Consider the following 273246-nt stretch of genomic DNA (forward strand, 5'->3'; position numbering starts at 1 on the left):
CTGAGACACAGCCTGAAGGCCTGCTCATCCTAGAACCTGGGGGTTTCTGGTCACTGCTGTCTGCCCCCAAATCCCAGCTGTCTTTTACTCTTTCTCCTCCCCTGACCCACCATCCTGGGTACCCAGGAGCCAAGCACAGGAACCTTGTGTCTTCCGTATATTAGCTGTGTTGTCTAGGGCAGACCACCATTCATCTATGGGCATTAACCCACTCATTTAAAAGAATGAGCCACCCTAGAACAGGGTGCTCATCCTGGCCACACCGGAGAATCACCTGGTGGCACTAACAGATGTACCCAACCTATGGTTTGTGGGACGTATCTATCCCTGAGTGAATAAATGAAGCTAAGCCCATTTGTAGATGACAATATCATGTCACAGTGTAAAAAGTTGGACATCCCTGCTTTATAAGGCTCCGATACCTGGATGCCACTCCTGATGGTCTTTCGAGGCTGAGACAGGTCTGGACTCTAAAGTCTTGCTTCTCAAAATGCGGACAGGACTATTAACATGGGGACATCACCAGAGTTGTCAACAGAAGCCAAGGCCACACCTTACATTCTCACTTTACAGACAGGAAATGGTTCACCTGCTTTAGTACAGGAGCACTGGCCACAGTGCCTGGCCATGTGTCTCCAGCCCTCAGTCCTACTGTATTCTCAGAGGCACCATAGGCCTCGCCTTTTCCTGGACTGCTGTCTCTAGTGACTTCACCATTTAGTTCCTTTCTGAGGGTGCTGGGGATTGAACCCAGGGCCTTGCACAAGCTAGGCAAGAACTCTGTCACTGAGCCATATCCCAGCATCACTGGTCCTTCCTTTTAAGGGTTTATTCTAACCACCTGAGAATACCCAGGTTCTTGCTTCTCAGCCATCTTGCTTGCTGAGATGCCAAGGGTAGGGTAGGATAAGGCCCAGCTCAGCTTAGTGGCTGTTTCCTAGCAGTGGAGATTTTTACCCTACTTCCTAAACTGCTTTCCAGGGAGATTGCAGCCTGGTTATGAGGGCAGGAAGCTCAAGGTGGGGTTACCCCCAGATCACAATACCTGAGGAATGGTAGGTCTTCTGGAAGCTTTGTCATGGCAGGGGAAGGGAAGTCACACAGATGTCTGGACAGACACTTGTACTTAAAACCAAAAGGAAAGCTGTGGGCTCCCGACATCATTTTCCCTCAGTCTCCAGGACAGATGGGGAAGGTGGAGGGAAGAAGACACCTGGGAAGCTCACTGCCTCTTGCACTCCTGGCTGTATAGACAAGACATTCCCATCCCAGGTGTCGGGGTGCCATTCCCAAGTGGCCCCCTGTAGACAGAGGAAGTACGAAGGTTGCAGAAGACCTTCCTTTCTGTCTGCAGCCCCTGACACTGACCTTAGGACCACCCATGGCAGCTGGGTTTCAGAGACCTCAAGTAACACCCCACAACTGGCACACAGCACAGCTCTTTCCCCAAGGCCTTTAGCAATGAGTGGGTCAACTGGAATCTGGGCCCTGCCCAGGCCGCTGCCTCCTGCATTATTGATGTGCAGCCTGGCCACAAGGATGAATAATTCACTAAGACAAGGAAACAGAAGGTTCACGGACTGGAGGCATCCCAACTCCTCTCTGTCCTCTCCTGGCTTTCTGTTTACTTTTCTTGTCTTAATGGGTCTTTCTGAACCTCGGGCTTTTCCTCCAACCTGTGGGGGAAGCATGGGAATGACCTCTTATGCTTAAATCGACACCAATCTAGTCCAACCCAAGATGGAGTTGCTCACAACCTGGAGACAGGGAGCCTCACCTCTTGGAGCCCCTTTGACTCAGGGGCAGATTGGAGACTATGCTGGTATGTAGATGAGTGGGGCATCCTCTGCCCTGTAGCCAGTGACAGCTATGAAATGTGCTGACCACATCGTTTATAATTAATGCTGCCTCCTGTCAGTGTCACCAAGAGCTTGGGAAGGGGAACACGGCTAGACCGCTCATAGCTCCAGGAGAGTGGGTGGCTCTGAGAGTGGGACTTGAGCCAGGGAGTCTTTGAGTGGGTGGGGCCGGGAGGATCAAAGGGTAGAGATTGGAAAGCGTATAGAATCCTCCAAAATCCTGCAGTGATTTTTCCTCTCTGATTGGAGTTTCTGAAGTCTAGTCTCAAGGGCTTCTACACCGGCTGGAAAGACTGTGGGACATGGAGCTGCTGCAGGAGGGTAACAGTGGAACTGGGCAGCGCAGTCCCGATATATCGAAGATCCTGGGCTGAAGACAACTGACTCTCCGGTCAAACTTGCCTGTGCAAGAAACGGGGGGGCTTTTTCTTTGGTCTAATGTAATGTCTCCTTTGTCTCCATTCTGCCAACTAGGTGTTTTGACTGACACAGATCTCTGTCCCATACCCTTGAAGGTCACAGCAGGCTAAGGTGGCAATGATTTGGCCCTCACTGCTGTCACCAAGATGTCTCTATCTCATTGTCCCTAATGGATGGTGCTGAGTTGATCTTCAGTCCCCAAACTGCTGTCCTGCCTTTCTTGTGCAGGGACAATTTGGTTGAATCCATTAGGAAACATGTTTGACTGAGCACAGCACAGCCCTCCAAATCCTGGTGCATACAGGAAGGATTGTTTTGGGCTTGTTGAACAAGAGGGCCATGGTGGGGGGCGGGGTAAGGTAGGGAACTTTACACCGAGCCTTGGATTTGATCCCTGGCACTGCAAAGGAAAAGAAAAAAAGTCCAGACACAGGCAGTTCAGGCAGATTCGATGCCATCATTCATGTCCTGTGTATGCTCACGGCATCTGTCTATCTACAGTGTACCTCATCGCCACAGGATGGCTGCTACAGTTCCATGCATCAAGACAGTAGACTGGGGGAGGGCATAAGGGCGTGTGAGAGTTGAGTAGGTGTCCTTTGAAGAGCCTTCCTGGAGGCTCCAACTAGTGACTCATGCTTCATGCTCTTTGACCATGATACACTACGAATTTATGGGTTTACGGGGTCCCACATCTGCTCCGCCACAGAGTTCAGCTGCTTGGAGAGGCAGGGTTCGGGAACTTGATCATGCTTATCCTACACTGCCAGGCCAGAGGGCAGCCGCAGGACACTGCTCCAGGGGGTGGGGAAGTGCAGCCTGAAGCACAGGACAGCCGAAGCTGTGTCAGGGGTCCCGGGCTGTCTGGTTCTCAGGCACTGCTGGATGCCATGGAAGAGCTGAGAATGGAGTTGGGGCCCATAGGACTGGATCTAGCCCAGGGCCGAGGGGGAAAAGAGGGGAAACTCTGGCTGGTCCCATGGGGGAAGAGTCTTTGGCTGGATGGTGGTAGGCTGCAGGCTTGGTGGCAGCTGCCGCTGGGAGCTCAGGGAGGCCTTCTACAGATTAGATGGCAGCTCTGTAAGTGAAGAGCTTCTCTACAGCTCCCCACAACGGATCCCGATGACAAGAGTCAGTCCTTGGTTTTAAGACATGGCGAGAAATGGATGAGTAAAACCATATCCCCTTTCTCAGAGTGGGCCTGAGATTAAATATCTTTTGCAGGGAGGAGTGTCTGGGAAGGAAGGTTCATTGGCTAAACCTCCAGGCCTTTAGTTACCTCATTATAATAGAGATCTGCCTTGAGCCTACATGACCTGTGGTCATATCCTCTACCTGTGGAGGGGCTTGGGGCATTGCCCTTATGTGACTGATGGCCACTAGTATATGGAGGGCTGTGGCTAGTGATGGGCCTGGATTTCTGGCAGTCAGGTGAAATGCCTACCGTCCTTTTCAGGGTCACCAGGGTTTCAAGCCTTTGCTCTACCAGGAACCAGGGTGCTTTTCATGGTCCTACACACCCCAGACTGTGGGTCAGTCACTGAGGGAAAAGCTACTGAATGTCTCCTGTGCTGAGCTGCAAAATTTATATTCCAGTGTCGGGAAAGACAGACAGATGGACATACAAAGTTTTGTGGTGTGTGTGTGTGTGTGTGTGTGTGTGTGAGTGTGTGTGTGTGTGTGTGTGTGTGTGTGTGTGTTAGGAAGCATCTATGAACATGTGTGCTGGGGACCACCTGCTAACCAGAGACCTTTGGAAGATGCTCACACCATCTTGGTGTGTGGAAGGTCCAGTGTCTAGTTAGAGCCAGGTCAAAAAGATTCAGTTGGGCCAGTGTGTGTGTGTGTGTGTGTGTGTGTGTGTGTGTGTGTGTGTGTGTTCCTTCTACAGTCATGTAGGGTACTGATCCATACCTGTGTGATGTAGCCCTTAGTGTAGGTGGATTGAAGACAGGATTGGTATGAGTAACTGCTGACGTGCTGTGATAAACATCACTGTCAGATGAATGGACTGTGAGGCGGCCAGCAGCCCTGCCATATATAAAGGGGCTGTGTCATCCAATAGAACACTCTGGATTAAATCAAATTGAATAAGTGGCTGCAATGAAAGACATCTCTGAACCTTTAATAGGTTGATGGGCAAGAAGAATTTCCAGGGGTTGGAGATTTAGCTCAGTGGTAGAGCACTTGCCTAGCAAGCACAAGGCCCTGGGTTCGGTCCCCAGCTCCGAAAAATAAAGAAAAAAAAAAAAAAAAGAAGAAGAATTTCCAAGATAGAGAGAATATTCGGTATTCCTCATGTTCACGAGCTCTATCTTTGAGAGGCAGTTTTTTTAAAATCCTATTTTAGATTTGCTGTTCCAAGTATTTCTCAAAGTTATTTAAAAACTCTTTGTAAACATCTTTTATTTATATCCTCGAGACTCCCTTATGTAGGACAGGATGGCTTTGAACTTACGTCCTCCAGTTTCAACTGAGTGCTGGGATCACAACCTTTTTTTTTTTTTTACAATGGCTGAATACACACTATAAATCGTACCTGCTTACTGGCTGGTCTTTCCTCACACTGCCTGGCACCCCTGCCTCTAGCTTAACTGTCTCCACTTGTTTTTCTGTTTATAGACAAGCACCAAAGGAGGGAACTCTGAAGGAGCTTGGGGCATCTCCCACTGTTCATACCTAAGGTCTATGCTCTTCTGGGTCAGTAATAAGTACCAGAGCCCAGCTGATCTTGTCCCTGTGGCAATCTAGGAATCAGGAAAGGGACGATGCTCTTGAACGAGGCTGGAAGCCCAGGCTAGGCAGCCAGGAACCTGGTGCTGAAGCTGACTAGACCAGACTGTTGGGGGTCCTCTGGGAATGATAACTGTCATTTTTCTTATGACTCTGGAGAGTGCCAGGGACCAGAGCCTCTGTTAGAAGCCTCATTCTTCCCTGAATATGCCTGCTGGGGCAAAGGTCAGGCTGGGAGGTTGGGTGGTTGGGGCTAAGCAGCCTTCACACCTGCACAGGACATAGATGCCCTGTCCCCTCAAGGTGCCCCTCCCCTTGCATTTTTCATTATATGGAGATTTTCTTTTAGAAATTGTTCAATCTGATTTAAATTCTAGGTTTCTCAAGGATATTTTAACAGGAATCTCCTTTTGCATAGTTGACTGTCAAAAGCTTTTGGGTGAGAGGGAAACTATGTTCTTGGGACACTTCTGGGATTATAGCCAGTGTGAGACCAGTGTCCCAGATGTCCCTGCCTGATGGTGCAACCCTCAGCCTAACTCTCAGACAGCTGTCCAAGTCTGTACAAAAGTGAGGCTCAGATGCTTGCCTCGCTCGTATGTGAGTTTCAGGGTCCACCCCAGTACCCCACAATGAAAACAAAAACTAACACAAGGTCTATGTACGGACCAAGCTGCTGGCTGTGGTCACCTGGTGTGGGCTTGGCACTGGAGAGATGGCGAAGTCAGCCTTTGGGGTTTGAGGGTTTGAGGGGGGAGCCCTGGTTATCCTGGAACTTGTTTTGTAGACCAGGTTGACTTGGAGCTCTCAGAGATCCACCTGCCTCTGCCTCTCAAGTGCTGGGAATAAAAGTGTGCACCACCATGCCCCTCTCCCTCTCCATATATATGTATATAATTTTTTTAAAGCATTTGGGTTTTTACTCCAAATACACCATATCATCAGAAACTTAGAGTAAAACCTTTATTCCTGCATTTCTTTTATAATTCATAATTTAATTTAAGAAATAAGAATGTATGAGGGAGGAAGAATTATTCCCCGTGATCCATTAGCTGAGGCAATCAATGTGAATATCTGAGCATTGTCTCCAGGCTTTTAAAGGGGGGTTGGTTTTGAATATATAGTGAGAATCACTTTGCAACGGGGCTTGGCTAAGTGCTCCCTGGCTGCTGGACTCCTCGGAGCTTTTAAGCCAGAGGCCTCTCCTGTCCCTGCAGCCGGCTCCTTCAGAGGTCAGCCTCGCAGACGAAGTGCAGGAAGAGTCCTGGGAAATGAAACAGTCTGGGAGAGGTCGGAAGGGCAGCGAGTGTACCCTGAGCTTTGTGCTACCTACTTGGCAGAACCCGCAGGAAATCGCCTTGCCATCTCACCACCAGTGACACCACGGAAGTCCATCCTCCTGTCCCGGGCTTTGGATTTCATGGTTCTGGGACTGTTAGCACTCGAGAACTGGAAGCTTCTACTAGGCTCCTGTCTGGTTTGCCCCGAGCCTCATTCTGTCTGTCTTTCTTAGTCTTAATACTGCCCTCCTGCAATCCCAGATGCAGAGGCCCAAGTCTGAGCCCCTCCGCCTTGCTGAGAGTAGAAGGGTTGGACAGTGACACCTGAGTCAGATCCCACAGGCCTGTCAATCAATGTTCACATTCATCTTCCTTGTCAATAGTGGATTAAAATCCACCAGGGAAACTCACCTCTGGGCCCCATCTGTGTGTGTGTTTCCAGGGAAGGTTAACTGAGGAGGAAAGACCCAACTGGAATGTGGGCAGCGCCATTCCCTGGCCTGGGGTCCCTGACTCTGTGAAGGGAAAAAGCCAGCAGGGCACCAGCATTCCTCTCTCTCTGCTTCCCCACTCCAGGGACCTCAGCCTCCAGCCCATGCTGCAATCTTTCTCTACCAAGATGAACCATGCTGTTAGACGGTGGGCCAAAACACACCCGAAGCTCCTGACTTTGCTTTTGTTGTATTTTGTTACAGCAAAGAGAAAAGAAAGTAACTAATGAGTCCACCCATCTGTTGGGGGTTGGGTAGACTGGGAGGCCATATTTCTGACTGGTAGGTGGAGATGTTCCCTGGAGAGGGGAACACACAGTTCCAGGCAGGCCAGGCTGTTCTCTGGGGAAATCACGCTAGATGAACTCATGTTTTGATGGCGGCCTGTGGGAACTGCTCTTTGGATGGTTAAACAGGCAGGAGGTAAACACAAGCCGGGGTGGGGTGACAGAGACGACTCCCGACTCCCGGTGCTGAGGGTTTAAGTGTGGACCTAACACAATGACAGCAGGACAGACTGGGGGACATAGATAAGCATACTCTCTTTGTCCCCTCCCTCTCTGCGGGGGGGGGGTGTGTTTTGTCTCTTCCCTGGTTTCATTTTCCTTGTATCATTAATACAGCCTCACTGCAGCAAACTGGGAGAAAGGGAAAAGCGGAATGGCTCTTCCCCGGCTTATGGGGCCAGGCCCCGCCTCACACTCAGAGCCCACAGCCCCTCTCACCCGCTTGGTTCATCTTCCAGACTTGTTTACTGCTAGCTTCTTCCTGGTGCAAGCCTAAATCCCAGGAGAGGGCAAAGGCCTTGTCTGCTGTTTGCCAGGGACAGAGCGCATAGTAGGTGCTTTACTACATGGAGGCCGGATGAGCGAGCTTTGTGCTCAGGTGTGATCACTTACTTTCTGCCATTTGACATATTGATGCCCCCTCCCCCTCTTCCACCTCTTCCTTCCTTCCCATGCTGGCTAGTTTACTGGCAACTTAACACAAGTTAGAATCATTTTGGAAGAGGGAAGCTTGAGACAATGTCTCCATTCAATCAGGTTGTAGGCAAGCCTGCATGTCTTTTTCTTTTTTTTTTTTTTTTTTTTTGGTTCTTTTTTTCGGAGCTGGGGACCGAACCCAGGGCCTTGCGCTTCCTAGGTAAGCGCTCTACCACTGAGCTAAATCCCCAGCCCCTGCATGTCTTTTTCTTAATTAGTGATTGATATGGAAGGGTCATCCCTAGGTTGATAGTCCTAGGCTCTATAAAACACCAGGCTTTGCAAGCCAGGGGAAGCAGGACAGTAAGCAGCACCCTCCATGACCTCTGCATCAGCTCCTGCCTCCAGGTTCTTGCCTCACTGCTTTTGATGATGAACTATTGTATGAAACAGGGAGTGTAATAAGCCCTTCCTCCTGTCTTATTACTGTTCTATTGTTGTGAAGAGATAACGTTACCAAGGCAACTCGAATGAAAGCATTTAGTTGGGGGCTTGCTTACAGTTTCAGGGTTAGCCCATTATTGTCATGGGTGGGGCATGGCTGTAGCTAGCAGCTCTCATGGTGCTAGAGCAGCAGCCAAGAGCTACAGCCTGTCTGTAGGTAGAGAGGGAGAGAGACAAACCTCAAAGCCCACCTCCAGTGACAGACTTCCTCCAACAAAGCTACACCTCCTCCAACAAGGCCACGCCTCCTAATCCTTCTAATCCTTTAAAACAGTTCCACTCTCTGGTGACTAAGTAAGTATTCAAATATTTGAGCCTATGAGGCCATTCTTATTCAAACCACTACACTTCCCCAAGTTGCTTTTGGTCATGCTTTCATCACAGCAAGAGGAACCCTAACTAAGACCTAAGACACTTCCTTTCTACACTGTCTCACTAGGTGGCCAAGCTGGCCTCAAGCTTGCAATCCTCTTATCTGAGCCTCCCATTTTCCGGGGGTCGCAGGTCACATCCAGATCCCTACACTGACTTCTTTGTTTTTTTTGTAATTTGTTATATTTTGGTGCTCTTTTAATTTAAATATTATTATCTCTGTGTGTGTGTGTGTGTGTGTGTGTGTGTGTGTGTGTGTGTGTCTGCATGTGCGCACATGCGAGTGCACGTGTGCCATGGTGCACATGTGGAAGTCAGAGGACAACTTTGTGTAGTCACTACTCAGTTCTCTTTCTACCTTTTCATAAGTCTCAGTTTGACAGGCAAGTGTGGGAAGTGCCGAGCCATTTCATCAACCCCTATACCAGTTTCTATAACTGAAATGTCCCTGGGTTCTTCACCTCAGGTGGGATGGATTGAGGTCAGACCAGGATGCCGGCTTAGGATCAGGATAGACAGGGCACAGAGAACTATCAGATGTTACTAAAGCCCCACTGAGAGGAGCCCCTGCCTTGTGGGGCCTTCATCCCCTGGGACCCCTGGCAGTTCACCTGCCCCATGAGACCTTTGTCTCCAGGAACTTGGTAGCTCTGTGCATATACCACAGAGGACCTCTGAACTTGCTAGAGATCTCACAGCTGGTCAGCTGTGGAGTTCAATGGGATCTGCAGATGCCATGAGAAAAGCTACCACTCAGGGAAAACATCGGACCAGAAATCTAGGCTGTGTTTTAATGAGGCTTTCAATTACAAAGGAACTGCGAAGCCGTCTGAAAGAGCTAAGTGCCCTTTACACTTAGACTCTGCTCTGTAGAAAGCCTTAGTCTGCACTGGTGAGGAAATGGATTTCATCACACTGACTTCAGCGGCCAGAGATGGGCATCTGATTTATTAACTGAGGCAAAGTTCCCAGGAACATTAAGATGGGGTGACTCTTGTACTCGTATAACCCATGAAGACGAGGACTCACGCTGTCTGGTATGGTGTGTCTGTCTGTTTTGCCCAACCAAACTGCAAAGCTCTCTAAAATACAAACAATTGTGAAAACACACAGTCAAGGCAGGGAGGATCAAACTCCCCCAATTACAGACTTTCAGCGCTTCATTCAAATATTAAGTATGCTCGATAATTCAAAAGGAACTTGCCATAGCTCTTGGTATTTCAAGACTACAAATTTCTCAGTGGCTTCAGAGATGGCCGCTGAATTGGGCAAGCCCTACCAAAAAGTGGCTGTGCTCCAACAGAGAATCCCTGACAGGTTCTAATTTAAAACCCGCAGGTCTGGGGCTGGAGGTGGCTTAGCAATGTCACTGGCCTTGCAGAAGACCCAGGCTTAAGTCCCTGTGTATGTGTGTGAGTTTTTGGCCTGAATGTACGCATGTGCACCGAATGCACACCTGTGCCCGTAGAGGTTAAGAGGGCATCGGCTCTCCAGGAACAGGAGCTATGGATGCTTGAAACAGGACCCGGGTCCTCTGTAAGAGCTTCGAGTGCTTTTGATATAGATGACAGATAGATAGATAGGTAGGTAGATAGATAGATAGATAGATAGATAGATAGATAGATAGATAGATAGATAGATAGATGATAGTTAGATAGAGATGATAGATAGATAGATAGATAGATAGATAGATAGATAGATAGATAGATAGATAGATGTGAGAGAGAGAAAGAAGGAGAGGGAGAGGGGGAGAGGGAAAAGGAGAGGAAGAGGAGGAGAGGGAGAGGGAGAGGGAGAGGGGGAGGGGGAGATGGAGAGGGAGATCTTAAAAAGAAATGCACAGGTAGGCCTTTCAAGTCCCCACTGTCAGGCTTCTTCCCTGTCAACCCCAATGCTGCCTCCTGTCTCCTTTCTGGTCACCTGCAGCTATTCGTTACCGAACCAAAGCTGGATTGAGCAGGATTTGATCCCACACACCACACCAGCACTTTGTTTTACTGTTTGGTCTGGCTGCTGAGCCCAGGGCTTTATACATGCCAGGCACAGTCTCCTGCACTGAGTTATACAGCCCAATTCTATTCTGTTTTGTTTTGTTTAAATTTATTTATTTATTTATTATAAGTACACTGTAGCTGTCTTCAGACACACCAGAAGAGGACATTGGATCCCATTACAGAGGGTTGTAAGTCACCATGTGGTTGCTGGGAATTGAACTCAGGATCTCTGAAAGAGCAGTTGGTAATTTTAACCACTCAACCATCTCTCTAGCCCTTAAATGTTTTTTTTGTTTTTTTGTTTTTTTTTTCCTTAAGATAAGGTCTTCTACTCTCCTGCCTCAGCCTCCTGAGAGCTGGGATTCCAGGCTTCTACCAGCAAAACCTTGTTCCCAACTTTAGTGAGAAGCCTTAGTGCTCTCATCCCTGGGTTCCTGCTTGTATCCGGAGCAGCGTGGACCTCCAGGCCCAATGGGTGGCCCCCAATGGTCCATTCGCATCAGGGGCAGAGTCATGGCTGCCCAAGGCAGTCCCTGAGGAACTTGTGACGCAGTGAGTGGCACTCCAGGGTCCTCTGCTCTGCCTCTCTTGCCCAGAGGCTTCTCCCCAGGCAGATGATGGGGAAGCCGGCCCTGGAGGCTCATCCTCTAATTGACATGTGGTCCTTCAGGGGAAGGAAGGAGTCTCCTTGGAGTCTTCTCCCTGATGGGAGGAAGGATTCAGTGTCACAGACATCAAGGATCTCCCAGGCTAGAGGCATGGCAAGCATGTGGTTGGACGGCGATGAACTGATCCTCCCTCATACACAGGGAGGAGGAGTGGGTGGGCACAGGGAGTCACGCCCACAGCGAGCCGGGGTTCATTTCCCCAATAATCCTTCAGTCAGTCAGAGTATTCCATCCAGGAGCTCTGATTTTCTTTCTTTCTTTCTTTCTTTCTTTCTTTCTTTCTTTCTTTCTTTCTTCATTTATGTTATTGTTGCTGCTGTTGCTGTTTTTGTGTGCATTTGGGTGAGTGTGGCATGTTGTATATGTGGAGGCCAGAGGACAACTTGTAAGGCTCAGTTTTCTCCTTCCACTATGTGGGTCTTAAGGAGTTAAACTGTCCTAAGTCTTGGCAGCAAGCCCCATCACTCCCTGAGCTCTCTTACAGGCTCTCTGATTTTCTTTGAGAGTCACATATAGCAGGTGTGGTGACATAAACCTTTAATCCCAGAACTCAGGAGGCAGAGTGGATCTCTGAGTTCAAGGCCAGTCTGAAACTTTTTGTTTGGTTTGTTTTTGAAAATAGGGTTTCTCCCTATTTAGTCCTGGCTATCCTGGAAACTAGCTCTGTAGACCAGGATGGCCTTGAAGCCAGAGATCCACCTGCCTCTGTCTCCAGAGCGCTGGGATTAAAGGCTTGCACCATCATTGCCCAGCTAAGACAAACAACTTTTAATGAGAATGTACTGCATATGTTTATATACCTTTCATTTGAGCCTGTCTTAGTTTAGTTAGGGTTTTATTGCTATGAAGAGACACAATGACCAAGGCATCTTTAATAAAGAACAACATTTAATAGGGGGTGGCTTAAAGTTTCAGAGGTTCAGTCCGTTATCATCAAGACAAGAAGAATGTCAGTGTCCAGGCAGGCATGGTGCTGGAGAAGGAGATGAGAGTTCTACATCTTGATCTGAACGCAGGCAGCTGTTATCTACTGAACACCTCTAATTAGTTTAATTAAGTTATGTAGTCTTATCATTTTTGGCAGCATTCAGATCGAATCCAGGACCATGACAGTGTACGTGGGGCAAGCGTTCTACCATCGTGCTGAATCCCCCCACCCCCGCCAACAATCTCTTCTGTTTGACTTTATCTGTCTTGAGAAAGCATTTCACTCTGTGGCCCAGACTATCCTAGAACTATGTAGACCAGGCTGGCCTTGAATTCACAGAAATCTGCCGGCCTCTGCCTTCCAAGTGCTGGAATCTAAGGCATGTGCTAGCATGCCTGGCCCTGGCATTCAAGGGCTTCCAATTTGTCCCCATTGTCACCTGGGCACTCAGTGCTTATCTCTTTTGTGAGCAGCCATCCGGAGTGTGAGCTGTAAGCTCATGGTTTTATGTCCCGCCCATTGTCCCCAGTGACAGGCAGGATATTAAGAGACTGGGCGTGAACACTGTCAGACAGACAACAAGCTCAGCCAATGAAAGGCAATGAAGTATTAACAAGCTCTAAGGAAATGAGGAATGCCATGTGTGTGGAGTGTAAGTGGGCAAATCGCAGAAGGTGTGTGTGCTCTCACTGACACAAACAAGGATACAGGAAGGTCTTCTAGGGACCTGAGATGCTCTGAGATGTATATAAGACTGCAAAGAACCAAGAAATAGCCCAGACAACCCCAAGGAAGATGAAGATGGCTGTAGGATTTATATCTGCACATGTTAAGATGCATCATAAAATTTTAGTAATTATGATAGTATGATACTGACTCAAAAATAGAAAAATAGGCCAGTGGCAAAGACGGAACCATCTAGAAGGAGACCGGTATACAGACGGTTACTGGAGTCACAGCACAGTGGGTGGGCCAGTGCAAGTGAGCAGAGGAGGGTTCTCAGCTAGGAAAGCCAATCTTGCCTCCTGCCTCACACCATACACAGAAATCAACTGCAGGAAAATTACACACCTAACCATGGAAAACAAAACAGTACAGCTTCTGGGAAAAACCACTGGGGCAAGCTGGAGCTGGAATGTTCACTCATTGATGGTCAAATGGAGATTGGAACAGCCACTTAAAAATTATGTTTAGGGGTTGGGGATTTAGCTCAGTGGTAGAGCGCTTGCCTAGGAAGTGCAAGGCCCTGGGTTCGGTCCCCAGCTCCAACAAAAAGAACCAAAAAAAAAATTATGTTTAATAGCCGGGCAGTGGTGATGAACACTTTTGATCCCAGCACTAGGGAGGCAGAGGCAGAGGCAGAGGCAGGGGCAGGGGCAGGGGCAGGGGCAGGGGCAGAGAGGCAGAGAGAGAGGCAGAGAGAGAGGCAGAGAGGCAGAGAGGCAGAGAGGCAGAGAGGCAGAGAGGCAGAGAGGCAGAGAGGCAGAGAGGCAGAGAGGCAGAGAGGCAGAGAGGCAGAGAGGCAGAGAGGGAGAGGCAGAGGCAGAGGCATCTTTGTGAGTTTGTGTTCAGTCTGGTCTACAGAGCAAGTTGTAGAACAGCCAGAGCTACATAGTGAGACCCTGTCTCTAAACAAAGAAAGAGAGAAAGAAAGAAAGAAAGAAAGAAAGAAAGAAAGATATTAAGAAAGAGAAAACCAAAAGCCTGTGTAATACCATATCCTGAGGCTGGATATTTACATAATGCTTCTCTAGACAGTTTGGAGCATCAGGGCTTCTAAGAGTTCTGATCTGAGAGTAAAAGGCAGCCTAAGCTTGGCAGGGTGGCTCAGACCTTAAATTCAGCACTTGGGAGGCAGAGGCAGGAGTATTGCTACAAACTTGAGCCTAGCCTTCCCTCTCTTCTCTGTCTCTCTCTCTTTCTGTCTCTGTCTCTGTCCCTGTCTCTCTCTGTGTCTCTCCCTGTTTCCTCCCCTCCCCTCCCTCTCTCTTATATAAACACATACAGCAAGCAACCAAAAAACCAACCAACCAATCAATAAAGTTCCCAGACTCCCGATCCCCCGCCTCCATTTCCCAGGTGCTAAGATTCCAGGCACATGTGGTGCTGGCTAGGACTCAGAGCTTCGCGTGCATCAGGCATGCTGTCAAGAGTTACCTGTTGTCTTTTATTTTTATTTATCTATTTTTGTGACAGGCCTCACTATGTAGCCCAGGTTGGGCTTAAACTGACAGCAGTGCTGGTGGTTTTGAGTTGAAAAGGAGTCTATCCCTTTAAAGTGCTACTGTAACAAAGATCCCTTGTCTGACTGATTAATTAACCAGTTGATTAATCGACACGCTCTTGCGCAGTGGAGATTCAATTCGAATTCACTGTGTGCCCTAGGCTGTCCTTGAACTCAAGACAAGCTTGCCGACTCCGCCTCCCAGGTGCTGGGATTACAAAATGAGGCATCACATCTGGCTTTCTGGTCTACTTTAAAGGGGGCGGGGCTTGCTCGTCTTTCCGTTTGGGGGTCCTTCTCCTTGGCCTTTGTCAGTATATCCTCAAGTTCAAAAATAATAGCTTAACATTCATCAGTGGACTGGGGAGTGCCCCTCAGTCCGATTCATCAGACAGACAGACAAGTAGGAGGGAGGACTGTGCAGAGTGATCTGCTTTTGGGACTTTTAAAAGGAAAAGCCAATGTGGCTTACTTATTTATAATGGGCGAAAACTTGGCAAGTGTAGTTTAAGAGTCAGGGGTAATAGATTTGAAAAATTAATCGGGTTCAGCCATCTGCAGAAGGAAACTCAGTGCAGCTTTTGCAAAAACATGACGCAGATGAAGAATTAATGACTCAGAAAGTTGTGGGCACCAAGTTAGAGGAAGAAACTGGCCACAGGGCAGTGTGCAGCCAGGGATTCTCAGTGGCCGAGAGCTCACCTAGCGTGTTGAGTTACTCCCTGAGTTTGATACTCAGCACTGGAGCGGGGAGAGGGGAGGAGAAGGAGGGGGAAGGGTACTGTTTTTATGATGACACAATCCAGTTCTGTAAAAGAAGGGGACGGTTGGAGAGATGACTCAATGGTAAGGAATGCTGGATGCTGCCAGGCAGTGGTGACATCCGTCTTTAATCTCAGCGCTTGGGGGTCAGAGGCAGGGAGAGCACTGTGAGTTTGAGGCCAATCTGGTCTACAGGGCTAGTTTTGGGACAGCCAGAGCTACACAGAAAAATCCTCTCTCAAAACTCAGCAGAGCTGGCCCAGCCCCTCACCTGCCGCAGCACTCAGGAGAGTGGGCCCGGCACCTCCCCTGGGCCGCAGGGTAGCGCTGGCCCTGCTTGCAGGGAGGGGAGATGGTTTTGGGTGAGTCTACTAGGGATGGGAGTGTAGGAGAGGTGACCCAGCCTCTCACCTGCTGAAGCACTCCACTTTGCTTGGTGCACAGTAGAGCTAGCCCCAAGGGCCTGAGAACCAGAGAGCTGGTTCTGCCCCTTGCTGGCTGTGGCATTGGGTGGGCCGGCTGAAGCAGGACTGGTGACCATGCTGGTGGTGTGGAGGCAGGAGGGCTGGCCGGCTGACCAGCTCAGATGCCTCTTAGGCCCACATCCAGGGCTTTGAATTGGTCCACCCCAACACTACCCCATGGATGAAGGCTGGGACTCGGGAAGTGGGACAACAGACTATCCAAGAGGACTGCAGTGAGAATCTAATATTGATAGTGTAGCGGAAGCCCGAAGCCTCGTGCCAGACCAACTCATCGCAATGAACTTTTGCAAACCATGAAGTGTAGACAAAAGAGTAGACTGTGGGACACACTGTGTCAGTACAGCTTCCACAATGAGATTATTTTTTTTTCTCTGTCAGGGGAGGTTACAAGAGTGGGGATTGGTACGAGGGGAGGGGGAGATACGTGGGATTGGGGTGCATGATGTGAAATTCACGAAGAACCACTAAAAAGTTAAAAAAAAAAAAAAACAAGCAAAACAAACAAAGCAAACAGCACTGGCTGCTCTCCCAGAGGAATCAGTCGATTCCCAGCACTCGAATGGCAACTCATACCCTTCTGTGACCCCAGTTCCCGGAGACCCAGTGCCTTCTGGCTTCTGAGGGGACCAGGCATGCACTGTACACAGACATACATGCAGGCCAAATGCCCGTCTACATAAAGTAAATTGAAACTTAAAAGGTGATGACAGCCATTACGAAGTGTTTGGAAATATGTCTTTGCTATGGTTTTTAAATTTTTTCTGTTCATCACGTGTACTCTGCCATGAATAAACATTATTTTTTGGTGAGGAAAAATGTAAGTTTAAAATAGGAGTTGGAGGGGTTGGGGATTTAGCTCAGTGGTAGAGCACTTGCCTAGCAAGCGCAAGGCCCTGGGTTCGGTCCCCAGCTCCGGAAAAAAGAACCAAAAAAAAAAAAAAAAAAAAGGAGTTGGAGAGTGGTGTGGGCTTTAAGAGCTTGTCATTCTCAATAGATTACAGGAAGCTTTTGGCTGACGCTAAATTTCATCCTTGACTCAATGTTGGCCACAGAGCCACACGGCTCTGTTTCCGAAAGAGCTTCTTTCAGAACAGCACTTCCTCAGAGCTGTACATGAATTTGACAGAATTCCTTCTAGGGAACTGGAGACGTACAGTTGGGAGAGGGTCTGCCTGGGCTTCAGGAGGCCCTGGGTTCGATCCCTGGCACCACATAAATAGGACTTGGTGGGGCACACCTGCAACCCCAGGATCAGAGTCAAGGCTTTAGAGTGAGCTCCAAGTCAGCCTGTCTCAAGGGAAAAAGGACTCAGTCTAGAAGATGAATTTTAATTTATGTGAAACTTTTATGAACTAATTAATGGATTGGATCAAAGAGCAGGGGCAGAATAGAGTCACAAGGAGGTCAAAGATGAGAAAACATTCCTTGTCAATTCTTGCTTGCTTTCTCCTCCTCCTCCTTCTCCTCCTCCCCTCCCTCCCTCCCTCCTCCTCCTCCTCCTCCTTCTACCTCTCTCTCTCTCTCTCTCTCTCTCTCTCTCTCTCTCTCTCTCTCTCTCTCTCTCTCTCTCTCTCTCTCTGGTTTTTTGAGACAGGGTTTCTCTGTGTAGCCCTGGCTGTACTGGACTCACTTTGTAGACCAGGCTGGCCTGGAACTCACAGAGATCTGCTCTGCCTCTGCCTCCTGAGCGCTGCTCCTTTGCTTTCTTAAAAGACTATGCTGACTTTGGATTAGGTGCTTGCCTATTCTGGGGTGTCTCACACTCAGTTCTGTCACCTGTGAGATTCTGCATCATGCCCCAGGCAGGAAGCAGAAGGAAAACAACCCAACCTTTCATTTTATTATTTTAAAGTCAAAGCAAACCGGATCTCTGCATTTTCAGAGATCGCCCTCAGCGGGAACAGCATTCCCTTCAGTATAAATACCGCGTCCTGCTTAGAGGAATCCTAGCCCAGACGTCTGCCAACTGTGCACTACCATAAATGATTGAAAACAATCGGATGTAAGATGCTCACGGTTCCATTAACGGCTCCGTGCTCCAATTTTCTACCAGCGACGATTCTGAAGCGCTCTTGGCTAAGCAGGCAGCCTCTATACATCCATTAAGAGACACGCCTTCAATACTAATGTTTTGAAAGCAGTCTATTTCTTTTTACAAAATATAATTTAGAAGGCAAGAGAGAGAGAGAGAGAGAGAGAGAGAGAGAGAGAGAGAGAGAGAGAGAGAGAGAGAGAGAGAGAGAGAGAGCTCAGCGGTAAAGAACAGTTGCTCTTGCACTGGACCTGAATTCAGTTCCCAGTACCCATGTGATGGCCCACAACCCTCTGTAACTCCAATTCCAGGGATGTGACGCCCTCTTCTGGCATCTGCAGGCACTGCAGGAGCATGATACACAGAAACAAGTGCAGGCAAGACACCTATACACAAAATAAAAAAATTTAAAGTTACAAAATATATAATTTAGGTTATTAAAAAACACTGTCAGTCGGGTGGTGGTGGTGCACGTCTTCAATTCCTACACTCTGGAGTCAGAAGCAGGCAGATCTCTGAGTTTGAGGCCAGCCTGGTCTATAGATCAAGTTCCAGGACAGCCAGGGCTACACAGAGAAGCCTGTCCTATAAAAACAAACCAAACAAGCCAAAACAAGCTCTCTGTGTTGTATGTGGAATCAAGTCCTCCTGTCTTTCTGTGATCTCCAGTTTGTCATTCTTTTCTCCCAGGCCACTTTGCAAACCATTTTCTTGAATATCTTTCTTAATATTCTACACACAAAAAAATTTATGAAAATAAGTAAAATACAACAGTCAAGCGGGCAGTGGTGATGCATGCCTTTAATCTCAGCACTTAGGAGGCAGGGGCTGGCAGATCTTTGTGACTTCAAGGCCAGCCTGGTCTACATCCTTAAATAGTTAACTTTTTACCAAAAAAAAAAAAAAAAAAAAAAAAAAAAGGTATGAACTGGTGAAGACTCTCAACAGCCACACAACCAGGCAAATGCAAACAAAGGCATAGTGGGCTATCCTGATACATCTCACCCAACACAGTTGGCCATCCTGATGCATCTCACCCAGCATAGTAGGCTATCCTGATGCATCTTACCCAACACAGTGGGCCTTCTGATACATCTCACCCAACACAGTGGGCTATCCTGATGCACTTCACCCAACACAGTGGGCTATCCTGATGCATCTCACCCAATGTCTCAAATTTAACATTAGACCAAACACTGATGAGGATGAGGGTGAACTGGAGCTCCCTGTGTGCAGTCTGGAGAGCAGCTGGGGGGGATTTTCTTGGTTGCATGTTTGCCACCATCACCCAGATGTCCCATTCGGTCATGTATTACAGCAGAGGAAGTCAGTGTCCCTGAGCCCCACTGTCATGGTGGCAGCTTCCCATGTAATGGCCCTAGCCTGGGAACAAGCTGGCAGAATGGCAAGTAAGATTCTGAGATGTCTGTGATGTGTCTTCTCACATCTACAAGACCAATTCTTAAGAGTGGGAACACTTGAACAATGGCTGTATTCATTTGTGACCTTGAAAGATGACCTGTGATGACTCCTTTACCCTCACACACCCAAGCCTGACCTGTGTGAAGGGGATGCTCTCTCATGGAGAGTCCTGCTGGCGGTCACTCTGCTTCCAGAGTATCATTGGCAATGGGACGTCTTGAGCCAGCTGTGGATGGTCAGGACGCCATGTTTATCTGACTGCTAGACAAGAGCACTGAAGGGCAGGTCTGAGAGGAGGCCGTCGCTAATGGAGAGGAAGTGGGGTGTCAGTCTCCAAGGTGTGTTGTACTTTGGGGTACGGCTGGATCCTTCTGTTTCTTTCTCCCTTTCTCATATTTATTGAGCACAGACTAATGTTCACCATCCTGAGGAATAGAAAGATGGCTTAGGACATCTCTTTCTCTTGAGGTGATCACTGTCCCAAGCGGGAGACAGCGCAGCACCCAGAGAATAGCACAGGATGGGACTGAGTGCTATGTTGGGGGATGGGTTCAGGGAACAGAAAGGAAATCAAAAAGTTGGGGGAGGGGCAGGCCAGGGAGACTTCTGTGAATGGCTATCGAGGTGTGTCAATATTGGTGTCTCCTACCCATTGCTCATATACTGAGATTAGACCCATCAACATGATGGTTTTAAGAGGCGAGAGCTTTTGGGCAGTTAGTCAGGAGGACGGGGACCCCACAAGCAGTATCCTTGTGAGAAGAGACAGGAAGCTTGCTCTCCCTGCCATGTGAGGGTACAGTGGTCTTCAGCAGGCTGGAAGGTGGCTCCTCACTCTTGAAATTCCCATCCTTTAGAAATGTGAGAAATTGTTTAATCCAGTTCATGGTAATTTGTTATAACAGCTGAAAATGAGACACAAAGACTTTGAAATTGAGCAGAAATTCACATATCAAAAAACAAATCACTTCTAAATGACTGCATAATTTTCTCCCATTTAGAGCATCCCTATTCTCCCTAAGTGAAACCCAGTGCCCATTAAGCACTTGTGTCTTATGAGTGGTTCTTCAAACAAGATGCATTTCACTGGCAGGCTTGGGAAAAACATGCTGGAACCAAGGATACTGAGATGTCTGTCTTACTGTGAAGGAAAGAGAGAACAGGGTGGGACAGAGAGCAGGACAAGAGCAGTGGAGATGACACATGACACCTGTCATGAAGAGCGAGGCAGACCTGAGCCACATGAGGAATCTCATCCCTGGGAGACTGTGAGCTTCCACATGAACATACCTAGTATGGACCTGACGTCTGCCCCAAATCGTCAGGGCCGCTCTGCACAGCCGGAGAAGCAAAGGCAAGCAGGTTCAAAGAATGGGACAGAGTAACTTTGAGTTGAGGCCCTGGCATAGAGACCAAGCACCAGAGACTAGGCAGCTTCTGCTTAGAAATTCAGTCAGGCCAATGGCAGCTACTGCTCTGTAGGTGCTGGGGGAGAGCTGTGAAGTGGAACACAACCTTTAATCTTTTTTTTTTTTAAAGATTTATTCATTTATTATATATAAGTACACTGTAGCTGTCTTCAGACACACCAGAAGCGGGCATCGGATCTCTTTACAGATGGTTGTGAGCCACCATGTGGTTGCTGGGAATTGAACTCAGGACCTCTGGAAGAGTAGTCGGGCGCTCTTAACCGCTGAGCCATCCCTCCAGCCCACAACCTTTAATCTTACATTGTCCCCTCTTCTGCAGGAGAAAGCAACCCCACAAACAAAAACAAACAAACAAAAAACAAAGCACTTCAGGGTTAGCTCTGGTCAAACTAGCTGCCCTTCCAGCCCCATTACAGCCATCTTCAGGAGTTCAGCGCTCACAGACGATCCTCAGAGCTGGGCTTCTTGACAGCTGTTGCTTCCTCATAGAGGGAGAGGGGTGGGGAGGGTTGTGGGACCCTCACCAGGGTATCCAGCCTCCCCTCCCAACCAGTATGTATGCAATTCTTGGAGTGTGGCTAGAGTGGATAGGCCGAGAGGAGTCGCTATCCACACTGTGTGTGGATCTTCCAGCATGGCTGCCTCAGGGCCACCCCCACTCCTGCTCATAAACGCTTGCTCATTGCTCTGCAAATGAGTCCGATAAAGTTCTCAGTTCTCCAGAGTGAACTTCTGTGGAATCCTACCCGCGTTTGACTTTGGCATCCAGAAGGAGGGGTACACATTGTCTTCGGTCTCTCCCAGGGAAGGGCTTTTATCGACATTTGGCATGTAGCTGTCGGGAACCCACAAAACTGAGGGTGAGTTTGGGAAGGGGAAGAGTGGTACCCTTGATAGAGGGAATGATACAGCAATGGAAGTGATGTTTGCAGAGGACAATTTGGCATGGTCCATCCCTGTAGGGCTTGTAGTGGGGGTAGTGGCAGGCCACTTGGGTGGGGGATGTAGATGTGGGGAGTCCCTGGGTGGCAGCCTTCTTCCCAATGGTGTGGAGCGGCACAGATATTTGATGGGTGGGGTCCACCCCAAGAATATGGAGATATTTCAAGAACAGTCAAAGATCTAGAGCAGACAGGACAAGCCCTGGCAGTGGCATGGTGCATTGAGGAGAGACACCGGCATGTGCTGCAGAGGTAGCCTGGCTGCTGCTGTGGGTAGTAAAGGTCTATCCGAGGCAGAGGTGGCTAAGCCATACACAGACATCAGATACCTATAGGATAGATATTAGATAGTGTCTGATCTGGCAGGAAGATTGGGTAAAAGAGGATGAAATGAAGGTTTGGCTTACTGTGTCTCAGGACTCAGAGCAAAGGGTAAAAAGAGACCTTCAGATCTGTATTATCTGGATTAATGAACCCTCCCAAGGCCCCTCAAACCTGGAACCCATGGGAAGAGGGGAGTAGCAGAGGTGAATGGCCCTCAGGTCTAGCCTTTGGTACAGAGAAAGGGAAAACCTAGAGCTGGCCAGGAAGAACCAGGGCTACAAGAGGGTTCGAGAGAGCACAGGAAAGCTGCAGTGACCTAAGCTTTTCCTCTGCTGTCACTGCAGTCCACCAGATTTCACAAGCAAAAGCAACTCACAGATGGGACCTTTTCGTCAAGTACTTGGTTAATGGCATGCCTCTGAAATAAAAAGGCTATAAAATCCTAAATGATTACTTTGAAGCAAAACCGGTGATTTTTATTTTCATTTCTTAATCTGGCAGCTAGAGTTACAAGATTTTGTAAAACTAGTGGTTAAGATTTGACTTCACTGAGCCCTCAAGAGCAGGGGACACAGCTCAGTGGTAGAATAGTTGTCTAACATGCACAGAATCCTGGGTTCTATCCCAGCCAGGGAAAACAAGCTCACGAGACTCAAATCCTTTTACAGCTCACTCAATGGCTGAGCAAAGTTCCAGTTTTGTTTCCAATCTGTGAAATGGAAAGGCTATGCACGGGAAGCTCTGCATGGGAACATGCACATACTTGTGGGCAGGCACACAGTGGGTTATAAGGTCAGGATCCCCAGGAAGAGGCAACTGTTGGTCCAGGGGGAATGGTTACGAATTGTGGTTTGCCCTGAAGTTATCTGTATTTTGATGCTAATTCCACTACCCCAAGGACATCTGCCTAATCACTACTCAGGAATCAAGTGACTTCACCAGAACCTCCCCATTGAATCTGTAAAGTACAGGTGAGGGGCAGGTACAGGATAGAAGGAGGCCTGTCATTGGAGGAGAAGGAAGGATGGGCAGGAGAGAAGTTTGAAGGGAGAGGAGGAGACGAGGAGAGAGGGGCAGAGAAGCTGTGGCAGGACAAGATGGCAGGTGATGTTAAGATTCTGCTCTGTGTATTTACAGGTTGTTATTAATGTTCTCAAGGGATGGATGGTACCGGGCTTTGTATGTTTAAGTGGGCGATTATATCTTACCAATTGGATCTAAGATTATTGTGTTGTGTGTTCTTTTATGTGAGGGTTTGAATGTAGGAAAGTGTGCGGCTGGGATGTGTTTCTGCCCAGATATCTAGCAGATATATTGGGACACTGCGGTGCAGACCTAGCAAGGTAAAAGACAACTATACTCTTTTATTTTTATATTTTTACAACAACAGTTACGTGCTGAGGAAGTGAGGATAATCCGATCAGACAGTGGAGTGTGGGCTTCTGCAGGGAACAGGGTTTCTCTCCATTAGTCTTGCAGGTACGTAACTAGGGCATTAAAACATTAGTGCAGTTTACAAGGCCGAGCTTTACCTGTCTACATAGATGGCACATATTATACTGTTAGATTTTGTGGTGCCTTGTGCACGCTTAGTAAGTGCTCTACTACTGAGCTACGGGCAGCCCGGACGGTGTTATCTTAAGAGACAGAAGACATAAGAATGTCTGGTTCAGGGCCTAGAAATGAGGTATTTTCATGTTCTGGAGAATCAAGTTCAAAAAGCCACTTAAGGAGAATGAGGACATAGTTTCTGGCTAAAATACACATTTTCATTATGACCTCTGACATTTTGTGCTAAGGATATCCTTCTTTAAAAACAAATGTGTGTGGGTGCTTTACCAGTGTGTATGTCTGTATCATGTATATTCCTGGCACCCAGAAGCCAGAAGAGGGCATGACACAGTTGTGAGCTACAATGTAGGTGCTGGGAATTGAACCCAGGCCCTCTGGAGGAGCAGCTAGTCAGTCCTCTTAACCACCGGGCCATTTCTTCAACTCCCCTCCCTCATTTTTTGAGTCCAAACACCACCCAACTGTGGAGAAATCCTTGCAGAAATGATGTCACAATCCCAGAGGGGCTCAAGTTATCTTGCTGGAACAGATAACCATAGACATGGCTATTTAGATATTTAATTTATTAAATTATATAACAAAGTTTCTTCTATACAGTCAGAAAATGCACATTTAGATGAGAACAAAAATTAAGTAAAAATACAATATTGGTTCCAAGATGCTATTTTAAAAGCAAAAAATTAGAAAGTGCATTTGGAAAAGAATAGATTTAAAAAAATCTGTATTGGCATTTTTCACGAGGAATCACCTTCCATCGGAATAAAGTATGATCAGAACTGATTTCCCCCCATCACTAAGAGCTACTAGGGTGTATAAATATTTTGGTACTACAATTTTTGATCAGATTGAAAAAAAAATTCTTTAAGCCATGGCTCAGCTTTCCCAGGTTCTCACCAGACCATCATGCTTAGACCTTGTTTCATGTCCCTGGTCCCCTGAGAAAGGGGCATGTGGACACACAAGGGAATGAGCGAGTTTGGGACCGCAGTGGGAAATGTTACATCTTTTTGGAGTTCAGGCCAAATAATGCCCTCTACCGTGACATGAGAACAATCCGTCATTCGAGTAGGTTTGTTTGCCACAAATGACGTGGGTGTGGTCATGTATCCCACCCCCTGAATATTACAAGTTCAAAAGCTCAATGAAGTTCCAAAACTCTTATCTAGTTAATGACAGATCTGTATTAGAAGTTGGAAGGCTGGACCCATTCTTAAAAGCAACCCCCTCAGGATGAGAGCGTCAGCAATAAGACAGGACAGTGATGTGGTGAAGGCCAAGGTGTGGTGCCTCATCTCCACAGGGCAGCCTTCCACTCACACATCCACGCCCAGTAGAGAAGCACCCCGCTATCTGGTTCCAGGTACAAAAGTGTCATCAAGAGCAGCTCTTCCTCACCTGTCCCCACTTCTGATCTGAATACCAGGAAGAAGCAAAAAGACATTCTCAATAAAAGTAAATGTTGGTATCAAGGAGAAGGGAAAAACAAAAGATTATCAGGGTAGGAGGCAGAGGCTCCTTCTGCAATGGCTTGTGGATCTCAGTAACAAAGTGCCTCACTCAGTCACTGAGACACAGAGGTGAAACTGTAGAAATTTACCGTGTAAAGCCAGGGTTGGCAGTATACATCAGGTAGCAGTTCAAGGGGCTCAGGAAGCTGAGGCAGGAGTTCAAGGCCAGCCAGGGCTAAACAGTGAGATGCTCTCAAGTCAGGGCAGACAAACACATTTGGAACTTTTCTGCTGTTTCTTTCCATTTATCGTACCTTTTAGCGAAGTGGGAAGTTTTGAACAGTTACTAAAAAAATTTAAAAAAAAATTCTGTAAAAACTATGGCTACAGGAGCAACAGTTCCTTGGGATCACAAATAAAAAAATCCTCTTACCTCAGGCTCTGATAAGAACTTCTTCACTGCCAACACCCAAGCCTGATAACTGGGTAAGCCCAAGATGGGAGAAATGAACTTGAAAAAAAATATTGACTATCATAAAACTGAAGTTCAAATTGGCAACCACAGGTCCTGTAGAGGGCGGAACCGGAAAGGGTGGAATGGGAGGGGGAGGAGCAGTCTTCCCTCTAGGGTACCACAATGGGAGGTCAGACTCCTGTCTCCAGCGTCTACAGCTAGCGTTCCCTGAAAGAACTGATTTACTCTCAAAAAGAAAACAAGCAACATAATCCTACTGTTCATCTGAGTGCAGCCTCCTGGGCGGCCGTCTGCTGCCAGCAGCTGTGCTGTGGCAGTGGGGCAGGGCCATGTCCTAGCTCCCGTTCACTCATCAGCTAGAGTGAACGAAGCACATAATCAAACCAGGAGAAAAGACTGGCTGTATATTTAAATAAATAACTTTATTTATGATACTTCAGATTTTATATATGCCCACTATATAACAACCAAAGTCCCATAAAGTCCTGCTGAGGCACAACTGCCAATCAAGGCCCTTTGAAAAAAATCAAAGATAATGAAATGTCAGGGAAGAGAAGTTCTGTTCTCTCTAAAAGAGAATTTAACAAACGAACTTCCCTGATTCTTTAAGGTCCATAGAGGGAAATTTAATTTCCTTTAAAGGGCATGCCCAGTCAACAAGCCGATTAACCCATATTTAGAAAAATAAACCCCATAATTAAGAAAAATATATCAAATGCCTTTCATACCCAGAATGTACTAACACTTCAATAGCAGAATATCAAACCTGTCAGTCAGTCTCAGACTGGGTGTCAGTCTATCCAGGAGCAAGCAGTAAGTGTATCAAGTTGGCCCAGAGGCACCATCCTGCACCACAGAATGGTGAAGTGCTACGCTCTAATATCCTCTCACTGCCCGTGGACAATGTGCTAGAGGACATTCCAGGGGGACCGGAAGCCTTCTCTCTTGGTGAGCACACATGTTGGAGTCTTTAACATATCTGCTAGTTGAGTAAGACAAGTTACCGATTTACAGATGCTGAGAAATGGCTAACCTTGAAAAGCATTCACAATTCTGTCACTGTCCAAAGTAAGATAGCCACAGGTAGGAGTCACCGGCCCCTTCAGTAGTCATCCTGTGGCCTGGGAGTAGGAAGAAGCCTAACAGAGGAGGAGGGGATAGATCTGCACAGGGCATGAGTACTGTGACATCAGGTGGCGGTGCTAACCCTTGCTCTAGGCTGCACAACACTGACAGATGGGAAGCCCTGGAGAGCCGCCCCTCACTGTCTTCTCACAGTGGCTCACGAGCAGGCCTCACAGAGAACCAAGTCCCTCCTTCAGTTCCTAGTATTAAGCTTCACATGATATGGGACTTCGAGGGCCGATGACAGTCACTGACGGGCTATCACTGGAAATGCATTTTTATCAATACAAGCAAATATCAGCCCAAGGGAAGAAATAATAAAGCAATGACCAGCTCCTCTGTAAGGCCCGCCATTCTGATGTGCTGGTGGCAGTAGTTGACCCAGGGCTCACAACTGAAACAGAAAAGAGACACCCTTTCTATAGCACTTTCCATTTCAGACCGCCTCAAACATGAAGCTGGCCTACCAACATCTTACAGAATCCGTGGGAAATGGAATTTTTCTTGACTGCCAAGAGTTAGGGACACAGAATAGAGTATGGATCACGGAGTATCAGCAAAGGACAGCTGACTTCTCATCACAAGTGTTAAATAAAAGGACAAGAATTATTTTTATTCACATCCAATCTCGTGGCTGAAAGTGAGGCCATCTTTGGATGTAGAGCCTGGTGCTGTGAGGAGTCCAGCTATGAGGCCCGCTGGTCATCTGGCTTCACCAGTCACTAAAGCCCAGGTTCTCAGCTTCTGCTTGCTTACCTCCTAGGGAGATGCAGCAACTGAAACCTTTTGTTGTTTTTAAAATTAAAAACAGAGTAATATGTATTAGAAAAGATAGCACAGAAAAACTGTGGCTTCAGCTCAGGCCGACCAGGTCAGAGCCACGGTGCAGTTTAGAATTCATCTGCTGGCAGGCTCATGGCCGGACGGTCTCTCTCCTTTGCAGGTTCCCCATTCCAAAGCAGGCCGCAGAGGCGGTGGGCAGAGTCCTGGGGCCGACCTCTCAGTGGAATGCATACAGCAGCAACAGGATGGTGCAGATGCCAATGACGCCTCCAAGGATGAGCGAGTCGCGCCGCTTCCTAAGGTTGATCCTTTGTATCAGGCTGTTGACGGCGGGAAAGCGGTCTTTGGAAAGCTTGGTTAAGGGCACACTTGAGAAAGGGAGGCCTCTTTAATGAGAAGTTACAGGAGTCACACACAGCCATTAGTGCAGTCCTCAAACAGCCAAGGAGGAGAGATCATGGAGGAGGGAGGAGCAACCTGCACCCCGACCTGGGCTGGACTCAGTCCATGCCGTCTGTGAGTCAGTGGAGAAAATAAGAACAGCTGTCAGGATCCACTGGAGCTTCTGGGCTTGGGCATGCGTGGGCTGTGCAGGGCGGGGCCCAGGCCCCACCCACTTCCTCCTTTCCCTTTTCTGTCCCACGCTCCTCTCCTCAGAGACAGAAGCACCCCAGGAAGGATCCTCCTTGTGTTTAGGCAATTGGGTACAAATGAATTATTTTAAGAAACTTAGATGTACTTTGCAGTGGTCAGCACACTGTAGCAGGGAAATGGGCTAAATGCTACAGCTGCTCTATTTGGGGCACATTAAAAAGAGAGAAATTGGGCTGGAGAGATGGCTCAGCGGTTTGAGAGCACCCGACTGCTCTTCCAGAGGTCATGAGTTCAATTCCCAGCAACCACATGGTGGCTCACAACCATCTGTAAAGAGATCCGATGCCCTCTTCTGGTGTGTCTGAAGACAGCTACAGTGTACTTATATATAATAAATAAATAAATCTTTAAAAAAAAAAAAAAAAAAGAGAGAGAAATTGCTGTGGCTTACACCTTTAATTCCAGCATTTGGGAGGCAGAGGCAGGTAGATCTCTGTGAATTTGAGGCCAGCCTAGATACAGGGCTAGTTCCAGGACAGTCAGGAGTACACAGAGAAACCCTGTCTTGAAAAAACAAAACCAAAGATTTACACATGCATGCATGCGCGCGCGCACGCACACACACACACACACACACTGACACACACACGCGCGCACACACACGCGCGCACGCACACACACACGCGCACACACACGCGCGCACACACGCACACACACACACGCGTGCGCACACACACACGCACACGCGCGCACACACACACGCGCGCACACGCGCGCGCGCACACACGCGCACACACACGCGCGCACACACACACGCGCACACACACACGCACACGCACACACACCACGCGCGCGCACACACGCACACACACATGCACACACACACTCACACACACACGCGCGCGCGCACACACACATGCGCACACACACACCGCTTGTGATTAGGAAGATTTCCGTTTTAGACTAGTAACATTCCATCCACATTTTAGTTAGTATGTCAAGCCATTACCACACTCCCTACACGTAGACAAAGCTGCAGCACTGGTAGACACTTCTGTGAAGATACCCTTCTTTGTTGACAGAGACATCACATCAAGTTCAGAAAGACCAATGACCAAGTCCCTCCCTGAGAAATACCAGGCTCTTACAGGGACACATCTGCTTGTGCACTCACCGACTGTACATATTCTATGTACCGTCTGATCCTGACTCTAAAATGTCTTCAGAGTCTAGAACACGCTACTGGCATTAGTGTATTACTGATTAAAAATAAAAAGGGACAACTGACGGAGAAACAGTTTTTAAAATCAGGATCAGGACACAAGTGTCGAAGAGACAAATCTTGTACAAATAAAATTTTTCTACAGAAAAAAAAATCTTGTCCAAATCAGGGATAAACAGATCCTTTGGTGATATAAGATTGTATCATCTGGGGGCCTGAGAGATGATGGCTTGAAGAGACTCGGCCAGCTCCAGCCTGGTAAACAAGGCTCGGCAGGCTTGCCCTTTTCCCCCGTGCCCTCTGCTTTGCTAAAACCCACTAGGCTACATTCCTGAAGCGAGCCCCTGAGGTCTATTTATTCCCTTATTTGGCCACTTGCTCCTCCTGAGGCTGACTACCAACGTCCAGCTATCAAAGTATTAAAATCCAACAATCAAAAGCCACTTTTGGCTCATCTTATTAACACGCCCAATTAAATTAAACACCGCATTCTAACATGGGGTTTCTCATGTTTTACCTTTATAAACCCCCATTTGCCTATCTGTCTCCTCTCTCACCAGAGACATTCCTTTGTTCCACTCCAGGACAAATGCCCCTCCCCCGTCTCCTTGTCCCTCATCCTCTAGCAGAAGAGTATGATTTGATTTCATGGAAAACACACTGGGGGCTGGGAAGATGACTCAGTGGACAGGAGTGCTTGCTATAGAACCACAAGGAACTGAGTCTGCAGAGCTCACATAAAATGTCAGCCCACAGGGGTTGGGGATTTAGCTCAGTGGCAGAGCGCTTGCCTAGCAAACACGAGGTCCTGAGTTTGGTTCCCAGCTCCGGAAAAAAAAGAAAAAAAAAAAAAGTCAGCCCACAGTGCAAGCACCTGTCCTCCTCATGCTCCTATGGGGAGATGGCGGGAGAATCCCTAGAAGCTTAAGGGCCAGCTAGTCTGGGGTAAGCAAAGGAACCACAGACTCCGTCTCACTGTAGGTGGAAGACGAGGACTGGCGTCTGAGCTTGTCCTCTGACTCCCGCATGTGGGCCACAGAAGCATGCAATACGCACAAAGATCAGGGGAACTTAAAATGTGAATCTCCAATTTGTCAAATTGTCCTGGCCTGGTGGAGATGAGCCTGGCCACTTTTTTGAGCCTACTTCTTTATCTGCAAAAGAATCAAGAAGTTCTCACTCTCTCCCTTTTACGGGATGAGAGAATGTGGTATGGGCAGGGCAGCGCTGTGTAGACTGCTCAGCATGTGTGAGCTATCCGTGGTTTGGGGTGTGTGGTTTTATAGTAGACTAACAACACTGACAAAGGACTGAAAAGTGCCAAGCAAAGCCAAGGATCTCCTTCTTCTTAGGCAAACAGATATCAGGATAAAAGTGCCCTTAACTTGCTATGGACCAGATGATAGTCACTTTTGAAAACCACACGTTCTTGCTCAGTCATTTCGGAAGATCCCCCCACCCCTGAGCTTCTTCAACACAATCCTATTTTAAATTAAGAAGCTAACATTTTAAAGCAGAGGTCACAACTGACAAGCGGAGCCACATGTAGTCACACCCTACCAACAGGCATAGCACACCTGCAGTGTCCCTGCCCTCCTGCAACTGACATCCTCCGAAGTGGAAATTAAACCACAGTGTGAGAGGTGTTCAGAACACACGCAGGGAGGACTAGTGTGGAGCCAGAGCTTTTACATTAAAAATAATTTTGTGAATACTTTTATAAATGAAAATCTCTCTAAAGAAACCTTTGGTGAGCTGTTCTCTAGAAATGGTGTTAATATAAGTTTATCACAAAGTAAGGAAGTCCCCACATGATGCAATTGCTAAGGGGCTCTACAACTACCAATTCTGTGACGTGCACCTCTATCCCAATCAAATGGAGAACAAACACAAGCCCTGCATCCCACCAACGCTTCATAAAGGATACTGGCCAGAGTGTTCATCTTGCTGTGAATGGACTTGAGCATTCCTCTCTGCGAAGTCATATTCTCTTTTGTTGCCATAGCAATGCTTCAAGAGGGGAGAAAAGAGAAAATTTGAGTGGGCATCAGGGCACTAACTTGTTCAGTTCTTCACATCTCTAAAAGCAAACAGAAAGCTCCAATGAGCAACAGATCCTGGGGTCAGCAGGAAATGGATTTGAATACCTGCCTAGGCACTGTCTTTTTCTGCCTTAACCTACTGTTACACAGGGAGCCTTGGTATGAGTCATCTCGTGCTTTCTTCAAAGTAACAAATAAAATGAGACACTAAGGACAAATCATTCATTACGAAGCTTCTTCAATGGCTTCAAAAACAACCACTAAAATAATTCTAATCAGCAAAAACTGTTAAGAGGAAAAGCAAAGTATTACAACTATTAAAAAAAAGTAACAGCCGTAAGAGAGGGGCCCAATTTACACCCATTCAGCCAGCTTTCAACAGATGAACGTGTGGGGACTGACAGTTCTAGAAGACTTAGCAGGCAGATCTCGGAGTCCCTAACACGGCTGAGGGGAAGAACTGCTCTTACAGAGCAGGTGGTGCTGACGGCCTGTTGAGAATCTCAGTTGACCTCTGCCGTCCCTCCACCGCTGGGTGTTTTCATGATCTGCCCCAGACAGTGCTTTATACAGTAACATACAAAACGCAAAGGGGGTGGGTGGTAGATATGGTCAAGAATCATTATATTCGTTTGAAGTAGTCAAAAAATAAAAGACTCTAAAATATATTTTAAAAAGAATCCTAGAAATTGGGGGAAATGGTAGGTAGATACAATTTCCTGGTGTACCTGAGACACATTTTCCTCCATGGAGTGGCTAGAACAAAAGTACTCACTCTGGGAAAGGACTGTCTTAATCCTTGAAATCCTTGAAAGCTCTAGGGAGGACAGCTGGCCAGAGGGGCTACATAAACCTTCTCAAGCAAGAGACCCACAAGAAAGCCCTGGAGCCTGACAGCGGGGGGCTGTGGAGCTGGGAGTCGGGAGCTGAGGAAAGGGGCTCTTGTGCTTGCAGAGGGACTTAGAGGCCAAGGGGCTTCCAGGCTGGCTACTGGAGAGATGCTCGGCCTCTGGAGGAGACAATCCCCTAGGCCATCCATTGATGGTAAGGTGCTGGGCGTTGGGGGAAATCAACACACACTGTATGGGCTGAGCCTCACAGAACAAGCTGCCAGCTGTTTTTATTGATGAGAGATGCTAGAGGAATGATAATTATTCGAGACTTTAATTTCACTATTGAGAAGACAAGGATGTGTAAGGAGACGCATAGAAGGATATTTACTTAAGTAATTAAAAAAAAAAATCCAGCAACAAAAATATCAGAAAGCACCCATGAATGAAGCCAGTGATCTCAAAAGAATGAACACAGAAAGGCTTAAGCTTGGCAAAGGCTGTTTGGAAAAGCCAAGGAGTAGCTGTTTGTCTAAGTGGTCAGTAAATGGAGAGTCCCGACAGACAGACAGGCAACATAAAGGAAGCAGGAGAATGAGACCACCGTCCATGATGCTGCCAAGAGGACCCGGAGAGCTAACTGTGGGCTCTGGCCAAGGCAGGCAAGCCGGCTGTGTTGCTAGAGCACATGCACACTGGTGGTATTGTAAATGGTCAGTTCCTTAAGGAGGGGCAGTGGTGAAGGCCAGGCGAGAGCAATAGAGCCTGGAATTCAGGCCACTACTAGGAACTGAGGCCTCAGCTTCCCAATGCTGGGAGCATAGGCATTTGCCATGATATCTGGCTCAGCGGATCCGTTGAAAGCACAAGGAAGACACAAAGGCAGCAGAAGAAATGGAAATTGACCAAATTCTGTGTGAAATTACAACAAGGGCCTTGAACAAGCACTCCTACTTTAAAACAGGTTTACGGTCTTACAGAAAGTTAAGAGAATTCCAGCCTGTAGTGAGGACGATCTCTGAACCATTCAGGCCTCTGGTTCGAAGGGGAACCATTATTATCTCAGTGCACTTGACTCACAGTAGATAGGCATTAAAAAATAATTCCCACAAAGCACTTTGTATTCCTTGGAGACTGAATATTACATTAAGTTATTACCTTGTTGAATATGCATGATTTCCAGTACCACATAGTCTATCTAGACATACTTTCCTATCTATCCTATCATCTGGAGTTGAGCTGAGTGAAATGTAGGCTGTTATTTCAAGTTTCAAATACTTAAGAGATAAAATGTAAGCTTCATATATATAATGCTTCAAGAGTGATAAATCATTGATAAGCTTACTGGAACTTCAGATTTCTTACTAGTATTATGAACTAAACATAATTACCTATTTTAAAAATTAATTTGCCTTGTATGTCTGAGTGCATAGGCGCATGCGTGGGGGGGGCGTGTGCCCACTCGTGCCACAATGCACACGCAGAGGTCAGAGGATGGCTGTTGGGAGTTGATTCTCTCTCTCCACCACGTAGGTCTCGAGGATCTGGTGGTCAGATTTGGTGGAAGGAAGGTTTGTCCAGCCATCTCACTGTCTCAGAGCAGTGGCTCAGTAGAAATGTTCTGGCCCCAGAGCTCTTAGAGACTCTAATTAGGGGACTGGAGTGCTCAATAGCAGTTGAGGCAAACCCTGTAATTTCTTTTCTGTGGAGAAGGAATTTACTAATCAGTTCTATCTCATGAACCTGTTACAAGACTAAGTGCCCTTAGAGAGGAAGGCCACAGCGGAAATGCATTACTCTCTAGTAAAGCTGCCATCGCTTAGGGGGTGTGACCTGACCTTCACTCTAGTGGACAGGCCTGGCTTGATCTCATCATTATGTGTGCAAACACAACAGAGAAGAACCACAAAACTACTCTTACCTTATTGTCTCTTCTATCAGACGATCAGAGCTGAAAAAGAAAGTTAAAATTTTGAATTAGTAAACATATATTTAATAGCATTTCTTATTTTTCTTTTCTGGTCGAGGAGCAGAGTACACAGACATTCCAACTCCTATCACAGGTACCCAAACTCTGAAGAGGCACACTGTGCTCACGTGCGCAGATGAAGAGGCACACTGTGCTCACGTGCGCAGATGAAGAGGCACACTGTGCTCACGTGCGCAGATGAAGAGGCACACTGTGCTCACGTGCGCAGATGAAGAGGCACTCTGTCCTCACGTGCGCAGATGAAGAGGCACACTGCGCTCACGTGCGCAGATGAAGAGGCACACTGCGCTCACGTGCGCAGATGAAGAGGCACACTGCGCTCACGTGCGCAGATGAAGAGGCACACTGCGCTCACGTGCGCAGATGAAGAGGCACACTGTGCTCACGTGCGCAGATGAAGAGCTGCTCGTTGTTTCTCTTTGAACTTATTCCCGTGATGCTCCAGCCTCAAACTCGGCAAGTTTTCTTACGACCTCTCCTAACCACCGAACGCTCACAATGCTCAGTTCCACCATCACAGTTCGATGCCACACACAGAACATATTCTAAATCTCCATCTTTCACAGCACATTATCACACCTGTTAGGAAAATGGACTGCCATGACCACAGACATCACAGTTCTGACAGGGTGAGGACCAAAGACCGGCTTTCTTACAAAATGGCTCTACTAGAAACATAGGACCAGATATAACTGAAAATATCCCAGACATGAATGCAAGATGGAGACCTCAAATTGCCATTTAGTAAGCTTTGTACTGTAGGATATAAAACTAGCCCCCTCTACGGAATGTTATGGTCACCCTGAGACAGTCACAACCTCTCCTGATTCAGTACCCTGCTATTTTCTGGTTGTACCAAAACATAAACCATTTACACTTAAAAGATGGGATGAGGTGGGATTCCCTCACCTTTTAAAAATGTTTCTAGAGCTATTAAAACTCGCATTTACAAGATAGTTGATAAAGACATTCCTCTGGACTGTACGATGACAGGCGCGATGGCTGCCAGTCCGACCTGGCTTCTTTCTCTCCCTCAGAGGCTGGACTCTGCTGCTCCCTCTCCATTTTCTGCAGGCAGATCTGTAGTTTGCTGGTCAGCCACTTCAGCCTGTCTGCCCTTCATTCCCCTCTTCCCTTTTATCTACACCTTTTTGTCTGATGCTTTATCCTTTCCGCGTCCACCTTGGCAGGGGCGGGCTCAGCCGACAGGCGCTTGGGCTCCACCTTTGCACTCCATCTGAGCTAACCTTCCTCTTGGGCGTCATGGCAGCACGGGCATCCGCATCACCGGATCTGTCACAGAGCCACACTGCCCAGCCGCTAACACACAAGTGCTGCGACCACGTCTCAAGGGCCATTTCATATTGTTCTATGTATATGAATTCTACTGCCATTTCTGTATATAGAATAACTAAGATTTTTATTTTTGGAGCATCTAGAGAAAAAATCCTGAACTCAGAAATTAATTTAGCCACATATGAAGTAATTTACATTTTGCTTTTATTTCTCAGCTTAAATATTCTGGGTTTTGTGGGGGGGGTGATGTGGGTGTGTATGTGCATGCGCGTGTGTGCACATGCAGTACATGTGTGCACACACAGCGCATGTGTGTGACATTCCTTATTATTAAAGTCTGGCTAGTTTTAATGACAGTATCAAGGAGCAATAGTTAAATCTGGATAACTCAAGGTTGTCACCACTATCCATTCAAAAGGTAAGAATTATAACCAACTTGTTAGACAGGTGACAGATACAGTTCTGATGGCTCTAATTAGTATCACTCAAACATTAGAGTTCCTTCCTTTTTGGGGTTTTGTCTTTTTTTTTTTTTTTTTAAACTAAACTAGATCTCAGCTCCTGAAACTTTAGAATCTAAGAGCGTGAACACAGACAACGAATACGACCTCTGATCTGCAGAGTGCCTATGCCCAACATCTCACACCATGTAAGAAACAGCTAACTCCACGGAGAAATGTACCAAGAGCTGAGCTTGGTAAGGGGCAACTAAGTATCAGCGAGCACAGAAACAAATTTCCAGATACTGCCATTTTACTTGGCTGTTGCTAGGCATGGAGTAGTGCAGAGATAAATATTTGCATTTTCCCAGCCAATTCCTTCCAAAAGAGTTACTGTTAGTTTACAAAGCAGAACACTGAGGTTTCGATTTAGTGGAGATATAAAGTCAAGATGAGTTCCTAAGAGTGTCAAAATTACCTTGCATACGTTCTATAATTAAGAATTTAAAAAGTACCAAGATAGTGATTAAAAGCCAGTTGTCTAGGAACTCACTGTGCAGGCATGCACCATCATGCCTGGCTTATTTAAAAGCATTTTAATCAAACATTTTGGTGGGTAAAATAAAGAATTTAGAGTCAGTGGATGTGTTTGACTGTAACAGAAGTGGGGTGCTTCAGAGTTTGCACTCATTTTCTGACATATGAATACTTAAAAGGACAAGGGCCAGGATGTAGCTCAGCTGTGTGTAGACACTGAGTGTAGTGGCACCTGCCTATAATCCCAACACTTGGGAATAGAGGCAGGAGGATCAGAAGTTTAGGGCTATCCTAAGCTCCAGAAGGAGTTCAAGGCCAACTTGGCATACTTGAGACCTTGTCTCCAACAAATGAAGTCAACAAGTGAGCAAACAGGACTGAAAACCTTTAAAACTCGATGAATTCTAGCATTATATAAACAAGGAAGCACCTTCTGATTGGCTCCAGATCCTCTTACACACTGCATCAGAGCTAACCAGAAATATAAACACACACACACACGCACACACACACACACACGCACGCACACACACACGCACACACGCACGCACACTGTTTTCTTTCCATCCAACCTATAGCATGGTCAAGGTTCAAAGGTTCAAGTGTGAGGTTGTCGGAGCCCATCTCACGGACTTTTCATGTCATAAAGCTCACATGAGATGATCCAAGCAAAAGGGCTTGCAGATGCACAGGCCTATAGGAATGTTTGCTTCAGATCAAGGCTCTCTGATGTTTTTTACTGCTCTTTCCTGGAGGCTCTTTTATTCTAAAATCTTTAAAATGTATGTTTATGTGTGTGCTGAGCATGTACAGGTACCTGTGGAGGCCACCAGAGGGCATCAGACCTCGAGCTGGGAACTGAAAGCAGTCCTCTGAAGAGCAGCTCTGTCTCCAACCCCTCTTAACCCTTAACATACACCATTGACACATCCCAGAGTCTAGCCCAAAAGCTGTATCCTCATGAAGCTTCTCCAGATGCACCTGTGAATACAGGCAAAACTAATTCTTTACATTATGCCCTCACATCAATTCATTTGGTAATGTAGTATCTGGGGGATACCCTAAGATGAGGAACTGTTAAGGGGTCACAGCACTAAGTACTCAGACAATATGCTTCAGCAGGGGTTCTCAAACCCGTGGGTGGGTCATGAACCCTTTGGTGGTCAAACAACCCTTTGACGGGGTCACCTGAGACCATCTGCATATCAAATATCCACATTATGATTTTAATAGTAGCAAAATTATATTTTGAAGTGACAATGAAAATAATTTTATGGTTGGGAGTTATCCCAACATGAGGAACTGTTAAGGGGTCACAGCCTTAAGGAGGCTGAGAACCACTGCACTACAGAGACAGAAAAGGTTTTCACCTAAATTCTCAGTTAAGACTTGAAAACACGCTCTCTCAGAGGGAGGGATTCTTGTTTACTGCTCCTCTAGGCAGCATGGGTCCCAGGGGTAGAATGACTTTCATGCATCTTTGATTCCCCAGGGTCTAGTACCTAGCACACAGGAGATACTCATTAAATGCTTAATAAATAAACAAATAAAGGAGTAACAGATATTTCTAGCACTAATAAAGTAACAATCAGGATTAGCATTGAATTATTCCTTACAAACTTTACAAGTTTTCCACAGAAGTATACATACACACATTTTTATAATCATAATTTTATAATCCTACATTATGGCGCTACCTCCATTTGGAGTCTTTTCTTTAAGAAAGTCATGTGCCAGTGGATGGTGGTGGTACATGTCCTTAATCCCAGACAGATTTCTGAGTTTGAGGCTAGCCTGGTCTACAGAGCAAATTCCAGGACAGCCAGAGGTACACAGAAAAACCCTGTCTTAAAAAAAAAAAAAAAAAGAGTGGCATGTCACTGAAGACAGATTTGATTTCACTGCTCAAAATAAAGAAAAATGGAGGCTGGAGAGATGGCTTAGTGGATTGACTGCTCTTCTAGAGGTCCTGAGTTCAATTCCCAGCAACCACATGGTGGCTCACAACTATCTGTAATGGGATCTGATGCCCTCTTCTGGTGTGTCTGAAGACAGCTACAGTGTACTCATATACATAAAATAAATAAATAAATCTTTAAAAAAAAAAGAAAAATGAGCTGTATATGATAGCTCCTAACTGTAAGCCAGTTGTAAGAAAAACCTATAAACTTAGTTCTTGGAAAGTGGAGGCAGGAGGATCAGAAGTTCAAGGGCCATCCTTGGCTAACCAGGTCATTGTGCTTTAGTGTTTATTTTACCACCATAAATAACCAGACCATTTGAGACGAATGATCTCTAACAGGGAACCTTGAAATACCACATGACAGCCACCAGTTGCCAACTGATACACAGTTTGGAGCCTGTGGTTTCTGATTGTCCCTAGGATTTCTTCATACACAGGTCCCAGGTTTTCACTTCAGAACAGTGCTGTCTGAGGGCAACTTAATCATGGCCTTCTTGTCACAATGAACTGGCATCTCTAAAACACGAGCCAAACTAAGTCTTTTGGTCTCTTTAACTGGCTGGTGTGTGGTCCTAGCAATGATGAACGCTTGTTATCAAATGTGTGTTTTGTAAACATTTTCTCTCTGTCTATGGTGTTTTTCCTTGGGGTAATTAGTTCATACATGCACACACAAAAACAAAGACTACGTATGCGTGTGCATAGGTTGTGGCACTGCAATGCCTACGTGAATAACGAGAAGCAGCAGTAAGAACATAGAGCCAAGGCTGAGGCAAGCTTGCTGTCCAGAAGGGTGAATGTGCTACCAGGCAGCAGACGTCCCTGACAGCAGCCCCACAGCATACAACATTCACGTCTATTTCAACAAAACCACATGAGTTAACTGAGCTCAGAAATACTAGAGAAAGGGAAGGTCATGTCCTTAAATGCCAGGATTTTAAATCATTTCACTGAGATGTTATCCCCGACCATTATATAACATGAATTCTGTGATACTTATTAAACAACCTACGGTGTAACCATATAGAAAACTTTTTAGAGACTTATTTTACATTTCTACTATGTTTATTACGTGTGCATTCACACGTGCCTGAATACAGGGGCCTGGAGAGGCCAGAAGCACTGGTTCTCCTCTAGTTGGCGCTACCAGCCAGCAGCTGTGAACTCTAACGTGGGTGATGGAAACTGAAACTCCAGTCCTCTGCCAGAGCAGTATGCACTCTTAACTGGTGAGCCACCTCTCCTGTCCCACAAAGAACTGTTAAGAGAAAGCCATTGCTTATTGTAAAGGTCAACATTATTATTTTTTATTTTATTTTATTTTTTGGTTCTTTTTTTTCGGAGCTGGGGACCGAACCCAGGGCCTTGCGCTTCCTAGGTAAGTGCTCTACCACTGAGCTAAATCCCCAGCCCAAAGGTCAACATTATTATGATAATTTTTTTCTTTTCTTTTTTTTCCGGAGCTGGGGACCGAACCCAGGGCCTTGCACTTGCTAGGTATTATGATAATTTTTATAAAAGTGGTCACAGTCCATTAATAGAGTTGAAATTTCATTTCACTAAGACACTCCCAACATTAAAAACACTTCAATTTCTATTACATAAAATTGGGGGTGGGAGTTGTTCAGTTGGCAGTGCCTGCTGCGCAAGCACGGGAACCTGAGCTCCATCCCTAGGACCCTCAGAGGGATGCGGCTGTGGTGACTCGCAATCCTTGCACTGACGCAGCGCCCGCACACGCACATCCCTGCTCCCTTTCTCTTTTTGTACTGACTTTTCTTGCCTTTGAGTTGTGAACCTAGCCTTCAATGGCTGAGCTGTCGGTACAGACTTACTATCTACTTTTGCTAGTCTTACACATGTGCTATACTCTCACGGGCAGAAAGGGCTGACAAAGCCTTGGACCTGCATTATCAGAGCAACGCTGTGCAGTCTATGCCATCAGATTCGTTTCTGGAAGCAAGAGAGAACAAAGCAAAGGCATAAGCTCAAGTCTCCGTGGGCTCCAGCCTGCACTACGTACACAGTGAGACCCAGGCTCGCAAAGGACAGAGAAAGTCTACTGGTGACATAGCTAGGTTGGTGCAGTGCCCGCCAGGCAAGCATGAAGCTCTAGGTTCAATCTCCAGTACCACATAAACTGGGCGTGAAAGCATACACTATAATTTAGAGACTAGAGGTTGGAGGATCAGAAGTTCTAGGTCTTTGACCTCACAGTAGGTTCAAGGTTAGCCTGGGACACGCAAGACCCAACAAACAAACAAAATAAGCCTACCTAAAATATTTGTGCAAAAAAACCTTTAGAGTATATAAATGACAGGGCTGGTAAAATGCTCAAACTCTAAGCATAAGCCTATAATGTCTATGAAGAATAATCGAGTTAGAAGGCAGTAAAATAATTCTTCATTCATAGACAGGTTAGACCTAGAGTAACACAAACAGTCAGTGTGGCCATTCTCCATCTTCCCGCCAGGCGGTCAACAGAATGGGAACAAAAGTTATCAACTAAATAGTGTAAGCCATTTTACTTAACACGGTACAATGGTTTGTACAATGGTTCTGGATCTGAGAAGAAATGGATTCTCTGTAATTTTAAAACGTTTTCAACTTTATAAAATGACTTAACTTCAACGGCACTCACCCTTACGTGACACAGCTCGCATACGAGAGGCCACGTGATGCACTTTCCAGAGCAACTGATCTTTCAGTTCTCTCTAAAATCAGGCCATGATGGTTTCTTGTTAAAATGAATATAAAAATTTAAAGAAACAACTCACAGGGAAGGCAGTGAGGTATGGGCAAACTCCAAAACGTTAGGAACTTCTTGTTTAGTAAAAGCTGTACTGTTAAATGTGTGTTTAGTGAAAGCCGTTCTATTAAACAGTTATGAGCCTGCGACCTACATACGCTCAGATTCCTGTTTCGCCAGTACATAGATGCTTGAGACTTACTAAAGAACTTAAACCTCTCCCTTCCCCCAACCCGTGTGAGTGTGTGTGTGTGTGTGTGTGTGTGTGTGTGTGTGTGTGTGTGTGTGTACAGCATATGCACTTATGTGTGCAGGTACACGTGCACACGTGAAGCCTGAGGAGGCTGTCAGGTGACCTCCTCTCCCACTCTCTGCTCTATTCCTTTGAGGCAGGGTTTCTCCCTGAACAGAGCTCATGTCTCCAGCTATGTGGTGGCCAGCGAGCTGCAGTCGTCCTTCTAGCTCCATGCTCCAGGGCTGGGTCATAGGCACGTGAGAGACCACACTGACTTATAGGTGCTAGGACCTGGATCCAGGTCTTCACGGTTGTGCAGCAAGGACTCTTAGCCAGAAGCGAACTCTCCTAGACTTTAAAATTTCAAAAGGATTTCACAAGGAATTAATTTTATAAAGCAAAATATAATTGGTTACAGGAATAATTATTTCCTACAGTCCTTACAGTTAATTTTGTGTTTGTGAGTATATATTAAGTATTCAGTAGAGAATAATTGAATGAAACAAATAAGTTTTCTATACTAGGGTATAATGTATATTCCTATGTTTATGAAAACAAAATTAACAGCCTTGCTTATAACCAGTGATTCATGAAAAAAGTAGGTATTAAGCGTTAATGGTATAACAAGGGCTGGAGATCCAAATATGCTATGGTAGACGAAGTTCTCCCTCATGAAACTTATAGTCTAGGAAAACAGCAGAGAAAACAGACCAAACACTAGACACTGTCATAGTGCTTCCAGGGAAACACTAGACACTGTCATAGTGCTTCCAGGGAAACACTAGACACTGTCATAGTGCTTCCAGGGAAACACTAGACACTGTCATAGTGCTTCCAGGGAAACACTAGACACTGTCATAGTGCTTCCAGGGAAACACTAGACACTGTCATAGTGCTTCCAGGGAAACACTAGACACTGTCATAGTGCTTCCAGGGAAACAAAAGGCAGCGTTGTTACGTCACAGCAAGGGGAGGGTGAGTTAAGAGTTAGAAAGGCCTGCTTGAGGAGGGACAGGTGAGACAGAACCTAAACAAGCTATCTGCAAGAATGAGGAAAAAATATTAAACCAGTTGGACAAATAAAGCAAAAGCACAAAGAGGATGGCGGGACCTAACTTGGTACATCTGCGTTGAGGTTTGGTCTGTTGCTATGCATCGAATACTTAATACTGGCCCCCAAGATCTGGTGGCCTTGGAGACGAGGAAATCCCCAAGTACACCAAGGCATGCTATGTAACCTTGCCCCCAAGTTATCTCTGATGGGTCAATAAAGATGCCTACAGCTTGTAGATGGGCAGAAGAGAGGAAGGTGGGGCTTTTGTTCCAGGGCTTGGGATCTGAGGCAGAGCTGAGGAGGAGGAGGAGGAACAAGAAGAGGAAGAAGAGGAGGAGGAAGAAGAGGAGTGGGGGAAAAAGAAGAAAGGGAGGAAGAGGAAGAACGAAGAGAGTGAGGAAAGGAAGATGCCATAGGGCCATGAGGACTGGCCAGTTGGAGTAAAAGCAGTCCAGGTAGAACATGGCAATTTATATCTCAGAGTTACTGGCAGGGAAGTAGACAAAATAGCTTAGTGGTTAATATCTGTCCAGCTCTAGTGATGTCTAAAGCTTATTATAAATGTCAAAGTTTTGTGTCTTTTATCTGGGAACTAAATGATCTAAGGTGGGGTAGAAACCCCCAATTGATATTAATTTTAACTATAACATATATGAGAAAGGAAACAGGCCCTGGTGGCAGCAGCTGCCAAGGGACAAAGTGACATGGATGAAGCAATGGTAGGATGACTGACCCAACATGGAGGGTGCTACAGGCCCAGGAAAAGCTAATTCATTCAAGGGAACGGGGGGGGGGGGGGGGAGGATTAAAGTAAAACCTCTCCCAGTAAGTGGTTGGGTGAGGTTCTGCTTAAGCACACTCCGCCTCTGCTTACGGTTTGTTCCAGCAGAAAACACAAAGCCAAAGCTGATGCTACCAGCTGGCCGAACAGCACCGGAGCCTGCACATATCACACCCTCGCTGGCGGCACTCCAGCTCCTCTGGTAAGGATGATTCGTCTCATTCTGAGCTGATTCTAGTGAGCCACCTACTGGCTCAGGGACATTCGACTTCTTACCCTACAGATATCTGCACAACTTATAACTGGAAAAGGAAACCTGGATGGAAATTCCTGCTGGATGGATTCACTGGTCAACTCTACATAGGTAAGAAGGAAACAACACCAAGGTCAGAAAACAGAGAAGGGACACGACCCAAGTCACTTAAAATGGACAGTATTACTTGAATTAAAACACAAAAACATTTCCAGAATAGAAAACTACATTATATTTCATAAAATGCAGAATCCCTTAACATAAACCCAGCAGTTACAGAAAAGAAATACCTCATGATCAAGTGGGATTCCAGTATTCATACTGGTTTAATGTTTGAAAATAATGTAATTTATCACATTACAGTAAATAAAAATACAATTGTTCCCCTCAATAGCTACAATTAATTATTAATTAAAAATTAAAACCCATTCATGATAAAATCTATCAGCAAGAAGGTGCCTGGAAACAATCACCTCAGAGTAATAAAACTAAACCAAACCAACAAAAACCCCTCCCAAGATCTTAAGTTCCCTAATAACACATGCCAATAAAAAGGGCCTGAGGCTGCTTAGTCAAGTGGCTGAGCTGAGGGAAGGAAAATGTAACATGAGCCACGAATGTTTCATGCTACCAGGAACTACAGGAAGTACCCAGAGTAATAAGGCTAGCCAAGTGATAGAGGCTAGCCCAAACGAGGCCCAATGGTGTGAGCAACAAAGTTAACTGGAGTCCTAGACAAAGCTCACTGCATCTGAGTCCTGCTGAGGAACAGACCGAAATGTGGAGATATATCCTTCCTTTATACATGTAAATAAACATACAAAGGACTGACACCCTTCCTTTACACATGTAAATAAATATACAAAGGACTTCCTTCCTTTTACACATGTAAATAAACAAAGAAAGGACTGACAAGACAAATGGCAGTGGGAGTGAGAGCTAGAAAGACACTAGACTTAGTGAGTTCGTTCTGAGTGGAGACAGTACTGGTAGAGTCCCCAAGTGTCTCCTTTTACATCTACTTGCTCTTATTTTTTATTTTTTTAAATCAGGGGCTGGAGTGGCTCAGCAGTTAGGAGCACTTGATGCTTTTGCAGAAGACTTGAGTTCAGTTCCTGGCACCTACGCTGTGGCTCACAACCATCTTTGTGTAGCACCCTCTCCTGGCCTCTTCAGGCACAAGGCAGTACATGTATATGTAGGCAAAACACTCATACACATAAAATTACATTTTAATGTACTTTGTATGCGTGATGACTGTGTGTACGCTGCATGTGTCACAGCATACATGCAGAGGTTAGAGGATTTATAGAAATCGGTTCTTCTCTTCTACCATGTGTGTCTTTGGATTGACTTCAGGTCATCAAGCTTGGTGGTACCTTTATCTACTGAGCCATTTCTCTGACCCTGTTTCTTTTTTGGGAGATAGTATTACTCTGTTCAGTCTTGCCTCACATATAGATCTCCTTATATTTATTATAGCTTTATTTATAGTTAGTGTACACACACACACACACACACACACACACACACACACACACACACACACACCTCTGTTGCACCAGTGAGCGTGTCTTGCTGCACCAGTCATTATTGGAGCTTGCAGGGTTCACAGCTGGATGAATGCTTACTTGCTGTTCCAGTAGAGATGCAACAAGGGTGCTTCTGTGTGCTGGGCAAGCATGTTAACGTGTGTGTGTGTGTGTGTGTGTGTGTGCGCGCGCGCGCGCGCCACACCCCCTCTTCCAAAGGCCCCTGTTCATTGTGAAAGACAGAGCAGAGACAGTGTAAGAGCAAGAGTTGCTTGATATCTATAGAACTGTCTTCTGGATGCACCAGGGTAGACACACACTGAACTCAGACCAGCTGCGACATATGCACAAGAACTGTGTAAGGCCAAGCTAGACCACATTCCAGCACAGAAGCTCCAACCCTAACAAGGAGCTACTGACAACTGTTATCTGCTGGGAAAGAGTGTGTGTAGCCCATGACAGGCAGACTATACGGAAGGACACATATCCACGAATGTCTGGGCTACACAAACTGATCTTGATGGGGGAGAAAAATGACACACAGTTGGGTGGGAAAGGAAGTGAGGTGGACTGGGAGTTAAGGGGGTGGGATGAGTAAGAGCAAACAGACAGACAGCGTTCCAACCTATGAGTGAGAGCGATGATTGTGCCCTTGTTCTAGATGTTGACAGTCGCCTAACTCACATCAAGATCCTGTTACACTCAACTTCCCTTTGCCCCAGTTTCTTTTCTCACAAGAAATATAAAGTATTTTGAAACAAACACAAGATACATCCTAATTTCTATTTTCTCATTTCTTTATACAACTTCAAACTTTTGGAATTACTCTGTACTCCAGAAATATATTGATAGTTTTGGATGTAATGCAAAGTTTTTTCATGGTTGTCTTTACCCAACACTGAAAGAATTCCCAAGCTTATACGGGTCTGTAAGTAAACATACTCTAGAAGAACCTGTCCTTGTGTCAATCAACAATATGCAACAAATGAAAGACCAACCAGGGATGAACAACCAGGAGACAGCCCGGCATGCTGCCAAGGCTAAGGATCTGAGCCGGATCCCTACAGCCCACACCACCCTGGGGCCAGAGAACAGAGTCTCAAAACCTGTCCATGCATATGCTATGACATGTACCCTGCCAACACAAAGTAAATAAAGTGTAATTGAAAGAAAGGGAGCTGGAGAGATGGTGCAGTGGTTAGGGTAACCGCCACGTAAGCATGACGACCAGATAGATCCAGATCACCAGACCCTGTGGGAAACACCACAGAGGTGCAGTGGGCCACCTGTAATTCAAGCATCAAGGAGACAAAGAATCCTTAGGGCACGGTGGCCAGAAAGACAAGCCATGGACTTGAGAGACCCTGCTTTAATGAGTCAGGTGGAAGAGAGACTATTTCCTATCTTTTTTTTTTTTTTTTTCCAGAGCTGAGGACCGAACCCTTGCTAGGCAAGTGATCTACCACTGAGCTAAATCCCCAACCCGAGAGATTATTTCCAACCTCAGGCCTCTACATTCATATATACACACATGCATGCACACACATGCACATATACAAACACACAAAGATCGATAATAAAAACAAAAAACAGAAACCAGAAATAACTAGTTCTGATACTAGAAGAACCACAGCTGCTAAAAAGACCTGAATTGGCCAAGTGGTTAGTTGAGAGGTTGAGTCCTGGCTTCATTCCTCAACACCACATATACAATTTTGTTATGTGTATGTGTGTCTATAAATGTACATGTGTTTGTACATGTATACTGAGATACACTCTGTTGCCCACAGTGGTCTTGAACTGGTGAGCCAAGGCGACAGTTCTGACTCACCTTCCTGTGTAGCTGGGGATACAGACATGTACCACTATACCCTGATCTGCGCTGTTATTTTACTTTACTTTATGTGTATGGATGCTTTGCCTACACATGTGCCTGGTGCCTGTGTAAGTCAGAAGAGGGCATCAGATTCCCTGGGACTGGAGTGACAGACAGTTGGGAGCTGCCATTTAGATTCTGGGAAATGAACTCAGGTCCTTTGCAAGAGTGGCTAGTATTCTTAACCACTGAGCTTCCCTTCCAGTTTTTTGTGTCTTGATTTTAACAGTTTATAATTAAAGTATTGGCCTTTAAAGGCAAATAAATTCAATAGTACCTTAAGCTTATCACACGTAACTAATTAATGACATTCAGCAGCAACCTAACTCCTAACGTTGACTATTTAACATTGACTAACAAGCTGAGCTCAGAGACAACTGTTCTGATCTTAAGCTTTACCACAAAATACAAATAAGAAAAAAAAATCATAGAGAAAAACAGCTGACACGGGAGTAGAGTGTGGGGCCTTGTTTTAAAGCACACTTACACTTTACCCAGTCATTTTCTGCTGAAATCGTGCTTTTGTTGTTTTTGTTTGTTTCTTTAGCACTTGATAATTGGCCTTTTTACTCTTTATAAAGTTTCTTCAATGAGGTACGTGGTAAGAGACCATTCACATCATGGTATTACTACTGTGGATACCATTAATAACTTGCAGTATGCTGGTTAAAAGAGAAGACAGGCAAAGAGAGGAGGAAAATCCTCAAAGGGCAACATTTAATTATGGCTGATGAGCTGCCATCCATTTCAACTGAATCCACTCAGAGCAGGATGAATTCCAATCAGCAAAGCCCTTACTGTAATAAAATGTCTTTACAGGTAAACGAATCAGCAAACACAGGAAAGCAGGTAGTACTTACTTTCGAAGGTGGTCATGTTCTTTCAGAAACAGTTCAGTTCTCCTGTTGTTTACTCCAGACCCACTTTTATATGACCTAAAGCAATGTCAAGAAAAGGCGAGAGCAGTTTTAGTAGATGCTGCAACATCAGGTTAAGGCACGAAACCCTAATGACAACAGAGGAGAGTCCACAGTTCCAAGTAGGCAATCAGAATATGGTGCTCTCCACTTCCCTCAAGGATGAACGACTACCACAGATGTAAAGGGTGAGTTTGTTTCTCCAGCTTAGGTTTAGGGGTTCTCTGTTTTTCACCAAACTAACCCAGGCTTCTGAACAGGGGACCTTACTTTTCCTTTGTGTATTAACTTGGCGTCTTATTTTCTCCAGCAAAGGTAGAACTTCAGACTAGTTAGCACATGGCGCACAGGGCAAGAAGCTACTGAACCAATGTTATCCGTCACAGCAGCATGAGCCGCTCATGAGCGGGAAGCCTAAGGAACTCTGCAACTCAAATGTTCAGCCTGGCACACTTCAGGATCTCCATGTTCACTGTCAGCATATTACAATTACCAAAGGGGACCTGTACTTCTATCAACGATCTCATTCCCTGCTTTTCACTAGAAGTAAGTATTAAGAAGACTTTGTTTCCTTCTCTTTTTTTGGGAGACAGGGTTTCTCCATGTAACCCTGGCTGTCCTAGAATTCTCTATGTATACCGGGAATTTCAAATGTACCTGGAATCTCTATGTACCAAATTCACAGGAATCTGCCTGCTTCTGACTCCTGAGTGCTGAGGTTAAAGGCATGCGCCACCACAACTGGTCTTGAAGAACAATTTTTTTTTTAATTCCCAAACTGTACCAATGTCTATGAAAAGAGGGTCATGTTCTAAAACCCGAAGGCCTGGCTGAGGGACAGTGACAGCCTACAAGACCCAGGACAGACTAGCAAAGCAGCTGACATGACTCTCAAGTCTATGCACCGCCATTATGTAGCTGGATGATCTTAGAAAATCTCTCAGTAACTCCTTTTGTAAAATAAGACCTAATGAGAGCTGCCTCTTTCAAAAGAGTATCGTGGAACCAGAAAGGTAACCCACAGAAAAGGACTGTGTAAAATGCAAAAACAGTACAAAATATTCCAGCAAAGCCACCAGACAACCCTTGTTATGCAGGTATTAAGAGGCCTCGCTCACTAACAAGCTCCCCTCTGCAAACCCTTGTTACTCAGGTATACTAGGCCTCGCTCACTAACAAGCTCCTCTCTAGCACTTTGATGATGAACTCCTTCAAGGCTAAGCTGCCATTTTCACATAGACCTTTCACACAGAATGTCTTGTTCATAGTTGGTACTCAGACAATGGTTTAATGAATGAATGAATATATTTTTATCAACGATTCTTCAGAAACTAAAGGGTTATATCTAGTGGCTCCCACAAACTGTGGAAGAACTAAATGTATAGTTATTGAAGGCCGCCCCCTGTTGGTTCTGACCACAGTCTTCAAACTGTGTAAGGCAACTGTACAGACATTAAAGAAGGCGTATACATTCCTAACAACAAAACCATCACACTGTAGGTCAGGTGTGCTAGTGCACACTTTTCCTCCCAGCTCTTAGGAATCAGAGTTTGAGGCCAGTCTGCTCTACACAGCAGGTTTCAGGCCTGCTAATGCTATGTAGAGAGGCTCTCTGGGAACGTTTCTCAGAGCACATGTAACACATACCAGCTTGTGATGAATGTGTGTCCTAGTTGATATAACATAGGTATCATAAACTATCACAAACGAGACCATCAGTCATTAGATGGTCCAAAATGGGAAAACTGTCTAGGTATGGTGGAAGCCACCTACCATCTCTGCCTTTGGGAGCAGAGTCAGAAGGGCCATACCCTAAGCCAGCCTGACCTCAAGAAAACAAACAACAAACAAACAAAAGACAGTCTTCAGCATCAGTCAGATACTCTATAGGACTTCTACAGGGCAGTACAGGGCAGTGAAGCAACAGATGGAAAGACAGTCCAAATCTTAGGGAGTGAGACCACTATAAAATGCTGAAGGCCTTAGTCTCACAAGGCTTTGATTCTACATTAAACCTAGAAACTCCTGCTCCCATACAAACATAGTTCAGAATTTCAGGGAAGCTAATAGCTATCTGAACACGAGAGAGAGAGAGAGAGAGAGAGAGAGAGAGAGAGAGGGGGGGGGGGAGAGAAAGAAAGAGAGGGGGTGGGTAGGGAGAAGAGAGAAGAAAGAGAGAGAAATAGAACCCTATTATTGGCATTCATGCCATTCTTAGCATGGACGGAAGGGAATCACTCAAGCTGGACTTAGGAAAGTCAGGGTTGGCAGGGGCTCACAGGAAGCCTGGGAGATGGCAAAGTAGAGTCAGCCCAGACTTTAGCTTCAAAGGAAAATGAGATGGAAAATCAGAAACCCCAAAGTTTAAATCCTGGTTTTGCTACTCAATTTGCAATTAGCCACAGATACAGCCTAAATCCACATAAACATTGTATACAGTAACACAAAAGGTAACTTACTCAATATCTTTTCGTACTGATCCCATGAGATTCTCCCTTTCCCGTATTGCCATAAAGTTTGCTTTGGTTTTATGGAATTCATGTGTATAATCCTGAAATAAATCAACATCCAGTCTCAACACAAACTATTTATGTACTTTTATCCTTTTATCTGTTTATCAGGTTACACATTTCCAACACTAAGTGTCCTACCACCTAGTACCTTACCACACAGGACAGAGTTATAAGGAAAAAAACCTAAGGCAAAATGACTTCAAACAGCCTAGGGTAAAAGAAGGGAGAGATTTTCTACCCAATGGTGTACCTAATAAGGCTTAGAGCTTACTTTTTAAACCCTGTCTCCGACCCCATCTTTCCCTCACTGCTGAGGATCCAACCCATGGCCTTACAAATGCAAACCAAGTGCTCTACCACGGAGCTACACCCCCAGTTCATTTTTAAGAAAATTCTATTGTCTTCCATATTTGTATTACTTTTGTATATTAAGCAGTTGAGTCCTTTGTTGTAGTTTCTCGCATTAGATCTTCCTTAGCTCTTCAACGCTCAGAAATTTCTAAATTTCACTCATGATCAATTTGAAATGTTGACAGATTTTCTTTCCTCCCCTCTTTTCCTATGCTTTTTCTACACTAAGTCTTTGGGAATGGTGGAGGAGGAGAAACAGGGAGGGAAGGAGAAAGAAAAGGGAGGGATAAAGGAGGCAGGGAGAGAGCGAGCGGGGGTGGGGTGGGGTGTAATCTGCCATAGCTGGGCTGTACACAGCTGGGCGTGACAGTGTACCCGTCATCTCAGCAGTGAGGAGGCAGAGACAGGAGGAGCCCTATGGCTCACTGTCCAGCCATCCCAGTCAAATTGGCAAGTCCCAGTTCCTAGGGAGACCCTGCCTCAAAAATCTAAGAACAACTGACTACACACACACCCATCTTTAGAGAACTTTTATAGTTTACACGTTTGTGTGCGTGTGAGTGGGGAGGGTTACATGTGTGGAGGTCAGAGGACACGTTGCAGGAGTTAGTTCTCTCCTTCCACCATGTGGTCCCAAGGAATGAACTCAGGGTAGCAAGGCTTGATAGCAAGTGCTTTGTACCCAGAAGCTACTTGGCTGGCCCCTAGAAACAAACTATCAATTATCCCAGCCTTTTTTGTTTGTTTGTTTTAAGATTTATTTTATGTACATAAGTACACTATAGCTGTCTTCAGACACACCAGAAGAAGGCATTGGATCCCATCATAGATGGCTGTGAGCCACCATGTGGTTGCTGGGAATTGAACTCAGGACCTCTGGAAGAGCAGACAATGCTCTTAACCACTGAGCCAACCTCTCCAACCCCAATATTAGTTTTTAAATAGGTTTTAATGTTGGATAGAATTACTCTTCTTCTCGCTTTCAGAACTATATTAAACTTTATTTTTGGTTGTTTTATATGCTTTTTAAATGAACTTTGGTATCATCTTTCATTATCTAAAATAAGTAAAGAAAGTCAGATTTGGTGGTGCAGTTGTAATTCCAGTACTTGGAATAAGGGGATCAGGAATTCAAGGCCAGTTTGTGGTAAAGGCAACTGTCTCAAAAATAAAATTAATTAATTAATTAAAAAAAAACCCACAAAGATCTGAGTACAAGCACACGCTTAAAACTTCAGTATTTAGAGGTTGAGGCAGGGGGATTGAAAGTCAGGGACAAGTATTTACTACAAAGCCAGAGCATAAAGGCTACTCCAAAGAGAAATAATTTCCTATTTTTTTCCTTTATACATGTATATGTAAAGTTTCATTTATTCCCAAAGCTGGCTTTGAACTCCTGATCTTCTGGTCTCTACCTCCCAAGTACAGGGATTACAGGTGGACATCACACCTGTGAGTTTCACTTTTGGTGCCAATGACTGAACGAGGGCCTCATTCACACTCATTCTCTGCTCTAATGGGTCACTGTGCATACAGAGGACAATGGCTTGCTGAGTTTGTCTCTAACTTTTATCATTTAATTTTCTTGGTGTATCAGATATATATGATCTTATCATGTTATGAATTTGCCTCTCCCTTTCAAATATTTATCTCAGGTTTTGTTGTTGATTTTTACTAACTGTACTAATGACAAGCCCCCAAGCGCTGTCAGACGTGTATGGTGATTGTAAGTACTCTTTTCTTCTTTTGTTCTCTTCTTTCCTGAGTCAGGGTCTAACAGCCTGGTCTAGCCTTGACTTTCTGATTCTCCTGTGTCTTCTTTTTAAATGCTGGGATTCTAGGCCTAAGCCAGGAGAATTGGGAACTGAACTCAGGGCTTTGTGTATATTCTGCCACCAGAGCTGTCTGCCCCACTCACTCCCCTTCTCTTTAGTGAGAGCACGTCTAGTGTTTTACCACTGACAACAACCCCAACTCTCAATTGTTGGTCCTTCTCTCTGGGTGAATGAGTGATGGGCGTGTACCTGCCTTCTGGAGGTGGGATGTGGGGCCTTATGCACACTAATCACAAATTCTACCTCTGAGTTATACTTCTGCTCCTTGCTGTTGTGCCCCTGCCCCCACCCATTCCCCTTTAAGATGAGGTTTACTATGTATCCTTGGCTGGCTTGGAATTCACTATGCACACCAAGTTGACTTCCAACTTGTGGCACTCCACCTCCCTGTATCTTGCAAGTGCTGGGGTTACAGCTGTGTGCTACCGTACTCAGATTCCTATGTATGAACCAGAAAGATGGATCTACAGATAAAGGCATTTGCTGCCAAGCCTGACAACCTGAGTTCAATTCCAAGAACTTACACAGTGGAAACTAGAACTGAGTTCTGTAAGGTGTCCTCTGACCTCCACACATGTACACAGACACACATAAACAAAGAAATGCATATATGTATGTCTGTAAAAAAGAAAAGTATGAAAAACATTCCTCTTTGTTTAGGTGTGTGCATGTGTGTTTCCTATGCACATGTGTGTAGAGGCCAGAAATGAACATGGATATCTTCTTCTATTGTTCTCCACCTTGTTTTTAAGTCTCTCAATGAATCTAAAGCTTGCTCATTTGGCTAGGATAGCTGGTCGGCAAGTCCTTACGATCATCTATCTTCATTTCCTAAAAGGTTGAGGTTGCAGATACACATGGCCATGCCTGGCTTTTATATGGGTTCTAGGGATTTGAACTCAGGTCCTCTTGCATTCATAGCAAGCACTCTGACCCATGGAGCCATCTCTCCTATTCCCACCACCACCACCACCACCACAAGACAGTGTCTCACGGTGTGGCCCTGGCTGATCTGGAACTCACTATGTAGACTAAATTGGCCTTGCACTCACTGAAACTGGCCTGCCTAACTCCTGAGTGCTAGGATTTGAAGTTGGGTACCACTTTTTAAAGAGTTCTTAAATCACATGGTTAACTTTCTCAGTGATAAAAACATTTGCCTTCCAATCTGTGCATCTGTACTTTACCCACTAATAAACCTTTACACACTGATGATGCTTTGTTATACTTTTGATATCTGCTAGAAAAACACTGTAACCACAGTCAGTTACTCCTCTCCAGCCACCTCAGGCCCACGAAGACACGATGCCCCATACGCCACCTGCAGAATGTCTCTGTGTCGCTGTAGCGTGTGCATCAGGGCTGCGTTCAGGGAGGGCACCCCTGCACTGTGAGTATACTCTGCCATTTTGTCGTTTACTCCTGTAAGCTAGAAAGAAAAGGAAAATAGTTTTAAAAGCACTAAACACAGCTCAAGTAAATTTTCTGCCTGTATGTCCTCTTGGATGACAGTAAACAAGACAAGACCCAGTCAACCAGCAGTTCCCACAAATGACATGTTACAATCTGGATGGCCGCCATTAGAATGCGAGTGGTCAGAGGAGGAGCACGCAAGCATGAACAGGTTTTTCAGTGAGCAGTACAGTGCAGAACACATCTAATAAACAGCCAACTAGCTGTTTGCCCAAAAGCACTTACCCTCGCCAAAAGCTGTTCAATTTCAATGGCCATTGTCTCGAACATCCTGTCTTGGCTTGATCCATTTAATAGGGGTGTTGTGTCAGAACTGAAGAGAAGTTCAATTAAATATCCATTACTTAGCCCTTTAAAACATCCTTAAAATAATCAGGTAATTTTTCTTAAAGAGATCAAATAAACTCCAAAACATTACTTCTCTTTCTTTAAAGATTATGATTTTATGGTCAGCAAAAGGGCTCAGGGGACAAAGGTGCCTGCTGCCACGCCTGGTGCCCTGAGCTCAGTTACTGGGACCCACATGGTAGGGAGAGAAGCGACTCCTATACACTGTCCTGAACTAGAAAATATCATCCTGAGTGAGGTGACCCAGACCCAGAAGGACATGCGTGGTGTGTATCACTGATAAGTGGACATTAGCCACCAAGTACAGGATACCCATGCTACCTACAGTCCACAGACCCAAAGACACTAAATAAAGAGGGCCCAAGGGAGGATGTGTGAGTCTCAGTCACAAGGGGAAACAAAATAGTCATCTGAGGTGGATGGAGGGAGGGAACAGGGTAGGAGAGGGGGTGAGGAAGAGAACAGGGATCAGGTGTTGGGGGGGCAGGAGAGGACTGGCAGTAAGAATAGAAACTGATGGGGGAACATCTCTGAACCCAGCTAGAGCCTTGGGATGGGGAAGCTCCTGGGGTCTATGGGGGTGACCCTAGAGACTCCTACAAGTGAGAGTTATGAAGACTGAAGTGGTCACCTCCTATAGACAGGCAGGACTTCCAGTGGAGGGAGGGGGACAACAACCCACCCACAAAACCTTCAACCTAAAATCTATGCTGTCTTCAAGATACACAGGATAAAAGATAGAACCGAGATTGAGGTAACGGCCAACCATTGACTGCCCCAACTTAAGACCTAGCCCACGGGAGAGTCAACCCCTGACATTATCAATGCTACTCTGCAATGCTTGCTGACTGGAGCCTAGCATAACTGTCTCCCGAGAGGCTTCATATGGCGGCGGATGGAGAGATGCAGAGACCCATAGCCAAACATCAGATGGAGCTTGTGGAAGAGTTGGAGATAGAACTGAGCGAGCTGGAGGGTTCAAGGATACCACAAGAAGACCTACAGAGTCAACTAACCTGGGTCACAGAGGCCCTGACTAACATGGGGCTCACAGAGACTGAACCACCAACCAAAGAGCATGCTCAGGATGGCCCTAGGCCCCTACACATTTGTAGCAAATGTGCAGCTTGGCCTTCACGTGGGTCCCCTAATCACTGGAGTGGAGGCTGTCTCTGGCTCTGTTGCTGCCACTGAATTCCTCTCCTCTAAATGAATTGTCTGGTTGGGCCTCAGTCACAGAGGATGAGATTAGTCCTGACTGGGTTTCCCAGTCACTGAGAAGGGGAGAGATAATGAGGGGAAAGATTTGTAAGAGTGGGACTGGGGGTGGGGAGGCCACCATCAGGATATAAAGTGAAAAAGTAATCAATGAAAAAAGAACTCCAGGGGCTGGGGATTTAGCTCAGCGGTAGAGCGCTTGCCTAGCAAGCACAAGGCCCCCGGGGGGCGGGGGGGGGGGGGAGTCCACACATCCTATAAAACGGTACGAAGTGTAAATGACATAAAGACATTCCAAATGCTGTTTACCACTCTCCAAATGTTAAAGAATATTGTAAGCAACTAAAATTCTGAATTTGAAAGAATGGAAAAGCAGCAAAAAACTTCTTATAATAGTAAAGGAAAAATTGGTTACAGATTACGCTATGGGGCCTAAGAGGAAATAATCTTTAGCTTTTCTCCAAAAAGGCATACAGTTTCTTATGCCTTTAAATTCTCTCTTCCTTTATTGACTCTTATCAAAAAGAAAAGAGATTTAAATGACCTGATAAGCAGTTACTCAGGAATCAGCAGATAGCATTCAGGCTAACAAAGCTGAGGTCAGCATGCTGTCAGACCAACCTCCCCACACTTCCACTCACAATACACATCTGCCTCAGAGTTCACAGGAATGTGTTTGTCTCTTTATATCAGAACAGCCAGACAGAAATATGACTTTTCACAGATGAAAGATGTCTGACAGATGCAAATTCTAAAAGTTTCATTTGTCTCTTCTCAAAAACCAATGCCTTTTGTCAGAACATACAGTACCCATGATCACACAAGCAGTTTAATGCAGATCAGTTATTCCCAACATACCAAATGGACCACACTCTCCGACCTGAGTGGAGACCTAGTCCTGCTCCCAACAGCATTTGGATGTGGTAACTCAAAGACTAAGTCAACCACTCAACATCAAAAGAACCCAGGGACCACTGTTCCTTCAAATATTTACTGTCACAATGAAACCAATCAGTGAAGCTGCTAAACGTGGCTAGTAAGAACTTTTAAAAACAGTATTTATGGGGTTGAGGATTTAGCTCAGTGGTAGAGTGCTTGCCTAGCAAGCGCAAGGCCCTGGGTTCAGTCCTCAGCTCCGGAAAAAAACAAAAAAAACAAAAAAACCCAAAACAAACAAACAGAAAAAAACACCCAGTATTTATTTTACTTTATTTATGAGTATGCTTGTTTGCCTGAATGAGTTTATGTGTGTCATGTGTAGTCAGAGGGCACCAGAGTCCCTTGACTTGGATTATAAGCATTTGTGAGTGTGGCCATGTAGTTGCTGGGAATCAAACCTATAGCTGCAAAAGCAGCCATACCTCTGGCCCCAGATTATTTTTCCCTTAGAGACGGAGGCTTGGTTTGTACGCATAGGTCATAGGTCAAGCTAGCTTGTGGTCTTCCTGTTCCATTCTCTTCAGTGTGGGACCATAGGCATGTGTCGTGCCTGGCTTTAATAAGGATTCTTATTTTAGATGCTTAACTGGGTCTTAAAGCTTTATTTCTTCTTCAGACATTCCCATCTCTATGCCTTGTAGTACAACATAAAAATATCTAGTTCTTAGGCAGGCATGATGGTACACACATATAATTCCAGTACTTGGAAGGCTGAGGTAGGAGGGTAACAGGGTTGAGTCCGACTTGGGCTGCACAGTGATCAAAGTGGAAACTGGTCAGTTTTTTATTATGTGTCATAAATCCAGGTTGTAAGGGTATCTCCTATGAGGTGCAACCACAGAACAGCTCTCTATGCTGCTTTCTGAACCCCCCCCCCTCCCAACAAGGGGCGCTGAAGAGAGAACAATGAGCCACTAGAGACCAAGAAGGAAACTTCGTGTCCTGTCATACACGTATACCTGGCACCTGGCACACTGTATCTGCTGCTCTTTAAATATTTGCTGAATGAATGAGTAACAGGGTAATCTCTACTACTCAATACTCCATATTCACTATTCTTAGGACAGTAGAGAAGTCTAGGGAACTGGTTTTAAAAAAACTCATTGTCAGGGTTGGTTATGAGCACTGACTGCTCTTCCAGAGGTCCTGAATTCAATCCCAGCAACCACGTGGTGGCCCACAACCATCTGTAATGGAAATTCTTCGAGTGTATCTGAAAACAATGACAATGTATGTATATAAAACAAATAAATTAATTTTAAAAAAAAACCCACCCAAACCCCTCATTCTCTACATTAGGATTCAGCTGAATTTACTTGACTTAGTAGGTATGAGAGTCCTTGGCTCTCAAAGTCCCGAGTTGCCTAGAAGAAAAGTCCTGTTCACTGATGACCTTATTCACTGATATGCTTCCGATCCAGCAATCAAAATGAACACTGAGCATAGACTGTCCGTCTTCACTTTCCAGAGCTGGAGACTACAGGTCCCGGACACAGAGCATTGGGCAGCTCCTCAGTTCCACTCAGAAATTAGAAAAAAAAGCCATCAGCCAGAGGGTGGTGGTGCAGCAGCCCTGGAGGCAGAAGCAGGGGATCTCTGAGTTCAAGGCCAGCCTGGTCTACAGGGAGAGTTCCAGGACAGCCAGGGCTACAGGGACAAACTCTATCTTGAAATACAAAAACAAAACAAGAGAAAACAAAAACCATGTGGGCAAACCAGACATTTCTGAGGACCGAGAATGAAATTTCTTTGGCTTTGCCATGGAGCCCAGAATGAATTTACATCATGTGTCCCCTGTCTTATCCTCCTAGTGCTGGCAAAGGTGTACAGGCCTGGCTTCCAAACTATTGATACACTCTAGATGTTTCTCCTGAGCTATCACCGTTTGTCTAAGATCTCAGATAAATGCTGGCCTCATGAATTAGGAAGAATTTCAGTAAGACACACACATACAGACAGAGACACAAAGATAATGACAAGGAAATCGAAACGTCCACAGTTCAGCAGCAGACCCAGTCACAGAGGTCTACATGTCAGTTTCCTTATAAAAGCATCACCGAGTTTAAGGCATACGAATCTGGCAGTACCTATACCTATCGCGGCCTCCATCCCGGGCGCTGCTGTGACTGTAACTCGTACACAGTTTACTGAAGGAAACTAGTTTCAGGTCAAGTTCATTTTCCAGCTGTCGAGCTTGTTTCCTAAGATCTTTAAGAAAATGACAAAAGTAAATCAGTAGTCCATCAGTAGACATTAAATTCATGACTATTTTAAGAAAGCCAACTATGAAAATGATCACATAATGATCTCTGATCTAGTTACTCAGAAACCAAAGGCGTATCTAAGAAAGTAAACTGGCTAAGTAACCTTCAGAGGGAGCAATGAGGGAAGCCATTGTGGGAGACACACAACCTGTCACTTTTCTTTCAAAGACAGCTTGACAGCCAGTGCCACAACATCCCTGAGAATTACGGTAATAACCATCTGTTATAACTTGAAGGGCAACAAGGAGCGAATATAAATCACGAGGAAATGAAGATAGTTTATTATCCTCACATCGGTTTACCTGCTAACTGTAAGAAGCCAGCATTCTTTTTGACACATTTTTCTTTTTATGTTTCAAAAGTGTTAGGAATTTGGAACTTTTTTTTTCCATACAGGCAAGACATCTTAGCAATTAAACACAAGGAAAAACCAAATTAACAAATAAATAAAAATCGCTTTTTCAAAAACATTGAGGGGTCCAGTAAAAACAAACAATACACTATGAACAAGACAGAATACAACTGTGACAGTTTTTGGTTTTTTTTTTTTTTAAAAAACGTATGTTTTAAAAGTAGAAGCGATCAGATAAACTGGTGTAGCAGCCTGGTTTCTAAAGGGCTAAATGAAAGAAGCCATACTTGGAAACCCGTGTGTGTGTGTGTGTGTGTGTGTGTGTGTGTGTGTGTGTGTGTGTGTGTGTGTTCATGGTGGAGTTCAAATGAAAGGAGTAAAATACAGGTAGGAATAATGTAAGAATGTCTCAGGACTAAAGAATATCAAGACACTGTTTCATTACATTTTGCAATCAAAGGCAGGAAGCAGAATTATATGGTGGAATACACCTACCCAGAGACCAAATCCCACTGTCAATGACAGCTCAGCCACCTACTGTCTTTGAGATTTATAGACAATTCAGTTAACTTAAAAACCTCAGGGCTTCAGTTTTTCTATGCATGCTTAAAGCATCTGGTACAAGGTATATTGTCAGTCTGCTCTAATTAGTAACGGCATAATGTTTCAAAAACCCATAGCCTAATGACCATCAGAGGTGCCAGCAGCCACTTCTACATCGTTTAAAAAGAAATTTTAGCTACAACCATATTTCCAATGGGCATTTTAAATACATGTTTCTCTGTAATTCTATTTATTTATTCAGTCTAATGGAAAACAAACACAAAGCATTTTGAAAATATGACATAACATAAAATTCAGTCCCTTAGACCTACTGGCTGATGGTGACAATACCATATTTTCCAGGGGCTTCATGGGACAAAAAGAGGAAAAGGTTTAAAAACTAACTAACTAACTAACTAACTAACTAAATAAATAAATAAATAAGGAAGCAAACAGTTAAATGAAAAAAGGGTGCCATTTTTGATCTTCTTGGATCACTGTGGTCTAGGAAAGTTTTGTGTGGCCTCACTTGAGTGGGCCAGATTTTCAGGAATTAAAGAACACAACTGAATGTTTTCTTGGCGGGAGAAGAATGGCAAATGTATTCATTAGAACCCTTTTACTATCACTTTTAACAAAACCGATCTTGGAGTCCAGGGCAGAAGGTATTTATTTTCAGTATTCTGTCATCCAGTCGTTAATAAAGTCTCAATCTCAAATTGCCAGTTGGGGTCCAGGAGGCGACAGTCCACTCAAACTCCCCGCAAGGCCGGCACAGACAAGTTCCACCTCACTCTTAGTTTTCTGACAGTGACCTCAACTGCAAGGTTCTGACTACTCATCTTCCGGGCTCTGGATCTTGTCGCTCAACATTCTCCCAAGAGCTCGTCCCCGCAGCCCCATCCTGAGAACCTCACCACCCTTCAGACACTTCCATCTGGAGCCTCAGGAGCCTCTTCCTCTCCATCCTGGCTCCCTCCACTCTGAGACCCAACCCCTTCCCAGGTCCGGTTCACTCCGCCCCAGCTCCTTCCCCAAGTTCCCAGGCCCAGGGTTCCTCTCGGACAAACTCATCCAGAAGTATGGCCGTTCCTGAGGCCTGGCTTTTCCCTCTGCTGCTCCCCTCAAGATCCAGCCTCACTAAGTCCCCTCTGCACCCGGCGGGACCCACTCAGAGGCCTCGCCCTCACCTTCCCAGTAATTGCTGGTTCCCGCCGCCATCTTTGTTGCCCAACGTCAGTCGGGACAGGCAAGTAGAGGCCCTGAGTGCCAGAGAGTCACCTCCACGCCTTCTTCCACCCCGAGCGCCAAGGCTGATGGGATACAGGAGCCTCCGTAGACACTGCCACCTGGTGGACCATTCGTTATTTTACAGCTTTAAGTAGCACGTTTGAAATTTTGGTTTAGCTGTTCTGGGTGTTCATACCACATCTTTCTGAACCTTCAATCGTTCATCTCGGATTGTTCTTCTTTTCAGCAGATGACCTAGAGGAGAGATACAGTTTTCTTTATCTCCCCTTAAATAAGATGTCTTGGGAATAGGGGCGGGGGTGCGTGTAGCTCAATGAGCAAGGTGCCTTGTAAGAGGGTGTGGATTCGGGCTGGGGATTTAGCTCAGTGGTAGAGCGCTTACCTAGGAAGCGCAAGGCCCTGGGTTCGGTCCCCAGCTCCAAAAAAAAAAGAGGGTGTGGATTCGATCCCCCGCACTTCATAAACAGAACATGGTGGCAAATGCCTTTAATCCTAGTACTCAGAAGATGAGCATAGAAAGACCAGAAATTCAAGGTCATCTTCAGCTACATAGGGAGTTCAAGGCCAGCTAGGATAAATGTCTCGGAGGAGGAAGAGGAGAAAAGAAGGAAAGAAGACGGAAAGGAAGGAAGGAAGGAAGGAAAGAAGAAGAAAAGAGAAAAGTATCTTCAATCAGCATTTTCCTTTCTCAGAGCCTTTTCTGATCTTACTTTCCAGCTCTGCCCGTCTTCCACCCTCCAGCATGTGAAGCTTTCTTCCCTGGATGGTTTTCCTATGTCTACAGCAGAGCCTCAGTCCTCTGTCCTTTGCTAACAGGCAGTTTCCATGTGCCCACAACCTGAAGCTCACTGATTTAGACTAGCTGGCTAGCAAGCCTCAGTTTTGCCTCCCCAGTGCTGGGATTACAGTCATATGCTGCTACGCCTGGCTTTTTCATATATGTCCTAGGTAGTTATCTTAACTCACTTCCTAATGCTCGTATGCCAAGCAATTTATTGTTTGGGTATAAAATGCATGATGTTAATAAGTGATGTGGTGTTTAAGTTCATTAAGAAGCTGACTGTGAACATAGGGTTGCCACCCCGTCCATGTCCCTGCCATAAACACACTTACTACCCAAACAAGTCACTCTTAAAGTGTCCGAAAGACCCCCTGACTGGGGATGGACTGGCTGGCTGGCCCTAGGAGAAAGCAGAAGCAGGATAGTGAAATGGCCTAAAGAGTAAAAACACCGGCTCCACAAGGACAGAAGGAGAGTAAGTATTTGAGTCAAAATACTATGTCCTTGATCACAGTGGGAGGGCCACTTATTCCCTCTGACCTTCCTGACATAAAGATGTCGTAGGTGGCAGGAATGGCTCATTGCATATCTCACCTAAAAGAAGCCGTTCTTCCTGCAACCCTTTTTGTGGGTCAGGGAGAGGCTCCAACTAGCTGGTTTTTGCTCTCCAGGTTGTTGCTTCCTGCTGGATGACGTAAGTGTCTGATCTCACAAACTACTATCTCCTGTTTGCTGTCTCTTTCTTTCATTTCTGTTTGCTGTATACCTAAAAACCGTGCTTGTCTGAAAATAGCACAGCTAATGCAGATCATTCTTCGTTCAGGACACTGAGCCATCTCCCCAGGTCCCTGACAACGGATTTCGTAAACTATTTCCCATTGTTCTGTTTGGAGAATACCTATTATTCTGCCTTCGGGTTGATTGGCAGACAAGCAGGTGTTTCCCCTGCCCATGCCATGTTGCTGCTGAACCCATTTGGTGAGTTAATTTCCATTATTGAAAATTTCAGGTCTTTCGCACTCACTTCCTTTCTTTGTGGAGATTGTTCCTCGCTGAGACTCTTTATAAAATCATCGGTTACACGATTGTTTATGGCTGGGTATAGTGGTGCGCTCCTTTAATTCCAGCCCTTGGGAGGCAAAGGCAGGTGGGTTTCTGTGAGTTTGAGGATGGCCTGGTTTACACAGTGAGTTCCAGGACAGCCAGGGCTCTCAATGTGTGGGTTGCAACTCTTTTGAGGGTCAAAGGACCCTTTCACAGGGGTCACCTAAGATCACAAAACACAGAGCTTTTCACTAGCAGCAGCAAAATTACAGTTATGAAGTAGCAGTGAAAATAATTTTATGGTTGGGGGGTCACCACAGCATGAGGAACTGTATTAAGGGTCACAGCATTGGGAAGGTTGAGAGCCACTGGCTTATGGTGTTTCTAGTCTGTACCTTTTGCCACTTCTGGTGAGATGTAGGTATATAAGACCCAAAATAACACAGGGAACTCACTGGCATGTTGTTCTACATAAGACACACAAGTGTTCTTGGTAGGAAGAATACAAACATGCTATCTTGTCCAGAAATGGAGATCTCCATTTAAATCTTCTGTAACAATTCATCTTAGCTCTTTATCTTCTGTTCTTGAATTTATTCATTGCCATCGTTTTAATAATGTTCGAGTGACAACTGAAAATAATTGTGCTTCCCATAGGACTATTGCCATTTTCCTAGGAAAATAATGAAATGAATTTGCCTTCCACGGTGATAAGCCAAAACACAATGATCTCACTTTGTGGAAAGTCTTATTAGAAGTACATGAAGGGAGGCTGGAGAGATGGCTCAGTGGTTAAGAGCGATGACTGCTCTTCTAGAGGTCCTGAGTTCAAATCCCAGCAGCCACGCGGTGGCTCACAACCATCTGTAATGGGATCTCATGTCCTCTTCTGGTGTGTCTGAAGACAGCTACAGTGCACTCACATACATAAAATAAATATACCTTTAAAAAAATAAGTACAGGGGTTGGGGATTTAGCTCAGTGGTAGAGCGCTTGCCTAAGAGGCGCAAGGCCCTGGGTTCGGTCCCCAGTTCCAAAAAAAAAGAACCAAAAAAAAAAAAAAAGTACATGGGGGTTGGGGATTTAGCTCAGTGGTAGAGCGCTTGCCTAGCAAGCACAAGGCCCTGGGTTCGGTCCCCAGCTCCGAAAAATAGAAAAGAAAAAAAAAATAATAAGTACATGAAGTGTATGTTCTTTAGTTGGTGGTTCAGTCTTTAAGACCCTCAAGGGTCCGGGGGTCCAGGTTAGTTGACTCTGTTGGTCTTTCTGTGGAGTTCCTATCCCCGTCAGGGCCCACCGTCCTTCCTCCTGTTCTTCCATAAGAATCCCCAAGCTCCATCCACTGTTTGGCTGTGGGTGTTTGCGTCTGTCTGAGTCAGCTTCTGGGTGGAGAACACACACAGGCTGAACCCAGGCGTCCCCACACATATGTAGCAGATGTGCAGCTTGGTCTTCATGTGAGTCCTGAACAACTGAAGCAGCGGCTCTCCCAAAAGCTGTTGCCTGTCTGTGGGATGTGTTCTTCTAGCTGGGCTGCCTTGTCTGGCCTCAGTGGGAGAGGAAGTGCCGAGTCTCACAGAGACCTGAAGTGCCAGGGTCGGGGGATACCCAAGGGTGCTCCACCTGCTCCGAGGAGAAGGGAAGAGCAGACGGGGGACAGATTGTAAGAGAGGGTGATCAGGAGGGGGGCAGTGATCAGGATGTAAAGTAAATAAGTAAAAAATTAAGTGAAAAAAGTACATAAGTGTGCTTATGACAAGAAAATAAACCTTTGGTTCCACTGGTCCGGTGGGTGTGGCTGGGTGGGCGTGTGCTTCTTGGGTCCCTCAAATGATCAGGGAAGTCTGAGGGAACTTATTATAGGTAAGAAATGGACCTTAACATTCGAATGTTTTCCAAGTAATAACATATTAGAAGAAAAGCAGCTTTCTCTAAATGAGTTCCCTGTTCACTGGTTGCTAAGCCTCTGGGCTTGCTCTCCCACGGTATGTGGGAAGAGGCCTACAGTAGTTGCGCAAAAGCCTAATGCCCACTATCACTTTAGATTTCAGCCAAAGACCAGCAAAAGACTTCCATATCTAGACTAGAGACACATGACACAAAAGAGTGAACAAAGAGCTAGGGGAGATGGCTCAGTAGATAAAGTGTTTGTTGTGCAAACGTAAGAATGCGAGTTTGAATCCGAGGCACCCACATAAATACCAGGCTGCTTGCCTGTAATCCCAGCACTCCGGAGGCAGAGACAGGAGATGCCTGAAGCGAGCTGGCTAGCTAGGCGATCCAATCACTGAGCTGTATTCAACTGAGAGACCCTGAGGAGTAGTGAGGAAGACACTCAACAGTAAGCTCTAGTGTACACACGTACACACATGTATGTATGCTCACACACATGCAAACACACATCTGAACATGCACAGATACCGCACAAACATAGGCATGCAATAACAAATGAATTAAACCCATGGTATTGGTGGTGAGTCAGAGGATCTGCTCTTACAGACTAGGCTAACATCTGAGTCTCCTGTGTACGGCTGTCTGTGGAAATGCTAACAGAAGATTTCTTTAGGTGCTCCTGAAGGCAGCTCCCAGTAGATAGCTTTTCTTAACTGCTCAGAAATAAGCCATGACTTCCCAAAAGTGTCTTCTTTGGAGAGTCAACAGGATATTGGCACTGGGTTTCCTATGGCTTCTGTTTGCACTGAAAGGCAGGATTGAAAAAAAAAAAACAGATTTAGGCATAGAAGCCAGGTTGTATGGACACCACGTCTGGTAACAAAGCAACACTCAGTTCCATCTACTGTAGCAAGCAGAGGACGGCAAAGCGTCTGAGTCTCCACTCTTTAATTGTTTGAGGATTCCTTTTCATGCTTCAGGATGGAAGCAGGCTTCCAGTAGAGAGGTTCCTTGGGACCCAGCCGTCTGAAACACTTCATTAATTTAAGAATGAGAAGCAAAAAGCTATTCCCCCCCCCAGCACCCCTTTTATCAGACTCTCCTCACTACTTACATATCAACACATGCTTCTCCAATGTAAAGGCATTTGTATTAAATATGTGTGGCACAGTTATGTGGCAGGCACTTAAGACACAGCCAGTTATTCTAAGGCCCTGTGAGAGGCTTAGAAAAATATCTCTAATCAAAAGCCCCAGCACTGGACATTGCAAAATTCAAGAATGTTTGCCCCAGAGAACTCTTGACACATTTCACTGGATGCACCTAAGACCTACCACCAGGCGGCTCTGCGGGCACAGAGGTGCAGGAGCCCCAACAGGAGGCTGTCAGCACACACACTCACAGCTCAGGGGCCATCAGGACCCAGGAAAGGCCTTACCTAGCTCAGAGGACCTGAGGAAAAAACACTGGCAGGAAATGACTGTCAGGTAAAGGTGGGAAGCTGGATTCTCTGTCAGACTAGGAGGCTAGACCATATGACAAGGTTAATAGTGGGGAATATCCTACAGGCAAGAGCCTAAAGTAAAAGGGGGTTCTAGCCTGAGGACCCATTTCTCCTATAGAAATGACCCTCTCCCATGCCATGGCTGGTTTCCTAATCCATTGTGTAGGTAAAGCCCTGTCATATGAGACAAACAGCAAAGACTCTGCTTCCTGACCGATGATGACATACTCTAAGGCCTGACTCAGCAGGTCTTCAATATTGCGATCCACAAAGGAGTGGAGGAAGCTGGCATTAGTGCTGGGTGTGTTCTATGAAGCTGTCACAGGGACTGTTGAGTTCTCAGCCCACCATTGAGGTCCATGTGGGACAAACCCACAGAGGCAGAAGCTGTGCTGTGGGACAATCGGCAGTGTTCCATGAGTCCTTCCTGATCAAAGTTTTCAGGAGCATAGGGCAAGGTATGATAGTGTGGGACATTCCTTGGCTTGGCAGAAAAGTAACGTCTTTTGCACCTTCCATGATGTAAATGTAATTCTGGTGTTTGGAACAGGTAGCCACATGGGTTCAGATCTCAGAATGGTGGTTTTTTCCCCTATAATTCTGGGCATTGAATCTAGGGTTTCCACATCTAGGCAAATGCTCTACCACTAAGCGGCAGTCCCAGCCCTTCTTTGTATGCCTGTGTGTGTGTGTGTGTGTGTGTGTGTGTGTGTGTGTGTGTGTGTGTGTAGGCCAGAGGTTGAAGTTGGTGTCTTCCTCAATAGTCCTCTGCCTTAATTTTGGAGACAGGAGCTCTCCCTGAACTGATTTGTCTAGATTGGTTAAGCAGCCAAGGAATCTTCTTGTCTCTGCCCTCCAGCACTGAGGGGTACATGCATCATCAACCAGCATTTAAAAAAAAAAAGGGGGGGTTGGGTATTTAGCTCAGTGGTAGAGCGCTTGCCTAGGAAGCGCAAGGCCCTGGGTTCGGTCCCCAGCTCCGAAAAAAAGAACCAAAAAAAAAAAAAAAAAGATTTATTTATCACATATAAGTAAGTACACTGTCGCTGTCTTCAGACACACCAGAAGAGGGCATCAGATCCCATTACAGATGGTTGTGAGTCACCATGTGGTTGCTGGGAATTGAACTCAGGATCTCTGGAAGAGCACTCAGTGCTTTTAACGGCTGAGCCATCTCTCCAGCCCCATCATCCAGCATTTTTATGTGGGTTCTGGGGAACCAAACTCGAGTCCTCGTGCTTGCTCTTTACTGAAAGCGAATTAGGAAACTGGCCATGGCATCGGATAGGATCACTTTCCCATCCCCCACCAGCCCTTTTTTAATCTTTAATTTTGAGATAAGAGTCTCACTAAATTGCTTGGTCTGGTCTTGAACTTACTCTGTATCCCACACATTTTGAACTTTTAGTCTCCCCAAGTAGCTGGTTATTGGCCTGCAGTCTGGCTAGGTCTGGAGGAGTGCTCAGAGTACCTGCGGAAGATGCCTCTACTGTTTCCTGCTTCACTGACACAGCTTTGATGTCTGCTCTGCTCACATAGGTTTCTCTGGCTTCACGAATTCAGGTAACCATGGCAACCCCCCCCCCTCTCTCACTCTCTCACTCTCTGGCATTCCTTACTCCCATCCTCCCGTTTTGTTTTGTTTTGTTTAAATTTTGAGATGCATGTTCTAATCTGTAGTTAGGGGGCCTTGAGGCACACAGCCTGGGCTGGCCTCAAATTCTCAGTGATCCTCCTGCCTCAGTTTTCTAACTTGTGAGAATTACAGGTCTTAACCTGATACAGCCATCCTTTGATGTTTCTTTGGATAGGTAACTTGGTAGAATGCTGTCTTGTAAATACGGTTTTTAAGAAAGTGAAGCTCTGGATAGCTGGATGATTCTTATCATCCACTGAATAGAATTATTTTGAAAATTTGTGTTTATTATTATCACCATGGGTTTGGGGGGACACGAGTGCCACAGTATGCACAGTGTAGAGGTCAGAAGGACAACATGGGCTCTGGAGACGGAGCTCAGGATTCAGGCCTAGTGGCCCATGCTTTACCTATGGAGCCATTTCTCTGACCTAGGACATCTTGCAGTCAGGGTAGGGGCAGATCAACTCAATCCACTGTGGGTGGAACTGATGCCCGGCTGGGTTCTCTGTTGAAGTTGATCTGGCTTGGGTTAGCCCTCACTTTTAGTGGGCAGCCATTCATTTTCCAACAAGAAGTACGCATACCTGTGTATACTGTGTGGTATGTTGGACTGTGGCCACTCAACCAGTGACTAGGTCTAAACCTGCCTGGTATCCTCCTGCACTTTTCTCTCCTACCTCCAGTGAGGAAACATCAAAAGCTTAGGATACTAAGCTCTTCTTAGTAGTTCCCCAATGCGTTAGTGGGTTTTATTTTCCCTGTCCCAGCCCTGGCTGTCTTAAAATTCTGCACATAGATCAAGCTGGTCTTGAACTCAGAGGTCGCTCTGTCTGTTTCCCAAGTACTGGGATTAAAGGTGTCTGCCACCAATTCCAGCTCAGCTGTTCTAATTGCTCATAATAAAAATCTGTTTCACCTCAATCTGCCCAGAGTTACAGGTAGAACTAAATTATATTTGTAATTTGTAAATTATTTTGTACTTTTCCATATAATCATATTGTCTGCCATTATTTTAAAAATCTGTATTTTTAAAAATGTTTAGTTTTATGTGTAAGAGTGTGTTGCCCGAATGTGTGTGCACTGTGTGTATACTTGGTGCCCAAAGGTAGGAGGAAGGTGTCAGATCCCCAGGAGCTGGAGTTTGGGATGGTCAACCGCCATGTGGGTACTGGGAACTGAATCTGGGTCATCTCCAAGAGGAACAGGTACTCGAAACCACAGAGCCAAACCTCCACCCCTGGTATTCATATCTTATTTTCCCGGCTGGGATTTCTTGTCAACAGAAAGACGTTCAGTTACTTCAGTGGATGTTTTTGGTGACAGGGATCAAAGTGCCCAACTCTGCAGTTCTCATCAGACAGGATTCAAAACCAAACCATGGCTTTTGCTTTTCTTCCATTCCTAGTTGGTGAAGGGATACCTCTCCTCTGTGTTCTGTGTTTCATTAGAAGCTGTGCTGCGAAGATGGCCTCTTCAGGTCATACCTACACAACTCAGACCACACGTACTTGACGCCCCATCCTCCGGTTTGTGGTGATTCTACATGGGATCCAGTAGCCAACATGAGCTTCATAAACTTGGCAGTGGAAAAATGTTTTTGGACATTTTATGTTACGCCATCACTAGGAATTAATTCAAAATCAAATGTGCAGCTTCCAAGGTTATCTGGGCTGCACCCGCCCGCGTTTTCTCAGAAAACTTCACTCCAGTTTGGTTCTGAGCATACGACCCACACTGTGCATGACAACTCATGACATAAGGGCAACAAAAAATGTGGCCAGCAACACCCAGCTCAGGTTTGAGACTGTTCATATTAGGAGGTGTGGTGTTTTACTGTACAAAGTTTCCTGCCCTTCTTAAAAATGGCTTAATTATGGAAAAGAAAGACTTAATTTTTTTCCTATTGTCATTCCTTGGCATGTAAGTATCCTTACTTGGGGCGTGGTGTGTTAGAATGTTTGATTTTAAAAGCTGCTGTTTGAGTAGCTGATGGGTTTCATAAAAATTTGCTCAATGACTCTTGGCTTCGTCTCAGCTTCTGAAATGGCTCAAAGCGGTAGTCTCAGTGCCGATGACCATAAAACCAGGCAGTTCTGACGGACGATGGAAGTGTGTCTGAGTAGCACATATTCAGCCATGATTCTGGTAAAATTATCAAGCATATTTAGCTCAATTAGCATATAAATGTTTGCATCTTTCACGGTGAAATTATATGTACCAAAAAACCTGTTTTAAAATAAATTCTTGGGTTGGAGAGATGGCTCAGCTGTTAAAGGCTAGGCTCACAACCAAAAATATAAGTTCTTTATGATAGACTAGCACTGGATGTTTGATTTGTGTACCTACTCAATTTTTTTTAAAGATTTATTTATTTAGTGTATTTATTTTGCAGACATGTCCTCATCTGGGATTCTCTCAGATGAGTACACTGTCTTTAGACACACCAGAAGAGGGCATCAGATCTCATTACAGATGGCTGTGAGCCACCATGTGGTTGCTGGGAATTGAACTCAGGACCTCTTGAAGAGTAGTCAGTGTGCTCTTAACCGCTGAGCCATCTCTCCAGCCCCCTACTCATTATTTATATACACCCAGGATTGTGTAAAGTTCCATGAGCAAAGGGGCTGCAAGTAGACATTGCCAACGCCCCATTAGAGCCTTCAGGTGGCAGCAGACTTGTCTCTCTGGCGGGAGTTCTAGATAAGCACTGGAGTGTCCCTTCCGTTTGCTGACACTGCCCATCGTCCCTGCAGTCTGCTTTTGAGTCTGGTGGTGGGACTGGGGTGGGAGGTAGGGGTGTTAGGAAGTAGAGTACGTGCTGTGATGCTGATTTTCTCTATTAAATTTGATTCTAACATTCTCTACTCTCAAATAATATCAAAAGGGTATGTTTTCTACATATGCTTTTCTTTTTCTTTGAGACAGGTTCTTGCTCTGTAGTCCAGGCTGGCCTCAAACTTAGCGGTCCTCCCGCATCTGTGCCTTAGATGGCTGAGTGCACATCTAAGGTGTGTGCCATTGCACCTACCCTTTTCCGTTTTGCGTTATTCTGTAATGAAATGCTGGGAGAGCAGCTAGGTTGCTAATGGTGTTTCCAGCTATCTGCAAGTTCCTCTTCATCCTACAAGAACGTGTTACATGCTCTATGTTGGAATCACTTCCAGCATATATAATGAGTCAAATTAGACTTCTAAGAATGTCTACATGTCTGTCTTCTGGCCAAAACAACTCTAATTTTACTGTTGTATCTTCCGTCTCCACAGACTGTTTTTTGCTTTTTGATTTACAGCATTTGATAATGCCAACACCTGAAATTAACAGACACTTTTCTATTGTCTTTATGGTGGTGAAAAAGTTGTGAGGCTCCCTCTGCCTCTATGGACACCTTCCACAGAAACTGGGCTCCACAGAGCTGGCCAGGTTCTAGGCATCCTATGTCCTGTGTCCGGTTCTTTCTCAAACTCACCCCATCCAAGTGCTGTCAAATAGAAAACTGTACACAGCCCTTTCTTGTATTCCAACAGCCACATCTTCCACATTAAACTCAGCAGCCAATTCTGCATTCTCTTTGTAACTTCATATATCTGAAACTCTCCCAAAGTTATTTTCCAAATATCCAGCAGTCCTCGAATTCAGCCATCTTCACAACCTGCCCACACACTCATTCTACACACTCTCTTTAAGATCAACTTTAGGTCCTTTATGTCTTTTCAGATCCTAAATCAAAAGCCCAGTTGGTGCTGGGCTCTTTCAGAAACGACATGACCATCACAGATGACAGTGTGCACAGATGCTGTAGACAGATGTGTACAGGGAAGTACTTGGAATTCTAACAGGTGGTGCTCAGGTCTGAACCATGACCCTGGGGCTCCAGGGATGGTAGGCCAGTGATTACCACATAATTCCCCTGGCATTAGATCAAGCAGCCTAAACTTTCCTTATAGCTCTTTCACTTTGGCTCAACCACAATGGCAACCTCAGACTACAATCCACATTATCAACAAGGCATTTATTCTGTAGTTTATTCTAAACATTCCACCTTAAAACTGCCTGCCATTCTAAACGTTCCACCTTAAAACTGCCTGCCATTCTAGCTCACATTTCCACCCAGCCCTGACTTCACGTTGATCTCTTCACACTCTTCTGTTTGAGTACATAGCTTTTGTAAAGTCGAGGTTTCCATACTAACCCTGTCCCCACCTTTGGAGATAAGGGATCTTACTATGTAAACCAGGTTGGTCTCGAACTCACAGAGCTCTGCCTGCCTTTGCCTCCTGAGTGCTGGGGTTAAAGGCGTGAGCCATGCCCAGCTATGCCATCATTTGTAATTACAGTGCTGCCTTCCATCTAATCATCAAACTCCCGTTTGTCTTCAGTCTTCCAGCATGGACTTGAAAATGCACTGCACTCTTAACCTCTCTTAATTCCACCCTACTGGCTGAGACCATTCACTGTGCTCATTTCACCCACTTTTGTTACACTGTAACAGGGAAACATCCCATTTGACTCTAGACAAAAGTGCTTACCAGGTGGCTTGCTTTAACCCATTACTGGTTAATACTTTATCAGATTCCATTGTAAGTTTTTAAGTTCTGGGCCACTGTGCAAAGTTATTTCACATTTATAGTAAGTAACAGAGAATCAGTACTAGAGCTGGCGTTTGCATGCCAGTGACAGTAAGGCATGCAATCTGCATGCTGGCATTTATTCCTAACTGAGATGCATGTGAGCAGTGGCCACGGTATTTACATTGCTGGTAACAATTCCTAAAAATCTGGAAAACTGAGCACAGTCAGCAGATTATGTTTATAAAAACAACATAAAGACATCTGGATTCAGGCATGAAAAAAGTGGTCAAACTCAGGATGGGATTTTCAATGGTTAAACAAAGCTTCTACAAAAGTAACACAGACACAGTCTAATCACACCTAAAGACAAGTAGAAAGCGTCTGGAAAATTAAAACTTCTGTCATACTTCAGACAACCTACTGAACCACAAGTGGAAGAAAGTTCCAGGAAGTTTTCTTATCTAAATATCTTCTAAACTGAAAAGATGACCTCTAAGAGATCTGTGTTCAGACGGCTGACAATGTACCATCAAACAGACCAGGAAATGACACTGGCTACTCCAGGTACTCAGCTTGGAGCCAAATACCGTGCGGACTCCATCTCATTCAACCCACCTATCATTCTATTCAAGTCGGTTCTTTAACAGACAGGAAACTGAGTTGCTGAACCTGTTCCGAGATTCTAGCAATTCAAGGTCAGATTGCAAATGACATCTATCACAAGCCGGGCCAGACTCAAACCTCTCAGAACTTCCTCAGGAGACTTCTGAGACTTCTAAACGCCCCTGAAGCAGAGTCTATTGGTATTTCTACTCCTCTAGTCCGCACTCTGAGCCCGTCAGCACAGCCCATGTTTCTTATATAGCTCTACATTCCCAACCCATCAGAGCAGCAATACTGAGGACGCTTGCTAAATAACAAGGGGACACTGAATCCATCACTGCCATGCCTGAGATGCCAGCTCAGGTATTCGAACTGTGCTTCGCCTGGAACAAGGACCATAATTTTAATGGACAAATGTAACATGGGTCTGTAAGCCTCTCAGGCTTTCCTGATCCAAAAGGTAGCACATAGGATACCCGGGAAGGAGGTGGTGCAATGGTAAAGCCCTGTGTTGCTACTGTGTGTGGTGCTTCTGACCCCCACCGTTCTGGAGGCGCTACCTAGCTGCTGCGGCTGCTATGCAAACAGTCGCTTCTGAAACGAAACCTTCTGCTCCTCAATTCATGAAGGCGGGAACACTTTACAGATGGCTCCCTGTATCCTGCCTCTGGTACTGTTTTCAAGTTAGGTAGAAAAACTAAGCTTAAAACTTTCAGGATTAGAGCAGTAACCTCCTTTGGTCTACTGTTTTTGAATAAAGCTTATGAGACAACACACAAAGAAAGACAAACATCATAAAATAACTTTTATACAGGATTAGTAGATCTGTTTACATATAAAAAACAAAGGACCTCATTACAGTTAGAGTTCACATAAATTACACAGATTAACTTTTTTAAAACTACTATTCAATTCTTTTAAAGTCCCTTTTAAATTTTCATCTTGAAGGCACAGTGCATGAAATAAAACAAAAGACTGAAGCACTTAAGACGAATGAATGGGTGTTGTGTCACATAAATAACTGTGAAGAGTTTTGGATCTGGGGAAGTATTCCGAAATCAAGAGAGGTAAAAGGAACATAAAAAAATACCATGTCATACCTCCAAAAAAATCTGCAGTGCAGAATGTAGCTGGTACATTCATGCTATGCCGGCTATAAACATTGTAATTGTCTGTATTTACATAATTTTTATCCAATTGCCTCAAAATGGTAACCTACTTTCATATTTCAAAATCAACCAGGACAATACTCTGAGAGTTAAGTGGAGCTATCAGTGAAGTTTTTCCAAATATAAAGGAAAAGTGTATTTGGGAGGGTTTTCTTCAAAAAACTAGAAACCCAAATTCAATTGACATTAATCAAAGACCCTATTCACCCCCCCAAACTGCTATAATAAAAACAAATCAGAAACCTAAAGTTATCAACAAGTTGCTAGACTGAAAGATCATTGAATATTTAACCATTAGTGGAATTTTAATAATAACAATAAAGGAAAAATTTGGGGAAAATACTTGGGTGCCACCATAAAACAATCCACCAGAGACCCATACTGCAGGACACCATGACATGTTCATAGTCAATGAGAGAGCAGAGACACAACCTGACGCAGTGTGAGTCTGGCAAGACGAGAAACCTCTTCAATGCTAGGAACAGGCGGAGATAAACTGTGGTTCCAGTAAGCTGGTGCTAACTCAAAAAAGCATCAAGTTCAGACATAAGCACTACCCTTTTATTTTTCACTCATAATTAGTTTTAAATTCAATATTCACCAATTCAGCAAATCTCATTCAGATGAAATTATCAAAGATTAACCAGCCAAGCACACTGAGCCAAGCATGCAATGTTCCCTTCCTCGAAGCTAACTGAGTCCCAAAGCCAATTCTTCTCAGCAAGAATGGCACGGAAACACCCAGCAGATGCCAGCACCCCCAGAGTTCATTGCTACACCAAAGCTGGCATAGTTACTTGAGATCATCTCACCAGACTCTACCAGCACAAGTGCATCCACATGGGCAGACACTGTGAGCATCAGCTATCCATCACGTTGCTTTTGTTAAGGAGCAGGGAGGGAAGAAGGCTTATAAACTCATCACCAGGACAAAGCAATGCCTTGTGAGCAAAGGAAAGGCACGTCTCAGAGCGGGGCAGACTTCCTAACACTATGAACACTCGAGTCCAGGGCTCTGAAGAAATGCAAGGTCTTCAGAGAAACACTGGAGGCGTGCACTGCCCTCCCTGTATGGCTTCAGTGCACTTGGCTGCTGAAGTAGTGTGAGATTAGATTGGTTTCACAACCAAAAGAAGGCTGGGCTAAGAACAGAGTAGTCATGGGTCTGGTACATTCATGTTCATAGGTGACAGAGGCTGGGGAGGCCTGATTTTCCACCTCAGTACATCAGAAGTTCATTAAAACTTAGAGCAGAAATTTGTGTTTCATTTCAGGAAAAGATGACGAAGAGAACTATTCTATATATTCATCTCTAACAAAGTTTCATACATACTTAAGAAGGCGTGGCCTGTGACCAAGGCGTGGCCTGTGACCGCTGAGATGTTCTGTTAAAGACACACTGAATTCCAGAGAACAGTGGAAAGTGTCATTAGTGAACTCTAGTAAAGTGAAGAACGTCACATGAACTTGGTTTCTAGTTGTCCCAAGCAGGGCCCAGCCACAGGCCACTTGTTGGTTTTCTGACTTGGCACTTTTAAAAATAAAGCTGGAAAAGAACAAACACATCTTTTAGGAAAGCGGAAGTGTTACTGGAAGAAATGGAGTCCCGTGCTCTTCATTAGCATCACCTGCCTCCAACTGTTCTGCTCCTGCGGCGAGACAGGGACTCACACACGCTGACGCCAGGACCTAAGCCACCTAAGTGACTGTGGCTAACAGATACCACGATCTCATTAGTCCCTCATTAGTCGTTAACCAAGATGCCAACTTTTTACAGCCACTTGGGTGCATTCCTCACCAAGTGTAGCTGAGTGACCTGGTGAGCTGAGCCTTTGGGGTAACTGACACATCAATGGTATGAATACAGTTTGGAAAGGGAGGAGCTAGTTTTGTGATCCCCTGATTTAGTACAAGTTCAGCAGCAACTTGGCCATTAAAAACATTCAAAGATATTAAACTGTTACGTCATTGGTAAGACTCGCACTTACAGACAGCATCATTCCACTGAAGAGCATTCAGACAGACACAGTAAGATGCCAGTCCTGTAGGTCTCTGCCTGACTGGCACTGAAGAGGACACCTTCCCACCAATGTCCTATCACATGGCAGTCTTTCAGCTGGTCCTTTCACTTGGAAAGAGCCATATTTCAAAGCTTAGAACTGAAAAATTTTAACATAATTGCTTGATCAAAAGAAGACTGTCAAAGGAATCATTAGGACAAAGAACCGAATTGCTTGCAGAGGCCTATGTGCAGAGGCCATACTATTTCCATGACAATATGCCATCTCGGGGCGAAGGCTTGGGCTGGAGCATCAAGTGTAGACATTTGGATCCAAGTGTAATAAGAATGTGCAAGTAGGTTTCGTCCACTTTTAGATAGTTTCAGCAGTAGAATTCAGAACCTTTAGGTGTGGGACCATATGGAAACCACAGGTGTACACACAAAAGAGGCTGAGATGTAGGAAACACTAAGGAACAGGCATTCCTGGGGAACAAGTGCTTCACAGTTAAAGCAGCAGCACCTATGGGTTTTACCAAGATAAGACAGACAATGTCCTTGCTTCTGCTCCAACCCCCTTTCCCCTCTACTCACAGGGCATCTGGTGCCTCCACAGCAAAGCCAGTGAGTTCTCTTTTAAGATGAGGATATTTAGAACTTTGCTAAACCTTACAAGAGAGGTAGTAAAATCCTGCTAAAAGCACAGCCCACCGGTTCTGACCCAGTTTGGAAACAGGTAGAAAGACAAAGACGGAAGCCCGTTTATTCCATTTCCTGATGTCATGTTTAAAAATCATCCAGCCTCCATTAAACCTGAATAAGAGAAAGCCCAGCCATTTGCTAACTGGAGAAGAAAACTCCTCAGTAGATGGAGAAAAATCTCGAGTTTTTAAAGCTTTATGTCAGAGTCTGACTGGTGTCCCTGCCTTAATGTTTCTGGATTCTTTTGGCCTTTAAATTAAAGAGAACAAAACTAAAGCCACTAGTAAATGCCTGATGTGCAAAACACATCTACTAGATGGTTGTATGCTGTTTCTGTAGGATCTTTGAACAGCTCATCTTAAATTAAAAAGGGAAACAAAGTGGCTGTCCCATCTTCTGCTGCATAAATAGAAATCAGATTTTTTTTTTTTTAAGAAAAGGTTAAGAGTACTTTTAAGGAAGGGAAGTTCAAAACTGCCTGTGACATTCAGAGAGTATGAATTTAGCAGGCTAACTTCCCAAAGCTCTTTGAAGGAGGAAGGAATCTCTCTTCTTACTGCAGTGTCTCCCAAGAGGAGCTGTCATTTGCCTGGTACTTAAGCAGGGAGATATGCAAACCGTGCTTCTCAATGTTTGCTAGAATATAATGTCTCTTCCTCTGTGTCCGTTTCATCCTGGAACTCATGGCTTAAAAGGGACTTCTTAGAGCCAGTTGACATCATGCGAATTTCATCTTCATATTCATCATGATGCTGCCGCAGCCGGTGGAAGCCATCTTTGTGTCTGTTAGACTTGATAGAGCAGATGCACCAAATGATGCAAGCCGTGAGGATCAGCGCTGACATGGTGGCACCTGTCCGACAAAACCACATGTGAGTGTCAACAAGCAACTACCTCTGATGGCACTTTTAATAATATATCATTTGCTTTAATTTCATGCAATTAAGAACAATTTGATTGTCTGGAGATGATCCTCTGTGGTAGACCTGGCAGGCAAGAAGCCGGGGGCCCAATCTCTAGCATCTCAACAAACCCACTCTGTCATTCTAGAAGCATCGCCCTTACTGTAGCATGATGGGAGAGATCAATAAGCAAACCAGCAAAACTCAGGACCCAGTAATTTTTAATTGCTTTAGGGTTATTTTCCAAGATCGATCGATCTATCGATCTATCTATCTTTATTTCTCTTTCCTTCCTTCCTTCCCTTGTCTTTTTCCTGTGCTAGGAATTGATCCTAGGGCAAGCTCTCTATCACTGGACAGCACTTCCAGCAGACTGTTATTTCTTTCTTCTTTCTTTTTTTAATTTTTACTTAAAGATGTTTAAGTTACATTAAGTTAAGTTACAGAGGACCATTTGTATACATTGGTTTTCTTTCTATTGTGGGCTTCAGGGTTGAACTCAGGTCATCAGGCTTGTGCAGCAAGATGCTGCTACCTGCTAAGCCATCTTGTCAGCATCCACCCACCCGTCCTATCCATCGATCCACCCTGGGTCTCACTGTATCTCAGGCTAGCTGAGACTAGTATAGTCCTGACTGGCCTCTAACTTGCAGTGGTTTTTTATTTTAAATTTGTATACAAGATTAGCAAAACAATAGCCTTAGCAAAAAAAAAAAAGTAATAGGCATGAAATAAAATCTGAGTGCACTCCAGCAAATAGCTGGCAAAGCTAGACTTAAACTACGGCTGAATCCTGACTCCTGTGCCTTCAACCACTGAGTTCTTTGTATTTGCCAGGCTCAAGGAGAATGGTAAGCATCCCACAAGCAGCTCTGTGCTCACACCATGCTTCCAAGGTACCATTCTCACCCAAGACCCCCACGCTGCAATGGAGCTTGGGTTTTTGCTTTCAGTCCAGTTACACTGAGAAATGAATGGGAGGTTATTGTGTCAGACAGATGAAGTACACGGGAACATTGTTCTTTCTACACATTTCCCCCTAACCTTTAAGTAATTGAAACAATGGCACAAATTAACCCTGGCAGGGAAACATTTCCTCTTTTCTGGACCTTGAAAAACCAAAGAGTAAATTCTAGCAACCAGTATGATCTTGATGCAAAGTGACACTTGCCTGTTCCACACTACTCAACAAGACCCCATTGGGGCCAACTATGGCTCTAGGATCTGGGGATGCAGATAACTCTCTGTTGCCTGAACTTTGTTTTGGTGGTGGACATTAAATGTAGACAGTGCACTGGGCAGGTACATATGAGACCCACGGTGACTAAGGTGATGCAAAAATTTAGGGTTGAGATAGTAGCAGTCTCTCAGTAGAGATTAATTTGAGGATGGACCTGAAAAACTTAGGGGCAAGACAGAGGAACATATAGGACAACAGCCGCTTGGGAAATCAGGTTTGGATGGATAGACTCTGGGAAAAGCAGTTAGAGGTGTTTGTGGGGACTAGCCACTCTCAAAGTGTAACAGCAGAACTGGTTTTAACATCAAGTTCTAAAAACTGAAAATCTTTACCTGACACAGTTACCACAAGTTCCCTTGGCAAACCAAATATCCGGTTATCTGTATCAAAGACTATCACCACAGAACTGGCTGCATCATGATGCACAAAGACCTAAAACAATAAAATTTAAGAATTGTGAAAAGTCACTTATGGGAATGGTGAGATGCTCTGCAGTCAAGAGCACTGGCTGCTCTTCCTGAGGACCACACACAGTGGCTCACAACAATCCAGAACTCTAGCTCCAGAGAATCTAGGAATCTACACCCTCTGCTGGCCTCTGCTGGCATTGCAAGTGAATGGTGCACAGCCCACACAGGCAGACATCCATACACATCCATGTTAAATTTGCAAAGCCACTTTTAGGATACTGCAGTCCTGTTTCACTAAATGCTTTGGGCCTATAAAGCAAACCAAGAAGGTAGCCAAGAACCATCTGCACTATATAAATGCTATGCAAGTTATTCTTTTGTTGCCGAGGAATAGAACAATACCTTTTGGCAACAAAAGGATAATAGATTCTGTAATTGAGAGGTGGGCATATTTTTACTTCTTGTTTCCTAATAAGAGTTTTAAAATAAGGTGCAAGTGTTAAAAACAATAAGCACTTATCAAATCCAAGTTGAGTTTCTTACCTGTGAATGCTGTTGCTGATATCCATCAGCGATGGCATTGATGTTATGGACCCCAGGAGCTAAAAGCACATGGAAATAACCCCCCTCTTTTGTGTGTACTCTTATTCCTTCATTGAGTACAATTACTGCTTTAGAGATTGGTTTACCAGTCTTGTCTTTTACTAACCCATGGACTCCTTTGTGGACCTGAAAAAACAAACAAACAAACAAACATAATTTTCAAGATGTCAGCAGATATTTTATAGGCAATAGTTTGAGGCTTGATCAAAATCAATCAAACATGTGTGTGCACACATACACAATTGAGGCTACCATCATCAAATTAACAAACCCTGTCTCAAAAAAAAAAAAAGGGGTTTGATGAGTATATTATAGCTCAGGGTTGGGTCCAAATCGACCTGACCCTGTCAGCCTAGCTAACCTTTGTCCCAAGTGACTCTGACTATCTGCTAATCAGTCAGTGCTCCCGAGTCAGAGCCAGCGATAAGAACTCTGAAACAATGAAAGCCTAAAGTCTTCAAATGCCTTGAATGATTTCCTTCCATGGCAATGCTGAGTGTGACTGTGTGATCCTGAGCTTGAAGAACAAGAAGCCCCCAATTACAGCAGATTCAAGGTCTGTGACTGCATGGCATCTATGGCATCCATTTTGGCAAGCAAAAGCTGAATAAACCTCAGGCTCAGGAGATGGCTCGGAGGAGAGATTGCTTTCCACCCCGGCGTGAGGACTGGAGCTTAGATCCCGATAACCCATGTAAAAGGCTAGGTGAGCATGTCAGCCCACCTGCGATCCAGTGCTCAGGAGGCAGAGATAGGGAACCCTGTTGGTTAGCCAGACCAGTGAGGTCTGGGTACATTGAGACATGTGTTTTAGTATGTATAGTGGAAAGTGATCTTAACCTTTGACATGTATACACGTGATGGCTCATGTGTGAATAGCATCTCTCTCTGCCCTCCCCTCCCCCTTCATACACAAAAGAACAAAATTCTTCTTTCTATATACATTTAAAAAACAATGTTTTACTAAAGGTTCCCATTGGATACACCCCTATGATGACGCCTAGCCTGGGGCTCTGGGTTTGATCTCAGTGTCAGAGGGAAACAACTGGAAAGAAGCTCACCTCCACCAGCATGCTGAGGAGAGACTTCTTGTTCTCTGCCCATAGGGCAGGGAGTTGAGCTGCACTTGGGAAGTAGCAGCAGCTTGTGTATACTGTGATTTCTGGGCAATGGCCATAGGTGACACTATAATCCTGAAATATAAAGTCCAGAATCAAATTAGTACACGTGAAAATTAACTTTGTAAAACAAATGAACTAAAAAAAAAGTGTGTGATGTGAGCAGCATTTGTGATACGTCTTACAACAACTGTAAATAAGTCAGCATGTATAAAAAGGGTCACAAGCAGGACAGCTCCTCAGGAACATCCCGTGAGGACAGTGACTACGTCCCGTCCATTCTGATGTGGGAGTGCTTCCCACCATGCCTGCAGGGATGGAGAGTTTACTGGGGTTTGCAGGGAGGGCCAGCTTGCCCTTCAGCTCTCGAACCCCCTGCTGCTCCCCTGGCACTGGAGGCAGAGGATGAGCACCTCCTGATCCTCTCAGTCTGGGCCTGCTGTGGCAATGGTCACTGCCATAGGGGAGCACTTGGTCAAGTGCAGACAGATTCCAAACTACCTGCCACCTTCCCTCAACTCTCTCATTTACCTAATGATATTAACATTCTCACGGTGTCAAGAAACTTCATCTTTTTTTTTTTGTTATACCCTTTTTCTTTTCTTTTTTTTTTAAAAAGAATTATTTATTTATTTTATTATGTGAATACACTGTGGCTCTTTAGACACACCAGAAAAGGGCATCAGATCTCATTACAGATGGTTGTGAACCACCATGTGGTTGCTGGGAATTGAACTCAGGACCTCTGGAAGAACAGTGCTCTTAACCACTGAGCTATCTCTCCAGCCCCACCTTTTTTTCTTATTTTTGAGATTATAACGTAATTACACAATCTCTTCCTTCTCTTTTATCCCTCCAAACCCTCCCACACACCCTTCCTTGCTCTCTTTCAAATCCATGGACTCTTTTTTCATTGATTGTTGTTACCTATATTATGTACACACATATGTATATGCATATAGATTGCTCAGTCTATATCACATAACTAATATGTATGTTTCAAGGGACAGCTATAACCAGTTGGTATGCTGTTCCTTGGGGAATACTATTTCTCTGACTCTCGGCATTTTTAAGTCGCCTGCAGTTCCTTACATAGGGGTGAGGCCCTGTGTTTCCCCCCTACCCACTTTGTCCACTGTGGTTGTCCTTGCTCAGCTCAGTTTTAGGTGGTTTTGTTGGTGAGATTTTTATGGTTTAGCTTCTGCATTACTAGAAGGCACAATCTCACATCAAACTCTTTGATCCTCTCTGACTCTTACAATCTTGCCCTCTCTTCTGCAAAGTTCTCAGAACCTGTAAGTGCTAGAGTTGTTTTCTAGATTTATCTCTTGGGACTGGGCTCTGCAACTCTGCATTCTGATTGGTGTCTCTCTGTTGATGAAGGGTGAGGACTACATTTATCTGTGTTATAAGAATAAATACTTAGAATGTAGTTAGTGTTCATTTTGATTTAGTAAAGTTGGTGGTAGTAGATTCTTCTCCAAGATCTGTGACTTCACCAGCCCAAATAGTTAATTACGCTTTTAATTAACTGTTGGAGCTGGGAACTGACCCTGAAACCTCTGGAAGAGCAGCCAGTGTTCTTAACTGCTGAACTAGGTCTGTAGGCCCCCACATAGTAAACTCTTAAAAAAAACAAACAAATGGAAATTCAGTCAATTTCCTGATACTCACAAGAACAAATGGTCAGTTAGCCACTCACTGTGTAACTGTGACTGCACTTACTAACGGGGTCAGAAAGAAGAGCTATAGATTCTACACAGCCCCTAAGTAAATCCAAACGGCCTTTTATGCAGAGTATGAAAAACCAACTTTAAGTCCAGCTGGGATTGCCAGGACTTTTAAATAACCCAAACAATCCTTAAGAAGAACACTGTCAAGACTTACAAACCACGGTTATACCAAAAACAGTGCGACAGCAAAAGAACGGCTGCAGATCCGCGAGATACAAGTCTGAACATAAAGCCATACCTCTGTGTTTAGAGGCTTTCTGAAAGGACGCTGAGACCATCCAATGAGGAGAGACTCACATTTTTGACAAATACAATACAATACAATACAATACAATACAATACAATACAATACAATACAATAAAATAAAATAAAATCTAGATCCCTGCCCTCTCATGAAACTAAGCTCCTGTTTCACACCGTATACAAAACGAACTTAAACCATATTGAGGGCTAAAGTCATAAAACTCTTACAAGAAAAACAGAATCTTAGTACGCCAACAAATCACGAGGAAGCAACCTGAATTCCATCCCAGGTCCTACGTGGTGGAAGGAGAGAACTGACCCACAGGCTGCTTTCTTGCTCCCACAAGTGGCACATGCTCACTTCTACCCCCAAATAAATGTAATTATTTAACGCTAAAACAGCAGCCTATAGGATGGTAAACTATTTGGAAGTCATGTACATGAGAAGGATTCAATATGTGGACTATGTAGAAAACTAACAATCCAATTACTTAACATTTATTCTTACTTTATGAGTATGGATGCTGTTTTGCCTGCATGTTTATGTATGTGCAGTAAATGATGAGGCCAGAAGAGGGCACTGGACCTCTTAGGATTGGAGTTACAGACAGTTGGTTATTAGCAATCATGTGAGTACCAGGAATTGAACCTGGGTCCTTTGGAAGAGCGACCAGTGCTCTTAAACATCTCTCTAGCACCCCAATTAAAAAATTAAAATTACTATTGTGTGTGCATTCATGTCATAGTACACATGTGAGGGTAAAAGACAATTTGTAGGAGTTGGTTCTTTCTTTCCACTATGTGTGTCATGGGGACTAAACTCAGGTCATAGGCTTGGCAGAAAGCGCCTGTACCCTCTGAGGCAGCCTGCTGGCCCAAACCTGATTGTGAAGTGCACAGAAGATCTGGATAGATAACTTCTCCGAAGAAGCACATAAAAAGTAACTCCAATATCATCAGCCATCAGAGAAATGGAAATGAAAACCACGGTGAGATGATGTTATGTCTATTAGAACACGTAAATGTAAACCACAGGCATTTCTGAGGATACAGGAAAGATGGACTCCTTGGATGCAGCCGATGGGTGTGAGGTGGTAGAGATGCTACGGAAAAGCTTGGTTCCAGGGTTGGGGATTTAGCTCAGTGGTAGAGCGCTTGCCTAGGAAGCGCAAGGCCCTGGGTTCGGTCCCCAACTCCGAAAAAAAAGAACCAAAAAAGAACCAAAAAAAAAAAAAAAAAAAGCTTGGTTCCTCAGATCGATCGTTAAACACGGAACTGAGACAATGTCTAGTGATGCCATTCCTAGGTCTCTCCCTAAACAAAGTGAAAACTCAGGCTTAAAGATACCACATGCCCATGTCTATCAACATATAAGCTGATAAACAAAAGGTGCTGTGTATAGTGGAATAATATTTTGTTCTAAAGGTATGTGATATGTGCTATAAAATGGAGAGACTTCAAAAATTTATGCTAATATAAGAAGTTAGATACAAAAGGATTAACATGTAAGCTAACTTAGGAGATATTTAGAATGGGAAAATCCCTAAAGACAGAGTAGCAATTACCAGGAGCTGTGGGAAGAGAGAACAGGGAGCCCCTCACTGCTTAACTGGTATAGGTGCAGTCTGAAGTAATGAAACGAACAGAAGTAGACTTGGTTGTAAATACAGTTAGTGTTACTAAACTATACAATTAAGAATGTTTAAAATAGAACATTACTGTCAGGCTAATTAAGGCCTAAGCATGTTGAGGAAGTCACAGGCACAGATACCAGATGCCAGTCACTTTTCTATCTGAGAGAAGGCAGCTGCTTTTTGCTCAATGACCAGCATTCTTAGCCCATCTAACCGCGTTCTCCAAAGCATACGTACCTTCATGCTGCCCAGGTGACTGTGCCACTCTGCTCCCCGCATCACTCCTCCTGGTATGTTCTCATCTATAAAAGTCATTGTGAGATACAGGATCAACAAGACCAAACTCTCCTCTCCCCAAAACAATCAACCAACACAAGTAACTCAGAGTAGGGGAGTGCCTACCTGAATTATTTGGGCAACTGGGCTGACCCATGTGCATTGATGGGTGGTTATTTGCATAAAGAGACGCCAGATGCTTTAACGTTTCTTTGTTTTCCACTACCAAGAAGAAAAATGTGAAAGTCAGTCACGCTTGTATTCTCAAACTCTACAACAGTAACTCCTCAAAACCTGGCAGCAGAGCTTACTGGACAGATATTACTAGATGCCAGTAGAGTCTGGCTTCCATCGGGCCTTCCCTCTCCAACCTGACTGAATTCTTTAAGAACAGTATGGGTAACTTTCCAAGGCTGATTATTTTAGCATAAAGCAAAGCAAATGCTCATTACTGAAAGACTTCTAGAAGGAGCATTACTTAGTGACGTGGAATGTCCACCAGGATAAGATACTGCATGTGAGAACTGATACTCAGCTTACCTGTCTGGACTGGCTTGTCGTACGGATATGTGACCAGCACAGAACCACCATCTAAAGCAATGGAAAGGCTGAAATCCTGTTTTTGAATCAAGTTTTCAATGATGGCTTTGGTCTCAGGTTGGGAAGCATTACCTAAAAACAGAAAAGTTAAAGATAGAATATCGAGTTTTAAATTTTTGTTAAAGTATAAAGAAATACTCTATTTGAATTCCATCACAATGCTGGCTTACAAAACTTGTAGGGAGCTAGGCAGTGGTGGTGTGTGCTTAGTCCCAGCCCTCGGGAGGCAGAGGCAAGATCTCTTGAGTTCCAGACTAGCCTGGTCTACAGGGTGAGTCCCAGGGCAGCCAGGGCCACACAGAGAAACCCTATCTGGAACAACAACTATAAATTTGAGGGCAACTGTCTCACCACATGCTGCCTCAAGCAAGAAAGACATATTCATATCCTCAGAGGGAGGTTACACCAAGCTGTGCATAGTTTGAGGTAACATGTGCACATTAGTACATTACATATAACGGCATGCACATGTGCTGTGTGTGTACACATATGCAGAAGGGTAGAGAAAAAGAGGGCCTTTGCTACTATAGGCATTGGGACACCCCAACAATCTCAACTAAGTTTCTTTAAAAAAAAAAAAAACATACACAAACACAAAACTTCAACCACTTTTGCAAAGTGAAAGAAAAAATGTTTAAAATGTTTTCTGAATGTCTATATTGATTTATACTTCACACTCACAGCCTAGACAAGTACCACTCATTCCTCATCCATGAAGTGGGGCTGACCAATCTCCTACACAGAAAGACTTATTTCAAAAGCATGAAATGGTCTAAAGCTTAGACCTACTTGTGAAGTCTGTGTCCAGGTCCCTGCCACGGGCATTTGTGTGCCCAGTCTTCGAGGTACAGTCTTTCTCCTGTGCTCGCTCTCTCCCATCTGGATTCAGAGAGGGGACAATCACAATTCTAGTCCTGTCAACCAACTAAAACAAAAAAGAAATCAAGACTTCATTAACTCTATGTGGAACTGACAGTTACCTCCTCCAAACACAAAGTCTTTATTGTTCATTTTAAATAGGTTTTTTTTTATTTTTTCTTCCATTTTTATTAAATTGGGTATTTCTTATTCACATTTCAAATGTTATTCCCTTTCCCAGTTTCCTGTCCATCAGTTCCCTAACCCCTCCCTCTCCCATTCTATGTGGGTGTTCCCCTCCCCATCCACCCTCCTTAAATAGTTATTTTAAAAGGCAAAACACTAAAAGAAACTGAAGTGCAAAATACAACTTTTATTTGCTTCAAACAAAATTTAAAATAAAGGAGACAACTCTGTATAACTAATAGTCCTCATGGCCTCTTGGTGACAAAGAATGGTGGTCACAGACGCATTCCTGACATATAAAACCCAGCTTGCTGGCTGACTTTCTGTGTAAATCAAGCCCATTCCTATGTTCGATTACTTTTGTGAATTATGGTGGTGAGATTGAGCAGCCACACAATGTCTGTTGCTGCAAAGCCTAACTATATACTGTCTGGTCCTTACAGAATGTGTCTGTCATCACTGCCGTAGTAATAATGGTGGGACCATTTTCTGGATTACAGGAGGGAAGATAAAATCTGGACAGAGCAATGCCTTTTCAGACAAGGAGAGCTGACAACTGTGTCCACAGTCATTGATGCCTACACATGGGACATGGAATAATTCCTGAAGTGCTTCCTACTTCTTATAGTGGAACACTTAATTTTCACTGTCATTTTGAACGGACTTAGACTCACCTCAGAAATACCTCTGGACATGCCTGTGGGGGTGTTTTTAGAGACGTTTAACTGTGGACCCACACTCAGTGTCAGTGGCACCATCCCATGGACAGGGGTCTCAGACAGTGTAAAAGGGGGAAAGGGAGGAAGCAAGCAGTAGACGGCTCCATCTCTGTGCTTCCTGACTTTGGACTAAATGTGACTGGCACTTCCTACTCTGGACCACTATAGGCCTTCACCATCACGATGGGCTCTCATCCCTCAAAGCAAGAGGCACAATGAACCCTTTCTTTCTGAAAACACATGAGACCTTTAACTCATTGGCTCTTAAATTTCCACTTCGACACAGACCTACAACAGGATCTCTGCATCCCTTCGCCCCCTTTCTCTTTTATCGGGTTCCACCATGTCCCAGGCTGGCTTCAAAAGCTCTGAGATTTCTGCCAAAGTATTTTAGCTACGATATGGTCTCTTACTACCAAGAGAGCAGAAGGTACAAGTCTGGCTATTTATGAGAACAGCCTGGGCTGGGGTTTACCTCAGTGGTAGAGCATGCATCTAACATATACAATCCCGGAGTGTGGTCTGTAGTGTGTGATGTACACGCCTATAACCCCATAGTTTCAGAGGTGGAGGTGGGAGTGTTGGGAGTTTGAAGCCAACTTGGGCCATAAAGCAAGTTCAAGGCCAACCTCGGCTACCTAGTGAGACTTTGTCTCAAACAAACAAACAAACAAACAAACAAACAAAGCTGAAGCTGTAGCAGTTTATTCCTTGAGGGGAGGAAAGCCTAAGGAGTTAAAAAAGAAACATTGATGCCCCCTAGGGATGAAGCCCAGGCACTGGTGTTTTTAAAGGTTCTAAGATTTTTCTAATATACTGCTGGGAAATTTCACTATCATAGACTGTTGTAGTTTGCCCTGGAGTTATCTGTATTTTGATGCTAATTCCACTGCCCCGAGGACAGCTGCCTAGTCACAAGCTCAGAACTCAGGTGACTACACCAGAACCTTCTCCCCATTTAAATTGTAAAATACAGGTGAGGACAGGAACAGGATAGAAGGAGGCCTGTCATTGGATGAGAAAGAAGGATGGGCAGGAGAAGAGTTTGAAGGAAGAGGGGACAGAAATGGAAAGGAGGAAAGGAGGGAGAGGGTGAGAAGCCATGGCAGGTGATGTTAAGATTCTGCTCTGTGAATGAACCCACACACCTATGGTCACTTGATTTTTGACAAAGGAGCCAAAACCATCCAATGGAAAAAAGATAGCATTTTCAGCAAATGGTGCTGGTTCAACTGGAGGGCAACATGTAGAAGAATGCAGATCGATCCATGCTTATCACCCTGTACAAAGCTTAAGTCGAAGTGGATCAAGGACCTCCACATCAAACCAGACACACTCAAACTAATAGAAGAAAAACTAGGGAAGCATCTGGAACACATGGGCACTGGAAAAAATTTCCTGAACAAAACACCAATGGCTTATGCTCTAAGATCAAGAATCGACAAATGGGATCTCATAAAACTGCAAAGCTTCTGTAAGGCAAAGGACACTGTGGTTAGGACAAAACGGCAACCAACAGATTGGGAAAAGATCTTTACCAACCCTACAACAGATAGAGGCCTTATATCCAAAATATACAAAGAACTCAAGAAGTTAGACCGCAGGGAAACAAATAACCCTATTAAAAAATGGGGTTCAGAGCTAAACAAAAAATTCACAGCTGAGGAATGCCGAATGGCTGAGAAACACCAAAAGAAATGTTCAACATCTTTAGTCATAAGGGAAATGCAAATCAAAACAACCCTGAGATTTCACCTCACACCAGTGCGATTGGCTAAGATCAAAAACTCAGGTGACAGCAGATGCTGGCGAGGTTGTGGAGAAAGAGGAACACTCCTCCATTGTTGGTGGGATTGCAGACTGGTAAAACCATTCTGGAAATCAGTCTGGAGGTTCCTCAGAAAATTGGACATTGAACTGCCTGAGGATCCAGCTATACCTCTCTTGGGCATATACCCAAAAGATGCCTCAACATATAAAAGAGACACGTGCTCCACTATGTTCATCGCAGCCTTATTTATAATAGCCAGAAAATGGAAAGAACCCAGATGCCCTTCAACAGAGGAATGGATACAGAAAATGTGGTACATCTACACAATGGAATACTACTCAGCTATCAAAAACAACGAGTTTATGAAATTCGTAGGCAAATGGTTGGAACTGGAAAATATCATCCTGAGTGAACTAACCCAATCACAGAAAGACATACATGGTATGCACTCATTGATAAGTGGCTATTAGCCCAAATGCTTGAATTACCCTAGATCCCTAGAACAAACGAAACTCAAGACGGATTATCAAAATGTGAATGCTTCACTCCTTCTTTAAATGAGGAAAAAGAATACCCTTGGCAGGGAAGGGAGAGGCAAAGATTAAAACAGAGACTGAAGGAACACCCATTCAGAGCCTGTCCCACATTTGGCCCATACATATACAGCCACCCAATTGGACTAGATGGATGAAGCAAAGAAGTGCAGACCGACAGGAGCCGGATGTAGATCGCTCCTGAGAGACACAGCCAGAATACAGCAAATACAGAGGCGAATGCCAGCAGCAAACCACTGAGCTGAGAATAGGTCCCCCGTTGAAGGAATCAGAGAAAGAACTGGAAGAGCTTGAAGGGGCTCGAGACCCCAAAAGTACAACAATGCCAAGCAACCAGAGCTTCCAGGGACTAAGCCACTACCTAAAGACTATACATGGACTGACCCTGGACTCTGACCCCATAGGTAGCAATGAATATCCTAGTAAGAGCACCAGTGGAAGGGGAAGCCCTGGGTCCTGCTAAGACTGAACCCCCAGTGAACTAGTCTATGGGGGGAGGGCGGCAATGGTGGGAGGGTTGGGAGGGGAACACCCATAAGGAAGGGGAGGGGGGAGGGGGATGTTTGCCCGGAAACCGGGAAAGGGAATAACACTCGAAATGTATATAAGAAATACTCAAGTTAATAAAAAAAAAAAAAATCAAAAAAAAAAAAAAAAAAAAAAAGAAAAAAAAAAAAGATTCTGCTCTGTGCATTTACAGGTTTATTAATGTTCTTAAGGGATGGATGGTGTACTGGGCTTTGTATGTTTAGGTGGGCAATTATATCTTACCAATTGGGCCAAAGATTATTGTGTTGTGTGTTCTTTTATGTATAGATTTAAGTGTAATGGAGTGTGGGGCAGCTGATTTGGGCCACCACAGAGTTGGGATGTGTGTTTCTGGCATGGAAACCTGCCTTGGGAACTAGATAGGTAGAGAAATTGCTGCCAGGCTCAGAGAGAGGCCTTTGGCAATGTGATATGGGATGGAGCAGAGCGGGTGAGACGCTTTGCTGACTAAGAATTAAGATATCCAGCAGATACCTTGGGGCACTGAGGTGCTGGACCTAGCGGGGTAAAAGACAACCCTACTTTTTTTAAATTTTTTTTTTTAATTTTACTACAACATTAGACGTGTCTCATTTTAAGAGAAAACAAACAAAAAGTGTCTGGGAGACACTTTTGCAACCTGTAAGACACTGTCAATGGAATCGACTTTGCAGGAGATAACAAAATAATCTGTGATCAAGTCCAATTTCACCTAGGTACATAGGTGATCCTCGTCAAGATGCCAGTTCTCTCCCAGTCCCTTTAGGGGAAGGTGGTGCACTACAGCAATACTTCGTGGGCTTCAGCACAGGATGCACTGCTATTTGTTTTTAATTACGAGGAAAAGAAAACAAAAAGTAGACTGTATGTTGGTTTAGATTTGCTTTACTAATTGCTGGCTTTCAGATGTTTAGTGAATTAACCAACGCCTCTACCCAGCTTCTACTTGTGTTACAGCGCTTAGGGCTGAGCAACAATGTGCAGACAGTACTGAGCGGTAGTGCTTGGCACAGTCGTGTATCCCACAAGTGCTCGCCCTTCCCACCTCTCCTGAGTTCAGTGTAAGCACAGTTAATGGATGCATTTTCTTATCCTCCTTGCCCTACATCAGCAAAGATCAAGGCTTCTTAATCATATACAACTAAGCCTCTAGGACAGACCTCTTTTCTACGGCCACAGACGGCTGAATTAGATAACGCTATATCAGTCTGTATGCAATTGCTTGCAGCCAAGATCCCCAATGGTTTTATCTAGTACCCAAAAAGGAAAAAAGAATTATGTCTTTCACTGTATTTTTCAATAGTAAAGTGACTTGTCTATAAGTAATTGAGAATGGCAGATCCTGAAGTTAGAAAGCACAGAATTGTGGGTAAGGATAAAAGGAGCCTCAGCTTACAGGAGTACTGGACTGAACGTAAACTTTCAGTAATTTTTGTTCTTTGCTTTTCAACATAAACAAAGAAATATACTAGAAAGACACTATGAACTGTGAGTATATATAAAGATGGTTCTTTTTCTTTCTTATAGAACCACAATGTACTAAAATACTTCTGTGTAAATTCTACTAAGAAATTAAAAAGTTTTAAATGGCGCTCTGACATCAATGATCCCAGAGCCTTCGTCTTTGAAGTATGGCAAAACAAACTATTCTCTTACTTGGGTAACAACTGGATTCTTTTTGTAATTCAGGCAAAGAAATTCTGCCAGAGCCAAAAGCAGTTCAGTGCCAACTGGAGCGTTTCCATGGATACCAGCAACAAAACGAATCTTCGGTTCTTCAGGTTCTGATATGTTGGGCTTATTGGAGATTTCAAGGGACCAAATGTGACGATATTCAACACTCTGTCCCAAACTTTCAGAAACCAGAAAAAAAAGTCAGCAAGTAATCCAGTGTTACGTTAAACTCAACTTACAGGCTTTAAACAGAGATGGAGCACAACGGCCTTACAGTCTTTAAAGCCTGAGACACTGTATCAGAGAACCTTCGAGGAATGCTTTTCCTTGAGAACTGCCAGACTCAGAGGCAGGATTGTTCCACAGCCTGCAGACTCAGTCCTCACACATCGCAACACTGAGTCGCTCCAATCCTTATCATGTAAATATTTAAATATACTAAATGTGGGAGTCTCTCTTTTTAAAATCTAAATTAATCTGTATGAATAACGGTTTATACCTTACAATAAGTGCAACATCAGCTTGACAGTAAAAGTTAAGTCAATAAAAACAAAATCAATTATTAAATTTACTTTCATAAGAGTTTCCAGCTCACGGCTGGCTTCCTTTACCATGACAGAAGATTTACCAGACCTAGATAGGAGTAAAGAATTGGCATTAAATTGAAAAACATTAATAGGACAAAAGTGATTGCTTTGTCACAACGCCAGTCAATGGAACTTGGTGCCTGTTGATATACCACTTAAAAAGCCCGTGACTACCAAAGGCAGATATGTTGTATTTTAAGGAATTATTTAATTTTCAAAAGCACATCTTGAATTGGAATGGCTAAAATACTTAATGAGCTTTTTAAAAAACTTAGCTAGCAGGATACTGCCTGATTTGGGCTTTATTTAAGTAGGGGCCATAAGCAGTGGGCAGTGGTATGGCTATGGCAGATGACTTTAAAGCCCAAACAAGGCAGAAATACTAAAGTCTATGGAAGAAAGGAAGTTAGCTGGCTCTTCCAAATTAAATATTGTTCTGCATCTGTAAACACTGTAAATCAGAATTTAAAAAGCTAAAGTTTCTGGCAAAATTTTAGAATCAATGAAACGAACTGAGTAAAAGAATAAAAGGCTAAATGATACTCAGTAGGTGAGCAGAAGACAGCTTATGCACTCGTGGCATACGCTCAGTAGGTGTGCAGAAGACAGCTTATGCACTCGTGGCATACACTCAGTAGGTGTGCAGAAGACAGCTTATGCACTCGTGGCATACGCTCAGTAGGTGTGCAGAAGACAGCTTATGCACTTGTGGCATACGCTCAGTAGGTGTGCAGAAGACAGCTTATGCACTCGTGGCATATGCTCAGTAGGTGTGCAGAAGACAGCTTATGCACTTGTGGCATACACTCAGTAGGTGTGCAGCTTACACGTGCCTGGCATAAACATCCCTGATCTGAGCTCAGCCTTCCAAAGTGTGTCCACTGCCCTCAGCAAAATGAAATAAGCTAGACAGCATTTAGCGAGGAGACAAATCTGCAGCGGGAACTCGCAGACACGTGACAGTCAAAGGAGAAAGTGACAGGAAGAGAAACTCTGACTCTCCGAAGGCTCCATCCACACCATTAATCTAACAAGAAGTTTCCACCGATGCACAAGACTCACTGCCAGAAAAACATCCTTGTGAGACAAGACTCCAACTCTCGTCCATCAGCTCCCCCAGGTAACCCTCTGAGCAAGCATAATGCCTGTTCTGATGGGGCAAAGCATGAACAGACCCGCTTAAACGAAGGAAGAAAAGCAGGGAGATCTTACGTGGTAAGGTTTGTAATGTGTGGGTAGTTCATTACGAGTCCTCTCAGGAACTCGGATAAGTCTTTGTAGGAATGGTATCGATACAGAGCCAGGTCTGAGGACGAGCTTAACATGAAGCCTTCCAAGCCATTCTCAGCCGAAAGGTGTTTGATCAGTGCTTCAAACTCCTTAGAAGTTGGGTCGCTGGTGTCATCAGTGCTGGTGCTATGCCCCTTTCCTTTCTTTGACTCATTGTTTGCATCTGTTGAAGATCGAACAAGTGTGAAGTTGACCTGAATAGCACCTTCACTCCTGACGGTCACGTTCTTGGTGACGGGGTTATACCTGTAACAGAGCAGACAGGACAGATGCACACTTTCGCAGTATTCAAGCACCAGGAAATAGAGGTGTGAAGAGAATGAATGAATTCCAGAAATAAACATGTCATTTCCAAAAGGAGCAAGTTTCAACCCAGAGTCAATTTATTATTTAAAAAAATAACAAAAACAAACATAGGTAATGTATAATATGAATAAGTTTCTAAGATTCAAATTAGGATTTCATGCTGGGCATGGTGGTACACAGCACAGCTTTAATCCCAGCAGAAGCAGGCAGTTCTCTGTGCTTGAGACCAGTCTGGTTGCCATAGTGAGTTCCAGGACAGCTGGGACTATGTAGAGAGACCCAGTCTCAAAACAAACAGAATTTCAGGGGCTGGAGAGTTCAGTAGTTAAGAGCACTCACTGCCTGCTCTTCCAGAGGATCTGGGTTCAAATCTCAAGACCCACACAGTGGCTCACAACTATTAGTAACTCCAGATCTAGGGATCCAATATCCTCTTCTGGGTGCTGTGGGTAACAGGCATGCATGGACATAGATGTAGGCAAAATATTCATACACTTAAAATAATAAAAATAAAATATAATTTCAAATGCAAATTTGAACTTATTGCAGCTACCAGTGGTTCCTGGAGTCTGAATCCATTTGTCAGCATTTATGGTATGTGGGTGGGAGAGCCTGTGGTAGCAACTTAGGACATTCTCTACCAAAGACAGGATTTTTGCCTGCTTCTCAGACACCTTGGGGCTCTAGCTTCTCTAATTAGTCTGCCAAAGTAGAAGAAAACAACGACCTGCAGGGCAGGAGCGTGGGCTTCTGAGCCACCGGCTCTTTAAAGGCTCTCTGTTCTTGGTGCAAAGAAAGGCACTAACAGCTCTGCCTGTCTCCAAAGGGGAGGAGAGAAGTCTGTGGTAGTGCCTACTCTTGCTAAATCATGCACCAAGAAAACCAGCTGAGTGTGGTGATGTGTCTGTAACCTTAGCACTCCAGAGGGAGAGGCAGGAGGATCAGAAACTCAAGTCAACCTCAGCTACACACTAAGTCAAGCCACCTGGACCTCACCAGCTCCTGCCTCACAACAGCAACGAAACAAACAAAACCAACAACAAAAGAGAAGTTTCAGGTTAAATAGGTGTTTCCAATTCATTACCAGTTGTAAAGGACTGTAAAGACAACCAGGTTGTTTTAGTTTTCTAAAAACAAAAGAAAAAGAAAAGCCACAGGTTCACTTTCTTCTTTTTAATAAATAAATCTAATTCAGCATGCACTTGAGAGGACCAAGAGTTTTGGGGTCAGCCTGGGCTACATGAGAGACCCTGTCTCTCAAACAGACAGACAGATATAAAGAGGAAGATGGCCTTACTGCAGTCAGCAGAAATTTTCATGAAAGCAATGATGTGAATGTATCAGAAAATGAGTGCACACGAGAGCTTGGCGAAGCTATAAAATATAGAACGGTGTTCTTGAGGGAGGGACCGAACTGCATGACCTTACTCAGCGGAACATAAGTATTTATCTTTTCCCCCCTTACTTCTTCCAGAAAGCATGTCCCAGAATTACTACTAACAGTGAGGGAAGTCACAAGAAGAGGGCAGATGATCAGAGTGGAGGAAGGCAAAGAAATATGACTTCAGAGGCCTATTCGATGGTGTAGGGCCACAGGCAGCAGGTGCTCACTGGGGAACGAGCTCCAACCCTCCCTGCACTGTTTAGCCGGCTCTGAGGGACTTTCTGGAAATAACTTTGCAGAGGGAAGCCCATGTTTGTCTTATTCCCAAGCTTTCAATTTGAAAGGATTCATCACTTACCCTCGAGCAGATGCTGTGATTTTATATGTCCCTGGGACCAAGAGACGCCAGTAATCTCCAGCTTTGTAAGTCGTCACTGGGTGATTAATTTCAGCAACACTGAGGGTGGCATTTAATATGCCCCTACCATCTGTGGCATCAAGAACAAATCCTTTGACACCCTGATGAACCTGTATAAAGAACAAGAATACCAGATTTTAAGGGAAAAAACCCATCTAATTACTTTGGGAACTCATATCCAAACTAAAAGATTACTAATAATGTAAACAAAGGAGCTACCAGAACTTCAATGTTCCCAGTAGAGCTGAATTTAAATGCTCATTAAAACATGTATTTGCTTCTGAATGCCTGTGAAAGCAGAGGCCATGGAGGAACATAAGACAACTTCAGATTTTAGGACACTGGGACTACTTCCAGTATAGGATGCTATAAAAGAAAACATGCTAGAACTGTTTTGAATGGATTATTTTTAAAAGGAAAATATTCTATATTAAAAAGGGCAAGGAGATATAAAAATCAAATATACTATATCCTGCTTGTGCATATATATATATATGTATATATATATATATTTGTAGGGCACATAGAAATTTGAATATAGACTTACAAATTATGTAATATTAGAGAACTGGTATAATTTTCTGGGTATCTAGAGATGAGATATAGAAGAATATTTTTATTTTTAGAAAATAGATGCTCAGAAGCTAGAGAGATGTCTCAGCATTTAAAAACACTAATTATTCTTCCAGAGGACCTGGGTTCATGTCCCAGTACCACATGGCAGCTAACAACTGTCTGTAATTCTAGTTCCAGAGGACTTGATAGCCTCTTCTGGCTTCCACAACCACCAGACATATATAAGCAAAACAGCATACACATAAAATTAAAATAAATAAATACAAGTAAATAGATGTCCAGGCATTTAAAGGCAAAATTCCCCAATAGCTCCAATTTCTACCGAAATGGTTCAGCCAAAAACAAGCATATGAACCAAAACAAACAAACAAACAAACAAACAAACAAACAAAAAACATGCATCTGTGAATTTTTCATATAAGTAAACCAAAGCCAGCAAAATGTTAGACTTGTTAAACCTAGGTGTGGTATAGGAGTGTTTACTGTATCAGTCTTATGCCTTCTCTATGAATACCACAAATACATACCACAAAGTATTTTTAATATTAGCATCAAACTTTAGAAAATGATAAAACTGTGATAGCTAACCACTCTGAAGCATCTTTACCTGTTAGCCACTGTGCACATCCAAATAAAAGGAAACCATTTTACACCCTCATGTGCACACAACGACAACAAAAGAACATCCTTCATACCCATCACCTGGCAAATGCTTCTAATGAGCTAATCTATGTCAGCTTTTATAAAGCCAGGACAGACTGACCACTGGCCATCACAGCAGATGCTACTTTCTTCACTCACTGTTTTCTTCATTTAGACAAATAAACTCATCTATACCCATGAATTTTCTATGTAAATAAAAGAAACTGGAATACAGAAATAGAGCAAATAACTAAAACAAATTAGAATTCGGAAGGTATTTTCTGGGGGTGGAGAGATGGCTCAGTGGCTAAAGGGCACTTGCCTCTTGCAGAGGACCCTGGTTTGCGGCCCAGGACCCACAGGGCCTCTGTGGACTCTGCACACATGGACACACATACACATATGCAGGAAAACACTCATACACAGGAGAGTATTTTAAAGACACTCTCCCTTCGCTATATAATAACTACCCGCTCACAAAGCTCGCCTGGACTTGGAAGGACTCACACTTGTTTCTGAGTAGTTACCTGTTTCATAAACTGGATTAGAGATCTCCGGTTTTGCTCCCAGTACTTTGGCAGTTCCTTCTCGAATGGATATTTCACACAACCTAGTTCGATGGTTACTTCAAAGCAATTCGTCTGTAAATAGTTCCAGTCCTGCATACCACCTAAAGGCAAAAGCTTAAAACCGTCACTTTGAATACATTTTAATAGTTTAGACTCTACAAGGTGAGGATTATTCCTAGTTAACACCACCACCACCACCACCACCACCAACTTCTCTTGGCTCTGCAGTTATTGACCAACAGTAATAACTCCTGAGAGGGCCCTTTGATCTGCACTCCATAAGCGCTCACAGTCTTCCCAGTAGCACATGAAAGACTTATAATGATTGGGAGGTAAAAGGCCATACACCAGTCAGTCAGACTGTAGTGCAATGTCTATGCAGAATTCAAACAGCACCAAATGCAAAACAGGTAGAAGGTTACTGTAATACCTTAAATCATTGAGCATTAGGAAAAAAAAAGTTCTTCCTCAAAATTGAAAAGGATCATTAGGAAGCAGCACTGTCTAGGAGAGTGGGAAACCTACATTGTAAAGCCTTGGTCCTTATTTACCTGGGACATTATACCAACTCGCTCCATTCGTTATGCCATGAGGAAAATACTCATTAAGGTACATGTCTTTGCAAGGTCTACCTTGGAACATCTGCGAGTTTTCCTGAAAGAGAGAAAAGAGTCTTTACTGGTATTTGCTTGCATCTACTTTTAAACTTTTTTAAACTAGTGTTTTATGTGGTTCAGGAACAGGTTTACAAAGGTTACCAGAGGGTGTATAAGAGGGTTTCAAGTGGGAGAAGTCGTGAGGCTTTCAATGTATGGTTTTCTGTGTCTGTTGGATTTTGACCATGTGAAGACCTGAGTTTTGATCCCTGGGACCCACACTGACTCCACAGAGTCACATATACATTCACATACAGCCTGGAGGAGCTGGGGTTGTGCTGTGTGTTTCTGAGATGACACTGTCCCTTGGCTGTCTCAAGCTTCCCAGCACTGATCAGAGAATGGGGCCGACAGTTCTCATCATACAGTCATACACATTCACACACAGTTATGAGAAAAATTAAAACCATGTTTTCCTTATTCTTATTTATTTGTTGCCATTTTTCCAGCTGTTTTCTTTTTTTAGGACAAGACTCGTGGAAACACCCTGGGTCTTGGTGTCTTCAGTCTGCAGCCTGGCGTCTGGCACAAAGTACATGAGCACACTTACAGCTCCCAGAGGGCACAAATAAACACTAAGAACCCAGAGGAGAGAAGGTGACTTTTGACTGGGGAAGAAGTTTCTGGAAGATTTTAAACTCTGAACAATAGCCAAAGCTTCATCTCCCCGCTTGGTAACAGAAAATAAGGACAAAAAAGCATGAAAAGAAAAATATCAAATTTTCTTATCACCTTGAGAATGAGGCATTTAACTTTAAAATAACAAGCTCTGAACAGAGACTTACTCTGGGTGTTTATTAAGGTTTATGTAAGCCTTTACTTTTAGTAAGTTGCTTCCTGGCCAAGAAAAAGAAGACTGTGAACAAAGACAGAAGACTTAGTAATCAGCTTTCCCAGGGGCAGTAGAAGACAGACACAAGACTCCAGAGAAGGCAGGATACAGTGGGATTAAAAAGGAAGAGAGACCAGGTAGGACACAGTCAATGACAGAGGAATTAGAGGAATTACAATCACCACAGCGGGAAATAAGTCGGTGGGGGGGGGGAGTAAGCAGCAAAATGTGACTCACTGGTCCCCTGGACGGGGCTCAGCTACGGTCAGTGAGGAAAAGCTGAGTGTGGCAGGTGTGTGACTACTCTGGGTTATATCTGCAATGACGAGATGGAGAAGAGAGGTGGTAGTTCAGTGGTTGGTTTGTCCATCCACATAAACCAGGACATATCAGCTGAAAACACGCCTTGGTCAGACTGCCTTAAGCAAATCTATAGGACATGTTTTGGTTAATAACTGAAGTGGGAGGGTCCAGGCCACCATGCATGGTGCCATCCCTTAGGCAGGTGACCTGGTCTGTGTAAGAAAGCAGGCTGAGCAAGCATGAAGCGTGAGCCAGTGAACAGCAGCTCCCAGGGCTTCCGCATCAGCTCCTGCTGAGTTCCTGTCTTGGCTTCCCTCAATAGACTGTGACCCAGGATACGTAAGCCAAATCAACCTTTCTCTCCCAAGGTTGCTTTTGGTCAGTCTTTACATAGCTACAGTCCTCCTGAGGACTGGATTTTGGGATACTTGGTATGTACGTCAAAGGGTGTATGCAAGAGACTTAGGAATATCACTGAAAGATAAGGCTGTAGGTCGAGGCTAGGGAGAAAGACAAATGTAAAAAGGTTAATAGTCTAAGGAAATAAATGAAGGTAAAGAATTGTGAAGTCACAGTGAGTGAGTGCAGAGTGTGGTGGGAATATATAAAAATCTGATCAATTAATTTTGATTTTGACAGATGGTATAATAAATTCTTCTTGTTGAATGCATGTCTCTCCAGATATGTCATACTCAAATAGAAGGTAACAATTTTTTAAGAAAAATAAACAGGTGCATTCTTTTATTAGCAACTCTGAAAATGAATCTCGCAAGGTCCATTTGCAGAGGGGGTATGAAGATGAAGTGACAAAAGGTTGTATTAGAGAGCAGAGTTGCAGTATTAACTTTTATGATCCATAACCAATAAAACTACACACCCAATCAGTAGATCAACATGGGAAACTATCATACCCAGTCCTGAAGCCCAGCATGACTTTTTTCTCACAACTATTTACATTTTTGTGTGCTTTTTACACACACACACACACACACACACACACACACCCCTTGACACTTCTTTGTATATGTGCTAGGAGGGTATATGGTTAAAAATAAGTCAGTGTAATTCATCATACTAATGTATGTGGAAGACAGAGATTGAAGTGTGTCCTCTCTGAATCATTTTTGACCTTGGAGCTCGTGGATTCATCAAGGCTGGCCAGGGAGCTCCAGGAGTCTTCCCCTCTGCCTTCCCAGGGCTGGGTTATGGATGTGCCTCTGTGCCCAGACTTCTGTGTGAATACCAGGGATCTGAACTCAAGTCATCATGCATGTTGTTAACTGTGCAACTTCCCCAGTCATTATCTTGATATTTTGATTTGGAAAAGAAACTGTGCTCATTATATAGGAAGTTTAGAAAACATAGAATCTTGTTTGCCCTTTTTTACATTAAGGTAAAACTTCAAATATCTTAATGAATTACTGGTGATTTTTGTTTTGTCTTTTGAGCCACGTTCTCATAGCCCACCCTGACTTGGAGCTTGCTGTTTAACTAGGGTGTCCCCTAATCCATGCTCCTCTGCCTCACCATTCACCTCCTAAGGACAGGGATTCAAGCACTATGACCAATCGGCAACATTTTACACAGGGAGCCAGATAGTAAAACTTAGCTTTAACAGACCTAAAGGTCTCTGTCACAAGCATTCAACTGCCTTTCCTCTACTGAGATGGTTGTAGGGTTTGTCTTTGTTGGTATGGTAATCAGACTGACCTATGTTCAAATGCTCTAAGAGAATACAACCAAGACGTGTAGTGACAATTTTGGAATTTTGGTTTCTTTAAAAAATCCAGAAATATTATAAGAATGTATTTTCATTTTAATCCCAGGTATGGGATGTGTGGCTGCTTTAGGGTGTCCACAGCAGCCGACTATGATTTGCCTCATGCTTTGGCCAGGGGCATGATGTTGCCAGCAGCCAGCAGTGTCTGCTGTTGTATGATGTTTGAAATCCTGGGGTCTTTCCAGAGCGCATATAACTGCTAGGGCCCTGAGAGGCGGGTGGGTTGTTGGTGGAGGTTTGTTAGGTTCTTGTGCGCAAAGATGAAACGACCAGAAGAAATCAGATCTCCTAACAACAAACATCAAACCTGTCACACTCCTAATCAGCAGGAAGTCCAGGGAGAACATCGCCCCTTCGCTCTCCATCCTTTTTTGTCTCCTACCTAGTGTTGTGGGGTTAAAAGGGTAGAAGAAAAGGGGTGAAGAAGGGTGGAAGAAAACCCACAAAGTAGCCAAGATTGGCTACACAGACTATTTGTAAAGCATGGTTGTGGTTGTATGGCAAAAAAAAAAAAAAAAAAAAAAATTAACTTATCAATTCTGCTTTAGCAACTTTATTGGACTTATAAACTAAATATGTACTAAATAAAATGAGCTGACATCATTTCTGTTCCAGGTGCTGAGTTAAAAACCACAGATAAAACACATAACTGAGTTTAAAAGCTGGTGGAAAAAGAGATGTAATGTTCAGAAGTGAGACAAGAAACAAGAAAAAGGAAAAAAAAAATGAAAGGAGCCCTGGGTATCTTAGCAGTGAGAGCATCTACCTGAGTGCTTTAAGGTAGTTTTTACTTAATTTTCCAGTATACCTTGGAATAAGAAAGTGCTATTTGTTGAAACACGGCGTCATCTGGTGATTTGCTGTATGTGGCAACTCCTTGTTCATTATCATCATAAGGGTAGTTAACCACCAAGGAACCTACAAGGGAAACAGGAAAAGGCACTGTTTCAAAATGGATCAGTTGTGGAAAACAAGCTTTCACAGTACAGTCAGAGAAGGAAGGTCCGGTTCATGACCTCGACAGGCCCTGGAACCACCCAGCAGACAAGCCCTCCTTTGGACCCTTGAGGGATTATTTAATCAGGTTAGACTCTATGCATCCTTTAAGGATTATCTTGATTACATTCGTTGTAAAAGGGTCAGCACCGCTCCCTGGGCTCCACTGCCAGGAAGCTCAGGCTCAATCATTTACCATTCTCTGCGTTCTAAGAGGCTTCCTCAAGCTTCTGTTGCCAAGACTTCCCTGCCAGGATGAGCTGCACCCCAGGGCTGTGGGCAGAGATAAACCTCCACTCCCTTAGGTAGTGCTTGTCAGGTGTTTTATCACAGCAACAGGAAAGGTGAGGCAGAGGGAGAGCCATGAGATTTGTCAAGCAAGGCCAATGATGCGTTCTCTAAAACAGGAGGTTAGGCAACTTAGCCTGGTCCACACAGAAAAATGGTCTAGTGACTCAGTTGGGGTTGTAACAACAATGAAGGATTCAAGGAAGAAAGGGATGCTTTCAACTGCAAAAAGGCCATCCCCCACCTCATGCTTTGCACAAGAGGAGAGTAACAATGGTGGGTCTCAGGGAGAAGCTCTGAGCTATGATTGTCAAAGAACCACATCCTTTATTTTCCTGATTGTCAAACTGTTTTCACATGTCTGACTGTCTGCTTATAATGCCTTCTACTGCATCAAAATGCATGTGTGGACGTCAGAGGGACATTTGCTGGAGTAGATTTTTGCCTTCCACTCTGTGGGTTCAGAGGATGGAACCTGGCACAGGTCCTTATCTGCTGGCCCATCTCTCCAGACTGGTACTTCCGCTCTTATTCACATGACTGTTTTGAGACAGGTGCTCATGTACCCCAGGTTGCCTTGAACTACTATGTAGATAAGGATGACCTTAAACTCCTGATCCTCCCGCTTCTCTTTCCTGAGTGCTGGGATTACGGGCATATGCCACCATGCCAGGCTTAAGAGGTACATGCTGGTCACAGACTCCAGGGCTTCATGCATGTTAGGTAGGTACCCTACTGGCTCAGATATATACCTATGATGTTTCTCTTAATATTGACCTTTCATTTTGTTCAAATGACTCATTCCTGATGAGTCATCTTGACAACTATATTCCCAAATCCCCAATGAGAATGAAGTCATTTTGGTGCAGTTAAGTTACTGTGTGTGTGTGTATGTGTATGTGTGTGTGTGTGTGTGTGTGTGTGTGTGTGTGGTACACAGGGGGGAGGGCACAAGTAGAAGAGAATGTGTTTGACTTTTTGATAGCAAAGTGACCATTTAACAGTGTAACAAATCAACCTTTAAAGAACTATTATAGTGATATGAAAAACAAAAAACCAAGAAAAAGGAAGGCAGGAAGTGGGAAGAAGAGGAGAAAGGGAGGGAGAGATGGTTTAGTGGGAGAAAAGCACTGTGAGTAAATCCACAACCTGAATTAGATCCTCAAATCCGGTGGAAAAAGAGAACTGACTTCTGAAAGGTGTCTTCTGACCTCCACACACATGCCATAGCATGTACACACACACACACACACACACACACACACACACACACACACATACACACACACAGTACATATGTAATAATAAATAACATTAAAACTTAAAGGAAAGAAAAAGAAAGGAGGAGAAAGGGCATGGGAGGAAAAACTGTGTGACAAAAGATGAGAGCAAGCTGGGCCTGCTAATGCTCACCTGCAATCCCAGCACCACGGAGGCAGAGGCAGGAGGAGGATGGCTGCAGGCAAGGCCAGTGTGGCCTGCACAGTGAGCGTCAGGCCTGCCTTGGTACATGGTGAGGACATGGCTAAACGAACAACAACCAACCAAAAAAAAAAGTCAAGAAAGAAAGAAAAGAAGGAAGGAAGATGAGTGGGGAACAGAGTGGGAGAGCCATGAGACTGGCCTACAAGAGTAGGAGAAAGGAGAAAGGAGAAAGGAGAAAGGAGAAAGGCTTTAACTGTTCTCTGTCACAGAGGCAGTGACAGAGTACTCACTTGAAGAAAGCCTAGGACTATACGAGCAGACAATTGCAGCAGGGTTTCAAATGCTCTCAACAAGATGAACTTAGCGGCGTAGGAGCTGCCGTACCTCCATGCAGATTGGCCGACAGCACAAACGGATAGGCCTTCACCCAGCTCATCACAGCGATAGTTTCAGGTTGGGTAGGATCTGTGATCGGAACAAACTGGTCTGGGAAATTTCGGTTTAGGTCAAAGTTGTTGCTGTTGTTTCTGCCAACTACACTTATCGAGTCTCCTGCAGGATAAAAGATTAAAGTTTAAGGCAGGTTTCACTGTGTTTTAATATCACACACAACATCAGCCACCCTAACATGCAAGCATCTCAGGCTCCAATCCCACTGAGTGAATTACGGCTTTTGGGGGGTACATTATGTATTTTAAAAAAAGCAACCATGTCTTACAGATCTTTAAAGCAAAGTGGTAAAATCATTACTCTCTAGTGTCTGTCTTCTGCTTATACTTTGAGAGGAAAAAAATCCAATTACATAAATTATACTAAAGCATTGTTCAAGTGATATAATACACACATGATGGCATAAGCAGCCCTTCAGTTGGTGGGCTTCATCATGAGAAAAGAGACCAACAAAAAGAAAACTGGTGTGCTGACATTAAAACAGTTACAGGAAGGTAAAGTTAGGAGAGAACACTGTGGGCACTTAATCCAATAGAGGAAAAAAGTTCAACTCAAGCTTAACTGTGTAGACTCTGATATGAGCGAGAGTGTAATTACCGTCATTTTAGAGAGAAGAACTCCAAGTGAGGGAAGGGCCCACTGGAGGGCTCCCCCTTACAGAAGGGTTGGAGGCATCAGGAGGGATCTGTAATGCTGACAGGAGGGAGGAGCAAGAACCTGCATGCAGTAAGGGTCCACCCCAGTCTGTCGGAAGGAGAGCCCAGGGTCGGCTCAGTGTGAGCTCCCCATCCTGTGTCTGGATGCACACATTGTGTGGTGGTGCCTGTTCCCCTCACAGGGATCACTCTAGGAGCAGCTGAGGGAGAGTCAACAGACTGCATGGACATATTTCAGTTGGCTACAGTTAACTGCAGAGATGGGAATAGCTCTGCAAAGCTGTCCTTGTATACAGAGAAAGCTTTTCCGCTGGCAGCCTACCTAGGAAAGGCACCCCTTAAATAGAGAGTGGGGGTCTGACACCTGGCACAGAGATGATCACAGACAGCTGTCACCTTGCCGACTTTATCTGCATGACAAAACAACCTGTGCTGGCTGTGACCCTTCTCCCCTCAACCTTCCATACCCCATAACCACCTCCCATCGACCCAGACCCAAACCCCTAGCTTAGGTATATATAAATTTCAACTAGTTCTCCTTTGAGACTTATACCTGTATGAGTCTCATATTTCTGAATATAAATTAACTTAATTTTCCTTGCTAATCTACCCATTATAAGTTTAATATAGATGAAAATCATCAAACCTTTTATAGGGAAAAATATTTAAAAGTTCCCTATGGAATCATAAGTTGGGAAAAGATGGATTCTTACTCTCCTAGAGTTCTGTAGAAGGTGGCCTGTGTAAACCTGTCCTCCCAGCCCTTTCAGCATTGCCTTGGGAAAGATGGGCTTGCTAGGGGAGGCAGGAAAAAGAAAAAGCAATAACTTAGCAGGTATGGAATATGGATAAGTACAGAAGCCACTGGCTTCAAATATTATCTGGTTTGATTTTCCAGTGATAAGAACTGTTGCAAATATAATAGTTTAATAAAAACTACTGTTAAAATGAAACAATTTATGAAAAATCTTCCATTATTTTTAATAAGTTCATGGTTAGTCTTGCTTGTCAACTTGACTGGATAGAGACAGCACAAGATTAGCAAATCACACTATGGGGTATGGCTTCAAGGTATTTTACATATAGAATGGTATGACGGAAAAACATTGATCATTTTTTAAAAGAGATTTACTTATTTTTAAGTGCATTGGTGTTTTGCCTGCATGTATGTCTGTGTGAGGGTGTTGGATCTCCTGGAACTGGAGTTACAGACAGTTGTGAGCTGCCATGTGAGTGCTAGGAATTGAACCTCCAGAAGAACGGAGATGAGACATCTATCTCTCTTAGAGCACACCTTTAATTCCAGCATTTAGGAGGCAGAGCAAGCAGATCTCTGAGTTCCAGGACAGCCAGAGCTACATAGAGAAACCACATCTTGAAAACAAAACAGAAAACAAAACAAAAAGGTGGGGGGAGGGGAAGGGAGGGGGAGGGGGAAGACTGGCTCTGAATATGACAGAACAAAATACATGATGGAGGAAGTCAGCTAGCGCCTGATAGCTCTGTTCTTCCTAGGCAAGTGCAACCACTGCTGCTGCCACCCACAGACATCAGGTTCCCGCATCTTCAAGCCTCTTAATGGGAACAGGCATCAGTGACCTCAGGTAGATGCCAGGGTTTCAGCCTTGGACAGCACCGCTGGATCCTTGTCTCCAGGCTTCCTGTTTCTTGTTCTGAACAGTTACCACGTTCTCTGGTTCCAACATATGGCATCGTTATTGCACTACCTACCTTCTAATCATAGAGGTCAATCTAACAAACCCCTTTTTATGGTTTCACATAATCCATTCTCTATCTCTATCAGTTCTGTTCCTCTAGAGAACACTGAAGAAGACAAACAACCACTACAGAAATGCAAAAACCAAACAAGGAGCCCACGTCTTGATGAAGGCCTGGAGAGATGGCCCAGTTGGAAAAGTGTCTGCTATGCAAGCACAGATACCTGCTCGGACATAAAATGCTAGGCACTGTAATGTGTCTGCAACTCCAGCGCTAGGGGGCAGGGTTAGGCAGATCCCTGGAGTTTACTGACCAGCAAGCTGAGCTGAATCAGATTCCAGGTTCCCACAAATAAAGTGGAGAGCAACGAATAGGAACTCAATATCAACTTCTGCCTTACACACACACACACACACACACACACACACACACACACACACACACACTATACATATGCTTCATCACATATTGAAAAGTCTGCCCTATTTTCTAAGTACATAAAAGCTAAAATCACTCATAAATCACCAGAGTAAAAAGTTTAACATCGTTTCCACTCTGAATAACCACAGATTAGGCTTTAGTAGTCAGCTCTTCTTTACCTTCTTGGGACTTCTCATACCCATCAGGATTCATGGATGGCATGAGGTGAATTCTAGTGCTGCGAACCAAATCTGTTACTTCAGGGTCTGTTCCAAAGTTCTTGCAGAGGTATTCGATGAGATTCAATAGCAGTTCTCTTCCAACCACTTCATTTCCATGCATATTTCCAATATATTTAAATTCTGGTTCACCTGAAACAAAATAATTACACAGAAGACTTTTTTCCTCTTCAGTTAAAATGGACTCTGTTTTTCCCCTAATATTTATATAAAAATTCCAAACCAAAATATTAAGTAAACATGTATTTGCCAACATCAAAAAAACTTTATAAACATATTATAGCTTCTTTACAGAATATATATCTGTACAGGCTCAAAGCATATATGTCTGCATATCTTATAGATACATAGACGTGTAATGCTCATATATGTATATCCACATGCCAAACTGAACTCAGCTAAATGAATCTAGTTTATGAACATACTAAACACCATGCAAATGTGGATTTCCAGATGGATTTTTCTCTTCTGGAGACTGACTGGGTATTCGTAATTAACATTTCCAGACAAAGCACAGGGATCCAACACTGGCTTTGAGAGGCACTGCTGAGAGCATGTGAAAGGCCATGCCATTACCTGGTTCATGGACGCCTGGGTTGTCAGATATCTCCATCACATACAGTTCTCTCGACTCTACGGACTTTCCCAGAGAATAAAGGCGAGTGATGTTAGGATATTCATTGGCAAATCTTCTCAAGAAGATTTCCATGTCAGGAAAATGGTGGTGGTGAAAGTCTTTAGGCTGAATTGGCTGATGGGACGATGGTGTTCCAGGAGGAATATTAGGAACGGCAACTGTGCCGGGAGTTGTCACAGCCTCAGTCGAGTCAGGCACTACTGACATCACAGTTGGTTGAAGGGAGAAATCCATCTCTGTGGCTGGTCCTTCTTTCACCACTATATTATTAATAGTCAACGGCATATACCTTAAAAATTGGAAAGGGAGGTGGCTTGGAATTAAGAATCATGGTGAGTTAGCATTATAGAAACACTATGATCTTTTCTCATACTCCTTCACTTAGTGATCTATCAAAACTCAAAACATAAACTAAGTCAACTGTATAAATTTAGCCATCTTAGAAAGTTATTTCACAGAAAGTCTTGGATTAAGTCTTGAAAGAGTTATTTCTCACACAAAGCTTCCTGTGTATCTCACATTAAAATTTTGCCAAAAATGTTGCTGTGCTGTTTGAAGGGGCAGACAAGCTAACTGCTGCTGTGATGCTCAAAGCATGTGCTATCCACCTTTGCCTCGCCTTATCAGACTCTCCCTTTCTTCCCATTACAAAGCTCAGGATGAAAGATTATCAATAAAATCCTCATCAAGTGAGTGTGCAGAAAGGCTCGCACAGGTGAAATCCCACTGCTTTACTGTATCGGGAAACTGGGAGACAGGTCTTCAAACCCCATCTCTGGAGCCCCAGCTGCTTCTACCCAATTCAACTAGCTGTGGCAACGCTCCCGACAGTGGAGCCTTTTATAAAGCTTTTCTCTCTTCCTTCCTCCCAGTTCTCCAGTTATGCCTCCCACCGTTGCACTATAGGACAGAACGCTCCAGTGATAGCACTTTCTTTTCATTATTAAAGGGGAAATGAGAAAATCAGAAAAAACAGAAGCCACATTCAGTGAGAAGTATTTAGACAACCCTATGTCTAAAGAGAGGCTTGCACTGTAATTAAGAATCTAGTTTAAAACTTTTACCCAGGTGAAACCGCTGTAAGATTGTAACTTCCAGGAATGAGCAGTCTGTGGAAATCACCGAATCTCCCAGTTGTGATATTATGATTAATACCAGCCACTGAGATGGTTGCATTCTCCAACCCAGAGCCTGTGACTGAGTCTTTAACAAATCCTTTAATTCCAATGTGGACCTAAAAGACAAAAATCAAAACTCAGAGGCAATCAGTTCGGTGTTAGAGCTTCTAGACAGTCAGACTGCCATGACAGTTTCAATTTGTCCTTTCCTTCTGTGACAGGCTCTCGTTATGTAGTTGTGCCTGTCCTGGAGCTCTTTATGGAGCCCAGCTGGCCTCCAACTCACAGAGATCCCCTGCCTCTGACTTTGGAGAGCTGGGATTAAAGGAGTGCACCACCATGCCCAGCATGCAAAGTGTTTTTTAATCCCTTGAAGTTGAAATAAAGTAAAGGACTAAATTATTTTTTAAGATTTATTTTTATTTCGTGTATGTTTGCCTGTATGTATGTATGCATGCATGCATGCATGTATGTATTGGATGAATGGATAGATGTGTAGTACATGTCTGTCTGGTGCTCCATGGAGGCCAGGACAGTGTTGGAACACCTGGCACTGGAATTACAGTAGGTCGTGAGCTGCTGTGTTGGTGGTTGGAACCAAACCCAGGTCCTTTGCAAGAACAGCCTGCTCTTAACCATTGAGCCATCTCTCTAGCCTCAGCACTAAACTCCTAAATTTAGTGTGTGTGTGTGTGTGTGTGTGTGTGTGTGTGTGTGTTTGAAATTCCCTCTCTTTGAAGTCAAATTTCCTCTTCAAACTATAATTTCTGGCACAGTCAACAGCTGCAGGAACATTTCTCATGTTTACACTAAACTGATAAGCACGTTCACAATGAGAAAGGGTCTTTAGCAATATGAACACATGGCACTGTTAACCTGACAGGACAAAACTGTAGGGTTTTCTTGGTGCCAAGAATTGAACTCAGGGCTTCATTCATGCCAAACACTCCTTCTACTACTGAGCCCCCCCCCCCCACCACTAACGATTTGGCCCCATATTTCCATTTGTAAAAGTGTTCTAAGACTGTCGATGGAAGCCTCTATGGAGCAAGGAGCTAGGACTGGGGGTCAGAGTAGAAAAGGAGGAGCTTGATGTACTCTAGTAGATCATAAACTAACAATTCCTAGAAGAGAATGTACAATCTTAAAATGCATGAGATAAAGAACATGCTATTTGGATTGATCTTCAAGTGTATCCAGATTTCTCCCTTGTTTAACTCATTATTTCTAAATTCCAACCTTCCAGCCAGCAATTTTTACCTTTTCAATCAATGTGATCAAAGACTCACGGTTGTTCTCCCATTCTTGTCGAAGCTGAGAAGCAGGTGGGTATTTGCAGCAAGATAATTCTAATGTGATCTCAAAACAGTTGGCCCACACATAGTTGTAATCTTGCATACCACCTGCAATGTGATGGGGAAAAGAGTTTATTTGCAGAAGGAAAGAATTCCACTCCCCCAAAGACCAAAGAAATTAAATCATCCAGCTTTTTCCATGTACATATTTTTGTGTCCATTAAGTTGTTTGAAATTGAAGAAGGCTCTTCAATTATATAAAACTAAAATGGAAGGTTTATACACACTGGGAAGAAAGTGTGTGTGTGTGTGTGTGTGTGTGTGTGTGTGTGTGTGCGTGTATGAAAGAATATATATGTATATATCCTTAACTGGTAGGATAAGCAGCTAGGAAAAGTATGATTAAATCAACTAATAACAGTTTTAGTTGCTTACAATTTCAGACCAGTTCTAACAATTTTATATATTTACAGTATTACCAGAAGTTGTATGAGGTAGTTATTACTCTTTTGCCCATTTTACATACATGAGAGGTCAGGCACAAAGATATTCCTGAGCACACACTATTCTAGCTATAGTCAGGGAAACAAGGAGATGTCAACTGTGGCTTTATACAACTGACGGAAGAGCAATGGTTCAAAAGGAGGTTGAGTGATGTGAGTGCTGTGAGCCCTGCAGGACCACACAAGTCTTTGGCACTGAGCAGTGTGTGTTATCAAGAAGGTGGTGAGAGACAAAGACTCCATCTAGGGTAGTGCAGCTACATAACTCAGGAAATGGTGAGAGGATGGGCTCTTTAGAGACGTGTGTAATGGGGAGAGAACCGGAAGGTTAGCACTCACAGTCGACCATCGCTCCCACATCACTCCCATAAGCCCATACATTCATCCACACGAGGGTTTTACCTTATCATTCCTGCCACCTGATTTTCTCCCATCTTGTTTTAGGGGGATGAAAATAAAGAGAGGAGAGAGGCAGAACTTCTTTATGAGTTCACCTTGCTCCTAGAATGTGGGTAGGCAAACCGCACAGAACCTGAAGCTTCCCACTGTTTTCTACATGTGAAACAGGCCCTGACCTTAGTCATTTCCATAATTCCTGAAAGACACCCCAAAACTCAGGTTTGCTGAGGTTTTGGTTTTGTTTTATTTTTTTATACTCATCGAGATCCTCCTATCGGCCCTGTCCCTGGCTGAACAGGCATCCTCTCTCAACCGTCCTCAGACCTGGCCAAACAGGTCCTCAGAGAATTTTGTCTCCACCCATGAGAACACAAAATACAAATGTGCATTTTAAGGGTTATCTTTATCCAGCTCTTGGTACATCTAAGATGATAAATGCAAGATCCTTCAGTGCTCAGAAGAACAAGACCTATTGCCTTTACAGACTTAGCAATAAAGGTACCCTGAGTGACAGCCCTTCTGCCCTTTACAGGCTGAGAATCTCGGGCATAGTGTTTTTTAAATTTTAGGTATTATTAACATGGTCTTTATTTCTTTATTTGCAAAATGTGAGCGCTAGGGTCACAAAGAACTTGGAACCTTCCGAAGCTATAGTGTTCAAGAAATGCATGGTAGTTTGACTATACAAGAAAGGCAAGAAGAGAACATTTGGGAGAAAGAAACATTGGGAGATCTGTCTATAGAGAAGTCAGTGTCACATCCAAAGCACAGCTCAGTTCATAACTCATCAAAGGACAGAGCTTCCCCAGTGGTGTAGAAAGGCAGGTAACACGGCATAAGAGACACGCTGACAGCACAGTAACCAAGTCTGATAAACTCGTGCCCATCCATGCTGACTAACCAAATGCCTGCAAACTAGGACACGTTTTTAAATTTAATTTTAAGGTTAACATACGAGCATTGAGTTTCATATTTATTTTATTTTTAAATTATGTTGAAGTGCTGGGAGATGGGCCTGGGACCTCCATGTACAGACAAGTACACTGCTGCCCAGTTACATCCCTTTGTTTACAATCTGAAGGCAACAACCATAGCAATAAGAAGAAGGGCTGGAGAGAGGACGCTGAGGTTAAGAGCACCGGCTGCTCTTCGAGAGGACCCAGGTTCAATTCCCAGCACCCACATAGCAGCTCACAGCTGTCTTTAATATAACCCCCTCACACAGACATACATGCAATACACATGAAATAAAAATAAGTAAGTTTTAAAAAAGAAATACAAGCATGGTTATGCAGGCGACATGATGGCTACACGCGACGTGAATACATGAATGCCAATGAGCTGGAAACCTACCACTATTAAAACGATTATTTGTATATTATATATACTTTGCCATAATTTTTAAAAACAAGCAATAGAGATAATATGGGCCTATGCTAGTAGTTTCAATTTTAGGATTGAGGGGAGACCTAGAAAGGTTTCTGGGGAGGTGTTTTATTGCTGCAGCTTTTCCAGTAAGGTCTTAAAGAAAGACGGGTAACCTTGAGGGATGCAACTGGGCAGTAGTGTACTTGTCTGTACACGGAGGTCCCAGGCTTGTCTCCTGGTACTTCAACATAATTTAAAAATAAAATAAATTGAAGGAAAAAGGGTTTTGAGGAATCAGAAAAAATCAGTGGAAATGGAATTATAAAAGTGCTGGGCAGGGTTTGGCATATGTTGGTTGAGCAGTGATTAGTGATGTAAGCTACATGATGAACACATTCGAATCCACCGAGTCAGCCTGGTGAGGGAGCTGGGCTGGGGAATAGGAGGCTGCATTAAAAGACTGTATTTTGCTGTTCTGAACAGGACAGTGGCATCAGGAATGGAAGGTCTTTTTTTTTTTCTTTTTCTTTTTCTTTTTTTTCCGGGGCTGAGGACCAAACCCAGGGCCTTGTGCTTGCTAGGCAAGCGCTCTACCACTGAGCTAAATCCCCAACCCCATGAATGGAAGGTCTTATGGTCCAGAAAAGAGAAATGGAAGTGAGAACAGGAGAAGCAGCAAGAGAGGAGAGTGGGGAAGGTACACAGGCTCGTTTGGCACCTTTAACAATGGGTCAAGTAAATGTACTTTGACCTAAAGGTGGTGGTGATGAGATGGGAAAGGAGGAGGAGAGGGAAATTCTAACAGGGTCTGCTGAGAGATCAGGGAAAGAGAATCAGAAAGAACCTCAGGTCTGACAGCTCAACTACAGACAGGAGATGCTTGGCACAGTGGGCAGAGGGGTGTGACAGCCTCCGTTCAGAGCAGGCTAAGTCTGAGTCTGAGGTATCTGCACTACAGTTAGATAGAACTATCTAAGAAGACATCTTACAATTCAAATTTAAATAATTCGGAATGGGGTCATTTAAGACTAGGAGGTTAATTCATCACAGCAGGCACTGTTCTAGGTGCAGGGGATAAAGTTATAAAGAGACAAAGTCTACACCAAGATCACACACATTCTTGGGCAAATCCAGAAAGTATCAGCTAGTGAGCAGTACTGCACAAAGCCATGTGACATCTAGAGGCTGGTAACAGTGGATGCTGGGTGACCAGGACAGCTCTGTGACAAGGGGCTTCATGACAGCTAACCTTCCTTGTTAAGTAGACTCTGTTTAGAAGCATGAGGTAGTCATCCCTTGGGCAGGTTTGTGAGGGGCTTTCTGGGGAGGCTAACTGAAGAGGGAAGACTGTGCAGAGTGTGAGCAGGACCGTGTTTGCCCTTCTGTTTCCTAAGTGCAGACAGTGTGACTATACCTCACCTCCCACGCCACGCCTTCACTACCATCACAGACTACAGCCCCTTGGAGATCAAAGTCAATCCTTCTTCCTTCAAATCGCTTCTGTTGGGTCCTTCGTCACATCAACAAGAAAACTAATACATACTACTGAGCCAAAATATGAAAACCAAGACAGAAACAGCTGGGTAAATGCCACAGGGAAGAGCATTCTGGGTAGAGGACAAGACTTGTCAAGTTAGGGAAATGGACAGATGGCTACTGTGGTTCAGAGAAATGGTTCAAAATGAGGTTGAGTGATCTCAGCAATGTAGGGTCGCCCTGTTCTAAGTACAAATGAGACTACTGAAAAGTTATCATTTTGGACTTACTCTGTTAAATATTATATTTGTAAGATAAAAGTTAGTTCCATAATCATATTTAAGTATATATTACAATAATGTTACCTGCTGCCATAGTTTGGATGTGGTTTGTCCTACAAGGCTCATGTTCTGGAAGCTCAGTCCACGGTGTGGTGAGATTACAGGTGGCTGAGCTTTCAAGAGGTAAAATCAAACAAAAAGTAATAAGGTCCCTGGGGTGCTGCCTTTGGGAGGGATTAAAACAGTTCTGATGGAATCCCAGTTAGCTCTCAGAAAGAGTTTACCGAGCAGACCACCATCACCTTGCATGTGGTTGATTCTCTTTATTTTTCTGTCTTATCACTATTAGTCTAAAGGGCTCTCACCAGAGGCTACTGATAGACTTGCCCAACTGGAACTTTCTGCCAGTTAGTTACATCTTCAAAACTGTGACCATGATGTCTGGGAGAACAGTCTAGAGACCATTTATTTGGCCTCATAATTTCAAGTTCACTCAATTCAGGGCCACGTGTTTGGACAGAACATCAGGGTGGTGGGAATGGCAGTTCAGGAGGTTCTTTGCCTTGTGGTCATCAGAAAGTATTGATAGGGAATATAAGAGGGTGCTCGGGTAAGATACAGTCCTGAAAGGCATTACCTCAGTGACTTACCTCCAATTTCTTTTTTCTTTTTTTTTTTTTTTTTTTTTTTGAGCTGGGGACCGAACCCAGGGCTTTGCGCTTCCTAGGTAAGCGCTCTACCACTGAGCTAAATCCCCAGCCCCTTACCTCCAATTTCTTACCACCTTCTAATAATGTGCACCCAACCAACGAACAGAAGCTGATGACCCCTTTGGTTGAATTAGGGAAAAGCTGGAGGAAGCTAAGGAGGAGGGTAACCCTGTAGGAGGACCAGCAGTCTCAATTAACCTGGACCCCTGAGATCTCTCAGACACTGGATCACCAACCAGGCAGCATCCACCAGCTGAGATGAGGCCTCCAACACATATACAGCAGAGGACTCCCAGCTCTGGGTTCAGTCAGAGAAGATGCACCTAACTCTCAAGAGACTGGAGGCCACAGGAAGTTTAGAGGTCTGGTAGGGTGAGTTGGGTGAGTGGGGTGGGTGGGGTGGAGTCATCCTTGTGGAGATGGGGGGAGGGGGAAGAAGTGGGGGGTGTCAGAGAGGAAGTATGGGATGTGGAACCCTCGGGGGGTGGGGTGGACTGGGAGGGGAATAAAATCTGGAGTGTAAAAATAAAACAAGTTACTTTTACATCCAATAATGTTGTTGTTGTTGTTGTTGATGATGATGATGATGATGATGGTGATGATGATGTCATCAAATTATAGCTCTATTCATTAGGCTGGAGCTCTCCTAATCTAATCATTCCTGGAAATGCCTTCCAGACACACCCAAAAGAATGCTTTCCAAGTCTCCTAGGTATTTCTCAATCTAAGCAGGTTATAATTGAGATTATCCATTGGAGTCTCCAAAACCATGAGGTAAATAGGTCACTTCCCCGTGTTAAGCTTTGAGCATCGTGTAATAGCCGTCCATCACAGGATAACAACAACTCCATTCATGGTGTTGTGTGACAGAGCTCTAGAATTTCTTCATCTTGTAAAACTGAAACCCTATGCCCAGCGAACAGTTCTCTTTTTCCTTCTCTTCAATTTCAGCTTCCTCATGAATTCTACTTCTTTATGACTGGCTTCTTTCATTTAGCATTACTGATAACAATACAATGGCCACTGTGTATCAGAGATTAAACTACAATTATTATAAAAATAGAAATTAAAAAATATGACTAGCCAAAGTTTAGCCTTGTTGAAGAAGCAAAAGAGAAAATACACAAAAAAGACAGCAATATTACTATGAATTCATCTTTTTTGCACAATTTTATTATAAATATGGCCAATCCACACTTCAATCATGCATGCCAAAGAGCAGTGAAACAGACTAACAATATAATAACAGCACTGTAAAAATAACCAAGCTTGGGCTCTAGCATTCTTTATTTGTTTATTTTTATGTCAGTAGCAATTTAGGAAAAGTTAACTAAAGAAAGCAAAAGGATCAAGTTTATGTAACATCATAGAGAGTTACCTAATCTGGTTTTCAGATGTAACTTTTATAGGTCTATAAGTAGCCAGCTCTAAGCAATGGCACAAGTACATCCTCATGGTAGTTAGCAGGAGAGTGCAGGAGTCTTTTAACAATAAGATCTGGGGGCTACAGAGATCGCTCAGTGGTTAAGGGGAGCACACATTGCTCTTCAGTGGTCCTGGGTTCAGTTCCCAGCTCACTGAGTTATAACCCCAGTTCCAGAGAATCTGACACCCCGTTCTGGCCTCCACAGGCACTTCACCCCGGGACGTACATCCATGGTGGTAAAACATGCACACACATAAAATAAAGATAAAGAAAATCCTATTTTATAAAAGGTTTCAAAGCACATCTTATTAGTCTCTAGTCCCATAGATCACACACAAATATTGATTATTTAACAAATAACTATATGAACAGTGCAAAACAATCAAAAAGTCAGATTCTTGGAGATGAGCTTCTCTCTAGGCTGAGGCAATACTTCAGTGAACAGAAAATCTAAGCATAACACTAGTGTTAGCTTCAGAGTGCAGAACCTAGTGAAATACAGACTGTCAAAATCGTGACATGTATGTCTCAAGTTTCCTTTGACAATCTATATTTAAGTTAAACACAAAACCATATATAATGACATTGGAAATTTAAAAAAAAGACAACTTTAAAATAGTGTTTTGGGGCTGAGTGTAGTGGCACAACCTTTAATCCCAGCCCTCAGGAGGCAGAAAGGCAGGTAAATCTCTGGATTCCAGGCCAGCCTGGTCTACAGGGTGAGACCCTATCTTAATAAAGCAAACAGCAGTACTCCTCGGGGGTTAGTGAAGACCTCAGTGTAGAAGCACATGCAGCACTGGGTTCAGACACCAACATCACACCAAAAAACATAAGTAAAAGCATCTTTACCATAATCAGAAATTGTGACACAAAAAGATTAACAATAAAAGTTGTAGGATTAAATATGATAAAATGTATGACACATACCATCATCATAAAACTCACTATGGGAAACAGATACAGCATTTTTCCAATTTAATTTATAAATATTAAATATGTTAAGTGAGATCACACAAGCTCAGGAAGAAGTAAGCCTAGTGTTCTTCTGAAGGTATTTACCCAGAAGGCATAAAAGCTTTACCATATAGCATATCAAATAAATTCTTTAATCTATATAGAATTTAATGTAAAAATTAAATCATAAACAGAACATCTTTCTTATTTTGTTATCAAAATGTGAAATCATTAGAGAACAATAGATTTACCTTCCTAAAACCTATAAAATATCTTTAAAAATGCTAGCATAAAAATTATAATTGTATAGCTATAGTATAGTGTGCCTATCCATGTGATAGATATTCCAATTTTGGTTTTTTGTATATATGCAGTTATTTTTTAAAAGTTATACATACATCTTATATTATGCCTTCTAGGTAAATATCTTCAAATGGCATGAACACTTCATAAAGTAATTTTACATTTAACGTTGTAAAAAGTCTGATTTCTAAAGTGTCTGTACCATTTTCACAATCTTACCAGCAATGGTGGACAGTCAATAGCTCTACATTACCTGGGTACGCTCTTCAGAACCTGGCCAATTGTAAATGTCTTGGCATTCTAAGAGATGTATCTTGGTTTAATCTCTGAGGTTTAATTTGTAATATAATTAGTGCTCCACATTGCATATCCCTTCCTAAGAAGAGACACCTTTAATGCATATATTTACCACTGTATTGGGAAACTTGTGAAGACAGAGACTTGGAAATGTTGCGAATGTGAGGATGTTTACAAGGGTCTTAAAAGCTTATCTATCAGGTCCTGGCTCCTGAACTACACTCCGGGATTGCACATCTGCCCTGAGACAGCACACTCAAACCACTAAGAACTCAAGCACAGAAGAGTTCCAAGACTGGCTTAAGAGATACAGAGGACGGGGTTGGGGATTTAGCTCAGTGGTAGAGCGCTTGCCTAGCAAGCACAAGGCCCTGGGTTCGGTCCCCAGCTCCGAAAAAAAGAAAAGAAAAGAAAAAAAAAAAGATACAGAGGACAGACCTCAACAGCACACAACCTTGCAAACTGAACTGACAGGAATCACACCCCACCTGAGGCGAGTCTGAACTTATAGTTGAATCTAATTAGGTCATTTCCTGCTAGAACAAGCAAACAAAAAATTTATCATAAAAAAAAAACAAGATTTAAACAAGGAAGAGAAGGAGGAAAGAAAGGAGAGAAGGAAGGAGGGAGGGAGTTTTATGGACAGTATGAAGAGGCTTAATTAAACAGTGTTGCTGCAGGAGCATCAGGTGAGAGAAACTACCATGCTGTGGCAAATACTTCACAAATTTGGCAATGGTCAAAAAATAAAATCTAGTCCTAAATTTCTAAAGACAAAAACCAAATTAAAAATGTCCTGAAAGCAGACAGAGAGCAACAATGCAGGGAGAGCTCTGGAGTGTGCAGGGGAGACCTTTTAAATGCCTACTACAGCCTCTCAGCAGAAACAGGCTGTCAGGAGGCTCAAGCAAGTGTTTTAAAGAGCTAAACATGATGGAACAAAGCACCACCACCACCTCACAGCCCATACCCTGGGAGCACCACCACCACCTCACAGCCCATAGCCTGGGAGCACCACCACCACCTCACAGCCCATACCCTGGGAGCACCACCACCACCTCACAGCCCATAGCCTGGGAGCACCACCACCACCTCACAGCCCATAGCCTGGGAGCACCACCACCACCTCACAGCCCATACCCTGGGAGCACCACCACCACCTCACAACCTATAACCTGGAGTTTTACAACCAATAAAAAATATCCTGCAGGATGTAAGACAAAACAGGCATCCAATAAGAGAGAACCAGAGAATCTACTGCAAACAGACTGAACTTAATATAAATTAACACAGAAATTTCCTCAGGTAAAAGAGAAATAACGCCCAGATATAAAGAACAAATGAAAAGCAGCAGATGTAACTATCTGGGAACTGTATAAAACTACTTTTAGCCTGCTGAGTGGCAGATGCTATCTGTAATCCAAGCACTCAGAAGGCAGAGGCAGAAGGGTCTCGAATTTGAAGCTGGCTGGGGCCATAGAGTAAGACGCTGTCAATAAAAACCAAGGGCAAGGACAGTCGTTCTGTGGTAGAACACTTGCTCAGGTCACACGAGGCCCTGAGTTCAGTCCCCAGCAGACATATACACACACAAAGAAACTAGTTTACTTTCTCACCAATCAGAAAGCCGAGACAGGAGGATCATAAACTTAAAGCCAGCCTGTGCTACATAAAACAGCTTACCTCAAAATATAACTTTACCCCCAAGCTCCTAAAACCAGGGGTATAACAGGAGAACTAATTAAAATTGTTTTAAAATCCAGACCCACTAACGACTATATATATTCAATGAAAATGTTACAAGCAAAACAGAACAAAACAACAGTGACAGCTGTTGGTTATGGAGTAGATCAACTAAAAGAAATTGTTGGGGTTGGGGATTTAGCTCAGTGGTAGAGCACTTGCCTAGCAAGCGCAAGGCCCTGGGTTCAGTCCCCAGCTCTGGAAGAAAAAAAAAAAAAGAAAGAAATTGTCCAAAGGAATTAACATGCAGTGCTGGAGATCAGGTCATATCATTTAGTGGCAGATAAGTTAAAAGTAAGAACAAAACCAAAAAAGTTGGAAAAACAGATGCTACATGAACACATTTAAAGAGGGATGAAGGGCTTGGGACGTTAGGTCACTGTAGAATGCTTGCCTAGTAAGGTCTGCGGGTGAATTCCTAACTCCACAAGGATGAACACAAGGAGAGAGAAGAGGTGGGGGGAGGGAGGAGGGGAGGAAGACAGGAGAAAGAACACATTAAGAAAAGCCATGAAGGGGGTTGGGGATTTAGCTCAGTGGTAGAGCGCTTGCCTAGGAAGCGCAAGGCCCTGGGTTCGGTCCCCAGCTCGGGGGGGGGGGGGGGGGGGGAGCCATGAAGTCAGATATAGCACCAGAGGAATAAAGAGATGATAAAGGGTCACTCCACCAAGACAATCTACCCTAAGTGTGTGAGTATCGAAAACAGGACTTCAAATACAGGAGACAAGAACTGGTAACACTAAGGAGATAAATCCCTAAACCCATTTCAACATTCTTCAGTAATCATGGAACAAGGGGTCAGGGTCAGCAGAGGATAGGGAATCCATAGTGCTACAACTGACTAGGTGTAAGGGCTGTGTATACTGTCCCCACCCATCAGCAGCAGAGTACACATGCTCTCCAAGCACACACAAACATTCACCAGACACACCACATCCTGGTCATGAAACAAACAGGTTTAAAGGAGGGAAATCCTGCCCAGTTTGCTCCCTGGCCCTGGGGGAAGTGATCTAACAAGGTATTTTTTTCTTGATAAAACCTCATAAGAGGAAACGTACATTTTCTTCAGAACTACCTTCAGAAGGTAATTCCCGTACTGCATTACTTCCCTTAATCTACATTTTTCTTAGAACAGAAAACAAACTTACTCACAGGGCCAAACAACAAAAAAGCGCTATTCTACCTTTAGAAAATCAAAAAGTCTTTAGTCACCAGCTTCAATTCATAATTTAGAAATTTCTTCTAAAATTACCTAAAACCTGAAAACAAGTAGAGATACTGACTTACAAATAATTTAAGAATGTTTTGTGAGATGCCACAAATGCACATCAGTTGACATTTTTGTTAAATTTAGCATGTTTTTCTGACACTGTATGTCAAAGACCTCAAGTATAAGAAACATAAGCAGTTGGCTTGGCTCTGTTGTTTTGATTTTTTTCCAACAACACAGGACCTCTCTGCACAAAGCTAACCTTCACTGTAACAGGGAGTAGCCACTGACCCGTGAACAGATCTGATACATCGCCAGCAGCCACTGCCAAATTCAGTCAGGACATTTACCTATTTTTTTTAAGGCTAGTATATACTTTGACTCAACATAAAAGAGGAATGTCAGACTTCACAATAACAACTGCATAAGGGCAAAGAAAATTTTAATTTTGGGGAGTAAAATATTCAGCTATCGGCATACCTCAAGGCAATAAAAACATCTTTTTTTTTTTCTTTTTTTTCGGAGCTAGGGACCGAACCCAGAGCCTTGTGCTTGCTAGGCAAGCACTTTACCACTGAGCTAAATCCCCAACCCCAATAAAAACATCTTAATAGTTAAAAGGATCTCCTATTTGTCTTATTTATAATTATAATAAGCCTCTATGAATGCTTAATCTCCTAGAGGGCTATCCCAGCCAATGATCTTCAACTTATTCACATTAAATTGGAAAAGTGTGCAGCAATGCATAAATTATTGATTTCTGTGGTGCTAAGGGCCTTAAAGATACTAGGCACGCACTGTGCTGCCCAGCAGTCCTCCCAACTTCCCTCACAAATGTTAAGTTGGTATCCAAATGTTTTACATTTGAGTAGTTGTAAGCAAAATAATATCCTGCATAACAAAAATTTAAATAAAATTTCAACATTACTTTAAACATATTCAAATAAATGAAAATGGCCTAGAAATTTGATTTTTAGAATCTTATTTTTCTTTCACTTTAAAAGCTTATGTGCCTGGATATTTTTGCCTTCATGTATGTCTATGTACCCTGTGTGTACTGTGCCCATATAGAGAAGAGATCTTCTGGAACTAGAGTTACAGATGGTTGTGAGCCACCAAAGGGAATCAAACCCAGGTCCTCAGGAAGAGAAGCCAGTGCTCTTAACCTCTGAGCCATCTCTCCAGCCTCCAAAGTAACTATTAGAACCTGTCCAGTGCTATAACAAATCGTAATCAATGCCAGCATTAATTGCTATAGGTAGCTAATGGTTCTCTGATCAAATGGTCTACTCAGACTCTGTCTTACAACTCATCTTCACTTGCTTTAATACTCAATTCGCCTCTATAACAGAGCAAGTCCCTGTTGATGGTTTTAGCAGAGAATGGCTTTAAAGAGGAGAGAGACTTTAAAACACTCCATTTTTCATTGAAAAACACTAGCCCTTTACTCTTCGCTCTGAAACAGAAGCTTCCACATTAAAACAGCAACTATCAAGCAGGCCACTTGAAGAGGAAGGCAAGTCTCTAAGTTCAACACCAGCCTAGTCTACAAAGTGACTTCCAGGACAGCCAGGACTACAAACAGAAACTCTGACCAGCCAGCCAACCAGTCAGTCAGCCAACCAACCAGCCAAACAAACAAAAATCAAACCCAATGGCAACTAAAAACCCCAGCAACTTTCCCCCTCTTTTGATGCTCAGGTAACGCCCCAGAAACTATACTTGTTTCATTCGTGCTCTTGTTACTCCCTGACAGTACCTGTCACATGACAGTTAAGTCAAGTGCTGTAAGAGTAACAGCAACTGATAAAATAAAGCAAGCATAACAATGTACTATAGTGAAAGTCATGAGAATGTGCTACTGTCTTACAGGAATATATTAGTTTCTCTTGCGTGGAGGTGAGGTGAGCATTGCTTGAACTGGAACACATAATATTTGAAAAACCAAGTGGAAACCAGAGACTATTGGGCAGGGAGCATACACAGTGTGGATATTCTCATCAAAGGAATGAGTCATGTCCCAGGCAAGATACAAGCAGAGTGATGTAAGATTCCATTGTGCTGCTCAGATCAGTGCATAATTTAAGGCTTATCAATCACTTATGGCTGGAATTTTCCATTTAAGACTTTCAGACTATGACTGATGGCTGGTAACTGAAGCTTAAGAAAGCCTAACTTCAGATAAGGGCAGACTTCTCGGACTTTCAAAAGGTAGTAAGAAATTTTCACAACTTCAATTTCTGTATGTACGATAAATGATAACTCTGCATTTTAAGATACTTTTAAAAGTTAATAAATACAACGTTCATTAAAAGTTTAAGGAGAAACACTGAACCAAATAAGTGAAAGGTGGACAGGGTTTCTCTTTGTAGTCCTGGCTGCCCTGGAAGTAGTCGCTTTGTAGATTAGGCTGGCCTTGAACTTAAGAGACTTGCCTGACTCTCCAAGTGTGCTTTTAAAAAGTGCTCCAGGGCTGGAGAGATGGCTCAGTGGTTAAGAACACCCGACTGTTCTTCCAGAGGTCATGAGTTCAATTCCCAGCAACCGCATGGTGGCTCACAACCATCTGTGAAGAGATCCGATGCCCTCTTCTGGTGTATCTGAAGACAGCTACAGTGTACTTATATATAATAAATAAAATAAATCTTTTAAAAAAAAAAAAAGTGCTCCAACTTTAAATCTTTAAATTCAAGTTGTTTAATTCCTATCTGAAGTTGGTATTTGCACTTGAGTAACTTCTGTGAGCATCCACTTCCTTCACCACTCCCATTAGATATATATTTGCTAATGATATGATTCTACAGAACTAATCTGATTACACAGTCCTGCCCGGTCTCGGTTCCCACTTGGTCAACACTCTCTCCCATCTCTGAATTGTATTCTTCCTCATAAAAGTGTTCCTGATCATCTGAATTACAGAGAAAAGGGTCATGGACTGAAAACATCTAATTCGTAAACACGAGCTCTGAAAGCCTGAGGGATGACTCCTCGTCAGCATACTTGGCGCTCTCTTGGTGAGCCCATCATCACCTTACAAAGTACACAAGTGAGCTGATCCTGAAGGTCACTCTGTACTAGGGTGGATCATGGCTCACAGAAGCAAACTCGTGACTCAAGAAGAAGCAAGTGTTCTGTTTGAATATGATTTTAAATCTTTTTTCCCCTTTTACATTAGATAGCACTCAAATTTAAAAGGAGAAAGAAAGAGGAAGAGAGCTTCAACCAGGTCTTTAACGTACAGGATGAGGTAAGACCAAAGGCAATTTCTAACACCAATTTCACTATCAGTCATACTTGTGAAATGTGAACAGGCTGACGCTTGGTGCTTGAATTGTCAGCATTCCTTCATGAAACCCTGGTGCAAAATGCTACAAACATTTTTGCTTTGGAGGTGAAAAAAATCACCCATCTGTCCAACTATGTTCTAGCTGGATTTCGACTCTAAGCAATTAAATTATGCCAGAAAACCATATCGAGCTGTGGACAGACATATGCCCATCACATGTCTTACAACCCTTAGCCTCTCTTCATTTCCATCCGCTGAGGCTCTGGAAGTTGTTTCTTAACAGCTCCTTGGTACTTGTGACAGGAAGATTAAGTACTGCCTCGGCTGTCACTCCTCTCCCACAGCAAGGTCGGGCCTAGACGGATCTCCTGTCGGTTCTCCTTGACACTTCACCAGTACTAGTCCTGTGATTCATCTTGCACAATTTTTATTTTTATTTTTTAGTTATTTTTCTCTTATATATTACATACTACTACAGCTCTTCACAGCTTTTCCACCCCCTTCAGCCCCCCCCCCCCCAATCCACACCTCTCCTGTTTCCCTTCAGAAAAGGGCAGGCCTCTGGGATATCAACCAAACATGGCATATCAAGTTGCAGTAAGACTACACACATTAAGGCTAGCGGAGGCAACCAGTAGGAGAAAAAGGATCCCAAAGCAGGCAAAAGAGTCAAAGACAGCCCTGCTCCCACTGTTGGATGTGTCACAGGAAGACCAAGCCACACACTATAACACATATGCAGATGACCTAGCTCAGACACATGCAGGCTCCCTGACTTTCTGGCACAATTTCTTTCTTTCTTTCTTTCTTTCTTTCTTTCTTTCTTTCTTTCTTTCTTTTTTTTTTTTTTTTTTTTTTTTGGAGCTGGGGACCGAACCCAGAGCCTTAGTGCTCTACTGCTGAGCTAAATCCCCAACCCCAAATATTTTCTAACTTCACTCAGAAATAATTTTTTAAAGATTTTTTTTAATTATTTAATGTATATGCGTGCACTGTAGCTATCTTCAGACACACCAGAAGAGGGCATCAGTCCCACTATAGATGGTTGTGAGCCACCATGTGGTTGCTGGGAATTGAACTCAAGTCCTATGGAAGAGCAGTCAGTGCTCTTAACCTCTGAGCCATCTCTCCAGTCCTGGCACAATTTCTTACACTTCTCATCTTCCCTTTCATTCCCATGTATTCCTGTGGAGAAAGCCTTGATCAAGAGATCACATTCCAGATAACGACGAACACTCTCCCTAGGTTAAAGGTAATCTGAAATGAGCAGTGCTGCCCAGTCCAACACGAGTGGATTCATGATTTCCAAGAAGAGGATGCTCTGGGTGAAGGCAGGAGAGTGACTTACTAGGGGGCTTCCTAGAGGCACAGTGACCTGTAAAGGTCCATATTTGCCGGCAAAGGACAGTCCAGCGCACAGGAGAGGCAGAGTGAGGCTCAGAGGTTGGATCACACTCTGTTGCAGTTCAGACCTGATCCTATGAAATGTGAAATCAGCAGGCACAGCAGGCATAGAAGAACCTTTCAGATTTCCTCCATGTGCTTTGTTTTTCTGCACAGCTTTAAATACAAATTCACACTTGTAAGGCCCAGTGGCATCCTTCCTAAGCCTGACATAGTAAACAGACTTCAGGAAACAAGCCACGAAGCAGTGCTCTGCACACGTTCTTCAGGTCAGACTGGTTTGTTTCTGTTGTTCAGATCCTCTAGTCTGCATGACTGAATGGTTACTGAGAGAAACTAAACTCCTTATGAACCTTAAGGACCCATCTTTTATTAATAGAAAATACTGTGGCTTATTTTTTCAATTACGCACTGCATATTTATTTCTTTGTTTTAGATTCCAGTGTTCTTGTATATATCCAATTTAATGACATAGAAGACTTCAAGCCAGTGCTCTTCAGTATTTAGTGCACTTGAGTGCTGCTCAGAGTAATGGCCACTTGGAGAAGAATGGCCACGTGATCAAAGGAGTTCACGCTTACACAAACTTGCTCTGGGAATATGATGTGTTATCTCTGCTCACATTTCCTAACTGATGAAGTATAAAAAGAGAGGGAAGGAGGCTCAATAAATCAACACAATGTTTCCTTCTTCCGAAGGAAGGGGAAAAATCATACTGCCAGTTTGAAAAGGCCCATGTTAGCAAAGACTTAAAAAACAGAGGGAGGCCCCATAAAAATAAAGCATTACAGCAGTACAGCAGCCGTCCCAACCAGCAACAGTATGCAGACATGTGAGCAGCACATGAGGCTGGGACAGTATTCCTGAGTAATTTCCTGTCTCAATAATCATTCAAGTTATAAGAGAAACAACCCAAGGTAAGTTGTAGCTCAGTCCTCCCCATAAATGACTGAGGTATATAAGCAAGCCAAGACAAAAGAGCAAAGTTGTCATGTGCAAATTGTAGGGGTGTTTGTGCCTACTAGAGAAAAATCGAAGCGATTCAGTTCAATGGCAGCAGTGATCAAGAGTAGGGGTGTTCCAAGCTGGAGGCCACTGCCCATTACTGCGTTGTAAGAGACATTAGTGGGTTTAGACACACTTTAAAAATAAATGATGGGGGCTGCTGGACCCAGGCTCTTGGATGTGTCCTCACTCAGTGATCTCTTCCAGGCTCCTGACCTTCGCCTGCGGGACCCAGGAGCACAATGAATGGGCTTTGCGGACACTTGCTGGCTGCCTACGCTCAAAGGAAGGGTGAGGTCTGAAGGCTGACCAGGGGCCCCATCCCCTTACCTAGATGTGAACTAACCTAGGACCCAGACTAAGGTGGAGTTCCTACAAGTGACCAGAATGTCGCGTGATCATCTCATTGTCTAACAAGCCCTTTGTCCTCTGTGCTGGGAAGGGCTTAGCTGCTTCTCAAACTGACAAGTTGGACAGCTTTTTACTGCCTTGTTGCCAGCTATCTGAGTGTGAGAGGACGCAAGCCGTGGGTACTGGCTGTCCCACATCAGCGTCAGCTAGGCATGGTGGGTGGCAGCCCAGACTGAACCAGAGCCTCACTTGGCTTGGACATGAGTATTAGCCAATGTAATAAAAGCCTACCTTGCCTTAAAAAAAAAAAAAAAAAAAAAAAAAAAAAGATGGCAAGTTCGTTATCAGATGTTCGCAGTGATGGGGATAGAGCCAAGGGCCTGCCCTGTGCTCAGTAAGTGCCTGCCACTGAGCCAGATCCCTAGTCTCATGAAGTTTTAAAAAAAGTTTTTAACATATATACACACTGATGAAATGTAAAGGGACTGGTGAGATGACACTCAGTGGCAAGCAGTGCATGTCAGCCTTTGTAGAGGAGTCCGTTTGGTGGCCGGCACCCATGCCAGGCAGCTCACAACCAGGAGCTCCAGCAAAGGGCATTAGACACTCTCTCCCGGCCTCCACAGATAGCGGCACTCATGTGCACAGGCACGTATGTATATACACATAATTTTAAAAATGTAAAGGTATTTCACATTATAGGATACTAGAGAAATTTAAAACAAAAACAAAAACACTATGACCTACCATAAGGCAAACTTATTTTATTACAATAGGAGCAAATGTAGGAAGAATATTTTTAGGAATTTTGAGTCCAACGTTCAGGTGTCTAATATTGTAAACTATGTAAACCATTCTACAAGAATAACAAGAATTTGTTTATTCAAGTATTCGCAAAAGATGCGCTTTTTGCCTCCTATATACAAGGCATGATTAAAGTCAAAGAAAGAGAATACCAAATAAAATCGAAACCCTGCCCTAGGGAAGTAGGAGCTTTGCAGAGATGAGTAGTCACAGTGCCTGATGCGAAGTAAGTGCTTAAAATAGTTCTCGGCCGAGCCTCAGAGTCCTATGAAGCAGATCATACTGTTTTATTTTATGTATAGGGATCGAGAGTAGAATTATTTGCATGTTGAAGATCAACTAATCGCTCATATCTATAGACACACAGAATTGAAACTCACACCTAAACTGTCAGATGCCAAGGCTCTGCTCTTAGCCTCTATGCCTGTGGCTGAGGAAAGGTGAAATATATCCATGCCCTGTCCTAGATGGTTTCTAGCATTTACACTGAATGGTGACTGGTGACTTGGGTAAAACCATTTCAATTACAGTCTTGGATATATGTATATATATATATATACATATATACATATATATATGTATATATATATATATAGAGAGAGAGATTTTCTTTCTTGTGTGTGTATATGCATTTATGTAACTGTTCATGTGGGGTGGGTGGGGCAGGGAACAGTCTCAAGTTCATTCTCAAGAATATAGTCCACTTTCCAGAAAGGTCTCTCACTGGTCTAGTGGTCACCAATTATCCTAGAATGGTTGGCCAGCAAGCCCCAAGGACCCTCTTCCTCCTCTGCCCTCCGAGTGTCGGGATGGTGAGACACACACCACTACACCTGGCATTTTTACATAAACTCAGGTGCTTGTGCTATCTCTGCAGTCCTTAAAGACAGAAACTCTTTAAAGGTGACCCAAACTACAGCCCAGTTTCATTCAATATGGTTGGGAATAGACATGTTAAACCATCAGTCAATTTTCACGTCTTAAAACCTGTCAAGATGGCTACTAGGGTGGCTGAGACAGGAAGATCAAGCTCAATTCAAGCCTGGGCAACTTAGTGAGACCCTGTCTCAAAGTAGAATTTAGAGGCTAGAGAAGTGGCTCTCTGGTTAGCATTTGCTGCTCTTGCAAAGGACACAGGTTGAATTCCCAGCACCCACACAGTAGCTTACAACTAAGTCCAGCTCCAGGGGATCCGACTCACTCCTGGCCTCCTCAGGTACCAGGCATGCATGTGGTATACACACATATGTCCAAGCATTCACACACATCAAATAAAAATAAATCTTAAAAGAAATTTAGTCATTAAAGAGGGCTGGGGAGGAAGTATCGCTCAATGGCAGAATGCTGCTAGCATGCACAAAATCCTGGGCTCAGTCTCTAGTACTGTCTCAAAAAACAAGACAGTCAAACAACAAGAACACATGAAAGAGTGGGGGAAAGGTATGCCAATAGCAGAGGACTCAGCCTTGGCAAGCAAGGTGAAGGCAGCAACAGCCACCTCACCCCACTACCACACCATTGACCTGCTATCGGATCCTTTCAAGTAGCAACTGATTCTGCTCTGCTCTTACTGTGCCCCGACTGCCTAAAGCAGAATACAGGACGTGGCAGTCGGTCAGGAACACTTATTAAGTGAATGGCTATATTGTGTAAGTGAATTCATCTCTTAGTCCTTGAATTTTCATAAAGCAAAAAGGACCAAACTAGATCAATATATTCATTTTTAGCTCTAAGACAGCCACACATCTTTCAGCAGGAATTCATAAATACATTGCATAGTATGAGTAAAGGCATTCCAGGACATCCGGCCTTGAAAATATGCCCAGTCACAGGTTTTACAACATCTCCCTTTGGTCCTGCATGAGAAAAACAAGACGATTTTATCCTGTTCAAGCTACTGGAGCCAGCACGGCTTTCTCTTTAGGAAGCAGTTGCTGTGGCAGGAAGAGAAGCTACTGTAGAGACAACACAGTGCATCTGACTGGTCAGCTCCAACAAGAGGGATGTTGATGCTCCCCCAAACAATGAACAATGGCAGCCACAAAGCTTGGCTTTCTCAGAGGTGGGGAGAAACAGAAACACTTCATATCTGGCTTAAGGGAATAATCTGTGACTATGTAGCAAAGTACACTTCTTTTCTCTGAAAACTGCATGGTTATTTTTCAAACTGTGTTTTAACACATGCATCAAACTGTCAATTAGGAATTATTTTTTAACCTTTTAAGGTTTTTTTAAAACTAAAAAGAGAAGGTAAATTGTCATTCATTCCATTGTCTTATATAATATCTCTAGTTCATATAATAACTTGACCAACTCACAAAACTACTGGCTCACAAAGCTAGACATTACTCAATTTACTTCTGAAAATTGAAACGTAAGAATTACACAGGGAAGTACGACCCTTATCGGTGCTTTTCAAACCACATCTAACTTTAACGAGGGAAGAGGCTAGCTGCTAAATATTTCAGCCTTGTTGTAGATGTTTGTAACACAAACTATGGATAGAAACTACAGGGCGTCAGGAAATTCTAGAAGATGTTCAGTCCTCTAACTTGGGACTCATTTTCAGTATATGCAGCTAGACATAAAAACATCAAAAAGTGATTAGCCAGGCATGATAGCACCTGCCTTTGATCCCAGCACTTGGGAGGCAGAGTCAGGAGAATCTGGGTTTGAGGTCAGCCTAGTCCACACAGAGTTACATGGTGAGACCCTGTCTTAAAAAACACACACACAACAACAACAAAAAGCTCAAAGGCATAAGGTGAATCAACAGATACGTCACAAGATGTTCTATAACGAGATTGCCAGCAGAAAAGTAAAGAACACCCCAGCATCTCATCATGGGCTCCAATGACATTCCTTTAAATTCAAGTGCTCCTTCTGCTTAAGTTTTGAGGATTTTTTTAAGGTGGGCTAGCTGTGTAGCTCAGGCTGGCCTTAAACTTGAGATCCTGCCACCTTGGTATTCTGAGTGCTGGGGTTACATGTGTGCCACCATGCTAGCTTCTTTCTGCATATTGTTTGTGTGTGGGTGATGTATGCCCCTATATGTGTGAAGAGAGGGTATACACACCCAGGTACGTGCATGAGGAGGCCAGGGGAAGATGTCAAATATCTTCCTCTCTCAAGCTCCACAGTGGGTTTTCCTCTCTCAAGCTCCACAGTGGGTTTCTCACTGAACCTGGCGATTACCTTTTTAGTTAAGTTTCCAGGATCTTCCATCTGACAAGGCTAGGGTCACAGGCACACATGCTACACAGGGCTATTATGTAGGTGCTGGGGATTTGAACTCGTGTCTTCTTGCTTTCAAAACTAGTGTTCTTACTTACTGAGCCATCTTCCTAGACCCATTTCTGCACTGTGCTTTATTATTCTGGAAATTTAAAATGGTAGGTACTTTCATGATTTTTACTTTATTATTTACCTTTCATAAGTACAGATATCTGTACACCATGAGTACCTGTTGTACTTGTAGGCCAGAAGAGGGCTACAGAACCCCTGGAACTGGAGTTACAATCAGTTCAGGCAGCTGTGGACAGATGTGAGCTGTCGTGTGGAGACAAAGAATCGAACCTCTGGGAGAGCAGCTAGTGCTCTTACCTGATGAGCCATTTCTCCAGCCCCATTTTCATGACTTTTAAAAGGAAGGCAAACAGTTCAGGCTTGTTTGTAACTTTCAGAGAGAGAGTGTATGGTGTACATCCATGTAGGCACATGCGTTTGGAGACGGCCATGCATACAGCTACACTTGACTGTGGGTGTGCATGCAAATGTGTGGAGACCAGGTGACATCAGCTGTCTTCCTTCACTGGCAGGTTTATTTACTGGGCAAGGCCTCCTGCAGAACTCAATCCAGCTAGCCCAGCTAGCCCAGGGGATCCCCATCGCTGTGTCTGGAACTCTGGGACTACAGATGGGACACGGACCCTTCTGTAGGGTTTTGTGGGGTTTGGAGATTTGTTCCACAAGCATTTTATCTACCTATCCATCTACCCAGACCTTAATAATATGTTAAAATAGTATCCTATGAAAACTTGGAACCCTTATATATTTCTGCTAGGAAAATAAGTGTTATGACCACTATGGAAAAGAGTTTGATGTCCCCTTAAAAGCTAAACACAAAACTAATACAAAACTAATCATGACTCTCCTAGCCATATATACCAAGAACTGAGAATGAGGACTCAGACACTTACTCGTGCAACAGTGTTCACTGTGGCATTACTCAATGGTGAAATAGAAATGACTCAGTGCCATCAACGGAGAGTGAATAGACAAACTTATTATACATTCGTGCATACATGATATATATTTTATAGAGAGAGAATATTATTTAACTGCACAAAGGAATGATGCTCTTATATATGACACAGAATGGATGAATCCTGAGAACACAATGGTAAGTGAAACACACTAGACACAAAAGTACAAATATTTTATGACTTCAATTACATGAAATATCTAGAATAGGCAAACTCACAGAGGTAGAAAATAGATTAATGGTTTCCTGTATTTAGGGAAAGGGAAATAATAGGAAATACTACCTGATCACTACAGAGTATCTAAGGTGACATAAATGTTCTGAAAGTAGACAGATGGATGTATAGCACTGTGGATGTTCTTACTATCACTGCAGCCTTATGCCTAGAAAATTGGTCAAGCATTGTGGTATAACCCTGTAATCTCGGTACTCAGAACACTGCAGGCAGATACAGAGGCAGGCAGATACATGATACAGAGTTCAGGCTGGAATGGCTGGGCTCATGTGATTCAGGACTTGCCTAGGTTGACCAGGCCCCTGGAGTCTGAGTCCTCAACACCACAAACATTTTCACAACAACAGGTATCCACATGTATGAGCAAGCAAAGAAAACAAAATGGCAAATTGTCTGCTAAATATATTATATATATAACTATATTATATATGTAAATATATTTATATATTATATTTATATATCTATAAACATTTTAAGTATATCATATTATATAAATTGTAATAAATTTATACATTTATATAAAATAAATAATTTTATATAAATTATATTATATATTAAAATATATTTATATAAGATTACAATCTATAAATATATAATATATTTAAATATAATATATAATCTTGTAATTTAATATATCTGTATATTAAATATGTAATATAGAATGTTTATATTATATATTTATATATTCAATATATAATATATAGTATGTTATAGTACATATTATATATTACATGAATTATATTTAAATATAGTTCAATATACTATATATTATATAGCATATTTATGGAGTTTTTTTTTTTCTTTTTTCTTTTCTTCGGAGCTGGGGACCGAACCCAGGGCCTTGCGGTTGCTAGACAAGCGCTTTACCACTGAGCTAAATCCCCAACCCTATGGAGTATTTTTTAATATTTATAGATAATATATCTACATTAAAAAGGAAGCCAGAATTCCATGATCAGTCCACAGATTAAAATACAACAGCAAATATGTCTTATGTAAAAGACAAGACTGGTGGTCACTGTTTCTAGCCCAATAATTTAAGACCTATAACTTAACTTTCTGTGTCTTCTAACATGTGATGTGGTCTATATAATGGTCTTACTGGAAACTGAAGTTGAATTATAATGTAGAAAGCAACAAACCTAAAAATCGGAATGCTCTATAAGACAATAACTTGGACTGTTTTTTCTTTTCATTACAATTACATTTGTGTGTGTAGGGAGGGAGGGAGGTACGTGCATGCAACAGTGCATATGTGGAGATCAGACAGCGACTTTCAGGAGTTACTTCTCTCCTTCCATCATGTGGGTCCTAAGGACCGTTAACTCAGGGTGTTAGGCTTGGTGGCAGGAGCCTTTATCCCCTGGGCCGTGTTGCTGGCTCCTGCCTGGATTCTTACAAGATCAAATACAATGGCTGAGCCTTGACCAGATCCTGGATTTGGAGAAAAAGGAACTACAATTCCTTGGTGACAAGAAGGGAAACCAACTGCAGTGCATGTGAATGGCAGCACTGACTGACTGTTGATCTCTCAGGAACGGGAATGGTGCACGGCAGAAAAAGTCTCTGTGCTTGGAAGCACAAGCACTGAGGAACTTGGGAGATCTGTCACTAACACACTTGTGAATGGTCTGGGGAAAGAATGTGTGTGGGAGCACGTGTAGGTGGGAGAGCAGATGGGGTGAGGGAACAGCGGGTGAATTCAAATGGAGAGAGCACACATTTCTGTGGTCGTCTTAAAATGTCGCTGCAGTTTTGGCCCAGACATACAAAGAAATAACCTGTTTAAGAACTGAAGCTCTAGGGGGTTGGGGATTTAGCTCAGTGGTAGAGCGCTTGCCTAGGAAGCGCAAGGCCCTGGGTTCGGTCCCCAGCTCCGGAAAAGGAAAAAAAAAAAAAAAAAAAAAAAAAAAAAAAAGAACTGAAGCTCCACATCTCCTCTTGCATTCAGAACACACATAAGAAAGCTAAACCAGCGAGGGAAATACAAGCGGGCCAGTGCTTTGCGTACCTTCCACATCATACCAGTGCGCACCGTTCGTGATCCCGTCTTTGAAAGTCTCCTCTTCATCTCCTGGACAATGGGGTTCACCAGTTCTCATTATAGGGTGGTTAGAAGCATAAGCTTTCGCCAAGTATCGAAAGACTTCATCATCGGAGGTTTTGCTATAGATTCCAGTGGTCTTATGCTCGGGAGAATCATCAAAAGGATAGCTTGCTACCACTGAGCCACCATGAAGATTTCCAGAAAGCACAAACCTTTGAAAACACAATCAAATTACATATCACCTTTAAAGACAGAGAAAATACCAAGCATTTAAAACACCCACAGGATCTTTCCTAAGTAAACTTGGGTTTTTTCTTCCTTTATTCTTTTTACATTCATTCATTCATTCAGTCCTGAGGATGAACCCAGGGCCTAGGCACATGCTAGACACTGACTCTTATTCTCCAGCTCCACAAATCAAATACCTATCTTGGGGCTAGCAAGATGGCTCAGTGGATACCTGCCACTAAGTCTAGTGCCTGTGATTTAATCCTTAGGACCCACAATAGTAGAAGGGAGAACTGAGTCCCACAAGTTGTTTTCTGACCTACATGCACATTTGGCATGTGTGCTCTCCTACACATATAGATAAATTTAAAAAACTAATTAAAATTTCACAACTAAAGATATAGCTTAGTGGCTGAGTGCTTGCCTAGTATGCATAAGCAATCAATTAATCAATCAGTCAACCAATTAGGCTGCTTTTACATTTCAAGTTAACCACAGGTATTTAGAGGTTTCCTTCATTGAACATGTTGCTGAATAATACAGCATTAACTAATGTTTTAAAAAAGTGTCTTACATGAGGAATTTTAAATTCATTAATTAGATTGGCCTACAGGAACTTGCCAGAATTCAATCTTACTTTTCCTATCTATGAAAGTGACAATTTCATATAGTGTAACCTGGAACTTACGTTCCATAATGTGTCCATTTCATGGAAAAAGTGGCTAATATAATAAATACTGAATACAAGAGGTAAGTTAGTAACATTATGCTCTGTATACTTACTGCCCAAAGATAATTTTTAGGAGAAGGCATCTAATTTAAAACACAATATATCTTATCTGATTCCAGTTTCACAAAGTCCCTATACAAAATTATATTTTCAAGAAAGATACAAAGTGGGCTGGAGAGATGGCTCAGCGGTTAAGAGCACTGACTGCTCTTCCAGAGGTCCTGAGTTCGATTCCCAGCAACCACATGGTGGCTCACAACCATCTGTCATGGAATACAATGCCGTCTTCTGGTGTGTCTGAAGACAGCTACAGTGTACTCACATACATAAAGTAAATAAATAAATCTTTAAAAAAAAAAAAAAGAAAGAAAGATACAAAGTTGGAAAGATTTAGGAAAAAAAGCCCACTGGATATAGTGATCTTCTTTCAGAGAAAAACAATACAGAGCTATCCTCTGTTACTCCGAGGTTTCTGCCTGGGCCACCGGAAAACAAATCAACACAGACAAGGGGGTTTCTATTTTTAAAAAATCTGCTTGGGGTGGGGATGGGTTTGGGGGATCAAACAAGCCATGCTCATATTAGCCACACACCCTAACACTGAGCTACAGCCCCGGCCTCACTCCTACTTCTAAGTGAACCACTAGCGTGGTCCACTTTATAGCTACAAAAGATCACAAGCGCTCCCTCTGAGGAGAAAACTAAAGTAAAGGCATGTGTTCTCTCTGCACATCCTTCCCTTATGTAACTGTTCAAAGCATTACTACAAATAGAGATTGAATACTTTCTCTTTGCACTCTGACTAGAATTTTCCTGGCCCTGGATACTTGTAGTTGCAATAAACTGACCTTTTCAGAGTCTAAACATGTCTCTCTATATGTTTGAAAGAAAACTAAAATTATCATATGTGTAATCTGAAAGGCTACCTTAGGCATGACGAGTACCATCTCTGAGGCGGACAAACAATGAATGTTGCTTATAACAGAAGGAAGAACTTAGCCGGTAGTGATAAAGACAATTTATGATAAAGGAGGTTAGTTTAAAATGAATGCATTCTCATTAGTGCCTGTGCAGACACGAGAGAACGACCTTCAGGGTCTTGCATTGGCACAAGTGCTGGGACTGGTCAAGTGTCCCCCAGAGCTGCAATTCAGCAACACTGTGATCAGAAGTCACTTCCTCTAAATCCCTGTTTCTAGCTCATCCATAAAATGTGAATATTCGACCCACCTCTCAGAATTGTCACAATTACTAAAAACAACACAGCAGACACCGAACGCAACTACACACGAGCTTCTCAAAAAATGTTCATTTCCTGGGAGCTCTCTAGCATCCTGATCAGAGTTTCATTCTGCTACTAATTGCCACTCCTTGAGCAACAGAACAACAAGGGAACAACAAAGGTTGTCACACTCTAGCTTTCTAATTCCACCTAGCTAATGTATTAACCACTTACTTTCTGGTTGTATTTCTAAAACAACTCAAGGATTTTTTTTTCCCCTCCATTTACTTTGGGAAACTTATAAAAAGGCTCTTCCAGGTCAGGTACTTCACTTAGCAACAAGCATTTTTAAAGCATTAACTATGAGCTGAATACTATTGCAGGCATTAAGACTACATACAAGCAACAACAGAAAAGCCCTTAGTAAGCTATGATAGTGATTAAATGTGATTCTCTGTATTCTAATTACATAGTTTTAAGACACAATGTCATCCTTCTGGGGACAGTTTCAAAACAAAGCAATACCTGTCACAGTAGCTGCAGGACTACCCTTTCCTATCTTTGTCAAAGCAGCTGCGCGTATTATCATTTCCAATCTTATTTAAAAGATGTTTTAAGATTTCCATTCAAATCCTCAAGGGTTTGACTTCAGTATCACGTGATTTAAAGAAGTTGCTAAATATACCATATTAAAAATAAGAATGTTTATCAATTTAAAAATTAACCTCTAAGTAACTTCATTACATTCTCCCTATAGCCCTATAAACAACCTCTTTAAAAATGGAGAATTTAGGGGTTGGGGATTTAGTTCAATGGTAGAGCGCTTGCCTAGCAAGTGCAAAGCCCTGAGTTCAGTCCCCAGCTGGGGGGATGGAGGGATTTAGTATTTGACTAACAATAAAGACCCAAAAAACTTGGGTTGGGGATTTAGCTCAGTGGTAGAGCGCTTGCCTGGTAAGCGCAAGGCCCTGGGTTCGGTCCCCAGCTCCGGGGAAAAAAAAAAAAAAAAAAAAAGAAAGAAAAAAGACCCAAAAAACTAGACATCGATATACAATATTCCTCAAAAATAATCTATATCCACACCGACATGATGATGACATTCTTTATAAGTGTACCAAAGGTTGGGATGTAGCTCAGTGGTAGAATACTTTCCAGGCTCCAAGGGTCAACCCTCATAAACCAGAGAAATAAGAGTTTTACATATTCAGGGGCTGGGGATTTAGCTCAGTGGTAGAGCGCTTACCTAGGAAGCGCAAGGCCCTGGGTTCGGTCCCCAGCTGGGGGGGGGGGGACCAAAAAAAAAAGAGTTTTACATATTCAAAAACAACAACAAAATTTTCTTCCTTTTCTCCCTCACCTTTCAGCTTAGGGCCCCACATAGATGAGGAAGGCACTCCACTACTGAACTATAAATGCCAGCATTAAAAAAAATTAATATACGCTGGGAGGTGGTGGTGGACACCTTTAACTCCAGCTCTTGAGAGGCAGGTGGATCTCTGAGCACAAGGTTTGCTAGCCAGGGTCATGCAGAGAAACCCTGCCTAGAAGAAAGAAAAGAAAAGAAAAGAAAAGAAAAGAAAAGAAAAGAAAAGAAAAGAAAAGAAAAGAAAAGAAAAGAAAGAGAGAAAGAGAGAGAGAAAGAGGGGAAGGGAGGAGAGGGAGGGAGGGGAGGAAGGAAGGATAGAGCTGGATGAAAAGAACACCAGGAAAGTCAGTGAAACAACTTACTCCACAAAACACATTAAAAAGTGTAGTTTTCTCACATAGACTAATGTCTGTGTTTTTCTTTTTAATATTCCCTCCATCCACCAATCTCTAATTGTGTTTGCATTTTAAATTTTATTTACATATCAACATCCTCTGTTATTAATTAATTATTAAAGAATATGTATTTTTGAGTTAATTTTTTAAGACTGAAACTATGCACAAATTTTCCTTTTTTTTACTAAAATTACATCTGAAAAAACCCACAAAAATTTGGGATTGATAAGTAATCAAAGTAATCTGCTACAGTACAGGTAGAGTCTGAAATGGAGCCCTGAGCTTTTAAAAACCTCACAAGCCAACAAGACCCTGACACGGGGGAGTCACAGTCACGAAATGATACTAATTTGAAAGAGTTAAGCAGAGAGTGAATTCGTGCCTTGAGACTGTCAGTATCGCCTCGAGAAAATTCTTCTCTTGACCACAACATAACAACCAAAGACAAAACTCCCTGAAACAGTTGTAATGGGACATTTTAAACACGCAAGCAATGAAAACAGTGCAGCTGACACACTCCCTAGCTGGCAGTGACAAGTACCTTTAATTCCAGCAGAGGCAGGAGCATCTCTGTGAGTTTGAAGCCAACCTGGTCTACATGGTGAATTTCAGGCCAGCTAAGACTCCACAGTGAGACCCTGTCTCAAAACAACAACAGAAAATAAAATGCAAAGTTCTGCTTGCCACAGTACCTGACAGTTCAAGTGTCATATCGAAATCAAATTTATGCAGATGTCCAGAAGTCTGACGTGATCAAGGAGAGGAAATCGTCCTTTAACACTTAAACAGATTAAGCATCTGCAAGGATGCTTTCTTTACCTTTGACTCATCTGCCAATCAAAAAACCTTCAACTCAAGATACAGCCCTCGAAAGCCTTACAAAGACACATATCGGGAATATTCGCGCAAAGCTGGTGCTGGAGAAAGGAAAGAGGTGCAGGTTTACTTCGGGCACGATTCCATCTGAGGAAGTAGCATCTTCCTTCACTCCTCCTTCCTCTTACTACTCATCTCTGAGGAGTCAGACCATAGCCTGCCTCTCCGAGAGATAGGGAGCCTTAAATTGTGGCTCATGGGGAACAGTTTGTCAAGTTTTAACTAAGTAAACCTCTCATATATATTTATAACATGCTCTTGTTACATACTAGTTTCTGAAGGGCCTCATACTTCTACGTTTTACCCTTTAAAACCCCACGCGGTGCTTAAATGTTACCGATGTACATGATTGGCTGTGCTACCCCAATAAGAAGGTGCACAACTGGCATCAGAAACGAAGCAGTTCTGACCTGTGGGAGTTTCCCCCTATTCCATACTAAGCAGAATCAGAAGTAAAGGCAGGAGAGTCGGTTTCTGTCCAATATCTGAGGAAGTGATTGGGGGTGTCTTTTGCTATTTCTGAGCTCCATTCTGTCTCCCTAGCAGTGGAGCCCTGAGTAACCAGCCTTAGATTCCCTGAGTCTGCCCCTCAACTTCCCCGTATGCAAAACAAGAGTCTGAGTGGTGTCTGGAGGATATGAGTGGTGTCTAGGTCGCCCGATTGTGGTCAACATCCAGTGACATAATGCAGTCACAGAAAGTGCTTGCCGTAGTGCTTCTAGTGACGACACTGACAGCTTAGCTACATAATGAAGGTGCTAACTTGAGAATCCTTAAACTCTTACACATTTCTCATATCCGATGGTCCTTCAAAATTAGGGATAAAATGGCAGGGAAAAAAAAGTCTCCCCTCAGGCTATGCGCGGCACAAATGACAGCCACATGTAAGCTTCTTTACAATTAGCAAGACTAGGAGGTACTGCAGTCGGGCCTCCATTCCAGTTACAGGGTGTCACTCTTCACCTCAACTGCCCCCGACCCCTTAGGCTGGCAAGCATTGTTTGGGAGCCTACTGGCTGTCAGAATAAGCCTCCTGGTCTCGAAGGCTCACGTGGAGAGCAGAGTCAGGTAACACTCACTTGTTCCTGCGGATCCAGTCGATGAGGGCGCGCACCTCTGGCACCTCATCCAGGGAAGGTGGCTCCCCCGTGCTGAACTGGTCAGGGAAGCTGCGGTTGAGGTCGCGGCCTCGGCTGTTGTCTCGGCCGCTGGTCCCAGGCGGACCGCTGTCGCCGAGGCCGCAGTCACCCTCGCGAGCGCGTTCGAAGCCATCCGGATTCAGGCTGGGCAGCAAATATACGTCGGTGGTGTTGAGCAGGCGGACCAGGCGCGGGTCCCCGCGGCGGTAGCCCGACGCCAGCTCACGGGCCAGGTAGACCAACACCTGGCGCGACACCGTCTCGTCGCCGTGCATGTTACCCACCAGCTTCACCTGCGGTCGGCCGGGCAGCAGCGGCCCCGCGGCGTCCAGCCCCACGGCGGCGGGGGTGGGCGGCGGCCCCAGGCCAGCCGTGAGGCGCAGCACCCACAGCGGTCGGCCCTCCACCGAATTGCCGATGCTGAAGAGACGGGCCAGGCCAGGCGGCCCCGCGGCCGCTGCCGCCTCCAGTGCCTCGCCCAGCGCCGCTTCGTGGTAGTAGTGGTCAAACTGGCCCTCGGCCGCCTCGGAGCCGCCGACGGTCGTCGTGGTCGCCTCAGCCTTCTTGATGTGCGCCGCCTGGGCCGAGCTCCTCAATAGCAGCAGTAGCAGCAGCAGCGGTGGCGGCGGTAGCAGCCGCAGGCTTTCCAGCCGCCAGGGCGGCCGCTCATCCCAGCCGCTCGCCATCTTCCAGCAACGCCGCTAACACCGCTCCGCTCCAGCGGCTCCGCACTCCGGGCGGCGGCGGCCCGCCGGATCCCCTCTGCGCCTAGCAACCCCATCCCGCCCTCCAGCCTCATCCAATCGTAGCCCTGAATGGTTGGGCGTCACGCTAAGGGGCGGGGCTTTCCTTAAAGCGGACGATTTTCCCTCTGGGCGTGTCTTCTCCACTCCAGTCCCTAGGGACTTTAGTCACTTTCCTTTCCTTCACTAAGGTCTTCCCGCCTCCCCATTTCCTCTTCTACTTCTCTCGTTTTTTCCACTCAGTCTCTTCTTTATGGCTTCTCTGAAATTCCCTGAGAGCTTTTACTAGCCCCCTTCTTTGTTGCAGCAATTCTTAGCTATGCTTTAATGCTTTAGAGTCAATAATCAAAAGAATCAAAAGGTTCCAAAGATTCAAGGACTCCTGAGAAAATCAGGAAGTTAGAAAGAATCTTGACCTCCTTGAAGAATCAAAGACCTCCTTAGTTCCATCTCTTTTGCACACCCCCCCGCCATGGGTTCTGCTGGGCTTGAGCCCATCTCTGCTTGCATGCACTTGAAGAGAATGAGACACCTCATAAAGCAATCAATTCTTATTTTTGATTTGTCACGTGACTAGATGTCTCCTTTATAAAGTGGAAACTGCCATAGTAGGCTCCCCCGTGTTAATGTGGTCTGTTTCATTGGACATGCAAGAATGTTGGGCTGTAACTATCTTCTATGTGTGCTGGTCTCAGCTCTCATTGGGGAGATATCGTTTTTAGTAATCTTACCCTCCTCTCACACTTCTTTTGAGTAGGATCGTCTAGATTACCTCTGTACAGCCATAACTATAGTTTTGGAATGCTGTCTTTAAGAGATAGATTTGGCATGTCTAGAAATACCTGCTTGGCAAGTGTAATTCCCCCAAGGTATTTGGATAAGTTCAGAAAACCTAACCTTCCAAGTAGGGTTTAATCACTTTAGCTTGAAGAAATTTGAAGTTTGGCAATCCTTTTTTTTTATAAATTTATTTTTTAAGATTTTTATTTTATTGTATATGAGTACACTGTAGCTGCCTTCAGACACACCAGAAGAGGGCATCAGATCTCATTACAGATGGTTGTGAGCCACCATGTGGTTGCTGGGATTTGAACTCAGGACCTCAGGAAGAGCAGTCGGTGCTCTTAACCACTGAGCCATCTCTCCAGCCCGGCAATCCTTTTATCAAGCGTGAAGTTCTAACCCATCTAACAACGTAACTGTGATAACCATTATTATTTCCTCCTTTCAGTGCTGGGTAGTTTGAGGTCTCTTTTCTGAACTCTAATTAAATCTTTATAGGGCCAGTGGAATTCACTGATTACTGAGTATTTATTGGGTAACTGGTGTATGTCAAAGCTGGATGCTGGGAAGCAATGCATTGCTTGCATAGTTAGAGGTCCAATTCAGGAATGAACGATGTGATACATCTGTGGGAGCATTCCTGAGGAAATCTTCATTCAATCTGAGGAGGAGGAAACCAAGAAGACAGAAGAAACCAAGAGAGAAGGGAAGAATTCTGGGTAGAAGTAGGAACATGAACAGGAGGTTGCAAAGTTTATGAGCATAGACTAGGTATTCTAGAATTGTCTGTAGGTCCAGGTTACTGGTGAAGGGGTGTATCAATAGAGAGCCAAGGATGGGATGAAACTAATTTAGAAAATTCCCCCTCTGACAGTAACTTGAAGAATGGAATAGGCTACTTTAAACATGAGGCCAAGAGACCTACAAGAAACCCATAATCCAAGAAGGCACTGAGTCCTAGAACAAGGGTGGAGCTGGTGAAAGTGGAAAAAAAAAAAAAACGGATAACTTGAGGAGTGAAATGGGACAGTTCCTGCTGACCCAGAGAGAGGATGGCAGGCTGACTCCAAATTGAACATTGTCATGGTAACAAGCAGTGCTGTGTGAAACTATTCCTACAAAGACATGAACAAATGTCTTTTCACCCCAGATAAGGAACCAACGACAGACCAAAGCAAGGATACTACTAAAATCCAACTTGGTGAATCAGTGAATTTTATTGAGGTTATTTACAGGAATATGAGTCAGGGGTTACTTACAGTTGCAGAAATTACTCAAAGACAACAGTTGGATCGCCAAAAGCCCACCCCAGTGATGGTTCATAAACTAGAAAACTGGAGGGCACTGTACAACATGTTGATGGTGCCTCTTCCAGTCAATTCAGTTGGCTTAAGCATCCTCTAGACAGCTGGTGTCTGCATCCTACCAAAGCCTCTTCTAGGTAGCTCAGCAGGTCTGAGGGTGTGTCTTAGCAGTCTTTACAGCTTATATGCTTAGAGAGGGAGTAGTCTAGTAAATCTGGTCAGTTTCAGGGACTTCCTGAAATGGCTGAGATGTTTGCTTCTGGAGCTAATGAAGCTTCCCAGCAAGATACAAAGTTTCTCCTCCACCTTTAACATTCTGCATCTTAGTAAGCATTCCTCCAAGATAGAAGTTTTTAATCTTGGAGGAAATTGCTACACAACAACACACTGCCATTCTGGCTTTGAGATTACTTCTTGGTGTCCCATTAGTCCAGGCTGTATCACGCACAAGGGCTGTAACTCATCTGAAATAAAGCCCCAGCTCCATGCAGAGAGACCCCCTTCTCCTCTGGGAGTGCTTAAACATTACACCGTGCATTTTTGCAATCACCCAAATTGAAAGAGCCCAGGGGACACATTAACTTCTAATCAAATATTCCTCCTCTATCATTTTCTCTCTCCTTTGGATGACCTTAGAAGGACCGCTTCACCTAAGAAGGGTGACTGAAACACAAAGAAACAAACGTCAGTGGAATAATAGTATGTTACTTGAGACAGTGCCCTCCCTGGCATCCTTAGGCCTCCCACAGTGCAGACCTGGGCTCTGAAAGAACTGGAGCCTTCTTCCCTCCAAGTACAACTTGGCCCTGTCACGAAACCCAAAGCTACAGAGCAGGTCACTGCTTAGTGAAAGGGCACAGAGGGGAGGAGGGCTGGCTTTGTAGTTACCCACAGCTGAATACTACCCTCTGTTCCAGAAGCCTGAGAGCGTGTGACAGGTGTCCCTTTCCCACTCTGCCTCCCACAAAAGCATCGGCTCACAAATAACAAACTTGGAGAAAGCTTTTTTAAAAAAGTAACTAAGTGGTAAAAGTCTGGATTTAAAAAAAAAAATAGGGTAGAAGCTAGTGAATAGCCATCCTGTTCCATAACTACTTTCTTCAAAAGATTTGTACATAATTAAAACAGCATGATCATGCATTTGTAAATGCCTGATTGTCTGGCATAACACCTACACACTTATAAACTTAATATGACTGTCACTTATGCAGCATACATGCTATTGAAATTGCTACTTTGTGAGTTCAAGAGAATTGGAAGATGAATGGAGAAGATCTCTTTTCTCTCAGAGGCAAAAATCTACTGAGGGACCAGGAAACATAGACATAACAAATTACAAGGACATGTCACCCTCGTCCTCCGGGTAAGGCTATAGCAGGCTCTTTTGCAACACTTTGGACTTACAGTCGGAAGAGGTAGGTTCTACCATTTCCATTTCAAAACTGAAGACATTGAGGCACAATGTCACCCCAGGCAAGCTCTGGAAACTGGGCTGTGAAAATCTGGGCGTTTGATCTCTGTTACAAACATTGTTTCTATGTCATGAACTTAAAGACAAACACCTGCCTTTGAAATACAAAAGAAAAAGCATTTATGTTGAGTCAGAGAAACCCTTCCTCAGGCTAGCTCATTTGCTTTGATGTCGGTACTGACCGAGTTCCCATAGATCATTTTCTAAATGCTTCACCTTAAGCAGTAGTTCTCAACCAGTGGGTTGCAACCCCCATGGGGGTCGAATGACCCTTTCACAGGGGTCACCTAAGACCAGCAGAAAACACAGGTATTTACACTAAGATTCATAACAGTAGCAAAAGTACAGTTAAGTTGCAACAAAAATAATTTTTGGGGGGGGGAGGTCACCACAACGTGAGGAACTGCATTAAAGGGACACAGCATTAGGAAGGTTGAGAACTTGTGTCCTTGAGCAAGTTCTTTTATTTTTATGAAAATCAAACGAGATGATTTACATGTTTAATACATAACAAAGCATTGCTGTGTCTGTGTGCGAGTGTGCATGTATGCTCTGGGAGTTGAAACCACAGCATTGTGCTTACTAGGCAGATGCTGCATCATTAAACTATACCCAAACCTTGGCTTTGTTCTTAATAGTATTCTTTTAAAAAGTTCCCAAACAGGGGAGAAAAAGATGGAGCAAATCACTCTAGGGAGAGGAGTGCAGAAAGTATGCATAGAGCAATGGCTAGAATCAAAAACTCATTGAGACAAGCAGGAAGAGGCAAAGCCATAAAGGCAGTATAGCCAAATAAGGAGTGACTTAAAATGCCATGCCGGGGCTGGAGAGATGGCTCAGTGGTTAAGAGCACTGACTGCTCTTCTAGAGGTCCTGAGTTCAATTCCCACCAACCAATGGTGGCTCACAACCATCTATAATGGGATCTGATGCCCTCTTCTGGTGTGTCTGAAGATAGCTACAGTGTACTCATATAAATAAAGTAAATAAATCTTTAAAAAAAATACATAAAAAATGCCGTGTGGAAGGCGGGGGTTGTATTATTCCACACCAAATAGAAAAGTTACAGAGCCGTGTGTGAGGATGCTTTAGACAATGCTTTAGCAAGAACGCACCAAGTGCCTGAAGTAGGCTTAAGAAGGTCCCTTTAGAAAAGAACCGATTTGCTAAGTTCAAAAAGGCAAAAGGAGTTGGGGCTGGAGAGATGGTTGTTCCTCCGGAGGACCAGGTTCAATTCATGGACAAGGTGGTTCACAACTGTCTGTGACTCCAGTTCCAGGGGGGATCAGACTCCCTCTTCTGGCCTCCAATGGTGTTGTATGTTGCATGCATATGGTGTACATAAATAAATACATCGGACAAAACACCCATGCACATAAGAGTGGCCTGGAGGGATGGCTTAGCAATTGAGAGCACTTGCTGTTCTTGTAGAAGACCCAAGTTTGTGCCCAGTACCTACAAGGTGATTCTCAAACACCTGTAACTTCAGTTGCAGAGATTCAATGCCCTCGACTGACACATGTGGTCCTTATTCATACATGCAGGCAAAACGCTCATACACATAAAATAAATAAATCTTTTTTTTTTCAGGGATGAAAACAAGTCCTTATTGCCCCCACTACTTGAGAGGGATGAATCAGGAGGAGTGGGTGGAGCCAATGTCAGGCCGCGGCCGTGCTTCACAGGCTTGGAGGTGATGGAGAACTTACCTAGGTAGTGGCCGATCATCTCCAGTTTGATCTCCACTTGGTTGAAGGTCTCGCCGTTGTACACACCCACCATGCTGCCGACCATCTCAGGCAGATGATCATGCCCCTCAGGTGGGTCTTCACCACCTCGGGATTCTCCATGGGTGGCGCCTCCTTCTTGGCCTTCCTCAAGCACTTGAGCAGCGAGTGCTGCTTCCGCCACAGGCCACGATTCCGGCGCCATCTCTGCCGGGCGCTGTATACCTGCATCAGCTGCTCATAGGACATGTCCCGCAGTTGGTCGAGGTCCATGCCACCGTAGGTGAACTTGCGGAAGGTTCGCTTCTTCTTCTGCTCCACTTTGGCCATCTTGGCGGCTGCTCGGAAAAGCAATAAATCTTAAGAAGGAAAGTATTTGAGGAATATTTAGGTGGAATAGCCTGGATACGAACAAAGGAAGGAAGAAAACATGGAGATGGCAAACCAGTGAGGATGACAACGAAGGTGGCTTTGCCAGTACCAGAAAGAAAGACTTTAAAATAAAAGAAAGCTGCATGGGAGGAGCTTGGAGGTTGGGAAAGGAATTGAGGATTGGGCTTGAGACTTTTCAGATTTGAGGTGCCTGTGTGAAATCCAGAGTGGGCGTGCTTGTTCATTTATTTGCTTTTTCTTTTGAGACAGAGCCTCCTATAACCTAGGTTGGTCTCCAATTCACTATGTGCTGAGTGGGGTCTTGAACTCCTATTCTTCTTGCCTCTAACTTCTTTTTTTTTCGGAGCTGGGGACCGAACCCAGGGCCTTGAGCTTCCTAGGTAAGCGCTCTACCACTGAGCTAAATCCCCAGCCCTTGCCTCTAACTTCTGAGTCTGAGTTCTAGATGTGTGTGTGTGTGTGTGTGTGTGTGTGTGTGTGTGTGTGTGTGTGTGTGGTGTGTTAGGAAGAAGTGGGAACAATTTCTGAAGCAGTGTCCTCAAAGCCTGTCTTCAAGTGAGTTGAGCAGGCTGGATGTGGCTAAGGTACTGAAGAGAAGCATTGAGGCCCATCTCAATGCCAGCAGCTTTCTTCACAGATCAAAGTTGCAACGCTAAGAATTCCCAGTCTAACGTGGGCACACTATATTCATTTACTCAACAAATATTTATTATGTATGTATTATCTATACAAGACATAATTGACAGCAATAAACAAAGTAGAGAAAAGCATGTGGACTGGGTTGTAGTTGATTGACAGTGTGCTTACTTAGCATGCATACATGAGGCCCTGAATCACCATCACCACAAAAGGAATCCTTCCTTTAAGAGAAATTATGTAACATGCAAGGCATGAATATGAACAGATGGAAAGTGAATATTCAAAATAAATGGGTTTTCGACAGTGTCTTAGTTATTCTCCCCGCTGTGACATATTTGACAGAAGCATCTGGAGGGAAAAAATGGATTATTTGAACTGATAGTATAAGGGGGATTCAGTCCGTCATGGTTAGGACAGCATGCGACAAGTGTGAGTGAAGTGGTCACGTTGTGTTGCAGTCACAAAGCAGAGATGAATGCCAGTGCTCAGCTCACTCCCCTCCACCCTCGCTTTTCTTTAATTCAGTGCAGGGTCCCTGCCTATGGGTGATGGATGGCTTGGAACAGGTCATGGTGGAAGCAGAAGTGTTGAGAAGTAGTTGTATTCTAAATATATCCTGGAGGTAGAATGATAAAATGTGTGGAGGGGTTAGTGTAACACAACTAGAAGAATTAATGATAACTCCAGGATGTAAGCTAATCAGCTAATGATAAAGAGAGAAATTCTATTTACTGGGGAAGGAAAATTGAGGCAGGGCAGGTTTGTGGGGAAGCAGCTGAAGCTGCATTTGTAGGCATGCCTATTAGACGTGTAAGGAGTGAAATAGGCAAGTGGATGTATAAATATGAGATCCTAGCTGAACCTCTCAGCTTGAATCCAAGGGAGTCTGGAGACATTTAACCTGTAAGACAGAAGACAGGAGTGAGAAAGAAGGAAGAGAGCTGGAAACGTTGATGTGAACCCTGGACTCTGTCCTCTTGGGACCCTTTGATGTGTGCAAGTGGGATGATGTGTACAGGTGGGATGATGTGCCCAGGTGGGATGATGTGACCAGGTGGGATGATGTGCCCAGGTGGGATGATGTGACCAAGTGGGATGATGTGTACAGGTGGGATGATGTGCCCAGGTGGGATGATGTGCCCAGGTGGGATGATGTGACCAGGTGGGATGATGTGACCAAGTGGGATGATGTGTACAGGTGGGATGATGTGCCCAGGTGGGATGATGTGTGCAGGTGGGATGATGTGCCCAGGTGGGATGATGTGTGCAGGTGGGATGATGTGCCCAGGTGGGATGATGTGACCAAGTGGGATGATGTGCCCAGGTGGGATGATGTGTGCAGATGAGAAACAGAAGAATGAAAAAAGAAAATCTTCCAAGTGGCCAGTAAGTGGGGGAAAGGTCATGAGAGCAGGAGTTCTTGGAAGTCACGTGGGGACTGTGTTTCATTATCAGGTATGGTTGTAGATGCTATAATCCCAGCACATGGGAAGTAAGGGAAGAGGACAGAGAGATTATATAACTCTGGGATATATAAGAGTTCAAGGTTAGCATGCCAGTCTTAGAAAAGAAAGTGAGAGGAAAAGGAGGGAGGAAGGGAGGGAGGGAGGAGGGACAGATGGAAGGAGGGAGGAAGGAAGGAAAGAAGTGAGGGAAGGAGGGAGGGATGTAGGTTGATGTCTTTATGCAGGAAGGCAGGTACAGGATACAACAAGACCTGTCATTGGACGAGAAGGAAGGATTGGCAGGAGAAAAGTTTTAGAAGGAATAGAGGGAGAAGCAGTCTCCTGTTGGGAGAACATGGTGGCAGATGTTGAGATTCTTCTCTGAGCATAGATACAGGTTGCTATGAATATTTCTTTTCTTTTTTTTTTTTTTTTTTTTTTGGTTCTTTTTTTCGGAGTTGGGGACCGAACCCAGGGCCTTGCGCTTCCTAGGCAAGCGCTCTACCACTGAGCTAAATCCCCAACCCGCTATGAATATTTCTAAGGGATGGGTGTGTACAGGATTTTGTGTTGTCTAGATGGGCAAATTATATCTTATCAATTGGACCAGAGGTTATTGTGTGTTCTTTCGTGTGGTGACCTAATTGAGTTCAAGAGAAGGTTTGGTGGCAGGAGCACCAAGGACATGTATGCCTGGTGTGGTTACAACCCGCCAAGGGAACTGTGAGTCAAAGCAAAGCAGCGTGGCAAGGTGCCATGCTGGAATGGCTCTCGGACCACCCAGGTTAGAGAGCACCATGGGGCCGTTGTGGAGCCGCTGAGATAAATTAGCAATGGTTCCTATGGCCCCATGGCGGGGTACCAGTCCCGCCACTTTATTTTTTTATGGCAACAGAGGGAAGGAATGAGAGAACAATGTATCTGAAGGTGAAAGAAGGGATTGTATTAAATGTTACTCAGAGGGCAAGTGCGACTAGGACTAAACTATTGAACTTAGCAGTACAGAAGTTACTAGTGAGTTTTCTTTTGTCTTTGTTTTGTTTTGCAAGGCAGGGTCTCATGTAGCCCAGGCTGGCCTCAAACTCAGTAAATAGTCCAGAGTAACAACAAACTTCTGATCCTTCTGTCTGAGAGCAAATTTGGGATAAGGAAGAAAAAACATCCTGTCACTCATAGTCTGTGTAATAATATTCCCTTATATTTATTTATGTGTGCCTGTGTGTACATTATCCCAAGCAATGCTCATAACAACACCACACGCTGGCAGGGAACCCTGAAAGGGTCCTCATTTTAAGTTGCCACTAGCGGGCTCGGGTAAGAATACAGCAAGACACACAGCAGAGTTGCAGCCATCGGCCCCACCTGTGGACCCCTCTCCGACACTCCGGTCATAACATGGAGTTCATTGCACTTTGCTCCGCACGAAGTGTACGCACATTTTACCCATACATGATCCACATTGGGAAAAAGTGAAGGGCAGTCACAGGCAAGCCTGGAAGAGAGGCACTCATCAGTGAGAACTACAGAAAGAATCCATGAATAGTTTTAAGGTTCACTGATCATTAACGAAGAAGTGAGATGCAATATGCAGGTGAACTTGTGTGTGGCTAGTGTCTGTGGGGGAAGAAGCCTGAAGGCTTAACTCAGGACTGCAGACACCCATTGGCTTAGAGAACTAGAGGAGCAGACCGAACAGATAAGGAGACCAGGTGGCCCAGCCAGAATTTTCATACACTCCCTGCTGTGTTACCAGGAGGAAAATGGAGTACTTTTATTTCTGAAAGGAAAGGGTTAATGAAGGGACAACTCAAGACGGACTTTGGCCCATCAGTTCTTCTGAAGCTGTTGTCATTTACCCACCTTGATCTGACAAGAGCTGCTTTTGCCTGCAGCCCACTCTTGGCCAGGTTACAGTTCACCTCCATGTCTCTGGAGGGGGGCAATGCTTTCTTGTGGAATCAGATTGCAGCTAGAATGTGTTTATCTCTGCTTAGCTTCTTCTTCCTTTATTTTGCTCCCTTTAAGCCTCCATAGGTTTCTCCTCAAGACACTCCCCCAGTGAATCACGCCTACAGACATTCCGATCTAAGATCTAAGATAGGCTCTTAAGGAACCTACATTTAGATAGGCGGGTGTGGGGCTGAGGATCTGGCTCTGAGGTTTACCACAGCTGGCTGTTCTTGCAGAGGACCTGACGTTGGTTCTTATCACCCACGTGGCTGCTCACAATTGCCTGTAACTCCATCCAACACCCTCTTCTGAACATTCACGCATTTACAAAGTTAAAAACTGGAATGTATTTTGCTCTGTTTGATTGATATTCCATTGATGTTATTGTTTGCTTTTTTTTGTTTGACAGAATTATTTTTTTTGTTTATTTTGTTTTTGTTTTTTGTTTGTTCTTGAGAAAGGATTTATCTGTGTAACATCTGGGGCTATCCTAGGACTTGCTTTGTAGACTAGGCTGGGTCTCAAACTCACAGAGGCAGTGCCCGCCTCTGCCTCCGAGGTACCGGGATTAAAAGTGCATGCCCCCATGCCTGGCTTGTTTGACAGCTTCTTAATTCCTGTGTGTCTTCCTCTTTGTAAGCTAAAGGGAAATGAAATATGTTTATTGGCATTTCAGGTTTGGTTGTGGTTATGTAGACCTATTCTATTTCCTCATTTGTTTTGCTTTGGAATGAGGTCTCCCACTGTAGCCCAGATTGGCCATGAACCCACTATGTAGCCCATGTGTAGGACTATTCTGTTTAAAAGGTGCCTTTTCTCTTCAATGTTGGAGATCAAAGCCAAGGCTAGACAAATGCTCTGCCAGTAAGCTAAACTCCTATCCCTATTTTAAATGTCAGTCAGAACTAGTTTCCGGGTCACTGCTACTGAATCATGAAACCAGGATAGTGATTTTAATCTATATTTCTGAAAGGCTATAAGCCAATAGCAGAGGGACACTTCTGCCCCCGTGAGACAGGCAGGGAAGGAAGCAGGTACCAGATACTTTCACTTGTACATATTAGAAAACCTGACTCAGTCATGCTTAAATAATTAAATGGGATTTATTGGCCCATATAACTGAGAAGTCCAAAGGAGAAATATGGTTTCAGGCTTTGCTTTATCCAAGTGCCTAGTTTATTTTTGCCCCTTGGCCTTGCCTTCTGCAATGTTTATCTAAGTCTCACTCCTCATGTGATTCCAAGAAGGGTGCTGGGAGCTCCCAGAGCCACTGGTGTTTTCTGATTCACACTTGGCAAGAAAAACATATTATGCCCTTGGGGTAGTCAAATATCTGATTTCACGAAGGTTGGAGAAGGCTCCATGAACCAATTACTGTGGCCAGGGAGAAGATGTAGGCTTAGGACTTAAGGTCTTTGCTGGGGTCAGGGATGGTGTCTGATTCCCATAAGCCATTTCCACATTAGAAATCAATGGTTGGCAAGGAAAGAGTTGGTAACAGAATTTGAGGAAACCACCCATAAACACCAACCTTCAGAGCGTCTTACTCATGGATTGTCTACCAGGGTGCATTGCAAGGATTGGAGGTCATGCGACTGAATACATGACAGAAGCAGAGCCATGCGGGGAAGTAAGCAACAGCACCAACAAAGTGCGAACAGCCAGGGCCCGCCCAGCAATTTAGTTTACAATGTATTTTATACTGTTTATCTTGCAGTTTGAAAGGAAATGTGTCCTGTTCTTGATAGTTCAGCGTCTGAGCCCCTCCCACACTGGGGCAACATTCCCCCTTCGGAGTCTGAGGCAGAACCTTCTGCTACTCCTCATACTGAAAAGGCCAGGTTTGCTCTGCCTACTCAGGGCCGAATAGCCTATGCTTTACCAAGCAGATGAACCTAGAGTTTACAGGTTTAATACTGGGAACTGGTGACACAGAGAAGCAAGGACCGTGGCTAATTCTAGCTGGGGCGGAATGGAGAGGGCAGACACACTGTTTCTGAGGCAACGCAGAAAACAGGACATTTGGCTTCCAGAGCCAGAGGTGATGGCAGGACAAGCCGCAGCAGATGGCACCTGGTGACGATAGTGACTTAAGTTCCGCCACTCGGTGCTTCTTATCTGTGTAGAATCCGTTGATTGGCCCGCATTCTGGCAAATCTATGAATGAGTAAGTGTCTTTTTACTCCTTTTTGTGTTTATTTTTAGCTGAATGTACTCATGTGCTGTCACCGTGTAGGTCATAAATAGTATCCCATGTGCTAAGGCTCGGTCACCAGGCTGAAGCTCTGCTGGGAGCTGACAGAAGCTTTAGAAGGAGGGACTTAGTGGAAGAAAGTTAGGCCACCGGGGCCTTGCCCTTGAAGGGGGATATGGAGACACTGGCCTCTTCCTCTCATTTCCTAGCAGTCAGGAGCTGAACAGAAGACCTTTGCCGCATGCTCCCATCATTCCGTACTGCACCATCGCTGGCCCAGAGCAAGAGGCCAGTCGACTAGAGACTGAAACCGTGAGCCAAAGTAAAGCGAACATTCCTCCTCCTTTTAGGCTGGTTTACCCTCAGTTGTTCGTCACAGCAATGGAAAGTTAATTAGCAGATGCCATAAAGTTTTCTTTCTCCTGGGATTTTTTTCTTTCTCCGTGAAGCCTTCTCTTCAGGGACAATTTGGACCTCTAGATATGTATGGTTTGGGGGTATTTTCCAGGCCAAGTAAATAGTGAACGATTCTTCACAGGTGTTCTCGGGCCACTTACAGAGAAATGAATTTTACTTTTTATTTTTCTTTTGGGCAGTGCCAAATCTGTGCATACCAGGCAATTGCCCTATCATCACCACGCCTCAGCTAGCCTTTATCTGTAATGAGTGTGTGTTCAGCCAGAACTTCTTTCTTCCGGCTTCAACTTATTGAAACACAACCCCTGGAGGGCTGAATTATTCTCATTTTTCAGGCGAGAGTCCAGGTTCTAAAAGCATCATGTCTGTCACCTCCTCTGGAAACTTCAACACCGCTTTCTTCTTCTTCTTCTTCTTCTTCTTCTTCTTCTTCTTCTTCTTCTTCTTCTTCTTCTTCTTCTTCCTTCTCCTTCTCCTTCTCCTTCTCCTTCTCCTTCTCCTTCTCCTTCTCCTTCTCCTTCTCCTTCTCCTTCTCCTTCTCCTTCTCCTTCTCCTTCTCCTTCTCCTTCTCCTTCTCCTTCTCCTTCTCCTTCTCCTTCTCCTTCTCCTTCTCCTCCTCCTCCTCCTCCTCCTCCTCCTCCTCCTCCTCCTCCTCCTCCTCCTCCTCCTCCTCCTCCTCCTCCTCCTTCTTCTTCTTCTTCTTCTTCTTCTTCTTCTTCTGCATCTGTATTACTCAAGTTACTAGGACAGGATCCTTCGCTTCCAAAAGTCACTCTGTCCTCCCCCAATTAGAAAAAAGGCCCCAGCATTCTAATCCTTCTCCCTTCATTTAAAGAAAGTGCAAATGAAAGGCAGGCTCGGGCTCAGTAGCGTACATCTTTTATCCTAGCACTGCAGCGGGCAGATCTCTCTGAGTTCAAGGTCAGTCTGGTGTACAAAGTGAGTTCCAGGACAGCCAGGGCTGTCTTGAAAAACAAAACAAACAAAAAGCAAGTGAGTTGGACAGATAGCTCAGCGGTTAGACTTTTGCTACTCTTGAGGTTCAATTCCCAGCACCTGGATGGCAGCTCACACCTGCCTCTAATTCCTGCTCCAAGGGATTTGACATCCTCTCTCGGCCTCTAAGGGCAACAAGACAGCACATGACGAACACACATACACGGGCGTGGAACATGCACGTACATTAAATAAAATAAATAAATCTTAAAAAAGTCTTTAAAAAGCAAATACTCCAGGAGGCTTGAGAACGTGACAGCTGATGTTTAGGGATAGGGCGGAGTTGGGTGGTTGTTCCTTGTTCCACGGGGAAATGTAACCAACAGCTTCTTATTCCCCATAGGGAACCACCCACAGACAGGGATAAAGATGCCCCCTGAGTCTATCGGGGTAAAACAGCAAGTTTATCGGGTTTGCTTACAAAGCATGGGTGAGGAGTTCCTGACAGTATCTGGGGTGACCTTAAAATAGCAACACTGCCAAAGTCTTGCCCTGCATGGTTAATGACTTCCCCAAAGCAGCATAGAGGGAGTCCCTCTTACAGGCGATCTTCCATACTTAAAATACACGAGCACCTTTGAGACCTTGAGACCACAGTGGCTGTGGCAGAATTACTTACACCTAAGCAGGAGAGGCAGCAGGGAGTTGAGAATCTCAGGTGAGGGTCTCAGGAGCTTCCTGCCTTCCTCCCAAGCCAGGCTGGCTTTTGAGGGGCGCTTGCAAGTATGCTGCTTCTGATGAAGAAATACTGCCTGTTCTGCTGTGAGGACAGCATTCCTCACAGTTCTTTGACCCAAGAGAGGATTTAATGATCTGCTTAGGAGCCATAGCCCTGGAAGCAGACTTCAGGGAGGGAGCACAAAACAAGATGGATACTAAAGGGAAGGAGCATGGTTGCTGTGGGCTACTCAAGAAAAGCAGAACTAGGTTGATGTTTCTTTTTTTTTTTTTTTTTCAAAAATCCCCATAGGGATTATTATTTTATTTTATTTTTTTATTAACTTGAGTATTTCTTATATACATTTCAAGTGTTATTCCCTTTCCCGGTTTCCGGGCAAAATCCCCCTCCCCCCTCCCCTTCCTTATGGGTGTTCCCCTCCCAACCCTCCCCCCATTGCCGCCTTCCCCCCATAGTCTAGTTCACTGGGGGTTCAGTCTTAGGCTGATGTTTCTAAAGGGGATCATTGTCTTGGCTGCCTGCCATCTAGAAAAGGGGTGGAGCTCTATGTAGGAAAGCCTCAGGGAAGACTAGGATCGGGATGGTGCTCATCCGGGTTATACATTAGAATTAACCAATGTAATTACAAACCAAACCAGGTCCAGGGGCACACAGAGATGGACAGCTCAATGGCTCAGTGTCCTCCTTATTCTCGAGAGATGACTAAAGCCATAGATAAGATCCAGGATCCCCCTGCCTCAGCTTCTTCCAACATTAAAGTTGTAGATATTCGCTCTTGCATGGGTATTTCAATCTGAACTCAAGTTCTCAGGTTTGCACGACAAGCACTTTGTCCCCGAGCCATCTCCCCAGCCTAGCATTTGGATTTTTTTATTATTATTATTTTTTGTTTTCCTTCCCCCATTAAAGTATTTTCCTAGTGTTCCTACTCTCTCGCTCTGAGACTGCTATTAAATAAAAGTTACTTGAACCCAACACTGTGATACTGTAACAGCAGATCTGACAACCCAGACAGCCATCAACTGACTCACAGGTAGGCAGCATAGGCAATGTGAAAACTGGACAAAGGATAAGTCTTGTTCTAAGCTGGTTGGAGCAAGACAGTGTAGGATTCCATTATATTTCTCAGAATGGCATGTGATTTAAAACATTTGAATTGCTTATTTCTAGAATTTTCCGTCTCATATTTTTATATCTTGGTTCATTGCCAGTTAATTTAATTATTCCTATCCCTGTCTAGCTTCAAATGAACGAGACTTGGATTATGATATGTATTTATTTATTTAGCTTTTGTGCGATTACTGGGGGGCTACCACTAATCTAATTTTCTAATGGCTAGACTGGCTACTTCCCCAGCTGTGCTCCCCGAATACTTGCTGTTTGAGTCTTCCCAGATTATTTCTGCTCCACCAGCCTGTGGTCAGAGTCCATTTCACTTTGGCACATGCTGCTGATCTGTCACGTCTAATGGAGACCTCCTGTTCCCTCCATCTTCTTCCTCCTCTGAGTCCCTTCTCTCTTTCTTCTCCCCTCATCACATGGCCCTACCTGTGGCCCCAGCCTGGTCACCCAAGCCCGCCTCCTCCTACCCTCCCAGTAATTGGCTGTTTATTTACCTAGCAGTTTTAAATCAGGGAGCAAGATTTACACAACAAAACTGGTGTACATGGGAATTTGCTCCTCTTGGGGCAACCAGATCTTGGGGTACAGAATTTAGAACATTTAAATACATAGCAACACCAGACCAATCCCCAGCAGTTCACTATGGTAACTGAAACAACTGAAAATAACTACCAAGTGGGCTTGCCTTTCAGGATGCTAAAACTTTCTAGAGCTCCGTAGAGCTAGGGGTGAGTGTACTAAATGCTATTTGAGCCTGTGCTTTAGAATGGTTGACCTCGCAGGGCATGGTGTCTTCTCCCACTGAGCCATCTCACTGGCCGCAGAGCGGCCTTCCTGATGTGACTACAGTGACTATTCACCACACTTAGTTCTACAGCTTCTGTGGGCGTGGATGCGGATTCCTCTGATATGTGACTTTGCTGTTAGGACCCAGTGCAACTAGGTTAGAGCTTCGGTAGTATCTTACATTTATTTTTATAGGTTCACCAGAGGCTGCCCCTAGATTCTAGCAACAAATTCAAATGGTACCAAGTGGGTTTTTCTTTCTTGCCCAGATATAACAAAGCATACCCAGGATCAAAGACATTTTCCAATTAAAAAGGTGACAAGAAATCAGAACTGTGTTCTGTTGCTTATACAGCCCAGAGAAAAACTCACAGTCCCTTAACCACACACACCAAGATATAAAAACAAATTAATTAAAAAGTTCAGTTACTAACGCTACTCCTTCCCACAGCCAATAATATCAGCCTCCAACGTTGATGAAAATGCTTGCTGACACCCACCTGGCACAAGCACATTCATGCCTAGCCAGCTGGACTGTATCAAGAGGACAAGCTGAAGCACCAGAAGGTGAAGAAATTGATGCTATTTATGGGAACAATCTGCAGCCACCTCTCTGTCACAGGTCTGGGAGAAAAGTGATGCTCAGAGACCGGGAGAAAGCAGCCACCCAGCTTCTGCAAGTTTGCATGAGAGCCAGAGCGGGGCAGTAGGCTTGCAAATGTACCTTGTAGGAAGTAATTTCTACCTTGTAGGGAGTAATTTCATTGCTCATTACACATGGGGAATCCTCAAAGAGAGGAAAGAACAGATGATGAATCCAGATTAAAAATTAGAGAAACTGGTGCAGCCAAAGATAAGACAGGATTGGCAGAGATTGCGGCAAATTTCTGGAGGCCCCTGAGATACCGAAAGCCAAGGCTCCAACGATGCTTCCCACGATGCTCCCTCCCCCTTGTCCTTATCATTTTCTTGGTCCTTAGCTGTACCCTGCAAGGTCTTCCCTCCACAGGGAAGCTAACCCAGCAGATGTTGGTCAAGCATGACCTCTATGTGGACACATGGAAGTGAAGGGTACACAGGTCAGATTAATTAGAACCTTGGAAGCTTTCGACAGTGTCTTAGAGCTCCATTGCTGGGAAGAGACACTGTGACCAAGGCTGCTCTTAGGAGAACAAGTCATTAGGGCAGGCTTAGAGTTTCAGAGGTTCAGTCCATTATCATCATGGTGGATCGCATGGCATTGTGCAGGCAGACTTGGTGCTGGAGGAGCCATGAAATCTTCATCTTGGTCTGAAGGCAGCTAGGAGGAGACTGGATTTCTGCACTGGGCAGAGCTAGAGCGTGTGGTTTCTGCTAACCTGCTTTAAGCTCTGGGCGGACCATGTTACCAGCACCACCCTAGTTCCATTGGATCTTTGGATGAAACATACACACACACACACACACACACACACACACACACACACACACAGGCACACACATGCAGAGCTCAATTTTAACCTGCCTTTATGGCTTAGAGGCTGGGCTCTTCTAAGCCTCCCTCGGCTACTGTGGTTCAGGGGCTGGGTTTTACTAAGCCGCCTGTGGCTATCGTGCCTTTTCCTTTACTCCTTGCTCAACACTCTCTGTCTTTAGCTTAGTTGTCCAATTACCTTCTTGCTCAACACCCTACATCTGCCCTCAGCTTAGTTATGTCTCTAATCTCCTGCCTGGGGAAGCAGCCAATGGATACTCCACCCAAGATCTCACATGGCTGCTGACTCTCTCTTCTTCCAAAGCATGGAGAATTCCCTCTCCTCCCCCTACTTCTCCTAGCCTGCCTGAGGGAACCTGAAAGTCGCACCACTTCCTCCCAGCCCTTAGCTTCAGACATCGTTATTGATCGAACAAGAACCAATTGGAGAACAGGACCTTCAGTGGTCACAAGCAAATTCCTAATCAAAGCATCAGAGCCATCCCCTACAATGGAGAGAGCTTGAGCATAGGAAGCATCAAAGTCCTCCCCAGCAGTGACACCATTTCTCCAACACCTCCTAATATTGCCCTTTCCTGTTGGCCAAACATTTAAACACATGAATTTATGGGAGCCATGCCTATTCAATCCACCACAAGCACCATAAAGAAAGATGAAGGTATCTCTTCCCAGAAAAAAAAATCTAGATGAAATGTTATTTCGAGGATGACATGAACTTATATGCTAAGATTAAAATAACCTCCTTTTACACTATGAAATTCAAATTTTACTAATTAAAGATGAACATTTCTGTCACTCTTGTGTTTCTCTCTTAAGGGATAACCAGGTGCAGACATTTTCTCCTCCTTTAAAAAAATTCCTGGAGCTGAGGGTGATGGTGCACATCTGTAAACCTGGCACTTAGCAGGCTGAGACAGAAGGATTGGGAGTTCAAGGCCAGCCTATGCAATTTAACATGACCCCGTTTTAAGTGATAAATTTGGGTGACTCTGCTTTCTAATCACAAATGCTATTCTTCTCTTTCTCAATTCCTGGTAGCCACCACGGTTGTCGATGAGTAGAGGTAGGAATAGAGAATGAAATTACTTTTTCTGAAAAGAGGCTGGTTTACTTGCTAACAAAAAATCACCGGACTACCTTATAAGAATGCTCCAAGATGTCTGGTGGTTGTTTCGAGAATGGAAAAGGTTTGAAGCATTAAATGGTCAGAGGTCAGAAGAACATAGGTTGAATCACGAAATGTAATTCAATTGGTAGAGGGCTTGTGTAGCATACATGAAACCCTGGGTTTGAGCCCCAACACTGCATACATCCAGGCATGGTGGTGACTGGTGGTAATCCTGGAACTTGGAGTATAGAAGCACGAAGATCAGATGTTCAAGATCATCCTTACTACATAGTGAGGTCAGCCTTGGCTATCTAAGACCCTCTCTCTCGTTCACAAAAAAGGGGATGTCTGGAGAGAAGGCTTTGGAGTTGTAGTATGTGCAACTTAGAACTGCTATTTGGAGTCCCAAATGCAGTTCTCAGCAACCATATCATGTGGTTTACAACTACCTGTAACTCCTATTACCTCCAACTCCAGGGACTCCATTACCTTTGACTTCTGGGAGCATATACATATACATGCACATGCATAATTTTAAACTCTTTTAGCCCCTCTTCTGACCTCCCCTGCCACCAGGCACACACACACAACGCACATACATACATGTAGGCAAAACGCTCATACATAAAAAATAAAATAAGTATGCCTAAAAAGACCTACAAGAATGTTTGAGGATGTAGCTCAGGGGTAGAGCAGGCATTTAAGTTTATTTGTAATAGTCTTCACCTAAAAACCAACACAATTGAGACTGAGTTTTAAAAATGTCGTACAACAGAGAGGAGTGAGTTAGAACCGTGAAGCTGAATCTAAGAAACACTCAATTGAGTCTGAGAAGCCGGACACAAGCACGTACGCACATGTTGTTGTAATTCCATTCGTATCAAGTTAACAAGGTAACTAAACCAAGATATAAAAGTCAGAACAGTGTTTGGGCTGGAGAGATGGCTCAGCGGTTGAGAGCACTGACTGCTCTTCCAGGGGTCCTAAGTTCAATTCCCAGCAACCACATGGTGGCTCACAACCATCTGTAATGGGATCTGATGCCCTATTCTGGTGTGTCTGAAGACAGAGACATAATACTCAACATATAAATAAATTTTATTTTTATAAAGTCCGAACAGTGGTTTTTGAAAGGGGATATTGACTGAAAAGAGACACAGGGAGCTTCCTGGGATAATTTAGATATATTTTTATTATAATTTAGCTTGACCACAATTTGTAAATAATTCTACTAAATTCCATGTATCAATGTATCTGTCTATCTTTCTATCTATCTATCTATCTATCTATCTATCTATCTATCTATCTCTATATATAAATAAAAACATATATATATACACACATGGAATTTTTTTTTGGTTCTTTTTTTTTTTTTTTTTTTGGTTCTTTTTTTCGGAGCTGGGGACCGAACCCAGGGCCTTGCGCTTCCTAGGCAAGCGCACTGCCACTGAGCTAAATCCCCAACCCTTATGGAATTTTTATCTAAATAAACTATATCTGAATATGTAGCTTATATAAATAATATAGAATATTATAGAAACTATGTATAAATATCTTATAAAAATATACACATTATATCATATATGTATGAGGGGAAACTCAAACTGTGGGTACCCCATCCTCCCTGCATTCTCCTAGCCGGTGTAACAGCACTGACCAAGCATCCCACCAGAGGAAAAACATGCCAAAGCAGGGGAATTGAGAGTTCAAGGCTAGCCTGAGCCATATAACAAGACCCTGACTCAAAACCAGAAACTTTTTAAAAGTACAACAGTTGAATCTCTTGTTTTGTGTAGCTTTGATGAACTTATTCTAGATTTTTAGTGGACACCTTGAGTTTGTCTATTTAAAGATGAGACCATGTCATCTACAAATATAGGGAGTCATAGCTTTTCTCCTTATTTGGATGGCTTGTATTCGTTTCTTTTCCTACATTTAGTTACCCTGAGTGATGGGTATGCCACCACACCTAGCTTTAAAATACGAAACGCTTCGCAAACTTGCACGTCATCCTTAGACAGAGGCCATGATAATCTTCTCTGTCTGGTTCCAACTTTAGTTTATGTGCTGCCAAAGCGAGCCCTTGTTCCTTCTTCTAATAAAAGGGCTGCAGACTTTCACCATTAGGTACAATATTCATAGAGTGGTGTTTTAATAAACCACTATATAGGTATGAATTCTTTTAAGGGTTCTTTTGTTATTGCTGTTAGTTTTATGCACACTAACACTGTGTTACTGTGTCAGTCACAATGGAAATACAAAGTTAATCCTTGCTTAGCCACAAGGACCAGAAACTAAGTCAAGCTAATTTGAGGACAGGCAGAATTTGCTAAAGGGATCTTACTGAGGAAGGTGGAGCAGGAGGCTCTGAGAATGGGCAGAACAAGAGGACCCTTGCAGCAAGGAGGATCACTATCTACGTGATGTCTTAAACCCGAACCAGCCAGAAAGTTCTGTGATCTCTATTACTTAGAAGAGCGGTGCCCGTGCTACTGGGGGTATTACACTGCAGAAGCTGTAGTTGCCTCTGGGAATGATGTTTCTGTCATCACGGTTGCCAGTGACACCATAATTAGTCCTCCTGGATGGGCTCAGGGTGTAGCTCAGTGGACAAATGCTTGCCGAGGCTCCAATTCAGCACTGCCAATCAAAGCAACAGAACAACAGCGCCCTGTTCTGGAATTACAGGTGTCCATGCTGGGCCTGCTGTTGGCTGAGTACAGTAAGACCTTGTGTAACCCTGTGTGGAATTCAAGGTGGGGATTTAGTGGTAATGCACTCTGGGTACATTTGGCAATCGTAACTAAGAACATCCTTTTCGGCTGTGATGGCAGTTAGAATCTATTTTTTAAAAATAGCCTGAAATTAGAAGTGTGTGTGTGAATTGCTGCCTCACAAACTGGTAAGCCACTATGTTTTGAAAGTAGCAGATGCTTTTCCGTTATAGGGAGAAGAATTTTTGATCTCTAAAAATGCAAAATGTTAAATAAAAAACCAAGGTGGGTATATAGCTTAGTTGTAGAATGCTAGCTTAGATTATTAGAGGCCTTGGGTTTACTTCCCAGTACTAGGGATGGGGAGGGGAGTTCACTTTTTATTTCCTTTTAATTTCATATTAACGTATATTTATATCTATATATATGAGTACACTCTCACTGTCTTCAGACACACCAGAAGAGGGCATCAGATCTCTTTACAGATGGTTATGAGCCACCATGTGGTTGCTGGGGATTGAACTCAGGACCTCTGGAAGAGCAGTCAGTGCTCTTAACCACTGAGCCATCTCTCCAGCCCCTATTTTTATAATATATATGTTTAGTCATCCAGGCACATGACTACAGAGTATATAAATATGCTAGAGACTTATGCTCAAGCAGTTTTATGGATACAGTGTGCTTCCGGGAGGGTTTGGAGACTCCAGCCACAGAACGGCCCTGGGTCTATATATATGAGAGAACAGAGAAGGTAGAAGGATGAGGACAGGAGGATGGGGACCAGACACTACATGAGCAGCAGCGTTCCATGTCCACAGTAAGAAGAGGCTGGTTGGGGTTGGGGATTTAGCTCAGTGGTAGACCGCTTGCCTAGCAAGCGCAAGGCCCTGGGTTCGATCCCCAGCTCCGAAAAAAAAAAAAAAAAGAAGAGGCTGGATTAGGGTAATGCCAGAGAAGGAACAAGTCCCAGGGATTGTAGTAAAAAGAGGAAAAAGCGTTGACAACTGGCCACACATCAAGCTAAGGAATGGGCTTCTATTTCACTGTTACTCAGCTGAGGGTCCCATGACATTTGACCCCATTCCTCCTCCCATGAGGGAAGGTCAACAGTCATTAGGCACACTGAAAGGTTAGCAGCAGGCTATCTCTGTAGCGAAACCTCTGTACAGAGGACGGGAAGATCAATGAAGCCACTATCCCATCATAAAGAGTGGGTTATAAAGATAATCTAGCACTCTGAAAGTCCTTTGCCATCTGTTCCAAGCCAGTGTCAAGTGATCACAGAATTTGAAACTAAAAAGATACAGAAGTCAAACATCAGCGAGATCTAACATAGCAGGGAAAGATTCCTTCCATTTGTATCCATTGATTCCTCCACAGATCAATGTCGGATGCAGTTGCATGGAGAGCAGGGACTAACTTAGCTCTCCACAATCTTCAGTCATTCTCTCCAAGCCATTCACACCTCTGTCCGGGAGCTCTTCCGTGGGAACTTCCTGTACATCTTCTACTCTAATGAACTCAATGAGACCGGCTCAAGCTGCTGGGGCCCACCCACGGTCAGGAAGAACTAGGCTTTGCTGTCACCTGCGGCACCCACTGGTTCCCTGGATCCAAGAGACCCTGGGGGTCAGCATGTGGCTGTAGCCACAACTGTTGTCTCTCTATCCACACCTGGATGCTGGGGAAAACCCTGGCTGGGCAAACCATTCCAGCCCTAGCACAACCTTCTGCCAGAAGGAAATGTATCTTGCTTCATAAACATCCTGCCCTACTAAGGGGCTTAACACCACCATCCATGTTCCTCACCAGTTTCAAGTCCTTGCCAAACTGATTTCTCTCTTAGGTCTCCCATAAACACAATCCTGTCTGGGCATATGAATTGGGCACCAGATAACTATTCCTGTATACCCAGTTAGTTCCCTCAGTAGTGTCTACCTGTCTATTGCTTTTGAGTTCCCAATATTCAGGAAAACCTAAGCTAGAGTTGACCATGCACACTGATGGCTCATACGAGCAGACCCATCAGGGTTTACCTTGTAGCCTTTGTCTCAAGGAGGGAAGTGTGTCAGCTCTATTCCTCCGTTCTTGCTTCCACAACACCAAACTGATCCCATGTGCCTCCATGCCCCACAGCCTCAAAAGTCAGATCATGGAGGGCTCCTTCACTGCTTGTGTGAGACTCTTTCTTACTGAGGGCTGAAGAGTTGACTCAGAGGTTAAAAGCTCTTGCTCTTTTTTTTTTTTTTTTTTTTTTTTATTAACTTGAGTATTTCTTATATACATTTCGAGTGTTATTCCCTTTCCCAGTTTCCGGGCAAACATCCCCTTCCCCCCTCCTCTTCCTTATGGGTGTTCCCCTCCCCATCCTCCCCCCATTGCCGCCCTCCCCCCAACAGTCTAGTTCACTGGGGGTTCAGTCTTAGCAGGACCCAGGGCTTCCCCTTCCACTGGTGCTCTTACTAGGATATTCATTGCTACCTATGAGGTTGGAGCCCAGGGTCAGTCCATGTATAGTCCTTAGGTAGTGGCTTAGTCCCTGGAAGCTCTGGTTGCTTGGCATTGTTGTTCATTTGGGGTCTCGAGCCCCTTCAAGTTCTTCCAGTTCTTTCTCTGATTCCTTCAACGGGGGTCCCATCTCAGTTCAGTCGTTTGCTGCTGGCATTTGCCTATGTATTTGCTGTATTCTGGCTGTGTCTCTCAGGAGCGATCTACATCCGGCTCCTGTCGGCCTGCACTTCTTTGCTTCATCCATCTTGTCTAATTGGATGGCTGTATATGTATGGGCCACATGTGGGGCAGGCTCTGAATGGGTGTTCCTTCTGTGTCTGTTTTAATCTTTTCCTCTCTATTCCCTGCCACGGGTATTCTTATTCCCCTTTTAAAGAAGGAGTGAAGCATTCACATTTTGATCATCCGTCTTGAGTTTCATGTGTTCTGTGCATCTAGGGTAATTGAAGCATTTGGGCTAATATCCACTTATCAATGACTGCATACCATGTGTGTTTTTCTGTGATTGGGTTACCTCACTCAGGATGATATTTTCCAGTTCCAACCATTTGCCTACGAATTTCATAAAGTCATTGTTTTTGATAAAAAGCTCTTGTTCTTGCAAACAGCCCAAGTTCAGTCCCTGTCACCTACATGGATGTTCACCATGGCACCTCCTTGGGTACCAGGAATGCATGTGGCGGACAGATATATACACTGACCAAAACGCTCATATACATAAAATAGTTTTTAAAAAAAATCTAAAAAGAAAAGTTTAGCTGGGTGGTGGTGAAACACACCTTTAATTCCAGCACTCGGGAGGCAGAGGCAGGCAGATTTCTGAGTTCAAGGCCAGTCTGGTCTACAGAGCAAGTTTCAGGATAGCCAGGGCTACACAAAGAAATCCTGTCTCTACAAAAGCAAAAAAGATGCCTTTCCTTTGCTCCAGCAGCTCTGATACTGTGTGTTCTGGTACCAGGATCCTCACCTGACCATTGGTAAGAGCCCCAGAGATGCTTTTCTCTGCGTTGAAGGTCAGGCCTGAGGCGCATCTCTGTCACTGTGGGTTATTCTCCCTTCTTCGTTGCTATTTGACTTTTCCCGAGGACTCCATGCTTTGTGGTCCCAGAACAGACTCCTTTGGGGTCCTTCCCTCATTGACCCCCTTAGCATGAAAAATAGCAGACCAATGCCTTCATTTCTCTCTACCTTTTTGCCAATTACCTGCTAAGTCTGAGGCCAAAACTGAGGACATCAGCCGTATGCCCCTATGTCGTCCCTTTCTTAATGCCTCACTGTCCCCTGCACTTTTTAGACCCTTGCCACTACTCCTATGAGCCCTATAGGGATAGACTACCTACCATGTCAAAATGTCCTCAACATTACCCCACGCCCCTTCACACAGTATCACTTCAGTTGTTTGTCTCATTTCCCACATCAGGGACACTGATGTCCTCCCCAAACTCGTCTTCAGTTTTGTTGGATCCTGCCAGCTACATGCCAAGTGTTGCGCAAATTCCTTCCCACAGGGAGACAGAAGAAGCATCCAGCCCTCTGCCTAAGGTTCTACTGACAAACCCGAAGTTCACTGTGTGGAACCAAGGAGTAATTATTGGGCTTACTTACAGAACGAGTGAGAAGTTACTATGGGTGCTCCACCCCCAAAAGGCCACAATAGAAAGTCTTTAACTGGCGGGAAAAATGGCATTCCCATAGGTGCCCAGATGGAGCCACCTCCCCCAGTCCCGTCCTCCTGTGTCCTCTAACCTGTCCCCCAACACCACATTCTGCATACGGAACTGGGGCAGAATTGCATACAGCTGGTTAAGGGGGCAGCTGGATACTCTGGTGAGGATTTCATGACCCAAACTGACCTCTCTTATGGGGGAAGGTAAAGAGTCAACAAGCTCAGCTGAGGTGGTGTTTTGAGAGAAGACCCAACTGAAACTCCCAAACAGGAGCAGTTTGACTCGGGGGCTGATACTGTTTGACGGCCATCTTCATCTCAGCCTGCTTCATTGTGTTTTACACACACTCGCACATACTTAGGAAATAAAAATCATCCACAAGGTTTTTATTACCCAAGACCTGAACTAACAAAGGGGATAAAATACATTCACTCCTGGACCATTCCTGTGCTAATAATTATCCTTATAGCTACTAGAATTTGATAGTCACAGATAGGAGGTGACTGAATCACACAGCTAAGTAACCTATCCTGGAGGGCTATAGGCAGAAAAGATCGGTCACTTGTAATAGGAACAACTGCTCCTATGAAGCCGGGCTCCAACCTAAATCACAGTCTAGGTCCACGCCAGAGCATAGCAGAGTGATGATTACTGTTTAAAAGATAAATTAGGGGTTGGGGATTTAGCTCAGTGGTAGAGCGCTTGCCTAGCAAGCGCAAGGCCCTGGGTTCGGTCCCCAGCTCCGGAAAAAAGAAAAGAAAAACAAACAAACAAACAAACAAAAAAGATAAATTAGTATGATCCAACAGTCTATACCAGCTAAATTTCTACTCATGTATAAAGGCAAACAAAACACGTAAAAAGTCAGACACAACATGTGCCTATGATTCCAGCACTGTGGAGGCAGAGACAGGAAGATCCAATCTAGCCAAATCAGGGATATACAACTTCAATGAGATCAAGAAGTAAAATGAAGACGTCTAGCATTGACCTCTAGGTGTACATGTGAATCTGTACACACACACACACACACACACACACACACACACACACACACACTTTTTAAAAAAAATATAAAAATATCTAGGGCTGGAGAGATGGCTCAGTGGTTAAGAGCACCCGACTGCTCTTCCAGAGGTCCTGAGTTCAATTCCCAGCAACCACATGGTGGCTCACAACCATCTGTAAAGAGATCCGATGCCCTCTTCTGGTGTATCTGAAGACAGCTACAGTGTACTTATATATAATAAATGAATAAATAAATCTTTAAAAAATCTATTTATTTATTTATTTATTTTGTATATAAGTACACTGTAGCTGTCTTCAGACACACCAGAAAAGGGCATCAGATTCCATTACGGATGGTTCTGAGCCATCATATGGTTGCTGGGAATTGAACTCAGGACCTCTGGAAGAGCAGTCAGTGCTTTTAACCACTGAGCCATCTTTCTAACCCCACTTAAAAAAAATCACTTTCAAACATGTATAAGTTTATACTGAAACACTTTTTGAAGTCTAGCTAAGGAAGAAATCCCAGGATGAAACTAAAGGATACAGAAAATATAGCCCATCATGAAATCTCAAACCATGTAAGCCTAGAAATAAGACAAAACAACTATAGATAACACGAATTGGGACCCACATAGTCACACAAGAAAGACGATCTGCTGAGCAAACTGAGGTGGATTTCTGTGAGGTGATGTGGCTCAGAATGGAGCCTTAGAACCTAAGGAGAGAAAGGAGACAGTCATTCAGTGGAATGGCTCAGCCTGGGAGGTTCCAGAGCCTGTCCCCACCCCTGCATTGGAGGGGTGCGACGGGGAGGAAAGTGGGAACCTGTGCAGGGGGAGGAGGCGTGAAGCAGTAACCGTGGCCCAGGGGAGTGTCGGAATCTGCGTGGTCGGACAGGAGTGTCCATACATGAAGGTGGTGTCGTGAGAGCCTGGGCAGGATGGAAATCCCATGGGAACATATCCTGGGCTGGAGCAAGACAGTTGGAGCACAGTGGAGAGGAAGTCTTGGGAAGCAACATAAAAAGAGGTTTTGTTTTGTTATTACGAACTGGGTTGGCTGTTGACTCAGCTGTATGAGGCCCTGGATCCAATCTCTATCACTGCATTTTTTTTTTGTAAGTTTCTGCTGTTTATTATCTATTTTTCTTAAACTATGTGACCAATTTTTAAAAGTACACTTTGGTCTGAAAAGGAAACTCAGTAGACTGCTTTCTTCATGAAGCAGGTGTGTGGTGGACCTCTAACCCCAGCACTAGAGGCTGAGGCAGGAGGATTCAAAGTTCAAGATCATCCTCTGCCTCACAGTGAGTTCGAGTCCAGCCAGAGATAAATGAGATTCTTTCTAAATTAAAAAAAAAGTTTTAACTCACAGATACTTTTTTCTCCTTGATATTACAGATAACTACCGGGGGGAAAAACAACGTTAAAATATATCTAAGGTCCTCTGATACACATATATAGAAATGCAAGGTATATCACATTAATTGTCTTGCTCTCCTTATGCATAATTTTAGGTGTGCCAGCATGGAGATTTGTTATAATTTCAGAAGGCATTTCAAAACAACTTCCAGGATGATTGATTGTACATATAGAACCTGAAACCTCCTAGACCACCTCAGCTTGTCACGTCAAGTCACCTTGTCCTTGCTGCTACTTGGAAGCACGCAAAGTTTAGTCACCGTGCGGATGTTCAGAGTTTCATGGTTGAATGTTGGAACCAACTTTTAAATTCATTTGATTTCACACTTGTTTTCATCGTCTTTTTTGTGGTGCAAGGCATCAAACCCAAGGCCTGTACATGCTAGACAAGCACTCTACCCGCTAAGCCACATCCCCAGCCCCCTCATCAACCTTTCAAGCTACCTTGCCACCAGCCTGCCACAGATGAGCCTTCAGGCTGCCTCAAGCTCAGGTTGCTTCATTTCCTGTCTTCTGAGAAGCCTCAGTTTGCAAGAGCTATTGCTGGGGAAGCTAGTGCCAAATTAAAGGCACGCACATTAGAATCTAGATACAGGACAGCCAGAAGTGCACTTACTAAATGCATTAGGCAAGTAGAATGACCTATTTCTCTTCTGGAAGGGAGGCCTCACTGGTTTTCAGTCTTCCCGTAGCTGAATGTGGGACGTTTTCATGGGCTTTTCTTCTATACCTAATGAGAGCAGCTTCTAGGAAGAGAAGATACATTGTGTCAGAATAATGGTTCGGTGGGCTGAGTTTTCAATCCGTGGTAGTACGATCAATTCATTTTGTATCTGTAGTGGTTCCAACCTCTGATCCAAACTGGAGTGGATTGGAAAGATTTCTTTTTAATTGTTAATCTTTGATTGAAAAAAAAACAAAATAGTACAATTACGGGAAAGAACATGTCCAGGTATATAGTCAGGGTTCTTAGAGTAACAGAACTCACAGAATAAGTCTCTCTCAGAGCCACCGCTCGCCAGGCCAGAAAGGGGAAAGCAGAGTCCAGGATGGGCAGGATTCTGGTTAGGTTGGGAGCCAAGTGCCAGAGGGTGGGAGAAGAGAGAAGGTCTTCTTCAGGAGTCTTAGTGTTGTGGCTCTTTTTAGGTGAAGGCTTTCCCTGGGGTGATCTCTAATGAAGCAGCTCTCTGAGATGATCTTTGCTTTTTCATGTTGCCTTATTTGGGGGTGGGGGTGGAATTGGATGCATATGCTTTATTCGGGGTGAGCCAGGGATTATATAATTTTGGGGAAGGGCTTGAGAATAACCAGGAAGGGAAGGCCATTGACTGAAGGCTAAGGCTATTGAGATGCTTCATTAGCATGGAGATGCATTCCAGCTGCTGTGCCACTGGGACTGAGTGCCTGTCACCTCAGTTGGGGATCTCGGTTGCAGGCATCAGAGGCAGGGAGGGAGCAGCCCCACTCCTGCCATCTCAGATCTCTGAGATTCCTGGAGTTTGGGCACACTCCACCTCACCAGTTCTTATGCCCATCTGGTGACACTGTCTACGTGCCCCACAGGATTATGGGCCTTTGCCACCACACTTGGCTTCAATGTATTTCTGTGCTCTCATTTCGTATAATTGGAAAATGAAATAAAACATGCCATTCACAATGACATCAAAACAAATAAGATGTTTAGGAATACATTTAACAAAAGCAGTACAAGATGTTTATGTTGAAAAGCTATGAGACTTCGTTGAACTGGAAACCAAATAAACAGAAAGGCTTCCTAAACTCATGGACCAGATGACTACATAGTGTTAGGATGTCATAACCCCAGATTTCTATCTATCCAGTGCAATTCCTATCAAAATGACAGCAGCAGCTTTTTTCGTCTCTGTAGTGAGAATTTTGGTTTCTTTAAAAACCCAGTTATATGTGAATATGTTTTTGTTTTAATCCCAGGTCTGGTATATTGGACTGCTTCAGATTGCCCAAAGCTGCTAACTATGACCGTCTCGTGCTCTAGGAGGGGCGTGATTTTTGCCAGTTGCCAATAGTTTATATTTGGAATTCTGGAGACCTTTGAAAGGTAGAAATTCGAGAGCTCTGAGAGGACTGGGGGCAGCCGCTGCTTTACATGGTTTTCTTCCCACTGTTGCGGGCAAATGCTGGTTCCTGTTGCTGCTTTTCCTGTTGCCAGATTGCTGATTGGAGATACTCTGACAAGAGATTGGACTTGCCCCAAGGAACCCGATCCCCCTAATCAGTAAGAAGTAGTCTAAAGACTACCCCCTTTCCCCTCTAACCTTCTTTTTCTCCTACCTAGTGTTGGGGGGTTGGAAGGGCAGACGATAATGGGGGTTATGGAGAAAGAGCTCAATGGTTGAGTACATATGGCTTCCAGAGGACCCAAGCTCTGTTCTAGCACCTTGCCCGCGCCTCTTCCCTTAAAAACCTGTCAGCTGGGCTGTGTAGCACATGCCCTCAGTCCCAGAAGGCAGGCAGGTGAATCTCTTAGCCACTTGGCTACCTTGTGGGTTCCTTTTTCTTCCACCTTTCTCCACCCCTTTTCCCCCATCCCTCTAACCCCCTAACCATTAGGTGGGAGAGAAAAAAGGACAGAGGGGACAATTTCCTCAGACTACCCCCTGCTGATTAGGGGCATCGACTTCCCTGGGGACAAGTTTAATCTTCAATGTCCGGATATCTAAGTTCTTCTTCTTATCTCTTTGCACATCTCTTCACAAACCGCATCCAACCACGAGCTGGTCAGCCAGCTTCAATCAGTAGACCAAGCTAAGAAGAGCTACTAACAGCCAGTCCCTGGAAGCTCAGGTGACTATTATCCAACCCACTGCGGGAACAAGGCAGCCTTGAGAGAGCACGTTTTCTGCTTGAGCTGTAACATCTGCCTTCTCCTTGTCTGTACCCAAACTCCTCTGTTTCTCAGGCCTTTGGACTCAGAACAAGTGACAGCCCTGGTTTTCCTGGGCTTCAGCTTGCAGGTGGCAGATGGTGAGGACTCCTTGGCCTTTTGAGGCCAAGCCCTAGAAGTCTCATGATGGACAGACAAGTACATAGATCAAGTGTATTGGTTCTATATTCGTTCTATTTTTCTGGAGAACCCTGACAGACACATTGTGTTCACAATTTACTCATTCCTATTCCTGGCTGTATTGTTAGATTTTTCTTTTTTTTTTTTTTTTTTTTTCTGGAGCTGGGGACCGAACCCAGGGCCTTGCGCTTGCTAGGCAAGCGCTCTACCACTGAGCTAAATCCTAAACCCAACCCTAGATTTTTCATTTATATATGAACATGGGCTGGAGAGGTGGCTCAGAGGTTAAGAGCACCGACTGCTCTTCCAGAAGTCCTGCGTTCAATTCCCAGCAACCACATGGTGGCTCACAACCATCTGTAATGGGATCTGATGCCGTCTTCTGGTGTGTCTGAAGACAGTGACAAGGTACTCATATAAATATAATAATAAATAAATCTTAATTATATACAAACATAAAGCTACCCATCTCTTTTCCCCTGTTTCTTATTTATTTATCTTTGTGCTGGGGATAGAACTCGGGTCCCACATGATCTAAGCACTTGTTCTTCTACTGAGCTATACCCCCAGATGCCACTCACGGCTTTTATTGTTTTAGTTTCTTTTGGTTCGTCTTACTTTTGTTTTACTGTCGTTTTCAAACAAATCACAGGGACTAGTCTAGTGTTGCGATACTCTTTTTCCTCCTAGAACAAGATCTTGCTTTCCAAATTGACGAGTTTTTCTATCTAATGGACTCAGTAGACACAGAAACCGTCAGAACATCACTCAGGCAAGACTGCAAATCAGCCCATTGTTAGAATGGCATGTGTCTGTCTACATAGCTGACAGGTTAACGGGTGATAAGAGAGCAAACAGAAGTCTTCTGTGATGGGCTAAGCGGTTGCATAAGTTTAACAGCACACAGTGTGAAGGCATGGAACAACGCACAAGAGTAAACAAGCCCAGTTCCTCTGCTCTTACACAACAGCCACCGGAAGAGAGACTTTTGTGACCAAATGTTGGGGTTTTTCTCCCACAGACACTAAGCAAGCAATCCTGCCTGCAACAGTTATCCTCTGGTTCTGTTGTGTCCTGACTCCGGTCCAACCCCACAGGCTCAGTCAGTCAGTGGACTCCTATCCTCCCCACAGTTCACACCTAGCTGTGCCCCAGGCTGTTTCCTTAGACCTTTTGACTTACAGGCTTTAAGCCAGGGTTCCTACAACCCTGTTCTCAGCTTCTGTTTGTCTGCTGGAGCAGCTCATAGAACTCAGGGGAACATTTAGGATCACTGGTTCATTGCAAAGTACCTATCAGAAGGGTTGGGGATTTAGCTCAGTGGTAGAGCGCTTGCCTAGGAAGTGCAAGGCCCTGGGCTCGGTCCCCAGCTCCGAAAAAAAGAACCAAAAAAAAAAAAAAAAAAAAAAAAAAAAGTACCTATCAGACACCTTGATATATTGGCAAACATTCAGGATCCCAGCGCTTGGGAGGCAGGAACACTGCCATGAGCTGGAAGTTGACTTGGACTACATAAGGTCCATGCCAATCTGGGTTACAGAATGAGAGTCTGCCTCAAGAACAAATGAATAGAGGTGGGGCGATGCCTTGGTGGTTAAAAGCACTCGTGGCTCTTGTAGAGGACTAGGTTTTGATTCTCAGCACCCACAAGGCAGCTCACAATCACCTGTAACTCTAGCTCCAGGGGACCCTGGCCTCCATGTGTCCCTGCAGTCGCACGCACATACCCATACACACATGCACACATGTCCACATAATTTAAAGCTAATAAAAATAAACATTTAAAGCAAAAAAAATGCATACAAATAAAAATGAAGGGGTCATTGAGGTGGGTCAGTGAGGTAAGGCACTCTCTGCCCAGACACACAAGCCGAGTTCAATCCTAAGGACTCACATAGTAGAAGGACAGAACCAACTCCAGCCAGTTGTCCTCTCTGACCATTCGGGCACACACACAAACATGCGTGTGCACATAAGTAAATAATAGGGCACCCGTGAAGAATGTTAGCAAGGCTGCTGGGATCACTCAGTGGTACAGTGCTGGCCTAGCATGACAAAGGCCTGAGGTCAATCCCCAGCACACAAACAACACAAAAATGAAGAAACCAAGGGCTCCTGCTAAATAACATCACATTAAACCGGGGTAAACGCAGAGGACGGGAGGCACAGCCTCCATACCCTCTCCACCCCCAGAATCTCCATGTTGGTCAGCCACTTGGAAGTTCTCCACACCCTGTCTTGGTGTTTATGGAGGCATGTTGCACCTCATTGCTAAGGTCTACCGTGTTGGGACAGCTTTCCTGAGCTAGGCACAAAATGGAGGACTCCGTTTTCATAGCGGGGAGGTCTTCCTTTTCTCTGCCTGGTTTGGAGAGCCCTACCCTAATCTTCTCCCTGAGGAATATCCTGTAATCCTTGGTGAGATCCCAGGTTCGACTTCCTGGATGCCTGAGGTATCCCCAGAAACTTAACCCTCAGCCAATGAAGCTTCACCCTAAGAAGAACCTCTTCCGGGGTTGGGGATTTAGCTCAGCGGTAGAGTGCTTGCCTAGCAAGCGCAAGGCCCTGGGTTCGGTCCCCAGCTCCGAAAAAAAAAAGAACCAAAAAAAAAAAAAAAAAAAAAAGAGTTGCCATACTAGGATCCCCGGAGGCCTTCCTTCCCCCCCCCCCCCACTGCCTCTGCATTCACTCCCCGCTGGACTGGGATCCTCTAGACCCGATGGGTTCCACGCCTCTACTTCATCCTTCCAGCTCGGTCCGCTGCGGTGTCTGGACACTCTGAAAGGAAGGAAATGGAGGAATCAGAGCCACAGCTGGACCCCGACACGCATTATCAGGCTTGTAGAGTCCATTAGTGACCGCTGATGATCAACTTAACTTTCAGTCGCTGTCCTAGTTCCCTGCCTAGAGATTGAGATAAGTCCCAGCGTTCTACTCACACCTGAGTCCGGACCAGGCATCGTCCTGAGAGAATCTAGACTCATCACTTTGGGGAGTCCAAAAATTTTAGGAACTGGTACATCAGCAGAGAGAGGGGAAAAAAACCACATATATATTTCACAGTATCACAGAAAAGTAATTACGTGTGTGTGTGTGTGTGTGTGTGTGTGTGTGTGTGTGTGTGTGTGTTCTAAAGACGATCCTTACCACAGATTGGTTCTGAGTAGTGGCCAGCATCTGGCAAGTGTGTGAAGTGTGTGCAACCCACATGTGGAGAATCTGGCAAGAACTTTTTTTTCTCATTTTCTCATTGGAGTTTTACGCTCTGGGAGAAGGGATTTTTCCATCTATAGTAATCGTTTTATGAGAAACAGTACCAATGGAATCTTCACCATATTTTTAATGGTTTTTGTTTTTTATTTACTTACTTACTTACTTACTATAAGTGCACTGTAGCTGTCTTCAGACACACCAGAAGAGGGCATCACATCTCATTACAGATGGTTGTGAGCCACCATGTGGTTGCTGGGATTTGAACTCAGGACCTCTGGAAGAGCAGTCAGTGCTCTTAACCACTGAGCCATCTCTCCAGCTCGTTTTTTTTTAAATGTGCTCTTGCTCTTGCCTTCTTGCTCCTACTCTATTATTCTCTTTCCCCTTCTCCTCTCTCTCTCTCCACTCCCCTCCCCTTCTCTCTCCACATGTTCATGACCATCTTCTACTTCTCTACTCTCTCTCTGCCTTTCTCTGTCTCTCTCAGCTCCCTTTCCCATGCCCTGAATAAACTCTATTCTACAGTATAAAAAAAAGTAGGGGCTGGGGATTTAGCTCAGTGGTAGAGCGCTTACCTAGGAAGCGCAAGGCCCTGGGTTCCGTCCCCAGCTCCGAAAAAAAGAACCAAAAAAAAAAAAAGTATGTGTATGGGTGTTTTGCCTGCATGTATATCTGTGAACCGCATGCATGCCTGGAAGTGCCACTAGGCTTTCTATGGAGAGACCTGCTAGCTATCAGGGCATCACCACAGATTCTTCTTAAATAACAGAAATGAGCCAGGCCTGTCATCACAGCCTACCTATCAGGAAGGCTGAGGCAAGAGGATCACAGTTAAAGGTTTTCTTGGGTTACAGCAGAGTTTGAGGCTGGCAGTTTAGCGTGAGCCTGTGCCAAAATAAAAGGTGAGACTGGATGTAGTGGTTTAGGCTGTAATACAGCGCTCAGGAGTTGGAGGCTGGGAGATTAGGGGCTCAAGTCCATCTTTGATTACACAACGATGCCGAAGCCAGCCTGTGCTACCTGAGACTCTATTTCAAAAACCAATAAATAAATAAAAAGTGAGAGTGTGTTGGGGGAGGGGAGATATAGCCGAGTGGACGAACACTGGGCTGGCATATGTGAAGGCCTAAGTTCAAACCCCAGGACTTCAAAATAAGGAAATAAAATCTAAAAGTCTATGATGTATAGTTTTCAATCATTGGCACTCGTTTTCATCTGTTTTTGGTTTGGCTTTTGTTTGAGATGGGATCTCATTTTGAAGTCTTGGCTGTCCTTGAACTAACTACGTTGACCAGTCGGGCCTTGAACTCACAGAGATCCACCTGCCCTTGTTTCCTGAGTGCTAGGACTAAAGGTATGCACTACCACACACAACAATCATTGGCGTTCCCTTTAAATTTTTTTTTCTTTTCTTTTTTTCGGAGCTGGGGACCGACCCTTTAAATTTTTATGCATGAGTGTTTTACCTGCCTGCACGTCTGTGCGCCATGTATGTGCAGTGCCTGTGGAGGCCAGAAGAGGGCATTAGCTCCCCTGGGACTGGCCTTACAGATGGTTTTCAGCTGCCGTGAGGGTGCTGGGAATGGAACCCAAGTTCTCTGAGGGAGCAGTCATTGCTCTTAGCCAATGAGCCATCTCTCCCGGCCCATCACTGATACTCTTAGTACCGATTTGTATTTCTCTACTCTTGAGTGGGTATTTTCAAGTTTTGCCTTCTTCACATCTGGCACAACCGGAACCTGTTATTTTAGGCCTGATGAGTAAACAAACCTTACGAGATGACAAGAATAGACAAAAACAATTACAAATAGGTTATAGCAAAACTTATTTGGCTGAGGGTGAGGGGCAGGTGTGATGGAGACCACAGGCAGCGAGTGAGCTCGATGTGAAGCAGATGTCTCAGTAGACAGGCTTCACTGAGTAGCTCCTTTAATTGGACTTTAATTTAACCTTTGGGTGGTGAGTGTATATCATTGGTCCAGGCCAGGGTGTTAGGGATGCATAAGGAGGAATCCCAAGTGCTGCTAGACTTGACTCTATAAGGGGGAAGGGAGTTGAACTTGGTGACCAAGCTACATGACCTCCTCTGATGGGTCAATGGTGAGGGCATGGATGTATGTATGCGAGACATGTAGATGATGCTATTCCTGCTGATCTCAGGACAAGATTTCTGGGATTTGGACACACCTCAATCCTACTCTTGCTCACAGCCTGCTTCCCACAGCTCCCTGGCTCCCCTGGTCCCACAAATGAGTAAGTGCATAAAAATATACCTGGGGCTGGAGAGATGGCTCAGCAGTTAAGAGCACTGACAGCTCTAACAGAGGTCCTGAGTTCAAATCCCAGCAACCACAGGGTGGCTTACAACCATGTGCAACAGGAATCTGGTGCCCTCTTCTGGTGTGTCTGAAGATGGCAACAGTGTACTCATATAAATAAATAAATAAATAAATAAATAAATAAATAAATAAATAATAAATCTTTTAAAAAATATATGTCAAACCCAACATGAAGCTGTACAGCTTATGACCTGGTTTATTTGGTCAGCTTGACGCAGCCTAGCGTCCTGAAAGTCTCAACTGAGCAATTGTCTGGATCAGACAGACCTGTGGGCACATCTGTAGGGCTTGTCTTAGTTATTAGTTGATGCAGGAGGGTTTAGCCCACTATGGGCAGCACCATCCCCAGAAAGCTGGTTAAGCATGAATCTGTGAGAGCTAGCCAGTAAGCAGCACCCGTCTATTGTTTCTGCTTCAAGTTCCTGCCCTGCTCTCCCTCAGTGACAGACTGTGATCAGCAAAGAAAGCCAACTAAATCCTCCCCTCCCCCAAGTAGCGTTGTAGCACAGACACAGAAGGAAACTAGTCGTGTGGTGTGGCTCGTTAGTGGGTCAGATCTTAGCCTACTGTTCCTCCTTCCCACGCCAGGGACCAAGTTGCCATGTCAGCCCTGGGCTATCTTCTTTAGACTTGTTAAGTATGCAATAGAAAATGAAGTTGCATCTCTAAAGCCACTTCTAGATATTTTTTTTTGTATTATAACCCAGTGAAATATAATAGTAATTAATGGTCTGGCTTTCTCTGTTTCACTCCAAATGCTAAATCTATTCACTTCACACTAGCAAGGTCATAGCCTGAGCAGCCCTACTGCTTCCTACGGTGTTCTTCTAGTGGCTGTATTGTCCCCACATGCTGCACAAAAGGCACAGCAAATGTCGACAGGGTCCCACTGGCAATGAATAAAAACCCAGGATGGGCAGATGGTTGGCTGTGTCAGGCAATGGGCAGAGAGCTGTCTGCCCCTGCTGAACCATAGGGAGGAGTCTAAGGGCTCCTGAGTCTGCGCAGAACACATCCAGACAGGAAATTCTCAGCACAAAGGATATTTATTATCCTGCATGGGCAGGTGGGGTGGGTGTCTGCCTCTGGATCTGACAAAGACAGCAGCAGGTGTTTCTGCAGGAGTGGGTTTTTAAGGAGGAAAAAGGGGGAAGTCTGTGTTAGAATGAGTTGGTAAGTCCTGATTGGACCTGTTAGCCAGTGGAGCCAAAGTATGATTTTGATTACTGGACCTTGGAGTTTTAGTCAGACACAAGGAAATTCCCCACTAGGGGAGCAGACCTTAGGAGCTAGTGTTAGGAATGTAATCTAAAGGTTTAGTAAGTGTGTGTATGTGTGTGTGTGGGGGGGGAGTTAATACCTTCCAGCATGGTTTTTATGAAGTTTGGGCCCATTAGAGAGCCCTTGGATGAGGTTGGGTCAAATGCAGGGCAAGGGCTAGTCCTCAGAGTTTTGGTGTATGGAGCTCCTTAGGAGGCTGTTTCTCTCCTGAGTACTGACTAAGGCCAAAAGCCTGAGATCCACAGATGTGTACCTTTAAGAATAAAGAGTGGGAGGGGCCAGGGATGAGGAAATACAGATAAAACACAAGGGATGCTTTTCTACTTCTGGAAGTAGGTGGAGAAAGAATACAAACAAGAAGTCTGTATTAAGGCACAGTGTTTGTTTTGTGCATGCAGTGCTGGCCAGAGGCTCTGGGAAAACAAAGGCCCTGCCTGATTTCTTCTCTCCTCTGATCCACCGAGACAGGACTCTGGTGTAACCCATATTTGGCTTATGCCAGGGTTATGTTGGCCTTCCACCCTCCTTTTCATGGCATGCCAAGGACACACGTAGATGGCATTTGCAGGGTTTAACAATAGCAGAGATAAACACGAGGTGCCGACCAGTCTCTTAGGTCCAAAGAATTTTCATTTTAAGGTGCAAGTTCTGGTTTGTGAAAAAGGTAGGAAATCACTTTGGGTAAGAGGAGACTGTTAGCAAAAGTCTGAGCTTTTAAAAGCATGTGTTGTGTGGGAAAATAGGGGTCAGAGAAGTTTGTTCTTAACTTCTACCGTGTAGATCCCGGGGACCAAACGCAGGTCATCAGGCTTGGTGGCAGGTATCTTTACTCTCTGATCTATCTTCTTGACCCTTTCAAACAAACAAACAAATGACCTACATGCTAGGCCAATGCTCTACTGCTAAGCTGCGTATCCAGGCCCTGGGCTGAGGGCATATACACTTTCCAGATGCCTCTGAGCTCCACTTAACGCAGTGCTGAGAACTGAACCTAGGACCTCATGATGCTAGGGAAATGCTCTACCAATGAACTACAGCGCCAACACTAACACTCGACCTTAATTTAATAAACTGTCCATTGTCTTCCATCTGCTCTTTCTTGAGAGGTGTCAGCCCAAGAATGGCTCTAGTCCACAATCCACTCCTACTGGCCGTTGCTGTAAAATGTCTCCTCTAACTATGCAGAGGAACTCTGGCCCAGAGGTGATCCCTGTGGCATGTTCAGTGCAGACTGGAAGAGTGTGGGCCCTCGTATCAGGTGGATTGGCTCAGAAATCAAAAATCTTAATGTAAGACTCCAGAGATATCATCTGTAGTCGTGGAAGAAGAAACAAAGGTAAAACAGCATCACAGAGAACTAATACACCTTGGCAGAACCTTGAAGCAGTTGGGGACCTAAGAAGGAAATGTGGTTTCTCTATGGGATCTCACATAACAGGAGGCCAATGAGTGAATCTAAAAGCAATTAGGGTTGGAAGCATAACTTAGAGCGCTGGGTTCAAACCCCAGCACAGAAGGGAGGGGAGAGTGTGGTTTCCACAGATATTTACCATGTGCCAACCACTGTTCTAGACTTAAGTACACCACAGAAACCAAGCGAAGCGACCGTACTCACTAATACTCCACTTCGAAGATAGTGAACACCAGAGCAAAGTGAGGACTCTTACAAAGAGATGCTTTGGGGGGTGGGTTTAGAAGAGGGGAGCCTTGGTCAGAATCGTGGCAGGGTTGTTTTTCCTGAGAAGTCCTGCTGTGCAACTTGACTAAGTTTTAAAATGTTAAATCATTGACTGTTTTTTGAGCTTATGGTGGGATTTTTTTTTTCTAGTTTATTGAGACAGGGCGTCACTATGTTACTTGAACATAGTTGCTCTTGTCTAGACCTCCAAATACAGCCAGCACTACCATCCTATCCCCCTGGTAACTGAGCTTAGGGATTTGCACATGCTAGTCAAGTACTTTACCATGAATACCTCAAATTGTATATTATAAGAGTACTTGGCAGGAAGTGGGCATGTGGGTAGCCATTTCCTCCTGTATTTTCCCAGGCTATATCTTGCAGCTAATGGTCTTCATGCTGGAATATCCATCACTGGGGCTGGCCTGAGCAGATCAAGTGACTTCTCTTTGTTTCTCTCCATCTGACACAAAGACGCTCATGCAAAAAATTCCTCCGTGTCCTAGAGGAACAGGATGTTCATTGTGGGAACGCTGCAAGGACTTTGAGCTCTTTGGAAGAATACTGGTCAGGGCACGGGGGTGGAGCTTGGTAGATCATATGCCAATCAGGGATGAAGCCAATGGCACAGTCTCTACCATTGCAAAGGAGCCCAGACAGCAAATCATGACCCGGCTTTCATTTGAACGATATTGGGCTGTTGGTCTCTATATCACTCACTTATGGAAAGACGGGGTAATTTGTTCTCCTGACTGGATTATTGCCACAGCAAATTTCACACGTAGGGCACATCGTCCCTAGGGCAAGGAGGGCCTCCAAAAGGAAGATACAAGAGCAATTATGGACTATAAAAGAAAGAAATTAGAAAACTGTCTGGGGTCGGGATGTAGTAACTAGGAAAATACTTCAAATGCCTGCATAACGGAAGAAGGAAGATTGCTGGCTGTAATGGCGAACACATGCAGGCGCTCTTCTGTGCGCCCATGAATAGACAAATACGGAGACTGCTGGCAGTTTGGGTGGTGTGTGTGCTAGGGGTGGCACAATGATCCTCTGGTAAATGTCTAACAGTTCTGGAGAGGAGGGCCTGGATTTGCAGCAGTTGCCAGTTTCAATTATAAAAATCCTTTCACTTTGGCCAATTTCAAGTACCAGATTGAAGTCACCGGGTATGCGGCTGCGAGAGAAGCAGGCGGTTCTCAGCAGTGCCTGTCAACTGCTGGGACCAGTTGGGTTCCATTACTGTGGTTCATTTAAAAGCCAGAGAGCCCCTAGGTTCCTCAAGTCATCTGCACCTAGCCTTGTGTGTATTGCTTGAACTTTGATCCCAGGACCTTCACATCTCCCAAACAGAGCTGTCCATCTTGTTATGGAACTGTACGGATGGCCATGGCTGGCTTGCCAGGTCTCCTAGGTCTCTCCAGAGGTGAACAAAGTGACGAAGGCCCAGGGACAAAGGAAGTAGAGATGCAGGAGAGGTGAGACGTGTTTAGGGAAGCAGTAGCACCCTGTTAGGATGGACGGAGTCTCCAAAGCTGGCAGTTAGTGGACTCTGGGCTAGCTTTTATAAACCCCTGGACCCTCTCCTCTTTTGAGCTCCCTTTTCTCTTTCACTCTCTCCTTGGTTCAGGGAGACCCCGGATCAAGTGAGGCAGTATCTCAGCTGCAGGGTATTTGAGCTGTCGTGTGGGAATGCTGTTGCTTCTCCTCTCCCCGTAGTGCCCTATTCCCTGTAAACTCCTCGCCAAACCAGGTCCACTTTGCCCATTACACAGTATTCCACATTCTAAAAGGAAATTATTGGCAAGGCAGCCAAGCTCTTGAATTCAGATCTCAAATCCCATGGGATGGGATTTGGGGGTGTTTGTGACCGCGGGTGTTGGGAAAGGTGAGTGGAGGCTAACCCAGGACTGCTAGTTACAGCAGGTATTCCAGAACTGTGAGCAGGTGGCTTCCTGGTACCTTTATCATTTATCCCTTTGCAAAGTTCACAGCTCAGGGATTCTATAACTTTCCTTCTGGAGGTTGTTTTTTTTTTTCCCCTTCTTTCCAACTCAGCACAATGGTTGGCAAGACTTTTGTTTATTCAGAAAGCAGCTAACAGGATGCGGCAGGCCTCTCTGTAAAGATTGAGGCAAACTTCTGCCAGCCACAGGAACCTTCAGACCAACAGGAGGAGGACTCCCTCACCTCTGATGGCCCCATAGCTCACCCTGCCTCCTTTTCGGATTTAAGTAGCTTCTGGGGTCTTTGGCCCTTGAATGAACCCTCCTACTCTTACAGGAAGCCCCTCCCTCGTAATCTTGGGGCGGGTACTTTCCTTTGGAACCTCTGAACTCCTTTTCCTCTTCCTTTAAACCTCTGTACTGGAGTCAGTGGGGGCTAAAGTCAGGACCCATGGGGCTTGATGCTTATATGGAGAGGCCCTTTTAAGGAAGATTCCACACATTTAGTGATTAATGACCTTTGGAAGAGGCCTGTGCACATGACGGTGCCTGGAGCTGAAGCTCCATTAGCTTCCACTAGGCAGACCACTGAGAAGGCAAGTGAATTTTTCAGGTGAGGCAGTTGGTGGACCGTCTTCTTTGGGGGTGCCACCACCACCTCCTCTCCCCTTTTGGATGAGGAAGTCTTAGAACTCTCTTCCCATTTTAGTCATCCATACTGATAATAGAGGGTGTCGTCCTCTCCTAAGGGACTCACTTCATTCTGTATTGCTCTTTCTGTATCCCAGTCCCCACCCCCCCCAAATCCTCGTTCCCCCAGCTTCCCTTCCCCATCTCTTTCCCCACTCATCCCTTCCCAGATTGATCAGAACAGTAACAGGCCTGGGAGGATCTCAACCCTAGCTCCAGAACCACTGTGGGTGCAAAGTGACCTCTAGTGGTCATTCGCAAAGGTCACCTACTTTGGCTCTTAACTGTGTCCTCAAATGAAGGAAGAGTGTGGAGGCCAGAGCAGGTTTGGAGTTTGAGGTCAGTCTGAGTGACATAATGAGATCCTGTGAAAATGATAAGATAAAGGGGCCAGGGAGATGCATCAGTGGGTGAAGTGCTTCATACACAACTGTGAGGACCTAAGTTGCGATTCCAGTGCCCATGTCAAACCCAGATGTGTCAGAGAGCACCTCTTACCCAAGGGATGGGTGGGGTGGGGAGATAGGCATATCTGAGGGCTCTTTGACCAGCTAACATAGTCAAAATTGTGAGCTTTAGATTCAGTGAGAAATGGTAACTCAAAACAAACAAACAAACAAAATCAAAACAAAACAACAAAAAAACAACCAGGGTAAAGCTTGGTCTCATTTGATCCCAGTCCTGGGGAAAAGACACATGTGGGTCTTTATGAGTTAGAGGTCAGCCTAGTCTGCACAGTGAGTTCTAGGCCAGCCATGGCTACATAGGGAGAACTTATCTTAAAAACAAAACAAAATGACAGGTGACTCGTGACAGAGGAAGATACCGGATATTGATATACAGTCTCCACACATGTACATACACGTGCATGCACACAAGCATATATCACAGACACACATGCAGAGGAAAAAGATAAAACCAGGCTGGCACCCTTACTCCTGTGCTATGTCCTGGAGGGAGACTTTTGGGCCAGGGCACTTGCATCTCAGGAACATTTACAGTTGTGTTCCTGGTTACCAGTGATTTTGTTTCCTGGTTTGGTCTTGCTTTGTGTTTGTTCTTACACTGGAGAGAAAACCCAGGACTTTATGCACGCTAGGGGAGTGATCGATCTGCCACTGAGCCACACCCTTTCTTAGCTTTGTCATCTTCAACCCACCGCCCGTTAAGCCTACTAGCCTCGCTTGTGAAATGGTTAACTACCAGGGTTGCCTTTTAAATGGAGGCAAAGACTGAATGAAAGAGCATGTGGAAGGAAAGGGTCAGCAAGCAATAGGTACCCAGTTAAAGTCAGTTCTCAGCCGCACTTCAGATTCAAATGTACAGAAGGAAAAAGGAAGAAAGCGATAGGACAGATGGGCGGCAGAACTGATTTTGGTTATGGTATCGGTAGACTGGAAGGTTAGAGGACATCTAAGTCTGTTCATCCCAGGATAAGAAACCATCTCCCTAGGAAAATGTACACACCACACCACACCACACTGGAACACACACACACACACACACACACACACACACACACACACACACACACACCAGTATTTAGCATCTGAATACATAGCAGAACCAGGCCAACTCCCAACACACATACACACAGAAAGAGGAAGACACACACACACACACACACATACACACACATAGGCGCGCGCGCACACACACACACACACACACACACCATACAGATTTGGCAGCAAAAGAACTCTGGGCTCACATTAAGAAGCCTAGCTACATTTTGCATTTTGGAGAAACAATGATTTTTTTTTCAAAGTATTGGTTTATATATACCTAGTGTTGACTTTCTCATGAACTACCCCATTAATCATTGTATTGGGCATATCTACATTTATAAAATATTAGTTACCTAAAATTTAAATTCAGTTGGGTAGGGTGTTTTATATTTTCACTTGCTAAATCTGGAAACCTGAGACAGGAATTGAGGGGGCAGGTCTTAAAGATTTATTTACTTTTATTTTATGTGTATGAGCGTTTTGCTTTCACGTATGTATGTGCAGCATGTACATGCCTGGTCCTCACAGAAGTCAAAAGATGGCACTGGGTTCATTAGAACTAAAATTACAGACAATATAAGCCACTATGTGGGTGCTGTGCACTGAACCCCAGTCTTCTGAATGAGCGACAAATGCTCTTTTTTTTTTTTTTTCTTTTTCTTTTTCTTTTTTTCGGAGCTGGGGACTGAACCCAGGGCCTTGCGCTTGCTAGGCAAGCGCTCTACCACTGAGCTAAATCCCCAACCCCCCCCCCCCACAAATGCTCTTAAAAGCTGAGCACCCCTCTAGCCTCAAGTCTCTGCCCTATGATTTTGCTGTTGTTTGTTATTGGTCCTAGGGCACGAACCAAGGGCCTCCCAGAGGCTAAGCATATTCTCTAACACCGCTGGGCTGCAGCTCTGTGGCAGCTCAGGTCTTGATTCCAGGGCTAATGTTTTTGGTGATGAGCAATTCTAATAACAGGGAATGGGAAGTTGCTTAAGCTGGAAATTCCGGAGGCCCCATGACTTTTCTTTTTTTAAACAGGGGATTGAACCAGGGCCTCGTGCCAGGCAAACCCTCACCAGTTGACCTGCATCTCAGCCAGCCCTTACTTTGGTTTTCAGACAGAGATTTGCTAAGTTGCCTAAGCACTCAAGGATGGCCTTGAACCCACCATGCCAGCCTTAAACTTGCAATTCTCCTGCCTCAGCCTCAAGCAGCGGGGATCATAGGTCTACATCATTCCTGTGAATCACTTAAAGCAGTTTAGCGGGCACTAGTGGATTCTGGGAGGAAGAAGCAACACATTGGGTGCCTGCAGTGGTCCAAATGCTGCTCCAAAATCACTAGGGTGTGACAGCCAGAGTCCTCACTTTTTTGTTACTCTACAGTCTTCGGTGGCATTCCCAGTGACATGTCTAGGCAGCCCTCCTGGCCTGTGGCTGTGTTGCAACATAGAGTACATACAGTGCAGCCCAAGGTACATTGTCTCTTCATGGGCCGGGCACCTAACAAGCACCTCTAATGTGTGTGGAAATGAATATCCTGCTTCCCTCCTTCAGCGAGTGCCTCTTGAGTGGCGGATGTGCAATGCCAGAACCTTCCCTCTGATAAGAGTTTTTACTTCATCTCCGTGGTCCAGACCTAGTTCCATAGTCCATGGCTCTCAAGATTTGAAAGCCACTAAGCGGCTGGATCTCAGCCACCTGAGAGGCTCCTTAAAAGAAAGACTCCTGGGGCTGGGGATTTAGCTCAGTGGTAGAGTGCTTGCCTAGCAAGCGCAGGGCCCTGGGTTCGGTCCCCAGCTCCGAAAAAAAGAACCAAAAAAAAAAAAAAAAAAAAAAAAAAAAAGACTCCTGAGTCTCTTCAGCGCTGGTGAAGGAATGGTGCCTAGATATGTTCCTGAGTGTGTGTGTGTGTGTGTGTGTGTGTGTGTGTGTGTGTGTGTGTGTGTGAGATATGGGCATGTGATGTGTGCTTATGTGCTAAGTGCACACTTTAATACCGATAAGCCATACTTCTGCCCACTCCAACCCCATAATTCTCATGCTTGTCTTAATCAGAAAGCCACAACTTCCTGGTCCTTTACTTTCTTTCTCTGGAACCTTTCCAGAAAGGCTTGGGTCTTGGGAATGTGGAGCAGATGGGTCACTATTCTGAGAACTTACAGACTAAGGCTGCTCCTCCTCTGGGCCCAAGCTATATGTGAAAGTTGTGGAGTAACAAATTGTGTGTGTGTGTGTGTGTGTGTGTGTGTGTGTGTGTGTGTGTGTTTGTGTGCTTGTGATGAAATCCAGGGTCCTGTATGCAAAAAAAAGTATTCTGCTACTTGGCCCTACCCAAGTCCCAAACTCTACTAATATCAAGCCAGCCATACTCCTAAGTCTTAGGTTAACTGCTGGATTTAACTGCTAATGGGAAGATGGTTTTCCATATCCCTCAGTTCCAAGAGAGGGGACTGTTGGACTGTTTCAGTAATTTATATGATTTGGGGCAATCCCATCGCTTCCAAATGGGGGACTACCATGCAGGCATATTCTTGTTAGAAATCTTTTCTCATTGCCCAAAGTCCCTCCACGGGGCTCATAGGCTTCCTTATTAGTTTTTCTAGAATGACTAGAGTCATTTCCACCTTGCAGTTGGGTTAAAGTTAAAAGTAAGACTCCTTACTTTTAACTCCTACCTTGGGAGCTGTCTTGCTCCTCTGAGCATCCCCCTCAGGGTACCCGCTTAATGTTGTGAAGCCTGGGGTTTGTTGAGTTACTTTTTCCATAGAGTTTTCCATAGAGACTCAGAAGGCATCTTTCCCTAATTCAGGACAGAGCCATCATAATTGGTTTGGATGGAACTAGTGTTCTAAATACTTAGTACACAATAGGTATTCAACAAATACTTGCTTAATATGTGTGTCAACATCTCAGTATTCAAACATACACAGAAAGAACAGCCCAGTGAAGATCATAAAAGCCCTTAGCTGAATGCAGTAAACATCAGCTAACATTTGCTATGTTGTTCTGTCCGTTGATTTGTCTTTTGTGTGACTGGAGATTGCACCCAAAGTCCCGAACATAGCAAATGCAAACTCTCCCACTGAGCCAGGTCCTCAGCCCTGTTTTGCTGACTCATTTGAAAGTTGTAATCATCATGACACTTAACCCCTATATTTAGTTTGAAGTTATCTCTTGAGAATTGGGGCAGTCTTCCACATTGTTTCCTAATATCATCTAATACCTAGGTGTAGAAATTGCAGTCAGTGCCCTACCCATATCCTCGTGGCCTACATAGGAATTACCTATAGTTTCCAAAGAGCAAGCAACTTCCTGTGTGTCTCTACCGGAAGTGTTGGGGAGTCATTGGCGCTCAGCCAAAGGTGGAAAGACACCGGACTGTTGGCTAATCTCTCAAGCTTCTTACCTTGCACGAACTGACTGAGTATTGCAAAGAGCTCATCCCAGGAGCCACGGTAGTAGTCACTTGCTCAGATAGCACGCCCTTTGGTAGTGTTCTTCCTTGACCTCTTCTTACTCCCGAAGCTTCCTGAGATGGTTGTTAGGTGAACTGTTTGCATCTTAAGATCTACTTTGGAGGGACCCAGGCCCAAGGCATCGGTCCTTTTCAAAATTCGTTCTTAAAAGTAAATCGCGTCTCTATGTGGGTGTGTGCAGGTACCCGTGGAGGCCAGGAGAGGGCAGCAGATCCCTTGCAGCTGGTGGTATAGGCAGTGTGAGCTGCCTGACCTGGATGCTGGAAACCAATCCCTGATCCTCTGCAAGAGCAGCAAGCACTCTTAACCGGTGAGCCGTCCCTCCAGCCCTGCTAAATTCATTTTCAAATAATGGAAGACATGGGGCTCTGGTACCCACTGAGAAGGAAACCCCAAGGCTGCTTGGGGTGGGAGCATTGTACCTGTTGACCAACAGGAGCCATTTGTACTTAATGATGATCCTCATTTGAACAATGCTAGACCAGCCTATCTTCATAACAGTAATAATTATGGCTTATGAAGAGCCTACTATCTAGCAGCTTAACATGCTCCATTTCACTTAATCCTCACCATGACTCTGTAGGGAGGGCACTATGATTATTTCTATTGTTCCTGAAGAACCAAAGGCTCCTAGGGGTTAGACAACTTTTTAAAGTCACATAGACAGAAAGAAATAGATCTCTGCTATGGTTACCCAATGTGTGAAAATATATGAACAGTGCCAAGTGTGGTGGCACATACCTGTAGTCCTAACCCTTGGGAGTGAAGGCAGGAGGAGCAGGAGTAATAACTAGCCTTGGCTACACAGTGAGTTCAAAGCCAGCTTAGGCTATCTGAGCCCTTGCCTAAAAATAAAATAATAAAAACACAAAACAAAAATGGAGACATGTAGGAGTGTCCCTCAGTGGTACAGTGCTTTCTTGGCATCCATAAGACTCTGGGTTTGGGAGGTTGGGGATTTAGCTCAGTGGTAGAGTGCTCGCCTAGCAAGCGCAAGGCCCTGGGTTCGGTCCCCAGCTCCGGAAAAAAAAAAAAAAATACTCTGGGTTTGATCTCTAGCAACAGAAAAAAAGTGTGTGTGTTGGGGGGGTGGTAAAGTATAGATAGTCATAAATATTCTTCTACTTTTTTTTTCTTTTCTTTTTTCTTTTTCTTTTTTTTTTTTTTTTTGGTTCTTTTTTTCGGAGCTGGGGACCGAACCCAGGACCTTGCGCTTCCTAGGCAAGAGCTCTACCACTGAGCTAAATCCCCAACCCCTTCTTCTACTTTTTAATGAACGGAAACAATAGCTCTTGGTGCATAAAATGTCCATTAGTAACAATACTATAAAATGTGTTGGGTGGTGTGTGCACGCACACGCGCTCACCCACGCCTATGTGGAAGTCAGAGGATAGATAACCGTGTGTGTTGGTCCTCATCTCCTACCCTGATTGACACAAAGTCTCGTACATCAAGTTAGCTGGCAAGTGGATTCTTTCCTCCCCTTCCCCATCTCAGCCTCCCCTCTCACTGTAGGACTGCTGGGATTTCAGTTGCCTCATCAGGGTTTTATGTGGGGCCTGGAGATCTCAACGCAGATCTCGCTAGCGAATGCTTTACCTGTTGAGTAACTTGTGTTTTTATCAATAAAATAAGTTTGTTGAAGTATCCTGCTCTGGTTTCCTAATGAACGAGAACCTCAAGGAGCTAAAACTACCTCTTGTTGCTTGCCGTGGCTTCAGCACTGGGCTCAGGCTACTGGTGGTAAAAATTTTCAATAATTAAGTTATGAGAAATCTTCAGATGTCACGGATTGTGAAAGTCAAGCCTCTCCCTGGACTTGTCCTGTCACGGGGAGCTGTTGGGCTGTCATCTCGGTCAAGTGGGACAGTGTTGGCTGAGATGTGCTGTGGATTTTTGCACGAGCTCAGGTTTCCCTGGAACGATACACCTGAGTTAGTAATATCCGGCCCCGCCTAGTAACCTAGGTACACAGAAGGCTTAGATCGTCTGAAGATGTCCTTCCCAATTACTGTCTTCTCTAAGAATCCAGAAAGGGAGACAGACTTTGAACCCAATTTATCTCAGTTACTTGACCCTACCGTCATAAAGTGTTCAAATTCAAGCATTATAAAGGATTGTGACAGGGACATAATTCAGGGTTCTGGGGCAGAGGGAGAGCTAGCTGAGGAAGTCACCTGCTCAGAGCTCAGCAGGTAAGTGGCTAGAGAGGGGACTTTATTTGGGAACTCTGGTGTCTTGGAAAGCAAAAGACCGTTGGTTCTTCCCTCCGCAGGGCAACATGTAGCCTCACACTCTCCAGTTTTTTGTTTTGTTTGGGTTTTTTTGTTTGTTTGCTTGGTTGGTTGGTTTTGTTTTGTTTTGTTTTTTTGAAATAGGGTTTCTCTGTGTAGCTCTGAAGCTCCTTGTTATCCTGGAACTCACTCTGTAGACCAGGCCGGCCTTGAATTCACATAGATCCACCTGCCTCTTGTCTCCTGAGGGCTGGGATCAAAGGTGTGCACCACCACAGCCCAGCCTTTCTTGAGTTTTATTCAGGACCTGTGTTAAACTGTGCTTGTGGAAAGTTACTGTTTTACTGTTCTTGGAGGACTATCCTTTCTAACCCTCCTTGTATCCTTGTAGCATTCGGGATTGAACCCAGGACCTCCTGCATGCTACAACGGTGCCCTCTCCCCTACCTACTAAGAAAATCCATGAATGATCGGTTCTGAAATCATCACATTTATTAATTAGTGTGTGGGTTAGTGAGTGTACACAAGCCACCGCACACACGTGGAGGTCAGAGGACAACTTTAAGATTAATGTTCTTGGGGTTGGGGATTTGGCTCAGTGGTAGAGCGCTTGCCTAGGAAGCGCAAGGTCCTGGGTTCGGTCCCCAGCCCCGAAAAAAAAAAAAAAGAAAAAGAAAAAGAAAAAAGATTAATGTTCTCTCTTACATGGATTGAACTCAGGATGTCAGGCTTACAATAGCGAGCACTTTTACTTCTGAGCTGTCTCACTGGTCCTGATGTCCTCACTCTTACAATAGAGTCATAGCAATATTTTGGACAAGAATATTTCAATTGGAAAATGTTCATGCTAATAACAATTGCGTTTTTTAAAAGATTGGTAGAGGCCTTCCTGGTAGGAAGCACATTTGGTCCTGTCAGGACAAGCCTAGGGCAAGGGAGGAGTAGAGGAGCCCCAAATTAGTCAGGTGTATATTTCCTGCTTTTAACAGCTACTATTCCTGGTAAGGGACAAAATGCCAAGTTGCTAGGGCAAATGGAGGGGTCAGGGGCTAGAAAAGAATAGAAGCATCTTTTGAATGGAATGGATATTAATTTAGGCAGAAGGATAGTTGTGAGTGTGGTCTTGGCAGTCTTGGGTTGGAATACTGACCCTAGTGTTTGCTGGGTTTGTGCAAATGTGCTGGGAAAAATTGCAGTCTTGTGTCCAGAGGTTGATTGTGACAAAGCATGGTAGAAAATATTCAGTCATCCCAGTGCTTAGGACCTGAGCTAGGAGAGCCGTAAATTCCTGTGTAACCCCCACTAGGGCTATCCAGAAGGACTGTCTCAAAGAAAACAGAAATGATCGTCAGGCTTAGTTGTGATTGATTAAATATATGTGAAGTCTATAAAGTGTCCAGAAGTTATTCCATACATGTTTCTGCCATATATGTAGTAGTAGTAGTAGTAGTAGTAGTAGTAGTAGTAGTAGCAGCAGCAGCAGCAGCAGTAATAGTAGTAGTACTCTACATCTGTCTGTCTGTCTGTCTGTCCGTAGTTCTGATCATCAAACCTGGGACTTTGCACACCTGGGATATCCCAAGAGGATGAAGCAGGTGTGTGCAGAAGGAAAAAGAGAGGCCTTTTTTATTTATTCTTGATAGTCTACATGTGGCCAAGGGGAGGGAATATTAAGACAAGAGGCCATGTTTGCAGCAAGTGGGTACCTTTGAATCTGTAGTAATCTCAAGAACCGTCCATGACGGGCTGGACAGATGTCTTAGTGTTCAAAAGCACATGCTGCTCTTGCGGAGGACCTGAGTTCAATCCTCAGTGCCTACATTGCAGCTAACAACCATATGCAACTCTAGTTCCCAGGGATCCAATACTTTGCTTCTGCCTCCTTGGGTTCCAGGCTCACAAGTGGTACACAGACATACGAGCTGGTCAGACGCTCAAACTCATTAAGATCAACATTTTAAAAGAATTCTCTGATTGGAGAACAGCTTTCCAAATATGACCCAAGTGAGACTCTTAGAAAGAATGACTTCGCTCAGTTAGGACCACCTGAAAATGGAGAATTGATTTATCTTTCTGTTAAAGTAACAGTTTACATATCTTTCCCCTAGGGAAGATTTTTTTTTTCCTCTTTGTAGTCATCTGACATCTATGTCTGTATTATTATAGTTTTTTCATCACCATTAAAAAAAGTTAAAAACTAAAAGAATTTATTCAGATTTGTTTAATTAAAAACTAGGAGTGTACCGTTACAACTGGGGTGACTCCCTTGGGACTTTACAAGTCTAATAGGAAGAAAGTCCATAAACTCATCGTAGAGCAAAGTACAGAACCAACTGCATTCTTTGCCTCCAGAAGATCCAACCTGCATTCATTAAACATGGTGCGGAAGATCATCCGGTCCCTGACAGCAAGCCAACTTCTCTTACTGGTTTTATCTTTGCCACAGGGAAGGACAAGTAAGTTAATATTCTCTATGACCTTTTAGATTAAAAATTAAGTAAAGTAAAATAACGACCTATGGATGTGGGGAACAACCTTAAGTTGTAATTTGGAATGTCTACCCAATACAATGGTTCAAGTTATAAGAATGAGAAAACATTTTTAAAAGTGTGTGTGGGGGGGAACCTTTTTATGGCTCAGATTGTATAAGACAGGATGGAGTGCTATTCTTCTAGAACTGTAGCCAGAATTTTCACACTTTTAAATGTATTTCAGTACCACTTTCAAATGAGATAATCTTCTGTTTATTTGAACATGTCACTTACAGGAAAATATTGTCCACATTTTTATCTGTATCCCTACCTCAGAGTAGCTTCTCTCCTCTCTCAGGTTTTAAAATACTTACTCATGATAAAAACAAATTAAGCAAAAGGCTAGAGGTGTGGCTTGACAGGAGGGTGAATGCTTAATTAGCTCAAAGGCTCCATGATCAATTGGAAACACCAGGAAACAAAGCAAGGGGACTGAGCTGTCAGGATGCTTGGTCTGCAAGAAGGAGAATTTGCACTTTCAGTGTGCATTGTAAAAGCTGGGCATGGCTATGTGTACTTGTGGCCCCAGCGCTGGGGAGTGGAGACCAGTGCAGCCTGAGAGCTTACAGGCCAGCAGAGCTAAGACAGATAGCTTCTGGTGCGATGTGAGACTCTGCCTCAAGTCCACAATGCACAAAGAACAGAGGAAGACACCTGAAGCCCTCCTCTGGCTCTCACACAAGTGTGTACAGTTTCAGGCACTGTCACACTTAAGTCTTATGAAAGGCCATATTAATGCATCTTTTGGAGGATGGCCTGGCTGCAGCTGCACCTCTGACTTTTGTTACCTGCTCTGAACCAGGAAAATAAAAGCCGGAAATGAGGCATTTATTATTATGCAATGAAAAAAAAACCCCTCTAAAAATAGGAGTAAAACACAAAAACAAAAACATGCAAAACATGGTGGTGAATGCCTCCAGTCCCAGCACTCAGGAGGCAAAGGCAGGAACATCTCGGTGACTTTGAGGCCAGCTTGGTCTAACTCCAGGACAACTAGGGCTATATAGTGAGACCCTGCCTCAAAAAACAAATAGCATCCTAATTACGCATCCCACAAAACCTTGTCTACCTCATGGATCATAGCCATTTAAACATTTTTTAAAAAATTTTAAAAGATTTATTCATTCATTTATTCATTTATTCATTTATTTTATGTATGTTGCTCTCTTCACCACTACCACACCAGAAGAGGGCAGGCATCAGCTCTCATTACAGATGATTCTGAGCCAACATGTGGTTGCTGGGATTTGAACTCAGGACCTCTGGAAGAGCAGACAGTGCTCTTAGCCACTGAGCCATCTCTCCAGCCCCACTTAAACATTTTTTTTTTTTTTTTGGAGCTGAGGACCGAACCCAGGGCCTTGCGCTTGCTAAGCAAGCGCTCTACCACTGAGCTAAATCCCCAACCCCCCATTTAAACATTTTTAAATTCCACTATACTGTCCATTTTTAATGAAATGCAAAAACAAATGTGTCCATATCCCTACTTTCTAGCAAGAAAGGTATTTTAAGTCAGTTTTTGCCCATATACATATTCAATTTTGATGCTTGTGATAATTAATAGAGATGGAATTTATATTCTACCTTTGGACTTATGTTTTAAATATTTTTCCATTTTGCTAGTCTTTTTCAAGTCTTTGCTTTACTTCTCTACTCACTTCCTTCAAAGCAAGCATATCAATATCAAGTTTGGTATCTCTCCACTCAAGTTGGGTATCTCTCCACTTTTGATCTATATCTACCAGTTCTACTCTATACATTAAATATTTGATACTTTCCCAAGACCTTTCTTCATGGACATCCCATATATTTTTCCATCAGATTACTCTGAGATCATTTTACACTCAGTTTCTAACTCAGTGGTCAAATTTTAATGAACACTTGAACCACCTAGGGTTCAAATGCCCCAATGCCTAGGTTACCCTCCTGTCAATCAAACACATGGTCTGGGAATGAGTCTCACACCAAGATGTAAAAGATCTCCGGGTGATTTCAACATGGAGCAAAATTTGGCGACCACAACTTTTAGTATTTAGCTAATAATACATTGTGTCATCCCTGAGAGCTCTCATCCCGGCACTTGGCAAACTGAGGCAGGAGTATCTTCAGTTTGAGAACAAGTCACCAAACAAATAAACAAAATACATTGTGTATCTGTCTCCTTGTGAAACCATATAGATTGGTTAAAATTGCTTTTAATTGTTGAGAGTGTATACTATTGCCTTGATGTACCATAATTCATTTAACCAATCCCCCGTTGATGGACATCTTGGTTAGGTATCTGCCCATCTTAATAGTTTTTTCCTATATTCTCAGGTTCTGTTTTGACTGTGAATGGTAGAACTGAGGACTATATCCTGGACACTTACTATGGTATCCAAGCATCTCTGGAATGTGCTGTTCAAAACCACACCAGAGATGAAGAACTTCTCTGGTACAGAGAAGCTGGAAGAGTAGATTTGAAAAATGGAAACAAAATCAACACCAGTTCTGTCTGTGTCTCTCCCATCAACGAAAGCGACAATGGAGTCAGCTTTACCTGCAAGCTACAGCGTGATCAGACGGTGTCCATTACAGTGGTGCTCAATGTTACTTGTGAGTGAAGGGGAAATTGACAATCAATCTTGGATGTCTGCATTTGAAACTCTATGCCCACCCTCCCACATATGGGCTCACAATATTGCCCAGGCTAGCTTCATTACTTATGGGCTCACAATATTGCCCAGGCTAGCTTCATACTTATGGGCTCCAGTGATTGTTCTGATTCAGTCTGTCAAGGGCAGTCACTGTGTCTAGCCTATTCGTTTCTTGAACTAAAAAATGAGGATTTTTAATACTTCTCTGTGAAATACTTGCCTTTTAACTATGTTTCTATTTCCTCATTAATTCATATCAGCAGCAAGGCCTGGGTGTACAAGGCTATATAATTCTAGCACTGATGTGGAGCCTGAGGCAGGATTGTCAGTTACAGGCCAGCCTGGGCTACACAGCAAGACTTTATCTCAAAGGCAGCAACACTAACAAAACGGCAGGGATTACAGAAGTGACTATGCTAGACGTCAAAAAGGATGTTTTAGCTTTACTTGAGATGTACTGACTTTCTTAAAAGGACAATGTTCCTGCATAGAGGACTTGCTTAAATAATCATTAACATTAACTGGTTAAAAGGGACAGTTCACAAATGGAACTGTTGTACTTGGCAATTCTGTTTTCTGTTCCAGCTGCTTCCTGTGTATCTTGAATACGATGTAGCATTCTTGTTGGATATGGATACAGAATTTAAGCCCAAAAGCGACAAAATGTCATTCTTCTGAGAAAGATATAAATACAGCCTACTCAGGGGCTAATTATTTCATATACAGATGATACAAGCCTCTTTTCCCTCCTTCTTCAGGTCTGCCTCCTTCCTTACTGCCCACACTTTAACCATTTTATTAATTTCCTGTGCCTCTGCCAGTAAATACAAGGGGCATAGACAAGAACAGAAAACTGGCTTGGTCATTTCTCCTTCTAGCTGTGAGAAGGGCTTGGTGGACAGACGGTGAGGGTTGGAATCGTTTGGTGAGGATGTATGTGTCTGACTACCCACGGGGCTCCAGTTGCTCTCCCTGTATTAGAGGCATGAGGACTCATTAGGCCTCCAATAGAGGCAAGGGTTACCACAGTTGGATGGCTTCCTGAAGCACGGCATTCTTTGTAAGAGGGCCACTGAGCCAATGTAAATATGTCGCCTTGGCAAATGCAGCCAGACAAAAAGCCAAGCTTGAGGGTGTGTGTAGCTTTCCAAATCACCACCGCATTTCTAATGGCAGTTAGTTAGGAGGACAGTTGTAATGGTAGTTAGTTAGGAGGACAGTTGTAATGGTGGTTAGTTATGAGAAGAGTTGTAATGGTGGTTAGTTAGCAGGACAGTTGCAATGGTAGTTAGTTAGCAGGACATTTGCAATGGTAGTTAGTTAGGAGGACAGTTGTAATGGTGGTTAGTTGTCACGATGTTTGTAATGGTTTTTAGCATGACAGCAGATTCACTTCTTTACACAGATTATCTTAATTTTCACAGAAAAGTATTATTATCCAAGTTTTTGTTTGTTCATTTAGATGAGGAAATGGAAACTTCAACAGGTTAGTAGCTGTCTAAGAGTCACAGTAGATGACAGATAAGGAGTTAGTGCTAACTTACTCTCATACATGTCTTTAGCACTGTGCTATTTTAGCCAACCCTTGTACAAATTAAATTATTACATGGCTCAGAAAACAAGAACTGTTTTTGAAACAGTCCTACTGTGTAGACCAGGCTGGTCTAAAACTCATAGAGATCCACCTGCCTCTACCTCCTAAGGGCGTGGATGAAAGGAGTGTGTCACCACCCCAACTATTATTATATCTATATCATGTTCCTCATCATATACAGCTTCTAGTATATCTTTTTTAAGGAAAAGCATTTTAATTTAAGTTATTTTATTATATATTATACATATTATATATAACATATATTATTATATATAATATATAATAATAATATAAGTTATTTTATTATATATGTGTGTGTGTGTGTGTGTGTTTTAGTCACATACATATTTGTGCACTACGTGTGTGCCGGGTACCCACAGAAGCCAGGAGAAGGCATCACACTCCTTGTAACTAAAGTTATAGACAATTGTGAGATGCCATGGAGGGAATGGGAATTGAACTCAGGATCTCTAGGAGAGCAGTTTCTAGCTATGTACATAGCAAACAGTGGAACGTTTTTTAATCTAAGGGGTGAATACATCCTGAGAGCGATGGAAGGAAGAGCTTGAAGACTAACTACTGCGTGTTTCTAACGAATCTTGAATGCTTGAGTCTTACAGTTCCTCCTCTTTTAAGTGGAAATGGCTTCCAAACCGTGGAGGAAGGCAGCGATGTAAGGTTGGTTTGCAACGTGAAGTCCAACCCTCAAGCGCAAATGCTGTGGTACAGAAACAACAGCGCCTTGGTTTTAGAGAAAGGCCGTCACCAAATCCAACAGACAAGGGAGTCTTTTCAGTTGTCAATCACCAGAGTCAAGAAGTCTGACAACGGGACCTACAACTGTATTGCTAGCTCATCTCTGAAAACGGAGACCATGGACTTCCACCTGGTTGTTAAAGGTAACTCTTTTCAAGTAATTGCTCAGCGTGATGCAGAAGTCAGTAGACAGGCTCCATAAAAGTCATTGGTGACAACCAACGATGAGGACCATTACGATTTATAGCCAAGATTTCCATTGGGAAATTATCCCCATCTAAGAGTGTTTTCTTTAGGCATACTATCTGAGTCAGACTTGGTGCTGCAGGCCTTTAATCTCAGCAATACAGAAGGCTAGCATAGGAAGATTGGGAGTTCAAGTCCTGCTTGGGTAACTTAGTGAGACCATGTCTTAGAAAACAAACAAACAAACAAGCATTAGGAAGAGCTGGAGGCTGGGGCTAGGGCTCTACGCAGAGGATGCTTTGCTTGTATGCAGGGGGTCTTGTGTTTGATCCTGGGCACTGCAAAGAGCTGGGATATCTCAGTGGTAGAGTGTCTGCTTTTAAAAGGAAAACAAATTATTTTTTCTAACCCAGGCATGGTAGACCTACACTTTTAATCGCAGTACTTGAGAGGTAGAGGCAGGATGATCTCTGTGAGTTTAAGACTAGCCTGGTCTATAAAGCAAGTTCTAGACTAGCCAGGGTAACACAGTGAGACCCTGTCTTCAGAAAGAGAGAGAGAGAGAGAAAGAGATTAGAAGAATCATGGCTACTCCATATAGACCACTGGCTTTGAACAAAGATCCTGCACCAATACAGAAGCAATTCTGGTTTAGTTTTTTTCTTTTTTTTTTTTTTTGGGGGGGGGGCTTCTACAGATTTCCACCAGCACTGATGTATGCAGGAACTAGCCGTGAGTTCACAGCCTATAATAGAAGAGAATTCAGAAACGTACAAGAAAAAAACATTTAGATTAAAAAAAAAAAAACAACCCACTCTGCAATCACTCCTAACTCTTGAACCCTGTCGTCCGATCGGCAGAGGGTGTGGGAAAGACGACTGATCAGAGCCTTCTCCCTTGGCATTCTGTGCTCTCCACTCAAGTTTTTCATTCTGTGATAGTGGAGAACCAGGGAGGTCTGGAGTGTTCTCCTTAGATTTCTTTTCCTTTCTAAAGATTTCTTCATTTTGCTTTACGTGGATGAGGGTTTGCCTGAATGTCTGTATGTGCACCCTACGCGTGCGTCTCCTTGGAGTCTTTGCTCAGACAAAGAGGAAATGGGAACACTTGAAGCGGCAGAGCAGAGGCACACTACTCCTTCATACACCTTCCGTCAGGAGCAGCCAGACAAGCTGAGGCTCCCGCATCCCGTGGAACATTACTCACTAAGCTCACTCACTGCCACTCTTGCCATTCCCAGGAACCGAACCAACCTCTTGCCTGCTTGTCGGGACTGCTGTCACCAGAGCATGGCCTTACTTCCCCTCCACACTCGGGAGCCTGGGATACAAACTCAGCGCCCGGTGGAGAGGGAAGGTGGCTCTTGGTTGACTGCCCTGTCACTGTGGTTACTGAGCTGTCCATTAATTTGTCCTACGGAGCAAAAACAGTATGCCTCAGGGCTTGAAAAAGCAAAAACAAAAACCTAAAAAAAAAAAAAAAACAAAAAAAACCCCAAAAAACCCTGTGTCCAAAGGGCAGATGCAATGAAAGGAACACTACCTCGAAGCTTATGGCTTTTTAAAACCTTCCCCACAGCCTTTATAAAAAAAACCTGGTGGGGTAAACCTCATGGAGTGCCATCTTAATTAGCAATGAGGCCATACTTGGGGACTGGGTGAGTATAGCATTTCTCTTGGTTAGGGGGGAAAAAGCATAATAGCTCTCTAAGCACATTTTCTAAAAATCACACAGCTTGTGTGGCAATCAGCAAACCGCCTTTTAGGTGGGCAGAAACTTGTTTTGGGTGGAGATCCGCCAAGCCAGGCTGTTTTCTTATTTCTTTTTTGCTGTTACTTCCCAAGCCGTCAGCTTGCCTTTACAGCACACGTGGCCTGCTGCTGGCGCTCAGTGGCACTTGATGCCAAATTTTCCACAGGCTCCCCCAGCTTCACAGCTCAGTGGGGGTAGTTTCTGAAAGGCTTTGAAAAGCTGGAAACGACAGGAAGTGCTTGGCCAGCTTAAGATTCAGTCCACATGTTAGAAATTATTTTATTATAATGGCCTGGGGAAGGGGACATCGAGTCTGGTCACAGATAGGAACACCGAGGGAAAGCATGCAGGAGGTCACACGTGTCTCCCAACAGGAAAGTAAGCCAGTAGGTCACTAAGTGTATTTCAGCTTGATTTGTATAAGGTAAGCTGTCACGTGTGTCTTCCTGGCTTTCCGCTCAGTAAAAGATATTCCAATCTGTGACTGCAATCAAAGATATTCCAATCCGTGACTGCAATCTGATTTCTCCTTCTAATCATCTGGCCTTTGCTTCCTCTCGGTTCTGATAAATTTCCTTGGTGTTTAAGTAGAGAGGTCTCCAGGAAGGTACTGACCTCAGTAGATCGCAGAGTTAATTAATACAAAGCCAGAACTTTCTAAGAAGGCTCCTCAGTCATACCTCTATGGAATGGTTGTCACCACTCACACCTTCATGAGAATAATTTGGGTGGGGAACCCCTAAGAGTGGGCAGAAGCGAAGGATGCTTTGAAGCCAGGGTGTAGCTCAGTGGTAGAATTTCTGCTTGGTGTCTAGGCCCTGGGTTCTATCCCTAGCACACCCCACACACAAAAAAGCAAGAGCCTATTTAATGTATTTACTTACCCCACCCACCCCAACTGTCCCGAGCTGGAGCCAAAAAAAATGATTGGAAGAAAAGATTTTTAAAAGACAATTGGTTGGGCCAGCAAGATAGCTCAGTGGTTATTTGTTGCCAAGCCAGACAACCTAAGTTCTGTCCTTGGTTCCCACATGGTAGGAGAGAACCGACTCCCACAGCTGTCCTCTGACTTCCTCATATGTCCTGTGGCACCTGAACACCACACACACTGACACACAAATAAAGACAGAGAGGGCAAACAAATAAATTTTGTGTCGTGGGCTTCAGGATGTAGGCGAGTGGGCTTCATCTCCAAGCCATCACAGTTGTTGCAGTTCCCCTCGCTGTCCTGGTGGAACTCTTTGCCAAAGACAGGAAGACTGGAGTCCTACTTCCTTACAGATACTGCAGTCACTCTGTAAAGCAGTGCTTCTACCTGTGGGTCACGACCCCATCACATAGTTATATTAAGATTCATAATGGTAACACAATTACAGTTACGAAGCACAACAAAATAACTTTATGGTTGGGGGTCACCACAACATGAGGAACTGTATTAAAGGGTCACGACATTGGAAGGTTGAGAACTAGGGCTCTAAGTGTTTTACCTGGCTGAGGCATTAACATAGTACAGTGCTGCTCCTTGGGCCCACCCATGTCTCTGGTCTCTCTTAATTTGGGGAGCCCTCTCCACCTTTGTCTTCACGCTATCCCAGCCCCCTTCCCTCTCTTTCTACTTCTGAGATTCCTCCTGAAAACCTTTGTGCTTTTGAGAAGGCATTGACTTCAATTTGCTGCTGCTTTCTGTGTGGCAAGAAAGGGGGGGTGGGTGAGGAGAGAATGGCAAACAAGCCAGCTAGTTCTGGGCAGTGCTGGCGCATGCCTTTAGATAGTCTGTGAGTTTGAGGCCAGCCTGATCTACAGAGTAAGTTCTAGGACAGCAAGGGCTACACAGAGAAACCCTGTCTGGAGGTGGAGGGGTGGGGAATATATCATAAAGAAAGCATAAAATGGCCTGAGCAGTCACTCTGGCTGAGGTACTCAAATTTCAGAAACTCCTTTCACAAAGGGATGGGTTCAAAGTCAGTTTTTGCCATTATTAATTCTGTGATTTTATTTTGGATAAGTAGCCTAATCTGTCACAGACCTCCATTATGCCTCATCTTTTAGGGTTGTTTGGAGGATTCAATTAAAAGGGTGAGATATGCAAAGTGCGTGTGATGGTTCATATTAGAAACACAGCAACTAGAAGTTGGCTGCTCTCCCTGCGTTTGCCTTCCCCACAGACAAAGTTCCTGTCATGCCGATAGAGCCCATCATTGCTGCTTGTGTTGTGGTCTTCCTGACGCTGGCTTTTGCACTGCTTTCTAGGAGGGAAAGAATAATGAAGGTACCTAGATATTCTGAGCTATTGGGGTAAAAGTCATGTAAGAGACCGGCGCTGTGCTCAGTGCATGCCTTGTGTGTACAAGGCTCTAGCATTCACTCTGTGTGTAGCTATACAAAGAGGAGAGGTACAAATGAACAAAGCCTGAGTGGAAATATGGGAGATTTAGAGTTGGTTTGTCTTCCTTGTAAATCTCTCCTGCCAGGTAAGGCAGTGCCCACTTGTCTTCCCAGTGCTGGGGAGATAGAAGCAGGAAGATCTTAAGTTTAAGTCCAATCAGGGCTGCATAGTCAAATCTTGTTTGAAAAACAAAAAACCCCATCAATAACTTTCCCTTTTATTGTTGCTATGGCACCCTTGGTGCAATAAATAAACACAGAGAGGAACAGACGTCTGCCTGCCCTGCTCTTGGATAGAGCCACATGCTCTACTGCTGTGAGCTGGAGTTCGACTTGTCCAATGGTTGACATCATTGTTTACTGTGTTTCAGAACATGTGTATGCTTAGGCTAATGGCCCACATTCCGCTCTGTGAGATCACTGGGGCCAAAGAGGGCACATATGGCAGAAAACCTCTAAAGAGAGCCAGAGTGCTCTAGGCTGAACTCATCAGCCAGAGAGCTGCATTCTCCACACAATAGTAACTAGATCTGATTTGGGGCGACAGTGCTTCCCAAGAAGAAACTCACCCCACCCTCTATTCCAGTCCAAAACCTTTTCCCAAAGAAAGAAAGAATGGAAGGAGGGAGGAAGGGAGAAAGGGAGGGAGAAAAGGAAAGGGAGGGAGGGAGGGGAGAGAGAGAGAGAGAGAGAGAGAGAGAGAGAAAGAGAGAGGGAGGGAGGGAGGGAGGAAGGGAGGGAGGGAAGAAAAGAACACACTGGACAGAGAAGATTGTTTAGTAGGTAAGGGCACCTGTGGCCAAGTCTGCTGGCCTGAGTTCAATTCCTGGAGCCCATATAAGGAAAAAATGGACACCTGCAAGTTGTCGCCTGTCCTCCACACATGTACTAAGGCATGACACTCCACCATCACACACACACACACACACACACACACACACACACACACACACACACACACACACACACACGACCTGTGAGTCCTAGAAACATTCTGATCAAGAATTATATCTTTTATATCTTCCCGGAGTTCAATAAAGATCTATTCACATGAGCTGGAGAAGTGGTTCAGCGGTTAAGAGCACTGGCTGCTCTTCCAGAGGTCCTGAGTTCAATTCCCAGCAACCACATTGTGGCTCACAACCATCTGTAATGGGATCCGATGGCCTCTTCTGATGTGTTTGAAGATAGCAACAGTGTACTCATATAAAAAAAAAATCTTTAAAAAAAATCCATCCACATGATCAAAAGAAAAGAGAGCTGAGCCCACACAGAGGCTGCATTGTCGTTCCACAGCACCCAGTGCCACATAGATGCATTCAAAATGCTCATTCTTGATCTTACAAAAGGAGACAAACTCACATGTACTTCGTGTTTGCCTTTCAGCTCTGCGTGAAAGAGAGTGGCCGGAATTCAGAAACAGCTCTGTAAGTGCTCTTGCAGAGACAGTGGTAGGGGCTGGGAGTGGGGGATGATAGAGCAGTTTTGTAAGCCATGAGCCACAGCGGGTGCCCGAGTGCCATCCCAGGCATTCTTCTTCAGCGATGGGAGGCTGAAGCGATGGGACCAGAGAACGCAGATGGAGAAAAACCTGTCTCCACATTAGAGGGAGAGTTGGGAAGGTTGCTCAGGGCAGGGAACACCTTGGGGCTTTCTGCCTATTCTCTGAGCAGGTTTAGCCAGGGCTTAGGCAACTGCATTGCCACACAAGCAACTAAAAGAGCTTGTCCTGGTGGAAGGCATTGCTACGCTGTCTCCCTCCGCTCCTCATCCTCTACCTGCATCCCTTTAGCCTGTGCATGGCAAGTGGGTCGTGTAGAGCAGACAGAGGCCTGTTTGCTGGAGAGGATGGGTTTTGCTTGGAACTTCTTATTGCCACAATCATTATTTGAATTAATTTCTTAATTCGTTTCAGATAAATAAAAAATAAAATAAAAGCCGAGCTGCCACCTAACGTGAAGAGTTTCGCATCAGGACCTTCTCGATTTGTACAACGCCATCTGTATATATCGCTATTTTAAAATTCACTCCTGTTAAATTGTCAGAGGTTACAAAGGAGTATTTAGTTAATTACTAGGCAGTTGTTATGACTAATTTGATCGACTTATTGAACTATGATATGGGCACGGGTTCAAAATAGAAAGATTTCAGGAAGCCCTCTCCTGAAGTATGTTGATTAATTTCAATTCATTCCTAATAGAACGGTAACCACCCACTATTCGACTCATAGTTTTCTACACAGGAGATTAACTGATATTTGGATGTTCTAAATCAGTGCAGTAGCTAAGAATGGAAGCAGTGACCAACATAGAACGATGACATTCCTAAGTTGCCAGGGAGCACGTAGAGATATAAACTGTCCCCTGCATTCGATGTCATCCCATCAATGTTTTGGGACTAAAGGAGGGAAGACCTAATCTCAGAGTGTAAGACAGTCCTCCAGGTGGAATAAATTTTGTATCATGAGGATTTTTAGCGTATGTCCTTATTTTTCTTATCTCCACACAGCTGACGGTGTCATAAAGCCAATGTGTGGTGCGGACAGGGCAAAGGGCACAGATTGGGGCTGGGTAACTGGATGGTGTCTCCTACAAGTATTCTTTGCCTCTTCCGGAAGTCCTTTGCATAACTCTAGCTGTATTCCTGATGAGTCAGCACGTACTCACGCCGCGGCACGGAGCAACCTCTAATTGCAGCGCCCTTACTGTTCAGCGTTGACTCCCTCCACTTCCAGGTTTCTCTTCCTGATTTGTTTTTCCGTCATAAGAATGTATGCTTCTCTCTCTCCTACAACTGAGATAAATCGAGCAAGAGACAGCGCTGCCCAGAAACATCTTTAGGATCTCCACGACAATCCACCTCTAACTTGAAAGAGATTTCTTTTCTGGTTTTTTCTTGGTGTTTTTAAGCACTTAGAGTTAAATCTGGTGCTTTTTACATCCTAGACAAGAGGACTCAGCCTCTCCCCTCTTCCGAATGCTAGAAAGTGGAGTGGGGGAGAGGGGATAGGTGGGTGGAAAGATGATCTGGCTTCATGTAGGATTTCTCCAAGCAGAATCTGGAAGCCCTGGTAACACACTATAAGGACAAAGTAGGAGTGTGGATAAATCGGATGCTTAGACCACTAGGTAGAAGCCTAGAACGTGTGAAGACAAAACAGGTCCCGGGCAACAATGGGTTGAGGTAGTTTGATTTAAAAGGAAAAAAAAAGCAGAAAATGTATTTATGGAAATGGAGGTTGCATCATGGAACCTGGTTCTGGTCTTGGCTGCACTGTCTGGGGCAGCCCTTTCCCCTCCCCCTGGACATTGGGAAAACAAGGAGGCTGGATTAGGAGAGTTTTAAAGCAAAAGGTTTACATTATTTTGCTAATTCCGATCCCCACATTCTTCCCATGAATGTAGGAAAGAGCTGACAAGGACTGAAAGGCAATGCCTTTGCCCCACCTAGCAAAATTATGAATCATACTATGTTCTAGAATATATAATGATCCTTGAGAATTGCAGGTCATCAGGAGAGAGTTTCTTCACCCATGTATAATTCAGTGGCCTTGTACGCTGGCACAAAGACCACGCACGGAGTTCACATGAGCAGCAGTATCATAAACGGATGTTGCATTCAGAGACATTGCCTTTCGCTGAAGAGAATACGTAGTAATACGAGGTCTCTCTCCTGTTACCATCGATGCGAGCCTCGAAGCAGACCCCATTCAATGCCTCTCCCCCAGCATGTTTCCTCCCTACGCAGAGGTAACTGAGCTCCTAATGTGTGCACATCAAGTTTTGACTTGAGATCAAGTTCCAGTGAAAAAGGACAGTGATGGTCACGCCTTTCCCAGCCTTGCCATTAATTGTATTCTTATTTTTATTCTTTCTGAACTTCATTCTTTTAAGTTTTTTAAAAAATTTTTAATTGTGTGTGTGTGTGTGTGTGTGTGTGCGTGTGTGCAGTGCCCAGGGAGGTCAGATGAAGGCATTGCATTCCCTTGGAGCTGGAGTTGTGAGCCACACTTATTATAGCAATATATCATCTTCCTTTCTTTTTAAAGATTTTTTTAAAAATTTATTTATATGCGCACACTGTAGCTGTCTTTGGACACACCAGAAGAGGGCATCAGATCCCATTACAGATGGTTGAGCCACCATGTGGTTGCTGGGAATTTGAACTCAGGACCTCTGGAAGAGCAGTCAGTGCTCTTAACCCCTGAGCCATCTCTCCAGCCCCCATAATCTATCTCCTTAATTTTAGAAAGATTTATCAATAACACTTGCTAGTCTGAATTTAGGATAATTCAGTTACCCAGTCAATATAGTTCCACCTAAAAGCCAAGAAAATGATACTTTATTTAACCTGTTCAAGCTTTTAGAGGCTAACAATATAACCAGGTGTGGTAGCCAATACCTATAATCCAGTCCTTAGGAGATGAAGGCAGGAGGATTAGGAGTTCAAGGTCAACTCCTGCTACATAGTAAATAAACCTGGGCTACACGTGGGCCTGTGTCAAATAACAACTACGGAAACCCAAAAGGAACAGTGTTGGGCGATAGAAAACAATATGACAAAAGTTGAAATTCTCACAGAATTAAAAAAAAGTTTAAAATAAAAGAAGCTGTTTAAAAAAAATACTCAATATACTCCTTGGTGTTTGGCTGAATAGTTGAAGGTGGCTTGACCTCCCTGTCAGCCTTTCCCCTTCAGTCACTCCCATTAGGTCTGACTGCTTTGTGTGCCAATGGCAGTCACATTCTTACAGGGGTCAAGCCGATGGCTCAGTAAAGCAGGCTAGATGGACAACAGGGAGGAGTGATAGGGGTCGTTGCCATCCTCTGAAAGCTCATCTGTCTATAAGATGCTAATTTTGACCACTGGAGACAGAATTAATTCTTCAGAAGAAATCTGAAATTTGTATTTGTATGTCTAAAAGTCTCCTAGTTTACTTTTTTGTTGTTGTTTATTTGTTTGCTTTGATCCTTAACGCGTAGGAGTAGATGAGTCCTCTCATGCCAACAAAGGCCATTTCCTGATAGATAGGTCCTAACCTGGTGTTGACTTGGGCTTTGCTGGACTCAAGTGAGATTCTGCGGCAAAGCTCCCACACCAAGTACAGGAATTCACCACACTAAAGTGTATCAAGGACTGATAGTTACGCTGTACTGAGCTGGGGACTTGATCTGAATTATTTTCTGATCTTATAGACAACCTTGTGAAGTAGTCATGACTGGCCCAATGTTAAGAGGCCCTGATTCAATCTCAGTACACACACACACACACACACACACACACACACACACACACGATAGATAGATAGATAGATAGATAGATAGATAGATAGATAGATGATAGATAGATAGAGTAGTGTCACTTCCGGACAAAGCAAAGCAGAAAGGGTTTCTTTTTTTGTTGTTCCCAGACATGGTAGCTGGGAAGAGATGTGAGGACACCTGCCATGTTGGTGTTGGAATAACCCGGTGGACCAGAGCTTCCTATTCATGAGTAAATGAGAGATAGAGCTATGCGTTAAGCCATCAGGTTGGAATGAATTTTGCTCTTGCTGTTGTTATTGCTACCTGATTTAACTTCTGACTAATGCAGGTATTTTTATCACAAGAACTCAAGAGCGTTTGGGTAGCTCCACGGTAGAGCACTTACCTGGTATGTGTGAGAACCTGAACCCAGCAATGATGCTTATCAAAACAGTTTATAAAATAATGCTTTAATAAAATGGTGTTTCATTTCAAGGCTCATTTCTCTTTAATTTTTAGATTATTTATGTATTTGTGTATGGATGGTTATTTATTTGTGTTGGGAGTGGCCTGCTTGTGTCAGGAATCCTCCCCTTCCTCCATGCAGGTCCCAGGGATCAAACAAAAGTCATCTGGCGTGGTGGCATAGTTCCTGACCCTCTGAGCCATCTTGCCAACCCAAGGACTGGTTTTTTTTTTTTTTTTTTTTTTTTTTTGGTTCTTTTTTTTGGAGCTGGGGACCGAACCCAGGGCCTTGCGCTTCCTAGGTAAGCGCTCTACCACTGAGCTAAATCCCCAGCCCCCCAAGGACAGTTTTATTAATCCCTATTCCTTGCTCCCTCTATGGACTCTGAGTCACAGAAAATGCTGGCCAGCCTGCCACAAAATCGTGCTTATCCCTGTGACTAGACTTATATCAATTAGGAACGCATCTTAGAGGAAATGGGGCAGCCATAGTGTGAGCCAAATAAAATCAAGCCATTTGTCTTCACGAGAAAGGAAAATTCAAATTCTACTCAAGTTCGTGCCAGGGACTACAGAGAACGCACATTCTCCATTAATCACAGATGTCCCAGGACTTAGGTAATCTTCATGGGAGAATTATCTCGGCAGCATCAAGGTGGGCACGCAACAAATAACTTGCAGCCTGGGTTGTTTGCACCTCCATGGTGCTGGGAAACATGTTGTTCTCAGAGCCCTTTCTACATATGTGTTTACGGCTGAGATGGGAGTGGGGCTCTGAGCCACTGCCAACAGATTCCTAAAGTGTTGCTGTGGAAACTTAGGACTTCATTTATTTATTTATGCCTTTATTTCTTCTGATGCCCTCGGCAAATGTTAGACCGTTTTAGTAGATTAGGAAAGACATTCTCTTACAGTTTCATGTACCTTGTGATTTATAAAATATTTTACACCCGTCTCTTTGACTCACGTAGCCACTCGGGTAGTAATGATGCCATTGTTTGTGATTTATGATTGGAGATACTAAAGTTCAGAAAGGTGAAGTGATCTGTCCAAGGCCACACAGCCAGGAAAGAGAGCCACTCCTTTCCGTCACTCTGCCTTTGGGCCATAAATAAGGACCACAATTATTCTTGGTTTTACAGGACACTCAGTTCGCTGGCAATTTGACAGGAAGAATGGAGACGGGAGGTAAAAAAAAATTGACTTCAGACACAGGTTGTTTCCATTCGGTCTTGTTAGGTTGTTACAGGGTCTATAATAGGATCAACAGAATTTTGGATTCCAATCTACAGCATTTCATCTGTTCTAAGCCAGACTGCAGGGTTTTTGTTTGTTTGTTTTAATTTAGAGGAAGCTTCTTCAGAAACTTCAGTTCACATCTGCCTCTTACACCAAGAATGAACATCTGTAAGGTACTTCCTGTGTCACAGAACATACACACATGCGTTTAACATCAAATAGAAAATAGATGCAGACTGATGGAGATTAGAATGAAGGGGCGGTGGGAGGGGGCGGGGAGGGAATCGAGGAGACACAATGATTTAAAGCTCCAGGGACCAGGCTTGGTCTACTCACTCTGAAAATTGGGAGCCTGAAGTGAGCCAGACGGGGACCATGCCCCTGGAAGATTCTGACTCCCTTCATGTCTCTCAAAGTATAAGTAGCTCAAGAACTGAGAATGAATCTTCGGTTTGAGGACTGCTGTATAGGGGATGTAAAGGGAGTGTAGTTCTCTGGAGTCTTTGCCTAGCACCGGAGTTTGAGCCGGGCTATTGTGAGGTGGTGGGACCTTTAAGTTGTGGCATCTAGTGGGCGGTCTTAGTTTAGGGAGGGTGTGTCCTCAAAGGGAATTATGGGACTCCGGCTTTTTAGCCATTGTGGTAGAGAGCCTTGGCTCCACTACAAGTTCCTGATGGTACGACCCCAGAACTAATGCAACCGGACGCAACAGCCATAAACCGAAAGCCCTGAACTGTGAGGGGAAATGAAACCTTTCTCTTACTGAGTTGACGTCTCACCTATTCAGTCACAGTGATGGAAAACTGGCTTCTGCCCATTGACTTTGGAATCTTGTCTTTGGGGAAGGCACAGCTTCTCTCGGAACTTTGGTTAGGTTGGGTGCTGAAGCAAGTAGCCAGGCTCTGCCGCACTGCCACACATAGCCAACACCACTCGTGGGAAAGCTGTGACTGCCAGACAGACATCCTTGACGTATATGAGCAGCTGCTATGAAAAACTGGATGCTCATTCTGGCTTGACCACATGAAATCAGTCGTCTCGCATAGATTCAAAATGGAGGAATCGTTTAGGAGTATTCTCGGTACAATCCCATGAGCCCTCACATTATGCTTTGCCATCTTGTATGTCATTTCTGCAAACTGTTCCTTTCGAAGCAAGTTTTTTTTAATCCCAAACAGGACATTTCTCTCCAGCTGTTACTTGTGATCTGACACGCAGCTGAAGGATATCATTAAACAATTCCATCAAAGAGGACATAAACTTTGTCGGTGCTGAGACACCATAACCTTGAGTTCTTGCAATGATTTTATAGTTATGAGACTTCATAAAATGGTTTGATAACAAAACTTGGCTCACACGGACATCATCTGTCTGAAGGACTTTGTTCCGATTGGAGACGTAAGTTGTATTTAAGAAAATATTTACTGGTTTATTGCCAACTTTGGATTTCTGCTAGATTTACAGTTTCTCTTGATCACTCTGAAGGTGGGGATGGTGCCTTTTGATCCCACAGAGGTTAATCAACATACTGATGCTTCTGCCCTGTGTCCCTTGCTTGAATGTTGTGTCACCTCCATTGTTTTCCACCTACATTGAATGAACAGGAGAACTTAACTACCAACATGCACGAGAAAACCTTCATGATAAGGATGTGACTGCCGTTCGTCTGTCAGAGCATCAGAAAACCCAAGCCATTCAGACACTTGCTTTGTGGCAGGCTGAGAAAGGGCATGCAACACTCAGGACTTTGCAAACCTCTGGGCCCATTATTTAAATCAGCCAGCCTAAGGAACCTTTTTTCTCCAGGTTTGTCCACTTACACTGTCTTTTGATCTTCAGGTTGGAGGGTCTGAGTTCTTAGTCTCTGAAGTCAGCCATTTTCTCCCCCAACGCTGTGTGGTGATCTGAACGTCATCCGTCCTCTCTGCTTATATTTTCTCGGCTGTGAAACGGGGAACGTAGGGTTGTTAATGGGGATTAAATGACCAAAGACTGAGCAAGGCCTGTGACAAAGTTGGCACTGGAATCATTTCACTCATGATATCTTGCATTTAAATAGGAACATCCCTTTTTAGAAGAAGAAACCTGCTCATTGATTAAGTAACTGTACACGCCTCTAAATGGCAGAGCCAAGTTGAGATGATTTCAAATATTGGCTTCTTTCTCGATCCCTATGCTTATTTTCTTTTGATATTGTTTTGTGAAACAGACCTTTTCTCTGTAACCCTGACTAACCTCACACCTGGAATTCTCCCGCCTCAGTTCGTGAGTGATGGAATTACAGACGTGAGCCATGGTCAGGTCAGCTCCCTAGATGCTGTATTCCTTATTAAACTGAAGAAATCAGGTCTCCTCCCACCTCGCCTCCAACTCAGGGACTCCCCCTTGATAAACAGTCAGTAACTACTAAGCCACATCTCCAAGATTTTTCTTTTGAGATTTATTTATTTTGTGTATGCAAGTACACAGTAGCTGTCTTCAGGCATTGGACCCCATTACAGATGGTTGGGAGCCACCATGTGGTTGCTGAGACTTGAACTCAGGACTTCCGGAAGAGCAGCCAGTGCTCTTAACTGCTGAGCCATCTCTCCAGCCCCAAGATATTTTTTATTAAAGGGTTTTACTAAAGACATTTTTGTCCTAAAAAGAGAAACTTATTTTTTTCCTTCCCTTTCAAACTGAGATGCATGCCAACTCCTCTCTCTCTCTCCCCCTCTCTCCCCCTCTCCCTTCCCCTCCTCCTCTCCCTTTCCCCTTCCCCCCTCTCCCCCTCTCCCTTCCCCTCCTCCTCTTCCTTTCCCCTTCCCCTCCCCCTCTCCCTCTTTCTCTCCTTCCTCCTCCCCTCCCCCTTTCCCTCTTTCTCTCCTTCCCCCTCCCCCTCCCTTTCCCCCTCTCCCTCTCCCCAACTCTCTGATTTAAGTTGTGAACACCCTCAGTTTCATTTCTATATGATGAATTATTCTTTCTTGGGACAAAGAAGAGAGAAAAATAAGAAAAACAAGGTAGGAGTGAAAACTAGGAATTGAATGGGAAAACAGCCCAAGGCTGAGCTCTGGGAAGGGTGGGGCCGAGCCACCCTCCCCTGTGTAATGTATTTAGTGACAGTTTCATGTTTTGTCCCAGCAACATCACAATTATTGCTCTGGATCGTTTGCTCCAGATAGAATCCACTCCTCGGACAAGAGATGAATTAAAACCCTGGCACTAGCAGCCAAGCAAAGCCAGTCCAACAGCATTCCTGAAGGGAAACAAAGACCTGTCTGTGGTCTCCAATGGAATCTAACTATTGTTTTCCCTGAAGATCCAATTGCTCCAGATAATTCGTATCTCCTGATATGTGCCCTTCTTTTCTTTTTGTCTTCAGTCCAACTTTTCTACACTTCGATAACATTTCTCTCTCCATGATCGTAGGTGAGTATTTTGTAAGAGTGGGAGTTGCTTATTTAATTGAAGATATTAGGTGCCCCCCACCCTACCCCACTTCTAACCTTACCCTCTCAGAGCTTCACACATGAAGGATTTTTCAGAGCCCAGTCAGGACCCCCTTTATACCTGATCAACACAATAATACTGACGTGCTTTATCCTGTTTTTCTTTTCTTTTTGGGGTGGGTGTGTTGGGTGGGTGTGAACACATAGGTGTGGGCACCTGTGTACACTCGTGTGGAGGCAGAAGATAGCCTCTCATGTGGTAGTGTTCCTCAGGAGCCATCTACCCTGGTTTTTGAGATAGGACCTCTCACTGGGGCATAGGACTGGCAGAGTAGGCTAGGCTGGTTAGCCAGCAAACCAAGGCATCTGCCTGTCTCCACCTCTGGGATTACAAGTGTGGCCAGTGCCACACCTAGTAGCTTTTAACATGGGTGCTGGGGGTTCAACTCAAGTCCCATGCTGGCAAGTGCTTCACTGACTGAGCTAGCCTCTTGGCCCATTCTTCTGTTTCTCACACGGAACTTCCTCTATTCCGTGAAATGAAGGCAGTTCCTGAATCTTTCAGGTTTTGTGTTTCGACTCCTCAGCTCTCCGTAGTCTCCTCTCTCTTTAGTTCTAGCTATACTCAGTCTTCAGTTTCTAAACAAGAGACCCACTACCTTAAGACACTCTGCATAAGTTATTACCTCCATGTATTGGTTAATTCTTGTGACACAAACTGGAGGCATCAGAGAAGAGGGAACCTCACTGGAGAAATCACCTCCAATAGATCGACATATTGGCTGGTCTCCGGGATATTTTCTCCATTAACGGTTGATGTGGTAGTGTTGGGTGGGTGGTTCTGGGTTGTGTAAGAAAGTAAGCTGAGGGCTGGAGAGATAGCTCAGTTATTAAGAGTGCTGGCTGCTCTTTCAAAGGACCTGGGTTCAATTCCCAGCACCTCACAATCGTCTGTTGTAACGCCAGTTCCAGGAAATCTGAGGCCCTCTTCTGGCCTCATACTGCATGTATGTCTACATAGACAAACGTGGGCAAAACCCCTACACAGAAAAAAATAAATAAATCAAGAAAGAGTAAGCCATGGAGAGTGAGTGTGTGAGCAGTTTCCTCTGTGGTTCCTGCCTCTGCTCCTGTTCCATTTTCCGAGCTGACTTCCATCAATGATGGGCTGCGATTGGGACATGGTAGCGTAAACCCTTTCTTTCTGGAGTTGCTTTTGGTAGGTGTTTTTATCAGAACAGCAGAGAGCAAACCAGAATACCCCAACTAGAGCGCCTTTCCCCTAGGCACTGTCGCTTGACAAATTCCCAATTGGACAAAACTTAGTTATCCTTCATCTCTTCAGAAAGCTTCCTCCAGAGTTTGCAGCCTGACTTCAAAGTTCTTCCTACGTCACATCAGGCAAACATCCACCACAGTGTCATCACCAGTGTGCATCTGAGTGAGCAAGTGGATTTTTTTTTTTTTTGAGATTCTGTGCAATTACTAGCAATGCTGACGTAGTCTTAACCATGACTCCCAGAGCAATGACTTTTCCTGGGACCCTCTGTCCAATAGAACTTACTGTGGTGACGAAAGTCTTCTGTTACGTAGCAGCCCGACACAGTAGCCCAGCCTCCAACCAAATAGAATGTGACTTCTTTATTGAGAAAGTGAAGTAAAACATAGTTCTACTTCTCACAATAGGGGTTGAACCCGGAGCCCCACAGTTGCTAGGCACTCATGATACCACCAAGGTACGTTCGTTCCAAATCGACAGGTGAAATTTTACTTTATATAGCCCGAAAGCTGCTGGTAGCCAGAGTGGCTCTAGAGTGGCCTTAGTGGGTTTGGGAATATGTGTACTCCCAAATGATGAGAATAGAGCCACGCGCTACATGTGGATGTTTCTGTCAATGACAGACGGCACACAAAACAGTGCTTCTGTGGGATTATAATGAGGCTGAAAAGTTCCTCTGGCCTAGTGATCCTGTGTCCCAGTGCCAAAGTGCAACAGATTTCACATTTGTGGGATGCCACTGTAAGCAAGCCTGCTGTGCTGCTGGCCGAGTGATAGCACAGCGCAGACAGTGCCCGCTGTTTGATGACAAATGGCTGTTTATGTGTCAGGATATGGCACTTCTCGTTGCCCATTTGGAGGATGTGCCTTCCATTTACTTAAAAAGTTTTACTGCCAAATATCATGCCATGTTACACTAGCCTTAACCTCATCTGTCCTCTGTCTGCCATACCACATCTTTATCTTATCAAGAGACCTTATCAAAAGATTGACTTTGGCAGGCGTGTGTAAGCTCACTGTGTTTGCACAACAATGAAGTAAACAATGCAGTTAGGATACGCTTTTGTCATTCAGCAGCGGGGACTGTGGGGTGTGGGGTGGGACTGTATTGACAAATGTTCTTAAGCTAGCGATATTAAATTATGCTCCCTTAAATGCTCCCGTGAGCAGCACGTAGGAATTGTCAACTGTGGTTTTTTTTTTTTTAAGCTTTCTTTTAATTATAGAGGTCTAAAATGCTATTTTATTTCAATTTTGATTTACAGTTCGATCATTCTTGTCATTTATGTCTCCTTTTGTGTGTTGCCTATTTGGGTCTTTCGTGCTTTTTTTTTTCCTTTTGACTTATCTTCAAATTTTCTTATTATATTTAGTTATTTTATGTGTTGTGTGGTATGTGTTATGTGTTATGGGATGTGTGTGTGTGTGTGCATGTGTGTGGAGTTTGGAGGAGAATTTGAGAGAGTTGTTTCTACCCTTTTCACTTGCTTTTAGTTGATCTTTAAAACCCATCCATTGGAAAGGTGTAGTTAATGCTTCAGCTTTGAGGGCCATGGTGGTAAGCTCTTGCAGTCTCTGTGTGTGTGTGTGTGTGTGTGTGTGTGTGTGTGTGTGTGTGTGTGCAGAGCATTGGTGACTTCCTAGCCTCCAGGCACGTTTCCCATCCAAAGACCATCAGCTCCCCCAATCCCTGTCCTGCAGGATGCACATTTGAAATTTGTTACCTGATCTCCACATGTGGCCACTTGCTAGATACACACTTGTGTGCACCCGCGCATGTGTGTACACACACACACACAAACACACACACTGGAAGAGGGGAGAGAGAGACTTTAACTTTTCTATTTATTTTTTTACTTAGGCGTATGTCATATGAATGCAGGTGCCTGTGGTCACTAAAAGAGGGTGTCAGATCCCCTGGAGCTAGTGACATGGACAGTTGTAAGCTGTTTGATGTGGAGAACTGTACCCTGGTCTTCTGGATAAGCAGCAAGCTCTTTTGACTGTTAAGCCAGCCCCTGAACTCTCCTTTGGCAAACGTTATTTCAGTGGCTGGCACACTGTACAGCAGACAAGACCGATCTGGTTCACCAACATTATTAGAAAGGGTTTTCCCACTGTGGGATTTTGTACATATAGAGATATCCCAATGGTTGGGCAGTGGTGATGCATGCCTTTAATTCACGCACTCAAGGGCAGAGGCAGGTGGATCTGAGTTCTAGGCAGCTTGGTCTGTAGATGGAGTTCCAGGGCAGCCAGGGATATACAGAGAAACCCTGTATTGAAAGAAAAAACAACAACAAAAAACCAAACAAACAAACAAGAAAAGAAATATCCCAATGAATAAAGGGTACATGCCATCAAAGTCTTTAAGATATGACTTTAAATTATCCTTCAAGCTCATTTCTGACCTCTCAAGTGTTTTCTTTTTCTTACCATCTACTCTAAACTTCTATCACAGTAATTTTCAGAGCAGTTGGTTTTTACAGAAAGAATATGATCCTAAATCTTCACACAAGAGTGGCTCAGTAAGTAAAGGGCTTGCTGAACACGTATGAGGACCTGAGTTGATTGGCTTTTTTTTTTTTTTTTTTAAGATTTATTTATTATATACACTGTAGCTGTCTTCAGACACACCAGAAGAGGGCATCAGATCCCATTACAGATGGTTGTGAGCCACCATGTGGTTGCTGGGAATTGAACTCAGGACCTCTGGAAGAGCAGTCAGTGCTCTTAACTGCTGAGCCATCTCTCCAGCCCAGGACCTGAGTTTTGATTCTAGAATTTATGTGAAACTTTTGGCAATGCCTTCCTGTAACCCAAGCACTGGGGTGGGAGGAGAGATGGGGATTCGTAGGTACTGGTTGATCAGACAGTCTAGCTAAAATGGCAGGTTCTACGTCCAGCTAGAGACCACTGCGTCTCAGGAAATAAGGTGAAAAGAAACTGAGGAAGACAGCCTCCACACATCTACACACACACACACACACACACCCCACTCACACAAGTTTTCTCAATTCCAGGCTATTTCCCCTTAGCGATAAGTGTAAGTTCATTCAAGAGCAGATGCTATTTTTCCAGCTAAAATGCTCCGCCATGTGGCAGTAGCACAAATAGTTTTCAGTTCGCATCACCACTACCAATTTCAAAAGTGTATTTCTTATTAAATTTTTTTTTAAGATTTATTTATTGGGGGTTGGGGATTTAGCTCAGTGGTAGAGCGCTTGCCTAGGAAGCGCAAGGCCCTGGGTTTGATCCCCAGCTCCAAAAAAAAGAACCAAAAAAAAAAAAAAGATTTATTTATTATATATAAGTACACTGTAGCTGTCTTCAGATACACCAGAAGAGGGCATCGGATCTCTTTACAGATGGTTGTGAGCCACCATGTGGTTGCTGGGAATTGAACTCATGACCTCTGAAAGAGCAGTCGGGTGCTCTTAACCGCTGAGCCATCTCTCCAGCCCCCCAAAAGTGCATTTCTTTTAAGATTTATTTTTACTTTATTTGTGTGGGGGTATATCTTGTGCGTGTGTATGTGTGTGCGTGCATTCTGGTGGAGGCTGGATGAAGCATCAGATCCCCTGAAGCTGGGATTATGGAAGCTAAGCCATCGGATGTGGTGCTAGGAACTGATCTTGGTACCTCTGGATAAGCAACGTGCATTCATAATGTGCATTCATAACTACTAAAGCACCTCTCCAGCCCCCGAAGTGTGCATTTGGTGATAAATGTTAGATATTAAGAGGGCTTCCCCTTGCTTGGAATTTTGTTCGTGTCATGAGGTGTTACTAATGGTTATAATGAACCATTTAAAATATACTTAGGGGTTGGGGATTTAGCTCATGGTAAAGGCCCTGGGTTCGGTCCCCAGCTCCGAAAAAAAGGAAAAAAAATGTACTTAACCAGATGTGGCTGGTTCTTCATGTCCATGGGTCCCATATACACAGTCTGTGTTTGCAAGTTTAGCTGCTTGCTGACTGAAAAATATTTTTAAACTATTTCTGGAAGCTGGAGAGATGGCTCAGTAGCCAACAGTGTGTACTGCTCTTGCAGAGGACTTGGGTTTGGTTCTCAATACCCATGCCAGGCAGCTCATAACTGCTTGTAACCCCAGCTCTAGGGGCACTGGATGCCTCTGGCTGCCTTAGGCACTGCTCTCAAGTACTCACACATGCACACATTCTCTAAAAGTGCTTCTCTACCGAACATGTACCAACGTTTTAAATTATTCCCTAAGCAATATGATGTAACAACTTTTTACATAGCATTTACATTACATTAGATGCTATCTGCAATCTCAAGGTGATTTAAACTACCTGGGAGGGTTGCCTAGGTGATAGGTAAATGCACTGTGATGTTATACTAAGGAAATGAGCACCCCGAGATCCTGAGACCTCCCTGTGTATTACTCCTTATGCATCCCTGTGGAGACTGAGGACTAAAGTGTCTCATTGTCCTGTATCACACCTAGGTCCATCCAGGCTTCTGTCTCTGCGTGTACCCTGCTCTGTCTAACTGTTCAGTGGATTGCTAGCACCTGGGAGAATGGTGACTGAAGTAGTGTCTCATCCAGAGGCAGGAAAATACTTGCAGCGACATCCTCTTGAGTATATCCTTGGGCAATATTTCAGGAAACAAATCAAGCAAAAACTCGACATAATTTACAGTTCATCTTGAATATGCCAGAGGCCTAGTCTTTGGGCCAAGAGAACAATGTCAAGTGTTAGGTTAAATGTGCAAGGGGTTTAGAAGCAGCAGGGAACATAGAAATTAAAAGAAAGCGTCAACCTGTACTCATGTGTTAAAATGTACTGGGGTTGGGGATTTAGCTCAGTGGTAGAGCGCTTGCCTAGGAAGCGCAAGGCCCTGGGTTCGGTCCCCAGCTCCAAAAAAAAGAACCAAAAAAAAAAAAAAATGTACTGACAGAACAGATATAGTGGCACAGGTAGGTCTCTGTGAGTCCAGTGACAGTTGACTCTACATAGAGAGCTCCAGGCCGGACACACAACACACACACACACACACACACATACACACACACACACACACACATACACACACACACACACACAGAAAATGTGATGGAGGGATGTAGGTTCCTTTATCTCAGAAAGTTCCAGGTCAGGCATCTCCAAGCCTTAGCAGATCAGTTCCTGATGGCTTTTCTCATCCCAAGGGTGAGGGTAATGGAAAGGAGATATAATGTCTCTAAACTCCATTTAGGTAAGCCTACATCAGACATCGAAAGAACTCCTGTGTCCATAGGTCATCAAGATAAATGAGTGAAGTAAGTTACACACACACACACACACACACACACGCACATGTGTGTATGTAGCTTTCACATGTGTGTGTGTATATATATATATGTGTGTGTATATATGTACATACAGATATAAATGTGGAACCCTTTGTACATTGGGTTGCTTTTGTATGTGTGCACATGCATGTTGCATGTATGTTGAGGTCACGGTCAATGTTGGATGTCTTCCTCTATCGCTCTCCATCTCATTATTTTTTATTTTATTCATACTACATTTTATTTCTCGTGTGTGTGCACAGATATGCCACAGCACACATGTGGAGTTCAGAAGACAGCTTGTGAGAGTCCGTTTCCTCCTTTTGTAGGTCTTGGGGATTGAACTTGGGTGGTCAGGCTTGGCAGGAAGAACATCTACAGGCATCTGACAGTCCTCTACCTTATTTTCTTCATCTCGTACTAACCTTCAAAGTCACCAGTTGGGCTAGGATGGCTGTCTAGGGAGCTTAGCATGCAGCTACGCCTGGCTTTTTAGGAGACTAAACTTAAGTCCGTATTCTTATCTTTTTTTTTTTTTTTTTTTTTTTTTTTTTTTTTTTTTTGAGACAGGGTTTCTCTGTGCAACTCTGGCTGTCCTGCAACTTGCTTTGTAGACCAGGCTGGCCTCGAACCCAGAGATCCGCCTGTCTCTGCCTTTCGTGCACAGGGATCAAAGCTGTATGCTACCACCGTCTGGCTGAAATAACAATATTTTAATAAGACAAGCCAGCTACCCACAGTTTTATAGAGAACTCAGTTTTAAATATTGATTCAAAGACAGTGAAATCAAACTAGGTGTGGTGGCACAGGCCTGTAATCCTACCATGTCAGGGTCAGAAGGAGGAAAATCCAAAGTTGGAGGCCAGCCTGGATTGTGTAGACAGACCCTGTGTGAAAAATCAATATCAAATCACCACTCGGGTCAAACAGAACGTCTAAAAGTTGGATGTATTTTAGTAGGCTCCAAATGTGTAAACCCTGAAGCTTATTAAGTTCTGGGACTTCCCACTAAAGCGAATCTCAGCATTATCAGGGAAATACTTAATTGTAAATGATTTTCATTAACTCAAAAAGTGTTTGTGTTAGATTCTGGTCCAGACCTCTATCCACCATAAAAGTGTGACCTTTTCCGTCAGAAGAGAAGCAGATGACCAGCATAGTTCAAAGACTGTGGACAATAAAGGAGGGGCCTGGATGGAAATTTTTTTTTTTTTTTTTGGTTCTTTTTTTCGGAGCTGGGGACCGAACCCAGGGCCTTGCGCTTCCTAGGTAAGCGCTCTACCACTGAGCTAAATCCCCAGCCCCCTGGATGGAAATTTTTCTGGCTAGAAAACTAGCCCTGTTTGCTCTGCCTGGGTGAAGGGCCACAGAAGCACTAGGCCAGAAGCCTGCCTGCCGTGGCTCACCGTGCTGTTCCCTAGGGTTTATCTTTGTCACACCATAAGGTGTCACTGGGTCCCACCACATCTCGTTTGGCTGGAGTTAGAGGAAATAGCATAAGGATTTTATTTGAGGGGAATTGTCTTCCTGGGTGGGTCCCTGGGAGAGGACCCAAAGGAAAACCAGTTTATTCTGTATCTTCTCTCCATGCCCACACAAGGGTTGAGTGTATGGGTGTGAGTGGTTGGGTGGAAAGCTGGTATGAAGGGTGTCACCCTGACAATAGGGCAGAGCAGATCTGGGAGGAGGATAGTGATAGAAATCTCTAGGTATAGGGTGGAGAAATGTAACCAGCGTGAGAGGGGTGGTTGTAGCTGTAAAACGAGTCCCCTCCTGGGTGATTTCATCCGCCCTCATCCCGAGCTTATGTTAGCAACTGCATGCTTTCTAACACACGGTCCTATCTCTCATCTGTACTGACTCCTTGTTCACAACCCACCATGGACTGGCTGGTTTTATGTGACAACTTGACACACGTTCGAGTCATCAGGGAGGAAGGAACCTCAGCTAACAAAAGGCCTCCATGAAATCTAGCTGCAAGGCTTTTTTCTCAATTCATGATCAATGGGGGAGGACCCAGCTTGTGATTGGTGGTGCCATCCCTGGGCTGGTGGTCCTGGTTTCTATGAGGAAGCAGGCTGAGCAGGCCAGGGGAAGCAAGCCAGTAAGCAGTGCCCTTCATGGCCTCTGCATCAGCTTCTGCCTCCAGGTTCCAGCCCTGCTTGAGTTCCTGTCCTGGCTTCCTCCAATGGTGGACAGTGATGTGGAAGTGTAAGCCAAACAAACCCTTTCCTTCCCAAACTTGCCTTTTGGTCGTGGTGTTTTGTTGCAGCAATAAAACCCTGACTAAGGCATGGCAGAAGGCATAATCCCGTCTCAGCTCACTACAGTGAGACTTCTACCCAGCCTCTCCTTCCACTGCAGCTGCTGCCTCTAAGGCCACCAGGTCCCATCTTTCTAGAGCAGTGGTTCTCAACCTTCCTAATGCCAAGACCCTTTAATTCCTCATGCTGCAGTGACCCCAACCATAAAGTTATTTTTGTTGCTACTTCATAACTGTAATTTTTCTATTGTTATGAATCATAATGTAAATATCTGATATGCAGGGTATCTGATATGCAACCCCCGAAGGAGTCTCAACCCACAGGTTGAGAACCAGGGCCAGTGGTCTTATTGGCCTGGTATACTAGTCAAGCTGACAACCAAGAATAGTCATCATACCTGGCCTTTCTGGAGTTTGAATAAATAGCACCCCAGGTTACCTCTCTGGCTGCTCCTTTTCTCTCAGTTCCTTGGCTTTCACCAATGCTCCTTTTGCCCACAGCACCCCTCTAAGGAATAGTAAAAGACCTATAATAACCTGATTGGCACAGCCCTGAGCCAGTTATATGCCTCAGCAAACAGAGTTTAGACTGATTTGCAACGCCCTAAGCACAATTAACCCTACTGCTCTGCGACCTCAACACCCTCTGCAGGTATGTGCTGAGGCTCAGGGTACTAGCTGGCCTTTGTCCTCATCTTTTTGGTTCTAGCCTGCTGTGACCTTCCGTGGTCACAATCTGGTGTGTCCTGCCCATTTCTAGACTTTCATATGTCTACTAGAGTTCTTGTCTTTCCTTTCCTGTAAGAACCCCAGAGTTGTCATGGTTCAAATAGAGTTCCCCAAATATGCTAGGTTTTCTGTGGTCCCTCTCTTGATTCAGTGTTTCTTAAACTTTTCCCCCACACAACCCCTTGTCACCTGATAAGGGCACTTGTGCTGAGGGTCTGCATGTGCACACAAGCACACATACAACAAATGGGAGAAGTGCATTTAGGGCCATTTTAGACATTTATGGCTGGACAGATGGCTCAGTGACTGGTCTTCCTGGTGTTCAACTGTCAGCACCTACATGGTAGCTCACAGCTGTCTGTAACGCCAAGATCTGACACCCTCACACAGCACAGACATACATAAAGACAAAACACCAATGCACACTAAATAAAAATTCAAAATGTTTAAGAAAGAAAGAAAGGAAAGGAAAGGAAAGGAAGGCAGGAAGGCAGGAAGGCAGGAAGGCAGGAAGGCAGGAAGGCAGGAAGGCAGGAAGGAAGGGAGAAATTGTAGAGCCAGGCATGGGAGCACATGCTTTACTCCTGAGCAGTGGCAGGAAGATCTCATGAAAACAGTCAGAAAGTGTTGGGAATTCTCTCTTAATCCCAAGCCAAAGGTCATTTAATGATTTTTTTTATATGAAACACAAGTCAGCAACACAAACAGCAATCTTCAAAATCAGACATTTTAACACAATAAAAATCTGAGGATATACTAATTTGACACTTCCGTGAAGACAATGACGGGAGATAGTTAAAATGTTTTATAATCAAGCTACTGTATTTTAATAAGAGAAGAACGTCTTGTATACAACAAAACTCTGCAGTTCACAGTAGACAGTGTAGCTGGTGTACTGCCGAGGCTTCTCAGACATTACTCATTGGTGTTGCTTGGTGTGACAACAGACACGGGCCAGTGCTCATATCCTGTATTCAAATACCAGGCTGCAGTGATGCCTTATGAGGCAACACAGGCTCAGTGTTGCCAGACACATTTCAAATTCACCGAATGCTGGATTTTGAATAAAGTTTGGTGATCACATGTTCAGAAACCTTTTATGATTGTCAATTTAACAAAGATTTAGCTGTTTGTTTGTTTGTTTGTTTTTGTTTGAATTATGTGTACTGCTGTTTTACTTGTATGTATGTTTTCATACCACATCAGAGAGTCCATGGAGGCCAGAGGGCATCAGCTCCCTGGAACTAGAAGAGATGGTTGTGAGCCACACTGTGGGTGCTGGGAATTGAACCTAGGTTCCCTGGGAGAGCCACCAGTGCTCTTAACAGTTGAGCCATCTCTTCAGCCCCTGTTGCAAAAATTTTCATAACCCACATCCTACCACCAGTTACATGATCCCATATGGGGTTAAAGCCAACAGTTTTAAAAGCTGGGTCTTGGTTAATGATGTCATCTTTTCTTTTCTAGTTCAACTGAGAGCTTTGAGGTTTTCCATGCTTCCTCGCTCTCTACAATTAAGGCTGTTGTTATCTCCCAAGTGTTCTACAAGTGTAGTAGCATTCTGACTAATTCCCGTCTCCAGAATCTCTCCCCTCCCCGTAGCCACCAGATCTTCCTTTACACAGATCTGAGAGCATTGCTCCTATGTTTAAACCTATTTTTTGACTTCTAATTAATCGTAAAGTCCAGATGCTCAGGTGTGGCATATAAAAGCCTTCACATCCCAGCCCAAACCTACTTTCCTGGTCCTGTTCTTTGCCTCTGATCTCATTACAGTTCTTGCTTTTAACCACATCAAATTGTGATGCAGGGAGGCTTGGGTCTGATCTTGTCGTGTGCTCTCATGCCTTGTGCCTTTACTGTTACCTTGAATGCTCTCTCTCTCTCTCTCTCACACACACACACTCTTTGTCTTGTAAAATTCCATCTATTCTTCAAAACTATCACCACCTGCCCCCCTTTTCTTTTTTTGTGGGGCTGAGGACTAAATCCAGGCATGCATGCTAAACAAGTGTTCTACCCTTGAGCCCAGCCCTATCATCTCTGTCTTTCTAGCATCTGGCTCTCGCTACTTGTACTGCATTGCTGTGTGATAGTATACTTTTTTTTTGAATGTATATGTCTCTGCATATACACGTGCACATGGATGAGTGCCCATGGTAGCCAGAAGGAAGATTTGGTTGAATCCATTAGAACTGGACTTACAGTTTTCTGACTTGGGTGTTGGGAACCAAACTTGGGTCCCTAGGAAGAGCAGCAAGTGCTTTTATCGGCTGAGCCATCTCCTAGTTCCACATCATGAATCTCTTGCTGACAAGATTAAAGTTTTTAATTTTCATATCATCAGAACCTTGCTGAGGACCTGTTACACTGCATGCAGTTTTATTCTTTGAATTGGGCAGGAAGTTTGAACATCGTGTGTGTGTGTGTGTGTGTGTGTGTGTGTGTGTGTGTGTGTGTGTAAGGACCTATGATTTCTTTCAGCATGAGTTTTACCTTGTTTCTTTTTTTCTTCAGAAAATGGAAAAAAAAATCACAGAATAGGGTAGTTGATGGGCTCCCTTGGAGATGGTTGCTATGTCGAATGTCAGGTTTTTAGCTAAGTCTGTCAGGGACATAGAGACTGAATTCTCAATGTCAGATGGGTGTCTGCATGTGGCTCTTTCCAGATATCAGAATTCCTCTGAACTACGGATGATTATCGATTCAAGACTTAGGTTTTAGACTCCCTGGAAAAATCTGAATAGTAAGGTTATAGTGTGCAGTTTGTACTTATTTTATATGCAGTGAATTCCCCGTGTCTTGAAAAACTGATTCGTTATCTTGAAGAGAGAGAGAGAGAGAGAGAGAGAGAGAGAGAGAGAGAGAGAATATGTGTGATTTTGTAGATATTGCCCAAAAAAAAAAAAAAAAAAAAAAAAAGCATGAAACTGACGTAATCATTCTTCTTAGCCCAAGCTGGGCTCAGTAGGAACCACTCATGAGCCTTGCAAAACCCAGAATGTGTAGATGAAATGAACAGATGTGTATTTGTAGAACCGTGGTAGTAGCTTATGGGTGGGTGGGAAAGAGATTTGTTCCAAAATCCTTTCAAATACAAGAACTTCGTTCTTACTAGACTCCAAGCAACAAGTTGCAATTGGAAAAAAATGAACAGATGGGTCAGCTAAGGGCCTACAGAAAAAGCCTTTGGGTGGATTTCTTGAGATCTGCCAACCCATACTGAGGTCCCGTGGCTAATTTTGGGTCCCTCAGTTCCTTTTCACCTCATGAAACCTCTTTCTGGCTTCTCAAAAGAGTTCTGGGCATCACTTTCCCCAGTGCTAGACAGTGAGGGATCTGGGCTTATCAGCACAGAACCCTCAGTCTCCTTCCTCTAGGAGCTTCCAGGAGGGCGCCCTTATAGCCAGGAAGAGGAATCACAGATGGCGGAGGGTGTAGCCGAGTCGAAGAGTGAGCAATGCTGGTAGTGGGGGCTGCAATCGTGGGTGGCTTCACCCAGCAGCTCCGGCTCCCGGGCTACAGTGCTGGCCCTAGCGTCAGAAAGGCCGCCCCTGTCGGCCCTCCTCCCGGGCGGGGCCAGCCCCGACGGCGCTGACTCAGCAACGCGAGGGGGGAGTTTTGTCCCTCCGCGGACCCCGTTTCTCTCGGCCACCATTGAGCGGGTTTCCTTCTTCCGGCGCTTTGGGTGCGAGAACCAGGTCCGGCCAGCTAGGCAGCGGGTTGTAGTATAACCCCGGAGCTCACCTGAGGACCCTGAAAACTAACGTTTTCCCACGAGGCAGTTTGGGCACCATGAACAACGCAGGTGAGACACTGCTTGTACCACGAGTGCTTTCCGGGATCCTCTCCCGGGCTCCGCAGATCCCTGAGGCCCGGTGGCGCGAAAGGCCGTGGGATGGGGGTTAGACTAGGTGAGGGCGGGAGAGCACCAGGAGGGAGACATCTCGTGGAGAGGATGCCCCGGGAAAGGGTTTTCTGGGTTCAGCACTCTGCAGGATGCTCTTGCGAAGTTAAATCTAGGATCTACAGTGACCCTATCCTAAAGCTGTCCCCGTCAGCCTCTTTGGGAGGGGGTATAATTATAATGGCATTTGATTTCCCCACAGGACTAAATTCGGAGAAGGTAGCTGCTTTGATCCAGAAACTAAATTCTGACCCTCAGTTCGTACTTGCCCAGAATGTCGGGACCACCCACGATCTGCTGGACATTTGTCTGAAGAGGGCCACAGTCCAGGGTGCTCAGCATGTGTTCCAGCACGTTGTGCCTCAGGAAGGCAAGCCAGTCACCAACCAGAAGAGCTCTGGTGAGGTCTTCGACTTCTTGCCTACTTTACTGACAGCAGCCTATTTTGTCGTCCTAAAAAACGGCCTTGGGATAATAGAGCTTTGTTGCATTGAAAGAACTTGTAGTAAGAGAATAGGTACAAAAAAAAAAAAAAAAAAAAAAAAAAAAAAAAAAAAAAAGGGGCAGGCCCAAGAACATTACCTGTGTGGCAGCTTCGGTGTTGTATGGCCTGTTAGCTTTTAGTTTGTTTCCTAACGTGACAGATGATGGTCTTTGAATGTGTATCACCATGCTGTTTTGATATTACATGATGTTGGATATGTGCAATTTGTCTTCTTGCAATTTTTAATTGTAACAGTTCATCTAGAAGTAGCAGAAGATCGAAACAGCTTACAGGGGAGAGGTTGCATACAGACAAACCTAAAGCAGAGATGAGCTGTGTACTGACAGATTTGGCCTGTGCCCTTGATCACAAATAATCAATGGAAAAATATCCATACCATAGAAGATGTCCCAGAATTGCCCTGAAATAAAAATGCATAAAATAGAAAAAAAAAAAAAACCCAGTAAGGTGACTACAACAAAGGGTCACTATTTTTAAATGTGCTCTGTGGTGGCAGTTGGAGTTGCCGTGCTCATAGGTCAGTTCCTGTCGGTAGTTACTTTGTAGTGTTCTGCGTTCTCATTCCTTGCTGGCTGAGAAGTCTTGTTTTGCTGTCTGCTGTCCAGTTACAACTGTTAGAAATATATCTACACTGAGAGATTGCTTATCTAGGAATCCAAACAGGAGAAATAGTCTCAAAAAAATTGAACTCAAGGGACCTTGCATCTTTTTTCTTTATTTGGACACTACCCCAGGACCATGTGTCTGGACAGAAAATACAGTATTGTTACTTAAAGCAACTCAAAGCACAAAGGATACATTTAACGTGGGTAATGTTTTGCTGTAAGTGAATTATACCATAGTAAATTTGATTTTTTAAATTTTAAAGGAAAAATATATGCCCTTCCAATAATCTTCTTAAGTGGCAGAAAGAACTTAGCATTTACAGGCCTTGGTTCAGAAGGACTTGGGGTGTGTGGTCTGTCAGGCTAGTTAATGTGTCACAATAATCTTCCATGGTCTGATTGCAGTCTCTTAGGGTAAGCTTGGACATTGTTAATCTGGAGCAGGTCAGGTCTTATGTGGTGTATCACTTGACTCCAAATACTAATAGTGTATGAGCATAGCAGTAACAATGTAATTTGATTTCATGAAGTATTTGTCTTAATAGCTCACCCAGGAGTAGCAGAAATAGGAATAGTGTGTAGGAGAGAGGCAGTGTACAGATAAGCCTAAAACAAAAATGACTCTCTTCAGAAGCACAATTTAATTTTTTTTCTTTGTTACAGAATCATTTTTGTTCAGTGTAAAAAAATCTGCAAAGCACCAGTAGGGGAGTGGTTTATTCTGTTTATCCATCAAGTCTATTCTCCGTATGAGTGCTTTTAATATGAGAGCAGACTTTAGGAATTTTTATATTTGCCTTTTAGAAACCTTCTCATTTGCCTATGTGTTGGAGGCATGGTTTCGTGCCTGTGAAAATATTATATCCACGTATGTCAAGAATTACCCTTTAAATTTTCCTCTAGGAGAGTGCTACCCTTAATTCAAGGCCTCACAGAGGCTCTCAGTGTTTTCTAGCTCACCTCACAGCAGAGCTGTGCTTTGGTAAAGGCATCACTCTGAAGTTACCCTAGTCTACACTAGTGTGGACTGCTCCCAGAGATTAGATTCCCTCAGTTTTGAAAGGCAAAGTATTTGAATGTAATAAAGACATGACCTCACTTAGAAATGATGGGTGTCATTGGAAATAGACCTTTAAAAACTCAAATTGATACAGAAAGCGGTAAATTGCAGAAGCTTTGATTATGCATTTACAGAGGCAAATGAAAACATGATTATGCTCTTAATGCTTGTCATAAAATCTTCAGGGACGCTATCATGTGTGGGTTTAGAACTTTGCTGTGTCAGAAACATACTAAATGGAGGAATGGTAGTGTGCTGTGGTTGAAAATTCGGATCTAATGGTGGCAGAGATTCTGATGACCAGGTGCATACAGAAGGTATGGAGCTGGGGAAACTGAGTGGGAAAGTAGAGAAAGAGCCCTCTTGGTAGCCTCCTCCTACCTCCACTTCCCAGTGTTGGGATTACAGGCATGCACTAACTACATGTCTAGTTTATGCAGTGCTGAGGATGAAGCCAGGGTTTTACTGCGTGCTAGTTAGGCTTTCTGCCAACTGAGCCACATCTCTGTCCTGGAGCAGTGGTGCCTCTTAGCATGATTTTGTTGTTGTTAACATGACTTTAAGAAACAAATACTTTTTTTTTCATTTATGTCTCAAGTTTTAAATTATTATATTTTAACTCTTAGACTGAAGTGATCCTCCTGCTTCCTTCCTCCTAGACTTACTTACCATGTGTATTTAAATGTTTATATAACCCAGTTAGTTAAATACCACCTTTAAAATGCAACAACTCATTAGTGAGAAAATAGCTTCTGTTAAGCTTAGCACTCACTGTAGGATGAGTGCTATTCCAATTTAAGGTTTTTGTTCATTCCAAATTAAGAGTTTTGTTCCCAAATCAATCTCAGGTGATTTGCATCTCCTTAGCGCTCTCTGTCCAGAAGCACAATGCTTATTTTTTCCAAGTTCTCAACAATTTGGGCATTGTCAAAAAGAAGGACGTTTTCCCACTTTACTAATGTCTTATGAAGAACTTAAAAAAACCAAAGCATCTTTACCTTCTGCGTCTTTTTTGGACATCATGTCATCTATTCATGATCTCTGTTCATTTTTTTTTCAGTGTTTCTAGGTTATCCTAGAACTCACTACATTATCCAGGCTAACCTTGAACTCATAGTAATCTTCTTGCCTCAGCCTCCCAAGTACTGGGGTCACAGGTATGTGCCACCATGCCTAACCTAGAAGTTCTCTCTCTCTCTCTCCCTCTCTCTCTCTCTCTCTCTCTCTCTCTCTCTCTCTTATGTGTGTGTGTTAAAAATACTAAACCTCTCTGTGTGACTACACATCTTTTGTTTTGCTTCGGATTTAATATTTCTGTTCTGGGTTGAGGATGTAGCTAAGTTGGTGGAATGCCTAGCATGCACGAATTCCTGTATCACATCAAGCCAAGCATGGTGACATATATATAAAATTCTGAAGGAGGAGAATCAGGAGTTCATAGTAGGCTCCAGGACAAGGTGGGCTACATGGTATTTTGTCTTTAAAACAAACAAACAAATGTGATATTTCTGTGATTTCCTATTTAGTCTCAATGTCTAGCTCTTCCCATGGCTTTGATTTTAGAAGTGCAGTTGGAGCATTGTGGTCTATAAACAGTCATAACGTCTTGGTTTCCTTTCTCGTTGTAGGACGATGCTGGATCTTTTCTTGTTTGAATGTTATGAGACTTCCATTCATGAAAAAATTTAACATTGAAGAATTTGAGTTTAGTCAGTCTTACCTGTTTTTTTGGGACAAGGTAGGGAATTGACCTTGCATGGTTTCTTTCTGTTTTCGTAGCAGCCCTAGTTAGGGACAGCCTTTATATTATTTCGCTTTTCTCGTTACTGTATGTCTTTATTATACACGTGATACCATTCTGATTTCCCTAGTCTCAGAACTCTACCTTCTCGAAGGCCTTTCCTTATTTTCCCTTTGTGGTGTTAGGGTCAGTGCCAGGGTCTCTGGTGTGCTGTTAATTCGAGCGCCAGCCACACAGCTGCTTTCTGTGTGGTAGGTGGCTGTGTTCTCTGAAGAAATAGCAAATCTATGAACTCACTGCTTGTACGTTCTTTATTTAAAATATAAAACTTTGTTTTTACCATTTCCCTTTCCAGTATCTTTACTCAGATCATCTGGTCTTTTAAGCACCCAGTTTTTTCATTTGGTAGCACTTTTCTGAAGACAGAACAACAAATATTTTTATTTCTTTTGAAAATACTTAAAATATAACTGTCCATTAGATGTTTACTGATTAAAAACACTAAAATAGGATTTATTTCAACATTGGAATGTATCTGCAGCACACGGATGTAGTATGTTGAAATATATATGCAAGTATAAGAAAGAACTTCAGATATAATTTCGAAGCCAAATGCTGGTATTTAATTACCCATGTCAGTTTTAGAAATGTCTTAGTGGCATCCTTGGTTGGCCCAGGAGCCCATTCTACTGATCATGCATGCCTGTGATATGATGGGCTCCCCTTGCCTCTAAGTTTATGTATGCTCTCTTACTTTAGGTCGAACGCTGTTACTTCTTCTTGAATGCTTTTGTGGACACAGCCCAGAAAAAAGAGCCTGAAGATGGAAGACTGGTGCAGTATTTGCTTATGAACCCTACAAATGATGGTGGACAGTGGGATATGCTTGTCAATATTGTTGGTGAGAGCCTTTCTCTAATGGGATTCCAAGCCCTGCCTCTGGGAATAGGGCATTTCTTCAGTGGTTATATAGACAGTGACTGTCTTCCAAGAAGGTTACATAGTTATGAACTTTTACTACTTATTCTCACTTGTGAAGCCCATCTCTTCTAAAGAAATAGATACTATGGTTTGGTTGGAGAAGAATTAATTAGGAGTAACTTCCCATAAAAACAACAACAACAACAAAACCACTGAGAGGCTGGAGAGAGGGCTCAGTGACTAAAGAGCACTGGTTGCTCTTCCAGAGCTTCCAGGTTCTATTTCCAGCACCCACATGTGGCCCATAACCATCAGGGTATTAAACATTCTCACAGATATACTTGCAGGCAAACATCCATACACATCAAAATAGCTTTAAGGAAAGCACGGAGGAGTCAGGAAGCACAGTGGTAGGGTTAAAGAGATGGGTAAGCAGTTAAGAGTACCTACTCCTGTTACAGGAGACCCAGGGTAAGGTCCCAGCACCTGTAATTCCAGACACTCTTCTGGCCTCTTCAGGCACACACATGGTACATTTAAATAAATGCAGGCAAAACCGTCATAAAACAGAAATAGGAAAAGAAAAAATTGTTTTGGAGGTCTCGGTCAATGGCAGAGAGCTTGCCTGGTGTACACATGGCCCCAGGTTTGATCCCCAGTAGTGCAAACAGCAGCAACCAAAAAACAGAGCAAGCAACCAGAACCCTGACTTGTTTGAAAATGACCTTATCCGAACGTTTTCCTCTGGGAGAAGTGCAGAGTACTTTATAAAACATGATAGGTAAAAATATCAGAATTAATTTCAAGGTAGATAACTGCATTTTTATTTTATTTTTTTTTTCTTTTTTCTTTTTTTCGGAGCTGGGGACAGAACCCAGGGCCTTGCGCTCGCTAAACAAGCACTCTACCGCTGAACTAAATCCCCAACCCCGATAACTGCATTTTAAAAGCCTGTTTTTAAGGGATAGGAGGTATGGTTCAGTAGTAAGGTACTTTTCACAGTGTGCTCAAGACCCTAGGTTCAGTGTGCAGAATCAAACAAACATGGACGTGTCTGGGGTGAAGTACAGTAGGAAGAGTGTTGCCTGGCATGCACAAGGCTCTGGGTTCAGTCCTCAGCACTGAATAAACCAGGTCTACTGGTACGTCCCTGTAGTGCTCTACCTCTTGGGGTAGAGGCAGAAAGGCCAGAAGTTCAAGGTTATTCTAAGCTACAGATGGAGTTTGAAGACAGCCTGGGCTATATGAACCTTCTCAAACATGTAAACAAACCCCACTTCTGTTTATTAATACAGCCTATTTTAAAGAAGCCAATAACTTCACGAGGATTTCTAATTAGAATTTATTTTTACTTTATTGGACACTAAAATTTATTGTCTTTTAGAAAAATATGGTGTTGTCCCTAAGAAATGCTTCCCTGAATCGCATACGACAGAGGCCACCAGAAGAATGAACGATATTCTGAATCACAAGGTACATAATAGGAGGAGAGATTGGGCTAGTATCTAAACTGTAAATGATTTTTTTTCCTTGGTTTTTTGGTCTTTTGTTATAGGGTTTCTCTGTGTAGCTCTGGCTGCCCTGGAACTAGCTCTGTAGACCAGGCTGGCCTCCAACTCACAAGATCCATCTTCTTCTGCCTCCAGAGGGATTAAAGGCATGCACCACCATAACCTGGCCTGTAACTGTTTTTTAAAGAGACATGATGGTTGAGGAGGGGGAACATCCTTATAGAAGAAGGGGAGAGGGATGGGATAAGGGGCTTATGGATGGGAAACCAGGAAAGGAATAACATTTGAAATGTAAATAAAAAATATCCAATTTAAAAAAAGAGAGACATGATAACTATTGAAATAAAAGTCTTTCAAAAGCAGTGTGACTACATGTTAACTTCAAGAAATCATTAAGGGGGCTGGAGAGATGGCTCAGCGGTTAATAGCACTGGCTACTCTTCCAGAGGTCCTGGGTTCAGTTCCCAGCAACCACATGGTGGCTCACAATCATCCGTAATGGGATCTGATGCCCTCTTCTGGTGTGTCTGAAGACAGCTACAGTGTACTCGTGGATAAAATAAAAAAATAAATATTTTAAAAGGAGAGGGCATAAGCCTCCCTCAAAAAAAAAAAAGTCTACCCCAAACAAACAAACAAAAAGAAATCATTAAGATTACTGTGTTTTGTTTCTGTTGATTTTAGTGTTTTCTCATACATATTCAAGGAAAAGGATCCTGGGTTCAGTTAACATGGGTCTCCACACACATGCTTCTGTGCTACTCACTTGGCTTCTAGTAGAGACGGAATGAGCCTCTTCATGCACTAGCAAAACCAAGCAAACAATTTGTAAGACTTCCTTCAACAGTGTACTTTGTTCTTAGGCTTACCCAGACCACATCAGTGTGGTTCAGCCACCCACTGAGGATTTGATGTAGTCACTGAACTGTTTTTTATGGCTTAAGTAACCTTAATGAATCATTTCTCCTCCACATTTTCCCAGGGCTGGTTAAAGCCCTAGTGTGGTGGTGCTCTGCTTGTCAGATCTCTTTTTTAAGAACTGGGAGTTGCCAAAATCTGCCACTCTTATCTACAAGGCTGAAATTAGATCTGTTATCCCCAGGGAAAAGAGTGCATTTAAAAATAAACATAGATATATTTCCCCAGTATTAAATGTAGACTGTTTTCTACCCACAAAACTCTGGGGACTTTTATCCAAAGGATCATAAACCTTAACTTTGGATTTTATTTTGAGCAAGAACAAGTCGCTTTCGCACTGTAGTTCAGATTTTAGAATCTCCTTAGTGTTGGGATTCTTTCCAAAATGAAAGAAACAAAAGCCATGTTGGGGGTTGATGCAGTCATGGTCATAGCGACTGGCAGAGAAGGTAATGCTAACGGCAAACAGAATTCTCACTAAGAATGTGTAAGAGTTCTGACTGGTGATGGTCTGCCTCCTGCTTTTCTAAGGGTGCTGGGCACTGACCCAGATGTCCCTCCCTCCTCACACAGAGGACTGTGAGTCACAGAGCAAGATCAATTCGATCCAGTATTCTTTGGGAATAATCCACATTTCTTCTCCTTATTGAAAGTATTTTTCACTGTCTGTGTAAGGGGACCATTTGGTGAAAATCATTTGTTTTTATAAACTTTGCCCAGGGCATTAGCTGTGTTGTGGGAATATGTTAGTTTTTAACAGCTTGTGTAACTACTGGAATGCTGAATAAGTTTCTATCATAGATGAGAGAATTCTGTATACGGCTTCGGAACCTGGTACACAGTGGAGCAACCAAAGGAGAGATCTCATCTACACAAGATGCCATGATGGAGGAGGTAATAATTATTTGGACATTGTGGCTTGCCTAAAAATCTCCCAGAGTCTCCTAGTAAGGCCATCATGGGGTGTAGTCACTGGAGCGAATGTTTAATTGAATGAAAGCTACTTTTTTCATTTCAAGGTAGAGATAAAAGGATCGAGAATTCAAGGTCAGCTTCTGTTGTATAATCTTGGCCACAGGATACTCTGTCCCAACAAAACAGAACAGCTACTCATTCTAAAGCTGAAAAAAAATAGGTGAAATTTATAGTTGTCTGCATTTTAAGGACTTGTACTGAGGTTTCCTAATTCCTAGTTTAGTTTAGGTTCTATATAAAAAATGTTTTATGCATTTTGTAAATAAAGCCTTCTGTGAGTTTGGCACTAAGGGAATAAAGATGAGAAGGCAAGTTTCTGTTCTCAAAAACTCAGGTTTCGTGTGGTATTCTCTCCTCTTCCCCTCTCCCAGTCATGTGTGCTTCTCCATGATTCAGGTTATGTAGAAAGGATATTTGAACCAGCAGTAGGAAGTTACCATGTGACTAGCAAGGACTACCAACCCAGACAGAGGAGATTGTATATATAGGAGGGTGGGATGTAAAGGGATCTTGGGTAAACAGCAGAACGTTTAGGTTTATTCTGCAAGAATAAAGATGAGGGGCTGTTGATGGTTAAAATTTGCCAAGTAGATATTTGGTGTTAACAGCTTTTATCGTCAAAGGAGATGAGAGTCTTTACTAATAATATCCATATTCAGTACTAATAGATGTGAAGCTGAAATTCTCTGAAAAGAGCAGAGGTCACCTTCTCCAGCCTGTGGGCACATTGGGGACCACTGTTTAAGATGGGAGATGGAGGGGCGTATGCTTTTGGTATTTTAGTGGACAACGTTAATGTTCAGGGGAGGCAGTGTAGGTACAGAGGAGCATGTCTCAGAGTACTGATGTCTTCCCTGCTCAGCTGCATCACCAGGGACAGCTTCCTTAATCTAACGTCGTCTTGCTTTGCTCATGGGTTACAAATGCAGTGTCTGACATGGCCGCTGCTATTTACGTATTAGAACAGATGCGTGCGCAGCATTTGTTTGCTAAGTACATTTAAATTACATTCAGTGTTCCTAAATGTCCTATTGAAGGACAGGATCAGGACAGGAGGAACGGGACTTAGAGTTAGATGGACTTAAATTTTGACCTGGTTACCTATGTCCTGTTGTCTTGGGTAGCTCAGTAACCTGAGACTCAGTTTGGGATTTAAAGTACTTCCCTCCTTGGAATGGTGGGAAGGCCTGAGGCGACAGGGAGGTCAAATAAGGAATTAAATGTCAGAATGCAAGGTACTAGTGCCCTGAACATAGCAAATATTCAGTTCCATGTCTTCCCTTCCTGTTTCAAATGATGCCTTCTGTTGAGGCCATTTATCCTAACCTGTATTAACTTGCAATTTGATTAAGGTAATGGAAAATTAGCAGGGATGAAGACTGTACAATCAGGGTTCAGCAAGTGACTCAGCAGATACTAATTAGTGCCTCCAAGCCTGAGGACCCGTCTTTGGGATCTACACGGTGGAAGGGAAGATGGAATCCTGTCAGTTATCCTCTGGTTTCTGCACATGTATGCACAAATATATAAGTGAACGTAGTCATTTTTAAAAGGATTGTGCTAATGGTTATGGAAAAGATTCAGATAGTATTTTCTTAAAGATTTATTTTTATTTTATGAGTCTTTTGCCTGCATGTATGTTAAGTACAGGAAGTACAGTGCAGTGCCCACCAACGTCAGAAGAAGGCATCAGTTCCTCAAATTGGAGTTATAGGCAGTTGTCAGCTGCCATTTGGGTGGCTGGGTCATCCTCAAGAACAAATGCTCTTAACTGCCCAAGCTATCTCTCCAGCCTCCAAATACTACTTCTTGTAGATCATAAATATCATATTGACCTGTGGTATTTGCTTTAATGATCCTTGGATTAATAATATGTCTTAAGATTTATGTCCTAACCATAGGATTAGTAGAGGACAATGAATGACACAGAATTAGAGCCATATAATTTTACGTTTTGTTTTGTTTTCTTCTCTTACTCCTACTTTGAAATCTAGAGGGGGTTGGGGATTTAGCTCAGTGGTAGAGCGCTTGCTAGAGGCCCTGGGTTCGGTCCCCAGCTCCAAAAAAAAAAAAAAAGAAGAAGAAAAAAAAAAAAAGAAATCTAGAGATACTACTTTACCAAGTCCTGGGTATGGGTATTTTGTAAGATTGTTTACTTAAAGATTTATTCCATCCATTCACTAGAAAATCTATGTAGATTTTTAATTTTTTATAATCCCTTATAACTCTTCATCATTGAACCTTACTCTTTGTTAATGAACAGTCTAGTTTCATTTAAAGGCACAAATTAGTACCTATGTTTTACCTAGCCTTATGGGCAAGTCTCAGTGATGACTTCAGTGAATAACTATGAAGCCAAGATAGCTTGGAATTTGTTTATGCCAAAGGCATTCTTTCAGAGAGGAGCGTAGGAGGTTTGTGGACATGATAGATTCAGCAGATCTGATGTGGAATCATGTAGCCACATCAATTACAGGTGTTCTCCGTGGGCTTACTCTTTAACCCTCAGATCCCTTCAGGATTATTAATATATTCTCTTTCAAAATGTGGTATGTTAAAAAAAATCCTAAATAAAGACCAAAACTAGTACTTGTCAGTGCTATAAAAAGGGACAGGAAGTAATTTTGATGGCTTAGGAAACTTTATAGCAGTGGTTCTTAAAAACAATGGGACTAGACAGTTGACTCAATGGTTAAGAGCACTGGATGCTTTTCCAGAGGACCCAGGGTCAGTTTCTAGTATCCACATAATGGCTCATAACCATCTGTAATTCCAGTTCCAGGGGTCCTATACGTCCGGGCACCAGGCGTACATGTAGGCAGACACTCATGCACATAAAATAAAAAGTAAATGAACCTATTAGTTGGTGGTGGCACATGGCTTTAATCGAAGCACTCAGAGGTAGTTACAGAGGCAGCTAGATCTTTGAGTTTGAGGCCAGCCTAGTCTACAGAGTAAGTTCTAGGATGGCCAGGGGTACACAGAGAAACCCTGTCTTAAAAAAAGCAATAAATAAACAAACCTTAAAACAAAACTTTGAGCTGAGGATTCAGCTCAGTGGTATAGCATTTGCTTAGCATGTTAAGGTCTTGAATGTCCAGAGATTAGGAAGTGGGAGGCTCTGTGTGTATGTGCGTCATGTGTTGCAGGAGCCTGCAGGGTCAGAAGAGGCCATTGAATCCCTACAACTGGAGTCATAGTGGTTGAGTCCTCCACAGGAGCGCAACTGCTTTTAACCATTGCCACCTCTCCAGCCTCTAAAGCTTATTAAAGGAACAGTGTACATGTATGTGGATATGTATGTGAGAGTGCAGTGTCCCAGGACACAGAAGAGGGTGTCAGATAAGAGGCATGCTGGTGGGTGTAAGCCACTTGATGCAGGTGATTGAATCCTAGCTCAGACCCTCTGCGAGTGCAGCTAGCACTCTTAGCCACTCTTAACAATCTTTGCAACCCCAGGATTTGTATTTTACTTGTTTAGATTGGTCTTCCTAAAGTCAAAGCTAGGCTAAGAATGACAAGAGCGAGCGAGGTAGGGGAGAGCAAGGACAAGCACCCCACGCCCCAGGGTGGAAGAAGCTGGTGTTTCTGATAACAGAAAGGCTTGTGACTTGAGTCTGGAAAGTGAGGGTGCAATGGAGTGGATCACGGAGAACATGGGAACTGGCTCAATATAGGACCAGAGCTGTGGGGAAGAGACTGCATCTTATTCTTAGTAAGGAAGCTTTTAGGGACTTTAGCCCAATATTTTGTTTAAAATATTTGTACTTTCAAGCTGGGCACAGTGGCACACACCTGTAATTTTAGCATTAGGGAAGCTGAAGCAGGAGAATCACAAGGTAGAGACCAGTATAGCTAAATAAGACCCTGTAATTCTAGTTCTATAAGACGAGGAACGCATGTGTGTATGCATACATGCATGTGTGCATGCAAAGATAGAGAGATACCTTCATTCTGAGCACTTTGAGAGCAGATTGGAGATACAGAAACCAGATGGAAAGTTAATTGTAACCACAGGCGAGCGCTTACAGCAGCTTGGGCAAGGTTAGTGCGAGTGAGAATGGCGAGCAGTGACATCTCAGCTCTATCTGGAAGGGATGCTGCTAGGGCTTGCCAGTGAGCTCTCGGCAAGGCAAGGCAGGGTGATGTCATGGTATCTTGAGGGAAGATTGTAGATCTGAGGGAAGGCTTTGGGCAGGAGTAGGGAATAAGATGTGGGAAAATAATGTGAAGGAGAGACATCATAATTGCCAAGATTTGAGAGGAAGGGAAGAGATATGATCGAATGAAGGACTTGCAAACTTTAAAGTCTATGTAGCATATCACAGAAAATACAGATTGCTTGAGTGGGTCCACCATGGGATGTATGTCTTGCACCTCTCTGGATCAATCCCCCAAACTCTCTGGTTACCCCATGAGCTCATTAACTCTTTTTTTTTTTTAAAGATTGATTTATTTAATATATGTAAGTACACTGTTTCTGTCTTCAGACACACCAGAGAAGGGCACCAGATCTCATTAAGATGGTTGTGAGCCACCATGTGGTTGCTGGGATTTGAACTCAGGACCTCTGGAAGAGCAGTCAGCACTCTTAACCGCTGAGCCATCTCTCCAGCCTAAGCTCATTAACTCTTAACATCCCAGAGCAGCACCTGGTGTGCCTTACACATCTGCTCTGTCCGAAGATAAACTTCATGCCTTTAAGTCTCCTTACCTAGGAAGTTGATTTTTGTTTTTAAGCAGCCCCTGCCCTTGTCTTCTCCATCAGGAAACAGTAGAGAATGTTTTCTTCCTGTCCCCTCTCTGTGTTACTTAGTCACAGAGGTTCATTAGGTAATACTCTGACCTCCTGAACTGCCTTCAGAGTTCACATCCTTATGAAGGTGCTGTGGTCAGACTGTCCGTGGTTCATTTTACCTTTAAACCGAGTTTCTCCATCAGTAAAAGTAGGAAGTTCGGGTGATTGATTTCTTAAGAACATTGTAGCAAACTGGGCTCTAAGGTACATACCTGTAATCTCTCTCCTTGGGAAGCTGAGGCAGGAGGATTGCAAACTTGAGCTACTCTAAATTAAATAGTAAGACAATATCTCAAAACAAAATTATCATTGTAGCTTTGGACTTTAGAACAATGAGAGTAACTGAGTTTTACTGCGTCTTAGACTTTTTGATTTCCTGAATAACCATTGCTTCTAAGATTGTGACACCTCTACACAGTTCCAACTTTCTGAAGCGGTTTTCTCTGACCTATTGTCTCTGTCTAGCCTTCCGTCCATTCACTGTCTACTGATGGCTGGCTTTAAGTTCTCTAATTCTCACCTTGGGAATATTTGACTGTCCTCCCCTGGTACATTCTTCTTCCCCCCCCTGTCTGACTTCTCCGTCTTCCAGATATGACCACATGCAAGAGAATTAGCTCCTCTCCACTTGTGTGTCTTTAAATAGAGGGCCAGTGTTCTGAATCCCGTGCTTTTTGTGTCTTTTTTTTTCTTTTTCCTTTCCTTATGCTGATATTCATTTGCCATGTTAGATGCCAATTAAAATAGAATTTCTTTGCAAAATTAGACTCAAAATGTATACTCTGCCTCCTTAGAAGATGTATTTATTGGTGTTCTTCCTGCATGTATGTGTGTGTGAGGGCATCAGACCCCCGGAACTGAAGTTACAGATGGTTTTGAGCTGCTGGGAATTGGACCCTGGTCTTTTCAAAGAGCAACCAGTGCTCCTACCTGTTAAGCCAACTCTCCAGCCCCCTCAGAAGATGCATTTAACTAGAGATAGGAATTAGATCTTTCTTATACAAACTTAAGCTTTCCTCGAGGGTTATAGGTTAGTAGAGAAGATCACACATTCCCAGAGTAAGAGTAGTTTAAATTTCCGACTTAATTACCAATTAAGGTAATCAGGGATTGAAAGCCAGGTGGCCACAAGAGGCATGTGCTGCCATGCTCAGCCTGGCTTCTCTTGACTGCCTTCTTCCAAAGGTGCGAGGGGAAAGGATCTCAGTGGTCAAAGACATGAGAGAGTTTTTTATCAGTAACTTAATACTGAAAAGAATAACTAAAAAGCATTGATTTTTTTTTTAAATCAAAATCAACAAGACCACATAATTATTGGGTTGGGGTTTGGAAACATAGAATCAGATGCAGGGGTCTCTGTGCTGTTTATCTTTGTGCTTTTAGTTTTCCATTGTTTTGGAAAGCCCACATTGCCTAAGCCCATCCTCTTGATGGTATTAGTACTTTTTCTTAAAACAAGGTTGACTTAGATCTTTGGCTCCAAAATCACAGTTACAAGACACAGACAAGGTACATGCACTTAGCATCTTCTAGGCATTGGAAATTTAACACTGGACGAATGAGATAGGGCTTCCTAGTTCTGTGAGTTTACTTTCTAGTAGAAAGACAAATAAAATATGTAAAAAGCATAGGCGTCCCATTGAGAAAATGTAGGGAAGAGCAGGGGACCAGGAGGACAATGAGGATCCCAAAGTCACAAGTGCTTCTCACCAGTGGCTCAGTGGGAGATTCTAATGTGTGCCCATACTCTGGGGGACATGACTCACTCTTGGCTCACTCTTGTGCATCATCTGTGTTATGAATGCCAGTTAAGTTTTGTGAGACTCAGATGACACTCCTGCTCTGTCCACCAGAGAGCAGACTTGAATATTCAATAGCGTTACTTTTGTATTTTTGAAACTAGTGTTATTTCAGAAGAGACTCTTGTATGTCAAAATATAGTCTCGTGAGCCTCAGAGATTGTACTTTGAAATGTTTCTTAAAATTAAAGTTTGTTTACTGTTAGTGACTGGAGCCCGACATTCCTTCCACATCACTGATGGGTTCAAAGGTAAATGACTTTGGATAATTTATAGCCATTACAAACAACTTAATAGCAAAACTACATGTCTTTTTGTTTGTTTTTCTGAGACAGGGTTTCAGGATGTAGACCAGGTAGGACTCAAACTCTCAGAGATTGGCCTGCTTCTGTCTTCCAGTTCTGGGATTAAAGGCATGTGCTACGCCAGTCTTGTAAGATGTCTTAAGTTGAAGAATCTTTTTAGAATCTAAGAGGAGTAGCACTTGGCCTTATTATGCATATTTGATTAAAAAGCTTCGGATTTGTAAGGGGTGAGTGACGAGTACTCTCTTATAAAGGGCTCACTAGAGAATTCAGTTAGATGACAGAAATGTAGATTTCTTTAAAAGTTTTTAAAACTTTATTATCAGTTTTGTGTGTGTGTGTGTGTGTGTGTGTGTGTGTGTGTGTGTGAGTGATGTGTTTGTGGGTGTACATGGCCTAGTGTGTATATGGAGGCTAGAGGACATCTTCGTGGAGTTAATTCTTTCCACCTTTATATTGGTTCTAAAAACAGAACTGGGATCCTCAGGCCTTACAAGCCGTCTTGCCAATGCTAGATTTCTGCTGATGAGTGCGTGCGTCGCCTCAGGTGCAGCTTTGAGGAGGTAGTAGTTTTACTTCAGGTATTCAGGGGACGGAATATACTAAGGTACACTGTGACCTAGAGAGGAAAGTGTTCACATATACCTCTATGTTTACAAGTAGTCAGAAATTCACTCCCTCGTCTTAAACTTCCGCTCTGTTTTGCTGGGCAGAGCTTAGTGGGTTTCCCACCTTTGCGTTGCCTTAGAGTCGACCAGACCAGTTGCATACACATACGTGTATTTTAGCAGCTAATAGTTGAACATGCACGTCATGGTCTCTACTGTAGTTCTCAGTGGTGGTGTCCCCATGGTGACCGAATGCTAGAGTTGCCTTCTGTAGCCTTAGCTAATCCAAGATGACATGTGGTCCATATGAATCCCGAGCAAAGGTTATAGTCCGTGGTTAGAGTAACTCATGACAGTTGCTTATAAGCTGCTTGCCTTTCTGTTGTGTAGTAACCAGCTTGAGAGCCGAGTGTTAGAAGACAGTGGTTGATGTTTCAGCTATGCAGCTTCTAAAGCACATAGCCAGCAGTAATAACACATGCTTCTGTCCTGGAAAACAGCAAGATGAAAGGCAAGCAGACCCTCTTTTGAGAGTTCACTTTCTTCTATAAAGATAATAGGATCATAGCAGTAAAGAACAAATTGCTTATACTTACAGGGAAGTTAGCGAAGCCCACAGGCGTGTTGACAAAAGGAAACCAGACACAAAAGAGAGTGTGTTTTTTATTCCATTTGTATGAAGTTTAAGAGTAGGCAAGATTGAACCACAGCAATGGGAGGCAAATGATAATTGCCTTGGGAAATTATGTGAATTATTTGCTAAAAAAGATCCAGGAAACCCTTTTTAATGCATTCTGTTCTAGGTGGTGGCTTCTTCTGTGTATGTTAAAAACAGTGACTTGAGCTGTATAGTTAACAGTAGTACATGCCATACTTCCTGAACATAAGAATAGAGAGGTAAGAAAAAGAAATTAAGGCATGGAGTTTGGATTTATTGTGGAAAATAATAGACAAGCTTTATTGAATTTTCAGCAGGGAAGTGACTCAAAGAAAGCAGTGCTTCTAAAATTATTTACCCTGAGGTGGTATATCCAGGTCATATGCTCAGTGTAGCTAAGATCCTTAGGACACACAAAACAGCCATGAAACAATGGTTCTCCACGCCCCTTGCTCTCTGTCTTTTTCTTAACCCCGTGTGTGTGTGTGTGTGTGTGTGTGTGTGTGTGTGTGTGTGTACTTTTGCCCACACACATATACCCGTAGGTACAGCAAGCATTCTCTGATGTTGGTGTGAAGGTCAGAGGACAGTTTTCTGGTCCTCATTCTTAAAAAGTTTGTATTGCACTGTAGGAGAAAAGTTTTATGAAACTAAGAAAGCCACCAGGTAAATTTATTAGTATTTTGGAAACTGTCTTAGTTAGGGTTTTACTGCTGTGAACAGACACCATGACCAAGGCCACTCTTACAAGGACAACATTTAATTGGAGCTGTCTTAGGGGTTCAGAGGTTCAGTTCATTATCACCAAGGTGGGAATATGGCAACATTCAAGCAGGCATGGTACAGGAGGAGCAGAGAATTCTACATCTTCATCTGAGGGCTGCTAGCAGAATACTGGCTCCCAGGCAGCTAGGACAAGGGTCTTATAGCCCACACCACAGTGACATACCTACTCCAATAGGGCCGCACTTTCTAATAGTGCCACCCCCTGGGCTGAGCACATACAAACCATTCCAGAAACTCAAGTCTGAATTCAGTTCTGATTTGCCATGTACAAACCCTGGAACTTAAAGCATGCCACTTACTGCCAGAGCTTTGGTTTTTAAACTTTAAAATGACAATAACAACTGCCATCTTTGTTGAAAGGATGGAGAGCTAAAGTATGTAGATTATAGGACAACACAGTAGACCTTCTGTAAATGGTCTCTTTTCAAGCTTGTAGCTAAGAAGCAGTACTTTAATAATAGCATGTGACCTCAGTTCAGATCCTGATCTTCAGTCACCAGCTCTGTGAATGTTAAAGTAGTTGAGTAAACCTAGTAGGTATATATAGTATCTAGCACAAATAGACAGACGTGCATAGTAAATACTTCTCTTGAATGCAGTAGTGCATATGTGTATGGGTCAAGGCGTGAAGCTGCGTAAGACATGAGACTGGAACAGGGTAGTGATGGTAGGTAAAGAAAAGGCATATGTGTGTGTGTGTGTGTGTGTGTGTGTGTGAGTGTGTGAGTATGAGAGAGTGTGTGTGTATGTGAGTGTGTGTGAGTGTGTGTGAGTGTGAGAGAGAGTGTGTGTGTATGTGAGTGTGTGAGTGTGAGAGTGTGTGTGTGTGTATGTGAGTAAGAGAGAGAGAGAGAGAGAGAGTGTGTGTGTGTGTGTGTGTGTGTGTGTGTGTGTGTGTATGTAGCCCTAGCTGGCCTGGAACCTGCTATGTAGTCAAGGCTGGCTTTGAACTCACAGAGATCCTCTTGCCTTCGAATGGTGGGATTAAAGACATGGACAGACCTAGCATAGTTGTCTTGGCCACAGTTCTGTTTCTGTGAAGAGACACTATGATCAAGGCAACTATTGTAAGAGAAAGTATTTAACTGGGAGCTTGGTTGCTGTTCAGAGATTTAAGTCCATTATCTTCATGGTGGACAGTATGCAGACGGGTACTGGAGAAGTAGCTGAGATCTGTATCTTGATTCATAGGCAGAGAGAGAGACTTTGGACTTGGAATGGTCTTTGGAAACCTCAAAGCCCACTCCTAGTGACATACTTCTCCAACAAGGCCACGCCTTTTAATTCTTCTAATCCTTTCAAATAGTGCTTCTCCTGGTGACTAAGTATTCAAATATAATATCCTGTAGGGGCCATTCTTATTCAAAACACCACAACAGTGTTCTTAAAGGATAAAAAAAAAAAAGATAGGGAAATTTGAGATAGAGAAGGAAATAGTTTATATACTCTAGTCTTATACATAGTATTTATTCTTTTTTTATAGAAAATGAAAATAATGCAAGCATGTCTTTGAATTGTATTAATGCTAACTCAAAGGTCTTCCTATATTTTTAATAGAATACATTATTTGGGGCTTGTAAGAGTATGGACTGCTTTTGCAGAAGATCTGAGTCCAATTCCCAGTATCCATAAGGGGCTCTGGTCTCCTCCAGCACCTGTGCTCATGTCCCCGCACCTCCCTGTGCAGACACACTTATGTAGATAATTTAGAGTAAACTATTTTAAATGTGTGTTGTTTGGGGACTGGTGATATTGTTCAGAGATAGAGCACTTACCTATATGAATAGGACCCTGGTTCAGTTCCCAGTACTGCCACCCCATCCCACCCCCCAAACCCCCAAAAGAGAGAAGAGTAGAGGGAAAGGAATGAGAGTGGAGGAGACCCGTGAAGCAATGTACTATTTGTTATTTAACGATCACCAGCAGTGCTAGAGAGATGGCGCGGCCACTCTTGTTGAGGACCCAGGTGCAGTCCCTAGCACCCACGTGGCCGCTCACAACTGTCTGAACTCCAGTTCCATGGGATCTGATGGTTCTGGGCTCTCTGGGTCCCAGGCACATATGTGGTACAAATGTATATAAGTTTCAAACATACACATACAAAAAAATACAATCTTAAAAAATAAATACAAGATCATTAGCAGAGTAACAACTTCCATTTTGTTGGGTATCAGTGGTGGACAAATTTCTTTCTTTCCTTAAGACAGAGTCTCCTCACTGTTTCCTCTGGCTGTCCTGGAACTCACTCTGTAGACCAGGCTAGGCTTGAACTCAGAGATTCACCTGCCTCTGCCTCCCAAGTATTGAAATTAAAGGCCTGTGCCACCGTGCTAGATGTGGGCAGGTTCCTTCACTAGGGAAATGTAGTTTGCTGCATATCGCTAAGCAGTAATATTCACACTTCAGGATTGTGTTGTTCAGAGTCCCTGAGAACTTATATGTTGACTGTTCCACATCTTGGTACAGTTGTAGACTTCTTTTGCAATTTCTGGATTTGAAACATAGCTGTCTTCCTGTTTTTCAGGCTTGTAGAAAATGAAGCCTTACTCACCTCACCCTCCCACTCTCTTTCAGATATTCAGAGTAGTGTGCATATGTTTGGGTAACCCACCAGAGACCTTCACCTGGGAGTATCGAGACAAAGATAAAAACTACCACAAGGTCGGCCCCATAACACCCTTGCAGTTTTACAAGGAACACGTGAAGCCACTCTTCAACATGGAAGATAAGGTTAGTGGGTGGTGCCAGCAGCTGCAGGCTATCTACTTCCAATCATCTGTTGTTTGCACCGAGGGTATAAGAGTCCCAGGTTAATGTGCATGCTTCCTGAAGTGGGTATGCACCCGACAGAAGTATGCACTCCAGGGTCCCTCCCCAGTGTTTCTCGTCCGAATTTCTGACGTTAAGCCAAGAGTCAGCTTATTCCCAAATCCCCAACCTCCTTCCTGGAAATTTAAGGTTCAGATCAATGTCAGATACAAAAAATGGCGATACAAATACTGGATTTTTTGTATAGGCTCAGAGCACCCTCATCTCCTGGCCTTTCTGGAAACTCCTGTTAAAGGAGGGCATCATTGCTCGCTGTTCTTCCTTCTTCTGCATCTGCCTAGGGTACGAGCAGGACCTCCCTGCTTCCTTGGGGGGCCTTTTGATCCTCTTCAAAAATACTGCATTGCTACAAACTGAGTCTCTCTTACTCTTTGATGAAGGGCCTATGGCAGTGTTCCAAGAGTGGTGCCTTAGGCGTTATATGGAGTGTGACAGATTTAATTTGGGGGCAGTTTTTACCAGTAGGGAAGACAGCTCTCCGGTGTGTTCTTTGTGCTAATTAGAACACGTAGTCCCTTCTTCACGGTGTTTCTCCAGCTTTGGATTACTCGTTACATTTACCTTGTGGCTTTAGAGTTTATTCTTGTAGTTAGAGGAGATGAGCTTGTTGTAGCCAAAGCATTCAGCAGAGAGGTTGTGTTACTTGACATCTTTGGTCTTGTGCTCTAATATACATGTTCTTGATCTCAAAAGATTTGTTTTGTGAATGACCCACGGCCCCAGCACAAGTACAATAAATTGTACACAGTAGACTACTTGAGCAATATGGTTGGAGGGAGAAAAACGCTGTATAACAACCAGCCCATTGACTTCTTGAAAAAGATGGTTGCTGCCTCCATCAGAGATGGAGAGGTTAGTACTGCTTATGTCTCGGTGTCTCCCTCATGGGGTTAAAACAGCTGCTGCTTTCCTCTCACTGCCCTGGTTTATGTTGACTCTCTTCTATTTCTAGGCTGTGTGGTTTGGCTGTGATGTTGGGAAGCACTTCAATGGCAAGCTGGGCCTCAGTGACATGAATGTGTGAGTGCAGAGTTCAAAGTAGGATGCTCTTTGTGGGTTGTTGCTGTGGGAGGGCTCATGGGCAAAGTGCCTCTGCTCAGGTCCACCCAGACATTGAGGTGGGCCTGAGGGTGGGTCTTTCTCTGCATCCGTGAGTTTTTCACTCCTGTCAGAGACTGCACACATGTAACCTCTTTAACCCTGGAAACCAAGATCATACTAGAGCAGAAATCACTGGTGTTCCTAAGATGCTGTCTTGTGTGGGAAAGACGCCGTGAACACACACGGGATGACCTGGAAAGCTGCCCGGCACACATTGGGTGTAATGAGAGACTTCCCAGCGCTCCATTTATTGATCCGTCTTTAAATGCTTCTCTTCCTTTGATGCTTTATGGATATTCTCTTTAGGACAGGTTGGGCTAAGTTATATATTTGCCTGAACTCTTTCTCTTTCGTCTTCATTCCTAAGCTGAGTCAGACAAGATTCCTTGATTTTACTTCATTTAAAATACAGCATGGTTAAGAGCACTGACTGCTCTCGCAGAGGAAGGACCTGAATTCAGTTCCCAGCTAACTTCAGATAGCTCACAGCTGCCTGTAACTCCAGTTCCATGGGCTGTGATGTTCTCTTCTGACCTCCTTGGGCACTTGCAGACATGGGGCGTATACTCACATAGACACATATGCAGACTTTACAAAAATCATAAAGTAAATACGTCATTTTTTGATTTACCCATAAATAATTCTGACAAGTAGAAAAGTTCAATACTGTCTTGATATTTAACAAAAAGAAAAAACATTAATGGTGAAACTTTTTGGTTTTATATTTGAAAAGGAGAGTGGAGACAGGATGATCAAGATTGCAAGTCAATGGCTATACAGCAAGTTCAGTGCCAGCCTGGGCTATATACCACATTGCCTATGAATGAGTGAATGAATACAGACATATACAGTCAGTAGTTTGATTCAGAAACTGTGAGGGTCTACAAACTTGAAAGAGACCATTATAAGAAGTTACTGCAAAAGCATTTTCATTTTTAAAATGATTTTTATTTATTTACTTATTTATTTATTAATTATAAGTACACTGTCACTGTGTTCAGACACACCAGAATAGGGCATCCCATTATAGATGGTTGTAAGCCACCATGTGGTTGCTGGGATTTGAACTTAGGACCTCTGGAAGAGCAGTCAGTGCTCTTAACCACTGAGCCAACTCTCCAGCCCAGCATTTTCATTTTTTTTTTTTTAATTTTAGATTTATTTATTTATTCTAAGTACACTGTAGCTGTCTTCAGATACACCAGAAGAGGGCATCAGATCTCTTTACAGATGGTTGTGAGCCACCATGTGGTTGCTGGGAATTGAACTCATGACTTCTGGAAGAGCAGTCGGGTGCTCTTAACCACTGAGCCATCTCTCCAGCCCCGCATTTTCATTTTTAAAAGGTAATTTTCTTGCCCATTGTGGTAATGCACATCTTTAATCCCAGCACTCAGGAGGCAGAGGCAAGCGGATTGCTTAAAAGAGGGCAGCCTGGTCCACCTAGTGCATTCCAGGACAGTTAGAGCTATGTAGAGAGAGCCTGTCTCAAACAAACCAAAAATCAAAAACAAAAGAAAAAAACAGTACAAATCAGCCAGTATTTACTTTTGAGGTTTTATATTTAATGCTTTTGTATTGTCCTGCACAGTGTAGTGAGGTGTAAGGCGTGGAGCTCACTGAGACGGTCTGTGCAGAGCTCAGTGTCCGCACATAGTCAGGATGAACTCTCTTCATTCACCCTCTCCCTCTTTTACAGCTATGATCACGAGTTAGTGTTCGGTGTCTCCTTGAAGAACATGAACAAAGCTGAGAGGTTGGCTTTTGGTGAGTCACTCATGACCCACGCCATGACCTTCACTGCTGTCTCAGAGAAGGTAGGCTCCCCAGCGTGTCGCTAATGGGTCCATTGATGGGCAGGTGGATCCACACTCTCCTGCAGACTGTCCGTCCAGCAGAGCCACAGTTACTATATTTGATTCCTGTCGAACATTAGCTTCCAAGGAAGATGTAGTTCCTGTATCACTTGGTGTTCAGCTACTTGCTTAGTGGTAGTAAAGACAATAATACACTGTGAGGACAAGGTTTCGGTGGGCAAGGAACAAAGAGGTAGCTTCTTTTTTGTAATTTGGTAGATTAGTGAAGGATCCTAGGAAAAGATGTCTTCTAAGAAATTGATGGGCTCATAGAGTGTCTGCATCTCGATGCCTTGTTCACACTCACCTTTGCGAGGTCACTTAGAGTCACGAGTTACTGTCATACTCAGTAATCTATGACCTCCATGCCCGCCACTGGATTTTACACACTGGGATGCCGATTCTTTAAGTCCTGTGTGAATGATGGCTCTGTTCTTTCTTGACCCTTTTACAGTTCGGCACCCATTCTAGGCTGTAAAACTGTCAGGAAGCACAGGAGAGAAGACTAGAACGGCATTAGTTCTTCACCCTGGTGAGCCAGACATGTTCTCTCGACAGCACCGCCATCAGAAAGGCAACCCACAGCTACCTACCTTACCTAAATTATTTTAGGAAATATTTTGTTGTTTTTATGTGGCCCACTAGATTTTTGATAATTAAAGCATTTATAAATATCTGGTATATTGCTATGCCAGACTTTCTTATGTCCTCCTAGAAGTCCTGGTATTTCTGAAGTATTTTTTTGAATTATTTTGTGTGCTTTCTAGGCAAAACTGAGAGTGGAATGGAGTTTCATTGTATACCTTCCTCCTGTCCTTTCTGATCACTTCATGTGAAGATGCTTCTCTCTCCTCACAGTGCTCCAGAACCTTGTGCTCTCTCAGTCACATCTAGATGTGAACTGGTTATAGAGTACACTCCTGCAGCCCCAGCTATGGGAGCCTAAGACAGCACGACTGAATGACAGTCATTCAGGATTCTGCTTCAAAGCAGAAGAGTCCAAAACCAAAACCTTATCTTACAGGGTTATTCATTTATACAAATTACACAGTTTGGTCTTTAAGTAGCCAGCCTCTGAGATGCTCTCAGTTTTATGTGAGTTCAAATGCAGTGTCATGTATGAAGCACCCTGTCCCAACTTGGTAGTCTGTGCTCATTCCTGACCCTCATGTACTTTTCCTAAATAGATGCAGAGGTGAGCTCTTACAGCCAGGGAGCTGTTTCCTTCACCATTCCATCTTCTCAGCTGTGTAGCTAGAGAGATCCCACACCAAGATACAGACAAGTATGTGTAATACAATTGCTGTGGCCTTTGTAGATTGAGAAAGCATTCAGAAGAGACATGCATACAGCAATACATTCCTACACATAAAAAAGAAAGAAAACATTTGCCAAACACTGTCACTCACACCTAATTCTAACATTCAAGAGACAGAGGCAGGAAGATTGCCAGGAATTCAAAGCCAGACCTTATCTCAGAAAAAAAAAAAAAGAATTTTATATTTCTCTAATGTCCTTCCATGTTGCTGATTTCATGGAGTCTCTATGAAGCAGGATTGTCTATCACTCTGAGATGGTATGTGATCTAGAGGACAACTTGATCTAGGTCCCTCAGAAATCCATTGGTAAGATGAAGAGGACAGCAAACATTCAGACCTTTACTGACAAGGGAACAGACCCGGCTCTCACAGTGACGTCTCAGAGGAAGTAAAGAGGGGTTGCTGTGAGTGGGGTAAAGAGCAGAAGGAGACATTTAGTAAGCTGCGCCCAGCATGGATAGTTCAGGCGTTTGATTCCTACGGTTTATCTGTTGCCTAAATCCAAGATCTGAGAAACTTACTAAAAGTAGTACTGGGGTGAGCAAAGCCAGAGGAAACCGAGTCCCACGTGGACATCGCTCATCAGGCAGTGACGCGGAAGCGGGACTGACAGATGAAATCATTGGCAGATGGAGCAAGGGTCGGTGCCTTTCTCATGCTACAGAAAAGCATTTTTCCCAAATACAGCCTGCCTTTTGTCCCTCTCTGTCTGTGTGTCTAATAAAGACTGAATGAGGGTTATCATGTGAATGTCATGTCCCTTTGAGAGTGAAAGCTGAGCTTAATAATGAAGGCAGAAGAGGATGGACAGTTGCGAGGACTGGGCTTTGTTTAGGAATTGCTCCTTTTGCTTTTCTCTCTTTTTTTTTTTTTTTTTCTTTTTTCTGTTTTTCAGAGCTGGGGACCGAACCCAGGGCCTTGCGCTCGCTAGGCAAGCGCTCTACCGCTGAGCTAAATCCCCAACCCTTCTCTTTTTTTTTTTTAATTTATTTATTTGTTTTATTTATTAAGTACACTGTACCTGTCTTCAGACCCACCAGAAGAGGGCATCAGATCCCATTACAGATGGCTGTGAGCCACCGTGTGGTTGCTGGGAATTGAACTCAGAACCTCTGGAAGAGCAGTCCATGCTCTTAACCACTGAGCCATCTCTCCAGCCCTTCCTTTTGCTTTTCTTTGCCACTCAGTCTTTTACCTTAAATTTATTATTTATGTAACTGAATCTGTAAAAGAACACACTTGAGGATATCATTACTTAGTTTCCCTAATTAGAAAACTAGATATCATGATGAAAATATTTTTGTTTTGCTTTTTAAAAACTTTGACCAGATCTTAGGATCATTCCTTAAATTAATGCATTGGGATGCTTTTTCAAAGAATTCGAGTCCTGGGGACAGCTTTGTGACTTGAGGAGTTGGTTCTCACCATCCACTTTTACCTGGTTTCATGGATCCAACTGAGTCTGTCTGGCTTGAGTGTCAAGCACTTTACCACTGAGCCTCCAACCAACCCTATGTGCTTTTTCTTCTCTGCTTAGGGTAGGAAAGAGCAGGGTAGCTAGCAGGGCTGGGGATGGCTCTGTGGTTAAGAGAGCTTCAGAGGACCAGATTTGTGTCCCATTATCATGGTCAAGGGACACAGAAACTCCCTACCTGCTTGTAACTCCAGCTCTAGAGGGTCTCACACCCACATATGCACATAGACACACATATACATAACAGATAGGTCTTTTTAGAAAGGAGGTACTGGTTTTTGTTTCATTGCATTTTAACACCAACAGATTGAAATTGCACTAATATTGGATGTCTTCTGGTGATAGGAAATGTATGGCCGTGCTCAGCGTTCCGAGCAGCCTGAGGTGACTTAACTGACACGACAGCTCAGCTGGGAGAACCTTGTTTCAGATGTTCACTGTTGTCTGCTTTCTGGCAGGATGACCAGGAAGGTGCATTTGTGAAATGGAGAGTAGAGAATTCATGGGGTGAAGACCACGGCCACAAAGGTAAGCTTCAGCTACCAACTCAGTGTACCTGGAGTCTGCTCCCCTCTGCCTCTTGGGGTAGAAAGCTGTTCCAGTGTAGGGGATTTGTTGGTACTTAGTCCCTCTGGTTCTCCTGTCCTACAGGAAAATAGCAGCTTGTAGGCCCCACGTTCCTATGGTCTACATGAGCCTAAACTCCCAGGTTAACTGAGACCAGTGTATGTTGTTATTTGTTCCAAACCACACTGACCGTCCAGGACTGTAGCAGACCCTCTTGGCTGAATGGAAGGTGGTGAAACCATTGCGGTGTACTCAATATGTGACACTTCATACATTTTGTCACAGCACCAGCACATTGGAAAGAAGCCTTCCAAAGGGAGAATGGAATTGGCAAAAAGAAATTTTCTGTAAGGATCTCTCAGGATTCTCTTATAAGTTATGAAGCGTAAAGTTACCATTTAAAACTTTTTTTAAAGGGGTTGGGGATTTAGCTCAGTGGTAGAGCGCTTACTTAGCAACCGCAAGGCCCTGGGTTCAGTCCCCAGCTCCGAAAAAAAAAAAAAAAGAAAAAAAAAACCAACTTTTTTTATACTGCAAATCCAAACCCTGGTAGTAATCAGAATAAGATATAGTGACACAAAACTAAATAACATAGCTATATATAAGTTGTAGAAAAAAGATTTAAACATGTATAAATAAAAGAAAATTAAGCTCTCTAACTGATTGCTGCTTAATAGTTTTGCATGTTCTTGGAAAACTGAGATTGTTTTGTTGATATATAAAAGCCTTTTTAAGGAGATTTTTACTTTTTAAATTTTAGAGCTTCAAGCTGAAAATGGGGTGCGGGGTTCTAGCTCAGTGGTATAGCCCTACCTAGTCAGTCCTCAGTACGACAGCAGCAGGGAGGGTGAAGGAAGGAGAAAGAGAAGAAGCCAGGCCTAGTGGCCCAGCTGTTACCTCAGTGTAAAACAAAAGCAGTGGCTGTAGTCACCACTTGTGTGACAGCACCAGCATATCGGGTGCTGGTGGTGGTTTGTGGCTAGCTTTCTCAGTTTCTGTCTTCCTTTCTTTTGGTCAGTGGAGTCTAGCTAGGGAGACATTAGTGGAAGAGTGTAGTAGACTAGTTATAAGAATGAAAGGAGTGGGTGTGGAAACACAAATGAACTTAGACCCAAATAAGCACACATCTCATCCAACAGGAATCAGACTGCTTAGGAGGAGAGAGGACGAGGCCTCAGCCCTGCTTGCTGGGGCCTCTCTGTTAGACAGGTGATTTCCCCCGTTCTTCAGAGTTCTGATGTCCAAGGCCAGAAGCTAATGAAGTTGGAAGTGACGGCGCTTCCATCGCTCATCTCCGTACTCAGTCTGAGTCTAATCCATGAGCTTCACAGGACTTGAGTGTGTAACTGAGCAGCACAGCCCTGTATGTGAGGGCCAGCACCAGAAACTGTTAAACTGCCTTCCAAGACTCTTCTCCTCTTGAAAGTGATCACTATAAATTATGACCGACCGTCCTGGGAACTGCAGTTAAGTGGAGCAGCTCCATGTTTATATGAACAAATACAAGCTCTGTTAGTGCTCCTCTGTCAGTATTGGGTGACCACATGCCCCTCCTCCGTGATTCTTATTTTTTTTTTTTAAAGATTTATTTTATTACATATGAGTACACTGTAGCTGTCTTCAGACACACCAGAAGAGGGCATCGGATCCCATTACAGATGGTTGTGAGCCACCATGTGTGTGCTGGGATTTGAACTCAGGACCTCTGGAAGAGCAGCCAGTGCTCTTAACCGCTGAGCCATCTCTCCAGCCCTGATTCTTATTTTTTTTAACAATTTATTTATTTTGTGTATGTGAGTACACTGTGGCTGTCTTCAGACACACCAGAAGAGGGCATCAGATCCCATTACAGATGGCTGTGAGCCACCACGTGGTTGCTAGGAATTGAATTTAAGACCTTTGGAAGAGTAGTTAGTGGTCCAAACTGCTGAACCATCTCTCCAGCTTCATGATTCTGTAATTTTTAAATTCACTATTATAAATTATAATGCAGTACTTTAAAAATTAGTTTCTTATTAGGTAAATTTCATTTTAATACAAATACAATCGGCATCGGGGAGTTAGAAGCCTTAACAAAGCTAGCAAAAAGTGAAGGTGATCCAGTTAAGTCTGTAAATCAGTGATGGTTAGGAAATGAATGTTTATTAACAGCCTGGCAGGGGAGAGTCACAAGGCGGTTTCCCAGAGTGAGGGTCATCCGTTGCACCCAGTGTGCTGATCCCCACAGTTCCCAAATGCAGGAGGCTCACCTGTGCAATCTGCAACAGTGGGCACTGTGTCCATGTTTCTCCCATCTTGACTTTTTTGTTTTTAAAGAGGATGCTTGTGTAAAAAGGACTGGATTCCTTGGCTAACCCAAAATACTGGGTTCAAGTGCTTTTTCTCTTCCTTCAGGTGAGCCTCTGGCTCCTGTCTCATCCCTGCAAGTGGAACTATGTCCAGGGAAAAGACTAAAGTTACAGCTTGGTTTTTTTTTTTTTGGCATTTCATTAGGTGACGTCACTGGGTTTTAGATGAAGTGTGTTGTGTACATTACTACCCTGAGGCTCAGCACGTGTTCCAGAGTATTGTGGCCTCTTTGCTAGTTTCCTGTTGTATGAACCCCTTTGCCCTAGGAAGTGCACGTCTGTCTTCTCAGTCTTGTAGCCTCTGCTGCACTCAGAGAACCGGAGTCTTCATACTCACAGTCTCTGGAGTCCGCCTTGAGCAGTGAAGGCTGACTGCTTGTTTTGGTTGTTGTTTTCAATTAATTAAAATGCCTGAGATTGTAGAGCCAAGAAGATAGAGATTGAACTGGGAATGGGCAAGGAATAGTTCATTCAAAGCCAAAATAATTCCTATCATGTGTTTCTTGGTAATGTCCTTTCTGACTTAACAGGAAGGAAGGAAAACATGACCTAATTTTATTGACACACTTGTCCTTTAGAGATTAGTTATTTTGTTCTCTAGTGTATTTTTTTTAATTTATTTATTTTATGTATATAAGTGCACTGTAGCTGTCTTCAGACACACCAGAAGAGGGCATCAGATCCCATTATAGGTGGTTGTGAGCCACCATGTGGTTGCTGGGAATTGAACTCAGGACCTCTGGAAGAGCAGTCAGTGCTCTCAACCACTGAGCCATCTCTCCAGCCCTCTCTAGTGTATTTTGCTGGCAGTGTGTGTTTACTCCAGCAAGGTCCCTCAGTCTGTCACCTGGGTGGACATTGGCTGGCAGGGCTTGTGTTTGCCGGAAGCAGAACCCTGAAGTCTTATTTCTGAAGATAACATTGTTAATAGTGCGTTAACTATTCTCTTTGGGATTTCTGTCTGTTAAGATCCATGTTTCTGAAAGCAGCTTTGATAATACAAGCTGGAGGTAAACAGAGCAAAGATACCTAGGCAAGCTGCCCTTGCTCTACCTAGGGGCAGCTTTTGGCTTCGGTCTCCATGGGCCGTGTTTGTAGAATTTTCTCCCCAGAGACTACTGGGTAGATTAGCTGACCTTTTCCACAAAATGGGCAGAGTTTCCTTCTGACCAAAAGAGACAGGAGGAAGATTTGGTTCTTACCTTGATGCCACCTCTTTCTGGTGACTGAGTGTTTAATCTGCTGCGCTAGAACAGTGATGCATGCCAAGTGGCATCCCGAATAGCTGGTTCCTCCCCTGCTGGAAATATTGGCCTCATTTGATCCTTATTTATGGAATCTATCAGATATGGATTTCATGGTGAGATGAGGAAAGAGACTGTGAGATTTGCCACCTTATCTTTTAGTTTAAAAAGGTGATCTGGTAAAACATTCTATTTAGAAATATGCTATTTAGAAATTTAAGGGGCTGGAGAGATGGCTCAGTGGTTAAGAGCACTGATTGCTCTTCCAAAGGTCCTGAGTTCAAATCCCAGTAACGACATGGTGGCTCACAACCATCTGTAATGAGATCGGATACCCTCTTCTGATGTGTCTGAAGACAGCTACAGTGTGTTTGTGTGTGTGTGTGTGTGTATATATATATATATATATATATATATATATATATGAAAGCTACAGTGTGTATGTGTATATATGTGTGTGTGTATATATGAAAGAAAGAAAGAAGGAAGGAAGGAAGGAAGGAAGGAAGGAAAGAAAGAAAGAAAGAAAGAAAGAAAGAAAGAAAGAAAGAAAGAAAGAAAGAAAAAAGAAATTTAAGTTCAAGGAAACACTGGTGGTGTAGCTTATTCTTGTAGCCTTAGGAGGAAAGACAGAGGAGGATTAGAAATTTAAAGTTATTCTAGACGTCATAAGACCTGGTGTCAGCCTCTCCTCCCAAAAAAAAAAAAAAAAAAAATTAGAGGAAACAAGAAATTCATCTGAGAGAGCATAGTCTTTGCACCAGAGTGACTGAGAGACCCTCAGTGACCTGTGATGGAGCTAAAATCACAACCCAGCCTGACAACAGAGCTGGTCTTTTTGACTGCCAAACTGTGCTTTTTCTGAATTTCTCTTTTGGATGCATTTGGCCCATTCATAGAAATCACAAGACCGTTCATGATTGTGGCAGTTTGAGTGAGAATGTCCTCGTAGACCCATATGTCTGAATGCCTGGTTTCCGGTTGATGGAACCCTTTGGGAAGGATTAGGAGGCATGGCCTTGTTGGTGTAGGTATGTCTGTGAGGATAGGTTTCGGGTTTTCAAAAGCCCACACCATTCCCAGTTAGTGTGTTCTTCTCCCTCTTCCTCCCTCTTCCCCTCCCCTTCCCCCTTTTTTCCTCTTCTCGGCCCTCTCCCATTTTCCCTCTCCTTTTCTCTGCCTTGTGGTTGTTCTCAAAATGGAACTCTTAGCTATGGCTTTAGCCCCATCCTGCCTGCCTGCCTGCCTGCCTGCCTGCCTGCCTGCCTGCCTGCCTGCCTGCCTGCCTGCCTGCCTGCCTGCCTGCCTGCTGCCATGCTGTCTCCATGATGGTCATGGACTCTCACCTGAAACTATAAGCCCCAAATAAACTCTTCTATGAGTTTCGTTAGTCATGGTATCTTAACCACAGCAATAGAAAAGTAACAGAGACAATGCTTTTTGGTGACTAGAAACAGTGGCCGAGGGGACATAAAACTCTACCACTTTATGGAGGATCTGGAAACATAGTGGTGTTAGAAGAGGCTCCTGGAGTCGGAACAGGGTGAGGTACCTTAGGAAGCCTGTGAGCAGCATTAAACATAAAACATGAAACATGTGAATCTGGCAAGTGACAGACCAGACACAGCCAGCCCATGTTCCCAAGTTGTCCATCTTCCTTTTTAAATTTTTAACTTGTTGGCACAGGCAATTTCTAACATATTAAAGGTAAGCATATGGATTTTAGTGTGTGTATGTGTTGTCAGGTGTTGGATGGTCTCTCCCATGATTAGCCTTAAAGTTTTATTCCTAATTGGTCTATCAGTCGTGAGGTTGCAGTGGTATAAGAGGCCGGCCACCGAGCAGAGAGCTGGGGTGGGGAGCTGTTGTGACATAGTTCTTAGTGTTTATCCAGTCTGCTTTCTAGCACCCTTCCCAGGGTGCTCAGCGATCTGTGATCCTCCTGTCTCAGCCTCCTGAGACTAAGATTACAGGAACAAGCAGTAGAGTAATGCAGCTCTTCAGAGGCAATGGCGCTTCCGGGTCTACACGTTCTCCTCACTGGTTGGAATCTTCATCTTTTAAAAGTTGTCTCGTTTTTTCATTTTGAGCCAAGATGAGTTTTTCACATCCCTAGTGCTTTGCGTCTTTCAGACACATGAGCTTTTTTTTTTTTTCTTTTCTCTCTCTTTTTTTTTTCTTTTCTCTCTCTTTTTTTTTTTTCTATTCTCTCTTTTTTTTTTTTTTTTTTCAGAGCTGGGGACCCAACCCCAGCATGAGCTTTTGAAATCATTTTAACCTACATTTTTTTAATCTTTCAAATAAATCTGCTTGTTCCTGATTTCATTTTAGTAAAATGTTCAGACTTGCTCCTAAAAAGGAACCTTATGGTGTTCTTGGTTAGAGAAACTTGAGCATATTGAGTATTAATCGGAAAGAAACTTAATTGCCAATTTATATTATGTGCTTTATAATGTCCAACATGATGACCAATAAGTGTCTCACTAACCAGACAGCACATAATTTTTAAAACAGTATATTTAAAGTTCAGCACAAATTTCACTCCATTCCTTGATTTTACATTGTGTAACCAGGTGTGCTGACTTGAAACAGACTGTCAGTTCTCAGTCACAGATCCCCGAAGGGTCTGGAGGCTTGTGCTCTCTCTGCTCTCTCAGCAGCACAGATGCTTGCTGTCCCCATGAGGCACTGGTGTAGAGTTCCTCTGTGGCCCTCCAGTGAGGTGCTGTGTAAAACTTCATTCAGACTGCATATGACTCAAATGCAGAGCGGGTTTGTTTCACCACGTGGCATCCTGGTAGGATGTGAGTGTGGGTGCACCTGTGCTGACAGTTACTGAGAAGTTTTGGTGTGTACGGGTTGCATGAGATTAGAGCAGAGCTGGGGTGCAGGTCTCATAGATTTCCTAGACATGTACAACTTACAGAAGGCAAGCAGTATTTATGAATGTGTTAAGGTTCACTTATGGAGAGTTAGAAACTCAGTGACGTTGCTGTAGTAAGAGTGATGTTGCCAGCTGAAAGCAGTCCCTGACTTCCTGGATTGGTGAAGATACAAGGTTGTGACTGTGATTGAACTGCCACTGGTCACATCTGGGGAGTTGAGTTCTGGACAAGGACTTTCCATTGTTCGTCCTTATTAATGAAATGCCTGCAAGCCTTGGGCTATAAAACTAGTCCATGTGAGTAGAGGATGCACAGGCTATCTGGTTCAATGGTGCTTCCTTATTGACATACAGGACTTGAGACAGCTACCAATGTGGACACGGAGATCCACAATGCTACAGATTTAAGGCTTCAAACCAGGCATCAGCTTCTGAGAGAATTCTTGTAGTTAACAAAACGGAATGTGTGTATTTGTAATTTTTCTTGTAAAAGAATCTATTTTGCCCTGAGGAATGTTTCTGACATTTTTAAGGATGGAGGTTAATCTGGGACCAGGCTGTGTGGGCACCTCCAGGTTGTGTAGGGGTTGTCATGGCATCAAGCCTGTCTGAGTGTAACTTTCTCATCTATAAAGGTGGCCTGTAATTGTGTGAAGGACAGAGGAAGCACACCACACGCTCGGCTGCCGTCGTTCATGCTTTAGACTGATGGGGGCAGGAGGCTCGCTCACTTTCTCATTCAGAAAAGACTGACTCGCCCATGCTTCTAGCTTCAGAGCTTCGAGAACAGAGCTCAGCATGGCTGCTGCTACGTCACAGTCACTGGATAGGTGCCCCACAGCGCACGCTTGGTTTCGTGAGAAAAGCTGGCAAAGATGGATAGAGCTGAGGAGAAGCCATTAGCAGTGGCTTCAACTCACATTTATCAGTGGAATGCAGAGACCCGTGCACAGCCATGATGGAGTGAATGTCCCCAACCCTCTGAGGAATTTATACTTAATCTCCTGGGAGGTGGGAACAGGAGTTGAAGAGGGCTGTGATGAGACAGAAGTGGCATTCATGGTGTGCTCTGCAGACTGTAAGATACAGGGGAAATAGACCGCAAAAACTAAGAAGGTGACTTCTCCAAGAAGGCAGGTGATGGAGAGAGCAAGGGCTGGATGGCTCCTCAGTGGAGAGATGAGGAGGGCAGGAGCTGAGGTTACTGAGAAGGTGGCGTGGAAAGACTCCCTCAACAGCCAGGGGTGTTGGTGTCCAGGAGATTGTGGGGACCACAGTGATATAAGTGGGAATAAGTGGGCTCAGATTCATAGGCGGTTTCAGGGACTGCAAGAGAGTCTCTTGTGTGCCAAACTAGCCTTTCAATACTCAGTGTCTCGTGTGTGTGTGTGTGTGTGTGTGTGTGTGTGTGTGTGTGTGTGTAACACAGGAGTAAGTGCAGGATTACAGGATGGTGAATAAGGAGAGTGAACTGTGGGTCCTCCTGAGGAGTCTTCCTGGAGGAGACAGCCTGATGAAGGTTAGGGCTTCTGCCAGGCTGGCTAGGGAGATAGTTGCTCGCTCAGACGGCAGGACGGCAGCTCTTTACATTTGGAGCATGCTTTGGACAGGTCAGAGGTGTGTTGCTAAGCAATAATGTGGCCTACATCCAGGGGGGTTGCCCTAGAACAAGTAACAAGAGTGTTGGTTTGGGGGCAGAGAAAAGTTACCTGTGAAATCAGACCCTTGGGTAGACAAGATCCTGGCCTGGCCCCCGTTCTGTCTCAGTTTGTGTGGCTTTCACTTGTGGTCCAGGGAAAGCAGACTGGAGCCCTGAGGTGAGCAGCTGCTATCTGGCCTCTTGGGGAACAGTATCCTTGGGATGGGCATAATTTGCTTATCAAATTTTGTCATTTTTAAAAAGTGGGGCCAGCAAAAGGCTCATTGGACAAAGGACCTTGCCACCAAACCTTACTCTGCGAGATTGGTTCCCGGGACCCAGATGGTGGAGGGAGAGAACATCTCCCACAGTTGTCCTCTGACTCCTACATCATGGCGTGTTTGCACACCCAAGCCAGTGTAATGTAAATGCTCCTAGAGAAACCCAGACAGCCCTTCCTCCTACTGCATTGGCTCTTTCACCGTGCCCCACTTTCCCGTGCTTAGCAGGGGCACCATACTGTCTCTAGCCTTTGTGTCTAAGAGAGGCCACCAGTAATATCCGGCTCAGTGAATATCTCGTCTGTTATCTGCAAAAGGTTCATGACCATGAATGTGTCCTCAGCCCAGCCAGACATCTGTGTCTGGTCTGGAGAGAGAAGCAGCTTCTTAGGGCACTGTCCAAGTGACAGTCATAAGTACAAGTGGTTATTTGGTTACCTCCCTCTGCCTTTTTCTTTTTAAAACATTAACCCATTTGAATCATCCTATCTCCTAAAGATGCTCTGAACACATGGCATTTCTGTTATTGTTATTGTAATTGTTGAGGTGGGGTCTCACTATATAGGTCTCACTCCGTAACTCACTATATAGATCAGGCTGAACTCACATAGATCCTCCTGCATCTGCCTCCTGAGAGCTGAGTGTAGTAACGCACCATTACCCCCAGCTGCATGTGTGTCTTAAAGTATAATTCTTCTAATAAATAATAACAGTACAGGTTCAAAGGTCAATGTCAAAATGCACGGACATCTGTTGCCTTCTTACTGCGGCCAATGGCAGCACACTGTACACTGTGCTTTGTGCCCATCTCAAGCAGCCCGCCTTGGAAGCATTTCCAGTTCTCCATCTTCTATCATCTGGATGTCTGGTTTATTTAACCAGTTCCCTAACTATTGAAACTTTAGTGGACTAACTGACTAACCAATTAACCAACTGATGGATTAACATATTTTCCTATTTCAGATACAGCGATGGGTTATTCCATGTACAGTGTGTAAAACAGTTCCTGGCCTATTGTAAGGACTGAATAGGTTTCTGGTCAAACTACACATAAATACCTATTGTGTGTACCCCTAGGGTAAAGTCCTAGAAATGACTGGCTTAGTGAAGAGGACAAAGGTATATTTAACTTTTCTGCAGGTTGCCAGATTCTGTTCAATGGGGTTGTTATTTTGCACATTTGTAGCACACTGTATTTAAGACATTTGGCCTCACACACTGAGTATCTAACAAAAGTGACTGACAGATTGTCTGCTGTCCATTGTACATATTTAAACTGTCTCTGTCCATGGTTGAGAATTAGACTGTGCCAAAGTCTTCGTGAACTGATGAGGGTTTTTTGGTTTTTGTTTTTTTGTTTTGTTTTGTTTTTTTGGTTCTTTTTTTCGGAGCTGGGGACCGAACCCAGGGCCTTGCGCTTCCTAGGCAAGTGCTCTGCCACTGAGCCAAATCCCCAACCCCGTTTTGTTTTGTTTTTAAGTATTCCTTGTATTTTCTTAGGCCCTTACCCTAATTTTCTCCCTTGTATTTATTTTTCTTATAAAAGAAACTTTAAGCATAGAGTTAAAGCCAGAAAGATTGATAAATACAACTTTCTAAAAATTAAGGAATTTTAATAGTCTATAAAAAATGTAAACTAAATTAGAAGACAAAATGCGTGATAGGAAGAAAGTTTGCAGCCAAAATAAACATATACCATGCTGTTAGTGATCACTGTGGAAACTGTGGAAACACTCTGGCTCCGACTAGGACGAGCAGAGGATGCTGTGGAGGTGGCCGGGTAAAGTGAGCAAAGCGCTTACCTGCACGCAGGTCAAGTTTGACTGACATTTGAATCGTAGCTAGCACCTAGCAGACAGAGAAAGGGGTTCCCCAGAGCAAGCTAGCCATAGACCAACCAAATTGGTGAGCATTGATTCAAGTGACAGAGCCATCTAACATAAAAGTTGAAGAGGAATTGAGGAAGACATTTGATGTCAGCTTCTGGCTTCCATGTGCATCACACATTCTGCACACAGGTGTACACAGAGGATAAGGGACGACAGATCTCAGAGAGTTTATTGTGAGTTTTAAAAACTTTTTGTATATGTGTCTCTTTGTATGTACACATGGAACAGGTGCCTTTGGAGGCCAGATTAGGGTGTCAGATTTCCTGAGAGTTACAGATGGTTATAAGCCACACAACGTGGGTTCTGAGAACTAAACTCAGGTCCTGAAAGAGCAGCAAGGGCTCTTGCCGAGCCTCTCTCCAGCCTCTGTTGCTTTTCTTTATAACTTCTCCACACATGTATCCTTGTATATGCATAGCTGTGTGTATTCATGCATGCGTGTGTGTGTGTGTGTGTGTGTGTGTGTGTGTCTTGCTCGCGCGCCACAGAATGAATACGGAAGTCAGAGGGCAACTTGAAGGAGTTGATTCTCTCCCACCATCCGAGTTCCAGGTATCACACTGAGGCCATTAAGGTTGAGAGCAAGTGCCTTTACCCACTAAGCCCTCAGGTACAAGAAAACTTAAAAATGGTTCAGTCAGATCCAAAAGAAAGTTGGCAGTTATATAGTCAAGCTCCAGAAAATCTCGTGAGGAACGAGACTGCAGATAGAGGTGTGAAGTATTTTTAGTACTACTAGTATTACTCCTGAGGAGAAAACGGCTGAGAGCTAGTGTAGGGAGTGGATTCATACAGACTTGAACTTGGGAGTGAGGTAGAGCATCTCAGAAGGAGAGGAAGTCGAAAGGCAGTGTATGGAGCTTCGTAATTAAGCCTATTTTGACTTATCCCTGTGACACAGTCTGCAGGTGGAGACTTTACCAAAGCAGCAAGGTAAGGTAAAACGAATGGGTTGTTCCTCTAGTGGTCGTAGGTAGTTTTTAAGTTATCTCTTCCTTCTCTTCTTCCTCTCCTTACCATGTTCCTAGAAGTATTTTCTTATAGTAAACTTGAATTGTTTGGGTAACTTTTTAAAGCAGCTGAAAGATACTAGAGCATTTGAGATATCTGGGAGAGAACATGGAACTACCTCACACACGGTGTGACACGCCATTTAGTTACTGTTATGTGTCAGAGTGTGTGTAGAGTGCGTGTACTGTGTGGAACCACGTGTAATATACAAGTTAAAGGGGATGTAACTATGTATGTCTGCTCTGTTCTTACAATCTTTAGCAGGCTGTGGGTGCCCTTTGCCCTGTCATCTTAGTGGCTGACATGTTCTGTAAGGTGTCACTGTCTTAGGCAATTTGGAACATAGACGGACAGGTTGGTTTTTTTTCTGGGAGCCTTGCTGCACTCCTGAGTTAGGGCCTTGGGTGACAAGTTGGCTTCCTTAGGTCGGTCCATCTGGACACTCCCCAGAGCAGAACATTAACTTGTTTATTTGTTTATATAAGGAGAGTTTCATTACATAGCAGAGGCTAGTCTCAGCCTCCCCTCTGACCCTTTCTGTGCTGGGATTACAGCTGTGCACCAACCACCACACCAAACTTAATTGTGCTTTGCCATACTTGGGTTTTATTTTTATAGAAAAAAAATTGCAAATTGTCAGTTATGTCTTAGAACAAAGGTGATAAAAATTTGAAAATATTTCTAACTCATAAATGGTGAAATAAAGGTTGGAGAGATAGCTTAGCAGTTAACAGCACATACGTCTTTTCCAGAGGACCTAAGTCCAGTTCTCAGCAGCTTGCAGACCGCTCACACAGCTCATAACCACCTGTAATTCCAAAAGAGGAGATACAACTTTTTCTTCCAGCTCCATGGATCTATATATCCCCACATGTGCATATAATTAAAAATATGTGTGTTAAAATAAATGGTAATATTTTGTTGTTTTAATATAGTCTGCCAAGTTTAAGCCTCGGGCCGTTGGCAGTGTCAGTAGGCTCAGATAACACTTGCATCCATAAACTAGCCACCCGGGGCTCTTCTGTGGGAGTGAGGCTCAGCTTCCGGCCTGTAGCCATGTCCCCAGCTCTGCCTGCCCTTCACAGTGGTTCCTTCCCTTTCCCACAGAAAACCCAGAAGCATGGCCAGTTGCTTTAGGATTGCTTGTTTATTTGCTCAAAGAATTTAAATAAGAACTAATGCTTAAAGAAATTGTATTCCCAAAGTTGACTTCTTTATACATTGTCTGTCTTTTCTGAATGTTAACTGAGATTCCAGTTTTCTTTCTTGGCTGGGAGATGAACCTTTAGTTCAGAGCCACACCCACAGCCTGCTGCATCCCACAGCACCCTTGGGCTTCAGACTCTTCTCAGCACTTCTGGCTTCAGCCTTACTGATCCTAATCTCCGTAAAACTCTGAGACATGCAGTGTCGACAGTTGAAGCTCTCACGTCTGTTATCTGCCAGGGTGCAAGTACTTGGCAGCTCTCACACTGAGGGCGTTGTGGGCCCTGAAGAACTCATATCCTGCAGAAAGAGGCTAATCAAGGCAGGTCCTGTTGGCAGGGACATGGAAAGGGTGGGCTACAGTCGATAGGAGATTTAATTTGTGAGGACTTAATGTGATCTCCTTTGGAACAAGATAGCACAGATGTACTCTGTGCATTTTCTCTGTGCTGTCTTTGAAGACTCATTTGATTGTGCGGTGATAGCATTGTTAGTAGGACACAGAACTTTATTACAGAGTCTGCCTCCATCCTTTACCTGCCTCGCTGCCCAGAGCTGTCTAGGTCATGCTCAGCCTGCTCTGTGCTGAGGGGAGGAGGTCTGATGTCTCAGATGGTGTGGGGGAGCTTTTGAGATGGTCTAACTTTGTAGCCTAGGCTGGCCTCAAACTTGCAGTAGTTCTCCTGCCTCAGCCCCTCACATGCTAGGAATCCAGACATTAAGCAGTATGTCTCTCTTTGACAAGGCAAATGCTGAGTTTCTCAGGAGTGCATACTTCAGATATAGCGGGAGTGGGATTGACTAGCACTAATACAGGTAATGAGGGCCTGAGTGATTGACAGAGCAGAGCTGGAGAGCCAGGGGGTAGAGTCGGTCAGATCAGAAGCAGCAGGCAGTGCTCTGTTCTCTCTCCTTACCTGCCACTGGAAGAAGAAGCAGCCTTGAGTCAAGAGGGTCTCACCAGGCGACTCCCTTGACGAGCCTTGGTTCAGCACCCCTGAGAGCACTGTGTGTGTATACACATGCCTGTGTGATGCTGGGGACTGGAACTAGAAAACTAGAAAGTATTTCTAACTCATGAGTGGTAAAGTCAAGGTTGGAGAGATCACTTAGCAGTTAACAGCACATATGTCTTCTCCAGAGGACCTAAGGCGCTCAGCACTGACTTCGTTAGAACGTTGTCTCGTGCGTGTGGTACTGCTGGTGCGAACATGTGGCCGAGCTGTGCTCTCTGGCATCATCTCCATCCTTAATTTTTCTCACTGAACTGGGAACTCACTGTGGCTGGCCACCAAAACCCTGGGATCCACCTCTCTCCATACCCCCAGGTCACGAATCGTGCTCAGTTTTTTATGTGGGTGCTGGGGATCTGAACTCAAATTCTTAGGCACAGAAGCACTTTATCTACTGAGCCTTCACTCCCGCCCATAGAAATGTTTTAAAGTTAATTTTTAATATAACAAATAGTAATCGATATATAGATATAACCCACAAATTTAGGGCCTTTAATTATTTTTATATTTAATTATGTGTGTATGAGGGTTTTCCCTGCAGGAATGAATGTATACTGGGTGTGTACCTGGTGCTCTTGGGGGTCAGAAGAAGGCATTGGATCCCTTGAGACCAGAGTACGGATGGTTGTGTCCCCATGTTGTGCTGGGAATTGAACCTAGGTCCTCTGCAAGAGCAACAAGAGCGCTAAACCACTGGGCCATCCTTCCAGCTTTCTTTAATTATTTTTAAGAGTATGTAAACAGGTTTTAAAGCCAAAGACGTTTGGAAACTGCTTACCTAGAGAACTCTGTGGGGGGGGGGGGAGGGTTGTTTCTTGGTTTAGTCTATTAGAAGGGGCACATGTACATTCATTTGTGCATTTGTCTTTGTGTCTCTGTGTATTGTCTGCTTTGCTTTGTTACTTTTAGTCAGGGTCTCATGTAGCCCAGGATGGCCTTGAACTCCCCTCGTAGCAAAGATGTCTTTGAAATCTTGATCCTCAGCTCCCAAATGCTGCTGTTATAAGAGTGTGCATCACCACACCTGGCTTTAGAGCATCTTCTTGGGAGAAACATCTATGTCTTCTCCCTTACTCTTGGTCCTATGTAGGAATTAATACCACTAGGTTTACATAAATAAACAGAGGAAGGCAGCTAAAGTGTCTGCTCTAGCAAGTGCCAGCTGCATCTTGTGGGTAGTGGATGCTCTTTGCTGCAAATCCCCTGATGTGCATGCAGTGCTCCTGGTTAGGTGTGTGCTTAGAAATGCTGTGCCCTGCTCTGGTTTTAACACACTCTGTCAGTCTCTTGTTCGCACTGTTTTCCTTCATACTGTAAGTGGTTTAAGCTGAGTATTTGCTCACAGGAGTTTGTTTCCTGAACATTCCTGGGAGGACCTTGTGGAGTCTGAGGTCGGGTTAATCTCTCCAATAGGAAGAGCCAGGTTGATAATCTGGGTGCCGTGCTGGGGAATGTGTGCCACTTGCCGTCTCAGTGTTCTGTCTCAGTGTCACTCCCTTTCAGAAAATCGAGGGCTGTGTGATCACCCAGTGTCACCTGCAAAAGAGTGGCTGGCTGCCGGCCATGGTGACGTGCCCCTCGCAGCTTAGCTGGTTGCTATCAGAGTATGTGAGAGGGAGAGCAGTCAGTGAAGCTAGGTGCATGGTGAGATGAGGATGGGGCTGTACTGCCCTAGAGATGAATGCCCCAGGGGGAGTATGAACCAGACACTTTCCGCTGACCCACTGGTGTACAAGTCAGCACCCATCATCACTGAGGCCGCCAAGTGGGGACCAGCATGGGCCTGCATAGCTATAGGTCCTCTCTGAAGGCACATCAGTTACTCTGAGCCCCCTTTTCTTAGTGGGTGAGCACACAGCAGTGTCTATCCTGTCTGCTGCACAGATTGCTAGTGAAACTGGAACTCAGAGGAGATTAGAGGCCAATGCTGGAAAACTTGTTTTTGTAGAAGATCTTCTTTTGTAGTAGTAGTAGGAGGAGGAGGAGGCTCTCTGCTTTCTGCATACCCTCTGAACTCAGGAGTGTTTCTTCTCTCCTTTCCAGGTTACCTGTGCATGACCGATGAGTGGTTCTCTGAGTATGTCTACGAGGTGGTGGTGGACAAGAAGCATGTCCCAGAAGAGGTGCTGGCTGTGTTAGAGCAGGAGCCTATTGTCCTGCCGGCATGGGACCCCATGGGGGCTTTGGCTGAATGAGTGAGTGGACCGCCTCCAGCTCCTTCCTCTTCCCATGGGATCGGATGTAGCTGCCAAGGACAGATCCAGGGACTGAAACCAAAGTTACATGGGTGGCTGTTCCCACAGGATACAGTCAGACTCTTGGGTTTCCAGTCTCTTCCAGGAACCTCTTTGAGAAAAATGCTTTCTGCTGAAACAAAATATTCATAAAGGAAAAAAATAAAGGGGAAGGATTGGGGCATCCTGTCTGCTCTCCTCATCTCTGACGGCTCAGGACCTCATAGCATTTTAATTGGATGTAGTTGTCCACGGTCATGGTCTTTGTGTTTGTGGTAAGACAGTAAGATGAGCGGCTGAGGTGTGTGGAGAACAAACAGTCCTGGGCTCCTTGTTCCTACAGTAGATTAGGGAGGGTTAGCTAGGATTTGAACTCTCAACGCTGCATGCTGCCGCACAGGTCACTGTCCTTCCTACCTGGCAGTCGCTGAATTCAACTTCCACAAGGTTGTCTCATGTGACTAATAGCTCGAGAAGGGAAGGCTGATCGGCTCTGACATGATTCCTTCCTGTTCTGAACTGTGGGGCTCACCTGGGCCAGGTTAAACCTCGTCAGGGGCTCAACTGTCATCACTAGGGCACCCCATTGAATGCTTTAACGTCTGTCTCTGTGTTGGGGGTTGGGTGGGGAGAAAAAGTGATGCTCATTCTTTCTGATAACTCGATGGTGCTGAGAAGCTTTTGAATAAAAGACTTTGCTAAATGAGAATAAGCCCTCGTATTTGGTCTGTAAACTCTAAGAAGTGTTTATTTAGCTACAAATGGGAGCAGCCAAGTAGTTGAGGCTCTTCAACGTGAAGAAAAAGGAGCAGAGCTCAGGGGTTTCCTCCTTCAGCTGCTCTGCAGGGCATGATCCCAGCCTGAGCCTCCCCACCCTCCCCATCCTCGTAGCTTCTGCAGAGGCCCTTCGTGCTCCAACTCTGAGGGCCGTGTCCCTGCCATTCAACATTGCTTCATGGCCGCACCCAGACCCATTGTCTCTGGTGGTCTTGCCGTAGAAGGGGGCTAAGGAGCATGGGTGTTTTGTTGAACAGAGCAGAGCTCCCATTTAGCATTTCTACCAGTGTCTAAACCCAGATTTTTCTGGCTCCCCAAAATTCTCAGCCCTCACAGGAGATGTTGTTTGTCATGGCACTTCCCAAGGTTAAATTAGATAAAGACTCGACTTAGCCAGCATGTTCACAGTGTGCAGGCCATCCCATTCCAGGGCGATAATCCACCTCTACACATGTGGGGCACAGACCTGAAAATATGGGTCACCTCCAAACTGAAGCCAAGGGAACCAATACTAACTTCTCATTTGTAACTGCATTTAGCAGAAAGAGTTGGGGTGCTGTGAGAGAGGTACAGTGGCTCTAGCACTACAGGGCTAAGCCAGGACTGCCAAGAGTTCAAGGTCAGCCTAGGATACATAGTAAGTTCCAGCCCAGACTGAGAACAAGAGCCTGTTTCAAACAAAACAAAAAAAAAAAGAGATGGTAAGAAAAAAAAAATAGCTAGAATTCTGTACTCAATAAAACCGCCTTTCAAGGAGATAACATAAAGGACATTTTTAGAAGAAAGAAAAGTTGTGTTTTCCCCTAAAGAAGGAAGTGATCCAGTGTGGGAGAGGTTGGAAATGAATAAGCAAACACAGAACAAAGCCTGTGGTAAATACACTGGCCATCTACACAAAGCATGACTGCCAGCTCAGTTCAGAAGAAAACCCAGAGGTGGGTGTATCACTATGGGTTTGAGACCAGCCTTTTTTACACAGCTACATAGGAAAACCCTGTCTCTAAACAACAAACAAATCCCCCCCAAACCGAACAGAAAACCATAGAAGAAAGTAGCTGGATGGGGTGGGGGCGGGGCATTGGAATTGAGCTATTGGAAGTCTTACCATTGGGGTAGAGGATAAATGTGTTAACTTCAGACACTGATGTACTGGCACCTATGCTAAAACGGTCCAGACTCCTAGGAAGTAAACGTAAGGCAGTTCCCAGACAAGGATATACAGCGTAAGAAATCACAAAACAGTTCACAAAAGATAGGAGAAGGCCGGTGAGATGCGAGACACAGCTGAGAATGGTGCTTACCGGGCAAGTATGACACCTGGTTCAGCCCCCAGGACTCAAGGTGGAAGGAGAGGACCAACGGAAGGATGACAGGTGCATGCCTGTTTACCTGTGCGTACCACACAGCAGTCCTACACACACCGCACAATAAAAACTGTTTTTACCTGGTTAAATATTAAAAAGGGCAGAATAGGGAGAAAAGGACCAGGCAAATCAAATATCAAAGTAAGATAAAGTACATGACCCGGTATGCTGGTGGCTTATGACTTTAAACCTCAGCACCTGGGAGGTGGAGGCAGGAGGATCTCTGTGAGTTCAAGGACTGGTCCATAAATGAGTTTCCAGAGCAGCCAGGGCTACCTGTGAGACCTATTTTAAAAAACAACAGAAAGAGAAGTTCATCTGACTGTGTCCGTAAGTTATAGTTTGCATAAGTGGATGAAGCAGTCCTTTAAGGAGTGTTTAATTGCAGTTTTGAAGGAAAGTGAGCCGTATGTTAAGAGCCGTAAGAGAAGCGGGGGCTCTAGGAGGCCCTTTCCCCAACGCTCTTCATCAGGTGGTTTACTAGCCAGAGTAAGTCAGGGAAGCTACAAGCTGTAAAATGAAGCCGTCCGACTCCAGAGGGTATAACTCAGACAAGCTGCAGTTTGACTGCATCCCTGGAGCCGGGCAACAGCAGCTCTGGAAAGGTGCTGGAATGTCATTAGAGATGGGCTTTCTGCGTGGCTTTACTCAAATTTCCAGAAGGCCGTAAGTTACTGTGCTCAGAATTAACATCTCAAAAAACTGAAAATTGTGAAACGGACAAGCAGTCCACATCATAATAGGAGTTTAACCAAGAGATCAAACAGCAGAAAGCTGGTGAGTGTGAAGATGGGGGATTTGGTTTGCCTCCCCCAGGGTCATCTGTGGCTCCAGCAGCTCAGAGCTGCACATGCGTTTTGAGCACATGTAGGACTTTCTTAAAATGTAACCATTTTCTAGTGTAGTCAATCTCAAATGTCACAGGGTTGCTTTCGTGGCCCCCACTCCAACCATGGAGCACTTAGGTGAGAAACCACAGTTAGAGCAGTCTAACTGATCCTGGGTTAAACTAACTCATGAGCCCACGAAGAGGTCACACAGAAAATTTAACCTGAATCATAATTGCATAGTTATACAAGTACATATCAAAAGGGATCAGATGGATTATACCTAAAGGAAGAAATATCTGCAGAGGCTAAGCGGATCCACAAAGCCAAGAGTTCATTTTAAAAGAAAGGACATTAACAAATGTTTGTAAGACTCATCAGATTAAAAAAAAAAAAAGAAAGAGGGGCTGGGGATTTAGCTCAGTGGTAGAGCGCTTACCTAGGAAGCGCAAGGCCCTGGGTTCGGTCCCCAGCTCCGAAAAAAAGAACCAAAAAAAAAAAAAGAAAGAAAGAAAGAAAGAAAGAAAAGATTAAAAGGATACCTGAATGGTTGTGGTAGCTGATGCCTAATCCCCCGAAATCTTGGGAGGAGGTAGAGGTAGCAGGATCAGGAATTCATGGTTGAGGTCCTCTGTGGCTATGTAGCAAGTTTGAGACCAGACAGTCTGTGCTACAGGAGACAGGCCAGTCCTGAGGGCTACTGCCCAGACAGTCCAGCAAGAGCAGTTCAGTGACACTCCCAAAAACTACCACAGAAGTGACAGGCAGACATCTGCCGTTGACCTCCACAAGCACATGCACACAGGTGCACCTGATACCGTAAATTTAGGCACATGTCTTATGACCTAAATAATTCTTCTTTTAGTCTGGTATAACTGATAATAAAAGAACAAAGGCCATGTAAATTTCACCCACACACATGGATGTAACAAGTCCTTAAACAATAAAGGCCTCCCCCGCTAACAAAAACAGGATCCAGATGAGCCTTGTGGAGGTAAGTGCACACCTGTATTCCCAGCAGTTGGGAGTTGGCAAGAGGATTGTTGAGAGTTCAAGGTTAGCCTGGGCTACAGTGAGACCGTGTAATCCCATGCCAGCACACTTGAAGAGGAGGCCAGCAGATCTCTGAGTTCAACGCCAGCCTGGTTCACAAAGTGAATTCCAGGCCAGCCAGGAACTTCAAAAACAAAACAAAACAAACGGACAAGATCTAGAAAGAAGCAAAGAATGTCAGCCGTGTCTTTGGGCGTCCGGAACGGAAGGTGAGGGTTTGCCCTACTGTATCATCGGATGGCAAAGTTGGTGACTCTGGAAGGCCCTCAGCGCTGAATTCGCCTGTGAGTCATGCTGACTGTCAGAAACCAAGGCCTGATAATGGGACATGACTTCCCATGTGGTTGTGACATCTGTGGGTACTAGGCACTCTCCTCAAGTGCCTCCTGTGGGAGGGGAGTGCCTGGTTTGCCATGGCTACAGTTAGTCATTTGTGGATTTTGTTTTTAAAGTGGCTCCAGATGAGCTCTCATATTTAGGACATGTTCAGAACCCCCATGCTTTTCATGGAGACGCCTCTTAGTCTCGGGTTTGTGGGACACAGGTGTTGAAACTAGGAATGAACTGGCCAGAGTTTTCTGTGTTCTCTTTCAGACTCAGTCCTTTCCACACTCCTACAGGGGGAAAGGAAGAGGGGAGGGAGCGGGCATTCGGCTCATACCAGCCTGAGGGGGGATGTAGATGCCCTCCTCTGCCTACCCTGGAGGGACCTCTTGTGCACAGCTGGAAGTGAGCAGTGTGAACTCTGGTCTCTTTCCAGCTGCCTCATAACAGTTGGTTTTCCGAGTCAACCTGTCTGTCAAATGTTAGGACAGAAGGACTGTGGTGACTTCCCTGGGCTGGGTGTGACTCCCTAGCATGCAGGGCTCTTGAGTTTCATCTGCTGTGTCATGTGCAGAAACCTGTGTCATCTCTGAGTCTCACCTAGAGGGATCCCTATAGCTCACCTGACCTAAACATCTCCAGAATCCACAGGAGTCCTTAACTCCTACTAGGACATGTTTGATGACCGGGACACAGTCACACTCAGCTCACCTCTCCAAACCCAATGTTCTTATACCTGGCTCCAGTTTATCTCTCAAACACTGATCTCCAGTTCTGCCTGCCCTCTGTCCTTCTTCCTATTGCTCTTCTTTTGGGTCTCTGTATGGCTGGTTTCTTAGGTCATAGACAATGCCAACGGCCATCAGTTCACTTCATCTGAGGGGCCAGTTTCCCTCCTGTTCCTCCTCCCTTGGGCACCTGTCAGTCTGTCCTGTTCCTAGAGTCTATTTTCACCACAGCACTTTAGGCCTTCTGAATGTATTTATATGTTTTATTGTCTGGCTTCCCCACC

The 273246-nt window shown here is 44.0% G+C and overlaps 4 protein-coding genes, 3 long non-coding RNA genes, 1 other non-coding gene and 2 pseudogenes across 17 annotated transcripts; 4 read left to right on the plus strand and 6 right to left on the minus strand.

Moving 5' to 3' along the window:
* Nucleotides 1–23910: 23910 nt before the first annotated feature.
* Nucleotides 23911–60691, minus strand: Gosr1 (golgi SNAP receptor complex member 1). Of its 3 annotated transcripts, none has more exons than XM_006246914.4 (9): nt 60533–60691; nt 58277–58391; nt 53904–53991; nt 53527–53634; nt 49966–50057; nt 47450–47524; nt 33805–33834; nt 30939–31021; nt 23911–27537 (listed from the first exon to the last, which is right to left on the minus strand). In XM_006246914.4, exons 1-9 carry the CDS (start codon nt 60561–60563, stop codon nt 27413–27415), a joined length of 747 nt encoding a protein of 248 aa, XP_006246976.1. In that variant the 5' UTR covers nt 60564–60691; the 3' UTR covers nt 23911–27412. The 3 variants fall into 3 exon arrangements, with proteins under 3 accessions (XP_006246976.1, XP_008766354.1, NP_446036.1); NM_053584.2 differs by having other exon boundaries at nt 25441–27537; nt 58271–58391; nt 60533–60564; XM_008768132.4 differs by lacking the exon at nt 58277–58391 and having other exon boundaries at nt 60533–60583.
* Nucleotides 33847–47443, minus strand: Hmgn1-ps5 (high mobility group nucleosome binding domain 1, pseudogene 5; annotated as a pseudogene).
* A 151-nt stretch (nt 60692–60842) lies between the features above and the next one.
* On the plus strand, nt 60843–74553 carry LOC134480825 (uncharacterized). 2 transcript variants are annotated; one of them, XR_010055687.1, is made up of 2 exons: nt 60843–67378; nt 68860–74553. It is a non-coding gene; the product is annotated as an uncharacterized LOC134480825 (long non-coding RNA). The 2 variants fall into 2 exon arrangements; XR_010055686.1 differs by having other exon boundaries at nt 68903–74553.
* A 2376-nt stretch (nt 74554–76929) lies between these two features.
* Nucleotides 76930–140887, minus strand: Cpd (carboxypeptidase D). The gene is given in 21 exon segments (NM_012836.2): nt 76930–77348; nt 78970–79069; nt 79591–79776; nt 80712–80843; nt 84617–84681; nt 84782–84877; nt 85196–85327; nt 86045–86180; nt 91528–91723; nt 93345–93668; nt 95471–95640; nt 97276–97418; nt 97869–97971; nt 101697–101806; nt 103982–104149; nt 107022–107213; nt 107658–108007; nt 108783–108952; nt 110097–110239; nt 134165–134412; nt 140097–140887. Coding segments are annotated over 21 exon segments (4137 nt in total). The 5' UTR covers nt 140843–140887; the 3' UTR covers nt 76930–77121.
* Nucleotides 140888–146075: 5188 nt separating this feature from the next.
* On the minus strand, nt 146076–146514 carry Rps15-ps10 (ribosomal protein S15, pseudogene 10; annotated as a pseudogene).
* A 10124-nt stretch (nt 146515–156638) lies between these two features.
* LOC108352222 (uncharacterized) lies at nt 156639–169035 on the plus strand. Of its 2 annotated transcripts, XR_001840398.3 has the most exons (3): nt 156639–156747; nt 157257–157372; nt 168807–169035. It is a non-coding gene; the product is annotated as an uncharacterized LOC108352222 (long non-coding RNA). The 2 variants fall into 2 exon arrangements; XR_010055689.1 differs by lacking the exon at nt 168807–169035 and having other exon boundaries at nt 157257–159073.
* LOC120095360 (U6 spliceosomal RNA) lies at nt 161364–161470 on the minus strand. Its single transcript, XR_005490839.1, has one exon. It is a non-coding gene; the product is annotated as a U6 spliceosomal RNA (small nuclear RNA).
* A 20977-nt stretch (nt 169036–190012) lies between the features above and the next one.
* On the plus strand, nt 190013–204418 carry Tmigd1 (transmembrane and immunoglobulin domain containing 1). Of its 5 annotated transcripts, none has more exons than XM_063269523.1 (7): nt 190013–190070; nt 192346–192565; nt 194957–195235; nt 197491–197769; nt 201730–201833; nt 203336–203376; nt 203865–204418. In XM_063269523.1, exons 2-7 carry the CDS (start codon nt 192487–192489, stop codon nt 203866–203868), a joined length of 786 nt encoding a protein of 261 aa, XP_063125593.1. In that variant the 5' UTR covers nt 190013–190070; nt 192346–192486; the 3' UTR covers nt 203869–204418. The 5 variants fall into 5 exon arrangements, with proteins under 5 accessions (XP_063125593.1, XP_063125595.1, XP_063125594.1 ...); XM_063269524.1 differs by having other exon boundaries at nt 190019–190070; nt 192462–192565; XM_063269525.1 differs by lacking the exon at nt 201730–201833.
* Nucleotides 204419–208873: 4455 nt separating this feature from the next.
* Nucleotides 208874–213968, minus strand: LOC120095329 (uncharacterized). The gene is made up of 3 exons (XR_005490816.2): nt 213892–213968; nt 210717–210838; nt 208874–210483 (listed from the first exon to the last, which is right to left on the minus strand). It is a non-coding gene; the product is annotated as an uncharacterized LOC120095329 (long non-coding RNA).
* Nucleotides 213969–225418: 11450 nt separating this feature from the next.
* Blmh (bleomycin hydrolase) lies at nt 225419–268598 on the plus strand. Of its 2 annotated transcripts, NM_001034163.1 has the most exons (12): nt 225518–225705; nt 226007–226204; nt 229603–229712; nt 230475–230616; nt 232021–232109; nt 233867–233959; nt 245569–245724; nt 246517–246675; nt 246776–246843; nt 248624–248741; nt 252032–252101; nt 267699–268598. In NM_001034163.1, the coding sequence occupies exons 1-12, from the start codon at nt 225693–225695 to the stop codon at nt 267848–267850; spliced, it is 1368 nt and encodes a 455-aa protein (NP_001029335.1). In that variant the 5' UTR covers nt 225518–225692; the 3' UTR covers nt 267851–268598. The 2 variants fall into 2 exon arrangements, with proteins under 2 accessions (XP_038941468.1, NP_001029335.1); XM_039085540.2 differs by lacking the exons at nt 246517–246675; nt 246776–246843; nt 252032–252101; nt 267699–268598 and having other exon boundaries at nt 225419–225705.
* Nucleotides 268599–273246: the final 4648 nt, after the last annotated feature.

This window comes from Rattus norvegicus, chromosome 10 (assembly GCF_036323735.1).
Source record: "Rattus norvegicus strain BN/NHsdMcwi chromosome 10, GRCr8, whole genome shotgun sequence".
NCBI classification, from domain to species: domain Eukaryota; kingdom Metazoa; phylum Chordata; class Mammalia; order Rodentia; family Muridae; genus Rattus; species Rattus norvegicus.

What these genes read in the sequence shown, in the direction of transcription:
- Gosr1 (NM_053584.2), bottom strand. Translation starts at nt 60,563, where the DNA reads ATGGCGGCGGGAACCAGCAATTACTGGGAAG. An exon ending in GACACAGAGACATTCTGCAG is followed by an intron (nt 50,058 to 53,526) that starts GTGGCGTATGGG and finishes GATTTATTTCAG; the next exon opens with GATTATACACATGAATTCCA. An exon ending in TCAGTACGAAAAGATATTGA is followed by an intron (nt 47,525 to 49,965) that starts GTAAGTTACCTT and finishes ACATTGCTTTAG; the next exon opens with GTCATATAAAAGTGGGTCTG.
- Tmigd1 (XM_063269523.1), top strand. Translation starts at nt 192,487, where the DNA reads ATGGTGCGGAAGATCATCCGGTCCCTGACAGCAAGCCAACTTCTCTTA. An exon ending in TTTGCCACAGGGAAGGACAA is followed by an intron (nt 192,566 to 194,956) that starts GTAAGTTAATAT and finishes CTATATTCTCAG; the next exon opens with GTTCTGTTTTGACTGTGAAT. An exon ending in AGTGGTGCTCAATGTTACTT is followed by an intron (nt 195,236 to 197,490) that starts GTGAGTGAAGGG and finishes TGAGTCTTACAG; the next exon opens with TTCCTCCTCTTTTAAGTGGA.
- Blmh (NM_001034163.1), top strand. An exon ending in TCTTCAACATGGAAGATAAG is followed by an intron (nt 245,725 to 246,516) that starts GTTAGTGGGTGG and finishes TGATCTCAAAAG; the next exon opens with ATTTGTTTTGTGAATGACCC. An exon ending in TCACTGCTGTCTCAGAGAAG is followed by an intron (nt 248,742 to 252,031) that starts GTAGGCTCCCCA and finishes GCTTTCTGGCAG; the next exon opens with GATGACCAGGAAGGTGCATT.